The 288,358-nt window shown below is 41.7% G+C and overlaps 1 protein-coding gene and 1 non-coding gene across 4 annotated transcripts; both read left to right on the top strand.

Annotated features, from left to right (window-relative positions):
- Positions 1-140,566: 140,566 nt before the first annotated feature.
- Positions 140,567-140,639, top strand: Trnak-cuu. The gene has a single exon. It is a non-coding gene; the product is annotated as a tRNA-Lys (tRNA).
- Positions 140,640-156,269: 15,630 nt separating this feature from the next.
- Positions 156,270-286,532, top strand: Chd6 (chromodomain helicase DNA binding protein 6). Of its 3 annotated transcripts, none has more exons than XM_028868396.2 (36): positions 156,270-156,330; positions 166,051-166,568; positions 185,711-185,858; positions 187,387-187,536; positions 198,644-198,706; positions 199,496-199,554; positions 200,171-200,288; positions 204,885-204,971; positions 205,154-205,288; positions 209,325-209,446; positions 211,144-211,387; positions 212,661-212,837; positions 213,331-213,474; positions 216,345-216,600; positions 217,898-218,108; positions 221,547-221,742; positions 236,656-236,820; positions 238,597-238,776; positions 241,273-241,383; positions 242,967-243,169; positions 243,784-243,983; positions 244,469-244,628; positions 246,093-246,182; positions 247,260-247,363; positions 251,386-251,515; positions 253,370-253,430; positions 262,463-262,523; positions 263,120-263,336; positions 264,655-264,863; positions 265,988-267,565; positions 270,753-270,904; positions 271,275-271,481; positions 272,346-272,798; positions 274,961-275,152; positions 276,646-276,765; positions 283,332-286,532. In XM_028868396.2, exons 1-36 carry the CDS (start codon positions 156,298-156,300, stop codon positions 284,220-284,222), a joined length of 8,145 nt encoding a protein of 2,714 aa, XP_028724229.1. In that variant the 5' UTR covers positions 156,270-156,297; the 3' UTR covers positions 284,223-286,532. The 3 variants fall into 3 exon arrangements, with proteins under 3 accessions (XP_028724229.1, XP_028724231.1, XP_028724230.1); XM_028868397.2 differs by lacking the exon at positions 156,270-156,330 and adding an exon at positions 164,531-164,853; XM_028868398.2 differs by lacking the exon at positions 262,463-262,523 and having other exon boundaries at positions 263,125-263,336.
- The last annotated feature ends 1,826 nt before the right edge of the window (positions 286,533-288,358 follow it).

The raw sequence follows: 288,358 nt of genomic DNA, 5'->3' as shown, positions 1-288,358 counted from the left end.
CAGTTATTGCCTTAATTGAGTTGATCTACATCATCATTGTCAGAAACATGTCCTGTCTTAGCATCAGTGTGATGATAATGTAACCTAATGACAGAGTTGGGTCCTTGTTAGAAATTATGTGTGTGTGCCAACTTAAGGATACTTCAAGGTGAAAGAGGCTAGTGAGGAGTGTGTTGAAGAGTTGACTGGCAGCTAATCAGTAAGGGTGACTGTTTACAAATAGGAATTAGAGACATCCTAGGCCCCTGCAGACACAGAGAAGCAGCAGGGTATATCAGCTCTTTTGCTGATGTGGAAACTCAGGACAAACTTTAACAATCATCTAAGAATGTGCTTGGGCGTTTTCTAACCCAGTTCCTCTTGTAATTTCCATTTGGAATTGAGCAAGGAAAGCTGTTTATTGGATCTTTGTGTGAGCTCTCTTGACTACTGCAACTTGTGTTCAGAGAAAGAGCACACATCTCTTGTTCCCAGTGTCTTTAGGTGATCACATGAAATAGCCAGTATCTATTACTATTATTGTAATTCTTTTTTTAATTTTTAAATGTATTCTTATTTTTATTTCCTTATATGGTTGGGTATTTTGCCCGCTTGTATGTTTGTACACCACTTGTGTGCCTGGTGACCATGGAGATCAGAAAAGGATGTTGGCTCCCCTGGAGAAACAGTTACAGATCCTTTGTAAGTCACCATGTGGAGGCTAGAAATTGAACCTGGGTCCTGTGCAAGAGCAGCAAGTGCTCTTAAATCACTGAGCCATCTCTTCAGTTCCCTGTCATTGTTATTCTTGATCTTATTATTGACTCTGGAAGCATTTGAGGTTGTATAAATAATTGCCCAGTTTTAATTAAAAAACAAATCTCTCTAAGACCTCTTCAGATCATCAAAACTCAGAAAAATTTGAAGAAGAATGAGTGAGACTCACATCTTTGTATACAATAGATCTAGAAATATAATAAAAATGGCTAACACCTAAATGGAGTATGGGTCATATTGTAAGTGTCCTCAAATGCTCTCAGTCACACTGTGGAATGACTGCTGTTGCATCCTCACCTCACACGAGTATATAGTGTTCAAGAAAAAGAAGTGACTTACTAAAGTTGACAAGTCTGTCATCATTCAAACACAATGCAGAAAAACATTCTGCTAAACTTGACCCAGTGTCCTGGGCCTTCAGAGAAAACATGAACCTAGACACCTATCATTCCTTACCAAAATAAACTCCAAATGAAGGGCAGCAGAGATAGCTCAGTGGTTAAGAGCACTGACTGCTCTTGCAAAGAACCTGGGCTCAATTCCCATCATCCACATGGTGGCTCAGAACCGTCTGTAACTCTAGTTCCAAAGGATCTGACACCCTCCTCTGTGGACACTGCATGCACATGGTGCATAGTCATATAGGCAAACAAAACATCCATACACATAAAAATAAATATATATATATATATGTATGTATGTATGTATGTATATGCCAGGCATGGTGGTACATGTCTTTTATCCAAGCAATTAGGAGGCAGAGGCAAGAGAATCTTTTTTAATTTGAGAGCAACCTCATCTATATTAGTAAGTTCCAGGACAGCAAAGGCTATGTAAAAAGATCCTGTCTCAATAAATAAATAAATAAAAATCTAGATAAGCCAAAGATATAAACATAAAAAGGGTAACCAGAAGAAGCCCATAAGGAGTTTTAAGTAAATCATTTTATAATTACAAGATGATGAAGGCATTTTTTTAAATAGCATGTCAAAACCAGAGGCCAAACAGGAAAGTCTGACAGATGATACTACATAAAAATGTAAACCTTCTGTTTGGTCAATAAATAAGCTTGGAAAAATATTTTCAACATATGCTACAGACAAAAGGTCACCATTTCACATAAAGATAGAAAACTCACCATAAAGCCAATAAAAACTGAACACCACCAAAATGAAAAATATTGTAAATAACAGAACATTATACCTCAGAAAATGGTTAAAAAATTAAAAATAGCAAAAATAGCTAACAGCTGATTCCCTTAACATAATGAGGAAAGTTAATAAGTACTTAATGGAACAACATTTAAAAAAAAAAAACAATTGCATTGTTGGTTTCTTAGAGAAAGAATGACATTCTTAGGCCTAGGAAAGCCAAATAGAATCTTTCTGTCCTAAGGTCCAGGTCTTGAAAGTCTATCCCATTTAACCCCACTTGAGAAAGTAAAGAGAGAAAAAATGAGGCCAGATATGGAGCTGGAAAGAGAGTCATTCCAAGCTAGAGAAGATAAAATTCCCAATCAGAAAGAATCTGGGGGATGCCAGAGATTTATCACTAAGGGAAAATGTTCAGTAAAAGTTATATAAGCAAGAATAGGAAAAACTAAGCTTGCATCCAGGGAGTGTTAATGATTAGAGCATAGGTTAATAAAGCTGAGAATAGAAAAAAACAAACTCAACTAAGGTAAAAAAAAAATGCTGTTTCTTTTTAAAAATCAACAAAATTGATAGATCATTAGCTAAAAATAGGTTTTAAAAGCCAGGCATGATGGCATATGCTTCCAGTCTCTCCCTGGAGAGGTGGAGACAGGCTGATCCTGGGGCTTGCTGGACAGCCAGCATAACCTATCTACAAGTCCAGGGTAACAATGACAGACCCCAGCTTAAAACACAAGGGAGACAGCTCCTGAGAAATGGCATCCAATGTTGATGGCTGGCCTCCAAACACACATGCACACATGTGCAAGCTCAACCACTGTGGTATTTTAAGTGAAATTGGCCCCCATAAGATCCCAAGGGGTGGCAGTATTAGGAGGTGTGGCCTTGTTGGAGTAAGCATGGCCTTTTTGGAGGAAGTTAGTCACTCTCAGGGTGGGCTTTGAGGTCTACTATGCTCAAGCTATGCCCAGTGACACAGTCCACTTCCTGTTGCCTATAGATCAAGATGTAGAACTCTCAGCTCCATCTCCAGCATGATGTCTACCTACATGCCGCCATATCCCACCATGATGATAATGGACCCTAACTAAGACAGAAGTTGATACCAGGGACTGGGGTGTTGCTGTGATAGGCCTGGCCATGCTTTTGTTTGAAGGAATATGGACCTCGAGACTGTGGATTAGAAAAGCAATTGAACACTTTAAGTGCTACTTAATGGGCCACCCTAGCAGGAGGATGGAAGACAGTGATGCTGAGTGGGCTCTATGAACTGTGGGTGCCTGGATCAAGAGGTTTCAGAGGAGAAGAAGAATGTGTGGCCTAGAGATCATCCTTGTGATATTTTGGTGAAGAAAGTGGCTGCCTTTTGTCCCTGTCAAAAGAGTCTGCCTAAGGCTAAATGAAGAGTTTTGGATTAATTCTATTGGGAGAGGAAATCTCAAAACAGCCTAGTATAGACTCTGTTGTGTGGTTATTAGTGGAAACTTGAATGAAGATTTATAATGAAAAGGAGAAAGCTGAACAGGGTAAATTACAAATTTAAAATTTAAGGAGAAAAGGAGCACCATGAAGTGGAACGGAGCTAAGTCCTGTGTTCAAGGAGATAAACAGATTAAGAAATGGAATAAAGGGAGTGGTGACCTCAGGACAAGATCCCACACAGCTAAGTTTCCAACTTGTGAAAAGGAATTAAAGAAAAGCTTAGAGCAATAGGAACCCTAACTAAGATACCCATGCATCCTAAGTGCTAGGATAAGAGGTCTGCATCACCACAAGGTCCAGTTCTTATATAACCACAGAAAGAAATGTTTTGAGACAAGTTCTCACTGTGTATCCCTGGCTGGTCTGAAACTCAAAAAGATCCACCTGCTTCTGCCTCTTGGGTGCTGGGATTAAAGGTGTGCACCACCACACCTGACTATAAGAATAAAAGTTTTAGCCAGGTGGTGGTGGCACATGCTTTAATGCCAGCACTCAGAAGGCAGAGGCAATCAGATCTCTGTGAGCTGTGAGTCCGTGGCCAGCCTGTTTCATAGAGCAAGTTCTAGGACATCCAGGGCTACAAAGGAACCCTGTCTTGAAAAGAAAGAAAGAAAGAAAGAAAGAAAGAAAGAAAGAAAGAAAGAAAGAAAGAAAGAAAGAAAGAAAGAAAGAAAGAAAGAAAGAAAGAAAGAATTAAATGTTTAAAAACAATAAAATAGTTAAAAGCAAATAACAGAAAGTGCAAAATATATAGACTGTAAACTACAACACCATTAGCCATCAAGGAGAAGCAAATCAAAATCACAATGAGACACTATTTCATGTCACCTGAAGTCCAGAACCAAAGACAGGTAAGTGACAGTGAAGGTATATAAAAACTGAATGCTTGTACAATTCTGAGCCTACATTAATGTGAATTATAGCTCTGTGTGAAAAGAAACTTATGGGGCCTGTGAGAAGGGTCAGGGGTAAAGGCACTTGCCCACAAACCTGGTGACCTGAGCTAAACCCTAGTGACCCACATAGTAGAAGAAGAGAAATGACTCCTGCAAACCATCCTCCACATGTGCACTATGACACATATGCACCCCACATACAACACAACAAATAAATAAATGTTTAAAACTTTTTTAAAGAAGCTGATGATTGCTGTAGTAATATCAAGCTTTAATTAAAGTAAGAAAGCACTCTACTGGGAGAGTAGGGCCGATTATACTAAAAGTTTACAGCACAAACATCCAAAGACACTGACTCTTTGATCATTATACAGTGTGGGTCATCAAATTGTATAGTATAAAAATTCTTGCCAGGTGGTGGTGGCACATGCCTTTAATCCCAGCACTCGGGAGGCAGAGGCAGGCGGATCTCTGTGAGTTCGAGGCCAGCCTGGGCTACCAAGTGAGTTCCAGGAAAGGCGCAAAACTACACACGGAGAAACCCTGTCTCGAAAAAACCAAAAAAAAAAAAAAAAAAAAAAAAAAAAAAAAAAAAAAAAAACCTCTTGTAATACAAGAAGCTTTTTCAAAACTACACATAGTTCTTATCCCAGGCAAGAATATTGGAACTAACAACAAGCAAGAATGCACAAGACCCGATTAATAAAATGTATAAGGTCAGCCCAATAAGATTCAAACACCACATCCTCTTTTTAAAGCATATTCTTTTTATGTACCCATGAATTATTTGCAAACATTAACTCTAAAATCAAAACTTAAGAAGTAAAAACTGGGCTGGTGAGATGGCTCAGTAATCAAAGGTGATTGTTACCAAGTCGGTGATCTGAGTTCAATTCCTACAACCCACTCCTGCAAATTGTCCTCTGCCCACCACACCCATGTATGGTATGTATGTGTTCATACACATACATGCACATACCTACATACGTACATACGTACATACATACATACATACATACATAAATGTAAGTTTGAAACTTTTTAAGAAATAAAGACAACCTATAACAGGTTTTCCAAATAGTTTGGTAAATCTAATAAAATTGACATGCACACAAAGATAAACCCCCTAAATCAAATTATCTCTTGCACAACAAATCAAAACAAAACTTGAACTAAACTATATAGTCCCCAAATTCAAAGACTTAATTGGTCTTTCCACGTGTTCTGAGATCCAAACTGTCCCACAGAGGCTGACTACACACACACTAGACCTCCCATTGCACACTGCTGACTCCAGCTGCAGGAGCAACCAAGCTAATCCTATGCATTCAGTTTCAGCTTTCTTCTTTGATTACCTTTCATCTATTTCTAACCACTATGAGACATCCACTCTTGTGTTTTATGTATTTATTTTCATGCTTTCCATTAAAAATTCAAGCATTAAAAGAAATGAGTTTTCCTCTCCTAATAGGCTTTGTTGCACCCAAAAAAAAAAAAAAAAAAAAAAAAAAACACAAACATTTTAAATACTTTCTCTGATTTAACACACACACACACACACACACACACACACACACACACACACATGCATGCATAACTTTTTTGGAGATGAAGTTTCTCTTCATAGCCCTGGCTGTCTTGGAACTAACTACATAGACCAGGCTGGCCTTGCACTCACAGAGATCTGCCTGCCTCTGCCTCCCAAATACTGAGACTAAAGGCCTGTGCCACCACCCCTTGTTATAAAGCACTTTTTACTATGACTTAAATGAGGAAGTCCTCTGTTTTTTTTAAGTCCATTCTCTACTGTATCCTCCAAACCCTTAATTCATTTTATGGGCTAGTGAGTATCTCTGGGGTTTCCTCCCTGCCCAGGCTTCCACAAATGTATATGAATAATCTCTTCCACAGGAATAGCACTATGCATTCATATTTCACATGTAACTATGTACATGCTAACTTGCCATATCAAAATACGGACTTCTCAGCAGTGTTCAGTTGACTGGCTGTGATCTTATAGAGTCCACATAGTCAATATTGGCTGGTGTTTCTGCTATTTCACTGAGTATTGCACACACTGGTACAGTGAACACTCATGTTCATGTGCAAATATTGCTATGATGCTTGTGGATTTTATCACCACTATTTCCCAGATAACAAAGAGATTTGCCCAGAAATTCAAACCCCATTTTAAAACAACATGAAATTGATTGATATAGAAATATAGATACACAACTGTGGGCTGGGTAGACAGCTCAGGGAGTTTAGCTTAAGCACAAGTATGAGAACCTGATTTGGGATTCCCAAAACATATAAAGCCAGGTGTAATAACACACATATGTAATCCTTGTGATCCTGCTGAGAGATGAGAGCCAAGACAAGAGAGTCCCTGGAAGCTTGTAGTCCAGCTAGTATGATGTTTACACCAGCTAACAAAATAAAATAGAGACTCCCAAACAAAGAAGGTGGAAGGCAAAAGCAGATCACACACACACACACACACACACACACACACACACACTCCACATCCCCGTTTAATATTGTTTCAGGGTAGGTGGCAGGCAGGCATGGGAATAAAACTTTTTAATATGAAAGTAAGAAGGCTATCAAGTTTTATGAATTGTGGAGTCAAATCTGTAATTTTCAAAACTTGGGGGCACTAAAGACTGACTTCTACCCTCTCACCAGTTGATGCAAGCAAAAACACACGTACGTGACTCTTCAACTGTTCTACTAGTCAGTGTGGCTGAAGAAAAGCAACCGCACACCAGGGAGACAGACCTTAGCATCGGAGCAAGCCAGGACAGCTGGGATGTCCACCCACAGCTGCTGGCAGGGCTGAGCCTGCCTGAAGTGGGGGACAGAAGGGGCAGTTGACACAAGGCAGCAATTCAAGGGATGGCAAATGTTACTTAATTTGAATATAGAACTGAACTAGTTACTTTTTGAACTCTCTGAGAGTTCTCATTTGGAAATAAAGTAGATCACTATCCTAGGCTGAGCACAAGTCTACCCTGAAATGGTTGTGGGGTACATGGGAAAGTGTGTTGATGGAGAGTGGTGGTGAGAGAGAGAGCAGACAGCAGACAGACCACAGATGCCACACTGAAGACTGTCAATGCTGTCTGGGGAGAGCTGGAACTGCTTTGTGCCTTTTTAAGCAGAACAGTGGTACGTGCTCTCTAATTTAACCTACATCGAATCTTTGCTGCAACCAGGAGGGACTGCAAGCAAGCTCATTATACTCAGAGTAATATGTTGCCTTAGTCCATTTGGTGCTATTAATATTATAAGGGAATTCAGGAGACTGGGTCATTTATAAGAAGGAGAAAGTAATCTCTCATAGTATTGAAGGTTGAATTGAGATCAAGGTACCAACCAGCGCCTGTTGTCCAGTGAGAGCCTCCTTTCTGTATCCCCATACGACAAAAGGGACAGCTCTGCATTCTCTCTCATGTTGCAAAAGAGAAGTGAAGCAGCCCACTCCCACAAGACCTTCTGATAGCATCTGTCTTAGTTAGGGTTTCTATTGCTGTGAAGAGACACTATGACCACAGCAACTAATAAAGTGAAACATTTAACTGGGGTGTCTCACAGTTTCAGAGGCCCAGTCCATTAACATCATGACGAGGAGCATGACGGTGTGCAGGCAGATGTGGTGCTGAGTAGTAGCTGAGAGTCCTACATCTTTCAGGCAACTAGAAGTCAACTAAAGCACTGGGTGGTAGCCTGAGCATAAGAAACCTCAAAATCCGGCCCCACAATGACGCACTTCCTCCAACAAGGCCATACCTACTCCAACAAAGCCACACCTCCTAATAATGCCACTCCCTATGAGATTATGGGGGCCGATTACATTCAAACTACCACAGCATCATTAATCCATGCCTAAGGATGGAACACAATGACCCAAACATCTTCAACTTGACTCTGTTCTGTGGCATTGGGATTCAATTGCCAATGTGAATTTCCCACAGATGAGGTCTATACCCATTTATTACTAACACTGAAACATTCACCAACACCTGTGAATTTGGAAACAGAAAGTTTGCAGTGCTGTTCAGGGCAGAGCAGGGGCTTTGGAGAGCAAATAATTCCAAATGTGATGTTGGGGCCAACCTGGGAGTTGTGAACTTAGGGGGTCTAGAATCTGGAGAGTCGCTGTAAGTCAAACATTGAGCCAGACACATTGTGGTGTTGGTCTAGGTTAATCCTTAAAGCAAACATGCAGGAACATTGTTATCTAAAAAATTTTAAAGAATTTAAGGATCAGAAAATGGGAAACTCTCAGAGGTTAACTACCCTCACCATGGAATCAGAGAGGTGCACACTGACTTCTGCTTCCCCAGTGATGAATAAGTCCGGGTGTGCCAAAGGGCAAAGCTATGGATTAAGAGATATGAACACAGCAGCCTTGCATGGGTGCAGCCCATACAGAGTCCAAAGGCTCCTGGCAGGGGTGGGTACAGATAGCACATGGGGACACTGTGGAAAGAGCAAGCCTGTGTTCACTGTGTGGTCCATTCTCTTTCCTTCAACACAGGCTACCCCAGATCCTCTACTTCCCCTGGGAGGACCCTGAATAGCACTCCCTTGATCTCTTTGGGCCTCATCCCTGATCTCAAAGTGACACTGATCCCTGCTATCCATCCCAGGGGCCACACTTGGCTGCCACATCACCCTGCAGTCCCACAGTCATGGCAGAACCTCTCTCTGCTGAGCCCAAAACCCTCTCCTTAGGCTCAAAAAACAAAGGGGTCCCTTGCAGATGAATTAGGTAGAAGGATTTTGGCATCATCCATTATCACTCCAGCAACAACTCCAAGGGAAAGATGCTGGGAACCAACAAAACAATACACAAAACTCCCCAGTGTTGCCTAAACTAGTCACCTACTCTCCCTTTTGACAGCCAGCCACAACTTCTCTCAACCCCAAACAAGGGATTTCTAGGTACCCCAGAAATGGTCCTGCAGGGAAATCTAGGTAGGACCCCTGTGGCTCACATCTGGTAGGCTGACTCTCAGAGATTGGATTTCATATAGCATGACTATACTAAGACCCCTTCTATTGACCTGGTCCAAACTTGATTTTGCTCTACCAAGTACTGTAGTACCTACCAGGTTCCCCCCTCCCCAAACTTTCTCCCAACCAAAAGCACACATACACACACCCTTCCCAAGAGACTGGCAGTCCTGAGTGAAGCGAGGAAAAGGGATTTGCAAGGACAGGGCATGGGCAGCGAGTCCTACATAAGATGGAAATAAAGTCAAAATCTGTAGTTCTCAGCACTAGGAACAAGTATTAAGCCCTCAAATGCACCTATGTAAGGAACACAAAAATACAGAGAATGGAGATGCTCAGAGCTCACCTGACGTAGAGAAAGAGCCACTCAGGGATGCCAGGAGGCTAATTCTGGAGCCAGATTGCTCAGCCTTTCCTGGTTCTGTCACTGTGGTCTAGGTGGCTAGCAGCCTGTGACTCAGTGGACTACAGCCCAGCCAGGATCTTCCTGACTGGCCCAGGACTGGATCTATTGGAGACTCACGCCCTGAAAACCCTGATCTCCTGTCAGAGTCTTCAGCCCTGACTTGGATGATAATAAAGGTTTACTGGAAAGGTAGGTGAAGGAATTGAGGGAGCTGTAAGGGGGAAACGCAAGGAAAGAGAGAGTATCTATTTTAATAGTATTTGTATTTATTGTTTGGCAATTCCATACAGGTATACAATGTATCTTGATCACATGCACTCCCCCACACCTGTCCTACTGTGCTAGGAGTATAGGCATATGCTACCACACCTGGTTTATGGGGCACTGGATGGAACTCAGGGCTTTGTGCATGCTATATAAGCATTCTACCAACTGAACTACATCAAAAAGGGGGATATTTTTAAGTAGCTACTGTGAAGCATTACATCCACAAAGCAGCTAGGGATGAGGGGCGAGTCTTCTAAAACCCAAACTGATGAAGTCATTAAATCCCTCAGGGATTCCTGTCTACCATCAAAGTGAAATCTAGTACACCTTAGGGAGCTGAGAAGGCCACAGAGTCCTGCCCCCACCCACACCATTTTTTCCAGCCACACCCATACCATTCCACCCTTCCACGCCGGGACTCTGCCCTGGGTTCTACAGCTCTCAATTCCTCTTGCTGTTTTAGTCTGTGTACTTTTGTTGTTGTTTAATGATACCTGACTGCGCTCACAGGCTTAGGTTCCTACCGGACACTTTGCATGCGTGATCTCTTTGATCCTTTCAACAAATGTGAGGTGGGAATAATTACACCTATTTTACAATAAAAGTAGCTGAGGTTAAGGAGTACAGCTGCTCCTGTCCAAGGTGAACTCCGTGCTAAGCCATGCCTTCCCACACTGGGCCTCCCTACCAGTCAGCCCCAAATTCAGCCAGCATAGGACAAGCAAAGGCTGCTAAGAGCGCCTGTGGCAGCACAGACCTCAAAAACATTGAGAAGTAGGACAAGGAGGCCAGGCTTGTTGGTGATGCGAGGGAGAACTGGCCATGGTGACCAGCTCGTCACTGTTTGCCCAGGTCTGTCAGATTGTAGAAAGCCTCCATCTTGGGAAGCCATCAGTCCTGGTTTCTAGAGTGACAGTCCGTCCACCCAGGAATATCTTCACTCTCAGGCCCAAGTGGAATTGGTAAATCACCCTGACTCGGGTCAGCTTGTTTGTCTACCAGAGGAAGTAACCAGAGGCAGGCAGGGTTCCTGAGGGTTTTCCCAGACGCAGCGAGAAAGCTACAGTTCAAATAATCAAACTGTGAGACTCCATTCAAGCATAAAGACCAAAGGTGGAGTTGAAAGGAAAGGAATCCCTACCCTGGGCAAGATTCCAGGTGGAAAAGAGCAGGAGCCAGAAAGACGTGCAAATCCAGATGTCTGGCTATGGAATTTGCTATGTTCCCAGCTCCTAGCATACTACCTGGAACACTGCAAGCGTGCAATGCATTTGGAATGGACAGATGGATTTATGCATTCATGCCTGGGCCATAGTATCTAAATACTAGCCCCTATGGGGCCTTCATGCAGAGCTCACACCAAGAGGAATCTAGTTCAATGTTACAACTACTGAGAGGCCAGTTAGACACCTGGAAGAAGACACAGCAGGCAAGATGTGGAAGCCCTCTTCAGCCCGGCTTGTGCTAGAGAGAATAACCAAGAGTCTGATGCAAAAAGACTCTTCGTGCTGGCATTTCAAGGGCAGTTTGTTCTTTGACCAGCCAGCCATTTCTTCTTCTCTTAGGATGACCCAGCCTTCGGCAAACATGACCAAATGGGCAAGCCTTCCACTGGAGAGTGTTTCAAAAGGCCTCATTGTGAGGAACTCTCCAGCAGTCAAAATTCAAGATTATTTAAGAAGGGTGTTCACTGGGTAATCACTTCAAACTTATAGAGAAAGAACGTTTGACTAACTCTTCAAGCAGCTACAGGCAGTTTCTCTATAATCAGGACTGAGAAGCAGCAGCAGCGCCATCTTGTGGCATTTTTGAGAATCAGTCAATCCCTTTGGCTGTCTGGATGTGAACAGTGCTTTTCTGAAAATTCACAATTTTATCTTAATAAGGATATCTATTGGGCTACTTAACAATCTGGTCCACTCACTCCTCAACCTTTATAAAAATAAAAAAATAAAATAAAAATCAATGCCCCAATTCAGCATGGATTCAACACTGTGTAACCTTGTTATTATCAAGAAAACTCTGCTTCAGCCAGGCCTGGTGGCACACACCTGTAATCCCAGCACTTGCAAGACTGAGGCAGGAGGATTACTATTAATCTTATGTCAGCCTAGGCTACATAACAAGACTATGCCTCAAAATAATACTATTAAACTGAAGGGGGGGAAATGTACTTCCCAGAGAAAACACACACTGCTTTACCTGGCATGCAGTGCACAGGCCCAGATTAGAAAAAGGTCACAATTCACAAGTCCTCCATTGTCCGCCAATGGAGACACCATGTTAGATGTTTTCCTCTATTGATCTCCGCCTTATTTTTGAAACACGATCTCTCACTGTGCCTGGTCTTCGATAATTCAACAAGACTAGCCACCCAGCATAAGCCCCAGAGACCTCTTGTACCCTGCCCTCTACATGCATGTTTCACCACACTGGATCTTTACATGGGTCCTGGGGATCTGTTTGGGTCGCCATACTTGTACAGCAAACGCTTTACCAACTGAATTCTTTCTCCAAAACCTGGAGATGGGCACCCAAGACACTGTACTGCCAAGCCTGATAGGAGCTGATTGCTGGGAACGAAGGAGTTTGCCTTGCCCATCTCTTCATACTGAGTCTTTATCTGGCTCCTTTTCACCTACCCCACCACCACCCCCATGCAACACAGGGAACATGCACTGCGCTCGCATTTACATTTACATGTACACACGCACAATTGATTTCTCATCTCTTTGTGCTGAAGAGGAATTAAATCATGTGCAGGCAAGAACTGCAGTCGGAGGGAGCCCTGCTCAGGGTGGCAAGAGCGGAAAGGCTCTTTAAAGAAAACCTTATCTCTGAGGTTCAGACAGACTGGATTGGTAAGGAAGCAACCCAGGCTGCCCGTGGGCAGCGAGTTTCCATCCTGAGTCTGCCCGCAGAAGGGAGGATGGAGCCAGAGCTCAGCACAGCTGGGAGACTTCATAGGTGCAGAAATTCAGACATGAAAGGAGCCTTCAAGCTCACCTCCCCCTGATGTTTAAAGTAGGCTAGTGGAAGACACGTGACCTTGAAACCGGATGTCAATCCTAACCCTGGCCTCAGCACGAATCACCAAATTCTCTTCTCTGAGTCTTTTCACCAGGTGTGAAATGAAATTAAGAATCCCCATGCTGCAAGGAGCCTCGGGGTCTGGTCTGTCCCGCAAAACAGACTCCTACCTGAGAATCCTGCTCCCTCTCCCTGCATATCGGGCTATAGCTTCTGCCAGATATGATCAACTCATTCTTTTTTGAAAAACAATAACTTTTTAAAAATTAGGATTTTTTACTTGTATTAATGTTATAAAGAATAGACTTTTTAGCATGGTTGTTTTTCATACAGAAATAAATAATCATTTAATAAATTGGCAGAAATGTATATAGCTCATTTTTACAGAAAAAAGTCATCTAGTAAATATGCAAGAAATAATGGAAATAGAAAATAACTACTAAGCAAACAACACCATATATAATTGTTGCAAGCAAGATTTCCTAAATACTAGAAGAGAAATAGTAACTTGACTAGAGAAGACCAGTCGACCCTATATTTACCCGCTGACACCCCACACTATAAGACAGCTTATAATAAGCTGTCTGAAGAAGGGCATGACATCACCCTGTGGTGTTGATAGAAATGAATAATCTCCCTCTAATCGTGAGGAAACACCTGACAGGCCCAGATTGAGGGTCATTCTACAAAATGACTGGCCTATAATCTTCAAAAACACCAAGGTCGTGAAAGGGAAGAAAAAAAATGAGAAACTCAGACTAGACAAGAATAGGAAGATATGAAACTAAGTATAGAGGGGGGGGTGGAAACCACTGGATTCCTGGAATTTCAGAAAAGAAATGCATTAGTGGAGAAGTGGCCGCAAACAAATCATGTCTAGTAGCTGAGTTAATAACAATGTGTCTGGGTTGATTTTACTGTACTGTTAGTTATGAAAAGAACTTACAGAAATAATAAAGGGGCCAGTGTAGCTGCATCCTTTCCAAAGTCCTGCATCTTACACATAATCATTGCTAACACAGCTTGATGTGTGAGTGTGGGACACATGTGCATGGGAGGGGCCACTAAATGTGACACGGTACACGGATGAAGGCTAGAGGACAAACTTGGGTGTTGGTCCTCGCCTTTTACCTTTTTCGACAGGGTCTCTTACTGTTCACTGCTATGTACTCCAGGCTGGCTGGCCCCCAAACTTCCAGCACTTCTCATACTTCTGCCTATCTCAAAACAGAAGTGTTCAGATTACCCACACACAGGGGTGGAGGGGTGGCTCAACCATTAAAGGCTAGGCTTGTTAGTTTTATGCAGTGGTGCCATTATTTATTAAGCGGTGCTGTTTACTGTTTGAGAAAAAGCACAACAAAACCCACTATAAGAGTTTATCAAGAGAAGGAACAGAAGGAAATGTGCTTAGGCCTATGGAAGACGGTGCTGGGAGAGAGAGAGGAAGAAAGGGAAGGAGAGGGGGAAGGAGTCTGTGACCAGCTATTTATGGATTCCCCCTGCACATACGTGTATGGGCTCACATAGCTATACCACGCATGTGCACAGATTACATGATCACACTGCACACAAATTACATGATCACACAGCACACGGATTACGTAGGACATAAGGGATAACTAAGCCTCTTGCTTGGCTGCTGGATAGCACATGTGCAGTCATGTAGCAACAAGGGTCACAACTAAAAATATAAGCGATTACCCACACACTCTACAGTGTCTGGTTTTATGTGTGTTCTGAGGATCCAAACTCAAGTCCTCACAGTTGCACGGCAGGTACTTCACCCACTGAGTCATAGCCCCAGCCTCAGTTTGTTGTGTTTTACCTTTATATTAAAGTAAATACATGTATTTAAATGAATTAAATGTGTACACAACTATATTTATAGCTATATGTAACTGCATATTTCTAGATATGTAGAACTACACACAAGCTCTCATTCAACAACCAATGTCACACATGTTCAACAATGTTTCTTGGAAAGTTTTCCATATATGCTCACCTTATTATTTGGGGGCTATATAACATTCTATTATCATGACATACAATTTCACTAATCCAAGATTTGTCTCCAATCTTCCCTATTGTAAAAGCATTTCCATTTCTTTTTATAATTATGTATGTTGTACATATTTGTATGAATTTCCATAAAATAGAATCTTGGAAGGAAAATGGGTGAGTTAAAGGAGATTAAAAATCTAAATTTAATCATAATTCCACTTACAGTGAACAAAGTTGACCATTAGAGTAGAGCAGAAGGGGTGGTCTGTGGTTAATAAGAAGGCACAGGGTTTCTCCATGGTCTCCCATGGGTCATTGGCACTGGTAGAAGTCAAACTCACTAATGACATAGCCCCACTATGAGCTCTGCATAGCTAGGAACTGAAGCTTCAAGCCAACAGCTATGAGTAGGCGCCATCTTGAAATCAAATGGCCCAGCCTTAGGGTAAGCCTGCAGATGACAACAACCCAAACCAACATCTTGACTGCAACTCCAAGAGAGACCACAGAGCTTCCCAGAAGCACTCAGCTATTATACCCACAGATCCCTGGCACTCAGAAACAACAGAAATACTGCTTATCATTTTAATCCACCCAAGTCTTAGTTAGGGTAAGAAGTTACAGCCATAGATACTCAGTGTATTTTCTAAGCCTCAGTTTCTTCATCTGTAAATTAAGGGTGATAATAAAAACGTCCTGTTCACAGAGAAAAGTAGAGAAGACCCTTCCACCTGTATGGCCCACAAGCATCGGTACCTTTCTACCCTCTCCTGAGGGTTAGAGGATATGACAGCTGGCAGGCCTGACTAAACAGAGGGAATGTTCTGAGTTGTGATGCCTTTGACCTTTCCGTTTCAAATACATGTCAATCTGCTTCTAAGTCATTTACAGACACATTATTCTGGGAATGAAGCAGGGGTAAACCTTGTTGCAGTGTGTTCCCTGCCCTTTCATGTAACGAGATTACAAAGGCAACAAGTACTGTGTCCCACGGTCTTCAAGGAGCTGCTAACCCCTCTCTGGGTGGTCAGGAGTGGCTAGTGTGGACAGGCAAGGAAAGTGACGATGCATCAGCGTATATGAGAGGACCGACAGCAACATCCAGGCAATGTGGTCATATATACACAAAAATGAATAATTTATTCATCTTTCCCAGCTAACGTATGTCCCTTGTGGAAAGCTGGGGCCCAGTGACAGTCGGGGGAGGGAGACCAAAACCTTAGAATTCCCAAGCATCCTCCTGTGGTCCCCTAGCATCCAGTCTAGTGAATCCTGAGGCCAAAGGGACTACTGCTTCCCAATAGTGCTGCCCTGTGGACCAAGACTTCAATCCTTCAATTCTTCAAGGGCACAATGTGCCCTTCAAGAATATTCAACCAACAAAAACAGGTTCACTCCCCTTTACAATATATCATTTAGAATATGTTTCACCTACATGTACTAGGGAAAAAAAAACCCTAAAGTTGGCCTAACACTCATGAAAATGGAGGAGGTATATGTTCCAATTAGAAACAGAAATATTCTGATATGGGGATATAGCTCACTTCGTAAAGTGCTCTCTATACAAGCATGAGGGCCTGAGTTGAATCCCCAAACCCACATTAAAAACACTGACTCCTGTGGTGCATACTTATAATCTCACCTCTGGAAAAGTAGAGACAGGTGGACTCCAGGGTCTCACTGGACAACCAGCCTAATCCAATAGGCAAGCCTCTAGATCAATGAGAGGCCCTGTCTCAAAAAGCAAGGTGGGCCTCTGGCCTCCATGGGCATCAGCACACATACAAGCACATAAAAAATGTACATGAACATGTATCCACTCACACACTATTGCACATACACACCTCAAAATAAAAAAAGAAATAGGAATATTCTCATTTTGAAACTATACGTAGTGTGCTAGCTTTGGAGTCTGGTATTCTGGCTCTCACTCAGTGATGTTCAACAGTTGGTGACTGAGAAGTTTCTGCACCCCATAAGCCTCTCTGCCGATGCAGCTGTCCAAATCAGACCAAATCAAACTGAATTAAGAAAAAGCCCAGCTTTAATGGGTAAAACACTCCCAAGTATTTTTCTGGTCCCCAGAGAAGGGACAGGGAAGAGAGACCAAAAAAAACCCATGTCTGTTTTCTGGGGTGCAGTTTAAATACCCTGTGGGAGTGGTCTTGAGCATCTCTGGGAAAGGAGTGGTTTTGGTGGACTTGAGACAGGTCAGGGTTTGGGGAGACAGAGGTGGGGGAGGGGAGTTGAGGCAGAGCTCCCACCAGAACAGCGACCATAGTTGGTGGCCTTTACCTTCCAAGCCTTAGCTTCTTTCACTTAAACACAAGAGGACAAAGAGGCAGGGGGAGTGCATGTGAATAGTAACTGCTAGAATCAGGGTGTCAAGGGCAGCTGGCTCCCGTAGCTGGAGAAGACCTGACCCCCAGGATCCTGTGGCTTGGGGAGGAGAAGGGATGCAGGGAACCGTAGGTAGAAATTGCTTGTGTATCCAGCTCGGAGACTAAGAGCCCTGTGTTGGAGAAAGGCTGAGTGGGATGAGAGTGACAGTCTAGTAACGGGCTAAGGCTTAGGACAAGAAGAGGGCAGGAAGGAAGGAGGAGAATGTAGAGGGCAGAGGGAGGGAAAACAGGGTCTAGCAAAGAACTGCAGCCTGGAGAAACCCTGGCCTGAGACCTGGGCTGCTGGAGCATGAGCTAGTCTCACAGAATGACCCTTCCTACTCCAACAGAGCATGCCAGCTCTTAGCAAACCTTGAGCCAGTGTCCATGCTATGGAAAGCATAGGACCATGCTCATTCTGAGTACCAGGCTCTCCGTCTCCAAAACCTTCCTCCCTTCTTTCCTTGAGTCAGTGTTTTAATTTTTAACCATCCCTGCGGAGGTCTTCCACTGAATAAAGAGGACTGGGCCTGTTACAAGGATCTCAGATGCCGCACCCTAAAGGCAGCAAGAAGAAAGAAACTGTGGGACTCGCTGGGGGCATAGTGAGTGAGCCCCAGCTGAGAACTCAACAATGTCCCTGGAACAATCCAGCTGGGACAGATGTGTGCTGTAGAATGGAGCAGCAGGCGATATTCTCCCGCTGCTGTGGGTTTTGGAACTGCACAATATGCTTGATTGAAAGGTTCCTTCAGAAGTCTAATTTTCCCAACATTTAAGAATTAAATCAATAATGTCCCCATTTCAGGTTCTCTGTGATTATGTCCTTTGTGTCTTGTTTACTATTTAATAACAAATGTTCTAAAAATAACAACCTATATCATCTGTGCCCAAGCCCCACCCCAAAAAAAATCAAAGAAAAGAGAAAGAGGAAGGAAAAAAATTAAAGTTAGGTAAGTCCCTACTATGTGCAGCCATGTTCTAGAGATTTTATATCCATTATCTGAAGACATCCTCACAAATATAAAAGGAAGCTATTGCTGTTAACATTCCTCTTATAAATATGGAGCATTCAGCTCAGAGGGGTGAAAAAACTTCTATGGGGTCACACAAAAGCAGAACCTGGAGAGGCTGAGAATACACTCAGTGGTAGATTGCTTGCCTGGCCTGTGTAAGGAAGGCCTTGGGTTTAACACCCAGCACAATGACAACAAAGCAGAGTCCTGGATTGGAACTCTCTGGTATTTGGGTTCCAAACCCATCATCCCCTCTGGCTCTTGTTAATGTCTCCCACTCAGATTCCCACCCCATCCCCACCCCCACCCACCACTCCTCCGCTCCCGGTAACAGTAACCACTCAGTGCTAAGAACCCTTCCTCTAACAGGCAGGTCTCCTGTGTTAAAGCATGATTACAGAAAGTTCTTCCTGTCTACCTGGTGGGGACCCTCAGGAGGTTCTGGGCCTCTGTATAGCCTGGGGGAGAGGAGGAGGTACCCTAACTTCTGCCTGCAGAGGAGCAGCAAAATCTCCTAAGAGGCAGGATTTTGATGTACAGGGTCCCCGACTTGGGACCAAAAATAATGAAGCTGAGACAAGGTAAGTGGTGTCCTAGGACTGACTATCCAGCTGTACTGAGAGGCAGGAAGCTCCCAATGTGTCTTTACTACACTCCACCTGGTAGACCTTACTTCCAGCCAGAATTTCGATCAATCAAATGAGACCAATGCTGTTTCCCATGGGGGTGTGGCTGAACAGATGAGAGTTTAAAGTGTTTATGAATTCTTGCCTGCCATGTGTCCACAGACACTCTGATGCAATGGTCTATGATGGGACCCTAGGTTAGCACACAGAAAGAAGGATACAAGGTTCCATGTCTCAGGTAAGGTTTTCCTTACACGAAGGTGTATTTTCGCAAAGTTCAGGCTTATTATGGATGTCCACAGACACCCACACCTAAGATATAGCAGAGGAGATAATGTACCTCCACAGCAGGTTACTGTTTAACAGTACACCACACACACAACACAAGCACACATACACACCCTCCATATCCTGCTTGTACCTCCTTGGGGCCACAGAAAGCCTTCCATCAAAGTGGGTGAAGAGACAGAGACCTGAGACCTGAGCTTGGAGTCAGAATTAGAGGTATAAACTCAGGCTGGGTCATACTGTTCAGGGACTTGAAGTCACGAAGCATCCTCACCATGCTCTGGCCGGAATGCACTCAGTCAGAAACTGTCTATTGCTCCCTTGGTTTTGGTTGACGCCTCTAACCAGGGTCGACCCATTGGTCCAGCCTCAACACTTCCTTGACTGGCAGGTCCCAGCGCACCTCTGATCACACCAGAGGCAACTGCAGGCATTGTGGCTTCCATTCTGGAAGCAAGTGGCAAAGCTAGTGCTCCTTTTCTAAGCACTTAATACAAGATGTGTGCTCGGTAACCTGGCTTCTGAACCTACTGGTTAACCACAGGCAACACTCTCACTCCTCCTCCTGTATTTAGTCATTCACTGGAAGAATAACATCTACTGGGACCACTTGGAGTCCCATCCCAGGAGGCAATCAGGAAGTGGGTAGCCCCAGTTCCTTCCTACATGGCATAGTAGCTACACCTTGCTTTGATTCCCTTACCCACAACCTAAAAATCAGATTGACTGCTTTTGTAACACTATAGTGTGAATTCAGAGAAAACGTGTGAGATGTATCCCACAACTTGAAAAGTGTGGGGGCTAGAGAGGTGGCTCAGTAGTTAAGAGCACTTGCGGTTCATGCAGAGGACCTGGGTTCGATTCCCAGCACCCATGTGGCAGCTCACAACCAGTTTGTCCACTAGAATCAAAACTAGAAATGACACAGAAGTGTATTAGCAGGTAAATGGTAACTGTGTGTGGCATACCCATACAATGGAACACTGCTAGGGAGAAAGAAAAAAAAAGAATTTCCAAAGAGCCAAATGGGAAGGCACAGACCTGTAACCCTAGTGCTCAAGAGGCTGAGGCAGAGGGGTCATAAGTTCAAGGCCAGCCTAGGCAGTTGGTGAGGTTTTGTGAGGAAGGGAAGGGAAAATACTGATACCAACAGCACAGAAGAATCTAAAAATAATGATGCTAAGTAGAAAAAACAGCCAGACAAGAGAAGAATATAGGATGTGTAATTTCATTTGTAGACAATCCTATGAAAAGCATGAACTAGTCTACTATGATGGAAAATAAATCAGAAATGGGGTGGAGTGGAAAGGGAGACAGAATTAGTAAGGGCCACCAGGAAATCTTCAGATGTGGCAGCATTATGTTGTATTATCCTCCCGCAATGCACAAGTTGAAGTCCTAGCCTCCAGAGCTGCAGCCTGACTGTGTTTGGAGACATAGCATGTAAAGAGGGAACCAAGACGACTTAGTTAGGGTTTCTATTGTGGTAAATAGATGCCATGACCACAGCAACTCTTATAAGGAAATATTTAATTGGGGCTGGCTTACAGTTCAGAGGTTTAGTCTATTATCATCATGGCAGGAAGCATGGTAAAGCACAGGCAGACATGGTGCTGGAGAGGTAACTGAGAACTCTACATTGGGATGAGCAGGCAGCAGGAAGAGAGTGTGACACTGGGCCTGGCTTGAGCATCTGAAACCTCAAAGCCTGCCCCCAGTAACACACTTCCTCCAACAAGGTCACACCTACTCCACTCCCTGCATACCCCATTGATGAAACTTCAATACCTGAGAAGGTAAGACCAGCCTGAACAGAAATCCTGCATACCCCATTGATCAAACTTCAATACCTGAGAAGGTAAGACCAGCCTGAATAGTTTTTCAAGCTCCAGAATGATTTTAGTGTCTATCCAAGGTGAAAAAGCCACTACTTCACTTCCTCTTCCAGGAAGTCTACCTTAGAAAAACAGGCTTTCAAAGCACCTAGCTGAGCCTAGCCCGGCACAATGGCATACTCACCTGCACTGACTGGGAAATCTAATTGCCTTCAAGTTCTGTGCAGAGCCAGCTGAGACTTAATCATTCCACTCACATCAAAATATTTACTCCAAATAGTCATTACCACCTGGAAGGGGCTCACAGGTAGCTGGGGGAGACCGGTGGCGAAGCAGCAGGGTTCAATACACCCTGTAAGGGAAGCAGGCTATTTGCAGAAGCTCCTGTCCCTTAGCTGATGCTCAACTCTTCCCCAAGAGATTTCTTGAGTTAAGTGTTTGCACTTTAATACTCTAAGGCCCAAATCATCTGATTCTGTCTGATGCAGGTGCCGGGGCTTAGGAACTTACAGTAGATGATTTGCATAAAGCGATTGGAATTTGCATCGAGTGGAAAATTTGCATGCAGTAAATAGCTAAAGGGAGGATAAAATGATGGCCCAGAAATGGCCTAAAATAATGTGCTAATTTGTAGCCCCAGTATTATCAGAAAGCTTCTCTGAAAAGTGAACGGCTGCCTTCAAAGGGAGGAAGCTACACAGCTGCTGGTGTCGTGGCCCAGTCCTGCAAGTCTGCTGGCACTGAGGATATAGGATAGAAGCTGAGAGAGGTAACATATGTCACCTCAAGAGGCTGAGGTGGAGGATCACTTATGTCCAGGACTTCAAGACCAGCCTGGGCAAGACACAATCAAGTGGTCAGCACCAGCCTGAGCTATGTAGAAAAACTGTCTCAAAAAAGCAAGGGCTGGGATATAGCTCCATAGTGCTATATTCAACCCACCCCTGGTGTTAATAAATAAACAGGTAAGTAATTAAATAAATGATAGCACTGAAGAACAATTCCAGCACAATATACAGAAGACAGCGTTTCTGAAAAAGGGAAACTGAGAGACTTAGGTGAAAAGGGACCTTACATTTCATACCATATCTTCTCATACTATTTTAAAGTTACATAAATTAGTTAATAAAATAATAAAAGCACATAGCACTCAGTACAAATAAATTATTAAATTGTGATAAATATTACATTAAAATATTTATGACACTTAATTTCATATGTGTTGAATTAAATTTTAATTAACAATTACTGAATAGTATCGCTATGGATTATGTTATTGCAATGGATTACTATTAATTATTTCTCTGGGCTGACATAACATTCCCAGGGCTCCTGCCTCTAGACGTTTTTAGAAGGCCCATCTCCCATACCCTTGCTCCAAAGAGAATGAGAAACAGAAAATCATAGAGACCGAGTCCCTCATTTGGCCTTCTCTGGAAGCAACAGTTCTGCCCGGACACATGTGAGCCAACACAGCCTAGGTTATGAGACCCAGCTCGAGGTGCTAGGAATGCAGCAAGATTATTCTAGGAGACGGAATCCTGCTTCTGGCCATGGGAGACAGTTCCCAGACATTCATCCCTCAACAGCAGCCCTGACTCCAGAGTTTGTAGTTGAATGTACGTGCCATTACTGCTGTGTGTTCAGCCTCCTGAGGCTGATGCAGAGCACTTCCTCCCCAGAATGGCCACCTGCAGACTGGCACGACCAAGCAGGGAACATGTCAAATGCAGTAGACTAAACTGTCCCCAAATCCATCCACATTCTAATCTCTTGAACCCATAATTAATATCTCACAGGGCAAGAGAGACTTTGCAGATTAAGGGAAGGATCACAAAATCATATTTCTTTGGGTTCTTGGTAGGCTCTCTATGATCACAACAAACCTGAGAAGAGAGATACAGGAAGAATTAGAAGAGAAGCCATGTACCAAAGGAAGCAGTGATTGGTCTGAAGATGCTATCCGAATAATTTTGAAGAGAGAAGAGCCACTTTTTCCTGGTGGTGAAAAAGATGAGACAATGTATTCTCCTCCATAGCTTCTTGAGGAAATAGAAGCCATTACAATCTGAAGACTTACCCCACCCCATTAATATTTGAAACTCTAACCTCCAAGCTGGTTGGGGGTGGGGTAGGGTCTTGGAGGGTGATTAATTAGATCATGAGGCTCTACCCTCAAAAATGGCATTAAGTATTTTTACAAAAGAGACTAAAGGGAGCTGTTCACCCCTTTCTACTCAATGAGAATTCATCTAGAAAGCACCATCTTTGGAGTAAAAAGCAAGCCCTCATCAGATATCCAATCTACTGGCCTCTTGGCCTTGTATTTCCCAATCTCCAAAACCATAAGCATTAAACTTATGTTGCCTAAAAATGACCTGTTCAAGGTCAGGAATGGGCTTCCAGGGCTGGAGAGATGGCTCAACAGTTAAGATCACTGGCTGCTCCTCCAGAGGACCTAGGTTCAATTCCCAGCACCCACATGGCAGCCCACAACTCTCTGTAACTCCACTTCCAGGGGATTCAATGCCCTCTTCTGGCCTCTACAGGCATCAGAATTTGTCTGTGGTTGCACAGACAAAACACTCATACATACAGAAGAAGAACGTCAAATAACAAAAGGACTGAGCTCCTGATCATACCTGAAGCTTGTGCTTCTCCATCTACCTTCTCCCATTGCCCTTTCTCCACTCCATCAGAAGCGGTACCCCAAAGCTGAATGCCATTTTCTAGTGTGATTAAACAACCTGTTGCTCTATGGTGTGGTCTTCCTGATAGATCTTTGAACAAACTAATTGTCACTCACCAGTTCCAAGGATAGTCAGACTTGGATTAGAGAGCTAGCTTGGCCAGGATGTCAATAAAAAACAAAGCTGTTTTTCTGTTCCCTACAAAGCCTTTCTGGCATTATTCAGACAGGAGTCTGCCCAACTTCTTAAGCTACCATTTCCCATGATGCACTTTGTCACAAAGCATCCTTAAACACCCTCATGTAGTACCTAATCTTCATACAGAGATCTTACATAGTTTTTTCCTAACATACTTAAAAATTAATAGTAACTATTTTGTTACATCAAACACTGAGTTAAGTATTTGCATTATGGTATCATATTTGATTATCACAAGAATCCTATGAATAATTTGCAACACAGGTCTCTGTATAGTCTTGAACCAATTTATTTCTATCTCCTCTCACTTGTAATTCTCAAGAATTGTGGGTCGGGGAATGTTTCTCAATGGTAGCATGCCCTGGGTTCAAATCAACATCCAAAGGAAAAAGGAAGATTGACTGTGGAAAGTGCTAGAAATTAAGCACACTCAGATCACAGAAGAACTGGCCCAGACCACTGGGGCTGTGTCCAACTCCTCCCAACAAATGATACATTTCAATGCCAACAAAATATTGTTGCCCTGCAGTATAAAACACAAAATGGGCTAAACTAGGGTGTTCCCTCCATTTCAAGCTAAGTGAAGCATATGCAGGAAAGATTCTCTCTACCTTGAGCAGCTTTCCTGAATCTTAGGGAGCGTCCTGGCAATGACAGTCTCTCTACATTTAGAAAACAATCCACTTTTTATAACTTGTATACATAGGTATTCTGTCTCCCTGAACTCAAAATGGTAACCAGTGTATAGTTAACCTCCCCCTCCTCCTCAGGTTCTAGTATTACAAGTGGGGTCACTGAGGGTCAGAAAGGTCATTCATCAAAGACCAAAGAGTCAATGAGCAGTGGTACCTATGGTCTTAATTACTACATACCTCCTACAGTGGCTGTGTACATTACTTTTCTTGTTGCTGTAACAAAACTCCTAACCAAGGCAATTTCAGGATGGAAGGGCTTCTTTTAGCTCAGAGTTTGAAGGGATATAGTTCATCATGCCAGTGGGAGCCTGTGGTAGCTGGTCTCATTTTGTCCACATCAAGAAACAAGAGAGAGATGAATGTGGTTGTTCATCTGGCTTTCCTGCCCCTGTTCCCCATCTTACTTAGTGTGGGCACACAGCTTCCCTCTCTAGTTACACTTCTGTCAAACGTTCTTACAGACACTCCCAGAGGTGTATCTCCTAGCTGATTCCAAAATCCAGTCAAGTTGACAACAAAGATTAACCATAACATCCTGCAACAAAGAAAGGAGTCAGCAGAATTAGAGGACAGTCTAATCCAAAGGCTTCATTGCTGTAGGTCCAAAGCGGCATAGGGTATATGGGCAGGTGCAGGAGCCACGGGGCCATCATCTGTCAGCAACAGGAGGCGGGGATGGCGACCAGAACTGAGGTTCCAAACAGCTGAACTCTGGGCTTCAGCAGCCACATCCCATTTCCCCAAGATCATCACAGACTCCCTGCTCCCTTTCCTCTCAAGTCATCAATTCTGACCCTGGCATCCAGCCATTGGAGTGATTTGACAGCGTCTTGGAGATTTTTATGTGAAACTAAATTTAGGCAGCAAGACAGATGAAAAACACCCCACTTTCCTGGAAGGTGTTTGCTTTGCCTCTCTTATGTGAGATTAGAAATGTATTTCACAGCTCCTGTGAAATTTAGAAACCAAAGTGTGGACATGAGGAAGCACTGGCCAGGCGAGTTTCTGCATTAAAAGCAATCATGGCTGCACTGGTCAGTTTTACGGTTGCCATAACAGAATGCCTAAAATTTAAAGGGGAAATATTTATTTGAGGTCAGTGTTTCAGAGGGTTCAACCCACAATTTCTTTGCCCCATGTACTTAGGCAGGACTTCATGGCAGAGCGAGGATGTGATAAGGAATGGAAGCAGAGATCACTGACAGGAAGGGGCCAGGGATGATATATCCCCAAGGACCCACTCTCCTTCAGTGACTTATCTCTTCCGTCTGGGTCCCACCTCATAAAGTGTCCAACATCTCCCAATAGTGCCACCACCCAGAGGCCAACTGTCTTCCTTAGGTTTCTATCCTTGTGATAAAACACCATGACCCAAAGCAATTAGGGGAGGAAAGAGCTTATTTTATCTTATAGCTTACAGTCCATCATCTGAGAGAGTAAGGGCAGGAAGTCAAGACAGGAACTAACTCCAAGGCCATGACAAAAAGCTCTTTGTTGGCTTTCTCCTCCTGACTTGTTCAGCTTGCTTTCTTACACCATCCAGGACCACCAAGCCCAGGGCGGCACCTCCCACAATGAGCTGGAGCCTCCCACACATCAGTCATCAGTCAAAAAAATACCCCACAGGTTACATACAGGCTACTCTGGTGGGACAGTTTTCTCAGCTGAGGCCCCCTCTTCTCAAATGACTCTAGCTTGGATCAAGTTGACATAAAACTAGCCAGCTCATCAATCTGATAATACCCAAGCCTCTGGGAAGGGGAAAGGCAATACTCCATATCCAAATAAGAACAGCAAAATTTGGAGGATTTTTTTTTTAAGAATTTTGTTTTAATTTAAAAGATTATTTTATTTTATGAGTGTGAGTGTTTTGCCTATGTTTAAGTATGTGGACCATGTGCATACCTGGTGCCCTCAGAGATCAGAAGATGGGGCCAGAGCCCCTGGAACTGGAGTTATAGCTACCATGTGTGGGTGCTGGGAACCAAACAGCCCTCTACTGAGACCAAAGTGCTCCTCACTGCTGAGCAATCTCTCCAATCCTGGATTTGCAGGGTTCAGCAATGTTGGGCTGAGGAGAGGGCTCAGTAGTTAAAAGACTTGCCCTACAATACCTAGGGCCAGAATTCAGATCTCACAAGCTTATGTGAATACTAGGTGGGCATAGCAACCTATCTATAATTCCAGCCAAGGAGAGCAGAGACACAGAACCATCAGAGCAAGCTGGCCAGGAAGACTGGCCATATTGGCAAGCTCTGGCTTTGACTGATCAATCCTGCCTCAGTTAATAAGGCAGAAGAATAATCAAGGATGATTCCCAACATCAACTTCTGGCTCCCATATGCATGTGCACAAGTGTACATTCACATACACACACACACACACACACTCACAGAGTGTGCAAAAAAAATGGAAAAAGACCATGTTGAGAAAAGAGACAAATCCTTGAAACAGAAAAACTGTCTAAGTCTTAAATTTACCCAAGGATTTCTCTGGATCTCAGTTTCCATAACTATAAGTTGAACATAGTAGTAATCTCTCTGATGGCACTGACTTTGATGGATTGATGTTTCTATAGTCCAGGAAAACTATAGAGGTCAGCCCAAGGTCAAAATTGGTCATCCTTAATCCAAAAACCATTTCACAAACTGAACAGAGCCTAAGTGTTAGAGGACAGTCACTCTCTCCTCCTCAAAACAGCGGTATATCTATTGAAAACTCAATTTTTTAATAGTTTAATTTCTATGCATTTTAGCTTTGGAGAATAATTTCAAGTTGGGAGATTCAATTTTTTTATGTAAAATTGGCTTTGACTTGGAAAGAACTAAGACTGGGTTCTGGGGAGTGGCCTCCAATGGTAATGACCTCATTTGCATATCAATGGCCTCTCTCTTCATTTGCTGCCATGGCCACCCTCAGAGCTTAGATGGCTCCAGACTTAATGGGAAGATGGAAAAAATGTTGGTTGCTCTTCCTTTTTATAATGTTTAAATATAAGAAGTGCTTTGAAATAAAAAGTTTCTTGTGAACTTTTGAAGTCAGACTGAGGAGATAAAATAGATAATTTTTTTTCTTTATCAAACTTACTAAGTCTCTAAGAGAGTACAGAATACATTCTTTTTTATTTTAATTTTTTAGTGATTTCTTTAGCAGCTGTTTATGCATACATACCCTGTGGAATTTTCACTAAGCCTCTTGGAGATCATTTAAATGGCCCCAAATATTTACTCAAGGCTGACTTCAGTGCTAACTGTGCTGTGTGTGGGTGCTAGCAAGAGGAAGAACACAAAGTTCTTATCCTTTGGGGCTTGGACATCTTAAGAAAACCTTCAACAACAGCAGGTGATGGTTTTTAGCAGTGCTCTTACCCTGGGAGGAAAAGTCAGAAACACGACAGAATCCACTAACAAGAGTTTTATTAAGACAAGGAGAAAGGGGGGCTGGAGAGATGGCTCAGTGGTTAAGAACAGTGGCTGCTTTTCCAGATGTCCTGAGTTCAATTCCCAGCAACCAACCACATAGTAGCTCACAACCATCTGTAATGAGATCTGGTGCCCTCTTCTGGTCTGCAGGCATATATGCAGGCAGAACTCTGTATACATAATAAATAAATAAATCTTTAAAAAAAAAAAAAAAAAGACAAGGAGAAAAGGATAGATGTGTTCAGGCCTGCTGAAAAGACACATGTGGGAGAAGGGGGCAGTGGGGGACATGGGGCCCGCCTTTTTAAGGGCCAACCCACACATTCGAAAACAGGCCCATATGGCTACTCCACGCATGCACATAGATCATGTGGTCACGCCATGTGATTATGTGACCATGCAGCACATGGGTTACATAGGACGTATGACCTGGAAATGACTAGGCGGAAATGACTAAGTGTCCCGCCGGACATGTGGAACCATGGGGGCGTGGCTGGAATTCCTATCAGCAGGAATATAATGTGTAGTAAGTGAAAGAATAGGGTGCTCTGAGGATGAACAAGAGGCAGGGTTGCCAGGGGAAAGGGCTAATGAGCACAGCTGTGAAGGAAGAGCACACGCAGAGAGAACAAATGGGTGGGTGTGCCTACCTGCACACATACATCTCAGGACGTAAGATGAGATGCTGCTTGGTGTTTAAGAAACTGAAAGGGGGCTAGGAAGGCAGCAGTGGAGACAGTAGGGAGAATGGCAGTATTCAGAGTTACTGTAGACAGGCCTTGGAGATTTTGAACATTCTGAAAGAGCATAGATTCTAATGAACTATTCTGAGTATTGGTTAACCATCTAAGGAGATAGTTAAGTCAGCTGTACATTTATAAGATCCTTTGAAGAAGGGATCCTGTTTTGTTGTTGTTAGGTGAGAGGGGGTATGGGAGATGGAAAGAGAGAGAGAAAGAGACAGAGACAGAGAGACAAAAGGTCCTTCAGACAGCAGCTTTATTAACACATCCCACAGCAGTAAGGGGAGTTTCTACATCTGAGAGCTTCAGCCCTGCATTTCTAAGCAAGCTACCTACTTTAAAGATTTCGAGGAAAATCTTGCATCACCAGGAAGCAGGCTCAGTTAACGTGTAAGATATGGAGTTGTAAAAGCTGGAGTTTTCCTGCCTGGCCCACGGTCAGGACAAATCTCTCTCACCAGCCAGTCCCATAGCCGCTTAGACCCAACTGAGTAAACACACAGAGACTTATATTGTTTACAAACTGTATGGCTGCAGCAGGCTTCTTGTTATCTACTTCTTCTAGCTTAAATTAACCCATATCTATTAATCTATAAGTTTCCACATGGCTCATGGCTTACCGGTACCTTACCTCCCGCTTCTCATGGCGGCAGCTGGCAGCATCTCTCTGCCTCAGCCTTCCACTTCCCAGAATTCTCCTCTCTCCTTGTCCTGCCTATACTTCCTGCCTGGCTACTGGCCAATCAGTATTTTATTTATTAACCAATCAGAGCAACACATTTAACATACAGAATATCCCACAGCACTCCATGGTCAAGGTAGAGAAGCAGGGCATAAATGACTTAGGCTATGGGGCAAGTGTCACTACTTCTCTGAGTAGGTGGTGGGGCTTGGTAATGTGTGAATCATATTACATGTTAGTAGTCAGGCTGTCAACAGGCTGACTGGGCTCTTGTCCTGCTTAGGGCCTAGTTGCCCAGGGTGGAGGGGAGAAGTCTAGGTTCTCTAACAGCTGCCAGACAAGGACTTGAGTTAGGTAGCTACAGTACAGTAATGGCTTGGACTGAGCTAAAGGAAGAGAAGGAGAAAATGAATGGATTTTATTGCGATTCAGGTGGTCAAAGGAGCAAGACCGAGTGCTAGACTGGCTAGCAGGAGGAAAAAGAGAAGCAGATTTTTAAGAATAACACCCAGGTTTCTGGATCATAGAACTGAATGGATGACAGTGCTATTCATGGAGATAGGAACCCTGGAGGAAAACCAGACTGTGAGTGGGAGATGGGATGGAGACTTGGAAGCTCAGTGTTGACCATGTTGTGTAGAAGGACCTTTGAGACATCTTTGAGATTTTTTTTTAAAGCTGTTAAGTGTCAGGGCTCAGGGGAAGTGATGGTTCTGGACCCTAGATATGTCTGTGTATGTGTGTGTACTCGTGTGCACATATGCCCGTGCATGTGAAGGTCAGACGGCAACATTGGGTTTCCTCCTTGACTGCTCTCCGTCTTGGTTAAGAGTCTCTCAATGAACCTAGAGCTCACCAATTCGGCTAAAGCAGGAAGCCCTAAGGATCCCTTTGTTTCCCCTTCCCAGTGCTAGGATTACAAGTGTGCACCGTTATGCCTGGCTTTTTGAATGAGGGCTAAAGAGCCAAGCCCAGATCCCCTTTCCTAAACAGCAAGCAATTGACCGAATGAGACATCTCCTCAGCCCCGCAACTTCTCCATTGCATGGACAAAAGATTACAAAATGCTTCTTTAAACAACAATTGTTTAAATCTTCATCAGGAACCATAGGTGGGGGTGAGGCTGCAGCTCAGTAGTACAGTACTTGCCTAACAAGTACACGTTTCTGAGTTCCTTCCAATACTGCAGAAACAAAATCAGGAACCACAAGAGGTAGGCCTAGAACATCTGAATCCAAACAACCCAACTTGAGAGATGTTGTCGCAGCTCCATGCCATCTCCAACAGTAGCAGTCCGTGTGTATCAAGTTTAAAGAATCCTCAACGGTGTCTCAACAGTCCCTATTTGGAAGGCATTAGGAATTTGCACTTTTCTGCCCAGGGTCAGCTACACACAGTAAATATGCAATTGTGTAGGAGTGAGAAATAGAGGGAAGAAATTTACATTTGTTGCCCAATATGCAGTTCTTCCCAAATCAATTTAATAAGCCAAATTCTCACTGTAATCACACCCTATACTACTCCAATCAAATCAGAGCCTTCCAACTCAAACAGGAGGGAAGTCAGGATTCCATGATCAGTGTAAAAAATCACTGTATAATTGCAAATTAGAACCATAATCATCACGCTGGCCCCTGAGCCTTCTTCATCACCAGGCTGTGAACTGAAATGACTCTCTGTAAATGTATCTGCCAGAGAAGAGATCCAAAGTATTGACAGAGAGCTGCCTTGTGTACAGACTCAGCTGGGAGAGCAGAGTAAAGAATGTCTGGGAGGAAATGAAGAAGGAAAAAGAAGAGATGTGTTGTGCAAACAGAGGCCCTACAAGCACCAATATTCTTTCTGCAATGAGTTTATTTTTAAATAAGGAAGTGACACATGTACACAGTTGGCTTCCTGGGGAAAGGATTGTTTGTGTAATAAACATTCAATGGTAAAAAGGGTATAAAACTGTAGCAGGAGTAACATTCAAACTACTGAACAACGGCTGCAAGAATGACACGGACCAATACAAAGAGATTCCAGCCACACCACTGTACTTCCGATGGCCCCAAACACTATCAAGCAACAGCCAGGATGTGCAACAAAGAGGTCTCTTACCAGACTCCCAGATGGAGTCCCCAGAAGTATTCACTATCAGTTTCTTAGGACTCCGTCCAAATGGTGGTTTGGGGCACCAATCAGCAGGTCTGTGTGTTATATATCCCTTTTGGGGCTATATTCTTATCTTTGAAACACGATCCTATTCTGTAGAACTTGGCTTGCTTTTTTTTTCCTTTTAACAGTATGTCTGCTATGGTCTGAATGTATTGTCCTGAAAGTTCATGTGTTGGAAATTTAATCCATAAATTCCTATGTTGGTGGGATTTAGAAGGAAGGTCTTTGTGGAGGTAACTAGGATTAGAATTCCTCAGAACACCCTTAGCAGCTTTGTAAGAAGAGTTGGGGCAAGAGGAACGGTTCCATGGGATTCACTGCACAATCAGAGGACACGAGGTCAGATTCTGAGTACCCACGGCTGTCCGTGCCTGAAACCCCAGCACCTGGTCAGGGACAGCAGAGGCTGGGGCTTCCTAGCCAGCCAGTCTAGCCAAAAAAGGGAGAGACCCTGCCTTAAAGATATAAAGCATAACAAAATGGAGGATACCCAGTGTCTTCCTGTAGCCTCTACAGGTGCACACAGAGGGCCAAGAGCTTACATGTGTACAAATGCATCTCTCCTCTCTCTCTCTCTCTCTCTCTCTCTCTCTCTCTCTCTCTCTCTCTCTCTCTCTCTCTCTCAGGCAACAGGCCTGAGCTACATTGCTTGCTGCCTCCCCTGTTATGGCCTCTACCATGCATACTATGACGCAGCAAGAAGACCAGACACTGAGCAGATGCCAACACCCTGCTCTAGAATTTTCCAACTTCTAGAACTGTGAGCCAATTAACCTTCCAATCTTTACAAACTACTTGTTCTCAGGTATTCTGCTATAGGAACTGAAAACGAACTAAATATTCGAAGCATCTTTATTTATCTACACATGTAGAAATCTCTCTTTTTAAGCTTCAGCAATGCTGCTCAAATAGCCAATGAGCATATGTTGTTCCAGGAACCATCCCTCAGAGAATATAAGAAGCAAATTAGCATGAGAATACGTATCAACTCTGCCTCTGTCCATCTAGCTGACTTCAGCTGCTGGTTGTGTAAGTCGGCTGTTTTGGTTTGGGTCCTTGTTTTTGTCAGTAAGACTGTCTTGAAAAAGTCCTTGACTTACATGTTAGTTACTTTCGTGACAGACTCCCCGACAACAACAACTGCAAGGAAGGAAGCTTCGTTTGGGCTTGTGGCATCAGAGGGATTTCAGTCCATGACAGGGGAGAAGGCATGGCAGAGTGGCCACATGATGATGATGACAGCAGGTGGCAGAATGTCACGTGGCACAGACCAGCAACCACAGAGTACAAGCTGAGTCCAGAAGTGCATGTGAGTTCCAATGGCCCATCTTTAGGGACCTGTCCTGCCAGCCATGCCCTGCCTCCTACAGCCTTCAAAATAGCACTATACGCCAGGTTTCAGGAATGAGGGGCGTGAGAAAGTGGAGCTGTTGAGGGTGTTATGACTCAGGCAGACCAGCTGGGAAGGAAGAGAAGAAAAGTGAAGGAAAAGGTGGCACCTGACAGGCAGAGGAGCATGTACTTGAAGACCTTTATTTAACATTTTTGTGCACAGGTAGGTCCCTTGTTCTCCAGACTAGAAGCAGCTCAAATCACATGTACATACAGTTTTCACATGTTGTACATATAGAAACTGACAATATGACCACTCCATGCAGAGTTAAGGGTAACGTTTTATTGTAGATATAAGAGAGAGAACAGCCAGAGGCATTACAAAGAGTCCAGAGTGGAGAGATAAAGAAGTAGACTGGACACGGCCAACAGACTGGACCTGGCCTTGAGAGAAGCAGGAAAGGGGGAGCAGGGGAGGGGAGAGAGAGAGAGAGAGAGAGAGAGAGAGAGAGAGAGAGAGAGAGAGAGAGAGAGAGAATATTGAAAACCGCAGGACTATAAGGAGAATGAGTAGCTGGAGGAAGGGAACACAGTGAGCTGGAGGAGAGAAGGGGAAAAGGGCTGGGATGCTAGCATGGACTTTGAAATGTGTGGCAAGTACTTGTATTACTGGGAGAGCCTGGAAGCCAACGTGGGCTTTGGTATGCTAATAGGCACCATGGGTAGTCATTTGTCCCTTCTGCCAGTGATAAGGGAAAATGACTTCTTTTGGTAGAGGGGAACCAGCTTCACAAGTTCCTGAGGAATGCTGGCTTTTATCTAACCACAGAAGTCCTCCTATAGTCCAGGGCTGCCTTTTGGAGTTTGGGGAGTCAGAGTTTCCTTTGGACCTGACAGCACACACCTGTAATCCCAGCATGTGGGAGGTGGAGGTAGGAAGACTAGGAGTCGGAGATCATTTACAGTCAACACAGCAAATTTATGAATACATGAAGCCCTACCTCAAAAAAAAAAAAAAAAGGAGGAAAACCTGCAGGACAGCTCAGGAGGTAAAGGCAGCTGCCACCAAGGCTGACCACTCGAGTTTGATCCCTGGGCCCCTGTGGTTGAAGGTGGGAACCAGACTTCTGTAAGTTTTCCTCTGGCCTCCACACACATTTGTCATGCACCTTGGTGAACACGCACACATACAGGCACACAGGCACACAGGCACACACACACACACACACACACACACACACACACATACACCAAATAAATAATTTAAAATCTGAAGGAGAGAAGGACGAGGAAGAGGAGGAAGAGATGAAGAGGAACCTGAAAAAAGAAAGGGGTATCTAGTGTTCTCTATCAGCCTTTGCTGAATCGTGGTTCCCTGGATTTTGCATAAATTATCCATGGTAATAGGACTCTGTGCCCATACTGTTTGCAAGATGTGTGCTTTGGGTATGATAATAACAATAGCCACCACTTATTGAGAGCACATTTATGCAAAGCTAAGAGCTTTACATAAATTATCTCATTGAATCCTCAGAACAACCCTGCCAGGTAGACCTTATTATTTTCTTCAATTTGGAAATGATGAAACCTGAGACACAGACTGCTTAATTAGCCCATTCCAGGTCATCTAGCAAATAAGCCACAGTGTCAAGAGTCAAAACCCAGGTTCATCCTGTCCAACACCCATGTTCCTAACTATTAAAACTGGAGCCCCACAAGGTGGACTGTTAATCACAGCCATCAGGATGAGGAGGAAAGTTTTCAAAAATGCAAATCCCCTGTCCCACACAAGACTTACTGACTTTATTTTAATTTTTCCAAATGAAGACTGGAACCCTGCTGTGGGATGTTCTGTATGTTAAATGTATTGCTCTGATTGGTTGATAAATAAAACACTGATTGGCCAGTAGCCAGGCAGGAAGTATAGGTGGGACAAGGAGAGAGGAGAATTCTAGGAGGAGGAAGGTTGAGACAGAGATGCTGCCAGCTGCCACAATGAGAAGCAGATGTTAAGATACCGGTAAGCCACAAGCCACGTGGCAACTTATAGATTAATAGAAATGGGTTAATTTAAGATATAAGAACAGTTAGCAAGAAGCCTGCCATGGCCATACAGTTTATAAATAATATAAGTCTCTGTGTGTTTACTTGGTTGGGTCTGAGTAGCTTCAGGACTGGTGGGTGAGAGAGATTTGTTCTGACTATGGGCCAGGCAGGACCAGGAAAACTCCAGCTACAGAACCCAAAGTCTATAAGCTCCATGGGGGATTCCTAAGTTCATAAAAGTATTCCTAGGGAATACTGCTGGCTCTTTAAGGGCTCTCTCACTGTTTTTCACCCATATTGAAATTCATCCTCTTCCCTGATGATAAGAAAGCCTAGAATGCTTAAGAGAAAGGAGCTTCCAAAGGCCTTGAGGAGATCTAGTAGGTGAGAATGGGGGCCAGTCTGGATACCGAGCAAGTTCCCCAGGAAAGTATTATCCCTTTTGTGAGCTGCAGCTAAAAATGTCCCAGTTGCTGCCCTGGGCTCTGCTTTGACTCTAACATTTATTCTATTGGGCATAAGCGTGCCTACCTGCAAGGGCTCTTATGAAAGTTAGATCCTGCACCAATTAGGTGTAGATTTTCCTGCTTACAGCAAAACAAAGTAACAATGACTTAGCAAACAGTAGCTGACCATCAAATTTTCTCTCAGTTAAAGTTCAAAGGAAGGTGGTCTTGAACCAGCAGGAGACCCCTAATCATTATACAGGAGGACTCTTGCCTTTGTCTGTCTTCCTTTCCATCATTAATACAAAGCTTCTTGGGACAAAATGGCTCCAGAAGCTGCAGTCATTGAAGACAGTTCTGAATAAGAGAAATGAGGATGTACATCCCAGCTAAGTCAGATTCCATTAAGGTTTTTGGAAGGTCCTTAACACACTTCTTCTACTGCCTTGGCCAGAACTTCATCAAGGGTTATACCTAGAAACTTAGCTTAGCATCATTCCCTCATAGGGAAAAGAGTATTTTCTTCAGACCAAGGGACTGGATCAGCTTATGCCATTGGTTCTATTTTACCACCAGAACATTTCTGTTAGAATAAAATCTGCTTCAAAACAGCACTAAGGCATAGAGAGGTACCTAAGTTGGTAAAATGTATGCCTTGTGAGCAAGAGGCCCTAAGTTGGATCCCCAGAACCCATATAAGTAAGTTGGGCATGATGGTGCACACTTGTAATTCCTGTCCTGTGAAGATGAGATGGGCTGAGTCCCAGAACCTGCTGGCCAGCCATCCTGGCCTACTAGGTAAGTTCCAGGACACTGAGACCTTGTCTCTAAAATAAGGTAAGGCTGGAGAGATGGTTCATCAAGTAAAGCAGTGCCTTATAAGCATAAAGACTGGAGTTTGGATGCCCAGAATCTATGTAAAACCCAGGCAGGCATGGTGGCACTTAGGAGACAAAGACGGGGAATACCCAGAACAAGATGACTAGCCAGACTAGCCAGAACTATGAGCTTGGGTTCAGCAAGAGACTCTGCCTCCATGTAGAAGCTGGAGAGCAGTTGAGAACAACACCTGATATCAACCTCAGAGCTCAACACACAATCATGTGCATCACACATACATACACATATGCAACCACAACACACACATACATATGTAAAATACAAGGTGGACCTCTTAGATGAGAGTTGTCATCAAAGACCAACTGAACTGTTTTTAACACCAAAATTCAAGTGACTTTCATCAAAAAGAAGGGAGGGAAAAGGAGCAAGGAGACTCTGGGCCAAAACTGGACAAAATGAACCTAAAAGTCCAAGCAACTATTTTTCTCATATTGGAAAAATGATGACAAGGAATCACTTGCCTTGATGACCTAAGAACATTAAGCTAAAGCACAGCACCCTCCCCGCCCCCTCCACAGTAATAAAGATCACTGAAGAAAAAGATGAAATCACATCAAAAGGGAGAAGTGACTGCATTAAACACAAGTGATCCAAGAGACTCAATCAATCTTGTGTATTTGGCATGTGGTAAGCAAAACAGTTGAAGTCTTTGCCTCACCATGTTAGTCAGCACTCCATCACTGTGGGAAAAAAAAACCTGAAGGAAAAAAATTTAAAGGGGGAAAAGTCAGTTTTGGCTCCAAGTGTCAGAGTTTTTATTACACAGTCACTTGGCTCTCATTTCTCAACTGTAGTAAGGCAAAGTATCATGGCAGAGAGCACGCAGTGGAAACTGATTCCCATGGTATGGGAAGAGCATTCCCTCTTCTCATAATTTACCCTGGGAAAGGAGTGTATAAAGGTTACTGTTGGAAAATATAGATGCACACAGAAAACAGCGAGTTTGCTCTCTCCTGAAAAACTTTTGTTTTGAACCTGTAAAAGCTAATTTTCCTAGTTCTTGCTCATGTATAGCATTAAAATGTTGATCTCATAAAAGAATGGAGTAAAATGGTGGTCACTAGAGACTAGGAGAGGCAGGGAGGGAGGGAGGATTGTCAGAAGTTAGGTAGGAGACTCAAAATTACTCCAAGGAGGAGAGACAGACAACTGGTCAACCTTGTTGCTCAACTACTGCAGGTAGAGACAGTCTGAAGAAATAGCTCTAAGGAAGTCATTGTTGCCTTTGTGTCATTGGACCCCTATGACAAAATTCCTTTCTAGTCTCGGGTCAGGAAAAATTAGGATTCTCTTGATTTATTACTTTGTCTAGAATAAAAATCTGGAATTTTGTAGCTGCTAACATTTGCCTCTTCAGCCGCCCAAGATTGGAAACAAACATGAGCTGGCATAGATCTCCTTGAGCTAATGCCATGCTGTAGCTATTTCTCCTTGTTCTCTATTTTTGCCAGTTCTTTAGGCCTTTTATCGTATTCTTTTGTATATTTTGTGCTTTTTTATAATTCCTACCAAAGCCCCTGTGGATCGAGGTGGAGTTCTCACATATAAACTTCTTGTTCAAATGCTAATGGCCTGCAGTACATGCGCCATCTAGTGGTGAGAAAGAACAACTGCCAGGATAGAAACTGATTTTTTTTTCCTCCGTTTGCTGGGTAATTCAGTGTATGGATAAGGAATGTGGAAAGTGGCCAGCCAGCTGGTTGTGATGTTTTTACCCTACCTGGACAGAAATTGTGGATAGGTAAGAAGACTTCCTAGTTTGGGCAGTCCTGGACGCTTCAGTGCCTAAGGCATGTGGGCTATACTGACAGCACCAGAAGCTTGTAGCTTAAAACCTTGAATGTTGCAAGCCTATTGCCCCAGTCTTTAGAAGCCAGAAACTTACGGCTCTTAGGTAGACAAGTTGGAGGCTTCCTGCTATGCGCTTCAGCCATCTGGCAGCTACTGTAATCTTGGCTTCCGACAGCAGTAAACAGAATGGCTGTGCCTGCTAGTTATGGCACTTATGGGCCTTGAGTATTGGGAGTCTCAGCTCCAAAAGTGGTTAGTGTTACAGCTCTCCAGCCTTGGGTGTCAGGACCCTTCGCCCATAAGGGTTGGCAACTCCCTGAAACTCTTCTATGAACCAGAGCCCACAGTTTCCCTCTTACTTCCTCTGTACCTCCATCATCCCTAGTGGTCTTTGTTGCCTCTGCCCCCACCATTTCCTCTCCGCCTCCCACCCACACTCCAGACTCTCTAGTTGCTCTCTCCCTGCTACTGCTCTTGCCACTGCCACATAACCACGCTGGACAGTGCTACCTGCTTTTGCCACTGCTACAGCCTCTGCCAAAGCTACCACTTCTAAGGCCTTCCCATGACTCAGGCCACTCAAAGAATAAAGATCAAAGTCAGCAAGAGTCTAGGAGATAGCTAGGCAGTAGTGGCGCACGCCTTTAATCCCAGCACTCAAGAAGCAGAGGCAGGTAGATCTCTGTGAGTTCGAGGCCAACTTGGTCTACAGAGTGGGTTCCAGGGCAGGCTCCAAAGCTACACAGAAACTCTGTCTCAAACAAAATAAAACAAAACAAAGAGTCTGGGAAATGGTACAGGTGGTGATGTGTTTATAGAGCAAGCATGAGTGCAATCCTCAGTTATCCACATTAAAAAAAAAAAAAAAAAAAAAAAAGCCAGGTCTATTGGTATTCACTTGTAATTCCAGTGCTAGAAACAGAGGCAGAGAGATCCCTGGGGCTCACAGGCCAGGCAGCCTAACCAAATAGGTGAATTCCAGGTCAGTGGGAGGCTAAGTCTCAAAAAAGTGTCCTGATGAATGACAACAACATTGACTTCTGACCTCCACGTGCACACATACATACATGGGCATGTATACACACACACACACACAGACACACACACACACACACACACTGAAGAAGGCAAGAAAAGACCACTCCGGAGAAGTTATTTAACGGGCCTAATGTTCCAATGCTAAGAGCAACCCAAGAGACCGACTTTCTAGTCAATGACATAGTGACAGGAGCAACCTACAAAGAGAGTCAGAAAGCAGTGGGGTGGCAAGAGTGTTCCTGTCAATCAAGTCTTTCAAGGGCTGCAAACACAAGCCTTCGTTTGTATGAAGGACTGACATGAGTGATGTAAACACCCTTGCCACACCTCCTTCTGACTATATAAACGATTTATTTATTTTAAGAATATGAGTGCTCTATCTGCAAGTACAACTTTATGCCAGAAGAGGGCATCAGATCCCACTATAGATGGTTGTGAGCCACCATATGGTTGCTGGGAACTGAGCTCAGGACCTCTGGAAGAGCAGCCAGTGCTCTTTAACTGCCGAGCCATCTTTCCAGCCCCCATCAGCTCATTTTTTAAGTCAATAGAAAGATTCTCTTTCGTGGTGCCCTCTGGTGCTAAACATGAGGCCCATCAAAAGGCTTCTATCTGAGTCACCTTTATTATTAGAGGAGATGGCTGAGCTGGTGACCGGAAGGGGAGACAATGGGGCAATTTGGAGACAGCAGAAGTGGTAAAGGCAGCAGTGGCAGCATGATGGGGTAGCTGAGGAGTTCTGGAGAGCTGCTTGAGTTGGAAACAATGAAGATGAAGGTGAAAACTTCCACAGCCGCCAAAGGCAGAATCAATGCAGAGCAGAGTTGGCAGAGACAATGAAAAACAGCAGAAGCATAGAGATGGGACTAAGGGTGAGCCCAGATGGAAGACTGCTTGCCTCACACACACAAAGCCCTTGGTCTGAACCGTGTACCATGTGGCAGGCATGATGGTGCATGCCTATACTATCAGAACTCAGGAGGTAGAGGCAAGAGGGTCAGAAATTCAGTTTCATCTTCACCTATGTAGTGAGTTCAGAGCCAGCTTGGGATATATAAGACTTTGTCTCAAAAAAATAAACTAAAATAGAGTAGAGGATGCTAACTGGTTAGAGAGAAAAACTGCAGGCACTAATTCACTAGAAAAACTGGAAGCTAACAACACTTAAGAATGAAGGCTAGAGGCTGGAGAGATGGCTCAGTGGTTAAGAGCACTGACTGCTCTTCCAGAGGACCCAGGTTCAAATCCCAGCACCCACATGGCAACTCACAATTATCTGTATCTCTAAGATCTGACACCCTCACACAGACATACATGCAGGCAAAACACTAATGCACATAAAATAAAATAAAAAATAAATAATATATTATAATATATATTAAATTTAATTTAATTTTAATTATATATATAATTAAATTTAATATATATATTAAAGAACCAAGGCTGAAGAACTATGACATTAATAACTGTCAGCTGGGAGTCCAACACCTAAGGCCCACTTAGGAGTTGGAGCACCAACAAGTACTACCTACTGCTATCAAAATCAAGGATTATCAGAGTTGCCAGGTGTCAGAATTGCTGGTAGTTAAAGCCCAGAGCCATACATCTGGCTTCCAAAGCCTAAAGCAATAGTCCTCTAGCTCTCAGGATGTGGAGTTATGAAATTCTTGGCTCTGCCAGATTGAAGCCCAGGCCTCAGGCACTGGAAGAGTTTCTACTCACACATTCACAACTCCTAAGTGAAGGGAAGGAGCCTGGCCAGCTGACTGGGAACAAGAGCCCAGGAGTGCTTTTCTGTGCTTTGCCTATGAACTGAGGATTAAAGGGAATATAGGCACATCAAGGAGGAAGTGATTCAGTGGCCCAAACTCAAGACTGGTAGAGTATGAAAAAGCAGATAAAATACAGTGAAGAGCTGCAGGTGAGGAAGACGGTGTCAGTGCAAGGGTTAAGTGAAAGGTGTCAGAAAGAGCCACCAATGAAAACAGGCCAGATTCAGGCAAGTGAGCACTTGAAAGTTGTTTAGAAAATTCCTTTCCTTGCATGATGTAAACCACATCTATTCTTGGGGTCCTAACAACAAATCATAGAGTGACTCCATTGAAGTTCATCCTGAGAACCAATGAATGAACTGGGTTACTTTCTGAGATTAGGTGAGGGGTTACAGGACAGGACTGAGAGTGACCCTAGAGCACCCTTCACTGGAAGGTCTACACCTAGCATGAGTGATGACTCCCCAGCAGCTGCATGGATGAAGTCCCCTTCTACTAACTCTAGCAACTCCCCAGATTCAAGGTCAAGTGCAATTAGGGCAGAATTGCATACAACCAACTGGAAGAAGTAGCTAGTAATGCAGAGTCCAGTGACCCTCACCCCTCCTTCTATGAGGGAATGTCAACAGTGACAAGCCCAGCCTTATGGTGATTTGATGCAAGCAGGCACACTGACATGATGAATATGGTAGCTGTTTGTTCAGAGGACAGCATACTACAACAGTTGTTAAATATGACTTGTTTGTGGGTGTGACCAGGTAAATTTTAAATATCAATAATTTTTGTATTTTGTAGTCAGAAGTTTTCCTGTGTCCTGGCTAACTGGTGGTTGGGATAAATCTCTTTTATTTGCATCACCTAAGTAAGCACATAGAGGCTTATATTAATTAAAACTGCTCGGCCAATAGCTCAGGCTTACTACTGACTAGCTCTTACACTTAAACCCAGCCTATTTCTGTTAATCTATATGTTGCTATGTGTTCCATGGCTTTACCTGTGTGCCATTACATGCTGCTCCTTGGACGACAGGCTGGCATCTCCTGACTCAACCTTCCTCCTCCCAGAATTCTCCTTGTCTGCTTATCTCGCCTATACTTCCTGCCTGGCTACTGGCCAATCAGCATTTTATTAAACCAGTGTATAAAAGCATTATTCCACAGCAATATTTTATTGTATTTTAAATATTTTAGTTTAATTTAAAACAATTTTAAAAATAATAACTACATGAAGATGCTTAGAGACTAATGTCTTCATTTTACTCTCAAGCAAACAGAAGTTTCTAAGCAATGAGCCCCTTGTTCAAGGTCACAGAGCCTGTCAGTCACAGGTCTGGCGTGACTCTGAGCCAATCCTCTTCCCACAGCACCATGTTGCCCTAATCATAAGTAGCAGGTGTTCATTTGGGCTTTCATTTTACACACAAGATTTCAAAATAAATCATATCATCACATAAAGCTGCGAAGAATTACTCACTGGCTCGGCAGCTGTCCCTTCACACACAATCCGAAAATGTCAAAATTGAAGAGATGGCTAGGGAGCCCTGGCTTCATTGAACTTCACTTACTGGCTAAAATTCATAAGTTCAAAATGTGCAGGAAAGATTCTAGAAGCCAATTGTAGTAAACAAGAGGGCTTCAGCCTATGAAATAGAAAAGATAAATTCATTCATCTGCCATGTTAACCCAGCAATTGCTCTGGGCCAGGGTCCAGGTAGGATGGTAGAGCAGCAATCATCGTAATGCACTGGCCATCTCCTGAGCCACATACATTGTGTGTGTGTGTGTGTGTGTGTGTGTGTGTGTGTGTGTGTGTGTGTGTTCTTCCATACAGCTTGAACTATAGCTGACTATACCTTGGACCTGGGGGGGGGGGTCTTGAAGACCTAGCCACAGGTCTATATTCTCCAGTTCAATGTCTTAGAAACACCTGAGGTCAGAAACCACCCAGGGGTTAGAGATGCTGACTTAAGTTGGAACTTCAGACCTTCCCATGCCAGGCAGCACAGAGGCAGAACCTATCAGTCATCTCAGAAGGTTCTATTGAACAGCACTGACCTTTCCAGGATGTTCTGCTTCTTTAGGGTCTATCAGACTTTCCAGGTCTTTCAATATGCTGACAGAAAAAGAGACCAATGTGAGTCACTGATTTTTGGAACGGACAGAGCTGCTACATAATGACTGTTCTAGGACTGATGTCCTCAGGGATTCAAATGGCACCCAAAGACTGGCAGCATCTGGAATTAAGTTTTTAAGCTTTCGGGTTTCTGTTCTGGCTAATGATGTCAAAACAAAAGCAAGAGGAACAAAGGGAATGTTATCAGATTTAACTTTGGAGGTCAGGTGGACCTCCAAAGGATCCTGTCTCCTGTTCCCAGTTACTAGCTGGGTAGTCTTTGGGCAAACATGGGGACGCCAGTTTTCTGTACAGTAAAAAGAAGCTAAGCCCTACAATAGCTATGTGAATTACATGAGACAGTATCTGACTCATGGTGAGGATAAATCTCATGCTCATCTCTTTTCACTCTTTTGCTTTTGCTTTTTGTTCTTTTGTGCTCCCCCAAATTGAGCTCAGGCCTTAAACATGATGTACAAGCAATCTACCACTAAGCTCCACTGCCAATCCCACCTCCTTGCCCCTTGAAATGTTAATCTCCACTCTGCTGTGGATAGAAACCACAAGTCACCTTCTTACTGAGTGCCAGGTGAAAGTTGTGGTTAACTAGTCCACTCTCTCTCTCAATGGATATATGTTGCGAAAATTCCAACTGTCTGGCCTGTGTTCTGTGTCACACAGAGATAGAAAAACAAGTCCCAAAATGGAGGCTCTCATTGCCTCATGGGAGAGACCAGTGTACAAACCAGCAGTTAATATAGCAGAAGGATGATAAGTTAATTGAGAACCCACAAGGAGAAGGGCACAGGGGAAGTGAGAGTTGAGCCAAGACAGAAAGAGTGCATCGAAGTCAGCTTGCATAGTAAACACAGAGGGGAGAACTTGTCCATCGGAGATTTAAAAGGCCCAAGCCAAGGAGTCTGAAATAAAATAGGTAAGGGACACAGAGTCTCTGAAAAACAGTAAAATTATTGTTTAGGTAATGTTTTGTTAGACAAAGTTTTGCAAATAGTTGAAACAATTTAAAACAAAGGAAGATTTGTTCTGGCTCACTGTTTCAGAGATTTCTGGTCCATGGTCATCTGATTCTGGGCCAGAGGTGAAGCAGGGCATCATGGGGGAAGGCATGGTGGAACAGAGATGCTCACCTCATGGTGTCTGGGAAGCAAAGAGAGACAGGAGTCAGAGGTAAAATATGACCCCCATGAACTTTCCCCCTGAGGTCCTTTCTCAAATCAGACCTCACCTGCCTGTTTCTACCACATCTCAGTAATGTTGTATTGTTACTCAATCATGGGGTTAAAGCACTGGTTAGTCAGAGCTCTGGGGATGCAGTTACTTCCTCAGATCCTATTCACTGGGACACAAGTCTTTAATAAATGAGCCTCCTGGGGATCCTTCACATTGAAACTCTAACAGTCGTCATGTGTGAGTATTGAAACTGTTTCTGTACAGTTTAGAAGAAGCGGTATATCAGGTACCTTTTCATTGCTCTGACAGAGCAACTTCAGGAAGGGTTTGCTCAGCCTCATGGTTTGAGGGTGCGGTCCATAGTGGCAGGGAAGGGACGGGGCAAGAGCCTGAGGCATCCACAGCAGAGAAGCAGACAGACATGAAGCTGCTGTTCGCCTCCCTTTTCCTTTGGATGCGGTTCAGGACCCCAGCCACCTACACGGTTCAGCCCACACGAAGGGTGGCTCTTTCCACCTAGTTACCCCAATCTAGAAACGCCCTTCCAGATGTGTCTAGAGGTCTGTTCCATAGGCTCGACTGTTAGGTCGGCAATGAGCATTAACTATCTACAGGCAGGAGTCGGGAGGGGAAGCCAGCTTCTGCTAATTCTGTTTTCACCCTATTCACTGCTACAGCATCAAGGGATTTTTCTCAGTCAAAGCAAAAATGCCAAACTCTTTGCTGCATCGGGTTGCCCTTGTGTTCCTTCTACCTGAGCCATTCTTTTATTGGCTGTTGAAGAATTTCCATTCTCTCAGCCTTCAAGTCTCAGATCAAGTAATGCCCCGGCCCTATTTCTCAATCTAATGCATGTCTTCTATTATTCTCTTCTAAAGTACTCTGTTTCTTATCATACTTAAATTTTTATGATTTGTATATGTGGTATCTATCTCTTCCATTAGCTTGTAAATCCCATGCAGATGGGGTCATTCAACACTGTCCCAGGCACCTCCAAAGCCAGACACAATGCTTACATTTTTAATAAATACTCGATAAATGAACCAGTATAGCTAGGATGATCAAGGCTCAGAATAACAATATACCAGCCACCACGATGAGAGAAGACAACTTCTCATGGCAGGTATGAGATCAAATTAGTTCTAACTGTACTTCTGTCCAGTTTGAGCAGGTACACACGCCCTGAGTCTTCCCTCAGGAAACTGAGAACCACATGGCTGCAGCTTGGCTGAGCAGAGGTCTTCCAGGTCTAGAGGTGGGGATGATGCCTGTGTTTGCACAAGGGATGCCTGGAACACAAGCTACGTATCCTGTAGAGCTGGAGTTACGGCCTACTACAATTCCTTACTTTAAAAGGACCCCATCCCCCATGTGCACACCATAGTTCTTTGTAACTTCTCAAAGTTTCCCAAGAGCAACAGGTGTTGGGGAGTAATTTAGGGCCATTATTTGCTTGCTTTACACAGTTTTTCCATTCCTCAGCAAATCTCTCTAAAAGGTGATTGCTAGAAACTCAAGCCTAGGGACGCTCAAGAAAGCTGAATGGAAGGAAAACCCCTGCTGTGGGACAGCCTGCACTGGGGCCGGCAGATGTTCTCTCACAGCGCCATCTGGAGGAAGGGAGGAACCCGTGTGGACAGCCGCAGGTCTACAGCTCTTTTCCACTGACTCTTGCCTCCGCCCATTGCAGCAAAGAGACTTAGGGCGCCACAGAACTACAAGCTAAAGTTACTACATTTCCCAGAGGAAATCGAGGCCAGATGGTTCTAAACAAATGTTCTGGCTCGCCTCTCCAGTCTCAAAAATGAGATGTTTTAATAAGAACCTTTTACTCTTCTTCATAGCTTGTGAAACCCCCAAGTGCTCCCGGCAAACCGCACACTGACGCATCAAGAGGAGGTAGGAGCCATGAGGCTCTCTGGGAAATGTAGTTTTCAAGATGATTTCTGGAAGCAGGCGGGCGAGCTTTGTAGCCTGTTAGAGGTGGGTTCGGTTGAATCACATGATCTCCGCAGTCAGCTATTACCTGAATGTGAGTGAATTGCTGATCCTGGGTTCTGAGAAAATAGCATCCACCACTGCTTAGACTGGACTTCTAGACTGGCTTCCTCAGCTCCTCTGACATTTCATATTTGCATATTCTCGCTAGTCCCGACTTTCTATAATTTACAGCCACTATAGGACCTCCTCATGCTGTTGTAACAGCTGCAGCCTATGCAGCAGTTATGGAGACTTTCTAATTGCTTCATTACGTAAGTGAAGAAGCCTTTAATGATTTGTTCGATCGCCTCATCTTAGGGGACTTTTTCACTACCTGTTCTCACTCCATCACTTAGTCTTCATCCATGACTGTGACTCCGCAAAAGTGGAAGTCCTAAATTCATTACGTTTATCAGTTTCCTCTTGTATTTTGCCCCTTAGCCAGTCTAGGTCCCAGGAATCCATGCCTGTCTCAATACCTTCTGTAACTCCAAAAACCTGGTTAGTACAATTATCTGATCTGGGTCCTCTAGGTTTTCCTGGAAGGGGAAACTGCAGTACCCAATCTAACAAGTTGATATAGCACTGAAGTCAACGTTCCAGATTTCAGTGGGCAGGTAGATAACTTAGAAATCAGTAATTTTAAAACTCAGAAAAAAAATGGGCAAATGATATCACAGAAGAAATAAAAGTGAATAATCATCTATGAAAACATACCCATTCTCATTATGATCAGGAAAAATGTAAACCAAGACACAATAAGATACCTTTCTAAATCAACCAGGTTGATAAGATTTAAAAGCCTGGCAACTTGGTTTGTTGGTGGTGACTGCGATGGAAGGAAGATAAACAAATGTGGAGAATCTGCTGCTGAGAACCACAATAACACAGGCTGGGGAAAGATAATCTTGGCTGCCTTCCACCTCACCTTTACACTTCATGTTTGTCCTCTAAAGACATGAGAATGAAAGCTAGAACAAAGCAAACTAGTAGGGGGATATTCTAGACTGGAAACCTGGTGAGAAGATAAAAGATATTACTTAAATTCAACAGAAGCATGACAATATAGAGAAATAAGAAACAGCAAGGAAATCAGCAGACTCTAAAGGGGTATGTGGAAATAGATGTGTTTGGGAGATGTGAGAGATAACACCTTTTCCAAAGCATTACAATAGAGAGTAGCTGTTTCTGATGAAAAGCCAAGCAAAGGTAATGTTTTCTCAGATTTAAAAAAAAAAAATTCCCTTGAGAAAAGGCAGGTGTAAGATGACTTAACTGGAAATCAGTAATACAACTTCAAAAATTATTTTTTAAAAAGAAGTTTTGTTTGTTTGTTGGTTGGTTGGTTGGTTGGTTGGTTGGTTGGTTTTCCTAGAGGGAAAAAATAGATCCCCAACTGGTATGTTTGAGTACATCAGAATACCCTACTGCATACCTTGTAGAGGCAGACTCCCCAGCAGACTGGGCCCCTGCTGTCATCCAGGCTATTAAACAAGCATTGAGCCCCTCGTGGAAACTGCACAGCCTGAAACTTCTCAGAAAGCGTGCTGCCAAGCACTGGAGATGAGATTAGCTTGATTTTATTCTTACAATGATAATGTTTTATTAATGTCTCATTCCCCTATAGCATAAGGCCCACTTATCATGCAAAAAAATTAAAGACTCAAATGTCTTAAAGCATTTCTATATCATTTTCCTATATCATGTGATACTTTATATAATTAAGAAAACAGTTAATTACTAAAAGGTATCACCTTGAAAGCAATCCAATTTATTGCCCTTCTACATGTAGCTGTACCATCTGATTCTAAATTTAAAGACAAGTTGTCCATGAACAGGAAATTACACCTACATTCACATGTGTCTCTAGGGAAAACTCATACAGAGAATAGGCACATCTTTATATATACAAGGATATATCCAGAACAAACCAAATCAATTTTTGGAATCTCACACAAAATTAATATTTTAGTAGTTGAGCTCAACATTTCCAAAGAATAAGAAAATCTATACATCATAAAAAAAATCACAGACATCAATTTTGAGTAAAATAGAATAATGCACCACAAGCCAGTTGTACACAGTTGATTTTTTAAAGTTGTATCAATTCATTACATAACAATAATTTTATAAGCCAAAAATTATTCTAGAAAAAATATTATATACAGCCCCATGTTAAAAGCATTAGACTTGATCTAAATAAAAATCACTCTAAAATTGCAGTGCAAGTTCCAAAACACTTAGGCTCAGTTCTATATTTATTTCATGGCAGACCAATTCATCAACCCACATTTGTCTAAGGACCATATTTTGAGTAGTACAGAGATAAAGCATCTAAAATGGGATTTTCAAGGAAGTACATGTTACTCCCTGGCTCAAGCTTGCATTTGTTTTGTAGTATTGACTTTTACTGGAATACTAATGACATATAGTTTAAAAGGCCAACTGTGAGTGCAATTTTGTTTTTGTTTTTGTTTTTGAAGACAGGGTTTCTCAAGACAGGGTTTCTCTGTGTAGCCCTGGCTGTCCTGAAACTTACTCTGTAGACCAGGCTGAACTCAGAGATCACTTGCCTCTGCTTCCCAAGTGCTGGGATTAAAGTGTTTGTCACCACCACCTGGAGAGTGTAATATAATATATCCTATCCTTTACTTCCCAGTTCCAACTCCTTTTTCCTTTCTGTCCACATTCCTGAATAATAATACAAGATGTAACAAGGCTTAGTGGCACTGTCTTTTAATCCTAGCACTTAAGCAGAGGTAGGTGAATCTCTGAATTCAGGGCTAACCTGGTCTACAGAATGGGTTCCAGGACAGCCAAAGCTACACAAAGAAACTCTATCTCAAAAAAATAAATAAATAACCTAAGATGCAAGCAATAGCTATCACTTACCTTAAGAAACAAAGCATCGGGGATTGGGGATTTAGTTCAGTGGTAGAATGCTTGCCTAGCAAGCACAAGGCCCTGGGTTCGGTACTCAGCTCAAAAAAAAAAAAAAAAAAAAAAAAAAAGCATTGATGAGAGAGTGTCATGGGGTGAGTATGATCAAAGTATGTCATATACCTATATGAAAATGTTGTAATGAAACCCATTATTTTGTGTAAATAAATAATAAATAATCTAATAAAAAAAAACTTAATGAGAAGGCACAGCCCTACCCCTATACCTAAGCTCCATGCCTCCTCCCCAATTTCATTCCTTCCTGTCACACCCTGAAATGGGTGTGTCTGTTCTATACATACATAGCTTTTTATACTTTCACGAAAGTTGTCTACATTCTCAAGCATATATCTCATGTTTTAAGTCTTATTAAAAAAAAAAAGTGGTGCTAAAGTCTCCAAAACTTTTAAAATTAAACATTATATTTCTTGTTTTAGTTTGTGTGTTTTGTCATTTTATTTTGAGCCAGAAGGTTACTATATGGCCCAGGATAGCCTCAAACTCATTACATAACTTAGGCGTGCCATGGCAATCCTCCTGCCTCACAGTGCTGGGATTATATGCCTGAGCCACCACTCCTAGCTAAATATTATGTTTTGAGAATTGTCCTCAGTGACTTACACAGCAGTAATTCCAGTTTCCTCTGCCCCGCATATCTCAGGGTACATCTAACAATATGAATATGTCACAATTAATTTACCATTCTCTTGTTGGTGATCATTTGGGTTGTCTCTCTCTTTTTATTATTACAATGTTACAATGAATGCAAATGTCTTACAGATTTCTCCTTTAGTGTGTATTCAAGAACTATGCACATACCCATGAGTGGCATTTCTGAGTTAAGGGGCATATGAAACTTCACCTTTGGATAGTTCTTACTAAGGCATAAATGTACTTCAAAGTACTAATTTACACTTACTTCTGCAGAGTACAAGCATCCCCATTGGGCACTGTGACCACCAACATTTGAGGTCAGACTTTAAATTTTTTCCAGACTGATGTAATATACAATAAAGTGACATCTTATTGTGTCTTGGTTTGCATTTCTTTGATCATAGTGAGACTGGACATCTTTTCATAGATGCATTAGTCATTTTCATATCCTGTTATGTGAATTACCTGCTTATCTTTTGTTCATTTTTTAATGGATTTTGTTTTGATTTTTTGAATTTTGAGACAATGTTGTATTCAGACTTTTCTGTCCGGTCAACCAGTTCCCAAATAACCACACAGAGAATTATTATTAATTATAAATGCCCAGCCAATAGCTTAGGCTTGTCTCTAGCCAGCTCTTACAACTTAAATTAACCCATTTCTATTAATCTATGGGCTGCCCCAAGACTCATTTACCTCATCTATGAACTTCCTATGTTGCTTCTTTCATATCTAGCTCGTGACTCCTCTGACTCCACCCTTCTTTTTCCCAGCATTCTCTCTGCCCCGAAAATCCTGCCTAGCTACCAGCCAATCAGCTTTTTATTAACAAAAAGAGCAACACATTTTCACAGTGTACGGAAGGATTATTCCGTAGCACTATGTATCCTTGGCTGACCTGGAACTCTCTATGTAGACCAGGCTGGCCTTCAACTCATAGAAATCTACCTGCCTCTGCCTCCTGGGTGTTGGATTTAAAGGTATTATCAATATGCCTAGCTTTACTGATTTTTTTAAATCACTGATTTATAAGTTATTTGTATAATGTGGGTCTGAATCCTTTATCAGTTATATATTCTACAAATATTTGCCCATGTCTATAGTTCTTATTTACAACTTCTTAATGTCTGTGTATAACCAGACATTTTTAATTTTAATAATGTTTATTTCACCTTTTTAAGTTCTTTATGGATTATGGTTTATTTATTTATTTATTTTTATTTCATGTGCATTGGTGTTTTACTTGCATTTATGTCTGTGTGAGGGTGTTGGATCCCCTGGAAATAGAGTTACAGTTATGAGCAGCTATGTGGGAGCTGGGAATTGAACCTATGTCCTTTGGAAGAGCAGCTAGTGCTCTTAACTGCTGAGCCATTTCTCCATGAATTATGTTTTTTGTGTTTTATCAAATCCTTGCTCTAACCAAAGAGTGTGACATCTATTACCTCCAAAAGTTTCCTTAAATCTTTCTAATAAGAGTTTCCTTGGGCTGGAAAGATGGCTCAGCACTTAAGAGGTCCTGAGTTCAATTCCCAGCAACCACATGGTGGCTCACAACTATCTGTAATGAGATCTGGTGCCCTCTTCTGGCCTGCAGGGATAAGTGCAGACAGAACACTATTCATAATAAATAAACAATTTTTTTTTTTTTTTTTTTTTTTTTTAAAAAAGAGTTTCCTTATCAGGTTCTGGAATTCTACTTTAAAAAAAAAAATTAAAGTGAGAAAGTTTCAGTTTCATTTCATTGTTTTCCTGTATGAGTAATTAATCATGGTCATTTTCAAAGAGTTTGTTCTTTTCCCACTAACTTGCAGTACTACTCAGTCATAGGTATCAGTTATATGTCTCTGATGTGTTTGTTCCTGAGCTATGTGTGGTATACCAACCAGTCTAGGTCCATGTCCGTGTTTTGATGCCATGCTGTATTAATGAACTGACCTGGCCTGAGATATTTACATTGTAGAATTGTCTTGCTGAGTTCCCATAGAAACATAAGAACTTTCATTGAAATTGCAGTAAAATTCTATGTGTTCCTGTGGAGAAGTGACATCTTTATGATATTATATTTTCCTGCCCATGTTCAAATGCATTTCTCTTTATTTGGGTCATCTTTAAGATTTGTCTATCATTTTGTGAAAGTTTTAAACATCCTTTCTTAGATTTACCGTGAGGTACTTTATGATTTCTTTCTTAGTGCTGCAAATGGCATCTTTAAATTTATATTTTCTTTTTGTGCCTGAGCCACAGGAAAGCAATTGAATTATCTTCCTCAATTCATAGCAACTCTAAAAACATCTGCTTGTAAGTTATCTTGGCTTTTTCTGTATAAAAGATCATAACCCCATGAATGACTCAGTGGGCATGATACTGAATAATGGCCTCACCAACATTCTTCATATCCCAATGCAAATTGTGTTGTATGTGCATGTGAAGGCTAGAGTTCAATGTCAGATGTTTTCTTCAATGCTCTCCACCTTGTTTTCTGAGACAGGGTCTCTCACTGGACCCAGAGTTCACCAATTACCTGGACTGGCTGGCCAGCAGCCTACCCATCTCTGTTCCCCATTCTCACCACCAAAAGTGTTACCCACATGTAGATTTTTTCTTTCTTTCTTTCTTTCTTGTTTGGTTTTTCAAGACAGGGTTTCTCTGTGTAACAACTCTAGGTGTCCTGGAACTAGCTCTGTAGAGCAGGCTGGCCTTGAACTCACAGAGATCCACCTACTTCTGTCTCTCAGGTAGACTTGCACTTGATGCCCAGTTTTCAGTATGTCTCTATTCGAAATTGTACCTAGGACCTCAAAATACCTTTTCATTGAGCATCCTATCCTCCCCTACTATTAGGGAGGGTGGTCACATGGCTGTATAGGATACATGTGAAGAGCCAGAAATATTGCTGTTCCTCAAGCAGTGGTAATGGTAAAGCTTCCATCTCAGCCCTAACTGTCACCCTCCTCTTCAAGACTATCAGATGAGAGCCTGCATCAAGGAACCTACTAGCTTCCATTCACTGTGCATCACCCTCCTCTGAAGTTTAATCATCAACTTTCTCTGTTCTTCTAAGTCAGTTACCATCGACTCTGGCATCTCCAATCATCTAAACATCTGTTACCTGGTCCTACACTATCAGCAATTCTTTTTATTCAGTCGAGCGGTTTTTTGCTTTGTTTTTGTAATCTCTTTACCATTGTTCTCAGTCTTTGGGGAAGAGGGGAAATGAATGCAAACATCTTCAACATCACTCTCCTGCAGTGCAGAGACTAAAGAGGTGGGTAGACAAGTAGCCTGGAGACTGTATTAGTCAGAATTTTCCAGACTAGCAGAACTTACAGATTGAGTATCTATATGATTATTAATTAGACTCCCAGGCTACAGTCCAACTAACCTAACAATGGCAGGCTATGAACAGAAGGTTCAAGAATTCAAAAGTCAGGCTCGAGAGATGGCTCAGAGGTTAAGAGCACTGACTGCTCTTCCAGAGGTCCTGAGTTCAATTCCCAGCACCCACATGGTGGCTCACAACCATCTGTAATGAGATCTGGCACCCTTTTCTGTGTATATAATAAATAAATAAATCTAGGAAAAAAAAAGAAAGAAAGAAAAAGAATTCAAAAGTCGCTCCACCTACAAGGCTGAATGTCTCAGCTCATCTTCAGCAGATGCTGGAATTCTGAAGAAGTAGGCTCTAATGCCAGTGAAGGAATGGACTTGCTAGCAAGGTGAGAGCAAGCAGGCAAAGAGCAAGAGCTCCCTTCTTCCGTGTCCTTTTCTAGGCTTTCAGCAGAAGGTGTGGCCCAGGTTAAAGCTATGTCTTCCCGCCTCAAGATCCAGATCAAAGGTGTGTGTCTTCCTACCTCATAAGTCTGGATTAGAAGTGGATTCTCCCACTTCAAATCAAGCAAAAATAATCTCTCACAGGTGTGCCCTCCATTTCTGGATTGTAGTTCATCCCAAATGCAGTCAAGTTGACATCTAAGAATAGCCATCACAGAGGAGAAGCATCAGAAACCGCAGGATGCCCACAGGGCCTCATGGATATTTGGAGCACCCTCTGGCTTTAGGGCTTCTGTATTGCTGGATGATTGCCTGGCATGGTTGGAATTTGATTATGTGGTGAATCAGGAGGAATTCTCTCTCTCTCTCTCTCTCTCTCTCTCTCTCTCTCTCTCTCTCTCTCTCTCTCTCTCTCTCTCTCTGTGTGTGTGTGTGTGTGTGTGTGTGTGTGTGTGTGTGTGTGTGTATTCAGACCAGCAAAACATTTACAAAAGGCAGCTGGGAGAAGCTATTGAACTAGAGAAGGAGAATCATCCTCCTCAGCTGGAGCCATCAAAAGCTGATCAGCAAAGTATCGAAGGGCTAAATATGGACGGAACCCCCTCATCTCATTATCCTCCTTAGTGGAATTAATTCTCAGAAAGGAAGGGAAGGAGACTCAGGAGGCACAGCTCAGCATGGCAGAATTCACACTAGCAACTCCCTACTCAGAGTCAAGAAACTGATTCAGGCATCACTCCAGTATATAAAGTTAAGTTCTTGAAGAGAATAGTTCATTTCTCATCTCCAGAGACCACACACACACACACACACACACACACACACACACACACACGCGCGCACACACATACCCCCAAAAATGTCAAGCCTCAAGCAACAGCTACGGCCTCTGCTTGGCTTCCAGCTGTGTCTCAAATAAAATAGTAATCTTCCTTTTGCATCTTGTCTGAAAGCAGAGAGCACAGTCATCCCCTATGCAGCCAGAGCTCTGGAACCTGGGTGAGGCATTGTCTCAAATAGCTAAGGAAACCCCCTTCTAGAAAGGAAGCCAAGCTGTTATGGATCCTCAGCACTCAGCATGAATGCTCCCCCTTCTCTTCTGATGGTGAGCACCCTGCAAATTGCAGTCATCCCGAGAAGCCACGCCATGCCCAAAAGGTCAGTGAGAGAAGGGCCTGGAAGAATAGCTTTTGTTCTGGTTAGCCAGCAGCTGCCACCCGAAGGGATGGCTGCCGCATCTCTCCTGGAGTGCAGGAACGCACATCAATGCGGAAACTATTCTCCCAATGCTCTGTATCTGTGCTGCCACGCCCCACAGCCTGCACCTGCAGCTCTTGGTGTTATGCCTGGATATCTGTCCCCACAAGGGACAGCTCTTCACAAATGGAAGGCAAACACGGGAGCCCATCCTCCAGCTCTCTTGCAGCGCCCCCCAACTGTGGGGCAGTTTAAAGGTCTCTCCAAAGTTCCCAGGAAAGATCAAACCAAGCGACCTTTAGGGAGACCTAATGTCATGCCTTTGTTTAGCATTCTACGCTCCCTAACTTCTCACCTAGCCATTTTCCAACAAAATTTGTTTGGGGTGGGGGGACCACTTCTTGAATGATGTTTGCATAAAGCTTACTGACTGACTGTTTGTCTAGTGTGTGCAAGGTCCTTGGCTTAATCTCCAGTACTTCCAGGGAAAAAAATTAATGTAATTCTAAAAATAATGTTTACATGAATCCCTTTCTCAGAGCTGGAAAATCAGCTGAAGACAGGCTCCGGTTTCAGAATCCCTTCCTGGTTGGTTGTTACCAAAAGACTGAATCCTTAGTTTATTGGGCACAGAAACCTGAATTCCGTGGCTATGAACAGGGAGCCCTTGGAGTGAGTCAAGGGTAGAGACTCACATTGCCTTTGAAAACTAAATGCAGAGAAGTGGGCCTCAGAAGGGTACCCGAGTAGGGAACAGAGAGGAAAGGGAGTGTCTGAGGAGATGAGTGGCAGCGGAAAGCTAGCTAAAGCACTAAGCCTTCAATAACTGCTGCTCGCACAAACATCGTGTGGGTGTGAGGTCTGGGGCAAAGGGAATCTAATGAAAAGGCTGCTTGGGAGACTGTGGTGCTGCAGAGAAGAGCACCATGGGAAAGCAAATGATTCTGAACCTGAACTCAGTGGCAGTGGGAGGAGGAGTTCTGAGCCAGGGAAGGCTAAGGATGATTTTGACCACTGTGAGCCCATACCGCATATATAGACACACACACACCACACATACCACCACACACACACAATCACACCAGACACACACACCACCACCACACACACAATCACACCACACACAAGCACCAGACACACACACACACCAGACACACCACCACTTACACACAATCACACCACACACACACACACACACACACACACACACACACACACACACACTGAGAGACTAAAAAAGAATAAAACACGCCTGGAGTTCTGGATTTTCATAAAATGATAAATTTAGACTAATGATTGAAGGGGAAGGTCTAAAACTGTCCCAGGCAAGCATCCCACAGCGTCTACAGCACCAGAGCAGCTTCTTCCAGCCTGTGCCTATGAATGGACTTCTGCAGCAAACATGGGAGATCCTGGAACAAGCTAAGGCAAAGCATTCCAAAACCACAATGGGGGTGGGGATTACCCCACCCATGACTTAAGTACATGCTTCCTATTTCCTCAGCCCAGGACAGAAACAGGGCAGTACTGGGACTCCCTCCCCCTCAGCAGCCCATGCTGATAGCTTTGACTTACTCTACCCTCCTCAAGCCTGCATCCCCCTCCCAGCAGCCTCCTTCCCCTGGGTCCCCAGAGTCCCAACAATGGGTGTTCCAGAGCCACTGAGATGTGAGTCAGGCTGGGAGCCGGAGGCTTGCCTCTGAACCTGATTCTGTGTCTGTTTAACTCTTTGCTGCTTTTGAAATCCTTCTATCACAAAACTGGTTCTCCACAGGCTATTGAGGGCCTGATCCCTGTGCCTGTCAGTATCCCTGTTCCAATTGCCCTGTCTCTCCCCAAGCCCACCCTCATCTCTTTCCTCCTCCTTGTTGTGGATTTCCTGTCTCTCCCTGAGTCCACCCCTGCCTCTTCCTCCTCCTTCACTCTTTTCTACCCTCATCAATTCCCCCTTTCCCTTTCTCCCTTCTCCCAGACCTGGCCTCCTTGAATCAAACTGGCCTGTGTCTCCTAAGAAAGATGGCACCGTGCTCACTAACTGACACATCATGATGCCGTTTTTGCTGTTGAGTCCTTTCTATTTTTTTGCTATTAAAAATAACCATGTAGTGAGCATTATTTTAGATCTTTATCTACATCTCTGAGTAATTCCTCCAGGCTTCTGTACTCCCTAGAGATGGCATTTTAAAGACATTTTAAAGACTTGTCATATATTTGCAAAAATCATTTTTACAAGAATGTTGAACACATAACAGGACTTCAAATTCATACCAACCTCAGATGTAAAATGGGGTGACATATTTCTCTGGAGTCCCTGAAAGCATTCACACTCTGGAATGTTCTGCAGATGTTTTATGCATAGAGGATGTACCTAATTCCCTTTCTTACACTTAAATATTTTAATTCATATATTGAGCTAGTTCATATGTTGAACTAATCATCAACATCAATTTATATCAAATATGTGCCAAGTGCTAGCAGTGGCCTTGGGCTAGATCCTGTTGATTTAAGCTCAACCTGGCTATTTTAGAATGTCCAAATAAGTTGCAAGTTTTCAAATGCCACGAAGCAGAATATACTCAAAGATTATTCTAACATCCATGTGTTTTCTCCCTAGACAATGCTAAGCAACTTTTGACTCTTTTCCAAGCTGCCTTCAGTCTCTGTGGATAGAAGCTGCATATTTTTCCAAAGCCTCAGACATCCTATAATGCTTAGTCATGGCTTTAAAGAAGGAGGATGGGCTGTCTTCAGCTTCCTCCCTTAGGGCAGAGCTCATGGGCCATGGTGCACATTCATATTCTTTTACCCCATTTGTAAAAGGTCCAGTGAGCTGCTGCCTCTGTAATACCCAAGCACCAAAATGAAAATACCAAGTGTTTCCCGTTTGCTGCACGGTATGCTAACAGGTCTTGGTGGAACTTGGTCAACAGTAACAATTTTTTTTAGCTACAATTGAGGATCAGGGACTATTTTGAGATTCACAAAGAGAATTTGAATAAAGGCCTTATCCTTGTTCTATTTTGTTGCTGTGATAAACACTTGGATCAAAAAAAAAAAAAAAAAAAAAAAAAAAAAAAAAAAAAGGCCGGGCGGTGGTGGCGCACGTCTTTAATCCCAGCACTCGGGAGGCAGAGGCAGCCGGATCTCTGTGAGTTCGAGGCCAGCCTGGTCTCCAAAGCAAGTTCCAGGAAAGGCACAAAACTACACAGAGAGACCCTGCCTCGAAAAAACAAAAAAAAAAAAGTTGGAGAGGAAAGGGTTGATTTGGCTTAGACTTCCAGGTCACAACTAGTGTAGATGGAAGTCAGAGCAGGACTCAAGGCAGGAGCCTAGAGGCAGGAACCATGGAGGAATGATGATGCTTTTGTCTTACTGTGGCTTGCTCATAGACTCATTCTTAGCTATCTTTCATATCTTTTCCTGCTTAGGAATGGTGCTGCCCACAGTGGGTTGAGCCCTCATTCATCAATAAACAAGACAATCCCTCACAGACCTGCCCATAGACCAACCTGATAGAGACAGTTTCTCAATCAAGACTCTTTTTCAGGTGATTCTACAATGTGTCAAGTTGACAGTCTTCCAGATCCTTTAGATATACTTGAAATCTCACAATCTAGTATGGGATATAAGCATGCCAAATAATTATAATACAGTATAATAAAGGCATTTCTGCAGTTTTAGGATTGGCAAATGTGGTGGGTGCATGGTGGAGCCAGAGGACAAATCCATTATGCAATAAACAAGGACAAGAGACCTTATTAACTGTGTATCTGTTAGCTAAGCAGCATAATAAACACTGCAATAATCTCAGTTACAAATGACACACTTGCAGATTCAAGGGACTGGAAGTTTGCTGGGCATTGACCCTGGTCTTGTCTAGGCTTAGATGAGCTTGACTACAGACTACAGTTATTTTTGTTTTTTCAAGTCTGTTCCATGCCTTTGGAGCCTCCTTAGACCTGGATAAATAGTTATTACAGGAAGGAAGAGGATCAAACATGCAAGAGACCAAACCTAACGTTAGACCTCTGAACACATTGTGTGCCCTGACATACCATTGACCAAAGTGTATTACATGATGAAGGCCAAAGTCAAGGTACAAAAAGGGAATATGTCAGGGCTGGAGAGATAGCTCAGAAGTTAAGAGCACTGGCTGCCCTTCCAAAGGTTCCTGAGTTCAATTCCTAGCAACCACATGATGGCTCACAACTATCTATAGTAGGATCGGATGCCCTCTTGTGGCATAAAGTCAACAGAGCACTCATATAAATAAATAAAAAGGGCATATGTAAAAAGGGAGATGGAGTGAGAAGCAGTGGATATTGCTGAATAATAATCTAATCTATCACAAACTGGTCTCAGAGAACTGAGAAATGTTCTAGAGAGAGGTGGAAGGAACCAATGGTCCAAGGAGAGAAACCATATCAAGGGAAGGCAGAGCCACACAAGGACATAAAGCACTGGGAAGTGTGGGGGCCTCCAATGGAGTTCAGTGAGAGGCACAATGTGTTCAGGAAGCTGAGGCAGGAAAAGGAGACAAAAGCTGGTATCCCCAGGCAGGGGGAAACCTGCAAGATCTAGACCAATTGCTGCAGGATAAGAGTCCTGTTCTCCTTGCTGGGTCTTTGGGATAATCCTGCCTTGTCTCTTAGGGCCATTAGTATCTGGTAATGGAAAAATGAATACATGGATAAATGAAGGAAGGAAGGAAGGAAGGAAACCTCCCATCATCCTTCTGTGCTATATACACAACCAGTACTTACACTTTGCCAAAGAACTTTAAAAGCCACGCTAAAGGCCTGGCTCCATGGTAAAGTGCTTGCCTAGCATGTGAAAGCCTCTAAATTTATCCTCAGTACTGCCCCAAACAAAGACACTAAGGAGAAAAGAAGGGCCCGAGAAGGTGGCTCCGTCAGTAAAGTGCTTGCCATGCAAATGTGAGCTCCGAGTTTTGACTCCCCGACACCCACCCATAAAAGCTGAAAACAGGGCGTGCGGGGGGGGGGGGGGGGGGGGGGGCGGGGGGGGCTTGCTGGCCAGCCAGTCTAGCTAATCTATGAGCTCCAGGTTCAGTGTGGAGACCAACTGAGGAAGGTGCCTAACATTTACTTCTGAGCTCCATGTGCATACTTGTACACATGTACAGAGAGAGAGAGAGAGAGAGAGAGAGAGAGAGAGAGAGAGAGAAACAGAGGTAGAGAGAGAAGACAAAGGTAGAGAGAGGACATGCTAACTCATATTCCTCATCATCTCTACTACCCAGAATGGATCTAGTAAATCCTTCTTGTATCCCAGAAAACTAAAATTCCTTTTCTTCCCACCGCCCTCCCCCAAATAACCATAGTTTCTGAGAAGAGACATTTATTGAAAAATACAGTGAAAATACTGTGAATATTTATGCTTGGCCCCGGAAATAGCCACTCTTCCTTGTGATGTACTCTTTTCCAAGTAATACAATTACATAAATAGAGTAATATATCCTGTCATAGTTCACTGTTAAAGATGAGCTCAAAAACTAATCTCCTGCATCCTTTTTAACGACTGTACAGCATTTCATTGTGTGGTTATATGTTGTGGAATATTGTTTTAACTATGTAAAGCTATATTACATTGTTTGTGCTGCGGAATATTACTTTAACTGTGTAAAGGTGTGTTACATTTGTTTCACCTTGCCTGCCTAAGCCCCCTGATTGGTCTAATAAAAAGCTGAAATCTGGGCAGTGGTGGCGCATGCCTTTAATCCCAGCATTCAAAAGGCAGAGCCAGGCGGATCTCTGTGAGTTTGAGGCCAGCCTGGGCTACCAAGTGAGCTCCAGGACAAACCCTGTCTCAAAAAAAATTGCAAAAACAAAAACAAAACAAAACAAAAAACTGAACAACCAATAGCTAGGCAAGAGAGGGAAGAGAATGTGGGAGAAAGAGAGAGAGAGACTCCTGGGGCCAGCCAACCAGGCAGCCGCCAGCCAGCTAGACAGAGTAGACCATACAGAAAGAAAGAAAGGTTAAAAAAAAAAAAAAAACCCTGAGGCAAAACGTAGACTAAGGGAAACAGGTTAAGTTATAAGAACTATCAAGAAAGGAGCATAAGATAAGGCTGAACATTCATAATTAATAAGAAGAAGTCTCCGTATGATGATTTGGGAGCTGGTTTGTGGCCCAAAAGAAAGCCTGTTATAGCTATATCATTTTATCTATCTCTAATTCTCACCACTTGGAATAATTCTCTATATTTTTGCTTACTGATCTAGATATTTTTTCTAGGTATATATATCTACAGTTAGAATTATTTGTTCCTGTATTTCTATATAAAATTTCCATACATATTGTCAAATTTCCTGCCAGAATATGCTTATACCCATTCCCAACAGTGGTGTTTTCAAATGGCCTTTCCTTGTGCTTGACAATATTGAGTATATTTTAAAATCTATTTTAACTAATACATAAAAATACAAGAATTGTATCTGGGTTGGTGTTTACCTTTCTCCTCTGGTAGCACACAGAATGCTTTGTAGTACCAAGAACACTAGTCAGTAAGGATGAAGGCTCTACGTAGGCACCAGCTCTACTTCTCTGTATTCAACAAGTTGTGTATGCAGTCTTCAGCAATAGGACTTACTATCAGTTTGTGGAGAGCAACCCACAGCCTTGGCAATAGCTTGGGTTGTTTGGGATGTCTATGGGACCCCTTTGGCCAACAACTCGATTAGATATAACCAGTTTCTGGAACCAGAAATTTCATTGGATGATGAGAGGTGTCTAGTTTGGGCTTTCCTGCCCCCACTATTTGATGATTCCATTTAGATTTCTTTCATATATGTATATATTTTAAGACCCTCTTTTGTATTGAGTCTCCATAACCACCACCCAAATGGCCCTTAGTTCTAGCTGTCCCTCCCATATTTCCTCCCTTACCTCCCCTCTTTTTTCCCCTCCTCTTCCATTCTATGCACCCCCAAATTCATTAAGAACTATCATTTCTATTTCCCCTTCCTAAGGAGATCCATTCCTCCTACCTCCCTTACTATATACCTAGCCTCTATGATTATATGAATTGTAGTCCTGCTTATCAAAGACTTAACAGCTAACATCTGTATGTAAGTGAATTATACCATATTCATCTTTCAGGGTCTGGGTTACCTCACTCATGATGATTTTTTTCTAGCTCCATTTATTTACCTGTGAATTTCATTATTTCATTTTTTAAAACAACTGAGTAATATTCCATTGAGTAAATGTATCACAATTTTCTCTGTCCATTCTTCCACTGATGGACATTTAGACTGTTTCCAGTTTCTGGGTATTATGAATAGAGTAGCAGTGAACATGGTTGAACAAGTGTCTCCGTTGTAGGGTACAGAGTCCTTTGGGCATATTCCCAAGAGCTGTAATAGCTGAATCTTGAGGTAGATCAATTCCTCGCTTCTTGAGGAACCACCACACTGATTTCCAAAGTGGCTGTACAAGTGTACACTCCCGCCAGCAATGGATGAGTGTTCCCCGTAGCCTACAGCCTCCCCAGCAGGAGCTTTCGTTTATTTTATTGATCTTAGCTGTTCTGACTGGTATATGATGGAATCTCAAAGTAGTTTTGATTTGAATTTCCCTGATAATTAAGAATGTTGAACATTTCTTTAAGTGCTTCTCAGCCAAATATATGTCACCTTTTGAGAACTCTCTTTATATCTGTATCCCATTTTTAATTGGGTTGTTTTCTTAATGACCAGTTTATTTAGTTCTTTATAAATTTTATATATTAGTTCTCTATCAGATGTGTCATTGGTAAAAATTCTTTTCTATTCTGTCATCTGCCTTTGTCCAAATGATGGTGTCCTTTGCCATACAAAAGCATTTCAGTTTCATGAAGTCCCATTTATTGTTGTTCTAAGTGCCTGTGCTATTGGTGTTCTGTTCAGAAATGTTTGTCTCGTGCGAATGAGTTCAAGACTATTCTCCACTTTCTCGTCTATCAGATTCGGTGTATTTGACCTTTTATTGAGGTCCTTGATCCACTTGGAGTTGAGTTTTGTGCAGGGTGATAAGTATGGATGTTAAGCAAATCCAGGAGAGCCTGTTAAAAGGTATCAAGGATTTGTTAAGATATAAAATGAAGAGAAATACATTCACGTGTACAGAACAAAGTAAACAGTCATCATTGTCCTCCATTCTGCCCTTGGGGTCAATGAAAACAGTCAATGACCACCCCAAGAGAGGGATAGTGTGTGCCTCCTCCTCAATTGTAAGCAGTCACATACACAGGAAAAAACATGACTTTATTGGGCCAAATACCCCAAGGTCATTGGAGCAAATTCCCACAACATTTCCCCTTTTTGTCTAAATAAGAAAGTTCTAAACCTAATACAAAGTTATATACAATAAGAACAATTATCAAGTATTGTCTAGAAGAAAGAAAAGGTAATAATATAAAAATGGAATTACAATCAGCAAGAACAACATTGAGCAAGCAACATATACTAAATGTCCAGACCAAAGGTAATTTGCAAGTTACAGAGATTATTCCAATAGCTGTCCTATTCTGAAGAATCTAAATCTTGTACCTGAATTGCTCTTAGCTAAAATATGAAAAGATTATAACTATAACTATCTAGTCTTCAACCCCATCAAACACCTGAGAAGGGAAATAATATTACCTGAGTAAGTAGGAAGTGCAAACAAGAAACTTCCGAAACATACAAGGTATAACGAAAACAGCTGGCTGCCTGGACAGTCACCCAATGTTTCTCTGCAATGTTGGGGCACCTATTATTGGCTACAGGCCTAGAATATCTGACAGACCATTTTCAGAAGCAGGAAATTTGAAAGACTCTCTTACCCTGGCTTGGCAAGGTTTAGCAGTCACTTTTCCTTGTGTCCTGCTTGTCCAGATTGGATGGTGTGCTTATTGTCAGCAGTCAAGGCAAGGGTAGTTCTTTGCCCAACAGGCCCTATTTGCCAAGAAGACAAACTCCATATGGAGTGTCTTTGATGCCCAACATCCTCTCAGGAGAAGATCAGTGCTACCAGGAGCAATAGTGTCTCATGTCAACAGAATTCTAAATTATTAAAACAGGAAAGGAGCTCCAGGAAAGGAGCAAAGCTATACAGAGAAACCCTGTCCCGGGGTGGGGGGGGTGGGGGGGTGGGGGGGGTGGGGACGACCACTTATTTCTTTAGGACAAAAGCTTTTTTTTTTTTTTTTAAGACAGGGTTTCTCTGTGTAGTTTTGGTGCCTGTCCTGTCCTGGATCTCGCTCTGTAGACCAGGCTGGCCTCGAACTCACAGAGATCTACCTGGCTCTGCCTCCTGAGTGCTGGGATTAAAGAAGTGCACCACCACCCGGCTAGGACAAAGAGCTTTTAAAATCCTTTCTTCTAGACTTTTGACGTGTCTAGTATTGCTGTTATCCTGTAGTAATCGTGTGGTATAGCAATATACCAGATTCTCTCTGTATCTAACTGTGACTTAGTGCACAATGGTTCACACTTCTGTCTTGCCCTCCCCACCCCCCACCCCACCCCCACCCACCCTAACCACCTCAGGTAGCCATCATTCCACTCTCCACTCCTTATCTCCCTCTCGCCCTCGATTTCCCTCTCCCAGACTTGTATCGCATGTGGAGGACCCCAACCCTCTTCTCTTAACTTCTTTGAGACTAGCTTCTACAGATTCCACACATTCGAGGTCAGGCTCTATTTGACTTTCGGTGACTGACTTATTATTCACTTATTGTAATCTCCAGCTCCATTCATATTATCACAAGTGACAGAAATATTTCTTTGTATGAACTGAGTATCATTCTGTTGTAAATATTTACTGTGTTATCTTTTTTCTTCTGTCCACTAATGGGCTAGAAAAAGAAATGAAGGGTTATATACTAATAGAGATAGAAAATTATCTTTATTTCTAGGTTATAGTCCTTTCTTCTTGGGAAAAATCCATGAAAAACATTAAAAATATTATTGAATTTAATGAAAATAATTCATATACAAGTCGGGGACCTTATTCTATTACAAAAACAACTACTCAGGAACTATGCTGTGGGATATTTATATACTGTGTGAAGATGTATTGATGTGGTTGTGCAATAAAAAGCTGAACATCCAATAGCTAGGCAGGGGAGTATAGACAGGACTTCCAGGCAGAGAGACAACTCTGGAAAGAAGAAGAGGTGGAGTTGCCAGCCAGATGCAGAGGAAGCAGGATGAGCAGTGTGGAGATGAGGTAACGAGTCATGTGGAAGAACATACATTTAAAAATATGGGTGAATTTAAGTTAAAAGAACTAGCTCAGAACAAGCCTAAGCTAAGGTCAAGCTTTTGTAACTAATAAGTCTCTGTGTCATTATTTGGAGCTGGTGGCAGAAAAGAAAGTCAGACTACATATGGCATCCAACATGGAGGCTCAAGAAAGGCTAAGAAACATTAAGTTTAGAAAAGTTCTGGACAAGGAACCGGATGTGGCTTCCTAGTCCCACAGTCTGACTCATCATCTGTGGGACTAGGCATCCAGTCATCTCATCACAGCCAACTGCAAGTCAGTCTGAAAATGTACTCCAGCTGATGCCGAGAGTGAGTACAAATGTGCTAAGTGACTGACTCCCTCTGCTACCTGTTCCAACAATATGAGCACTAAGCATTAACTAGTGGAATTAAATATATAGAAGCAATTGGTGATGGTGGTAGTTTAATCTTGATAGAGCGTTAACTGTGCAAATCTGATGAGAATGTGTTCAAGAGAGAACTGAAGACTGCAATTGTTTAAAACAAAAATTGGTTTGGGAGCTGGGGGAATGGATCAGTAAGTAAATGCTTCCTATGCAATCAGGAGGATCTGAGTTCAAATCCCCAGAACTCATGTAAAAAGTCAAGCATGGGGGTGCTGGAGAGATGTCTCAGCAATTAGGATACTATCTGACCTTCTAGAGGACCCAGAATCAACTTCCCAACCCCTACATGGTGATTCAAAACCATCTGTAACTCTAGGCCCTGGGGATCTGATGTTCTCTTTTGGCTTCTGTAGGCCCTGCATTGATCTCCAGATATATATGCAGGCAAAACACAAGTATGTATAAAATAAAATAATTTTTTAAAGATTTATTTATTTATTATGTATACAGTGTTCTGCCAGAAGAGGACATCAAATCTCATTAGAAATGGTCGTAAGCCATGTGGTTGCTGGGAATTGAACTCAGGACCTCTGGAAGTGCAGTCAGTGCTCTTAACCTTGAGCCATCTCTCCAGCCCCAACAAAATAAATTTTTAAAAATGTAAAGCCAAGATTATGGCACATGCCTGTAACCCCAGTTTGAGGATGGGTAACAAGGACAGGATTATCCCTAGGCTACTGGCTACTCGTTGTAGACAGTCAGTGAATTCTAGATTCAGTGAGAGACCCTGTCTCAAAAGATGAAGTGGAGCAATAGAAGAAGATAGTCAATATCAAACTGGGGTCTCCTTGCACACCTGAACACACACACACACACACACACACACACACACACACACACCATAGACATATATGTAGTTGAAAAAAAGTGCTTTCAATAGATTTTGCTATAAAGGGAAGCAAAGCAATGAGTTGGTTAGTAGCTAGAAGGATTATGAGATAATGAGTTCCACTTTTTTTTTTTTAACAATGAAGAAATAGCCGCATATTTTTGTGCTGATGGGAATGTTCCAGCAGAGAGGAAAATTGATGATACAGGAAAGAGAGAGAAAATTGCTCGAGTGATGTCCTTGAGTAAGCAAGAAAGAGAGGATCCAGTGATAAGGAAATGGTTGGTCTTGGGAGAACACAGACTACTCCCACACTATCACCGCAAGGGAAGTAGAATGTATGGACAGCCCCGGCAGGGAGCAAACGTGATGAGCTGAGGTACTGAAGTTCCTCCCTAATTGTTTGTGGTTTGCCGTGAAAGAAGAAGCCACATTATCAGCTGAGAGTGAAATTGAGGGAAGGATTGTCAGGCGTTTGGGCAGAAAACAATATGATACAGTAACCTAGGGAGATGAAATACTTCTCAAATGGTTAGTCTTCCCAGGGAACAATCCACCATTTCTGAAATAGTCTAGTCTGAGTCCACACCCGGTGACAGACATCTGCCTTTCTCCACTCCATCTATAGACTTCCCCTTGCCCTGATCCAGCATCTGAACTGGATAATTACAATAATAAATAACATGCTTAGCACATAGAAGACCCAATCCTTGTTGTAAATATTTCATGCGTAGCTAGTTACAGTAACTCTGAGCAGGCATTGCTCTTACAGACACATTTTATAATGAGGAAACTGAAGCACACGAACAGATACCTAAGCTGATTGTGAATTCAAGCCATTGGCTTCAGGGTCCTTACTCCTGGCACCTACACACACAGTCCACTCTCTTACCCAAGAGTTCCACATCCGTGAATTTAACCAACCACAAATCAAAAATACACACACACCCCAAATTGTATGTGTGCTGAGCTCATACAGACTTTTCCTTCATCATTATTTCCTAAACAATATAGTATATAACTCCTATTTACTTAGTACTTGCTTTGCATTTGGTAGTATAAGGAATGTAGAGGTGATTTAAAGTATTCAGAATGATTCACGTAGATCATATGTAACTACTATGCCACTTTAGATGAAAGGTTTGGGCACCCAAGGGTTTTGATATCTGAAAGCTACAAAGGATCCTAGAATAAAACTCCCTATGGATACGAAGGATGGTGTGTGTGTGTGTGTGTGTGTGTGTGTGTGTGTGTGTGTGTGTGTGTGTGTTTGTCTTCTGTACTAGGAGTAATCAGGAAGTAATAAGAACTAGAGAGCATTAGTCTTAAGAGGAATAGATAAAATACTCAAAGGTCTATGACTAAGGAGCTGGAAATGAGATTCTGAGTTCAGGCAGTCTTGCACAGTTTGTTGATGACCACCTGAAGTCCCAGAAATCCTAGAAGCAGAGATTAAGCCATTGTCATGAGCATAAGGACAAATTAAAAAGAAAGGAGAAAACCCTCATGAGTCTTCTCTGCTCTCCTACACTTTTTATCTCTCAGCACTTAATGTTTGACTTAGCTTTCTTTTGATTTCCCTGTATATTTTAGTTGTTTTCATGACAGGTGGCATGTGCTGGGATAGTTAAGATAATGATGCTAAAAATGGCTTCCAGTCAATAAACAGTGAACTTTATGAAGGACCTTATCAGTGAAAAAAAAATCTATTCAATGAGCTGGGAACTAAACAATTTACAACATTTCTGAGGGTTGCAAAACTTTATTCTCATTTTCAGATAAGAATATTGAAGCTAAGAGATAGGGTAGCATGTGGGCAGGACCACGTAGATAATACATGGTGGAGGTGCAGCTTAGGAGCAAGACTGTTGGAGTCCAAAGACTGTGCTGGCTGTGTTGTACCAGCTGCTGCTCTATTTGGAGATGAAGCACCGAGAGTACCGAGGAACCCTATAGGGCCGCAAGGGCCTCTGGGCCAGAGCCTCTGGGTGAGAGGAACTCCCTTTAATGAAGGCAATTGAGAAACAATCCTCCTCTTTATTTTCCGGTAACAGGGGCTCAGAAAAGCTAATTATCTTCCTGTGAACCAGTTAACTATTCAATTTTCTCCATTTGGGTAATTAATTATCAGAGTCAAATGCAGAATCCAGCTAATTTTAGAAACATGCAGCTGTAGGGTCAGCTCAGTAGCAAGCTCAGCTGAGAAAGGAGGAAGAAGCACCCGCTTCTGCTGAGCTATACAGGGAGAGGAATGTCAAGAAACCTTGGACAGAAGAAACCAGCTTAAGGCAGGGTGGCTGGGATTCCCTTTGCATCAGAGAGCTAGCAGTCAGTGTCCAGGACAGAAAAATACAGCTGCCATTGCAGCTGTGGGGGCAGGAACACTGCATCTTCAGCCTCTATTCCTGCCCCCTCTCTCTCTGAGGAACCAGTGGGAATCTGGCATGCCACTGATCCTCAGATTCTCATTTGAAGTCAGTTCATAAAAGGATGGGTGAGACAGAAAGAGAGAGATAGAGACAGAGAAAGATGGAGAGAGAGAGATATGCCTTATCCCACCCAGTGTCTGATTACCAATGCATGCTAACATCACTAACATTTAAGAGCAAGGTATATATAGCTCATACCTCACCTCGAGGAGGTTAGGCACTTCCACTCTCTTTACCATGGGTAAGAAACTGAGGTTCAGAGAGCAGATGGCAGCTTGCTTGCAGTCTCATGGTGGTCGGGATATGGCAGAAACTGGGATTTGAACTCAACTTCTAACCCCGTGTTCTCACTGCCTCCTAAAGTGCCACACTACGCACACAATTTTCAGAGGTAGTTAGGAATATTTGGCATCACAAGGGTTGGAGAGGCACTTGGTTCACTGAAACAAAGATAGCTGGTCAAGAATATTCATCCCCAGCAAGCTCCTCTGGGGCAGGAGAATGTTCCTTCCACCTGCACATAAAGATCTAAAATTTTTGCTATTCCCTACTGCAATGTGCTCCAGGGAGTAAACCTGACAATAAACTTCATTTCTCGGGTCAGTTGCTGTGGGAAAATGATTAGGGTGATGATGATTTCATTGCACATGTAGACATATGCTAATCACTTTAACGTGTACTCTTTCACTTAACCAGGTAATGATCCAAAAGTTTCCCATTCCTACTGTACAGACAGGTGAACTCAAGCACAAAATGTAGTTCCTTTCCTCTTGATTGAGGAAGCTGAATCCAAACCTAGGCAGTTTGACTCCAAAACCTCCTTCTAAGTCAACTAGGCCCTGGCAAGAGGAGGGAAGCTGAGGATAGGGAAGGAGAGTGCTAAGGAGACCACCGAAAACCATGGTCATCTCCTCCATGGCTGTTTGCGTAGGTTCCTTCTGTTGCTACCCATGTCCACTCACTGTGAAGAGCCCTGTCTCCCTGGGGTGAGTCCCCTTAGACCGACTCTTAAAAACCCAATACTCAGGCCTGATACAAGTCCCTGAGATTGTCTGAATCGGGCACATGCTCCTTGGTGTTGTGGACACCCATTCTCTGAGATGTTGGGGTTTTCTCTAGGGCAGGCCAGGCAGAGAACTGCCACCCACAGTCCTCCTTTCCTGCATTAGCCATGCTCTTCTCACCATCCATCCCTTTGTCATTTCTACTGGAAAGCCAGTCTCCTCTCTAGCTGCCGTCCTCGCAAATGCCCAAACTGGGCTTCCCAAAATTAGGCCTGCCTCTTTTTGCCAGGTGTGATGGGAGTTTCCAAGTTCAAAGCCAGGCTCCCTGCCCCAAGCTGCTGGCCCAGCACCTCAGCAGGTGCAGAATGGTTGCTAAGCAACATCTCTAGCTCTCTGTATGGTCCTGTCATGTGGTTGTGGTTGCTACGGAAACAAGTCCTCTGGCATCCTATGTTGCAGCAAGGCCTAGGCAGTGGTGTATTATCTGAGGCCTAACAAAAATCCTGTTGTCCCAGGTTCTGATGACCTTTGATTCCCTAAGTCTCATACAGGTACAGTTACCTATCAGATGGATCTTGTATTTTGCCCCCAGGTACTTTCTTTTAGAAGAGAAAGCCTAAAGTGGAGAAGTGTTGGTTATTTGTTGGGCACTCGTGAAGTCAGTTCCTTTGGGGTGGTTAGTAACTGGCTTTACAGGAATAAATTAATAGGTCAGATTCTAAAGCAATTTCATATATGCATTCTCCCCTCCCTTTACCCAGAATTGTAGGGTAAGAGCATTTGTCCTTTGTATGAGAATTGTAGAGAATTGTACCAGGGTCTAAGGACAAAAAAAAAAAAAAAAAAAAAAAAAAAAAAAAGCCAGACAGCCCCCCAATTCCACCTCCACACTCCTGCAGCTCAAATACTAACAAAGAATAGATGTCATATCAAGGATGCTACAAGCCCCTGAGGGCTCAGTTCCCTGGGTCTTCAAATCCAGATTTCCTGTAGATCTCTATACAGAATTAGACTCAGGAAAAAAAAGTAGAAAATGAGGGGGGAATGATAGATGGATAGGCAATTGGGGAGAAAATATAAAAGAATTTGCACACTAATGAGGAATTACAAAAATGAAATGATTGATACAAATTTGAAAAATATGGAACAGAGAAATAAATGGGCCAAAATGATCATAGAATTAACAAAGCATATAGAAAATAATTGGAATATCCCAGAAAGAAATGACTAGTTTCATGATTCCAAAGAGCAGCCAATATAAACATTAGACATATTTCTATCCCTAGTCACACCTCAGAAGGTATCAGAGCTCTGATAATCATGAGAAAATCCCAAAAAGCTTCCAGAGATTAGTAACAATTTTAGTAGAAAATGCCAAAAGTCATAACAACATAAAATGCCTCAACCTGTGTGGACATAGTCTCTAAATACTCCCAGGAAAATGGTTTCATCTGCTCATCTTTTAAATTACAGCTTTTCTTCATTTCTAAAGATGTTTTTATTCTCTTGATCCAGTTGGTCCCCCTTATAATACCTTACCTTTTTTGTCACAGGATCACTGTCTAATCTTACCTTCTTCCTATGTGGTCTTGAATTTCTCCCAATTATACTTGTGGGTCTGGGTTCTGTCTTTCCTATAAGAGGGTTTTTCAAAAGACTCAGTGTTCTAGTTTTATTTCTTTTGTTGTGACTAAAAAGAAAAAAAAAATACCCTGACAAAAATGCAGCCTAGGGGAGAAAGGACTTATCTGGATTACAAATCCAAGTTAAAGGTCATCGTTGTAGGGAAGTGAAAGGCAGGTACTTGAAGCAACTTGTCATGTCCACATTCAAAAGCAGAAACAGAATGCAGGTCTACTGTTCAACGTGCTTTCTCTACTTTCATACAACTTGAAACCAAACGCAGGGAATGATGCTGCCCACAGAGGACTGGCTCTTCATACATCAATCTAGACAATTCCCACAGACATGCCCCAAGGCCAACCTGATCTAGAGGATCCCTCATTGAGATTCTCCTCTCAGGGCAGTCTATATTGTATAGACAATTAAAACCATCACACTCAGGGATACTTCACAGCTGTTGGATCTTTTGATGTTTGAGTTAGGGTCAGCTGTTGATCTTAGTTGCCTCATCAGACTCAAAAGTGGAGCATGGAAAAACTGATCAGAAGCTCTTTGATCTTGCTTTGGGCATATGGGGCTGATCTTTATTCTAAGGTGAGTCTCCTGATCCATTGTGAAGTTCTTAGATTTGCCAGATTCTTCAGCGAGAAGAGCCTTCTGCTCCCCTCCCGGGGCAATACTATCCTGGTTACCAGCATTGAGTACTTGTGAAAGAAGGAAAAGGTATGAGTTGCATATTCAATATCTTATATTGGCAATAAGCGTTTCTGCCTCAATTGTAACCTACTCCACCAAATCCAGAAGTCTTCTTTTACCTCCTCCAGAAAAATAAATCTGGAATCTTCTGCAGGAGTTAAAGAAGGAGCCCTTTGAGTCTGTATGTTGGGCTTTGAATTAATCTCTCTATTTTAACTTCATCCAGTCATACCAATACCTGAGCCTTTGAGGTTTTTTGTTGTTCTGCCAATAACATCAGTTTGCTGTTTCTGGGCTCTCCCATTGCCACATTAGGATTCTAGTCTCTGTTAAGTTAGCTGTCATTCATTTATCTGCTTTCTAGGTTTATTGTGTGTGTGTGTGTGTGTGTGTGTGTGTGTGTGTGTGTGTGTGTGTGTGTTAGTTTTCTGAACCAGTGCATTTATGGGGGCTACTCGCAGAAGCATAGGTAGCTCAAAATTAGCCATGTCACCAGAAAGTCTACCCCAGGATGGGTCACAACTCATGAAAGCTGCATCCCTGGGGCTCCCTGAGCAGCTTATAGGCAGTTCCACTAAAGAGTCTCTGCTCTCGAGAGTTTTTAAATTTGTGTTGATGCTTTCAAGTATTGTCTTCTCCACCCTCTTGGCCTTTGTAGATTTAAACCTTCAAAAAGGTCTGTACTTGGTAGGATCTTGGCAGATAGTATTTGTCTTTATGTTGAAAGCAAACTGTACTAAAACATCCAGACTCACTAAACACAAATGCTAGCTCTAGCATCCTGGCTGTAATGTGTAGCTGTTTAGCCATTGTTTATTGCTTAACACAATGCCACAAACTGGTGGCCTTATAAAGAAAAAATGTTTATTTTGCCTTTTGGGTTTGGTTCAGGGTTGAGTGGCTACATTTGGTGATAGCCTTTTTTCCATCAGAGTCCCAATGCAATCCAGGGCATTAACATGAGATACAGGGAACATATAAGAGATCTAGCCAAACCCATAGTCAACCCATTCTTGAAATAGTCCATTAACCCATTAATTTGTTCATGAAACAAGAACTCTGATGACTTCTTAAAAGTTCCACATTTTAATATCTCATAAGAGGGATTATATTAAACATAAGGTTCAGATGGGGCAAACTATATATCCATATTATAGCAAACAGACAAACTTCAGAAACTCTCTGTGTCTCAGTTTCCCCATGTATAAAATGGAGATAACAATGGTAAATATTTCTTATGACTATCTGAACTCCTAGGATAATGCCCAGTAGACATAAAACCATTCTCCCCAAGTTCATGACCATGCTTATTTAATATTTACCATGTGCCAACATCTGTGGCAAGGGCCAGGTTTGGGAAAACCAAGAGGAACACAGCAGTTTAATTTCTACTCTTTCTGGCCTTACACTGGAATAACCAGTTTCCCCACTCAGGTCTATCTATACCATGTAAATATGTTATGCACCTAAGTAAATTATCAAACAGGTGGAAGTTCTGGTTGTACAAACACAGCTGGTAACAGTGTAAATAGACTATTCAAATGATGTGAGGGCCAGTGAGGCTGGGCAGTTGCTTTCAAATACAGTTGACTCTCATAAGCATAATGGGTGCTAGCATCATTGCCCAAATGACTTATCCACATAGTTACTTCTGAGCACCAAAGTCATGTGCTTGTCCCTTGCTTTGTAGGGCAAATGGCCTGTGCTTTGGGAATTGACCCCACTCTAACTCCAAGCACCCTAAGCAAAGTCTCCCCTACCCTTTTAAATAAGCTTCCTGGTGGTTCTCTTTTTTCTGGTTAGCTTGGTTTCATGTCTTCCCTCTGCTCTCTGATCATGGTGAGCAGGGAGCAAACCTTCAGGTTTTGCAGTCCAGCACCTGCTGCTCAGTTTTAAAAACAAAAAACAAAAGCAATTTGTGAACTTTCTCTCCTGACAGAGGGAGGAAGGGAAGCCCATCAATGCAAAGAAAGGCCAGCCAGCTCCAGCCCCAACTTCAAACAAACTAGACTTCTTCAGTGTTAGTGCAAATGCTGGCTGAATAGAATGTATTTCTGTGATGGATGACCTACAGGGCTGAAAATGACTAGACTTGGGTTTTGGTTTTTGTTTTGGAGACAGGGTCTCATTAGATACCCCAAGCTCTCAATCCTCCTGCCTCACCCTCTGCCTTCCTAGTGCTGGGATCATAGATGTGTGCCACTACCCCAGGACAGCAACCTGGACAACCTTAGAAGATAGAGTTATTCAGACTATGTCTTTGTTTGGGGTTTTTATTACTGTGATGAGACACCATGACCACAGCAATTCTTATAAAGAAAAACATTTAATTGGGACTGGATTATAGGTTCAGAGGTTTAGTCCATTATTGTCATGGCAGAAGCATGGTAAAGTACAGGTAGACATGGTGCTGGAGAAGGAGCTAAGAGGTCTACATCTGGATTGGCATGCAGCAGGAAGAGAGAGAGAGAGATACTGAGCCTGGATTGAGTATTTGAAACCTCAAGGCCCAGCCCCAATGACATGCTTCCTCCAACAAGGCCATACTCCTTAATAGCACCACTCCCTATGAGCCTATGAAGTCTATTTTCATTCAAACCACCACAAGCTATTAATGGCTCCATAATCTACCACTGTGTTGGTTAGTTCTTTTCAACTTGGCATATGCTAGAGTCTTCTGAGAAGAGGAAAACTGAATTGAGAAAATGCTCCCATCAGATTGGCAAACTCCTCCATGGATTCTGCTTCAGTTCCTGCCTCCAGGTTCCTGTTCCTGCTTTGACCTCCTGCAGTGATGGATGGTTACCTGGAAGGGTAAGATGAGATAAATCCAAAATGTTTTCATGATGCTTATCTCAGCAATAGAAACCTGACTAAGACAATCAGCCTCTTCTTGGACAGTTCTCCTTTTAATAGCCTATATTTTGATTGATCTCACTTCCACCCTCAATTCCCAACTCCCTGATTCCAGGTAAGAGCTTCTTACCAAGCAAGGGCTTGGATGTGTCTCACTGTGCTTCACCCTGGGCTTACCCTGAGAGATTTACAGATATATTCTCCTTTGGCTCTGGCAGTGGGTACAGCTAGGTACCTAATTTTTGCTAGATACTACTTTCTTCCTGCTGTGGCTGCAGAGACATACAGAGGTGGTAAGGTGTCATAACTTAGACACCAACAGAACAGCCACAGCTACACTGCTTGAGCACCAAGGATTTCTAAGATGCCTTGTGTGAGGACTTTTCCAGTTGTCCCATTTACAGCATGTTTTCATTTCCCAGAAGTCAGAGTTCAGGATCACTCCCCTTTGTTTATCTCCATTTCTGTGTCTCTATTAGATAGATATCAAGGAGTGGAAACCACCTCTTTCAACTCTGGCTTTGTTCACTCAGTTGTGGTTTCCTCTTTGCATGGGGTGAGTTTTCTCCATGGAAGCCCCTTATAATTCCCTATTACAAAACGATACCAATGACTCTATAGAAACCACCCCAGACCTGTCTTCACTCCATATGTGGGTATAGAGTAAATCAAGCTGGTAGATGATAGTTTGTTTGTTTGTTTGTTTGTTTGTTTGTTTGTTTGTTTTTTCAAGACAGGATTTCTCTTTGTAACAGCCCTAGATGTCCTGGAACTTGCTTTGTACACCAGACTTTAACACACACTTTAGGCATGTGCTACCACCGCTCAGCATAGATGATATCTCTTGATTTCAGGAGAGATTTTGTTATTGGTTTTCAATAGTCTGTTTATACTTCCATATTTCATAGAAAGTGAAAATAAGATTCTTCTTTGTAGAATAGAATATACTGAGGGACCAGGATCCACTGGGTACCTCTTCAGAGTGAAACTTTTAGGAGCAACAATGCTAAATAACAATTGACTAAAGATCTTGGAGTACAAGCAAATGCTAGTCAGTAACTCACCCTGGGAACAAAGTCAATGGGTTCTATCCATGTCCTGTGCTTAGGCCGCCTGTCTGGGGGTTTGCCACATCTTATCCAGCTCCAGAGCTGGCAGGTTAAGGATTAACCTGTCTGCTCCTGAATGACATGGAAGCAGTCAGCTGTCTTTAGCACCAAGTTGGAAACAAGTCCACATGGATTATCTGAGTCCCTGCATATTACTTCAGTGACAGCAACTTCATCTTTGGGTTGATTTCCATGCTGGTTGTTGGTAAAGAGGAGGACACTTCTGCTTCTTTGAGGACCACTTCTTCATTCCCTATTCCTGATTCTTACTATGGGTCCAAGATTCAAATACAAAGCTTTCCACTTGTTCTCTCTTTGGAGGGCAGTGTGAAGGTTTAACTTATCCATATCAGAATTTTGAAACCTCGGGAAGAATGGTCTAAGAATAAAATCTATGACTTGATAATAGAGGTCTTCTAACCAAACTTCCTAAAAGAACTGCTAAATCCAATCTCTACACATCCCACCCCCATCCTGCTGCCCCAGACTGGCCCCTGTTGCTGTTTTTTCCAGTGGTCTACTATTTGTCATTCTTTGAAATTCTGTGGACTTTCCTATAGTCTTTCAATAGCTCCCTCTTGTTATGTTTAGGTTACCAAGAGTCTGGACCTATTATTCACTACCAAAGACTCCTACCTAATTCAGTAGGGATGACTCTCACCCTTATCATACCTGTCTCCTAGGTCTGGTGGCAAAGCCTTTTCAAAATGACTACAGGCCTTTCCCCCATAATTGCCAGACAAACTTCAATTTCTGAGTCGTTGTCTTTGTTCAGAAAGTGAACATCATCCATTGAGAAGTATGAAAGATTGAATCAGAGAGACAGGAGAATGATTTGAACATGGAGAGAAGCACAGAGAAATACATCAAGCAGAAGTGGCGAGGCACCAGAAGGCAGCTGGCAAGAAGCTAAGACCTGCTGGGAGTTAAAGTGTGGAGTGAGAGAAGTCAACACAACGAGCAGAGGGAGAAGCACAGACCCAGAAGTGCAGGCAGAGAAGACCTAACTCATGAGCCTGGTGGAGGGATAAAGGAGCAAGGAGGTCCAGTTAGCAGGGGACCATACCACACAGTGCCCTGGGAACACAACAAACATTTCCTGCTCACTCACAACAGCTGGGCTGTCGGAAGAGGTCCAGCTCCTGTCTCCCTGGCTGTACCTCCAAGCTGTTGACATGCCAATGTGGATGGGCAGAGGGCCAGGATGCTAACCAGAGGGATGGGTGAATCTCCTTCTTAGAGCACACTAGTTTTGAAAGTCTCATTTCCCCATGTGGCTGAGAAGGGAAATGGTCTTGGTGGTTGAGCTGTCAGTCCATCAAGGGAAGCCAAAGGTGGGTGGTAAAGTCAAAATCTGGAAAGGAACCCAGAATCTCTATTCTGCTCAGTACATTTTCTCTTGCTTTTGTCTCTTTGCACTACTGGAGTGAGTTGTGGGAATGGGTCCCATGGCAGAGGTTGGAGAAGAAGAAAGGATATTGTACTAGTCAGGCTTCTGGCTTCCAACTGTGATTCTAAAGTGAGAGGAATTCTTTGGAAGAGCATTAAGTAGCTCAAAGAAGTGGTTAGAAGGCTGGCAAACTGGCCTCAGAGAAGCCAAATAAGATTTTAGCACAGGCAGGTCATTTCTATCAGTACCATGATACTGGATGTTACCCTCTTTCATGCTTGGCACTTGATTCCTCCAAATGGAACTGGTGCTCAAACGTACAGGACTCCTGACTACCAAATGCCCTCTTTTAAGGTAAGCTGTATTTCCCTTCAGCCCAGGCCAAAGAAGCCCCCTCCCCACATTGCTCCATCTAGTACAACAAAAGGCCAGAAGTGCCGAGAGAGTAAGACCACCCATTCTCATCTTCACATTTTCCCATCCAATACTAGGCAGTTGGAAAGGACAAGATGACTGTGACGGGCAGGTTGCAGGTCTGGGGAATCCTGGGTATCCTCCAAGTTTCTGTCAGGTTAGCTTAACTCCTCTTAGTTGGCAGCTCTTTCCAGAATAACACCATGTGAGACCTGATGGGTGAGTAACTGTTAGTCAAAGAAGTGGGAGTGCTTAGAAAGTTCTGATTTGTGGGATATATGTTCAGCCTGTTCGAGTCACTGAAACTGATTCCCTGTGGCTATGGAGGTAAGCAGAGGAAAGAGTGGAGTGGAATGAGCATGCTAGGGAGTTTGGGCAATGGAATGCCACTGACATATCTTAAACTGGGAATAGCCATGACAGTATCTGTGCTTTGGGAATGAGATGGGCAAGGTCTTTTGTTTTGTTATTGCCTCATCACTAGTACCAGGGAAGCTGACCTAAACCCAAATGGAAAGCAGGTAGAGATCTAGCCTACCTTCTGAGAGGGAAGCCAGGGTCTGTGTCAGTGGGGAGGCTTGAGCCCAGCATGCTGGCTGCCGACAGTGTCCTTGGCTGTCTGTCTAGACACTGCCTGTAGTGGGTCTTTGCCTTAGGACACTTACGTAATAGACTATATCAAGGACCTACTCTGTGCCTCTGTGCCCTTCTTTCCAGGGTTTCCACTTCATTGTGCTTAACACAGGATGCTTAGCAGTGCTGGGGGACTGAGCCTGGTTGCTGCACCAGAACTGATTCCTCAGAATTACATAAGCCAGAGCAGAACGCTGGAATCCAGGTTTAAGGCAGCACCACTTATACAAAGGGGTGCTCCCGTGATCTTTGCATCACATGTGCAGTGGAAAAAGCAAAACTAAATCAAAGGCAGCTGTGTGGCAAACTCTATGTATGCACACCTTGTGTAAGGGAAAGAAGCTTGGTTAATTTATCCTTGGGCTGCTGTTATCATGTCTCTGTGACACTCCCACTGCATAGCATCTGATGTGAGATCAGGCTAACCGTCATCAGCAGTGGAGACATGATGCAGAGAAGGCAGGAGTCTCAGCAGGAACTCAGTAAGAGGAGGAACACAGAACCTCCCTGGTTTTTGTTTGTTTTTCCTCTTTTCTGAGGCCAGGATGTGTGGGGATACTAGATGCTGTTTCTGTTATTGACATTGCTGTGGAGGGGCTGGGCCACCGCATCCTTTTCCTCTACAGATTTGATTCCAAGAAAGTGGTACTGACACACACAGCAAAGAAATGATTTGTTGTTTTTGTGCAGAACATGGCCAATAATTACAATTGTTTTGCTGGCAGAGAAGACTTTCTTGTGTGATAGTATCTGTGTTTAATAAGGAACTGAATGATTGCATATGTTGAACTTTATGCACATGTAGTGTTAGTTATTGAAATAGTAAATTCATTTCATTCTGAAAACTAATGCTCCAGGAAACAATTTCAGTGACAGAGCATGTGATCTTCAAAGTGTGAATGCACACATTCCTTCCTTCCTTCCCCTCTTACTCAGTGAGACAATTGGGCTGACCTTGTAGACTCCTTTTGCAGGCTCTCCCATCAGCTAGACTGTGGTGAAGTGAAGCATGGTAAGGCTGGCAGGAGATGGGGAGAAATGAACTGAGTGGTTCTTTCTCTCTGCCATTGCTGGTCTCCTGCATCCTAGGCTGGCCTCAAACTCGCTAGGGAGCTGAGGATTACCTAAATCCTCCTGCTTCTACCTCACAAATGCTGAGTTGACAGGTGCATGCCAATACACCCAGTTTATGTGGCACAGGGGACTGAGCCTAGGAATTGTTGTGTGCTAAGTAATCACTCTTCCAGTTGATCTGGATATATCTAGACCACTGGTGGCATCTTCAGTAGAGGTTACATAACCCCAACTTGCATTAGACATGATTATCACAATCCTAGATTCCCCCAGTGACTCTGAAACCTGAGTTCCAGTAATACCATCTCCTGTCTCTCCAGCTTTTGGTGACAGTGGCTTCTGGATGCTGCTAATCTCTTGAGTTGTTTCACTCTCCTCTGTTGGGCTGGCCAGCCTTATGACCTGTATAATTAGTGCTCTTCATTAAATCCTTCTTTCTTAAATGATTCAAATAGTGCTGTTTTCCTGGTAGGATACTGCCTGGTATATTCAAGGTTGATGGAAAGGGTCACGGATGGGGTACTTTTGTTTTAATTTTACTTTATTATTTCATTGTTTAGAGGCAGATTTAATATAGCACAGATTGGCCTTGAACTTGCTATGTAACCAGGGCTGGCCTTAAATGACTTATCTTCTTGCATCTACCTCTCCAGTGCCACATATGTGCATCACTACTCCTAGTTCCATTTTGATTTTTTAAGTATATACTATATCCTTCTACTTCCTTGACTCTAGGGAACTCATTCCCACAACTCACTCCAGTAGTTCAAAGAGGCAAAAGCAAGAGAAAATGTACTGAGCAGAATAGAGATTCTGGGTTCCTTTCCAGATTTTGACTTTACCACCCACCTTTGGCTTCCCTTGATGGACTGACAGCTCAACCACCAAGACCATTTCCCTTCTCAGCCACATGGGGAAATGAGACTTTCAAAACTAGTGTGCTCTAAGAAGGAGATTCACCCATCCCTCTGGTTAGCATCCTGGCCCTCTGCCCATCCACATTGGCATGTCAACAGCTTGGAGGTACAGCCAGGGAGACAGGAGCTGGACCTCTTCCGACAGCCCAGCTGTTGTGAATGAACAGAAAATGTTTGTTGTGTTCCCAGGGCACTGTGTGGTATGGTCCCCTGCTAACTGGACCTCCTTGCTCCTTTATCCCTCCACCAGGCTCATGAGTTAGGTCTTCTCTGCCTGCACTTCTGGGTCTGTGCTTCTCCCTCTGCTCGTTGTGTTGACTTCTCTCACTCCACACTTTAACTCCCAGCAGGTCTTAGCATCTTGCCAGCTGCCTTCTGGTGCCTCACCACTTCTGCTTGATGTATTTCTCTGTGCTCTCTACATCCAAGCCATTCTGCTTTTGCAATGTGTCTCTTAGATCTAAGCTTCTCAAAGGTTGATGTGGTAAGATCTGCTGACCACTACACATCCAGAGTCCTCCACAGGTCTGTCTATGGCTTTTTGCTCAGAAAAGCTAATAATATAAAAAACACAGAACTAATATGCTCTGCTTTAACCCAGTGATTCATATGCAACTTGTACAAGGTTAAGCACACCATCATGGGTCTGTTCTTCTTTCTGCCTTCCTTAACTCAGTGGCTGTTCTCCTACACTGCTCTAGAGGCTGAGTCTTCAACATGAAGCCCCTCTTGGGACCTACTCCTCTAGTTCATCTCCTGCTGTTCACCCTATCATCTAAACTTCTCCACATACAGCTTTAAAAATGAAACCAGTCGCCCTAACTCTCTGTTCAATGTGCTTTCTCCTCCATCTTCTGCACACATGAGTTTCTTTGTGTTTTGCTGTCTCTAACTATAGTTTATTTCTTCTACAGTAGCCCAGCCTGGAATATTTTTACTTTTCTCTATCTTGTTGAACTTGAACCTTCTTGAGACAAAGATAGATATGGGAATGTGAGGGTGTGGCGGTGTCAAAGGAACACTACACACTGGGATCTATTTTATGTTTCTTGCTGGTTGAGAGTCAAGAGTTTCAACACAACTGACAATATTCACTTTTCTGAGGGATATCTCAACCAAGAGTTTCAAACAATCAGTAATGAACTATACTTAAAACCAAAATGCATTAGACCTTTGAGTTTATCCTTATTGATGCTCCTCTCTCACCCCCAAACCTGAACAATGCATCTCATAAACAACTTTGCAATTTCATTTTACATAAAAAATTCTTTAGGCTAAGAGAAATAGTAGGGGCTGGAGAGATGGCTCAATAGTTAAGAGCACTTTCTGCTCTTGCTGAGGACCTGGGTTTGGTTTCCAGTACCCACATGGCAGCTTCAGTTCTGACGAATCTGTCATCTTCTTCTGATCTCCATGGGCACAGCACACACTGCATACACACATGTTCAGGCAAACACTCATGCACATAAAATTAAACATAGTAAACCAACTCATTTTTCTAACAATTATTAAATTTTGCTTCATCTTTGAAACTGTTTGTAGGTTACATCCATTGATCAACATAGCTTCAAAAGTCACAAAATCATGTGCACAGCTATTATTAAGACACTGAACACATTTTTCTTTTTCTTTTAGTGGGCGTGTTTCAATTTAAAGCATGTGCCATCTCTTTCTGAATAAATATCAAGTTGTTCTATATTGACTGTGGTGATTTAAATGAAAATGGCCCCCATAGGCTCATATGAAGTAGCACTATTAGGAGGTGTGGCCTTGTTGGAATAGGAATGCCCTTGTTAGAGGAAGTATGTCACTAGGGGTAGACTTTGAGGTTTCAAATGCTCAACCCAGGCCTACTCTCTCTCTCTCTCTCTCTCTCTCTCTCTCTCTCTCTCTCTCTCTCTCTCTCTCTCTCTCTCCCCCTGTTGCCTACTGATTCAGATGTAGAACCATAGCTCCTTCTCCAATACCATGTCTGCCTGCACTCCACCATGCTTCTATTTGCGACAGTAATGGACAAAACCTCTGAAGCTGTAAGCCAGTCCCAGTTAAATGTTTTCCTTTTTGAGAATTGCCATGGTCATGGTGTCCCTTCACAGCAATAGAAACCCCAAGACAAACTCATCTTCAACAAATTCTTTCCAGTGGGGTAAAAATCTGACCACACCAGAGTGGAAGTCCTTTGGGGGAAATTCCTCACACCAGCAGCCTCGGTATACATCTCCCACTTGAGGGGACAAGCTGGGGCAAGAATGACATTTCAGAAACTTTTGTGGCTGGCTAGGGAGTCAGAAAGTACCGAAAGGGCTGACCCTCAAACATCCTGCCCTAGAGCCTAGAACACAGGGTCTCTTGTTAGTTTCCTAGCCCTGAGTCTCACAGCTCAATTTTGGGAGCTGTGCCAAAAGTCACATGACTTTTCTTGGGGAACAGAGATCGGGCCCTAACAAACCAAAGAAAGGAGTCCATCTAAGTCCAACTTGGTGAACCAATGAATTTCTTGGGGATACTTATAAGAGCATGGGTGACTGACTCCAAGACACCTACACCACCGGTAAATCCCATGAGCAAATAACAGATAGCTACATTATGGAAGAGTCATACCCTAGTCAACTGTTTATCTCTAATATATATCTGGGAAGGAAGAGATTTCATGAGGATCTGGTGACAGCTTGTAAGCCTCATGAGCCTCCAACTCCTGCCCTTCCTTCCAGTTAGAGAATATTAATATCCCAGATCTGGCGGGAGTGTCTTCTGTGGATGATTACAACTGCTCTGACTGATGATGGCAATGGTCATGCCCACGCCAGAGGAAAGCTATATGATACAGGACAGCTAAATGGAGTGTTCTAGAGACATTCTAGTGGGGACCCACTGTTTCTTCCCTATGATGAAGGCTGCTCAGGGGCAAATGCCTTCACAAGATTAGGTTCTAAGAGCACTTCTCTCCAAAGGGTTACAACAGCTAGAGGTCATAGTTGTGACCTAGGTACTTCTTTGCCTGGTGTCCCCCAGGGCCCTGGACTGCCTAGCTATTTGTACTGCTAGTCTATGGAATGAGCTCTTTGTCTCTTGCTCTGCTAGTGTCTGTGATGCTGAAGGACTCAGCCAGCAGTGACTCAGCTGATTTGCCTTCTAACATGCCTGAAGCAGTGCAGCAGAGGCAGAATGGTAGGGAATCACTTTGGAAGCAAGGTTTGAGTCCTCTGATCGTAAGGAGGCCTGGCTTCTTGCCTATCAAACCCTGTAGAGAGCCAGAAGACTTAGGGTCTGGGCCTGGATTTACCCCAGGAGTGTAGCAGAGATAATGGGCATCCTGCCTGCTCAGAAAGGATTTAAGAGGCTTGCAGAGTTTTTACTGCAGCCGAGCCTTCAAGACTCTTCTCCCACCAGGCAGCCAGAATTAGTGATGAGGAGTCCAGCTGGCAGGTGATACAAATCAAGAGATATACGAGGTCCTCATAGCAAGACTGGGACAAGAAGCAGCCTTCATAGAAAGTTGAGGAAACAGCAAATCCCTCAGTCAAACAAACCAGATCCAAAGCAAGAAGCAGCCCTATGAGTCAGAGCCTAAGGTGGGAAGGAGAGACTCAGAAACACCCTCATTCATTCATCACTTGATGCACTGGAGATACACAGATCAGTCTTGGCCCTGGAGGAAATCCATATTTGACTTTGATGGGCAGTATATATATATATATATATATATATATATGGACTACAATCAAACATGTTTAAAGCTATGGCATGATAAATATGGGGCCTGTGGAGTGTGAAAGTTAGGCTCTAACTCTGCCTTTTGTGAAGGAAAGTCTATCCTTTGTAGTAGAGGTAAGGTGGAAAGCTATGGCCATGGAGGCAGGGTATAGAGAAGCCTGTTTGGGGCACTGTGAATCATTGCATGGGCCTGGCTGCTGATGAGCTTGTGCAGTCAATGCTGCAGACACTGATGAGAGGTAGAGAGAGGATGTACCCGGACTGTGATGCTCTTGATTTTACCCAGAAGAAAATACAGGTTGTTGCTCCTCAGCCTTAGCATCTGCTCCAGTCAAATGACACTTCCTCTTAAGGAGAGGAGATGGTGACAGCTAGCTTCTGTTGTTGTTTTCTTCTTATAAATGTAGGATGCTGACTTAGCCTGACAAAGGAGGAAAGACATCTGACACAAGAGATAAGGGGAGACTGAACTTGGTAGGTCCTTGTGAGTCCAACACTCGTCCTAAACCATACAGGATTCCAGAGTAAGGGCAGTGTGACCAACTTTGGCATATTGATTATTCCTGCCCAGCTGATTCAGGAAACAGAAGGAGCTAGACCTGCAGCTGGGTCCCTAAGTAGAAAAGAATAAGAATTAGGAGATGGTATGGGTGTGCTGGATATGCATTTCCCTAAATGTGTGATCCCTGAAGGGATCACAGCTGTAACTAGGCACAAAGGACACGTGTAGCCCCAGCTACCTGGATGCTGAGGCCAGCCTGGGTACACAGCAACACCCGTCTCAAAACCAAAACAAAAACATGGCACAGCTTTAGCTGCAGAGTTCAAAACAACGTGTTAACTGTGTGTCCTTGAGCAAATTACCTAGTCTCTGAGCCACTGCATCTTCTGCTATAAGATAAAGACCGCTGTAACGCCTTTCTAAGATTATCTGAAAGTGTAATACTCTGGTACTCAATGGATGTTCAGTTAAAGGGAATTCTCTTCTGCTTCATGCCTCAAGACACTGTCTCAAGAAACCCAGGAAAGGAATAACTGGGGTACTTTATTCAACATGTGTATAGGGCACATACATACTTACATACATTTTACATACATATATATCACACACATATGTAAAGAGCACTTTCAAATCAATAAGAGAAAGAATATATTAATTGCCTGTAATCTCAGTACTTGTGAGACAAAGACAGGAGGATTTTAATTAAGTTCTTGGCCAGCCTGGTTGACAGAGTGAGACACTGTCTCAAAAACAAGAGAAAAAAAAAAGAGAGAAAGGAAAAAAAGAAAAATTTATAAAAGATAGATGTAACTACCAGAATGCATGTTGATAACTATTAAGCACATACAAACACTGTATATATGCAAATATATAGCTATATATCCGTATTTCATTAACAAAGTGGTGAATTATAACCATAAAATATAATTCTCATAAGGAATAAAGCAGTGTGCTTTCTTTCAATTTACAAAACTTTTGTATTCTCTCTCTCTCTCTCTGTATACTATCTACTCATTCTTCTAGACCATCTTTCTGATAAAATTTGCCTTTTTCTAATTGGTGAATATGAGTTGTCTATATATATTATTTTAACTTTTTAATTGCCATACTTGTTGCAATTTTTTTTTCTAGTTTGTCATTTGTATTTAGACTTTATTTCTGGTATTTTGATTATACAGAAGCTTAAATATTATGTGAATATATGTTAGTCCGTGTTATGTTGCTATAATAAAACATCTAAGAGTGGTACTGTATGACTTTTGGGCTTACTGTTTTACAGGCTAGGAACTCGAGAGCACAGTGTTGATGTCCATTCAGCATCTGGAGAGGACTTCCTGCTACATAATAACATGGCAGAGAGCATCCCACAAAGAAACAGTTGGCATTCTATCTTAGGTCTCTCTCTTTGTATAAAGTCACTAATACCAAGCTGGGCATGGGGGCTGAGGCCTGCCATTCCAACACTGGGTAGGCTGAGGCAAAAGGGTGTGAATTTGAGAACAGCTTGGGCTACATAGAAATATCCTATTTTTAAAGTACTGTATAATAAAATTACTAACGCCATTATGGAGCCCCATTTCATGACTTCATCTTATCCTAGTTACTACTCAAGGCATTGCTTCCAAACATGATTAAAATATAAATTCGAAGAGTAAATTCCCAACACATAGCCTTTGGAGGACATGTTTACCAGATAACCTTTCACAATACACAGTATGAAAAGGCAGCCATCATATAAGGCTGTTGGATTGTCTCAGATTTGTAGCAGGAATCTTAAAGAGTCTTATTAATAAGATCAAACCTGAGGCCAGGTATCGGGGTGAACACTGGAAGATCAGAGAGACAGAACAAGCCACAGCTAACCTCACCTGACCAACTCCTCAGCTGGTCTTGTTTCCTCAGACTGGAAGCCTCTGTGTCCTCATATCCGAATGGCTCTCAGCTGAACTGTGCTGCTCAAAACCTGAACGCTTAACCAGCCAAATGCTTCTAGTTTCTGGTTCTCATGCCTTATATACCTTTCTGCTTTCTACCATCACTCCCTGGGATTAAAGGCGTGAGTCACCATACTTGGCTGTATCCTTGAACAGATGGATTTCTGCCTCTGTAATGCTAGGATTAAAGGTGTGTGCTACCACTGCCTAACCTTTATGTTTAATATTGTGGCTGTTCTGTCTCTGACCCCAGATAAGTTTATTAGGGTGCACAATATTTTGGGGAACACAATACCACCACACAGATTGAATACATCTTGCATTATAGCTTCTAAGTCTTACCACTCTAATTTGCATTGACTCTAAATTGTGCATTGTATTTTGTTTTGAAACTCTGTCTTTCTGTGCAGGTGTGAGACAAGGAAGAATAGGGACTAATCATACAGACTTGAGTGTCCCGATACTATCAAAAGTTATATTTTTCATTGAAATTAACTGATATAAGAGCTGATTTTTATGTTGGCCTGTGAATTCAGTTAGTATGAAATCTTCCCTAGAAACAAATTTCTTCTTGGTGCAAACAAAAAAATCTGATTTCTTAGCTAAGTCTGGGAGTTGGAATCTGGGGGTGTTGATTCCTATAGACTTCTCCGAGAAATGTTAGCCTTCCCCCTCTTCTTCTGGGCATGACTCCCAACATTCCCTGGGTGGGTAGGGAAGAATTCCTGTCCTGGTTAGTTTTATGTTAACCTGACACAGGCTAGAGTCTTCAGAGAGGAGCAAACCTTAATTGAGAAAATGCCTCCCTAAGATCCAGCTGTAGGCAAGCCTGCAGGGCATTTCCTTAATTAGTGATACGTGTGGGAGGGCCCAGTCCATTGTGGGTGGGTAGGGGGGGCATCCCTAGGCTGGTGGTCTTGGGTTCTATAAGAAAGCAGGCCGAGCAAGCCATGAGGAGCAAGCCAGTAAGCAGTACTCCTGCATGGTCCCTGCATCCGCTCCTGCCTCCAGGTTCCTGCCCAGTGTGAGTTCCTATCCCCACTGCTTTTGATGGACTGTTAGATGGAACTGTGAGGGAGTAAACTCTTTCCTCCCCAAGTTGCTTTTGGTCATGGCGTTTCATCACAGTAGTAGTAACCTTACCTAGGACACGTACCAAGGAAATGATGGCTGGAGCGATGGGTCAGCAGTAAGAGCACTTGCTGCTTTGGCAGAGGACCAGGGTTCAGTACCCAGCGCCCACATAAGTGCTCGCAAACATTTATAACACCAATTCTAGGGGATCTAATGTCCTTTCTGACCTCTATGGGGATCAGGCATGCGTGTACACAGTACACATACATACACGAGGCAAAGCTCTCATACACACAAAATAAACATTCTAAAACAAAAATGAACAAAAGTACCAAGGAGAAAGTACAAGAAATCACATAATCATAATAACTCATAATCACACCTACACTGTAATTAAATACTTTCTAGGTGCCCAGGACTAGTCCAGCACACTATGTAAACAGTATTAGTTTTTTATTTACAGATAAGGTTGAGGCCCAGAGAAATGGAGTTATTTGACTAAAGTTAAAGAATCAAGAAAGTAGTACTGGGTCTTGGGGAGCTGGCTTATTTGGCAATGCATGTGCCGGGCAAACATGAGGACCTGAGTTTGATCCCCCATAACTCATTTTTAAAAGCCAGATGCAGCGGCATGCTTGTCATTTCAGTGCTGGAAGGCAGAGACATGCAGATCCCCGGGGTTTGCTGGCCAGCCATTCTAGCCTATCAGCAAATTCTAAACCTGGGTTCAAAAAGGTAGACAGTACCTGAGGAAAAATATCCAAGGTTGTCCTAGGTCCTTAACACCAATGTGCACACCTGTGCCAGTGTGGCCATACACATAAATGCATCTACATACACACAGGGATCTATCCCCACAACAATAAAAAGTGGCACTGCCAGTATTTGAACCTGGACCATTCTTATTCCTTTGTTTTATTTATAAGAATATTGATGACCCTGACTTGATTCAGGGGGATCCACTGTTTTCCCACTAACAGTGGCAACAGTGAGTGGGTCAGTACTTCCCATTTGTTCTTCCATTTCTTCCGGATTTCTCTGGATCCCCTGCACAAAAATGCGTCACATGAGCACTCTTTGGGTGCATTCAGGGATCTCCTGCCAAATCTCCCTTGCCAGGAAACATGGCCTTCAATTCTTCCGCTAGGTTCTCAGGGGCTGCGTCAGATTTAAAGTATAAAGGGTTCCTTGTGCACTGTCTTCCAGCCAGCAGAGCTAGCAATTGCTGACACATTCCATATAAGGTTTGGGGCCTCAAGGAAAACGTCCTTCCCTCACCATTTTTTTTTTCCCAAAGTATTGATTCAGATTTTTAGTTTCTGAGCAGAAATTTGGAACTTTATTTACCAGCCTCAGATGCTTTGGTAATGCTGGAATACCTAAAATTGACCAGTCTATAATTGAATTGAGTTATTTGGGGGATGTAAAAATATACCGTGCAATTTCATTTTATGTGTTGCTATTTTTATGTAGGCCAGAAAATGGGAAAGAGAAAGGGAGGCTGCACTGTGCTGCACAGAAGGAACACAAGAGAGAACACATGGGGAGGAAGGAGGTGGGCTGTAATTACCACTTGCTTTGGCCAGCTACTGTACCAGACCTGTCATTTAGATTATCTTCTTTAATCTCCACATCCACCCCAGGCATAGATTGATTGCACTTCATGGATTAGGAAACTGAGGCTCAGAGAGTTTAAACCTCGTGCTTAAGGGCACAAAACCAGTTCATGCAGTGCTGGGAGTTGAATGCCGTCCTCTCAGACTCGTGTGTGTGTGTGTGTGTGTGTGTGTGTGTGTGTGTGTGTGTGTGTGTGTGTGTGTGTGTGTGTTGTGTGTGTGTGTGTGTGTGTTGTGTGTGTGTGTGTGTGTGTGTGTGTGTGTGTGTGTTGCGGGCAGGGGGGTGGGGGGTACAGAAAAGATGAATTGATTCCAAAACTCCAACTGAAGCCTAGCAGAGAATGGGAAAGATAAAGTGAAAACAGTCAGCAGTGAGGGAAGAGGAGAATGACGAGAGAGACAGAGGAACTGCGCACACTGTTGTAAGAGGTGTGGCTCCTGAGCTTGTATCTCAATAGGGCCAGAGCAGGCAACAACAAAGCCATGAAAACAGGAAGGGGCGGGGTCTTGCTGAGAAGAAATTGGTATTCAGCAGAAGTTGGAAGGGACTGAGAGAAAATAATGGGGTTGGTAAAAATGGCTGAAATATGTTATATACATGTGTATAACGGTCAAAGAGTAATCAGTTAACTAATTAATTAAAACAAAGATCACGTTTCATGATTTCAGTGAGGTACTTACTGTTTTTATGTACTAAATGTGACATAGTGATAAAGGTAAAATGGCCTGCAAAAATCTTCTGTCACTGTTCCTTCAAAGTTCATAGCCTAATGGGAGACAGTGATCTGAGTCATGTGATCATGCAAATGAGTCTGAACTAGAGCTTAAATAAGTGCTGCAGAAGGAATGTATAAATGAGAGCATGTCAAGTAAGGCTTCCGTGGGGAAGCAGCACTTGTGCTATACTGAAGGATGAACAGAAGTCCGTGACTTTTCCTGTACGTCTGGTCTCAAGGCCAGCTTTCTCCAACTTCAAAACCAGTTACAGAGCATCTTCAAATCTCTACTTGGACTTATCTCTTTAATTTTTACACCCCCTGCCCCATGTATGGGGTATGGTTATGAGTGTGTGTGCATGTCAGAATGCACATGAGAGTGCTTATGTGAAGGTCAGAGGACAACTTCTGAGAGTCAGTTCTCTCCTTATACCATGTAGGCTTAGGAATCAAACTCAGGTTGTTAGGCTTGGCAGCAAGCACCTTTACTATGAAGCCATCTGGCTGGCCACCTTCTGTCTTTCTCTTACATTTACAAAGTAGCTTGTAATTGTTTTGGGACTGCTCATATAAACCAGAATAATCATTCCATTTCCAACACAGCTTATTAACTTTAATTCCTTTTTACTCAGCCATATAATATTTAAAAAAAAAAAATTCCAGGGCCTGGAAAGATGGCTCAGCAGTTAAGAGCACATACTACTCTTACAGAGGCCCCGTGTTAGGCAGCTCACAATCATCTGTAACTCCAGCACCAAAAGCATTAAGTGCCTCTGGCTTCCAAGGGTACCTGTAACTCACATACACATACCCACACACAGACATACACACATGCACATTTTTTTAAATCTAAAAAAAAAAAAAATATTCCAGGAATTTAGATGTGAACATCTTTGGGTTATTGTTCTGCCTCCCTCATCATTGGTCCATTCATTCATTAATCTATCTTGCTGTTCATCCACCAATCTCGCTCTTTGGCCTTCCACTTGATTATATATATAGGAACATCTGTGTACATTTATCCAAGTGTCTACTTGGATATGTATTCATTAAACTCCTCATTCACTTCCCCAGTTTTCATTTATCACCCATAACAACCATTGATCCTAATTTGATTTATCTGCTCAATAACCCATTCATCCACCAGTCATTCATGTGTCAATATATACATCTACTCAACCTCTCATCTGATTAGACAGGCTACCTTTGTATGCTTTGCCCCTGACCATCTAATTAATCAAACTGTAATCTTTCAAGATCCATACACACACACACACATATATATATATATGCACACACACATGAACATACACATACACAGGCACAGACTCTCACAGGCACATACACACAGACATATATACAACACACACACACACACACACACACACACACATATATATACACACATGAACATACACATACACAGGCATAGACTCTCACAGGCACATACACACAGACACACAGACACACAGACACACAGACACACAGACACACACACACACACACACACACACACACGTTTGGACATACTTACGAAAACAAGTCAGTCTATCTGTATCTTTGCTGTTTGTCCTCAACCATCTTCTTTTCTGACCCTATCTCCAAATGAATTGAAATTCCTGGTGCCTAACCCTGGTTCCTACCCCCAACTCCATTTTGCCTGCAAGTACTTTATACTGACCAGAGTCTTGATGGTGTTAACTTTGAGTTGATCCTACTCATATCCTGAAAAAAATTCAAGGAATAAACAACCCCACAGTATGTGAACATTTGTGTAGGGATGTCTTGGATTAGAGCTGTGTGTCTGAACAGTTTATCTATGACTCCCTGCCACTGATTCCATGAAAAGGTTTTTCCATAAAACTTATACACCTCACAGTTTATGTTATTGTTGTTTTCCCCCCAAGAAGACAAATGGTACTGTAAAAATATTTGTGATTTGATGGTTATAAAAGCATTTTGTAAATAGTTGAATAATGAAATGTGGCATTTAAAGATCTCAAAAGTTGCCGCTATATAAGGAAAAACAAAATAAATATGGCTAATTTTATTTTTAACAACAAGTTTTGTTCTCCCTCAGACATTCCCCCCAAGGTGCTATAATAAGGAAAAAGAGCGTGCACTACTGATGTAAAAGCATAAACAGTGGCAGTAACTATAAAACCACAACTCCCAAGCACAATACAATTGTAATTCACAGTTGTCAGGACTGCTAATGGTCTCACTACAGGCTGGGACGTAGATAAGGTGGGCTGTGGTTACACAAAGTCCCAGCACTCAACTAAGATGCCACTGCTGCTCTGCTGCTCAGGAGAGCACATCAGAATTCAAATTAATGGAAATAACACTATTATAAAGATAACTGCTCCTCTTTATTTTTTTAAGGTAAAACAGGGACTGGGGTTATGGCTCAATCTATAAAGCAAGTACTTTACAGATTGAGTAAAGTATAAGTAATTGAAATTGGATTCCAAGCACCCATGGAAAAAGCTGAGCACAGTTCATCTGTAATCCCAGAGTTGGGAAGACCGAGTCAAGAGGATCTATGATGCTCACTGACCAGATAGTCTAGACAAATAGGTTCAAGTGAAAGACCTGGTCTCACATGATGATAATGATGATGATGATGTTGATGTTGATGATGTAGAGAAAGACTAAATAAGACATCCAACATCAACCTCTGACTGTCACATACAACACATACATGGACCCTCAAGCACATGTGCACACACATATGCTACATAATGCATGGAAACCTGCATGCACACATATGTATACACACATACAGAGCACACACAGAGACATACACACAAACATGTAAATAATTCAGACTTGGTATTTATTAATTGGTTAATAACAAATTACTGGGCATATGCCATATGACTGACCATGTCAAGACATGATCACTGAGAAATGTGGCTAAATGGTTGCTAGATTCCTGTGTGTTTAAGGCCATTAAGCTACCATGGGCACAAATTCACCCTAGCATGAAATTATTTGGATGTGTACACAGGAGATTCTCAGTTTGATTCCTCATAAAATTGAGTCCTCATTCATATTTCTTTAGGGGCTATAAGGATATCTTTCATGGCTGCTATCAGACTTCAAAACTGGCACTGTAATGACTACCCAAAGTTGTAAAGGATTCTAGAGTCACACTGCCTGTCCAGGGTTAGCCTCAGCTGAGTCTCCTAATTTAGTAACTCCAAAGCATGTGTGTGTGTGTGTGTGTGTGTGTGTGTGTGTGTGTGTGTGTGTAAGTGTATGCGTGTAATATGTGTGTGCATGGGTGAAGGCCAGAGTAGGTAGTCATGTGTCTTGCTCTGTGACTTTCTACCTTATTCCCTTGAGATAGGATCTCTCACTGAACCTGGAGCTGGGCTGGTAGCCAGGAAGCCCCAGCAATCATCCTATTTCCACAACCCCTCCCCACAGTGTTCGGGTTCTATTCTCGCCCATGCCTGGCTTTTCATATGGGTCCTGGGGATTTAAACTCAGGCCCTCATGCCTGTTCAATAAACGCTCATATCCACTGAGTCTAAGTCAAGTATACTCAGTTGGAGCCCACACTTTGAGGACTATTTCCTTCAACTTAGTTAAGTTGTGGCTGTTGCTATTCCTGTTTCTAAATTAGTACTATATATCTGCATTAATCAGTTCTTCAGATAAACAAATAGGATGCACATGAGTACATACATACATACACACACACACACACACACACACACACAGAGAGAGAGAGAGAGAGAGAGAGAGAGAGAGAGAGAGAGAGAGAGAGAGAGAGAGAGAGAGAATAGGGATTGGTTTACTTGATTTTGGTGGCCTACAAGTTCCATTACCTACTATCTGTAAGATAGAAAAGATAGAAAACCAGAAAATCCGATGTTGAAATTCAGTGAGTTCAAAGGCCTGAGAACCAGGGAGCTGTGGAGGTGACTCCTAAATCATGCCTGAAAGCTGAAAATCAAGGTGGAGGTAGAAGAGGGTGTGGCTTTGTGTCCTTGTCCTAGTTTGCCTCCTGTTGCTGAGATGAAACACTGACCAAAGGAACCTTGAGGGAGAAAGGTTTACTAGGCTCACAGTTACAGCCTACCATTGAAGGAAGCCAAAACAGGAACCTGGAGGCAGAAACTGAAACACCACTTACTGGTTTGGTGTCCATGACCCAATTGCTAATGAAGAAAATGCCCTCACAAACTTGCCTCTAGACCAATCTGATGGATATATTTTCTCAGTTAAGGTTCTCTCTTGCTGGATGACTCTAGCTGGTGTCAAGTTGACAGAAAACCAGCCAGCACAGTCTGAGAGCAGGAGACCATGGATGTCCTACCTCATCCACAGAGAGAACTTGTACCTCCCCCATCCTCTTGCTTTACTTGGTTGGGCCCGCCAATGGATGGAACCAACAGAATGCTTACCAAACATTGGCAAAAGACATTTCTCTTCTACAGTCTTCTTATTCAAACACTAATGTCTTCTCAACACACTTGCAACAGACACACTTAGCAATAATTTTTGTGGGGTATGTATTTGTGGGGGGTATGCATGTTAGTGAATGTGTATGTGCAGATGTTTTGTGGTATGTTCAGAAGAGTTTTGTGCATACATCTGTGCATTCTCATATGGAGGTCAGAGGTTAACAACAGATATTTTCTGCTATCACTTTCTACCTTACCTTTCAAGATAGTATCTCCCAGTGAATCTGGAGATCATGGATTGGCTAGACTGGCTGGCCAGTGAGCCCCCAGCATGGAGATCATCAATTGGCTAGACTGGCTGGCCAGTGATCCCTCAGCGCTTCCCTGTTTCTGTCTTCCAGCACTGGGCACCAGACAGTCACACCCAACTTCCTTTGTGAGTGCTAGGGATCCAAACTCACATCTTCATGCTTGTGTAGGAAGCATTTTATCCACTGATCCACAGAAATAATCTTTTACATTGACTGTTAAGCCATCCCTGGGTCCAGTCAAGAAAACAAACAAAAATTAGTCATCACTCCTGAGTCCTACAGACAGTCTTCATTTTATTCTTTTTCTTTCCTAGTGTATGTGTTCCTTTTTCTTATCCTTCTATGAAATCTTGGCCTTAATTTTGCTATGATACCTTCAACAGGAATTCAGGGGGGCCTAAAACCCTAGATTGAACTGCTGTGGATGTGGCAGCTACAGCCTCACTTCAACACCTGGGGCAATGGCTGATAGTCTGGGATAGGGAAAACTCTAGATTCCTCCTTCCAGTGATGTGCCTCAGTTTTACCTACTATAAAAATGAAGATAATGATTTTTTTCTTTTGTAAGAATTAAATATGTTAATACATGTAAATCAGCTAGCATGGTGTCTGGTGCATATTAAATGTTCAATAAACACTACAGTTGTCAACATGACAGCCCATGCTTTATTATCACAGAAGCATCCTTCCAGCTTTCCTTTCTTCGTTTTCTTTCGTTATGGTGATGATATTGCTTAGGGGTGTATTATCTCATCTGAAGGTTTGACTCAGTGCAGAGAGTATGCTTCCAAGACAGCTTGCTCACATGCCCATTGTCAAGAGGTCTCAGGTCTTTGTCTCATGGACCTCATGGCATGGCTACTTCCATTGCAAAGGATCCCAAGAGGTAAGGTGCTACAATATCATTTCTGAGTTAGCCTTAGAAGTCACACTGTCATTTCAGCAATATCCTACTGTTGGCCAGTCCAACTATACTCATGAAAAGACCATATGGGCTTTCTATTGGGCCACCAACCAGTTCCCAAATCATGACATGGAGACTTATTAGTTATGAATGCTCAGTCTTATCTTATGCTTGTCCCACTAGCTCTTATAACTTAAATTAACCTGTTTCTCTTCATCTACATTTTGCCTCAGGACTTTTTACCTTCTTTCATTCTGTATGTCCTACTTTCCTGCTTCCTCTGTGCCTGGCTGGCTGGCCCTGGGCATCTTCCTCTCTTTCTCCCTCATTCTCTCCTCTCTTCTTTTATGAACCTAGATTCCTCCTCCTACTTATTCTCTCTGCCCACCAGCCTTGCCTATCCGTCCTCTGCCTTTATATTGACCAATCAGCTTTTTATTAGACCAACCAGTTGCCTTAGGCAGGCCAGGTGAAACAGTAATGTATCTTTATATAATTAAACAAATGCATCATAAACAAATGTAACACATCTTTACATTTTAAACAAATGTAGCATAAATAAATGTAACACCTTTACACAGTTAAAGTAATATTCTGCAACATAAACAAATGTAACACATCTTTGCCACTTTAAAGTAACATTCCTCAACTAGGCAATACAGAGAGTCAAATGGCAGTAGTTAGATACTTGGGAGGCATCTTGGAGAATGGCTACCTCGCTTCAGCAAAAGCATGAAAGCAGACTCATTATTTTTCAAAGAACCTGCAGTGTGTTTTTCCTAAGAGGTAAAATGGTGTTGCTTCTTTTATTGTCCATTTGCAGATGGTGGCCTCTCTAAACTGGTCAGCAGTGCCGGAGGTAGAACTTCACACGGAAGGGAAAGGACTCCACCGCAGCTCGAGGCTTAGCTACAAAGTTTAAGCTTAAGCAAGCTTTTATGGCAAAAACTGTCAAGCTAGTGTTGCAGGAATGTATGACACTGAATGAGGATCAAGGATTTATGAGGCTGTTTCAGGGTGGGATGACTAGCGATTTTTAAAAATTCCTGCCCAAGAACATTTGAGGTGTGACTTTCCATAAATCTCAGTTACTGAAAGTGCCCAGTCATTATATGTAAAATATATAATGAATAAAAATGCTAGCAGGGTTATTCAGAGATGTGTATGAACTCCGAGGCTCTTTAAGAGTTAAACCAATCAGATTGCTACATGAGGAATGGCGGCTGTGAGTCTACAGAAGGTACCAGAAGAGACGGGAAGTCTCCCAGGCCCAGAGCAAGATCAGTGACATCACTCTAACCAATGTAACTCATATGTTTCAAAAAGACCAAGTCAGTAAAGAGGGTGTTTAGGGAAATGGAACAGAGGACAGAATGTAACTGTAATGTAGCAATAAATAGTGAGCAGATACCATGTGCTAAATACTGTGTGTGAATTATTTAATGTACACAATTCTAATAGTTGCAACAAAATATGTAAAGTAAGTAAATTTCTTAAGGTACCAGAGCTTGGATTTCCATGAAATATGGAGCATTACAGAGACTGTAGGGTTAACTATCCTTTTCTAGTTCTGTCCTAGGGAGTGGTAGTTCTGACCCCCGAGGTGGCTGATTCCTCCCCATGCTGATCCACAATACACACTGGCTATTAGCATCATTTCCTTGGCTTTAGGGTCCAGATTCCAGAAGTTACCTTTCAATTCCAAATCCTCTCTCCATAGAGAGAAAACAAGGTTAACATAGGATCGGATAGGATAGCTCACACAACAGGAACAATTTCCAAGGGAATTTATAAATATATGTGTTAAATGCAGAATCATAAAATATTTCAAACATACAGAGAATAATATACAAGATTAGCCCAGGCTGAGTGTGGTGGCATGTGTGTATAATCCTAACATTTGGGAGGTAGAGGAAAGGAGATCAGGTATTCAAGGCCAGCTCAGCAACATAGCCAGTTCAAATCCAGCCAGGGCTACATGGGATCCTGTTTGACAAATACAAACAAACAAACAATCAAACACAAAAGGGGTTGGGATGGTGGATCAATGGGTAAAGTAGGTGACTTGTAAATGTGAGGACTTGAGTTCGATCTGCAGAACCCACTTTTAAAACCTGGCTGTGGTGGCATGTGTTTGTAATCCCAGCACTGGGAAGGCAGAGACAATAAGAGCCTTAGGGCTCACTGGCCATCCTGTCTAGCGTAATTAGTGATCTCCAAGCCAAATAAGAGTTTATGTCTCAAAGAAGGTGGACTGAATTCTTGAAGATGATACCCAAGGTTGTTTTCACACACACACACACACACACACACACACACACACACACACACACACACGTACCCACACATGCATGAACACATACATACATACACTTTTTTTCTTTTTTTCTTTTCTTTTCTTTCTTTTTTTTTTTTTTCGAGACAGGGTTTCTCTGTGTATCTTTGCGCCTTTCCTGGGACTCACTTGGTAGCCCAGGCTGGCCTCGAGCTCACAGAGATCCGCCTGGCTCTGCCTCCCGAGTGCTGGGATTAAAGGCGTGCGCCACCACCGCCCGGCACATACATACACTTTTTAAAAGGGGAGGGTGACAACACCCTTTAAAAAGGTATTAGAGCACTTGCCTCGTATACATAATGCCCCTATTTCAATGCAGAATATTGGAAATGAGGGGTAGTAAGAGTTTAGCCAAGACTAAATTTTATTAATATTTGGTTGTGTTTGCTTTAGAGTTTTTCCCCAAACTCTGAGGGGTTAAAACATAGGAACTTTGTCTGAAGACAGACAGACTTGAAACCAGCACACCTGTAAGTTTCTGGCAAGGGGGCAGCATGAGTGGAAATACCCTTGTGGTCACAAATGCTATTTCTTTGGAGGACAATTAGGGCGGCAGCTCTAACCTGCTTCAGATCTCACTCAGCTCAAGGACAGTTCTTTTCTGGTTTCCTTGACCAAAGAAGATTCTTCTAGTACAATCTCACCACCATGTAGCACCCCTTCATGATATTTGACTTTCAAGATGTTGAAATTGTTTCTGTGTTTGTTGAACTAATTTCCATCCTTGCATAGACTGCAGGCTCCATAAGGGCAGAGCATATCCCAAATTTTATTCACTGTTGCACCTCCAGCAGCTAGAACAGTATTTGTCAGTAGTGGGCATTTAAAAAACAATCAAGAACTTTCAAGGTATGTATTCAATTTTGAACACCAACCTCTTTAGACTCTCTCTAAGAAATAAAAACATACAAAGATTGAGTTTAAAAGTCCATAGAAGTACTATTCATAATAACCACAAAGTAGAAACAATTTAAATGCCCATCATATTATGTGACTTTTCCTGTGAAGATGTAAAACAAAACAAAAAACCCACAACTTCAGATAGGTTAACAATGACAAAACAAGGATTCTGTCTAAGTCTAGCTTAGTGAGCCAGTAAATTATTGGGGTTTCTTACAGGAGCATGAACAACTTGAAGGTAGCTGTATCAATGAAAAGCACACTCCAGCATGCTTTAAAAAAACATGAAATATGCATCCCTTGCTGGATAGGCTGGAGAATCTCTTCTCCCCAGCAATTGTTTACTGCTTGTATAATCTTGGGTAGGGGTCTTGTGGATCTTATAAGTTTCAGGAGTCTGAGACTTGTGAGTTTCCTTTAATTTGTGAGTCTTATGAGCTTCCTTCCTTCCTCTAAAATGAAATCATTACACAAAAGCATCATAATCAGGCTTAGTAGTACAGGCCTGTAATCCTAGCTACTTGGAAAGTGTAAGCAGGAAGATCCAAAGATCAATTCCAGTCTGCACTACTGAGTTCACTGAAGACCAGCCTGGGCAACTTAGTGAATTAATTTTTCAAACCAAAAACAGATAAAGAGGACTGGGGGTGTATGATAGAACACCATTATTCTACCTTGTTCTCCATAGTAGAACACTTGCCTAATGTGTACAAAACCCTGGGATTGATCCTCCATGCTGCTAAATAAATAAGTAAATAAACACCCACCATTTAGTGAATGAATAAATAAAAACTAACATATCCATTATGATGGTTCATCTCCATGGTCAGCTGACACTATCTAAAATCACTTGGGAAGAGAATGTAAATGAGGGTTTTCTAGGCTGGGTTTTAGGGGATCATCTTGAGTATGTAAATCAATATTAGAATACCTGCCTGCTGTGGGGGACACCATTCCCTAGGCAGGGGGACCTTAAGAGTGTGGGAAATGAGCTGAGTACACTCATACATTCATTGTTCTGTTTCTGATTACAGATATAACATGGACCAACTCCTTCAGGTTCCTGCCACTGTGACTCCCCTGTTATAATGACTATAACCTGGAACTGTGGCCTAAAACAAACTCTCCACTAAGTTGTTTCTGATAGAGTATTTTAACACAGCAACCCCAAAAGAAACTATGACGCCCATACAATGGAACATTGCCTACCAGTAAAGAAACAATGAATTAACAAAACACCCTACAGTAGAGATGAGCCATAATATTTCATGTTATATGAAATATGTCAGGCATGAAATACTACATATGGGGGGAAGTAAATCAATGGCTCTATGTGGCAATGAGAGCAACTGTGAATGGGAATTTGGTGGGTGATGGAAATACTCTAAAGTTGAATTATGGGATGGTTGCTTGACTGTATAGATTTACTAAACATCATCAAACTGTTCACTTTTTCAGTAGACAAATTATACAGTATTGAATTTTGTACCACAATAAAGTGGCTAAAACGGTTTTAGAAAATCAATCTCCTTACTTAGACATTTTATCCAAGTGTATGCTCTGTGGAACGTTACCTTTGTGGGACATCGACCTAGTTCCGCTAGTTGAGTCTATCAGCTCTTTAGTGATAGATCTGATTTTTAACTTGACACATAGAAAATACCATATTTCCCAGCCTCCTTTGTGCCTTGGAAAATCTATGCAAGCAAATTCTAGCCCACAAGATGTAAACAAAAGTGATGGGCAGTATTTTCAGAGAGACTATTGAAGACAGCCCCATGCTTTTCATTTTTTAACCATCTCTTTTTTCCCTTCCACAGACATCAACTGTCATCTTGGAACATGAAGTGAAGAGTTAATGCTAAAAAAGGTGAGGCAAAAATATTGAAGCCTGGTTTTCAATGAATGTACGATGCCACTATCAGACTGCTCCACTCTTGTAGTTCTTATACAAGAAGAAAATAAATTTCAACACCAGTATTCCTCTGCAATCCTTTCTTTTATTTTTAGAGTTATTTTTAAACACTTTTAATTATGTGTTTGAGTCCAGGTACCTCAGTGGCCAGAAACATTAGATTTTCCTGGAGCCAGAGCTACAGGTGGTTGTGAGCTTCTTAAAGTGAGTGCTAGGAATTGAACTCAGGTCTCCCGAAAGAACATTAAGAGCTCTTAACCACTAAGCCATCTCTTCAGCATCTTTTTGCAGCCATTTTTATTATATGTAGCCAAATTTAATCCTAAGTAATAATAGTTGTAGTAGTTGTGAGATGAGAAAAGAGTTCTGTGGTCAAATAATTTTTAAGGACCATTAAAGTTTTACAGACTTTAATAACACAAGGTCAGCTGAAAGTTTGGGGGTATGCTAATAAGTAGTTCCCAAGAACACCCGAAAAAGGCCACAGTATGCACAGCTCCTAAAAATTACTCATCCCAAAGCACTTGGTTGAGCATCTCATGCGATGAATGATTTGGAAAAATGGAAAGTGTTGCTTTAAAAAAAAATTATATTTTTGGCTCTTCTTTTCTAATCCTTCCTTTTTCTAGACAGCTAGCAAGATCACCCTTAAACATAAGTGTGATGAAAGGACATCTTAACTTGAAATGCTTGAAGGATTCCTATAGGACAAATCAAACTTCCCCTTTTCATGCTTCAAAAGTTTATTTCCATTTACTACGACATAAGGACACAGATTCCACTAAAATTAAATGCATACAGATCTAAAGTTCTGCAGAATGTGAAACTCTGAGAACACTTGCTAAGAATATGGTCTCCCCCACCCCCATGCTTACAAGTCAGGCCAGTACTTCAAGCATTCGCATGTTCTACCACTGTGCCATCCATCTCAGGGCACACTGATCAAGGTTCACTCCACAGGATGGGTTCCTGGAAAAGCCGGTAGATGTAACCATCTTGCCAGTTCCTCAGCTGATCCTGTTTTCTCAGATTGGAAGCCTCTGAGTCCTCATCCAGAATGGGTCTCAGCTGAACTGCTACTTAGAAGCCTGAAAGCTTAACCAGCTAAATGCTTCTAGTTTCTGGTCCTCATGCCTTATATACCTTTCTGCTTTCTACCATCACTCCCTGGGATTAAAGGCTTGCTTTCTGGGATTAAAGGCATGATGAGTCACCATGCCTGTTTGTATCCTTGAACACATGGATTTCTGCCTCTGGAATGCTAGGATTAAAGGCGTGAGCTACCACTGCCTACCCTAAGTATCTAGTGGCTTTTCTGTTCTCTGACCCCAGAACAATAAGTTTTTTAGGGTACACATTATTTTGGGGAACACAATACTACCACAAGCCCAGTTCCAGGTGAGGCTACGATTGCTCAAATACTTCCTTTGTAATTGGTACAGTTGACCTTGAGTGCATTTGATTGTTTGTTTGGTTTTTATCCCTCAACTTGTCACAAGCCAGGATCATTGAGGAAGAGGGACCCTCAAGTGAAGAAATGACCCCGTTAGATTGACCTATAGACAAGCCTGTGGGTCATTTTCTTATATTTTTGGTTGTGAACCTAGCCTTTAACAGCTGAGCCATCCCTCCAGCCTAGGGCCTTTTCTTGATTGATGATTGATGTGGAAGTGCCCAGTCCACTCTGGGCAATGCCATCCCTGAGCAAGCCAAGAGGAGCAAGCCAGTAAACAGTGGTCTTTTGTGGTCACTGCTTCAGTTCCTGCCTCTAGATTCCTGCCTTGAGTTTCTACCCTGACTTCCCCCCCACAATGGACTATAAACTATAAGCTAAAAGAAACCCCTTACTCCCCAAGTTGCTTTTGGTCATGGTGTCTTATCACGTGTCTTATGCTACTGACTTTCCTCAAAGTTTGAGAATGGCAATTACTATCAAGTCTACCTTTCCTTTCTGTCCAGTTCCTGCCCTTCCCGGGTTCTCTCTTGTCTTTGTGCCTTGGCACATAAGTGCTGCTCCCTCTGTCCAATTTTTGTTCCTCTCAGTCTTGTCTCAGGAATAATCAGTTCATAGATGTCAGCCCCTTGAGGACTGTTGAGAGCTCCAGACCCCTTGATCCTGGTATTTGAGCTGAAGGGGTCTGACCACCAGCTTCCTGGTCCTTTAGTTGTTACAGCAGCTGGCTTAGAAGGTAAGTAAGCTATCCTTTAAAAGGCCAGAGCAAGGAGGACGATTAGCTACCAGTATACTCACTCACCACTTTGGCAGGGTTGGAGATGATGTCTCTCTGCCTTGTCCCAAATTAGACTACAAGTTCCTATGAGACAGGGATGTTGTCTGCCTTAATACCTTGTCTTTGTATACAAAACAATACCTATGACAGAGCTGGTACTAAATATCTAAGGGAAAAGAGGAGGAAGTAGGGGCTGTGAGACATCTTGACCATCCTTGAAACAAATGAAAGGTGCCAGGTGAGACGGCAATGTGATGTGGGGCTGTTCCTTGTGCATTTTCAAACTGGGCAAATCTCTGGGATCAAACAAGAAATGAAGAAGTGTCTTAGTTAGGATTACTATTGCTGTGATGAAACACCAAAAGCAACTTGAGGAGAAAAGGGTTTATTTCCTCACAGTTCCATATAACAGTCCATCACCAAAAGCAGTGAGGGCAGGAACTCACACGGGGCAGGAACCTGGAGGCAGGAGCTGAAGCAGTTGCCATGGAGGGGTGCTGCTTCCTGGCTTGTTTTCCATGGCTTGCTCAGCCTGCTTTCTTATAGAACCCAAGACCTTCAGCCCAGGGTTGGCACTACCCACAATGGGCTGGGCCCTCACGCATCAATCACTAGTTAAGAAACTGCCCTGCAGGCTTGCCTACAACCCAATCTTATGGAGACATTTTCTCAGCTGAGGCTCCCTCCTCTGATGACTCTAGCTTGGTGTCAAGTTGACATAAAACTAGCCAATACAAGAAGTAAAACACAGAAGAGGATTAGGGCCACAGATGAAAGACACAGGGAAACTGGGATCTCTAAGAAGCTAAAAATATTCTCTCTTGGGGTACAGGAAGGCTCTGTTAAAGGTGTGATTACCCTTGACACACTCAAACCATACTCATCTTAAACACTTCTGACAAACTGCCCTTGGAGTCATCAGACTTAGCTCATTCCTGCTTTAATTAAGGTAAAATGAACTTCTAAAGTCAGAGTCCAACCACTCCCCCCCCCCCCTTTCTTCTTTAAGTATGCACTGGGGAAACACTCCAGATGAGGCAGGCAGGAGTGAAGAGGAAAAGTGATCACTGGGTCCCAGGGTGGGAAGGATGCTTTGAGGACTATTCAGCTAGGCAGGGTAGGCTCCAGATCCCTGCTGCCCTAATTGCTCCTCCCCCATCTCTGGTCTGATTTCCTTTCTCTCTCCATCTGTTTTCTTACAGCATTCATCACTACCTTCCCCTGTATTCATTTATTTATTTTATTTATTGCCTTTTTTTTTTTTTTTTTTTTTTTTTTTTTTTTTTTTTTTTGCCTGTTCGGTGAGAGCATGGGCTTTGTCCTATTGACCGCTATATCCTACTCTCAGATCAATGTCGGGTATTTAGTGGGCACTTAAAAATTAGCTGCTAAAAAACGAATTACCGAAGATAACAATTGGTTGAATCTCTGCCATATGCTAGGCCCTGTCCTTGAGGATGCTACAAGGGTGGTAATGGAGATAGGCCCGAAAATAAACTCGGGCTCAACTCCTGATTTTACTGAAGCATATCCAATGCGCGCTGCAGGATCCTCAGGGCTGGAAAACTCCCGGGGTGTGCAGGGCCCTGGGAAGAAGCTCCTTGTGTGCTAGGGAGCCAGGCAGAGCTGCAGGAGAAGCAGCTGGAGACAGACGATCCGGCTCGTCGCTTCTCTCCGCCTCTCAGCATCTTCTTTTCCTGTCCGCTGGGATCCTTTGCTCTCCTAGCGTGAGTGTACAGGATCTGGGCACTAGCGGGATCCTCCCGTCGTGGGACCCCAGTACATCCTCTCCCATCCCAGGGGAGCCAGCCCCGGGTTTTCTAGCAAGCTTGTCCACTACCTGCGAGACCTCCACCTGCAGGTTGAGCCTTGGCGGCTTGCCCGCTAGCCAGCGCCCGGGTCCCCGCCCCCTGCTTGCAAGCTGAGGAGTGCAGCAACCCGCCCCGCCCCCTCCGCCCGCGGGACCCCAACCCCGCCCCGCCCCCGCGGCCCGACTGCTTCGTTCCGGGGGGCGGGGCCGCGAGCGGCGCTGTCTGCAAGGCGGGGAGAGCCAGGCTGGGAGGCGGGGCGGCCCCAGCCCCGGCCAATCAGCGCCGCGATCACATCCATGCAAATACGAGCACAATGGAGCGAGCCCATCACTCGCTCCTGCAAGCAAGCTTGAAACGGGCTTCAGTCTGAGCGGCAGCCCAGATGACCAATGACTCTGTGTTTTGGGCCAGCAAAGCCCAATGGCGCGGCGGGGAAGGCGGGCCTGAGATGGGTTAGGGTGTCCTTGCAGGGTGTCTGAGCTAAACTTCACCAAATAATAGCTGTTTGTATTTTGGCTGCTGCAGGAGCCATTTTAGGTAAGTTCTTCTCTTAACTTTTTATTTTCCTGCCTGGCCCCGCCGGGCTGGTCTTGCCCGCGGGGACCCTGATTCCGCCCCGCTGGTAGGGATGGGGCTGCCCTATGAATGGACCGGGGCTGAGGGGCCGCGGCGGCGCGAGGCCCGGCCGGGCAGGGGTCCGAGCGCGGCCGGCGGGCGCGCGGCCAGGCCGAGGGCCCTGAGGCCTGAGGCGAGGGGCTTGGCGTCCGCCCTGCCCGGCTGCAGCGCGCTCCGCTGCCCTCCGTCCTTGGGAGAGCGCCGCTGCGGGCCGCGCGCCCAGGTTCGGGGTCCCGCTTCTGACCCCGAGCGCGGGCCTTTGCGGTGGGGCGGGGCCTGCCAAGGCTTCCCGGGGGACCCCAGCGGCCCACGGCGCGTGAGGGCCGCCCCCGCCCCCGCCAGCCGCTGCCGCCCCCGCGGAGAAGTTGCTCCGTTCCGCGTCCTGCGTCTGTTTGCAGGGGTGAAGGAGGGTGGGCCGGTGCCAGGCTGCTGCTCCGGGAGGGGGGCGGGGGCCCCAGCGCGTCCCCGGGTCGCGCGCCCCTCCCGCCGGCTCCTCACGCACTAGCGCGCACTCGCCCCGAAAATTGGAGCCCTGAAGACTCCAAGCCACCCCGCTGCCAAGTTTGGTGCGTTATTAGATTGCATGTTAGAGCTTGCAAAGAAAAGCGGGGTGGGGGTGGGGGGGACGGACGACAATCTGTCCCCTTCAGGTATTTATTTTTCTTCTCTGTTGAGAAGTAACGGAGAGTGTCCTTCCTAAAATTTCTGAGGACTATGCCTGTCAGATGTGCAGAGGGGTTGGCAGCACCTTGGGTTTTAAAACGAGGTTATTAGGAAATCCCCTCACTAGTGAGAGATAATTGAAATGTGAGTTTGTTTGCAGCTTCAGTTTTATTTGATCCAATTAAAAATGCATAAGCAAGCACTTTATATTTGTGTACATAGAGTATTCCTAGTTTCAGTTATGACTAATATGACTGTGGTTTCACGAGTGTGGGATCTAATAAGGCAGTATAATTCAATTTTGAGCTCGTAGGCCCGTGTTCTCCAAATTAGGCTTTATAGACCATTAGTAATCTGGCCAAGGTTTCTAGTGAATCCCTGGCATCTCTGAGCATCTTTCTCTAGGGCTGTGTGTTCCTTATTCTCCACCCCTTAAAAAACTGTTCATTTCTGCTGTAACAGATTCAGGAACAGAGAAAATAGATATTTTAAATATTGACAGTTTTCAGAGTGTTTGAAATATTTTGCCTAGGATTTGATTATTTCCCAAATGGTATATAAGAAAATCATGCCAGTAGGCCCCCATATTGGCATACTTCATGGGGATCTGCTTATGGTGCTTTTGGAAAAGTCTGGACAGATACCACTCTGTTCTCCCAGAGCTTTGAATGCTCAGCTTACTGTGATGGGGTGAGTGGGTCTGTCCGATTGGCTGTGCGTGGCACAGTAGTTTAGCTGGAAGCCAAGTTGGAAGATCAGGTTGGCAATCTCCGAGAGAGTTTTTGTGAACTTTGTGGTTCTCTGGCAACAGAAAGATTTCAGATCTGTGTATGATAAAATGATTAGGCATGAGTTGTCATGTAGCAGTGATTTATGCCAACCAGAGCAGGTGGTTTCACAAAGGCCTGGGAAAATGTGGAGTGTATGACTTAATTTGGAGTTCCTTCATAGATGGGTTATTAGTCTTTCTATATTGAAACTTTTCTTGATGAGTGGATGCTAGCATTAGGACCTAAGTTTGAATCTCCAGCATCCACATTAAAAAGTTAGGCATGGTGGCTAGCGGCCGTAATCTCTGGGCCTTGCTGGCCAGCCTAGCTGAACTGGTAAGATCCAGAGAGATTTTGTCTCGAAAAATAAGGTAGTGAGATTGAGGAAGAAACATTGGCTTTTGGCCTCCATTTACACAGGCACACATACACAAACACACACAGAAAGCTACTAACTTGCATACATCCCTCCCCTCACCCTGTTGTTTTGGAATCTCCACTTAATGGTTAAGTAGTTTGAGGTGCTGTTTCTGGTGCGTGTAGTCTGTCTTGGTGTAGTGAAGTTACTTTTGTGCGTCTGTGATGTTGCAGTTTCCCTGGAGTCATAGTTTTTATTTTTCCATTTAGCTTCTTCGTTATAGCACTGTAAACTGGATATGATTTTATCCCAACTTTCAAATATCTTTATAATTATTTTTATAGTAGCATAGTAGGAGTCCCTCCTCAATATATAACTTCAGGCTAGAGGTTGAAAAACCAGTTAGAAGTGGAGTGAGAGAACCACAGTTAGGCCTTCCATTTCAGGAAGATCCACTAGAGGTTTTTGGTGTTTATTGGTATACTTTCCTTATAATTGTCTCAAATAGCAAAGAGAATATGTAGCAGGATTATATCTCTTTAGGAACTACATCCAATTTATTATTTTGCCAACTAGATATTGCAGAAGATTTATCAGAAACAATATGCCCTGAGGCCACTGTATCTTGGAGATTTCTTTGGTTTATTTAAATTTCAAAAACATTTTTGGTTTTCTTGGAAGCATGGCTTAATCCCAAGCCTAGCTTGAGGTTATGCTCTCTTGTGTTAAACCACGAGGCTTTGTAAACTCAGACTTCCTTCTGCCATTGCCTGTGCTTTCCAACTTTCATGGGAAGTCTGTTGGTAAGGACCAGTGGGTCTCACATGTGCCCTTTGAACAGGTTAGAGGATTCAGAGTCTCTCTGCAAAAATACCTTTAGTACAGGACAGTGACGATATTCACATCCCCTGAAGAAATTGCTTTCTTTATTCCACTTTCCCCAAGGGTTGCATTGCTTTTTGCAAAGCCTGCTTATAGTTTTATTCTTAATAAATATTTAGTGAGTTTCTTCTACCTCCATCCCTCCTAAGAGCTGTGATTTTAGTTCAAATAAAAAGCTACAGTGGATTTCTTGGGGTTGCCTGCATTCTTCTTTGCCAGATTATAATACCGCAAACTCCGAAATACATAGGGTAATAGCTATGGCTAAGGTATCTGCTCCTTAAAGATCATTTATTGCAGTGGAATATGGAATAGTTGTGAGACAAGCAACAGAGAACCAGCACTGACTGATTGAATACTAGTGGATGCTGGGGCGGTAGGATGTTAGGGTCCCTTGCTCTATAGCCACTTCATGAAGCTGAGCTGCAGCTCAGCAGAATGAAGTAACGTGTTCAAGGCCATTAAACTAGGAAAGGATAGAGGCAGAATTTGAACCCAGATCCTTTAGATCCAAAGCAACTCCAAAGATTGCTTTAGAAGCTTGAATGTATCCTCTTGTTTTAGTCGTGTGGTGCTACGTCAATGAATATACTTTTCCTAAGTGTACATCCAGTTTTACTTTTCTGTTTCAAAAATTTATCACTGAAGGGGGACGAGAGGGACACAGTGAAGACCGAGTCGCCCTCCTTCCCTGTAATACACTTAGGAGTTTAAGAATAGTCTGGTGCACAGTAATCATGACGTGCAGAGGGTGAATGCAGTCACTTTTCCGTGCCAGAACGTTCTTTCCTTTCGTTTGTGTTGTGGAGGCGTTGATACCCTCATGAGAAATTCTGCTACTTCCATAAAAGTCCTGAAGGTAGTAAAATAGAGTTATTTTAAAATACCCATTGCTGTTCCCGTCCTGAACTAAATTGTTTGGATAAAATCCAGAGAAAAATATTTTGTCTGTAGTACCTATGTTGGTCAGTTTCTATAGCTTGTGGTAAAGTCTGTGTGTCCTCAGTATTCTTTATGTCCTTTACCGTTCCTACTCTGTCCTGGGAACTTTAGAATATGTAAGGCATGTGTGACATGATTTAATCTACTTTTGGAAGTTTTTAAAACTCTGAACTTTTTTTCCCTCTGTAATCATAAATGTCTTAAATTTTTTTAAATCTTTATGTGTATGAGTGTGTACCATGTGAGTACCTGGGAGTTACAGATCGTTTTGGGCTACCTGTAGGTCCTTTGGGAATTGAATCCAGGTCCTGTCCCAAGAGTTACAAGTACTCTTAACAGCTGAGTGATCTCTCCAGCTCCTGACTTAAAGTGTTTTAACGAGGAAAAAGCCCTGGTCTTTCAGCAGAATTACATGGTGCTGTTATCTGTTACTTTAGAACTTAAGACGATATTTGAAAATTGTAGGAGCGTTAGGAAGTAGAATATTAGAATCTTTTCAGGGTGCGTTTCCAAACATAAATGGAAAGTGATGAATATGTACTTGAGTTTTATAAATAATCAGGAAGGATATTTCCTTTTCTTGTGTGTTCTTTAAGGTTTTTTATAAGGAGTATTCATCCATCTAGTTTTTTTTTTTTTTTTTTTTTGGTTTTTCGAGACAGGGTTTCTCTGTGTAGCTTTGCGCCTTTCCTGGAACTCACTTGGTAGCCCAGGCTGGCCTCGAACTCACAGAGATCCGCCTGGCTCTGCCTCCCGAGTGCTGGGATTAAAGGCGTGCGCCACCACCGCCCGGCATCCATCTAGTTTTATAGGTAAAATTTTTTTATCAAACAGTTAAATTTAGATATATTTTGGATTTTTTTTATGCTATGTGACCATGTTTTTGTTTTTTTGTTTTGTTTTTGGAAATGTGTGTGTGTGTACATATTTGTTTGGTTTTCCTTTTATTTTTATGTATTTGTTTTTGAGATAGGGTCTCACTATGTAACCCTGGCTGGCCTGGAACTCACTATGTAGACCAGGCTAGACTCAGACTTATAGAGATCTATCTGCCTCTGCCTCCCAATCGCTGGGATTAAAGATACACACTACCATGCCTAGCTGGAAACATAAATTTTTTGAATCCCAAGATTGTTTATGTTTCTCCACCTGGCTTCAGGTGGAGAAAAGGCCTTTCTAGTTTGGTAGTAACTTTTTCATTAGTCATTGGTTTGTTCTTGAAGGCCAAAGAATAGTATAGAGATCTATTGTCATTTGTGGTTCTCATATTATCTCCCCACTTTTTCTACCCACATACCAAAAGTTAAATTAAGACTCATTGATTTAAGTCATTGCAAAATAATTGTCTGGCATGTGTAGCTGTGGCCTCCACCATTTGGACTGGGGAGGTACTTCTACAGCATTCCCAGAGGTCATCCTTACACTTCTTCCCTCTCTGTGCTCTTCTGGAAGATTTCCATGCCCGTTCCCCTTCCTAGGGTCTAAGGTTGTGAGAGTAAGGGGGCAGTTGTAAGACAGCCTTAGAGGGTTCTGGACTTCTCGGTGTCAGCCATCTCCTCTACAGACAGTAGGGTTAGCAGGATGGTTGTGGAAAAAGCCCACGACACTTTCTTACTCTGTCTTTTTCTTTATTCCTTAAGTCATTTTGTTTTTTTGTTTTTGTTTTTCTAGACAGGGTTTCTCTGTATAGCTTTGTGCCTTTCCTGGAATTCTCTCTGTAGTCCAGGCTGGCCTTGAACTCACAGAGATCCGCCTGCCTCTGCCTCCGAGTGCTGGGATTAAAGGCGTGCGCCACCACTGCCCAGCTCTTGTCATTTTGTTAACGCTTCAGTCTATATATGCGGATTTTCTTTTTCCTGAACCCAAAGTAAACAGCTAAGGCACTTGTGCACTTAAGGAAGAAACAAGCCAAATAGGTTCTTGTTATAATTAAACAAAATACTCTTTTCCAAGGCTTCTATGTAGTGTTGTACAACTTCTATGAACATTAAGTGGAGTTCTCTGAAAATGTGTCTAGTTGATCATGCATGTATATCAGAGTCCGTAAAACCAGCTATTAACTGTAGAAAAGTGTCTTATTTTTAAGGTTCTTGGGTCTTACTGTGTGGTTTACTTAAAAACAAATTGATAAAACAAGTCTAGAGCAGTAAGAGACTCAGAAGAGTACCTCTGGCAAGTCATTGAACTTGGGATTTTCATGGATTTTCTTTTTATAGAATAAATTTATTGGACTGGAACACAAGAGAAGAATCAGTTTATTTTTCTTGATATGTAGATTAGATGGTTTGGTAAAGGTCACTGATTACTGTAAGGCAGTGGTTCTCAGTCTGTGGGTTACAACCCCTCTTGGGTTCGAAGGGTCCTTTCACAGGGGTCACATAAGACCATTGAAAATCACTGATATTTACATTACTATTCATAACAGTATCAAAATTAGTTATGAGGTAGCAACAAAAATAATTTTATGCTTGGGGGTCACCACAACATGAGGAACTGTGTTAAAGAGTTGCAGCATTAGGGAGGCTGAGAACCACTGCTCTAAGGGCTCGTTCCTTTCTGGGTGAACATAGTGAAGAAGTGTGCCTGAACTGTTTGCTTTGAGTTCAAGAAAATAGAGTCAGTGTTCTCAGAAGTCCTTTGAAAGATAATGCCTAATAAGCTAAGTCCAGATTATAGGTTTTGTTTACTGAAAGAAATTTTACATAATTTAATAGACACTTTATTATTGCTTGTTGTGTAGTTTGGCTTAACAGTTCTTGCAGTGTTAGTAGTTCAAATTCAACTGTTAAATTCCATGAAAGCATTAGGCTGTCATCTTTGCTGGTCACATGACAGAATTAGCTCACATTGTAAATGATGACATCTGTTGGTTCCATTGATGTTGCTGTGACAGAAAACCAGACAGAAATAAGGGAGGGCGGTTGATTCTGGCTCAGCACCTAGGGGAAGGCATGTTGACCAAGTTTGGTGGCCAGGTTGTGGTTGTGTCAGCAGGCATGTGAGAGGTGATTTATGTTGGTGTTAGTTAGAAAGCGGAAAGACATCTTTCTGGAGAACCCAGTAGGCCCACAAGACAGCAGCCTGCCAACTCCAACTAGTTTCCACTCCCTAAAGGTGCCTCCTCCTCCCAAAGCAATGCCACCATCTGGGGCTCAACTTTTCTACACAAGTGGTCTATGGGAACAGTCCACATCCTGACCCTGCCATCTCTAGATTACCTTTAAAAGCAAGTTTGGTAAGACACCATGTTAAGGATTTAAGGGTGTTCTACTGAATGAAATTAACTGTTTTGCCTTGAATTGTAAAAATACATTGAAGAACTTACAGAGGTTATGAAAAATTAATGGCAAACTTCAGAAAGATGATTGTAAAAATATAAAATAGGTCCTAGATTTGTGCAGGCCTGAACTGTTACGTCTTTTTGTTGAGTTGTGTACAGTACTTGTAATAATCATATAGACACTTTTATGTAGTTCCTTAGAAAATACATTTTACCTCTTAAATCTAATAATAAAAGTATTAACTTATATTGTTCTGCTTGATGTGATTCCTCCCCCCCAGTCCATTTTTTTGATATTTTATAGAAGTTTAGCCTATGGTTAATTGGGAAAGAATAAAAATGAAAACTAGCCCTTTACTGGTAGAGAGCATTGTGCCAATGTTGAGCTACTTCACTGCTATGAAGCTTGTTAGAAATGTCAGACTAGTGAAGTAGATATTGGAGAACCAGGAGTTTATTGCAGATTTTTATGAAGATTGACATTTGAGAAATTATTCTAAAACAGCATTGCCCAGTAGATCTTTGTGCTATGATGGAAATACCAAATGAGTTATTAGCCATGTGTACTTTTAAATTCCTCAAATGTGGCTGAAGAGAATTATTCATTCATTCATTCATTTGGTTTTTTTGAGACAAGGTTTCTCTGTGTAACAGTCCTGGCTGTCCTGGAACTTGCTCTGTAGACCAGGCTGGCCTTGAACTCACTGAGATTCTCTTAATATTAATTGAAATTTTAAGTGGCTAATACCACTGATACAGAATAGCACAGCTTTACACACTTTGTCTCTGGACACACACACACACACACACACACACACACCATTGTAGCAAAAATACATGCACTTTTCTTTGTGCTGGAAAGGCAAATAAGAGATAAGACTATCCTTAATGAGGGTAAGCAAGTTATATAATTAAAATTGACATAATTTACCCATTTATATTTTCTGTTTTTATGTGAAAGTTGATTTGAAAGTATAGAAAATAGGATGTGTTTCATGAGGCTTGAGAAACAAGGTGGCTAGTAGATTTGCCAGCAAAACTTCTTAACCTTTCTGCCTGTCACTACTATGCATGCGCCCCTTCAGCATGGCTTCTGATGTGTTTTCTTAATAAGATTTAAGGCAAGCAGTGTTTTAAATGTAGTACTGTAGTTCTCCAGTTCTCAGTAGAAATAGTGCTGGTGATGATGGTTTCTATCTCGTTAGGTCATAGAGTTTCTATTTCTGGTCTATTTATAAGCTAAGTACAAGGATGGTTTTGCAGTTTGTAAAGGAAACCATTTTTGATCATATTCCCCAAGTCTCCTTTGGATGACTGTTTTTCTCTGTCCCCTTTGCAGCATGTTTTAAAAAGTAATTTGGTAAAAGAAATTTCTTTTTATCATTCAAAAATATATATTCCTCTCCCTGCCCTGTTGCTTGTACTTCAAATTTTAAACTTTGGAAACCTAAGGATAACATTGATTTTAGTATATTGATCAGTATCCCCAGCAGAGTTGCAAATTATTTTGTGATTGGCAAGTGGATAGAAGTTTGATTGTATAGAAGTCAAATTTGACTGAAGATCCACATATCAAATCATCTTTTAAAAATGCTGTCTAGTCATAATGAATGGGTCTAATCAAACAACAGCTTTATTAAATATATTTTCTAAATTTTAGTTCACAAGTGGGAAATTGTTGGTCATTTGGGTAATGATTCTCATAGAAAGAGACAGCAAGGGCTTGTCCTGTGTGGTTTTTAGGCTTAGAATGCTGGTCAGAAGGCTCCTTCAAGAGCATGGGTAGAGCTGTGCATAAAGAGCTCTGTAACACAGTACTGTCTGTTGTGGTTATGGCACCAGTTAATGGTATATCCAGTCACTTTTCCCATGTGTTAATTCTTTTGAGTGACAGGTCTTATACTCTCGAGGCCCAATGGGTTATGATGTGTTTTCTGTTTAACTGACAATGACATGAATACCTGAGTAGTACTGATTTGGGGACTTGTCATTTTGAAATAAGCTGCTACAGTTTTCTTTTTGTTTATTTGCATTTTTAAAAGACGGTCTCCTTATATATCCCTGCCATTCTCTCTCTGATCTATATCAAGTGTGCACCACTATGTCTGGCTGGCTTTTGTGTAACTTTTCTTCCAAAAGGATTGAAATTCTAAGTATCTGTGCATGTATTGGAGTTCTCTCCCTCTCCTTTCCACTTTCTGGCAAAGTCTCTGAGATCCCATATTAGCCTCAAACTTACGCAGTTGTGCAGAGTATGACCTTGAATTTTGAACCCCTCTTCTATTTTCTGAGTGCTGAAATTACAGGCATATGCAAACATGCTTGCTTTCATGCAGTGCTGGGGATTGAACCCAAGGCTTTCTTGCAGGTTAGGCAAGCACTCTACCAACTGAGCTATGTCCCTAGCTCACTATGAGGTCTTGAATTGGGAAACCTGTTGATAGAATTGAAATCTAATAGTCTGAAAGATCCCATGCTTAAAACATTTGTAATTTTTCTTGCTTTAAGTATGTTCTCAAGTTAAGATAGTGCTACTGACTGATTACATAAGCTGTACATAGATATCAGTCTTCTAATTTACCCATAATACTTAACTCTGCTCTCTATCTATTTGCAGAGTTTCATGCCAGCAGGGTTCTTCCCTGGATATTCATGGCTGTGTGTTCCCCTTTGAACTGAGCTTTGTTGCTGCCATCATTAGTGTGGTTATGGCAGTTATTTCTAACTTGTGATTTAAGAGGATCAGATATTGCAAATATTGGCATTAGAACTAGATTTCTCAGAAAGTAAAGAAAGTGCTTTCTCAGTTTTCAGCATGTGGAAGAGTTGGAATGTACTTCTGAGGACATGTGGTCTAACCTTACCATCTTATGAATAATGAAATGGGGTCCTAGTTGTGTTAGGATTTTGTGAGTCTGTAGAACTGGTCTGGGGCAGTTCTTAATTCTCTTTTTACGATATAGGACTGCCTCCTTAATCTCCACAGGTTAGGGTCCTGAAAACTCACATAGGAAATGAAAAAAAAAAAAAATTGGGGGAATTGGGGCTGGAGAGATGGTTTAGCAGTTAAGAATACTTGATGCTCTTCCTGAGGACCTGGGTTCTAGTCTCAGCTCCTATGTGGCTTACAATCATCTGTAACTCTAGACCCAGCAGATCTAACACTATTTTCTGGCCTGTGTTGGCACCAGATGTGCATTTGATGCACAGACATAAATGCAGGCTGAACACCCATACTCATAAAATAAATTGCTTAAAAAAGAAAGATTGTGGGAGAAAGGAGTGCTTTGAAATAAATCTATAATCTATCTAATATTTACATTTAAAAAATTTAATTAGAATATGTATTAGATACCATTCTGATTTTTAAACAAATGTGATTCTCCTTTCTTCATCTCCCCACTTGCCCTGAGAGATACCACCCCAATTATTTTCCTCTTTCATGTACCATGTGTCCTTTTGCTCCCGCCTTTCCTTACCACCTAATAGTACTCTCCCTTGGTCTCCTTAGATTTTCCTAGACTTTATCTACCTGTTTACGTGAGTGTGTGTGTGTGTGTGTGTGTGTGTGTGTGTGTGTGTGTGCGCGCGCGTGTGCGCGCACGTGTGCACACATTATAGACTAGGATCTACATATGAGAGACAACATGCTGTAGCCAGAAGTTTCTCCAGTCCCATCTGGCCCCCACAGTACCACAGCTGCTTATAAAGTAATCATTCAGAGGCTTATATTAATTATGAATGGAATGGCCTATAGCTCAAACTTCTTGCTAGCTAGCTCTTATAACTTAATCCATTTTTATTAATCTTTAAGTTGCCACGTGGCCGTGGCGTTACAGATCTGCTGGCATCTTGCTGCTCCTTGGGCAGTGGCCGGTGTCTCCTTCATCTCACCTTTCTTCTGTCTGTATCTCTACTTGGATTTCCCACCTGGCTGTAAGATTTCTTGCCATAGGCCAAAACAGCTTTATTTACTAACCAATGGGAACAGCATATATTCACAGTGTACAGAAAGATATCCCACAGCACTTCCTCTTTTTTGTCTAATCAAAAAGGAAGGTTTTAACTTTAACATAGTAAAATTATATATAGCAAAGCAGTTATCAAGCAATAACTAGTTATAATATTTAGTCTATACTTGGCAAAATTAGAAAATATCTATCCTATTTTGTGAGTCTATAAAGTTTTATATCTAATTTATTTTGTATCATGACTAAGGGAAGCTATAATTATAACTATCTAATTTTCAACTCCATCAAAGACCCCAGAGGGATATATTATTACCTAAGGAAACAGGAAGTTCATTGTAAGCAACTTCCAAAAATCTATAATGACAGAGACAGCTGCCTGGACAGTCATCCAAAGTTCCTCTGTGATATTGGGGCATCCATCTTCAGCCTATAGGCCTAGAGTTTCTCAGTTGCTTTTCCCTGTATCCTGCAGAATGTCTGGCAGTCTCCTCTGCAAAGCAGGAACTTGAAGGACAATCTTGCCTTGTTTTAGCAGAGTTCAGTGGTCATTCTCCTATGGGTTCAGCATGTCCACTTTATATAACATCTTGTCAAGCAGTCCAGGCAAGGGCATTTTTTTGCCCTATGGCTAACTTTTTGCCACAAAGAAAGCAAACTCCATGAGTTTCTTTGATGCCCATCAACTTCTTTGAAGTAATTGGTGCTGCCAGGAGCAGATGTGTCTCATTGTCTGGAAAAGTCTTAAGTTCTTAGAACATTTTAGATGCCATATTCTGTAGGTCTTTGAAGTGTTTGGAGATTACCTACCTAATTGAAATACATCTTTGTATAGCTAAAAAACATAACTAACATGACTGTAAATTTGACTATCATAGAAGATTTAATTATTAAGCTGTATTTCTTAATTATACATTGCAATTTAAATGAGTTGCATAAACATAATACCTTAAACAAGAGTAGAAATACATATATATATATATATTATAACAAAATTAACTTTGAATTTGTATTAATAAACCAAAATCCATAGCAATGTAAAACATTTTTAAACAAGTTGTTGCTCTTTAAAAGTGGATTTAAGCTGGGCAGTGGTGGCTCCTGCCTTTAATCCCAGCACTCAGGAGGCAGAGGCAGGCCAAACTCTGTGAGTTTGAGACCAGCCTGGTCTACAGAGTGAGATCTAGGATAGGCTCCAAAGCTACACAGAGAAACTCTGTCTCAAAAAACCAAAAAAAAAAAAAAAAAAAGTAGATTCAGTAATTTACCCTTTTATCCTATCATATCTACATTTCCTTTTTTTCTTTAGAGAGAGATTGCATTTATAATCAACTCTCCTTAAATAAAAATAAACATTTATAAACAATATTTTTGGGAATTTGGGTGTAGCTTTTCATACTACTTCCTGCTGATAGGGGGCACTGGTAGTCTTATGGGGACCCTAAGAAAATTTGAGATAATGGTTAAGTCCTGGGAAGACTGGCTATAACCTTTGTTGATAGGTACCATCTGTTAAGGTTTAGGAGGTCTCTCTTGATCAAATCTGATCCATCTTAACCTGGAACAAATCCATAGCCTCTTGCTTTCTGTGGAAACAAAAGCAGAGTCTCCTTTCCAAAGCAACATAACCTTAGATCCAAGTTTTGAAGTCAAGATGCCTTTAAAATATATATATTGGTTTAACTTTGCAGCCTTTACAATCAAATGTCTTTTTACAGTAAAAAATCCTAAAGACAACATAATCCAGACACTCTGGGTAATATCCATCTTTATATGGCTTTTTTTAATATGTATTTTTTTAAGATTATATTTTATTTTTATGACTGTCTATATCTTTTTTCTTTTCTCTCTCAAGCCTACATACCTTTTACATATATTTTAAATAATTTAGAGGTTTATTCCATCTGAATCTGTCTTTTGTGTATCTATAATCCTTTTTTTTTTGATCATTGTTTTAAACTTCAGTGTGGTTAGGACTGAAGCAGGGGCTTTGGCTGCTGACTCCACCCATCTCAGCTTCCCAACATGGTGGAGGTATCTTTATCAACAGCTCTGGGCAGTGGGTCTATGCTTCCATCAAGCAGCGTGTCGCCCAGAAACCATTTTTTTTTTTTTAATTAGCAAAAGCTAAATCCACCATGCAGTGGGCTGTTCGGCTTGGAGATGCCTCTGTGTTCCACAGCAGGAATCTACCATGCTGTCTAGCCGGCATGCCACGGCATCTCTGTATTATGGCTTGCCTGAGAGACATAACTAGGAAGTTGTTTTTAGCTCTTAGAATCTTTTTTTTTTTTTTTTTTTTTTTTTTGGTTTTTCGAGACAGGGTTTCTCTGTGTAGCTTTGCACCTTTCCTGGAACTCACTTGGTAGCCCAGGCTGGCCTTGAACTCACAGAGATCCGTCTGGCTCTGCCTCCCGCGTGCTGGGATTAAATGCATGCGCCACCACCGCCTGGCTTTTTTTTTTTTTTTTTTTTTTTTTTTTTTAAACTTTCTCAAGTTTTGGGTAGAAATTCTTGCTCCACGTTGGGCACCAAATGTAGCTAGAAGTTTCTCTGGTCCCATCTGGCCCCACGATCCCATGTTTCTCCTGTCCTGCCTGCAGCTGCTTATAAAAATAAAATAATTATTCAGAGGCTTATATTAATTACAAACTGGATGGCCTATGGCTTAAGCTTCTTGCTAGCTAGCTCTTATAACTTAACCCATTTCTGTTCATCTATAAGTTGCCATGTGGCCGTGGTGTTACAGGTCTGCTGGCCTCTTGTTGCTCCTTAAGTAGCAGTTGGTGTCTCCCTCACCTGGCCCTTCTTCTCTCTGTATCTCTACTTGGATTTCCCACCTGGCTGTAAGCTTTCTTGCCATAGGCCAAAACAGCTTTATTTACTAACCAATGGGAACAGCATATATTCACAGCATACAAAAAGATATCCCACAGCAGCATGCATTTTTGTGTTTCTCAATTCAGATCGCCTCACTAAATATTATACTTTCCAGATCTATCAATTTTCCAGCAAGTTTCATGATTTCATTTTTTTTTACAGATGAGTAGTTTATTGTGTATATACTGTATATTGTGTATACCATATTTTCATTATTTATTCATCTGTTGGTAGACATCTAGGCTGGTTCCATTTCCTTGCTGTAGTGAACACAGCAGCAATAAACATGGATGTACAAATGTCTCTGTGGTAGGTTATGGACTCCTTTGGGTAAATGTTTAGGAGTGGTATAGCTGGATCATATTATAGTTCTATTTTTAATTGTTTGAGAAACTGCTGATTTCCATACTGGCTGTATTAATTTGCACTCCCACCAGCAGTGTATAAAGATTCCTCTTTCTCTATACCCTCCAGCATTTGTCAGATTTCTTGATGATAGCCATCTTGACTGGGGTAAGTAGTTAAAAATACTCTTTAAAATAAAATGTTGAAGATGTTATTACTGAGACTAGGAGCTATTTTTATAGGTTTTCACTCTGTCTTCTCTTCAAGAAACCAGGGCACCCAATGATTTAACTTCGAACCCTCCCATTTTTAGGTACTGCAGTGTGCTACCCTTTTCTGTGCTGTAGGGTCTTGGTGTCCACTGTGACATATGGAATGTGAGCCCTGCCTTGACTAAAGCTAAGTCAGGGTTACCTCTTACTAGATTCAGTGTTGTGCTGCAGAACCTTCCACTCCTTTCTTTTTGCAGTGTTACCTTCTGAAACTTTGCCTTTCCTTCTGAAACTTTGCCTTTCCTAACATGATAAAGATAGCCCCTTGCTGTAATTCTACGTCCTTCAATCTCTAGTATTTTAGGAGTTTCTTTTCTTTTCTTTTCTTTTTCTTTTTCATTTCTTTTCTTTTTTTTTGGAGACAGGGTTTTTCTGTGTAGCTTTGCGCCTTTCCTGGAACTCACTCTGTAGCCCAGACTGGCCTCGAACTCACAGAGATCTGCCTGCCTTTGCCTCCTGAGTGCTGGGATTAAAGGCTAGCACCACCACCATTCAACTTTTTTTTTTTTTTCTTGTGTCTTGGGAGTTTTAGAACACTGTGATGGACTTCATGGATAGGATAGCTGCTCCGTAGTCAGAAAGACTACTGAATGGTGGTTAAGGGTATGGAGTCTATAGCCATAACCTTGGCTTTTAAGCTCTGCTTCTTACTTCCTGTGTGTGAACCTTTGCGTCAGTTTCCCCATCTAAAGTGGAAGTAATATGAACCTTTGCGTCAGTTTTCCCATCTAAAGTGGAAGTAATATCTATGTCCTATGGTGGACTTGAAGATTATGTTAGTTAATTTATATGAAGAGCCTGGGAGCAATGCCTGGCATTGCAGTCATGGTGTGTGTTGGATAAAGATTCAGGGGGAAATCATTGGTAAGCTTTCTAGTTAAAGGTTTAATGTTACTTTTTATTTAATTTCACTCCTTTTTTCCCCCCAGCAGGAATTTCTGGTGATATTCTGCAAGGCGTTTATGCTGGGTGGGAGGATCCTAGAACTTGTTTTCCAGAATTCATAGGGTAAAGAAGATACAAGATATAAACACCTGTATATAGATCATTGTTCGTTACAGTATAGCTTGTGGAAAGTATCATAAGACAGGGGCCGTGGGAGCTCAAAAAAAAAAAGAAAAAAAAAAAAGGAGAGGTTATATGAGGACATTGAATGGGACTGGTTGGGCAGGCAGGATTGGGTGTATGCAGACTGGTAGGGAGGTAGAAGTGTTAGAGGTATAGATCTGAGTCCTAGGGTACCTGCTGAAGTTTTCTCAAGACCTGCTCTGTGTCCCAAGACAGTGAACTGGACTGGGGACATATGGTTAGGAATATAAAAATAGACATTGTATTAAGAATGGGGAAACACTGGGCAGTGGTGGCTCATGCCTTTAATTCCAGCCTTGGGGAGGCAGAGATAAGAGAATTTCTGTGAGTTTGAGGCCAGCCTGGTTTACCGGAGCAGAGTTCCAGGGCATCCAGGGCTACACAGAGAAACCTTGTCTTGAAAAACCAAACCCAAAACAAAACAAAACAAAAAACAAAAACAAAAAACCAGAATGGAAACACTCCTGAGAACAGGAGTGGGCTAGTAAGCTGAGAAAAAAGCATGTTTACAAACAAAAAACTTGGCCCCAAGCCTCATCATTCTTTATTATGGGTTTTTCATGATCATGCTCTTTTTGTTGTGTATGGCCTAGATGGAGAAGGAATTCTAGTCTTCTTCTGCCCCCTGGGTTGTTTCTTACATTAATCTTGATGTTTCTAGTCCTTGCTTGTCTGCCACAGAAGGAAGATTAGGATTAGAGGACCTTAAACTATAGTAAATGTATCAATCACCCATTTAGTAAATGTATGCTGAATATCTGAATGCGTGGTGTGCAGACCTGGAGTGCAGCAGTAGACAAAGCAGCGATTCTGCTCTTCAAGAGCCTATGTCCTAGTGATATCTAAACACATAGAAATGTAAAATGAAACAAGTTAATAAAGCAGAATAGATTTATTCGACTGAAAAAGCATAATGAATTTTTCAAAATTCTTTTTTAAACCTTGAAGGGACCCACAGCATCCTTGAGTAGCCTTTTCCTGGGTCAAGGCATAGTCAGAGTTTCCCATATTTATAGGTGTCTGTCCCTTGCTTTTTCAGCTTCTCTAGGTATTTTCCTTCTTTTGAGACTTGAAAAGAAAAATCAGTGTTTCCTTTCTGTATTTCCCTTTCTGTATCTGCCTGGAAAGCAGCCTCTTTCATCAAGCACAGAGAAGTATTTTGCCTAGTTAACCAATTTGGATTTTCCATTGACTTGCCTGTCTTTTCTCATATTGCTACTCATTTATTTAGTAAACAATTATTGAATATTTTGGTTTTCATCCATTTCTGAGCCCTGAGGATTTGAAGATAAATGCACATGGTCTTCCTGTCCTTGTGGGGTGCATGGTATGTTAGAAGAAGCAGAAAGGTAAGCTGTTGCAAGCGCTAAATTGAAAGTTGTGCTATGTTCAAGGTTTGGTTAGAACAAGAGAGAGTAACCATCAATGTGGGGCTTAACCTAGAGTTAGTTAAGGCTTTTGCAAGGCAGACACTTTTAAATAGGTTCTTGGAAGTTGATTTGGAGTTTGGTAATTCCAAATAGTACCCAGGATTAGTGTCTGTGAATTTGAAGAACTTTTCACTTGGGGAAAAGCCTGTATCAAAAGTCCATGGTGAGTTGTGGCTAGAACATTGGTAGGGGAGCTATGGAGTATGTTAGTGGGAGGTGTAGGAAGTTGAGATGTTGAAAGATCATGGTGAGGACTTTTCATCTTGTGCTCGCAGGGAGACATCACAGAGGCTTTAACCAGTGGCATTTTTTTCCACGCTTGGGTAGTAGAGGTTGGTTTAGAACAGTGGTGCTCAAACCTTGTACACTTTAGGATGACTTGAAGAGCTTTTAAAAATGCAAGTGCACAAACTGCGCAGACTCAAATCACATTGGTGGTAGAGGGACCCAGCTCTTACATTTTTTTTGTAATTACCTAGGCAATGCCAGTGTGCACCCAAGTTTGAAAATACTGATTTCCAATGTCCTGCCAATAAATAATGAATCAGGATTGGCCTAGCCAGGAGCCACACAGGAGGAGACAGAGCCAACCATTATTCTTTATTTTCCTTTGTGCTTGACTTCTCTAACAAAATTGGGGCCCTTGTGGGCACAAAGTTTATTCTTCATAGAGATGAGTACATAGTAGGTTTGTAGCAAATTTTTCTTTGCTCAAGTGCTCCTGTTTGAATAGAACATTTTTAACTTATTTCTCTTCTTTTTATTGTTAAGTAGGATTGTAGGGTGAGAGTAGGTGGAAATGAAACTTCTTGGTCAGTTTCATTGTCTTGTAGTTCTGGATAAAGTTAAAATGGATCAGTTAACTGTATATGGTGGCATAAACTTTTAATTTTAGCACTTGGAAGGTTAAAGTGGAAGGGTCAGAAGTTCAAGGTTATCCACAACTATGGTCTCAAATGGTTAGGTTTTATCTGTCTTAGCTTTGTATTAGCACAGATAGAAAAGTCTTCCTTTAAGTCCTGGCACTTGTGTAAAACTCACGCGCTTGATACTCTAAAATACAGGATCCAGATAAGTAACCAACACGTAGCAAGTATAGTTTCCAAACAGCCTCAGTTGTAATTTATCTTGTACCTGGGGGTTTGTTTACAAATGTAGAATAGAGGTTGACTTGGTTTTTACATGTGAAATAACCTCTTTGCCAAATAAATTGTGATGTGGATAGTATTTAAATGAAGCAATTTGGGTCCAGTCAGTCTTGTCCATTCAAATGGAGAATTGGAGCATGGAGAATTAAAAACATGTTTATACTCGAAGGCGTTTATGTACCCCATTTGTGTCGTGAAAGATACAAAATTTACAAAATAGTACCTGTGATGAGTGTTCTTGGTTGTCAACTTGACTACATCTGGAATTAACTAAATCCCAAGCCTCTGGGTACACCTGTGAGGGATTTTTCCTTAATCAAATAATTTGAAGACTCACTTTTAATCATTTTTTTTGTTTGTTTGTTTGTTTTTGAGATGAGAGATCCATCTTTAATTTGGGCCACACTTTCTGCTGGCAGCCTCTGTAAAGGACATGGAAGAAGGAAGTTTGCTCTTTTTTTTTTTTTTTTTTTTTTTTTTTTTTTTGCGTGCTTACTCTTGCTCTGGCCAGTGAGTTCATTCCTTCACTGGCATTAGAGCCTACTTCTTGGGGATTTCAGTATATACTGATAACTACCTGAGACAGCCCCCCTTGCAAACTACTGGATTCTTGGATTTTCTGTTGATAAACAGGCATTGTTGGACTATCTAGACCACATAACTTGTAAGCTGTTCTAATCGTGTGTGTGTGTGTGTGTGTGTGTGTGTGTGTGTGTGGTGATATTGTGTTCCCCAAAATATCGTGTACCTTAATAAACTTATCTGGGGTCAGAGAACAGAAAAGCCACTAGTTAGGCAGTGATAGCACACACCTTTAATCCTAGCATTCCAGAGATAGAAATCCCTCTGGATCTCTGTGAGTTCAAGGCCACATTGGAAAAAGCCAAGCATGGTGACACACGCCTTTAATCCCAGAAAGCCAGCCTTTACTCCCAGAGAGTGGTGGTAGAAAGCAGAAAGATATATAAGGCGTGAGGACCAGAAACTAGAAGCATTTGGCTGGTTAAGCATGTGGCTGGTTAAGCTTCAGGCTTTCCAGCAGCAGTTCAGCTGAGAGCCATTGGGATGAGGACACAGAAGCTTCCAGTCTGAGGAAACAAGACCAGCTGAGAAGTTGACCAGGTGAGGTTAGCTGTGGCTTGTTCTGTCTCTCTGATCTACCAGCATGGACCCCAATAACTCGCCTCGGGTTTGATTTTATTAATAAGAACTTTTAAGATTCCTGCTGTGTGTGTGTGTGTGTGTGTGTGTGTGTGTGTATGTATGTGTATGTTTCTATCAGTTCTGTTCTTTTAGAGAACCCTGACCCAAGACACCCTTCTTCTGTGTACCTAGATCACTAGTTACTTTAACATTTTGCCAAATTGCCTTTTAACTTTCTGCCTTTCTTTTGTTCTACCATGTGAGAGTTACTTGGATACACTGTGACAGTTCACACTGAAAGGTTTTACATCTGTCCTAGAAATCTTTCTCCTGTAGAGTTGTAATATAAGTACTCATGAAACATGACAGGAAACAGGTAGCCCCTATTGAAACTTTTCACATAGTGGTATTTTTTTTATGGTGTCCCCTTCTAGTCCCCATTAGGATCTAGTCAGGTATCCTGCATTGGTTGAGGTAACATGTGTCCTTAACATTCAGTAGGGATTTAGTTTGAAATGGTATCCTAGAGTTTCAGAAATGGAAATAAAACCTTGTCATGGAAAATGGTATGGTTGAGACTTCTCCTCTTTCCTTGCTTTTATCCTTCCACACTACTTGCTGCAGGCCAAGAATTGGCTTTGGAAGATGGAGGCAAAATTCTCAATGGAAACTTAGATCTCATAACACTTGTTTGTGCATGTCTTCCTGAGACAGGGAGAGCCTTTGTTTTAACAGTAACTTTCCAGTTTAGGATTAAAACTTGAATTATCAGTGTGCTTAGCTTTAAAAATGCAGTATTGTCAAGATTTTGGGAAAAGATTTTCACAGCTGACTCGGTCATCATTAGGAATGAGAAGTTTTCCACCTTTTTTTCTTTTAGATTTATTTTTATGCTCTCTCTCTCTCTCTCTCTCTCTCTCTCTCTCTCTCTCTCTCTCTCTCTGTGTGTGTGTGTGTGTGTGTGTGTGTGTGTGTACACCTTGTGTGCCTGGTGCCTGTAGAGGTCAGAACAGGACATTGGATCCCCTGAAACTGGAGTTACAGATGATTGTGAGCAACCATGTGGGTGTTTGGAACTGAACCTGAGTCCTTTGCAAGAATAGCAAATGCTCTTAACTGCTGAGCCATCTCTCCAGCCCAGTTTTCTACTATTTTCTTGTGGATTACTGATGATCATAGCTAGTTTTTATATGTAATTCGTGAACTTTTAGTGTTTTTGTTATTTTTAAATTATTAGGTCTCTTTTATCCCCCTTTAAATATTCCTTTGTATTATATATTTTTGTACTTGTGAGACTATTTTTTCTGGTTGTTTCAAAACTAATCTTAATGCTGTTTGCATTTCACTCCAGTTTCCTCTGTGATACAAACTTAATTCCAACCACACACTGAGCAGCTTCACCCTCCTGTCCCATAAGCACAGGAGGTGCACCTAACTGAGCTCAGCATCTTTCCATGAGAACCAGAAGCTGGCTGGGCTGTGAGTCTTGAGGTCAAGTGAGATGATGGTGTTTGACCAGAAGAGGAACATTAGGATCCTGTCCTGTACCTGAAGACCTTGCTCTCCCCATCCCTCACCCCTTAGCCTACCTACATACACACAACACATAGACACACACTTTAAGAGGTACAGCCTTAACAGCAGTGCCATTCCCACCTTGTGGACCTTAGGCTTTATGGAATAAAATTCTTTTAATGTTTCTAGAAAAGCTTTTCCTCTTCATTTGCTTCCCCAAGGTACTTTTTTAGACCATGTTTTTGGCATTAGTGACCTCCTGAAAATTTAATGCCATAGATATACTGTGTCTGTGTGTGCTTTTTCCTGATCCATATGGATGTGCTTTCCTCCAAGAACTGGTATTTCCCTCCATGAGGTGCTGTTGCCCCAGTGAGAATGTCTGCTTAAACTTCAGCTGGAGGCCCATGACTAGCTGGAGATTGAACAGGCTTGGAGTTTGCTGTCTTCACCACTAAGAAGCTCTTCACATCTGGCCACTGAGGCTAGGGCTTGTAACCTTTTGATTACACTTATAGTAATAAATACACTGTTAGAGCCACCATGTTTCTTTTAAAACTTACTAGTATTGTGGAGGGAAGAACATGTGCTGTGGCTCTCATGTAGAGATTGGAGGACAGCTTTGTGGCTACTTCTCTCCTCCACCTTACATGGATTCTAGAAGTCATGCTCAGGTTGTCAGACTTGTGTGGCAAGTGTTTAAATTTTGAGTATCTCACTGCCCAATGCAAAAATTTATACTGTTTATTCCTCCTACTTGGGCTATACATTCTAGTCTATATGCTCTCTAGCTCTGGAAAGTAGTCTTACTGAAATACGTTTTCTACACTGATGACAGCTTATGTTGGAGAGGATGTGGAACACTCTTCCACTGTTGGTAGGAGTGCAACCTTGTACAGCCACTTTGGAAATCAGTATGGTGGTTTCTCAGAAAATTGGGAATCAATCTATCTCAAGACCCAGTCATACCACTCTTGGCCATATACCCAAAGGATACTCAGTCATACCACAAAGACACTTGCTCAGCTATGTTTATAGCAGCATTATTCGTAATAGTCAGAACCTGGAAGCAACCTAGATGCCCCTCAACCAAAGAATGGATCAAGAATATGTGGTACATATACACAACGGAGTATTACTCAGCTGTAAAAAACAATAACATGAAATTTGCAGGCAAATGGATGGAACTAGAAAATATCCTGAGTTAGGTAACCCAGACTCAGAAAGACAAGCATGGTATGTACTTACTCATAAGTGGATACTAGATGTAAAGCAAAGGATAATCAAACTAGAACTTATAACTTCAAAGAAGCTAGGAAACAAGGAGGACCCTAAGAGGGACATATGGATCACCTTGGGAAGGGAAAACAGAGGAGATCTCCATGAGTAAACTGGGGATGAGGGGGGCTAATAGAGGGGAGGGGATGGGGGATGAGAACATGAGGGAACAGGATGGTCGAGCCGGGGGAGAGAGGGAGTGGGAAAACAGTGAAAGAGATACCTTGATAGAGGGAGACATTATAGGGTAAGGGAGAAACCTGGTGCTAGGGAAATTCTCAGGAACCCACAGGATGACCCCAGATTAGACTACTAGCAATAGTGGAGAGGGTGTCTGAACTGGCCTACCCTGGTAATCAGATTGGTGACTACCCTAACTGTCATCATAGGGCCTTCATCCAACTTATGGAAACAAATGCAGAGATCTACAATGAAGCACCAGGCCAAGCTCTGGGAACACAGTTGAAGAGAGGGAAGAGGGATTCTATGAGCAAGGGTGGGGTGGTGGGGGTCAAGGTCATGACGGGGAATGGGGAAGTCTACAGAGACGACTGAACCAAGCTCATAGGAACTCACGAACTTTAGACTGACAGCTGTGGAACCTGCGTGGGACTGGACTAGACCCTCTGCATATGGGAGACAGTTGTGTAGCTGGGTCTGTTTGAGGGGTCCCTGGCAGTGGGATCAGGGTCTATCCTTGGTGCATGAGCTGGCTTTCTGGACCCCCTTGTTCACCCTTGATGCAGGTGGGAGGGGCTTGGTCCTGCCTCAACTGAATGTACCAGTCTTAACTGTCCCCCCATGAGAGAACTTACCCTTTTGGAGGTGAGGATGAGCAGGTGGGGAGCAGGAGGAGGGATGAGAGGGAGAGCTGGGGTTGGTATGTAAAATGAATAAAAGTTTTCTACAGTGTAAAATACTTTCAAAACTGCATACAGCTCAGTTGTGCTTATGGGACAGGAGGGTGAAGCTGCTCAGTGTGTGGTTGGAATTAAGTTTGTATCACAGAGCAAACTGGGAGTGAATTGCAGACAGCATTAAGATTAGTTTTGAAACAACCAGAAAAAATAGTCTCACAAGTACAAAAATATATAATACAAAGGAATATTTAAAGGGGGATAAAAGAGACCTAATAATTTAAAAATAACAAAAGCACTAAAAGCTCATGAACTATGTATAAAAAAAACAGACCATGATAATCAGTGATCCCCAAGAAAATAGTAGGAATGCTAATTATGGCTCATGCAGAAACTGACAACCACCAGCAAGAATAGTTTCAGGACATAGTTGTTCCAGGGACCACCTTTTTCTGCCAGAAGGGAGGGAGGATCCCAACCTTGAACCACTGTGCTTCCTGTTGTCAGTGGACTGAGGTTCAGCTCACACCTTCAGTTTGAGTAAACTGGCAGCTTCACTCTTTATGTGGTGTGTAGAATAGAAACTCATGTGTTTGTGTGTGCACCTGCATGTGGAGGCCAGGGATCAATGTTGAGTGTATGTGTTTATGTGTGTATGCGTGCATATGTTTCTACATGCATGTGGAGACCAGAGATCAGTGCTGCATGTTTGTCTCAATAACTCTGCCTCATTTTTGAGACAGGTCTCTTACTGAACTTGACACTCTGACTCAGTTAGACTGACTGGCCAGGATGCTCCATGGATTTTCCTGTTTCTGCTTCCCAGTGCTGGGATTATAGGTACACGCTGCCATGTCCAGCTTTTTACATGGGTATTGGAGATCCAAACTCAGGTCCTTTACTGAGCCATTTCCATAGGCCTATAGAGAGTTTTTTTAAAGACCCCTTGTAAAGCTCCTCCAGTTAGCAGGCACTAGAGCTGGCCTTACAGAAGGGTAAAGGGGGCTTTTGTTCTGTGACTTGGGTGCCAGCAGCACACCCTTTCCTCCCTAAAAGAAAACGAAGTGGGTTGGGGAATGTCAGCAAAGGGAGAAGATGATTGAGAGAGGAAAGTTTAATCTCACATTTGATATTGAAGCTTAAAATATTTAACTTGTCATTATTTAACTAGTGCTATCTATAAAAATATTTGAGAGGGATCTCCTGGCCCTCTTAGATATGTTTGAGTTAGTGTTTTGTTGCTATGACAAATACTTGAGAGAAACAAAAGCGGAGGGATTTATTTTAGCTCACAGTTTGAGAGGTTGGGATGTGCAGGGACGCACCCCTAGTGACTTGCTTCCTTTCCACTGCCTCCCACTGTCCACCTTCCACCACCTGTTAGTAATACCATCATTTTTCAGATCCACCAAGGAATTAATCCAGTTGGTATAGCAGAGCCCTTGTGGAGTCTCCTCTTCTCAGGAGACTCCTCACAGACACCCATAGTGTGCTGCACCAATCACCTGTCAAGCTGACAATCAAGATTTGCCATCACAAACTTGTGTAGTAGATTGATTTTGTTGTCATTGGTCTGTTGACGAGAGAGAGACCGGTAAGGAACTGATACAGGGAAAATAATGTTTTCACATAAGAGAATGGAAGAAAAGTGGGTCCAGAGAAGAGGTATTTTTATTGAAAACACACACCCTCCCTAGAGCATGCCAGGAGGACTCAGATGTATAGCAAGGAGGCCAGAAGTAGAAGGGCCAGGGGCTAGGTCTGATCCCCGTACCAGAAAGGCAGGTGTAGAACAAGATAAAACCAAGGCATTCGTGTCCCATCCCAGAGCTGTGAAATAAAGAGCAAACACTTTCAAGTGTTTGGGGATACCAGCATTAATTACGTACTATCTTATTTAGTCCTTGATTAATCTCACTGAGATTATAGGCTCAGTTATTACCTCCATTTTCTCAGTGAAGGAGCTTAGGCACCAGGAGGTTTCATAGTGTACTTTTGATTGCAGTTACCATAAAGGTAGCCGTCTTGAGCCTTGACTGACACAGATGCCCCTGAGTAACGCCCACTGGTTTTTCTCGCATTTTTTCAGAGTACCATACATAGATAAAATTTAGAATTGTGGTTTTGTAGCTGGCTGCTGACTCCATGGATGCCCTTTTCAGTATTCCCTTAAGATGATTGAGGTATATTCTAGCCAAAATGGAATCACTTGTTCCAAATCCTCTTTTTGGCACAAACTGGGTATCCACCTGGTCTTGATGCCACCTAGGACAACAATTCTGTCAGTGAGTCTCCAGTAAAAGTTGTGCTCTGTACAACTGTAAGTCTGCTTATTTCTCTGCCTTCAGTCTCACTGCATGTTGAGACCTGTGCCTGCACACTCTATAGGACCATGTTGTTCCGAGCACCTTGTTGAGGTGAGAGAGCTGCTGCTTCAGAGGCCATGTCTGCTGTGCCATACCTTTGGGACTGATCCTATAATCACCATTTAAGTCATTTAGTGTTCAGGATGCCACCCTGAAGTTCACTGTGACTACAACACTCAAAACAACGTCCTAGAAAATAAAGTTTTCCACTAGCTCTTCTTTCGTGCAGACTGTGCTTCATATGGGAAATAGCACTTACTTTGAGAATCTCCACCTGGACATTTGAATGGTATGGCATGTCCATTGGTGTCATGTTTCAAGTCAGTTCTGCAGACACTTTCATGATCTGTGAGACTCCTGCCACGTGCTTGGTGCTAGGGTGACAAACGCCACAGGGACATGACTAATATTTAGATTGCGATGTGAAACAATACATAGGAGAGTAAAAGGAACGTAGAGGAATACAGAGAGAGGTTACAAAGAACATCCCCAAAGAACTCACATCTCACGAGTTTTAAAGGATGGATAGGAACTTAACAGGTATTCACAGAAAAATGAAATGAGAATTCCCAGAATTACAGGCAAAGGCTTTCTTTTGGTATTATTGCTAATATGTGTAGACCATTTTGTTGTTGCTGGGTGTTTTGAGACAGCCTTTTTCCAAGGTCACCAGGCAGGCCATCAATTCACTGTCTTACTTTCCACTTGCTGGGATTATAGGTGTGTGCCTCCATACTTGGCATGGTTAGTGCTTACATTTGTTAAAGTTCCATACTGCCCCCATGTCTCAGTAGTAGAGCTAAAATACCTAGGTACTATGTTTCTAAATAGTTTGGAGAAGGAAATGCTGCCCATGTAGAACCCTATGACACAGTATATCTTTGTGAAGCAAGTTTCTTGCTTGAGTGGTGGGTTGTGATAGTCCCTGGAGTTTAGATCTAGCCTGTCTTTGATTATATCGCTGGACTAGAGTTTTCTTACATGAGACTATGTAACCCATGCTGGCTTTGAACTCACTGTGTTGTCTTCAGAGTACACCTCCATAACTAGCTTTGAAAAATTAAGTGTGCGTGTGTATGTGTGTGTGTGTGTGTGCGCGCGCGCGCGCACGCACACGTGCTCATATGCTACAGCATATATGAGGAGCTTAGAAAACAACTTGTGGAAGTAAGTTTTGACCTTCTACCGTGTGGGTTCTGAAGATGGAACTCAGGTCCTCAGGCCACAGGGCAAGTGCCATTACGTTACTGGAACCACATCTGGCATTTAAGTAGTCAATCACAGATGTTTGTTGAGTACCGGTTCCTTGGGTGGAGAACAAGCTAGGTGAAGACAATGCAGCAGAACTTGTATTTCATAGCATAATATGCATTCCTGTAAAGAATACTTACACATACACTTTGAGATTGGTGTATGTAACACGAATTGCTAAATGGTCTTTTAGTAAAACTCGAGCCAGAATATTGGGGTAAATGCTGAGAGATCAGAGAGACAAATAAGCAACTGCCACATCTCATCTCACCAATTCCATCTCACCAATCCTCTGACTGAAATCCTCTGAGTCCTCACCCGAACGGCTCCAGCTGAAAAAGCCTTTCATTCTTGTTTCCTCTTGTCTTATATACTTTTCTTGCTGGGATTAAAGGCGTATGATTCCCAAGTACTGGGATTAAAGGTGTGTGCCACCACTGCCTGGCTCTGTTTCTCTCCTAGACTGAGTCAATCTCATGTAGTCCAGGGTGGCTTTGAACTCACAGAGATCCAGATGGATCTCTGTCTCCCAAGTGCTAGGATTAAAGGTGTGTGCCACCACTGCCTAGCTCTATGTTTAATCTAGTGGCGTGTTCTGTTCTCTGATCATGAGGCAAATTTTATTAGGGTACACAATATATCACCACAGGTGTAGCTGAAGCAAAGGAAAAGATTGCAGCTATAGTATGTGTGTGCGTGTGCATGCATGAGAGTGTATATGCATGTGTGTGTGAGTGTGCATGTGTGCATATGTGTGAGAGTGTGTGTGCATGCATGAGAGAGGGAGAGGGAGAGAGAGAGAGAATACCTACACTGTTTAACTACCACCCTGGGATCAGCAGAGAACATACCAGTGCCTTATAAGGATCTCTTGTGCCCCTCCCCTAAAAAAGATTCTCGCCTTTAATCCCAGCACTAGGGAGGCAGAGGCAGGTGGATCTCTGTGAGTTCGAGACCAGCCTGGGCTACCAAGTGAGTTCCAGGAAAGGCTCAAAGCTACAGAGAGAAACCCTATCTCGAAAAACCAAAAAAAAAAAAAAAAAAAAAAGATTCTCACCCTACTCCCCCTAGAACATTTCTAACGTCTTTCACCAAAGATCAGTTCTCTCTGTTATATACCCTGCTTCTATTACTCAGAGGTTTGTCTGTGAGGTATTGGGGCACACTGATTACTCACCAGTCACACTGCTAGGAAGAGAACTAAAGTAGTAACATTCATTCATACTGGTGAGGGTTGGCATGGAGTTACTGGTAGTTTCATATATTCAGTACCCATTTAATACTATATGCAGGTGTTAACTAAGGAGACATGCCCTTCCACAAACAATTACAGTAATGAAATGTTGATCAACTTTTAGGCATAAAAGTGGTTTTCTGAAAACTTTCTGGAGTAGAAATTTCTCTTGTCACAGAGTCATGGGGAGTTTTCCAGGCCACCCAAGGATGATCACTCATGCTCAAGTAGGATGTGTGGAGCAGCAAGGTGTCTTCAGAGACCTGTAGTAAGTGACTAGAATTATAAGAATGCCAGAAATGTCACGTTAGGAAGATATTTTGAAAAAAGCATCATTATTTAACTTTGTCTTTCACCCATATTGGAGCCATAGGCAGCTTCAAATATGCCCTGAAATATCATAGTGGAAAAGGAAAGACTAGAAGTGAATATAGGTGGTCACTGGGGCAGAGGACAAAGTTCTAGCCGTTCTGCTGTGGAGGACATTGTTCCCTCCACTAACTGACATGTCTTGATGTTCCATAAGGCAATAAGTATCCCCTAAGATTGGATTTATGTGTAGCATTTCTTCTCTCATTCATGGATTTTGTAGCAAAATATGTTCTCCATTGCATCACTTTGCCAGGGTTGCCATAACAAAATACCACAGGCTGGTTGGTTCACAGCTCTGATGTTTCTGAAGTCTGAGATCAAGGTGTCTGTTGGCAGGGTTGTTTTCTTAGAAAGTCTCCTTGGCTTGAGTGAGCTGTTTCTTGCTTGTCTTCTCATGGTCTGTCCCTCCTCTTTTGTATAAGAACACCAGTTATTGGATTAGGACGGGCCTACTGACCCATTTTAACATAATCCACTCTTTAACAATGACCCTGTCATTGTTATGCAGTCACACTGAAGTCCTGAGGCCTAGTATTTTTACCTAGGCATTTGGGGGAAGATAGTGTATCAGCCCTTTCAGAACCTGCCATGAGGAGAGTTGGACTGTTGGAGGCTAATGGAGAGGCAGGAAGGTAGCTGTGTTGTGAAGGTAGCAGTCTGTGTACCCCTGTGGTGCTGGTCCCACTCCCCCCCCCCCAAGACAGGGTTTTTCTGTGTAACAGAGTTCTGTCTGTCCTGGAACTTGCTTTGTAGAGATCCTCCTGCCTCTGCCTCCCGAGTGCGGGGATTAAAGGCATGAGCCACCATGGCCGGTTGTTGGTCCCACTCTTAAGCATCATCTCTTGAGTTTGTGGTTAAGTTCCTGGTGGCTCAGGACTATACTCACAAACCCTCAATACCCTGAGAAGAAAAAAACCATGAAGGCTGAATCAGGCTGGGTGGGTACTATAAGTGAGGTAATTTCCTAAGTTAACTATCAGTCTGTTTGAGCCAGCACACCGAATCCCTTTCTTTCACCACTGAAGCCCCTTTCTTTGGGCAGTGTTACACAATTAATAGCATTCTCTTTATCAAAACAGTTGAGTATACAGCTTTTAAAGCAGGTCATCTCAGCCTGCATACTCCTTGGGGCAAGAACACATTTTCTGTAGGATTGTAAGGTATTTTGATTTTAGTTGCCACAAAGAAAGGTTTAGGAGTGAGGGGGTTTTTGGGTTTCTGCCACCTCTGAGGCAGTTCTTTTTAGTAAAAGAAAAGAAAGAAAAGATTTTTGCAAAGTGTTTTTTTATGTAGTTACTTCTTAAGTTGTTGGAGATAAAGGGAATCTCATAGATGAGGTAAATTTGGAGAAGTTGTAGTTGTTTGTAACTCATGGAGTTCCCCAGTAGCAGGTAAGACGCTTTAGGTGCCCAAGCACAAGTAATCTTCGTTTTCCTGTACAGTTGTTCTTATGTGTTTATACTAGTGGTGCTGGTAGAAAACTTCCTGGAATTAGAATTTTACAGATTCTAGATGAAGAGAACCTATGAGAGTTTTTGTGATATGTTGGTTCTCATTGGGTACTCTTGGGAAATGGTGGCACATGGATGTTCTTGTACTGCATCCTTCCTATGCTAAAGCTGTTCTATTATTGCCTTTGTGTTCTCTTAATTGTGGCCTAATTTTAAATCTGAGTTTGATTTTTGCCTGGACAAGTCTGGGTTTAGATGTATTTTAAAGTCTTTAAACAAACAGACCAAGGTAGATCTAATTTCTGTGTGTGTTAATGTGCACATTTGTGTTGTTGTTAATTAACTTGCTTTGCAGTTTATTGAGGAATAAGATTCCTTTAGCAGACACTAGTGAGTCTTTGCTAATTATTTTAGAAGGGAGTAAACTCGTTGTTTGGAATAGATCATACTTCAAAATGTATTCAGAATAGTTTTTCTTTGAAGAAACAAAATGTCTTTCTCAAAAGTCTCTCTGTTTAAGACCGTAAACATTCCTTGTCTTCCTGGAAAATTATCTTAGCTTTCTGAATTGTACTATTTTGTTTCCAACCATTTTGTTCTACCCTTCACCTCACTGACTTTATCTTCTTTTTTTTTTGGGGGGGGTGTGTATGTGGGTGGGGAGGTGTTCATGACTTTCTTCTTGTTTGTTTTTACCATAAAGGTGCTGAGAGTTCTCAAAAAGCCTTGGGTTTAGGGGTCCTGTCACTCATTACACCACAGGAGATGGAGTGACTTCTTTGGCAGAATGTTCAGAACAGCTTTCTGGTTGAAATCCTTGCTTGGTTGATCACTACCCCCACACCATTTCAATTAGACGTTTTTTGTGTTTTTGTTATTTGTTTGTTTTGTTGTTGTTTAAATTGATAATGTATATATAGTTTGTATCCTGCATTTTCAGGGGAGAAAGATAGATGAGGGTCCATTGATAGTGTCCTATCAGGAAGTAGGAGTTAGTTCAGGGTGTTTACTCATTGCAATGTAGTTTGATTCTTTTGGTTTCAAGGAACATGCTTGAACCTGGCTAGCTTTGAAAAGTGGTATGGGGTGAAATAGTAGATCACATTCTTCTTCATTCTTTTGGGGTTGTTTCCACATTGAATTCTATCATTAATTTTGGGCTTGGGCATTTGATTTACTGTGACCCAGTGCTATGTTGGTGGATAGGATAAGGCAGAGGTGTGTGGTGTGTTTGTCCAATAGGTTTGTTCTTCAGTGACTTAGAAGTTACCATGAAAAGACAGTAGCTACAGCCCCTTCAGCCTGGGTCTCTTTCTGAGACCCAGGCTGCACTAACCTAACTCAGTTGGGTTAGCTGCACTAACCTAACTCAATTGAGTGAACCTAAGTGAATATCAAGCTTTTATTGTATGCAACTGAAATATTGTGGTCTGTTTTCCAGCATTATTATGGCTGATTATAGATGATTAATACCATCATCCTGTGGGGTTCAGGACAGATCCAAGAGCTTTTAGTAAGCAGATTTTCTTAGATGGCTTTTGACATTTGCAAAGATTCCTAAGATTTGGCTCCTCACTGGCTACCTCATCCTATCTATTGGTTTTGTCTGTATATTTAACTTACTTATCCATGCTGCACACAAGGCCCTGTATAGCTTCTCCAGGCTTAAATCAGCTTTATAACATCTCTTCTTCCTACTCATACTTCTTAATTTTTTTGTTCTCTCTGTACATTCTGTTTCAAATGTAAGAAAATATTTTGTCCAACAAGTACCTTTCTCTAATGATGTTATGTTCTCGTTGTTAGCATGTTTAGGCATTGGCTGCTGTGATTGTCCAACTAGATACAGCAAGAGGTGTGCTGGAAGAAGAGAGATGTCTTGAGTGCCTCTTAGTGGTTCCCTCAATAATATAGAGGGTATGAATATGGAGAAGGCTTGGTAATACAGTCTTTTCTACATTAAGTGCATTATGTGCCCTACACACTGGACATTAAAACTTGTCAGGTTCCAGGCTGAGTACTTTTATTTAGCATTACTTTTACATGCTTTTAATTTTCAGGGCTGCATTCCATTGTTGTTTCCTTCTTCAAAAACCCCAGCCTTTTAGCAAGAAGTCCCTGCCTCTTTCATAGGAAAGTCTGAGAGAAGAGACCTCTAGAAAAAAAGAAAACCTGACTCATTCCTAGCATTCTGTATTTGTCCCCAAAACAAAGAATTGGGGAAAAAACAGGTCAGCTTATTGTGAGAGTTTATAGACGAACCTGGACAGCTTAAAATTTGCTTATAACAATTTTAAGGCTATGATTAGAATTATTTAAGTATTTAGGTATGTTTTGGGTACAGTAGTAAGTGGTACTTTAAAAACATTTATGGAGTCTTCCTTGCTAGTATATACAGTAAGTTACTAAAGGTTTTACTTTTTCCAATTTTCTTCTTAAAACTTCTAGTGGTGATGATAATAACATTATTCTGTTATGGAAGGCACATACTCATGTTATAGTGTGGACTTTGAGCCATACTACCTGTATTTATAGCCTAGCTTAGGTACCGAATTAGTCAGGGTTCTTTAAAGGAACAGAAATGAATCAGTTTATTAGAATGGCTTATAGGATGTGGTCCAGGTAGTCCAGTGGCTGTCTCCTGACAGAAAGGTCAAGGATCTTGTAGTTGTACCAACTGTGGATGTCTCAGCAGTCCCAATCTGGTGCTAAAGTCCTGAAGGAATGCTTCAGCAGCAGGATAGATGAACTTGCCAGCAAGAGTGGGATCAAGCAGACACAAAGTAAAAGCTTCCTTCTTCCATGATTTTTTATGTGTGCTCCCATTTAAAGGTGTACCCCAGATTTTGGGTGAGTCTTTCTGCCACATATGATCTAATCAAGAAAATCCCTCACCAGGTATGCCTAGCTACTTGGATCTCAGTTGATTCCAGATATAGTCAACTTCACAACCAAAATTAATCATCACAGCTATTTGTTTGGGGTGTGTGTGTGTTGCTGGAGGGCTTCTCTCCAGGTTCCCCAAGTCCCACAGTCCCACAATCCACTTATAAAATAATCACTCAGACGCTTATATCACTTATAAACTGTATGGCCGTGGCAGGCTTCTTGCTAACTGTTCTTTTATCTTAAATTAACCCATTTTTATAAATCTATACCTTGCCACGTGGCTGGTGGCTTACCGGCGTCTTTACAGGTTGCCTCTCCAGGCGGTGGCTCCAGTGTCTCTCCTCCTTCTTCCTGTTTCCCCAATTCTCCTCTCTCTTTGTCCCACCTATACTTCCTGCCTGGTCACTCACTGGCCATCAGTGTTTTATTTATATAGAGTGATATCCACAGCACTTCCCCTTTCTTCTTTTTTTAAAAAGGAAGGTTTTAACTTTAACATGGTAAAATTACATATAACAATTACCGAGCAAGAATTATAGTTACAATATTAAAGATGTCCTATCTATCTTATATTTGTGAGTTTAAGGTTTTATAGCTAACTTATCTTTTATCATAACTGAGGAAATTACGACTATCTAGTCTTCAACCACATCAAAGACCTGAGAAGGAACATGATGGTACCTGAGAAATGGTAGACGGATGCAAGCAACTTTCGGGAATCTTGCAAGAGTAGACCAAGACAGCTGGCAGCCTGGACAGTCACCTAATAATGTTTCTCAGCATTGTTGGTGCATTCAAATTGGCTACAGGCCTAGAGTATATGACAGACCATTTTTAGAAGCAGGAATTCTGAAAGACCATCTTACCCTGTCTTGGCAGAGTACAGTGGTCACTTTTCTTGTGTCCCGCTTGTCCAGAAAGAACAGCATTGCATTCATACTGTTAGCCGTCAAGGCAAGGGCAGTTCTTTGCCCAGTAGGCCATTTTGTGCCAAAAAGACAAACTTCCAAATGGAAATGTCTTAGAAGCCCAACATTCTCTCGGGATCAATTGGTGCAGCCAGGAGCAATTGTGTCTCACATCAACAGAATTCTAAGCTATTTAAATGCCATATTCTCTAGGTCTATGAAGTGTTTGAAGATTACCTATCTATCTGAAATATATCTATGTATACCTAGAAGACTTAACTAACATGGCTACAAATATGATTATCATAGATGACTAATTATTAATCTATTTTTAATTATCCATTACAATTTTAAATGAGTTACATAAACATAATACCTCAAACAAGAATAGAAATATATATATATACAGTATAACAAAATTAACTTCAAGTTTGTATCAATAACCTAAAATTTATACCAATGTAAAACATTTTAAACATAAACTAAAATCTATACCAATGTAAAACATTTTAAACAAGTTTTTCTTTAAAAGTAGGTTCATTAATCTACCCTTTTATCTTATCATCTCCATATCCTCCTATATATCTAATCATATCCCCTTTTTCTTTTTTAGAAAGAGATCATGTTTATAATCAACCTGTTTTAAATAAAAATATTGGTTTTTCTCTGTCCCACACCAGAGGGCTCTTCTGATTTGGGACACAAGAATCTCTTAACCATTTTTTTTTTTAAGCAATATGTCTGGGTTTAGAGGGGGAGTGAGCCAATTCCACCTCTAAAGCCAGCTTGGTTTATTTGGGAATTTGGGCGTAGCATCTCTTACTACTTCCTGCTGGAGGGGGGGGGCTGTATCTTATGGGGACGCAAAAGAAAATTTTAGGCCTATGGGGTAGTCCTTGAGGCTGTATTGTGGGAGCCAGTTGCCTTGAAACCGTTCTGGATGTTGGATCATCTGGGCCATGGTGTCATCGGATATCTTTCAGGGGGTCTTGGCTGGTCAAACCTGATGTATCTTAATATGGAATAAATCCATAGCCTCTGGCTTTCTGTGGAAATAAAAGCAGAACCTCTTTTCCAAAGCAACATATCCTTAAATCCAAATTTTGAAGTCAAGTTACCTTTAAAATATACATATTGGTTTAATTCAACATCAAATGTTTTTTTGCAGTTAAAAATCCCAAAGACAACACAATCCAGATTGTCTGTGTAATATTCATCTTTATGTGGCTTTTTACATTAATTTTTTTGTCTCTTTCAAGCCTACGTATATTTTACACACATTGTAAACGATGTTATCTGAATCAGTCTTTTTGTGAGCCTATTGCTATAAACTGCATCCTTCTAAGCCTGAAACAGCACTGTGGCTGCTGGCTCCGCCCACTTCAGCTTCCCAACATGGCGGTGGTACGTTTTCCGCCAGCTCTGGGAGTCATCAAGTCTCAGAAATAGTGGGTCTAAGCTTTTATCAAAGCAGCATGTAGCCCAGAAACCTTTTTTAAAAAAATACTAGTAAAGACTAAATCTACTACACAGCATAATGTGCCTGTGGCAGACCCCTCATTCCCGCCATACTGCCGGTCAAACGCACACGCCAGGAACCCGCCAGTGTTCAAACCTGCGTTTTGCGGCGTCTAGCTGCTCATATGAGACAAGAAGCAGGAACCTGGTTTTGGCTCTGTTTAGAATTGGTTATTAAATATTCTCAGGTTTAAGGTGGCTGCCCGGCTAGCTCAGTCGGTAGAGCATGAGACTCTTAATCTCAGGGTCGTGGGTTCGTGCCCCACGTTGGGCGCCAGATATTGGAGAAATTATTTTGGCCACTCCACGTAGTTAAAAGGATATTTATTTAATGGCGAAACTCACAAATTAAGTAATGGGTAGGTCGCAGGGTCTGGGGAAGGTGTAATGCAGTCCAGCGGTGTTCTCCGGAGCTCTACACAGTCAATCTGCACTGGTCAGCGTCCCGGCACCGAGAGAGCGCCCAGAGCGAGCGCTGGCCCATCCAGCTCTCGGGTCCCCTGGCGCCTCCCCTCGCCCCGCCTCGTAGGCGTGACAGATGCCAGAGTCTCAATGGGGGTTGGAACTTCCAGATCCAAGCTGGAATGGCTACCCACTACATGTGTGTGTGTGTGTGTGTGTGTGTGTGTGTGTGTGTGTGTGTGTTGAACCAGAGTCTCCATGTAGCTGATAGCCTTGAACTCCTGATCCTTCTGCTTCTGACACCTTAGTGCTGAAATTAGAAATATGTGCCACCTTGCCTAGCTATCTTTGATGGTGGGTGGGGAGTGCTTGATCTTCCAGTCCTTCCATACTTTGGTTCTCATTGAGCTTCTAATAGTTCCTATTTTGTGAGATTATTATGTACAGTAAAGTTTGCTGCCTTCTGGCATCTTAACTGTTAACAGTGAATGTTAGAAAGGCAAATCCAACCTCAGATTCTTAGAAGCCAAGTTCTTTAAGTAGAGGGCTTTTAATAACCAAATGCCATCTAAATTGTAGTGTGGGTAAATATAGCTACTTCAGTATTAATTAAGGAAGTAACACCTTTGCTTGGAATATTAAAGGCAGAGAGGGAACTGAGCTAATTAATTCTACCTTGCTAGTGGTAATGTTCCTTTCCGTTTTCTGGGGTAGAATAATCAATCTGTCCTGTTCCCAAAAGACTAAGATCTCAAACAACAACAAAACAGATATCCAAGAGAAATTGATCCCCAGATGACTTTCCCTACAATCAAATGTGTTAGTGTATATATAGTTTATTTTCCATTACATGTTAACGCTATAGTCATTCTTTTCTTTAAGCATCATGTGTTGTTTGATTTTATAGGTTCTCTTTTTACCTCCATCACTAACCAAATTGTGTTCAGGTACAAACAGCAGAGAAGAGCAATAAATAGGGGAGGATAAATTGATAAAAGATATTCGAAGTACTTGGCAGACAGAAGTCTTGCAAGGTGAAGTATTTTGGATTCATTATTTTCCTTGCCTGATGAGAGATTCTTTGGTACCTGAATTATTGAACTAATCTGTATTTTATTAGTGGTTAAAGCATTTGAGTAGTGCCCTCTAATATTATGTAAGTGCAGCAGACTACTATTATGTGAAGTTTGAATGAAAAATAGGTGATATATTTAATTTGCAAGTTTGTAATACAGTCAATTAATGCTCCAGCTATACCAACACCCAGGATGAGGTCATACTGAATAGCCTCTGCTAAGTGGAGAGCAATGGACATGGAACAGTAATTAGTTTAAGTTTGCTTTTTTTTTTTTTAACCATAGTGATATTTTTACTGTACAAGAGTTGATTCCTTCAATTTGTACAATTATATTTATTTATATGAATACTGGAGAATCTTGAACAGCACAGAGATAACCCCTAAAGACCTGGAAATAAACTTACATATGGTGTGCTTGAAACTGTCTTATTTCAGTTTCCTTGAATGACTTCTCTGAGTAGATAGAGATTGGGAGAGTTTGGAAGTTGTTAATACTTCTGGCTGCCACTTCAACCTCAGTGGCTGCATTCTTCTCCTGGCACATGCTGGAATGAATTCTCTCTTGACAAAGAAGCCCAGATCCTTTCCTGTAGTTGATGGAGACCATTAGCCCCAGCCTCCTGTTGATTTATATACTGAGGGTCTCCACAGTTTTGCATGCCTGTTGGATGGTGGCCAAATTTAGGGGTTTAGGTTCCTGTTCTTTCTTTAGTCCTTAAGAATATTTTTAAGAAAAAGAAAAAGTTAAATGACACAGAAGTAGAATAGTACAATGAATCTTGCCATTTATTTTTATCTGTCCCTTCTCAAATGATAGGTTCCATCAACCTGTCATTTCATCTATTAATTGTTTAGTGTGCACATCTGTCAGGTATGGATGGACTTTTTAGAAAACCATACTGTCATACCCTACAAAATTAACCCTAATCTCTTATCTAAAAATGAATCTTTTTCTTTATTATTATTTTTAAATATGACTTTTTACAGCTAATTCTTTGAGTCAAAATAAAGTTCACAGAAAGCATTTGATTGATTGGCACATCTCTTCAGTTTTTTGTTTTTAAATTGATGATAGCCTCCCCCATTTCGATGTTAATGCACTTTATTTGTTGTGGAGACTGGCTGCTTCTCCCTACATTGTGGGTTTTGCTTGTGTATACTGGTATTATACCGTGTTACTTTTTCCTGCATTACTGATATACAGGATGATTTGGAGGTAGGATTATTTTTATAGTTATTCATTACTTTTAAAATTCAAATGTGGAAAGGCCATGAGAACTCTGACAGATGGCTTGAGTCTGTACCCTATTGTAGCACGAATCTTAAATGGTCTTATTAATAAAAACAAACCCGATGCCAGTTATTGGGGTGAATGCTGGAAGATCAGAGAAGCAGAAAAAGCCACAGCCACCTCACCTTGCCAATTCCTCAGCTGATCCTGTTTCCTCAGACTGGAAGCCTTTGAGTCCTCAACCAGAATGAATCTCAGTTGAACTGCTGCTAAAAACCTAAAAGCTTAACCATGCTCTAGTTCCTGGTCCTCACGCCTTATATACCTTCTGCTTCCTGCCATCACTTCCTGGGATTAAAGATGTGTGTCACCATGCCTGACTGTTTCCAGTGTGGCTTTAAACTCACAGAGATCCATATGGATCTCTGCCTCTAGAATGCTAGGATTAAAGGTGTGTGTGCCACCATTTTCTGGCCTCTATGTCTATTTAGTGGCTATTCTGTTCTCTGACCCCAGATAAGTTTTTTAAGGTACACAATATATTGGGAGACACAATATCACCACACTCCACGGCCAGTGAGCCCTATTTATCTTCATAAAGTAATTGTTCTGCACACACCTGCAGAAGTAGATCTTAGGACATATCTTTGTAGCAGAAGGCCCACAGATAGTATCTTTATTATTTTTTATTATTTTTAATTATATATGTTTATGTGGGAGTATGTGCACAGGAGTGCAGATGCCCACAGAAGCCAGAGGTCTTGGATGCCCCAGATCTGGAGTTACAAGTGGCTGTGAGCCCTCTGGAAGAATAGTAGATACTCTTAAATACCAGTGAGCCTCTCTTCAGCTCAGCAGCTAGTGTCTTGTTATTTTTGTTTTAATTTTTCAAGACAGAATCCCTGTAAGTAGTCACAGCAGCCTGGAACTCAGCTATGTAGCCAGTGTTGCCTCCGTTTCCCAAGGGCTGGGATTATACAATATGCTACCATCCTGAACTGTCTATACCTCGTATCTTAATAGCTACAGACATAGCACATGCATATGTGGGCGTGTGTAGTAAGCTTTCTTGTCAGACTATCTTTGGATTGCCAGCTCCCAAATAACAACTGGTCTGGCCATCAGTGTTTTATTTATATAGAGTGATATCCACAACATACTATTAATTATGAAAGCATGGCATTAGCTTAGGCTTTTTCCCAATTAGCTCTTAAAACTTAAACTAACCTGTCTTATGTTTTGAATGTTTGGTTCTCAAAACTTTTAGGAAGTGATAGAACAGCCAGCAAAAGTGAGTAAATGGGGTAAGCTTTTGAATGTTTCCGTGGTTTCTCCCTCTCCTTCCACTTCCTGTTCTATGTTGTAAAAGGTTCTGTCACAACTTCCACCCTCTTGGTGCTACTCTACCTGCCTTCCCTGGCATGGGACCCTCAGGAGACTTCCAGAGATGGCAGCCAGGAGCCCAAATAAGTCATTCCTTAAGTTGTTCTGTCAGGTTGTGGTTACATGGATGCAAAGTGATTGACATAAGAAGAGTGATACCAGAAAAGTGGAGTGATCAGTGTGACTAGACCTGGCCATATGGTTCTTTAGCCTGCAGAACTGTTTTTTGTTTTTTGTTTTTTTTTGTTTTTTTTTTTTTTGAGAGGAATTTTAAAAAGTTTGGAAATACAAACTAGAAAAGCTCTAGAATGCTATCAGTAGAGCATAATGGGAGATTCTGGTGGTAGTTCAGAAAATCAGAATTCTGATAGAACTGTGGACAGTGAAGGCCTAGCTCATAAAGATTCTGGTGGGAATTGGACTAGAGTTCATTCTTGCTAACTTCTAGTCTTTTTTTTTTTTTTTTTTTTTTTTTTTTTTTTGTCCCTGCCCTGAAATATGTTGAGTGAGGATGATTCAAGGATTAATGTGGTAGTAGAAATTTCAGAATAGCACGGTATTGTTGTGGTTGTTACTGGCTGCTTTTAGCCAGGCTTACAGTGAGAACTGGAAGAAAATTGATGCAGAAAGATGTAAAAATGCCTAGTTGGCCAGAAAAGCAGCACCTTAAAGTTGCTGACTACAGTAGTTGCTAAAGAGATTAGTGGCTTTAAAGAGAAGCCACACACCCTGTCCTGGGACTGCAGGAAGGGTGCTTTGAAACCCTCAGGAATAGGGAATAGCCTTACTCACCTAGACTCCCAGGATGGAAAACCCCAAATTTATTTGAAAGACTTTACTTTAAAAAGTGAGTGTTCTCAGGGGGGTAGCTTCGGGAAATGTTTTCCCAGGTTCAGCTGTCTAGGCAATCAGACTATTACAGCCATGGTCCAAAGCAGCTGAACTTCACTCAAGCTGGTGTCAGGACATGGTAACATCTATGTGGTGGTCAGTTTGTAGGCATGTACAATATAAGACTTACTGAGTCTTAGAGGCTTACACCAAGATTGTTAAGGAAAGTCTAGGAAGCCAGACAGTGTGTAGCTGGGTCAGATTCCCATGGGGAGTCCCTGACAAGACATGTGTGAAGCTGTGGAAGTGAGGCCTGAATTGCAATGGGGAATCCCAGGGTGTTGGAGATGCCAGAAATGTGGGGCTTCTGCTGAGGGTACTGTAGTTAAGTTTATATTTTAAACTGCCCTTTGATTTGAGAGTTTGCCAAGAATGTAACTGGTATTTTCTTTATGGCTCTTTTGGCATGAATTCTATTATTTCTCAGACCAGTTGTCTCAAAAGATAGTGTTTTGTGTCAGTCTGAAAACTTGTTGATTGTTATGTCTAAGTAAGTAATTATTTAGGTGTTGGAAGTCAGTAGTTCTAATAATATTTTATTTGCAAGTATACTATGAAATTAAAATGAGTGACCAATCTATACCAATACGGATGCAAATTAAGTGAGTTATGTATAATGTAGGGGTAGAATTAGGAGATTTTAGTGGCTTGCCTTAGTAACACCTAAAGAGGCAATGTCATCTGAAGTATTATCCTATTGCCTATAGTGTCTGCTTTTAGATTTGGAGAAACAAATGTTTTGTTTTTCAAACTTTCTACTGAGCAGGGGTTTTCTGTTTAGCTGCTCCCTCACCTTGCTCCCAAAGCTGACTTTATTTGCTTCTGCCAGAACTTTTTTTGGGGGGATGAGCGCGTCTCACTGTATAGTTCAGACTGCCCTGGAATCTGTGGCACCCCTTCTGCTTTTTCTGAGATCATAGTCATGCACCACCCTGCTTGATTTTGTAAGAGCGTCACATCATGCAGCATCTTGTGTCATGTTTGCCCCTTGACCTCAGAACACTCTTCTTTATAGGTTCCAGGAAAGGAGGAATTGGGAATGAGAGAGGTTTGAGAACTGTTTCTCATCTTTAAAAATTTAGAGTTTATTGTTCTTGTTATCTGTTAAACAGCAGTTCTCAAGGCCCAAGGTTGAACAGCTTTTGGGAGACTGCAATGTCCAAATCCATCAGGGTGAAGCATCTTCCTTGGTTTGCATAGGTGGTTTGATAAAGATAGGAAAATATTTAGGTCTCAGGATTTCACCTGTAAAACTGAGAAAGTTTGTGTCAGATTCACAGTTTATTTCCTTTAAACAAAGACAGCATGGGGAAACCTTGAGCTTTTAGAAGTTGTACTTTAATGTAGCAGAGTTGTAGAACTAGGGGAAAAACCAGTCTACTGCTGAGAAGTCTACAGGTTAGTTAGGATTGCTGCTAACTCATTTGCTTTGTTTCTGGGTGTCTTGGATCAGTACTAGTTAGATTTTCTTACCATAAATTGTTCTACAACAGTGGTTTAAAATTCAAAATTATGATATAATGGAAGACTTTATGAATTTAAATGAACAGAATTATAGTTGCATCCCTTAAATCTTTATCCATGCTTAGGTATTATATGAATTTATATAAAAGTTTCTTTTTTGTGTAATGTTACTGGAAAGATCCATCCATATTGTCTGAGGTATGTTCTAGTGTCCTCCTGAACGATAGTTATTTCAAGCTGTCTTAATTGCTTCCTGTTTCTTGTAGTCAGGAGTGAAATTATCCTCTGCCACAGTTCTGCCTTTTGCACATGTCCCAACTGCAATTTTCTATTTACTAAATACTCCTTGGAGTATTTTTAATTTCTAGTCAGGTAGTCATGGCTTTCAGTTTGTGTCTCGGGATGTCATATAAATGAAATCACTGAATATACACTCTTTAGTTGCTTCTTTCAGTCAGCATAGTACACTTGAGGTTCATCTGTGTAGTTCTGTTTTATAACTATATTCTAAAAATATGTCTAATAGTTAAAATAATTTTTGTAATGTGTGTGCATATATGGCATGTAAGTAAAGGTCAGGGTACAATTTGTGTGAATTGGTTCTCTCTTTCTAGCCATCATGAGGATCCAGGGGTCAAGTACAGGTCATTGGGCTTGGCAACAGATGTCTTTGTCCTCCGAGTCATCTTGGGTCACTTTCTAGATGTCCAGTAGCTTTCTAGAATTTATATTTGGAGTTGAGAAACTTTTGTATTTGTATATGCTGTCTTGGTAAACAGAGGAAATATCTTAAATCATTTTTGATGCCCTGGCATGTTTAAGTTACTTTGTGTAGTTGACTTACTTTGATGTAATAGAATAACTTTTTTAAAATCCATGTAGTTTTTATACATGTTCTGTAATTGAAACAGACCCAGGAAGATTTGATAATTGACCAAAGTATGCTTGTATTCAGAACTTAGATAACTTTACTTCCAAATCTATACATGTTATTGTTGTGCTGAAGGCATTAAAATGTTAGGAGACAGAGGTAGCATGTTAATTGGTGGGTCCTTCAGAGGCTGACTGTAGAATGTCATTGGTAAAAACCCTTTGTCTCCTCACATGGGATTGTCACTTGAATTTTCAGGACTCTGAATCTTGAGTGGGCTTGGCTATCAGCGGACTGTTTTCTTCAGTTCTGTGTACAAATGTGTTCATTCCTGATTGTCACCTGTTGGCATTATGATATCAGTCTAAAGATAGGAAGGAAGCAAAGGCAGGTTTTAAATGCCCTGATGTGATTTTGATAGCTCTGTAAGGACCTAGTCATTTCTGATGCTGTCTATAGTAGTGATCTACCAAGCATGTGGATTTTTATCACCAGATTAGTAGTAAGAAATTATTTTCTCAAGTGGAAGAGATGAGCTGGTATTTGAGATTGAGATTTATCCACATATTATGCAAATGGTCTCGTTAAAACATTGGCTGTGGAGCTGGAGATTTGGCTTAGTGATTAAAAGTGCATACTGTGCTCGAGTTTAGTTTTCAATACCTACATCTGGTGTGTCAGAATCTGTAACTCCAGCTCTGAGTTGAATCTGAAACCCTCTTCTGACTTCTGTGGGTACCTGCACTCAACATGCACATACACATAATAAAAAAGAAAGAAGAAAAATTTGACTGTGTGTGCACAGTTATGCCACAGTCAGTTCTGATTCCATGTATATGACATTACTGAAGTTTCTATACAATGTGTCATGTCTGATATTACTGAAATGCTTCCATACACTTATGTCAAGATTATAGAAAAGAATTCTAGCAACAGAAGACACTGGATAAAGTCAGTAGTGATTAAATAGCCTGAGGACAGTGATCCAGTTAGAAAAACCTTGCAATTCACAGTCTACAGCAAACCTCTTATATAGTACTTTAGTCCAGTAACAAGAGTTTCTAGGTATCCTCGGAAGGTTCCTGTTATTGCCTTTACTGCTGGTTATTTCTTCTTACAGACAAGGTTTAAAATCATGACTCTTTGTGTTTACGCTATCTACCTTCAGGAGATCAAAGCTTTTTTTTTTAAACATGGAATGTTTTTGAACACTTTTCTTTTGAAGAGTAGTTTTTTAAAGATTATTATTTGTGTGTATATGTGTCTGTGTTTGGGTGTGTGCACATGAGTGTAGGTGCCTCAGAGGATCTCCCTGGAGCTAGAGTTACAGGCAACTTCATCACCCAATGAGGTGCTTGGAAACTGAACTGGATCTTCTTCAAGAGCACTGAGTACTCTTAACTGCTTCGCCATCTCTCCAGCCCTCAAGAGTGTAGTTTTAAGTTAATATTGGTGATAATATATTCTTTCCTGCAAGGATTGTCAAAGTTTGGAAATGGAGATAGCATTAGTGGTTCCTCACTCGAGACCTTTAGCAAGTGTTCCTAATTAGGCATTAATCCAGTAGAAGAGGTAGATTTTTAATCTAAGCTTCAAAAGTTTCTCATTTAGTGATAGCTTCCCTTTAATCCACTTGTGACAAATCCATGTATGATCTTAATGTTCTATTGATTTACTAAATACATGCAGAAGCAATGAGAACAGATGTGTTTGCCCTGTTGGTCCTCCTTTAGTCCTACAGTTGCAAACAATTGTTGACTGTAGTCATGAGTTTATCTTATCTCTGTCAGATAGTGAAGATCAAATATCTGCCTGAGTTATACTCAAGGAGGTCTAATATATGAACTGTACATCCTAATAGGTGGGGCTACTTGATGTAGCTTATAGATTACCCATTGTCCATTCCCATCATCAACAGGAGGGGAAAGCCCAATGTGGTGGGACAGGGTCTAGAATCTTAGCATTCAAGATGCAGACACAGGAGGATGGAGAGTTATGGTCCAGCCTAGACTGCATAGAGAGATTCTATATCAAAACCCAAGGGTTTGGGATGTCATTCAGTGGTGGAATACTTGCATAACATGTACAAGACAGTTAATCCCCCAGCACTGCATATTCACGGATTGTTTAAGCCCTTAAGTATATTTGGAACTGGGCTACCTTTAATACAAAATACAACTTCTCACCCACAGATCAAGTACAAGGAAACCTTTAAAGCAAAAAGCCTTTCCTCACTCCAGTTATATATTATAGTTGCACAAAAACATGCCCACTAGATCATATGTTTGTCTTTGAAAGGCAAGAATGGCTACTTGTCATTTGAACAAACACCCTTCTGTTGTTAGTTAGCTGGCAATAAGCTTAGAAGATAATAAAAACACCAGAGCACAAAAATATATTACTGAATGTTTAAAAATTAGCCATTTAAAACAAAGAGTTATAAAATAAAGTTGAAGAGGTTTCCCAGAAAGTAGAGCAAAAGATGGAGCAGGACAAAGGGAGGAAAATGTAAGAATGAATATAAATGAGAACAAATTAAAAGTGTGCCTTTGAATTGGAAGGCCCACCATTCATATACAGAGCAGGCATTCCATTCAAAGAATGCAGTAGGGAGGAAATTAGGGAGAAATAATACAAGATCTTTCTATTTGAAAGGACCTACATGTCTAGATTGTAAAAGAATGTACCAACATTGTGGGAAAAATAGTTCCAAGGCATATTATTGTGAAAAAAAATGTTTCTGAAGGCTTTCAAGAGGAAAGAGAATGCTCCCTATAAATGAGCAGGAATGAGAAAGGCTTAGATTTCACCAGAAGTGGTAGAAGGACATTGCAGCAGTGCTCTTGAAGCCCAAGGAAAATGCCTTCCTGCCTGTTGTTCACTAATAAGCGAAACAGCAAGAGGACATGATGTCTTAGAAACTTACCACTAGTCAGGTGTTTCCCAGGGGGTTACTGGAAAAATGATGGGATGTGGAGGAGTCAGAGAACATAGCCTAGAGTCAAGTTTGAAGGCTAAGATACCATATAAGGAAGGGTGTTGGAAGAATTTTCCAAGTAGAGATGGCCTGAGCAGGACCTGAGTGACCAGGGCAGGTGTTAGGACCTGTAGGTAGGTGTTCAGTATTGCTGGATTATGCTGGAAAATAAATAATGCCAGATCAATAGACATGGACTAGGGAACATATTGCTTATGCAGACTCTGTTCTACATTTAAGGGTATTGTTTTGTTTAAAAAAAAAAAAAATCACAGTACCTACCAAAGAGCATCTACTTTTGTTAGCACAGTGGTTCTCAAACTGTGGGTTGCGACCCCTTTGAGTCAGATGACCCTTTCACAGGGGTTGCATATCAGATATTTACATTACAATTCATAACAGTAGCAAAATTACAGTTATGAAGTAGCAGTGAAAATGATTTTATGGTTGGTCATCACAACATGAGGAACTGCATTAAAGGGTTGAAGTCTTAAGAAGATTGAGAATTATGTGTCAGCATTTCAGGGAAGAAATACTCTTACTAGTAATAAAATGGTGTTAGTGAGGGCATAGACAACATGGAGTATAGAGAGACTCTTTCTCCTCCATTACTCTTCAGGAAAGGGCAGGCCTCCCGTGGATATCAACCACCCATGGTCTATCAAGATGCAGTGAGACTAGGCATCTCCTCTTCTATTAAGGCTGGACAAAGCAACGCAGGAGGAGGAAAGGGACTTAAAAGCAGTTAAGAGAGTCAGAGACAGCCCCTGCTCCCACTATTAGGAGTCCCACAAGAAGACCAAGCTACACAACTGTGACGTGTGTGGAGGGCCTAGGCCAGTCCTGTGCAGGCTCCCTGGTTGTTGCTTTAGTTTCAGAATCCCTATGAGCTCAGGTTAGTTGATTCTGTGGGGGTTTCTTTTGTGGTATCTTTGACGCCTTTGGTTCCTACAATTCTTCCTCTCCCTCTTCAGGATTTCCAGAGCACCACATAATATTTGGCTGTGGGCCTGCATCTGTTTCCATCAGTTGCTGGGTGAAGCCTCTCTGATGACCAGTGGGCTAGGCGCCAATCTATGAATATAGTAGAGTATCATTAAGAATCATTTCACTGGTTTGTTTTTTTGGCCAGTTGTGTTTGATTCTATCCTAGGTTTCTAGGCTATCCCACCCTGTGTCCTGGCCCTCCAGGCAGTGTCAGGGGTGGTAAGACCCTATCTTTAAAAACAAAATAAATTTATTTTAAAAATTTATCTTTAAAAATAAAAACTTAATTTATTTTTAAATTGAAAATATTTAAATGATACCTATATATTAATTGTTGAATAGTGTGAACCTGGTGTTTTTCTATTTTTAAGTGTGCATTGTACAACATTGAAGAATTGGAAAATGGGAGAGACACTACTGAAAAGAATTCATGAGCTATGCAAAAAGTTCTTACTGGAACCTGACACTCATTTTTTTCTTAATAGAAGCATATTTCATGGTGAGCATAGGAAGGAATGGGAAACTTTTATATTGTTTGCCTTTTATGTTATTAGCAATATATAGTTCAGAGAAGGTAATTACATGTTGCACTTAGAATTATTGGGATACAGTGAGGAGGGCCCGAGAGTCCTTCAGTTTTCATGTGATTTAGAAGTTAGTTTTTCCCCTGAGACAGATTTCCTGGTTTACACACCCAGGTCCTTCAGAAATGTATTATATTAAGTGTTGAGATTCTGAATTTGCTATTTGATTTGTTCTTTATTGAGTCATGATCTAATCACAACTTCTGAATGATGGTGACACAGCAACATAGGCCATAAAAGCCATTTCTAATGTGTGCAGAAGCACAAACCATTCCTAGTGATGGCATTCAGCGTTACAGGAGATTAGTTGTGGGGTTTGTTTGTTTGGGTTGGGTTGTGTTGTAATGTGTGTCATCAGAAAGCCTTTAAAATGTGAGGTAGTTTAAGTGAGGATGTCTGTTAATTGTGAGATGCTTAAGAACACGTTTTGAAGTGTCTAGTAAACAGTTATGTTAGTAAAAATTGTTCTTTTATGGACTTTATTGGGCTGGTAGAATTTTTCTATATTTTTAATGATTCCATTTTATTGGGCAGAAGCTTTAGTATATATGTCTAGTTATGATAATACCCTTTTTATTAGCTGTAATTACTTTCTAAACTTAATTTCAGAATTTGTGGTAGTTTGTAAGATAGGTTGAGAATATTGGTTTTTCTGTAATAATCAAGAAATACATGGTAGTGGTGGCTAAGAATGATGATTTTCCTGAGTTTAATAATTTGAAGTTGAAATTAAAAGGAAAAAACTGTTAACATGATTTACCTAGAATTATGATGAAATGTAGGAAAGAGTATTCTTTTAAGTTTTACCTGCTGTGATTCAAAACTGTTACTCTTTCTCTGTGATTGATGGTTGTCTTGCGGTGACTAATTGTTGCCTCAATGCTGACTCTGACTTACTTAGAAGCATCATGTATTCATGGGACTTCCACTTTTCCCGACTAAACCAACAGTCTTCCTCCCTGCCTTGCTTGCTTTCCAGCTTGTTACCTCCTTGGCCCTGGTGCTCTTGGCAAATAGCAGCACCCTGATAGGTCAGCCACTAGAGCAGATTATCTTTGACTTTGTCCACTCATGACTCCAGAATGTAGGTGTATAAAAAAGGTACACAAAATTTGATAATAAATACTTGATAATATATTACAAGGAATTTACTTTAAAACTACTTTTGTCATGCATGTGATTTTTACCTCTTTTTTTTTTTTTAATTTACTTATTATGTATACAGTGTTCTGCCTGCTTGTGTCCTTGCAGGCCAGAAGAGGGCACCAGATCTCATTGCAGGTGGTTATGAGCCACCATGTGGTTGCTGGGATTTGAACTCAGGACCTCTGGAGAGCAGTCAGTGCTCTTAACCACTGAGCCATCTCTCCAGCCCCGTGATTTTACCTCTGACAAAGATGAAAGCAAATTACGTACTAATGAGATGGTTGTACTTGTTTATTTTTACGTAAAGAATTCAATCCTAGCTGGAATATATGGCACTGAAAGACATAGAGCATCTTCAGTGTTTTTTCAGAGGTGATTCTTCTTTGTCTGTCTGTATGTTTCTGTGTATGCATGTGTGTATGTGTGCGGACACATGCATGCCATGGCATGTGTCAAGGTCAGGACAAATTTAGATGTCAGTCCTCACCTTCCTTGTCTGAGACAAGGTTTCTTTTTGTTTGTTCTGTGTGTCTATGCAGGGTCTCTTTTTGTTGTTAGTTGTTGTTAGCTGCTGTGCTGCATTCTACACGATAGCTGTGTATGAGCTTCTGAGGATTCCCCTTTCTCTCCCTCGAATCTTTTCGTAAGAGCACTGGAGTTAGAGCACACGCTACTGCACCCAGCTTTCACAGGTTCGGGGTTAAGACTCAGATCCTAGAGTTTGCACACATGCATCACATGCACTAAGCCATCACCCTACCCCTTGAGCAATAGTTTGATTTTATAATGGTCATTGCAGAGAATGCTGCTTCACATAAGCGCATAGTACATAGAACATGACAGAAATGTTTAGGGCCATTGCAGAAATATTGGAAATTTTGCTCTAATCACAAGCCAAAATTTGCTAAATCATTTTTTTATGAAACTCAAGTCAGCAACTCAAGCAGCATTTTAAAAACTCAAATTCTAATATAATACAATTCAGAGATATATTAATTTGATGTTTTTATGCTGGAAAATGGTTAATAGGAAAATACTGAAGTTTTAGTTTTCTATAATAAAGCCATTGTGTTTTGTTATAAGAATAAAACTGTACAATTGGAAAGCACTGCACTGCGTAACATCATAGTTGTGTTCATTAGTGCCATGTAATGTGATGATATGTGCAGTGCAATGTTGTTTGTTTTTTACTCTTTTGAGGGCCCTGCCACCCAGCTCCCAAATAAATCACACACAAAGGCTTATTCTTAATTATAAATGCCTGGCCTTAGCTTGGCTTGTTTCTTGCCAGCTTTTTTTAACTTATGTTAACCCCTCTGTCTTTTGCCTCTGGGCTTTTACCTTTTTCTATTTCTGTATACCTTTCTTTCTTACTCCATTGCTGGTTGTGTAGCTAGGTAGCTGGCCCCTAATGTCGTCCTCCTTCTCTCCCTCCTCCTTCCTTCCTCTCCCAAATTTCTTCTATGTATTCTCTCTGTCTGCCAGCCCCACCTATCCTTTTTCCTGCCTCACTTTTGGCCGGCCATTCAGTCCTTTATTAGACCATCAGGTGTTTTCTAGAGGCACAGTAACACAGCTTCACAGAGTTAAACAAATGCAACATAAACAAAAGTAACACACCTTAAATAATATTCCCCAACAGTGCAAAGAACAAATGTGTGTTCCAAACCAAGGCTGCAGTGAAGTAGGGAAATACTGCTGGGAAATCTAGCTTCATTATACATTTGATTTTGACTAATTTCTGGTCATTGCAATTCAGAAACCTTTTACTGTTGCCAAATTTTTGTGACCACTACATTCAGTTATGTAACTCTGTATGTCATCATAGCCCACAGCTTAAGAAGTTGTACTTTTAACTTTAAAAAATTATTTTTATGGTAAATTGACCAACTGTGGTTATGTATACTTATGAACTATGAAGTGGTGTTAGGATTTATGACTATAATATGGAATAATTAAATTGAACTAGGAAACACATATCTACCACCTCAAATACTTACTTCACATTAATTTCAAAGGTCTACTATTGCCTGCACATCACATTCATATGGATGTGATTAATTCTGATGTGATTGTATGCCTCTGGTAAAGTGTTAGGCAGTCTCTAAATCTAGCCTAGAGTCAGTAGCCAGGATTCGATGATCCCTCTACAGTTTGTGTGTGAGGCCCATAGGTGGTACTTGTAGTTAGTGATGCAAGCAGGACCCCAGGGATCTTTCCTGTCCTAGAAAACCAGTTGCTGGACTCTTGAGGAGCTCACAAGTCATATTGAAGAATTGTAACAGAAAGGCCATTGTGCTTGGAGTGAGAATGATGGCTTAAGACTTGAGTAGAATGAAAACAGCCCTTTAAACAATGAATGATTGTAATACAGTTTACCAAGTAATATATTTACATGGTTTTAAAACATCCAGTATCATAGGAACACTTACAATGAGATGAAAAAGTGCTATCCTCTACCCCGTGTCAACCGGTGTCCCACTCTTAGACAAAGTTACTTTAAACCATTGAGATCTCTTTTTCTGTTGTCTATATTTCTGTTATTAGAATAATTTTTCTGTGGTAAACCTTATATATTGAACTTTTATTTCCCCCAAAGAATGAAGCTTACCTGTTAGTATCCTTTCCTCTTCATTCCCATCAATAAAATTGTACCATTTATTTTTGTTTCTGCTTTTAGTTACCTGGTAGCTTTGATATGCCAGCATCCTTTATAAAATCCTGATCTACAAAAACATTATTTCTTTTACTTCATCCCATCTAGAACAATAAATTGGGTCTGGTGAGAGTTAGATGTAGACTTAGAGGTCTGGGCATTGTTGGACAGTTATTTGGAGACAATTTTAAATGTTTTGTGTGGGATTTATCATAATCTTTACCTTTTTGTGTTTTATAGAAATAAAATCTTCCCTTAATTGATGAAAATGAAAATACAGAAGAAAGAGAAGCAGGTAAGTGGTCCCATTTCTTTTAGGTGTTTTATTTGTTCATTGTACCTTACACCTACTGAAGAGGATAGGTTAGCTGTGTGGGCTCACATTTTAACCTCTGGTAGTTTGCTGTTGCCTCTGCTTTCTATTCTCTGCAGAGTAATAGAGCTCTGGTGTGGTGAGCCACGAGAATATGTTATAAGGAGTCCAGCTGTACATCAAAGCTGTACCGTGACCAGGCCAAGGGTCAGTCAAGTGGCAAGCCATCTAGCATGAACTATTTGGTATTACACAGCTTAATACTCAGCTGTGCCTTGTTACGAATTTCTTGTGCTCACAATTCCCATAGAAAGTGTGTGTGAACTTCACTGTTCCCAGCCAGTACTTGGATAAGGTCACGCTGGTGGAAACCATAGCTTTGTTTCTTGTGCTATTGAAGCTTATACCATCCCCTTGCCTTGAGGCCTAGTGGCTCTCCAAAGCCATTGACTGAGAAAAAAAGAGGTTTTTACATATCAAGGTGGAAGGTAGGGTGGAGCAAGATTTCTGAGGAGGCAGAGGACCTAGTGGCCAGGGGAGGAAGGGACAGGTGTTTTCTGTAGGACAGAATGGCATGGCCAGGGAGAAGGGAAGAACACAGAGGTTTTGTAGATGGTAAGGCAGAACTCTTGTAGAGTTCATCAGAGCCAGGAGTAGAGAGCAAGTACAGATGGAGGGTGAATAAACAGAGAACCAAGATGAGGCTGGAAGCATAAGAGCTTAGTCGTTAGCAGGACTATGAGAGGACAGTAAAAGAGGGGACAAAGAGGAACTGAGTGTCAGGACAGAGCTGAAGCTATGTAGATAGGATTTCATCCCAGAGAAATAAAGTAGAAATAAAGAATTTGGTGTATCTACATTTATTCTTGTCCTGAATGCCTGACAGAGCTGTAGCTGAGTAGATGGAATTCTGTCTTAGTGGAATAAAGTTAACAGGCATAAGAGCATAGTGTACGTAGATTTTTTTTCCCTTCAGATATCCCACGCCGGACGTAGCATCTGACCCGGACCCTTGGTAACCCATACTCTGGTGACTAATGTGTGAATTTTCCTTTTTGCTTCAGTCATGTCCATATAGGAGCAATGTAATGAAACTGAATGAGAGTGTTAAAAATTAGCCTTGTAGAAATGCGTCCTCTCTTGGAACAGCTTTTCAGATTTTTCTGAGTGATATGACCAGTTCTCTGTAGTTTTTACATATTAATCATTTTTGGATATTTAGTTTGCTAAAAGCATTTTCCCCACATTTGTGTGTGTGTGTGTGTGTGTGTGTGTGTGTGTGTGCACATGAAGTTTATATGTAGGCATGTATGTAATAGCTTATGTGTGGAGGTCAGAGGACAAGTTTGCAGAGTCATTTCTCTTCTTCCACCTTTCTGGAGAGGTCTAGGACTTCCAACTCGAGCTCAGGTTGACAGGTTTACTCTACAGGTGCCTTTACCCACAGAGACACCTCATTGCCCTGGAAGCACTCTTCTATTTGTACAATACTTAGAACAGTGGCCAGTGTGACTCATTAATATAGTGTATAAATAACTCTTCTCCTCTGTTTCTCTGATGGCTTTATTGGAAGGAACCTAGAGAATACCAGTCCGTGTGACTTAGAGAAGTGAGATATGGAACTATGCCTCTCTTAGACAGTCTGTCGGATGGGTGGCCTTTCTTTTTATGGAACTGGATGATAATCTAGCAACGGGGGTGGTGGTAGGGTGGTTGATGGTGGTGGTGTCGTCTGAATCCCTGTCTTGAACTGAGACCCCATGCAAGGTGGTTGGGTGGGACTAGCCACCTTTTCCTTTCCAGTCTCCTCCTTTGAACTCTAGTTAGAGACAGGGGCATGTGGGGGTATCACAAGATTATCCTCTGGATGGCCCTGTTGGGGAGCTTGATTTGGAGAAGTTATTCTTCTCAGTGTGAGTTATTCACAGGAAAAGCAGTACTTGTATCTACACATTGGGTTTCTCTTTCCTGGTGCTACAGTGAACTGGCAGTTGTAGATCAGCACCACAGAAAAGGAATTTATCCTAGGGTGACTCTGACAGTCTGAAGCTGTGTACAAGTTCTTCAATTACTGCTGCGTTTATGATCAAGAAGATGGGAAAGAACCACATATCCATCAAAAAAAGGACCATTTAAATGTATTGTAGAATATACCCCAAGCCCTCAAAATTATTGTTAATTATGATATGCAAGCAGGCTTATAGTTCTTAAGGCAATTTTCATGTTTAATTTTTAGACACTTTTTAAGGTGAATTATTATGTATCCTTAGAGGAATTTTTATTTTAAACTTAATAGTAATGGTTAGTGAGCAGAATGTTTGAGGTGGTGTTTTCTGTTTTGAGTTGGTTTGTTGGTTTCTGTGTTTGTATTTGAGATTGTCTTGATAAAGAAGTAGAGGTTTATGTGTAGTTGAGGCTAGTGTTGAGTTTGAGATCAGTGTGCATCAGCCTCGTGAGTGCTGGAACTATAGAGTTATCCTACTGTGCCCTGCTTCAGAGTGAGAATTTCACTTGACAATCACTGTTAGCTGTGTTGAGGTCAGGGTGAATAAACAGGAGGAACTGATCCTGTGCCTTCTGTCAGTATTTGACATTGGGTCACATGGACTATTGAACTGCAAAAATTCAGTGCATGAAAATGGAATGCTAGAACTGTAGGCTCTAGGACTGAGTGTTTATCACACAGTTTTGGGCTGGATAGAAAGAGCTTCAGTCTTCATAGAGTGGGATTGAAATTCCCGCTGTATCACTTACGCTCTTGGAACAAGTTCAGTCTAATTTTTTACCATGTGGAAAGTGGTTAAATGAGATAGTCAGGTACTTAGTATTTGTTATGCCAGTAGCAAGCAAATCTTTGGTGTGTAACAACATGAATAGCAATCAAGCTCACTTTACCCTAATTCTGAGATGTTAGAGGCAACACTAAAAGGCTTAGGCTCTAGCCCAGTGGTGGAGTACTTGCCCAGCATGAACAAGGTCCTGGGGAGAAGGCTGACACTGGAGAAAGAAGCAGGGGGAATGGGGAAGTCTGCTTTAAAAACATCCATTCTTTAAAAAAAAAAAATCCTCATTTCTTCTAGTTTGTTTTTCTACTTCTTTGAAGAAAAATGGCATGTAAATATATTCTGATCTTTAAAAATTCTCATTTTCTTGTTCAAAATTTTATCGGGAAAAATTAAAATGAGATGACAGGTTTTTACAAGTTAATCAAAATTCAGCAATAAATAATCATGCTTCCTATTAACTAGAAGGGGCATAACAGGTGGCATGCCAAGAACAAAGGCTTTAGAAATTGACTTTGACTTTGTATTGCCAAAGGAAATGTTGCAAAAAAAAAAAAAAAAAACAGAACTGTGAAAAACGAATCTCTTGCAGTCTTTTTATCTGTGTTGACAAAAATAACTAAACTTCCTCTAAGAAGTGTGTGGAGTTTAATTACTGAGATTACCAAACAATATTAGGCAGGCAAAAGTTAGCTAGAGAAATGAGGTGTGACTTGTAATGATGAAAGCCTGACTTTTACAACTGAGTATACTTATTAAGTGGACACAACCTTACCTTAGTGAAAACAGACCCATCCTGATTCTTTTTTTTTAAACCTCAACTCATTGTTTGCTACTATTTTATAAATATGACAGGTATGAGATGTGATATACAATAGTAAGGGTAAAGGTTTACTGTAGTAATCTAAATCAAGGAATCCAGTTTTAAAAAGATAATATTAAAACTTGGAGCTATAGCCAGGATATGTAATGTAGACCTGGTGACTTTGGAAGCCCTTGCTTCCATGAACAAGAGCTTAGCAGACATAGCTTTCATTTTTAGGTCCTTGAGAAAACACAAAGTTGGTGGATTGGGAAGAGTAATTCAGATGAGCAGTGGGAATCTCAGACCTTGATGAGATAGTTAGACCATACTTTTTACCTTGGAGTGAATATGTGTAACTAGAGTTTTCCTGCCTTGCCCACAGTCAGGACAAATCTCTGTCACCCGCCAGTCCCACAGCCGCTCAGACCCAACCAAGTAAACACACAGAGACTTATATTGCTTACAAACTGTATGACCGTGGCAGGCTTCTTGCTAACTGTTTTTACATCTTAAATTAATCCATTTCTATAAATCTATACCTTGCCACATGGCTTGTGGCTTACTGGCGTCTTCACATGCTGCTTGTCATGGCGGCAGCTGGCAGTGTCTCTCCCACCTTCCTGTTCTCTCAGTTCTCCTCTGTTAGTCCCGCCTATACTTCCTGCCTAGCCACTGGCCAATCAGTGTTTTATTTATTGACCAATCAGAGCATTTGACATACAGACCATTGCACAGCAAATATGAACCTGAATTATTCACTAAGCAAATATTGCTGAGTTTTCCACATTTATTTATGCAAGAAATACTTAAGTTCTACCTCAGGCCAGGTTTAGCAGTGACTTAAATGTTTTCTGAAGAAATGCATATAGTCTAATTATAGAAAGGCAGTTAAAGTAGGGCATGGTACATGCCCCAGAAGAACCAGGGTTTTACATTGTGGATGGAAGAGTGTGGTCTGGTATTGGAATATAGGTAAGGACACAGGTAATATCAGCTCCACCAAAGAATTGGAATATTTTAGGAAGAGTGAGGTCAGTCAGTGTGCTTCAAAGAACTGAACGAGGAAGGAAGAGAGTAATTATAGGTAGATTCAGGAAGTACATGGTAGTAAGGGAGAAAGGGAAGGCCTAGGGTGGAGTGCTCCATTTTGGTGGTGGCAAAAGGCGAACTAGAGTAAGCTTGGTGGATTTAGCCAGCTGCCATGTTCCTAGCACAGTTTATCTATGTCTTCTAGAGGGAAATAGAGAGCTCTGATCTCTAGGAAGGTGTTTACCACAAAAACAATTGCAGAGTCACAGCCTTGGTTGAAAATAGTAAGTGAGGAAGAATAAGAACATTGATAATAATGTGGATGAGTAAACAATTGATTTTGAGACTTTTCAGCATCACTGGACAGAGAGCAGGTTAGCACTAATCAGACCTTCAGTTTGTTTGCCATTGGAAGTGCCTTTCAGCATATTTAAGAGTGATGCTAAATTGCCCTTTAAAAACAGTTTAAAACATTGTCTTCATTAGTCAGAAGGATTTAAAACGGACTTTTTCCAACTCCTGAGAGACAGAAAGAGAGAGAGAGAGACAGATAGACATGAGCATTGAATTCTTCCTGTCTCTTCATATATTTCATAGGATACCCCCCCCCAATCATTCTGATTGGTTTCGTATTCTGAAACATACACCTGAGGCCAGAGTGAGGCCTGCATGGTAAGTCAAGGATGACTCATTGCCTGTGAAGTACATGAAGGAAGAAGGCACTCTATTCTCAAGAGAGCCAGTGAAGTGTATCGGTTGATGGACCCATGGACAAGAATGGGGCCAAGGTCCTTGCTTTCTGTTTTTCCCTCTTACTCCCCTGGCTTCTTTTTCTTCTAGTTCTTCTTCACTCCAGTACCTCTACATCCACTGTCCTCCTTCCCATTGTGGATATCAGTTTCCTAGGAACAAGGTTATCAGCTTCCTCTTCAGTAGTACACATATATACATATACAGTGGTGTGTGTGTGTGTGTGTGTGTGTGTGTGTGTGTGTGTAAATTTTTCTTTTAACTTAGGATTTTACCTGTGATAATGGACAAAAATGGGCTGTCTTTTTGAAAAGACCATCAATTATAATCTTTTCATTTGTTCTTAAACTTTTTTAATTAAGATGAATCTGGTTCCTCTAGATTTAACTGTTTTCCAGGACTATTGTGGGTTAATGAGCTTGGATCAAAGGAACACCACTGTTTTTTGTTTTTTAACACTTAGCCCCTTTCTTTTTCATTTTTTGCTCTGTTCCTAGACTCTCGTCCCTATTTAAGTTGTTGTTGTAAAGCAAATTATTGTTAGTCCCTTGTGGTATACCATCTTCCGTTTGTTCCTTTTAGAGCCATTTCAAAGTGGAGACACTGACATTGGATTTAGCACTCAGGCTTTTTGTCTCCCCCTGACTTGGAAGTACATCAAAGAACTGTTTTTGTCTTGGGTTTTTTTACTCCTCAGGAATTTTTCCAAGTTCTCAACATAAAAATATTTGTGGATTACTGAACCCAAAATTTGTATTTTATATTTTTATTACTAATATTTGCCTTTTCCCCTTTATAACATCAAGCAATTGTGCTCGTCCCCTTTTAGAAAGTGTCAGCTCTGTCACTCTAGGAATTTTGCCATGGCAAGTTGTTTCATCTCCTGTCTGTAAAATTGGTAGATGTTAAGGGGGCTGTCCCTGGATAATTATCTATGACTCCTGTTACTGGAACTTCACAGGCAGCAGATAGGTTTAGCTTAGTAAAGAATTATCTGACTTTTCCCAAAGCATTGTATACACTCACACATGTTTAACCAAGTGACCTAATAATCTGTTAGGGTTCTGTCCCTGGGAGGTCATACATTTTGCCAGAATTTGAATCCACAGTCCTCCCCTCACTAGCTGCTTGTCTAGAGTGCATGCATCCCTTACCATTACTAACTCTCTACTTCTCCCTGTACAGACTGGCATCTTTATACTGACCTTATTAGATGGTTGTGCAGGTTAGAGGCTTTATGTCATCTAGTATCTTCGTAGGACATATGCAGTGAATATTAGCTGCTGCTGTAGTAATTTTCTCTGGATTTAATTCCCTCTACTACTGCCCACTTCCATCTTCTTTGGGAAGCCCTCTCCATGAGTAGAGACCTTGTCATGAGGCAAAGGAAGAGACAGTGTCACTCTGACCTAGAGCAGACTATCTTGGTGGAATTCAGTCTTTAGGCTTTGAAAGCCTCTTTAGTAAGCAAATAACTGTTTCAATTTGTCCCCTCACTTTTAAAAAATTTATTTTCAATTTCATACATTACATGATGCTCCTTGATCAAAATCGCCTTCATTATTCTCTCTTATCCTTTCCCCCTTCCATCACATCTTTTCTTCCTACGAAGTCCTCCTGTGTTCGTCTTTTTTTTTTTAAAGTTAGAATTGCCTGCATGAGTATGGGTAGGAGTTGACTTAACTTTGATCAGACAGTGAGCTGGTGACTGTACCACTCAGCAGTATGACTTGCTTCCCTTCAGCAAGCACTAACTGTTCTTCGCTACAGCTCCTGAATAGGGCAGGGCTTATGCAGGCTGGTAGCCACCACTGCTGTTAGTCGTGGCTGCAGCAACCATGTCCCGTCCAGAAGATAGTGTTTTGTAGTATTCTTTCCCATCCTCCAACTCTTAAATGGTTTCTAGCCCTTCTTCTGAGCTCTTCCCTGAGCCTTGCAGGAGGTGATATAGATGTCCTGTTTAGAGCTGAGTACTGAACACTCTCAGTTTGCCAACTCCTGCACTCTAAGAAAACTTGATCTGTAAGGGTCAGGTGTCCCTGGCACAGAATTCACTGTTGTTCCCAGGATGAGCACATAGCAACTCCCTTTTTTTCTTAAAGTATTGAGTCTTGAAAGAATAGCTGTTATCCATATGATTTAGGCTACATTATTAGCAGGACTTCACTTACTGTAAAGATCCAAAAGAAGACCTTTCTTTTCTTCAGTGTTTTTCTCCCAGTAATGTCAGTGCTGTGTTGTGAGCCTCAGACTCCGAAAGAGCACTAGAAAAGGAGACAGGGTAACATGCAGCTGAATTTGCAATGCTTTTATTCCTACTGTGGGCCAGGAAGTATAGGTACATGTCAGACGAATCTTTAAAGGTCTTATTAATTAAAAAACCCAGAGCCAGATATTGGGGTGAAAACTGAGAGATTAGAGAAGCAGAAAAAAGCCAGCTACATTCTTACTGCTAGGAAATCCTCAGCCAAAGAGAGAGCTACTTCCTGTATACTCATGCCTAAATCCTTTCTGTCCCTGCCATCTTAATTACTCTCCACCCAGCCACATCACTTCCTCTTTCGGCCCAGCTCTATCACTTCCTGTCTGTCTTTACAGACCCTCCAGACCTCTATGGTTAACTAGTGCTGGGAATTAAAGGCATGTGCCACCACGCCTGGTTCTGTTCCCAGTGTGACCTTGAACTCAGAGATCCAGATGAATTCCTGCCTCCCAAATGCTAGGTATACTGCCTACCTTTATGTTTAATATAGTGGCTGGCTTTTTTTTTTCTGATCTCCACACAAGCTTTATTTATTACAACACAAATAAAATATCGCCACAGATATACCTTGGGGAACCAACATACTGAAGGAAAGCCATACTACCTGGGCAAGTGTTTGTGGTATATAACATGCCAGGCCTCTTTATAGGAGAGCAGGCACTCACAAGTGGTACTGTTTCTAAACTATTACTAGAATGCAATTTTACCATCTTCTGGAAAAGCTGGCCTTCCTGGGCTCTCCCTAAGTCATTTCTTTGTTCTAGGTCAAGGAAAGAATGCCATTCCTGGAGCGAGCACTCACATTGTTACTGGACCATTGCCAACCTTACCTTGGTTATGAATAGCAAGTACTTTTTAGAATACCAGACCTGAAAGTATGAGATGAAATTTCCACTTCCAAAGTATTGTTTCCTTATAATTATTCACAGTGTGAGACTATGCTTTTACTTAATGGTACTCAAAAGTGGCTTTGAAATTTCCTTTTTAGTGCTATCTTAGCACCTGTGACATACTTCTGGCATTTGTCACAATAAAACTTCCTTCTATTTGGGTAGTTTGATTTTTGCAAGTGGGCAAAGTTATTTGGGATTGAGTCTAGTGGCTAAGTTCGGTGAAATGCAGAACAAGCCTAGTTTTAGTTACTACCAAAAGTAAAACTGGTGGGCCAACAAGATGCCTCAGCAGATAAAGGCATTTGCCACCAACCATGACAGTCTGAGTTCAGTTACCAAGACCCATATAATGAAAGAAGAGAACCAATTCCCACAGGTTGCATTCTGACCTGTGTGTACATGTATGTGTACACACAAATAAGTAAACATTGAAAAAGGAAAACTTGGAATGATACCATTTTTCTTGTTCAGAGTCAGCTCAGTTTAGTGTTGATACTTCTTGGTGACTAATAAGAATGGGTTTTGAGAGGTAGAGGAGTACATGAATCTTGCCTCTTCACGCCAGGAACTCACCTTAGTTCATGGCCAGGACATATTCAACATACTTGAATAGTAGCATTGTTTGTGAGTAGCATAAATCCCATTGCAGGTCTCTGCAGTTTGCCTAGAATTTGGTGGCACTGAAGGTTTTTTTATGGAAAAGTATTATTGACTTGCTTGTTTTAGATAAAATGCTAAAAATAATCTTAGATTTCCTCATAGAGCAAAGTCCTTCCAATTTTTATATGCTAATTATATACTAAATTAGAATTTATGTGATATGTTTGTGTGGGTGCACATGCCATGGTGCACATATGGAGGTAAAAGGGCAATTGGTTCTTTCTTTTCTCCTTTACAAAGGTTCTGGGACTTGAACGTGGGTCCCAAGTTGAACACAAGCACCTTTACCTACTGAGCCATCTCAGTGGCTCACATACTATCAACACCATGCCACTGCTGCATAAGGCACAGGCGGCTGTGTCCTGCTTGCTACTGCATCTCAAGGCCGAGTATACTGGGACTAACACAGTGGGAACTCAGATGCTTACTACATATTGACTAAATCCATGTATTCAAACCTAATAGTAGTCTTTGTATGGAGCTGTGAAGGAGTAATGTGCTTGTTTTCTTTTCTCACAGTTGTCCAAGTTAAAAGCTTTAAATCACTCCCCAATGTCGGATGCCTCTGTTAATTTTGACTACAAATCACCGTCACCATTTGACTGCAGCACTGATCAGGAAGAGAAAATTGAAGATGTTGCCAATCACTGTCTACCCCAGAAGGACCTTTATACTACTGAAGAGGAAGCTGATAGCCTTTTCTCTAGGAAGTTGATATCCCATAATGGGATGGAAGATAGTGGAGGCAGAGGTACTGCAGTGAAGAAGAAACGGAAGAAAAAGGATCCAGGAGAACAAGAGGGAACAAAGGGAAGCAAGGACAGGGAGCCCAAGCCAAAGAGGAAACGAGAACCTAAGGAGCCAAAAGAATCCAGGAGGGCCAAGGAGCCCAAGAGGGCCAAGGAGCCCAAGGAAGCAAAGCAGAAAGATGGTGTGAAGAAGCCCCGGAAGCCCCGCGAGGCCTTGGGTAGCAAGGAGGCTAAAGAGAAGAGGAGCTGCGCTGACTATGTGTCCAGGACGAAGTCCAAGAAGGCCAGGTGTGTACCTTCCTCCTTGCCCTTGCCTTCATGGGGCTCTTTCTCTTTGCCGTTAGTCCAAGCTCCTGGGACTGACTTGACTACCTCTGCTGGTCCAAGCTTTGTACCTCACTAACGTGAGACAGTGAGGGGGATAACTCCTGGTGTTAATAGAAGATGTTGTTTTCTAATTTAATATCTGAAATTATACTTAAAACATTTTGCTTTTAGGAAACTTCAAGAATTGCTAACCCTCTTCAGAGTCCAACCATCCTTTTAATCTGTACCTAGTTTTTAGCATTCTTTACATAGTGGCTGGTATCCTACCTCAGGTGTAGATGTGCTCTTTAATGCCTTGTGGATGTGTTCTTTATGTCCTATTAGCTTTCAACCAAAAATGAACCTCCTCTTACTTCCTAATCATGTAATTTCTTGGTATTCATTTTGTATTAAAAAAGAATTTAAGCTGGGGGGTGGTGATGTACACCATTAGTCCCAGTACTTGGGAGGCAGAGATAGGTGGATCTCTGAGTTTGAGGCCAGCCTGGTCTACAGAGCAAGTTCCAGCATAGCCAGGGCTACACAGAAAAACCCTGTCTCAAAAAAATCAAAAACCAACAAACCAAACAAAAAAAATAATTTAAATGTTAACTTATCTAAAGCATGCTGCATAGGACACCCTGGGTCTGATAGCGGGGATATTTAGACAGCAGTGGTGTAGAGGCAGAGGGTGCACAGCTGCAGGAGTCCGTGGCAGTCTGGCAGGGCCTTGGGCAGACAGAACTCTGTGTACAAGAGAACTAACTTTCTTCCCCAGGCTCCATGCTCTATTGCAGGATCATTTCTGATCTAGTTCCTTAGTCTGGCACAGTTCCTGACCCTTCCATAGCTGCTCAGACATTCTGAATAAATAAAACCAGAGATGAACCTGTATAGATCACAGGCCTAGGTACAGATTCATTATAATAGTGTATAACGGGAGAGAACATGCAGCACTTTTCATACAGAGAAATCAGTATTTGCTGTCTGCATACAAATAATGTAATGTCTTTTTCAAATTATTTCTGCATAGCATTGTATTTAGACTTTTTGAGAAAATAAAAACAAAAAAATTATAGTCCTTAACTCAAAGAACTTAAGTTTCTGTAGTCTAAATACAGAGGCAAGGTGTTTGTCTGTCTTTCTGTCCTATCAGACCATGACATCTTAGAGGTTGCTGTGAATGTTGAGAACATAACATAGTGAGGCCACCAAACACCTGTGTTGGGGCAGAGCACAAGGAAAGATGTGGTTAGAAAGTGTTTCAAGTGCTGAGTGCTGCAACTTCAAGTTTGCTTTATGGTATGTCAGGACCAGATAGATAATTCCTAATCCAAGTTTAAATGTTGCTTCATAATATTCACTCCCATGGGGATTCCATCTTTATCTATCAAAGAGGCTTGAAGGTCGATAGGTCCTAGGGATGTAGCTGGCAGAGAAAATAATGTCTACCTTGGAAGGCCAAGAAGGGCAGGTAAAGTTGGTATTCAGACTAATGGAAACTATAGAGGCTTTATTTCTCATTTAACATAGGAAGGATATGCTGATCTCCATGTTTTTTAGGGTAAAAGAATGTTTGAAAAAGGAAAGTCAGACTAGTGGAGTTAGTGAAACTGTAATGAATTATAAGTGTCTGAGAATTGGGGTAACCAGAGGAGCTGTCCTCTATGCTTTAGAGGACAGTGGAAAGATTGTTTGTGGACTCACCCATGTTCTAAACTCTCATGTTCACAGTTTTTTGACTTCTCTCCTCAAAGAAATTCATACTGACATTATATAAGATTTAAAACAAGTTAATAATATGTAGACATTGTTATAGATTCCATTTCAGAAAATAGGAAATTATTTGATGAAATAAAGTTGAATATCAAATGTGGAGGCAAAATCAAGATTCTGACTGATAAAGACCTAATTTTATTAGATTGTGATTTTGACCTAATTAAACAAAATAAATGAATGAGTTGGGGAAGTACTTGTCCTTTTGCAGGCTGTTAAAGGACAGTGAGCTCTTGAACTTTAGAAATCCAGGAGGCGTCGTTTGGAGATTGATAGGTAGGTAAGGATGGCCATCTCTTTAGAAATGTGGGCACATTATACAGGCTTTGTCTGTGTTTTAGGGCTGTATACTCCAACTTGGAGTAATACTGTTCTCTGTAGCCCAGAGATAGGGTTTTAAACTGTTTAGCCTTTGATTTCTTTTCCTTTGCATCTTTGTAAAAATTGTTTCAGTTCCTTTAATTAATGATTCCACCAGTCAGCATAACCAGTTTTTAGTTATGGAAGGGTATTAATAGATCTTTTAAAAAATATGTTAATAATTCTCGTGTGTGTGTGTGTGTGTGTGTGTGTGTGTGTGTGTGTGTGTAATTTACTCTTGTAAATTGACTCAAGTACTTGTTTTTATTTGAGCAGTTATTGATTTCAAACCCGGGTAATACTTGATGGTTATAAATGATTCACAGGTTGCCTGGATTACTGTAGGAGCATGGCCCCTGGTTTATAGACTTTCGGCCCTCTCCTCCTTCAGTTCTTACTACAACCACCCAGTCTTTCTGAAGCATTACCCTTGTCTTATTTATGTTGTCAGTCATGTCAGTGTTAAATCAAACCCTTTTTCCTCTGTCTTGATTCAAAAATCAGCTGAGAAGTAGCCAACAAAGCAGGAGATGCAGTGGTCAGCTTTATTATCAACTCATATCACTGTGTGGCTGGAATTGGGCTTCTTGTTGGGTACTTCAGTTAGATGCACTCCTATAACTGTAGGCAGAGAAGGATGGCAGTACTGAGCCAGGAATACTCCCAGTCCTGAGGCTTGCCAGGCAGGTAGGTCCCCAGTTAGATAAATGTTTCCAGTACTGTACTCCTTTGATGAGTAAAGCATCTTTTTCCTCACGAAAATACAGGAACAAGAAAAGGGAATTTCTTCTTCAGTTTATATTTGCATAGAAACTTCTGGTTGTTACAGTTGCCTTCAGAGCAAACCCTACTCCCTTCTCGATTACTCAAGAATTTGGAGGTCTGACTCCTACCTTTAATTCTAGCAACAACCTCCCTAGCTAGATTGCTCTCATAAACCCTTGAAGGTACTCAATTTTCTTGTAGATTGCTCTTACTGTTTCTCCCAGCCATAATGTCCTTTTTCCTCCAAGTATCCCGAGTCTTTTCCATTCTTCAAGTCTGAATGCAAAACCCAGCTCTTCCCTGAAGCTTCCCCCAAATTAATGTGCTTATGTGTTCCTTCTGAACTTCTATAGCCCTTGGAGCCTCCATTTCATTGTAAATTATGGGCTTTAGATCTCAGCAGACTGAAAAGGATCTAGTTCAACTCTGCCATACTGCATTCTGGGAAGAAGAGACCTACAGAGAAACTCATTCCCAATAGACATTGTAAACTCAGGCCTCCTGATTCTTTGTCTTACATACTGTCTCTGCAACGGGCCCTCACAATGGTTAACTTTGGTTTTGGTGTATGTATGGCTTGTTTCCTTAGTAAAAGTTAAGTACCTGAGATCAGGATCACCACCCTCTCTGTCCCTTGTTTCCCCAGGGGCTGTTCACCAAAGAAATTTGACAGATACAAGCACAATATTCTATATATTTAATTTTATTGCATTTAGGAACACTTTTCCCTGAAAATAAGATTTTTGTTAGATACCTTATGAACTTGTTAATATTTGGTGGTGTTTCTGTTTTCTAATTAAAGATAGGAGTTCTAAAATAAAGAGATGGCTCAGGTTAAAAGCCCACACTCCTCTCGCAGAGGACCTTACTTCAGTTCTTAGCATCCCTGTGAGGCAGCTCCTGTGTGTAACTCCAGCCAGGGGGTCTGACTCCCTCTTCTTTCATCTTTGGGCACCTGTGCTCACGTGCACAGGCACACATACACATAATTTTAAAAGTAAACATATTTAAGAGATAATAATAAAAGATAAGTGACTTGTCCAGGACAGACTGGTGAGCTTCATTGTCAGCTCTTCCGGTTTGCATGACTAAGGTCAAGAATGAAAGTGGAAGAGCCCTTGTCAGAGAGATTTGTAGGGATTGGCTCCTTCAGATTCTCACTTTGCATACTCAGTGGTATTCTTGGAAGGACTGAACTGGCTCCAACTTTTTTCTTTTTCTTTCTTTTTTCTTTTTAATAATTCCATTTGCTTTGAGAAGCATCAAGCAGAAAGTTGAGCACGTCCTGGACCTAAACAATAATTGTAGTATCTAGCACATTTTCCTTTTTAAGTTTGATATTAATAGTGATTAGTGTTTAGGACTCTCAGGATACAAATCTAAAACTTCAAAGTAGGAAAAGCTTTCTTTATTTAAACAATTATTTTCTTCTTTTCTCCAGATTAGTTTTGAGTGTCTTGTTGATGCCTTAAGTATAGAAAGCTTAAGCAAGAAAACACTTCCAGGAAGTTGAGTTAGGCCTTATTATTTCCTTGGCTCTGAAATTTTAGTTTCACTTAATATAACTTGGTTGTATTATTATTATTATGGTATTTTTATTCCAAAGGGGATTAGGATCACTTTTGTAAGAAAACATATACAGGTGTGTGTGTATACAAGTTTTCAGACAGTGCTGTACATATGTGTACACATAATGGCAATAGCTGTTGTATCCTGTGGAGTCATGAAATTGATAAGAGGTCACTAGTTCCCTGGGGAAGCCAGGTTTTAGCAGTTAAGAAAAGTTTCTCTGGAGAACAGTACATGGTATAATAGTTGCTGTTCTCAGTGGCAGCTTTTGCATCTTATATTTCCATGTACGAAGAACTTTCTTTTTCCTAAAAGCCTTTCTTTTGCAGAAGTCTGCTTCTTTCTGTAAAACATAGGCTGGCCAGCATTCTGGTTGTATATGTGGTTTTCTGGCATTCTTACTCAGTATGGAGGAAGTGAGTACCCGAGGAATTTATGTGCAGTTCTTGAGTGTCTGATCCTGAACAGGAGGCCAGGCATTAGGACTGAGCTAGAGGTTTCTATTAGAAACTTGGGTGTGGAACTCTGTTGTTGGTTAAGGGGAGAGCCTAGCTTAGAAATTTCTACCTGTCAGAGTGGCGTGGCTTATTTCTCTCTCTCTCTCTCCTTCTCTCTCTCTCTCTCTCTCTCTCTCTCTCTCTCTCTCTCTCTCTCTCTCTCTCTCCCCCCCTCCCCCTCTCTCCTCTCTCCTCTCTCTCTCTCTCTCTCTCTCTCTCTCTCTCTCTCTCTCTCTCTCTCTCCCCCCCTCCCTCTCCCTCTCTCTCTGTGTGTGTGTGTACATGTTGTGTATGCCTTTGAGTGTACAGGTACACATATCTATGCACACACATATAGAAGACCACAGTGGAATGACAGATGTCTTCCTCTATCACCCTCTGCTTTATTGCTTTGAAGTCGGATCTCTCACTGAACCCTCACTGGCCTTTTAGGTTAGGGTAGCCATCTTTGTCTGCCCCCGAATGCTGGAGTTAAAGGTGTACACAGCCATGTCTGGCTTTTTACATGGATTCCTCAGGCTTTCAAAACAAGTGCTCTTACCTCTGAGCTATCTCTCCAGCCTCTATATTCTTTGAAAAGGAAGAAATTAATCAGTATCCTGGCCTAAGTGGAAGACTGTCTACCTGGTTCTCCTGTTCTCAGACTTTGCTGTGTCTAGGGAAAACTGGGGCAGCTTGTAAGAAATGTAGATTCTCTGACCACATCCCAGAGACAGTTTCTTAGGTGGAGTCCTGAGAAAATTACAGTCCTGAAGTCTCCTGGTAGTGAAAGTGCAGCAGGTTCTTAACTATCCTTTGAGAAATGTTGTCCCAGATGAAATTTGTCAGGGTGGGTGGGAGTGGGGTGGAGCATATTTAAAGTTATATATTTAACATCTGCTAAATATAAAAAGCCAAAAAAGAGGAAATGTAGTTGGTTTGATCAGCCCTGTTCCCTGCTTCAGCCTTTCTCCCCAATTTGTTTTGCTTTGTCAACATGGAACAGATTTTTCTCCCAAATCCAGTAAGCTTAGTAGCCTCGTAGAAGAAAAGTTTTGCCATCTTCTTCTCGTCTGTGTCAGTTGCTTCTAGAAAGTTCTAAACCCCAGACCTTGTGACTACAGAGACATTGGAGATACCTTGAATACTACTGTATCAATTGCCAGTTTGGAGCAGGAAGAATGGACAGCTGACACTGTATGAAGGCCAGCCTTTTTTCTTTGTTTAGAATAAATACTTGCTTATTGAAGCCAGTTTTAGGCTCAATAGATTCTATTAAAGTTGTTTCTGTTGAGAAGTGTGTGCTGGATACACAAATGACATAGCACATATGGTGTGTGTTAGGGACACACCAAGGACAACTGTGGTGTTGGTCCTTACCTTCCATCTTGTTTGAGGCAGAGTCTTGTTGTAGTCAGTTGTTGTAATTGCGAAACTTAACTGCTTCATGAGCTTCAAAGGATTTTCCTGTCTCCTTCCACTCACTGTAGGAGCACTGGGATTATAGGTGCTACTCTGCTCCTGTCTTTACATTCTAGAGATTCAAGCTCAGATCCTCACACTGGCAAAGCAAATGTTCTACCACCTGAACCATCCCCCTGTTTCTGTTTTTAAAAGTTTCAGTTGTGTATTAGGATATAGAAGATAAATACAAAGATGGGTAAAGATGATATGAATTCTGAGTAGGGACTTTGTAACCTACTGGGCTTTATGGTTAGTAGAGAAGGAATCTAATGGCTTCTGGAGCTTTGGACAGTTTCCATCGATGGTTTTTATTTTTTGAGACAGGGTTTCTCTGCATAGCTCTGGTTGTCCTAGAACTAGCTTTGTAAACCAGGCTGCCTAGAACTCAGAGATCTGCCTGCCTCTGCCTCCCGAGTGCTGGGATCCAAGTTGTGGGTCCCCACACCAGGCCCATTGCTGATTTTTTATTTGTTTGTTCTTTTCAAGAGCACCTGTAGTGCTTACTCACCATCAGCCATCTAAGGTAGGGTCTGGTATTTAAAGACGTTCATCAAATCTATAACAAAGCAAATACTAAATGTATTGCTTCATAAATGCCCACTTACAAACTATTCTACTGTATTTTTAGTGCCTGCTGCATCTTGCTGTGTTTAAAGGCATTTTTATTGAGAATATTATTATAATGAGTAAAGGAAAGGAAGGTGTCATAGAAGTATTGTGTGAGTTTGTCGCTGAAAAGCTCTGTGATCCAGAGACAGCCTTACTATTCAGACAGAAGTATCAATAAATGAAAGCACCTGGTATGGTTGTATACAAAATAGCTGGAAAGATTTAGAAGATTAGGAGTGTTTAAGTTCTAGCCTAGGAAGTCCCTTGGAAGAGGTGAGTATTGAACCATGTATTAAAGGAATTAGTAGATGAGAGAAAACTTAAGTAAAAAGAGCAAGACATTTAAACAGTTGTTTGTTGGGGGCTTTGTTAAGATGGTAGACCAAACACACTTTAGTTTCCCTTCTCATGGCCCATTCAAATAGTTGGGAGAACAGTGGGGAATACATTCTTCAAAAGTGAGAGCTGTTCCTACCTTTCTCAACAAGAAATACCAGCACTGTCTTTTCTAGTTCACAAATGGCTGTGGGGGAAGTCCCAGCTTAGATCACATGCTGGGACTGCATTTGCAGCTGAAGTGGAAGTGCCTCTCCCTCATGGTGGAGCTGGCTGCTCTTGGGAGGACTGGAGGCATCCAGAAATGGAGGAAAGAGTTGACATTACTGACATGGAAAACGGAGCAGAGGAGCCATAGCGTCTCTACCTTTTCCTGCTTGTACCCTAAAAGTGGGGAAAGGGATGGTCACTTCAAAGGTCCTGCTTGTAGGTTTGGAGGTCTGAGGTTGTATTGATGTGTCATCAAGAAGTTGTATATTAGTTGTAAATTAGTACTCTCAGATCAAGAAGAGGTGTGTTGTCTAAAAGACAAGAATGGTTGGGGCTGGGAGACAGCTTTGTCAGTGAGGTGCCTGCTGTATAAGCCTGAGGACCCATCAGAGCTTCAGTACCTACATAAAGAGCTAAGTGTGGTGGCACACGCCTGTAACCCCAGCATTGAGGGGTGAGCATAGAAGGATCCCTGGAACTTATTGAGCAGCCCTCCTAACCTAATCAGTGAGCCTCAGGTTCAGTGAGAGACCACCCAGTCTCAGAATACAAGTTGGAAAGCAGTAGTGGAATACACCCAATGTTGACCTCTCACCAACATATATACACACACCCCAGACAACGAAAGCCAACTCTAAATAGTTTATAAGAAATGGTCAGAAAACAATTAATGAAAAATTTATAACAACATCACCTAAATCTAGGCATTGTGGCTTTTATGCATATAATCCCACCACTTGGGAGGCCATGGTAGGAGGATTACCAGTTCCAGGCTAGCCTGCTTTGCATAGTAAGACATAGCATTAAAAAACAAAAAACAAAACAAACAAACTCAAATTAAAATTTAAAAGACAGGAATAATAGAGTTATATAAAATTCTGAATTCAGTGACTTTCTTACCAATGGTTTCAGTAGCCATTGCTTAAATGTTCAAGAATGTTTGGAGAGAAGTGTGGACTTCTAGTTAGGTTAACTAGGTTAACAACTAGTTAGGTTGTTGTCAAAACCTGTTTGGGGAGTAGAATGTGGTGCATGGAACTGCTTGCACTGAGCATTTGAAACCTTCCTAAACTGTCTGAATTTGTATCTTCAGTTGCTTTTAATTGGTAAAACACTACATCTTCATCTTAGAAGTTGTGGTTCTTTTTCAGTTTTTATTGTCACCAACGTATGTAGGTCTTTGTTTTGGTGCTGCAGATTTAGCAGTGAAAGCCTCCAAGGCAGCATAGATCTGGCTCCATTTTGTCTACAGCAGATTGCATCTGTACCAAAACAAGTGCCTTTTAACCAGTGTCCTTATTTTTTGTGCCAAATCTGTTCTCTATTTATAGATGGAATTAAATTGGGTACTATGAAAGTTGAATGAAATGTGCAAATGAGCCTTTTCATGGTAGTATCTGTGTTTTAGGAGCGTATTGCTGGGAATATCAAAGCCTGTGGATGCTGGGCTGAAACTCTTCTCTTAGAAACTTTCTCCAGTGTTAGAGTGGTCCTACACTGGAGTCCTCAGCCTCTGCTTGTCAATGGATGCTGTGACTAGAGTCCAGAACTGTTCTCAGTGTCATGATTGTAACTCATTCTTGCCTGCTAAGACTATAATTCTCACTCTATAAGGTTTTAGTTCTTAAAATGGGATGAGGAACTATTTTGAAATAATAATAGGTATACTCTTTCAGTGCCTGAGATCCACGGGCACAGTGTTGGAAGACTTGTAATTGTATGGTGCCGAGACATACCGTGTATCTTCTCATCTCCAGGTGTAGCACTAGATTTCAAACACATACTTCTCAAAAAGACCTGGGAACTGAGATGGGCTTGGCGGAGAAGTATAAGAAATCTTGGCCGTCCATTGCTTGACACTGTGGTTTGTTTCTGTTTAGAAAGCCATGTAATATAAACTACAGTAAGTAAAGATTCCCCAACAGCTTAGTTCATGAAGCCATGTAGAATACAAGAGAGACAGCTTTAGAATTTGGTATAGTTTGTATGTTGGTAGTTCCTTGTGTATTATAAGTGCATAGTGTATGTGTTCTTGCCGTAGATACATGTTTTATTATAAAATCGTTGGATTTTGTTGCCCAAAATAGGTATTTTGACATTAAAAACAAAAATCTTATGTCTTCCTTTTCCCCTCCCTGTCATACAAGTTAGTTTTTTTTCTTAACTGGAAGCTAAAAAAGAGAAGACTATGGAAGTAAGGTTGTTTTGCTCAGCCTCCAAAGCTGTTAAACAGAGAATGTTAGGACTTTATATTATTCATAACTATTGGTCACAAGCAATGCAGATCCAATTTAAATTAGCTTAAGTTAAAAACTAATAATTGGGGATGTGCCAGTTAACAGAATCAGAAGTCTAATTGAGAGTTCCAAGGCTTTTTTGTTTCTAGTTGCTCTCTACATGTCCCTGGTTAGAGTTATGACTACCACAACTTTATGTTGTAGAGGAAAAGACATTAACTTTCCTACCTACTCCTTTACAAAAGATTTATTTTACCATGTGTGTGTGTGTGTGGGGGGGGGTGTTGAGGTACCCACAGTCCCAAATTATTTCTTTTTCAAGGAAGAACTCCCAAGTTGTCATAGCAGTCATCTATGTATGGACCAGTCAGTTATAAAAGGAATAGAATATCATAGCATAGCCTTAGCTATATTTTTTCTTCCTATCTGGGGACCAGTATTGAGTATATAATCCCCTAATCTCCTTTACACAAAAAAGAAGAAATACAGTATCCATTTCATCACTGTAATAGGTATCTATTTTAAGTTGTTTGGAGGCCTGACAAGATGGCTTAGCAGGTAAAGGCACTTGCTACACACTTGATAACATGATTTAGATTCCTGGCTCATATGGTGGAAGGAGAGAACCAACTATCACAAGTTTTTCTCTGACCTGTATACTCAAACCAAGCAACACACACACACACACACACACACACACACACACACACACACACACACACGAATTACTAAATTTTTAAAAGTTACTTTGGGCCTGGGAAGAGGTCCTAGTGGATACTTGCTGTGCAGGAATGAAGACTTGAATTCAGATGCCTAACATGCATGTGCAACACTGGGGGTGGCTTCTTGTGCTTGTTATCCCACTGTTAGGGGAGGGGACAGAGACAGGTGGATTCTGGGAGCTTACTGAACAGCCAGCCTAGCAGAAAACAAAACAAAAACATGGTGGGCATCATAATCAGTAACAGTGTCTTAAGGGAATAAGGCAGAGAATAATAGAGGAAGACACAGCTGAGTCTTGTTCTGGCCTCTGGGTACATGCACATACACAAAGTGTACCATACACAGGAGCCATTTAAAAATTTATAAACATATTTATATAAAATAGCTTACTTCAGTAAATGCCTATTACATGTCCTTTTTTTCTTTTTTCTTTCTTTCTTTCTTTCTTTTTTTTTTTTTTTTTTTTTTTTACCCCTGAACTGTTTGAGGATAAATTGCATGCACTATGCCTTTTTGTTACTAAAAACTCCAGGGTGTGGTTGCTAAGAGTAAGGTTGTATTCTTACATTTTTCCTCTAGTTACTCTTTCATTCCTTTGTAACAAATAAGCAGTCTTATTAAGATTGTGCAGAAGTCTCATTCCTTCTTATTTTGTACCCCCTGGCCTTAATCACCCCTTGGTGATTTCAGACTGGACCTTTCTTTCCTGCGGTGGTTACAACATGATCTTCCTAATCTACTTCCTCTTCCTTCACCATAGACCTGTAGTGAACTGAGGCTCTCCCTTATTTAGTCATTATATTTGGCTGCTGCCAGTACAGAGTCCCACTATTTTCAATTACGAATTTCTTCACTGTCCCTGGTTACTTTGGTGGTCATGTGGTCTTGGTTTAGGGCAGCAAGATTTCCTTAGGATGTCTCCAGTGACTTCTTGACATTCCACCTTCAGCCTTAACATCTTCATCTTTTATTTTCTGATGGTGAGATACTTCAGGCTCTCCTTCTGTCTGCTTTGTTTTATCCTGGGGGTCTGCCATTTTTTGAGGGGAGAAAGGAAGATCAAAGTGCTAGGTGAAAAAACTGCCATGGAAGAATCCCTTGATGATGTCAGAATTCTCATGATTGGGTCACTTCCTGAAAGCCTGACTTCTGACTACCTCTTATCAGGGACCAAGCATTTAGCATACTAGCCTTGGGATATGATCAGATACTATACCCATTAATTCATGGAGTTGAGGTGGGTTTTTGTTGTTGTTGTTATTGTTGTTGTTTGTTTGTTTTTTCATATGATGGTGTTACATTACTTGTTGCATTACTTGAATTCATTCATTTGAGCTTGTTTTTAAATCTTTGGGTTTTTATTTCTTAGCAGTGCAATTTTAATATATCTCAGAATGTCAAGTCTATATAAAAAAGAAAAGTGCCACTTTTTCCAGTATCCCTCTCTCCTTCCATTGTCCCTCTCCCATCCAGTATAGATAATTACTGATTATGGTTTGTACTTCTTATGATACTAGATATATACATGTGTTTTCATTTTACCCTTAACACCAAAGGATGCTATTTTATACTTTGTATTTTCTATTTAATGTATAGAAATCGTTCCATTATCAGTTTATAGAATACTTGTTTTTATAGCTACATAGCATTCCAGTTTGTGTATCCTAATTTAGTCAATCTCTTTTATGTAGACATTTAGATAATTATCAGTTTTAAGTAATACTCATTTTTTTTTGCAGTTATCAAATCTTGCAGTAAATAACTTCATGCATGTTTCTATATTGTTGCAGGTATCATTAAGTAAATTTCTGTAAGTAGACTACTGAATCAAAGAGTACATGCATATGTATATAGTTTTATTTCTATGTATTCTTTGATTATTATAATGCATATATACAGTGTAATTTTAGATCATATTCATCTTCCATTTTTCTCCTCCAACTCTTTCCAATCCCCATCCTACACTCCCCTCTCAAGTTCATATCCTTCTATTTTTAGCCAGAGCCTAATTAGTGTTAGCCATATGTACATGGGTGTGGGGCCATCCACTGGAGCATGAGAGCACCTTACTATGGGCTACACCTTGAAGAAAACAGACTCTTCCTCTCCCAGCAGCCATCAGCTACTAATAGCTCTTGAGTAGAGATGAGCCCCTCCCCATCCATGCTGGAACGTTTTCTGGCTTGGTCTTGGGTAGGTCTTATAAAGGTGTTCTATTTTCATTGCTGTTACTTTGACAAATACTTAGAGAAGGAAAGTGTCATCATTTGGAAGTCAAGGTATGAACTCCTCACAGCATTGCCTCTGACCAAGGAGCTTACCTACAGCCAAAGGGGTGCAGCAGGAGCCATGGGTAACACAGCTTGCAAGGTAGTTTACAAGATGGCTTATACTCTACACAGTTTTAGGACTGCCTAGGAATAAAACTACCTACATTGGCCTGAGCCTTCCTATATCAATTCATAATTAAGACAGTCTGGCACAGACAAGCCTACAAGCTGGTCTGATCTAGGCACTTAGGACCTCAGTTGAGGTCCTCCTCTCAGGTGACTCTAGGCTTTATCAAGTTGACAGTTAAGCTAACCAGAAGAGCAGACAACCACAGCTTTTGTGAGTTGATGAGTGCCACAGCCCTGTGGTCTCCAGAAGACACTCTTTTACAGTATTATTCCTCTTGACCTGCCTCTTATACAATGTTCCTTGAGCCTTAGTAAGGGAGAGGCTATGATGTAGATGTTTCATTTAGAGCCAAGCACACCACAGTCACTTGCTCTCTACCCTTTGACCAGGGTGAATCTCTACATTAATTGCCATCTGCTGCAAAAAGAAGCTTCTCTTTTAGAGGGGTAAGAGCTGCACTCATGTATAAATAGAAGGATCGGTATTTAGAAAACAGTTTGATACTATATCCACTTAGCAAAATAATAATAGCAGGTTCTCCCTTGAGGCTTATGACCTCACCAACCATGGTTCTTGGCCATTTTCAGAAACAGGTGTGAATTCCCTCCTGGGAAGCAGACCTTAAATCCAGTTAGAAAGTCATTGGTTATCCCCATACCATCCATGCCACTGTTGCCCCAGTGGGCCTGTCTTGCCAGACTGGTCATTATTATATAGCTCACAGAGTTTGTAGCTGGGTAAGACTGCTAATAACTTTTCTCTCCCAGCATCCTACATAGTACTTTCCAAACTGTGAAAGCTAGCTAGCAGGGAAAAAGCTTTCAGGGTGGTACCAGCTTGATTTTTCCATATCTTGTGACCAAAGTAGGTGATGTCTTCAGCAATAGAGTCTTACCATCAAGTTCTGATGGGCAACCAAGAGCAGTGGTAGTAGTCTGTATTGTTTGGAGAGTGGGGGTCTTTGAGATTCCTCTTGACCAACTACAAGAAGGACCCTATCCCAAAGCTAGCACTGAACTTTTTGTTTGATAATCTGTTGCTTTTGGGAAGAATATTATCCTCCTATTAGGGTACCCTATCAATTAAACTTACTTAAAATGTGTGTGTGTGTGTGTGTGTGTGTGTGTGTGTGCGCGTGTGTGTGTGTGCGCACGCTCACATGCATGCACATGTTCATGTGCATATGTGTGTGTGTACAAAGAGAAAGACTTGTGTAAGTTTTCATATGCCTTTTAAAAATATCTTTAATATTAACTGTTCGTCTCCCACCTCCTTTGTCTTCTTCATCCTTCTCCCCAACTTAGCCTCCCTATTATTTCCATTCATACCATTTGTGTTCTACTATCCCCCTCCCCACAGTTGCCCACCTCATGACTCTTTTTTAGCTTCCTGACTTCTACATGAACCTCATTTTAAACAAACAAAACAAAATTTAAAGCTAGGCTCCACATATGAAATGGAATATGTGGTGCTTCTTTTTCTGGGCTTAGATGACTTCGCTCAGTGTGAACCCTCTTCTCATTTCATTGTCCATTCTTGAGTAGATGGACATCTAGGCTGCTTCCATTCCTTAGCTATTGTGAATAGAGCAGCAGTGAACATGGAAGAATTGAGTATCTCGGTGTTAGAATATAGAATTCTTTGGAGACAGGCCCAGAAATGGTATAGCTGAATATTACCAATCTTTTTCTAGCTTTGTAAAGTATGGAATGTTTCACTAATCTGTATCATCCTTCCACGGGAACTGTGCTAATCTTTATCATTCTAATTTTCTATACATGCTACAGAAGTAAACACTGTGTGATTCTATTAGCTATAACCAGTCACTGTTTTTAAGGAACCTGACCATTGAGTAAACAAGTATTCATGGACCAAATCTATCTAGAAATAATAGAAATATAAGAATTATTAATAAAATGTTTCTGCTGATAAACTCCCAAGCCTTGGATTTTTAAAACTTACTACAAAGTGGAGAAATGCATTTTATCTAGAATCATCCTGGAAGATGAATTCGGGGGATAGTTTCTTGATATCCTATTTAAAAAGTCACATTTTCAGGCTTACAAGGTCTCTCTTCCTCATATTTGTCTTTATCAGAAGAGCTCCAAGAAGTGTTTTGCCCTCATTCTCCTATTTTCATCATTCAATGGACTTCCAAAAATGCATTCATTTTCATAGTAAGATACTCTATTTTGAAGAGGTTCTATTATTTAATTATGATTTGAGCCTGTTAGCTTTTAGTATAATTTTGCACAGTAAAAAGATTCCAGTACATATGTATATACACAGTTGCTTTATAAGTACAAGTTTAAAATGAAGAGTAAACATCTGGACAAAATTTAAGTTAATGAAGTTGCATTTAATAAATGAAATTAATTTCAGGTGTTGGGAGCAAAGATTTTACATAATATTGAACAGGTCTCTGAGTATGTGCTTGTAATGGTGACTTTCGGAATATCAGCTTTCTTTAAATTTTTGTCAAACAATTTAGCATAAAATCTTTAAGATAGCAGTAAAATCACTAATAACTATAGGTTTGATTTATTTTTATGTATTTATTAAATGTTTTTGTTGATTCTTTTAGTCATTAAGATTCAAGTAACACTGAAGTAGAGTTGAAATTTTTATATTTTTCTGAAGGAATAAAATTGAGTCAGTAAATATTATATCATTGGAAAAAGCAGTAACCTTGGCTCATGTGACCTGAGTGTCAGTCCTTGTCCTACAGCTGACTTTAGGACCTTTTCTGTTTATAGGTCAGTCTGGAATATGAGGATTGTGTGCTGTGATTTTCTTCATTGAGTTGAACAGTGTATGAGTATTTTCACCAGTGAAAATAACTATTGTGCGACTTTTTAATGAGAAGCCCTGTAACTGAAATAAGATTTCTATGAAAATTTAGAATCTTAAAAATTTAGAAGTAGAACCTTTTGTTTGTGTTTTATTTTGTTTTACTGTTTGAAGATACAAATCCCTTATTAAAGTCTATTATCCTCTAAAAGGATTGAGTTTCATTCACATCCTTGGTTTGGATTGGAATAGTTTTTGTTGTAAACTTTCCCAGTAGATAAACCAGTCTTCAGCATTGAGACTTCAAAAATGGACTGACTTCGCACTGGCCTGGTTACAGGGTCTGTGAGGAGTAAAGGGTATTCAAGACTGTATTGGCCAGCATTCTGGGCCTACCCTTTGTCAACAGGCATCTTAGTCCTGTCTCCAAACTCCACCCACTTATCTCTCTCCCAGTGTCAACTAGTTCTCCTAATGGAAAACATCAGTAATGTTTACTCTTTCCTTGACCTCCACATCCTATTATTTGCTGAGACTTACTGCTGCTACTACTTCTGGGTCTTTGAAATCATTCTTAGCCTGGCTGTATCTAGCATATGTTTCTGTCCTCTTGCCTGCACTTGCCATTATGGCCCTTTTCCTACAGGGTCAAGTCTAAACTCTCTGACCTAGTGCTCTTTAAATTTTTCCTTCCAACTCTCTTAATGTAGTGTTTCTGTACATTTGCACTGTCATCCAGCCACACAGCTGTTTGTTACCCAAGAATGCCATGGTGACTCTCCAAGAATGTACAGATTCTTCCTGGCTTCAAATTCTGTCTTCACTGCTTTCTAGACTTAAAACTCTGGAAATTTCACTTAGCCTCAGTATACTAAATATTCTGCACAATAAAATGAGAATAAACTGTTATCTGCCTGATAGTTTATGGGGTATAATCCATATAGAGGAATTAGAGTTGTGCCTTTAGTACTGTTATATGTGTATAGCTACAGTCATTGTCAGTTACTCTTACTGTTTTTCTTTTAAATATCTTTCTGAATTCTATATATGTCTTTTTTCAAGGAAACTTACCTAAATTTCCCTAATTACAAATAATCTTTTTAAAAACATTTATGTATAAGAGTGTTTCACCTGCACTCTCTGTGTACCATATTCATGCAGGGCCTTTAGAGGCCAGCAGAGGGTGTCAGATCCCCTGCAACTGGAGTTACAGAAGGTTGTGAAACCTTCATGTGGGAACCAAGCCTGGGTCCTCTGGAAGATCCCCTAAGTGCTCTTAACTGCTGAGCCATCTCTTCAGCCCCCACAAATAATCCATTTATTAATGAAGACTTGCTTAAATATTGAATGCTATCTGTTTTGTATAAGGCATAAGATTACTCAGGAATACAGAACCTAATCACATCCTCTAGGGAAGGATAAGAGAGATCAGAGATGTATAAAATGTCTATTTAGCGAATGTTTATTGAGCCATCTGCAAAGGATCTGGGCATCATATGAGGTACATGAGTTCTAAGCATGGTGTCATAATTAATGACTGACTTTGGTGAGATAATAGAGTTTCAGTACTTAAAGTATTGCCAACATGTTTGTCAAATGTAAGAAAGAATTTACCATACATGTAGGTCAGGGTCTTGGTGGGTCCTTGCAGGATATCCTGCCTGTCTCTTAGGAATCCTCTGTAGCTGGAGAGCTTTTCCCTCCGGTTCCCTCCGGGTCCCACCAAGTCCTGCCAGTCCCAGAGCCCACTTATAAAATAAACACACAGATGCTTACATTATTTAAACTGCTTGGCCATTAGCTCAGGCCTATCATTGTCTAGCTCTTACTCTTATATTTAGCCCATTTCTATTAATCTATATTTTGCCACATGGCTTGTGGCTTACTGGTACCTTACATCTTGCTTGTTCTGGCTGCGGCTCCAGGCAGTCTCCCTCTCTGCCTTCCTGTTTCCTCAATTCTCCTCTCTGTTAGTCCCGCCTATACTTCCTGTCTGGCTACCGGCCAATCAGTGTTTATTTATACAGAGCGATATCCACAGCAGTCCTCCATATAACACCCTGGGCTATGTGTCTTAGGGTTCCTGTTGCTGTGAAGAGACACCATGACCATGGCAGCTCTTACAAAGGAAAGCATTTAATTGGGGGGGCCTTACAGTTCAGAGATTTAGTCCACTGTCATCATGGTGGAACATGCAGCATGCAGGCAGAAATGGTGCTGGAGAAGGAGCTGAGAGTTCTATATTTTGATCAGCAGGCAACAGGAAGTAAACTCTGACACTGGATGTAGCTTGAGCATAGGAAACCTCAAAGCCCACCCACACAGTGACACACTTCCTCCAACAAGGCTATACCTACTCCAACAAAGCCACACCTCCTAGTAGTGCCACTCCTTACTGGGAGCATTTTCTTTCAAACAACCACACTGTGGGTATAGGGGAACTCTACAGCACCCAAGAAGGCAAGGGCAGTGTTCATTCTGGGCCTTTTACAGAAAACATGCTCTAAAGAAGAGGATGACAGGAGCCAGGTGGTGGTGGCACATGCCTTTAATCCCAGCACTCATGAGGCAGGGGCAGGTGGATCTCTGTGAGTTTGAGGCCAGCCTTGTCTGCAGAGTGAGGATAGCCAAGGCTACGAAGAGAAACTCTATCTTGGGGGAAAAAAAAAGGAAGAAAATGACAGCTTAAGGAGGTTGCTCTTCCTATGTACCTTAAAGGGATATTGTAATTTGATGACTCTTAACGTCTAAGAAGCAATCAAACTTACTAGTTAATGATATTGGCTTAAATTCAAAGTGAAGTTTTAGACAAATTCTTATTCTGTCCTATAACATTAATCATAGCTATGGCAGTCATGGGAGTGAGTGTAATCGGAAGTTTCTCTCCTGCCTGGCAGTTCCCAAATAACCATTCAGAGGCTTAATATTAATTATAAATGATTGGCCAATGGCTCAGGCTGTTACTAGTTAGCTCTTAAATTTAAATTAACCTATGTCTAATAATCTTAAGTATTGCCACTTGGCTGTGGCGTTACTGGTCTGCTGGCATGTTGTTCCTTGAGTAGCCGGATGGCATCTCCCAGACTCTGCCCTTCTTCTCCTGTATCTCTGCTTGCATTTGCCTCTTGGCTCTGTCCTGCCTTGCCCATGGGCCAAAGCAGCTTTATTTAGTAACCAGTGGGAACAACACATAGTCACAGTGTATGAAAAGACAACTCACATCAGGTGAATAAAGTGAATGCTGCTTCAACCCAGGCAGGTGTTTCTTCCCATATTTCTGTATATTTCTGGCACAATAAGTTTCTCCACTAACGTCCACATTGGTCATAGAATTCCACGGTATGGTGTCATTGCTTTAATCATGAGTTTTCAAAATTGCTCAACAGTTTTAATTCTGAATGTCTTGTAGCAAGGAGCAAGGACCAACCCCAGTGGAGAGAAAGAAGAAAGGAAAAAGGAAAAATGAAACCACTGTGGAGAGTTTGGAGCTGGATCAGAGTCTGCTGAACCCATCCCTGCGGAGTCCTGAGGAGCCTGCCGAGTCTGCAGATAGCCAGGTACAGCTGTGACTGGGGATCTGCTGGACCAGTCTTGACATTGACTCCATGCTCTTCTGTGTCTGTCCTCAGTGCACTGCCCTTATCCACAAACCCAAGCAGTACTTGCACTGTCTTTGTGGGTGAGCACATAGACCACACACAGGCTATTTCCTAAGTCTGATAGTTACATTGATAAGTTTTCTGAAGTTTAATGTGCTTGCTGTCTCATAAAGTAGTGTATCAATCTTCGGAGGCAATTAATGTGGAAAATTAAGTTATGAGACAGGCTAGGTAAGGCTCAAAGACTCATTTTGGCATGTAGTTCCCAGAACTACATCTAACTCAGTTCTTAATGCAGAGTGCCCTTGACACTGGTAGGGATGTTCTTTGCTAAGTTTAGGTACCTTCTCTAAAGTTCCGTTTTCTTTGATATTCACAACAGTGTATCTGAACTGAGACATCATTCAGAATGAGACCATGCTGGTGGGCCCCCTTGAGTTTCTCAGTGATGTTCACTCTAGGCAGGCATTGGCTAGTGTAACATCCTGGTCTTCATAAGTAAGAGTGTCTACTGTTAGAACTAAAGTCACCTCATGGCCTGTAAGCTAGAACTGGTGGCTGTTAGGCAACCGTGCTGACAGGAAAGCAACCATATTGAGTTGATAACATTTGGTGACTTAAAGGATTATGATTTCTAAATAGAAAAGGGTAAGGTTTTTTTGGTTTGTTTGTTTGTTTGTTTTTTAAAGAATCCCTCAATTGACATTAGATGTGATATAGTGAAGAAGTGATAGCAACATGGAGAGATGCTTACAAAATGTCTTGTAGAAGAAAAAGGAACTGAGGTTTTACTTGTTTTGCTTGGCTTGTGGTATTTAAGGTTTAAGTATATGGGGACATGCTGCCTGTGACTAGTTCCCTAAAGTGTTCCTGCTGCTTGGAACCAGTGATAGGTGGAGATGGGCATCATAGCACTGCTTTGCCATGCACTGCCCAGCAATTCTAAGTGCTTCGTTAGAGATGCCTCCTTACATAAGACTTACTATTTTGTCACACTTAAGATATCTCCCTGTTTTAAGTGTATGAGATTCTCAGTCTTAGTCCCAATAAAATTTGTATTAATTTTTCATATTATATTTTTAGGAGTTGGTGGCTAAGTGAATTTGAAAAAAAGTAAATAAAAACTAGAAAATCTGAGTGGACCTCAAAGACAGAATTCAGAGGTCACCTCCCATTCCTGTTGCTTGGGACTAGAAGCCCCAGAAATGCGGAAAAACATCACTACTGTTGATGACTAAAATGCATCTCTCTGGACGCTGAGGCTGCACTCTTAGTGGATCAGGCAGTTAAGAGATTATACCATCACCTTCTCCCTCACTTAGCTAGATCCCGGGCTGTATGAATTTAGTTCTTAAAACAGTACAAGATTGCTTTTGGAAGTTGAAAATATCATGCTTGGCCTGTCACTAAATGTAGATGATGATATTTGTGTGAAAGATTTTACTTTTGACTCACAGCTGCTCTGATAAGTGTGTTTATTTTGCAGAAACGGCGCTCAGGGCGGCAAGTGAAGCGCAGAAAATACAATGAAGACCTTGATTTCAAAGTGGTAGATGACGATGGGGAAACGATTGCTGTTCTGGGAGCTGGCCGGACATCTGCACTCTCAGCTTCTACGCTGGCCTGGCAGGCAGAGGTACAGCCTGTGCGTGATCTTAGCGCACTTGGAATCACATTCAGACTCCTCCTTCTCACTGGTGCCCACATGTTCACACTCTCCCTGTTTCACCAGATAGCCATTTGAGAGAAATGATTTTTCCCTCTTGTTGCTCTCCAGCCGAAAAGCTAGCCACCTCATCTACCCATCTACGGCCTTGGCCTGTGCTGTCCTGCTTTCATGCTCTCTCCCAACACTTTGTACAAGTGGACCACCCTCAGTTAAATTTCACATAAAATGCGATCTCTGTAGAAAGGTCTTTCCTGCCTCTTTGATCAAAAATAGATCCCTGTTTCTCATCCCAGCCATTGTTTCTTGCTTATTTCCTTCATGACATAACCACACTTTAAAATTTTATTGGAATGTGTGTCCTCTAAGATTTTTTTTTTTAATCATTAGAATGTAAGATTCTTACTGGATATGGTAAATCACATCTGTACTCTGGCATTCTGTAGACTGAAGAATGAGTATCATCATCAGTTTGAGGCCAGCCTGGACTATAGACTGAGACCTTGTCTCCAAAACAATCCCAAAAAGACTCAGTAGGTAAGAGTCTGGCAACCTAAGTTCAATCCCCAGAACACACATGGTGGAAGAAGAACAAACTTCCCCAAGCTGCCTTCTCACCTCCACACAGGTATCATCTAACATACATAATTCCTTAAAAAGTAAGAGTCTTGGGCTGGAGAGATAGCTCAATAGTTAAGAGCACTGGTTACTCTCCTAGAGGACCTGGGTTTGAGTCCCAGCACCCAGATGGTAGCTCACAACCATCTGTAACTCTTCTTCCACAGGATCTGACCCCCTCTTCTAGCCTCCTAGGGTAACAGGCATGCAGGTAGTGCACAGACATGCATGCAGACAGATGTTTACACACATAAAATAATAATAGAAAATTTTGGAGCAAAGTCTTATACATAGTAAATTCTTGTCTAGATAATAGAATCAAATGAACTCGTAATTATAGTTGGAACTGTGGTTTGACAGATGCATATTGTGAGCCTGCTACAAGGCCAGAGTCTGGGATGTAGGTTTAAGTGTCCAGATGATTCTTCATGCCACAGAGCTATGTCTAGTAGAAGGACATATGGCTTTACTAACACTGCAATCAGTGCAGCCTATAAGTATGTACTAGGCATAGTGACCACACAGAAGTTGGACTAGATTAGAGTTCATTCACAAGTTGAAGGCCTGAGAGACATTTCCTAACAGTAAGCCATAGGTTATGATATGACCATGGAGATAAGCATGGCTGACTGCTGGGTGTGATTTGTGGATTCAGACATAGGGCTGAAAGGTAGAAGAAGCCACACTGTGCAGAGCCTTGCAGGTCATCTAGCATGTGTGGCCTTTGTACTGTGAATTGAATTAGAGTTGGAAGGCATCAGTGGGTTAAAGCAGAGAGCAAATGACTTTTTTGCATTTCAGTTGCATTCTCTTCCTTTTGGGAGCATTTGTTGAGGAGAGTGATGGCACTGGGACTTGATGCAGACATATAAGTAAAAGGGGGTTAATTGAGGAGGTCTGTGCCAAGTATCTGGTTTACAGATGAAAAGAAAGGGAAGTACAGAATCATGCTGTGGGTGTAGGAGGGAAGTCATTGCCAGTAACACATTCTGGGACACAGGGTGTCTGTCATTCTGGAGACCCTGGTGCTTGCTGGCAGAATATACTGAGCACGCAGAGTAGCAGCAAGGCAGGTACCCATCCTTGCCAGATGCTCATATGATTATAGAGGCTAGTGATGCCTGGCCTTCAGCCACCTTTTCTTCAGTCTTTATGAGTAAAGTATTGTCCAAATTTAACCATTAAGAAATGAGGCACAGAATGGTCCAGGCTGACAACTCAGTTGATTTCATTCCTTTGCTAAGGTTATCCAACCAGTGAACATGATGATCATTAGGAGTAATACATTGATGTATTTGTCATTGCAGTACTTTTCAAATAAACAGTTAAAAACAGTTCTTGCAAGATTGCTTGGAGGCATAGGAATGTGTTGCTTTATTTGGGCTTTCCTTGGACATTTTATGGTTTAATTGGTAGTTAAACCACAAGGGATTTATTTCTTACTAGAAGTAATTTATCCTAAACCATTTATCATACTTCAGGTATAGTTATGACTTCTCAACTACCTGAAGGTAGCAGTTACAAATCTGACAGATGATTTCAAATTTTACCAAGTCTTTTCCCTCGAAGTATATTAGTAAAAAGAGTTTTATATAGAGAAACAGAGATAGAATTGAGCCTTGCATTAATTATGTCCCAAAACTTCACCAGATTTAAACAAGAAAGAGCCTGATGTGTATTTTCTTATGCATTTTGCTGTTCAGAGTGGCAGTGGTGTGAATATGTAATCTAAAGTCTTAAGGCCAAGGCTAGCATGCCCCAGGTCTTGAGAGGGCAGCTTATTGAGAGGTTATCAAAATCAGAGCCGTAGCTGCGGTGGAACCAAACCAGCTTCTTCTGCATTGTTTTTACATGTGGATTCTTGGTGAGAGTTGAACTAATTTCTCAAGCTAACAAAAGCATCAATGCGTGGATTTTCTCTAGGATTCTGGGTATTTCTCAAGGCACAACAAATCATTGTGGCATTTTAAGAAAGCTGGGACTTTTCTTCTGTCCTTCCAGTATGACCCTTTGAGTGCTGGGCTTGGTGGTACTCCCCTTTACTCCCAGCCCTTGAAAAGCCATCCTGGTCTTTAGAATACCTGGAGCTACATTTTTAAAAAGGAAAAAAAAAAATCTCATTCTGTGACATCTGTCTAGATGCTTGCTTGATCTTACTCTGCACAGATTTTTACAAGACTGTCTCAGTTTTGGCCTCCCAACTATTTGTGTAGTTTATGTGATTTTTTTTATATTCTGGAGCAAACAGGCTTTAATTTGAATAAGGCATCAGCTCATGTCACTCTGTGTGCTCTCCTCTGAACTTTGCTATTCGTGGTGGGCTGGAGACTCCTTCTCTGGCCTTTCCGCATGCATGACAGGCTGGGGTCTCCTTCACTGGCCTTTCTCGTGAATAGCAGACTAGATTTGCTTTCCCTTTTGAGGATGTCCCTGTTCCCCATCAACTAGAGACTTGCCCTGCTCTTTGCTGCAAAAACACTTTAGTATAATTAGCCCTGTCACTGTCCTTTGAATATCTGCCAACTGTCGTCATCCTCTCCCCCCCTACCCTCCCACCCCCCTCACCCCCCCCCCACCCCCGCCAAACCATGAGCTACTTCAGAGACAGGTTTATATCTTTAAATGAAGCCCCAAGAGCTTTCTTTAGATGAAACCTCTCACAGCACTTTCTGTCTTCTATTTTGTAATGTTACTATTGTGTTTATTTATAGTGTTGAGTCATCTGGAACCCTTGAACCACTCACAGCTTGTGATGGGTTTTCATTGCCTTTGCTATACTGTTTTTGGTATTACCCTTGTTTGGCCTGTTAATCGGATTAAAAATTTTTGCAAAACAGAATCAGCTTTTAATTTTTCATAATTTTCACTTAGGTACAGCTTTGTGTTAGTAGTTAATATATCCTTGAACTTCATTTTATGTATATATGTATGTAATGAATGAATATATTTAAACTCATTAGGTAAATAGCTATATTTTCTTTTTGTTTTTGTTTGACTCCGACATTAAAAGACAAAGATTATATTGGTTTGCCAGGCTCGTGTTTTCTTCTTTTCCTGATACTGACATTATTTTTCCTAGTGGTGCTTATGCTTTTTACTATAACACAGTCACTTGGGCCTTCAGACAGCCTCCTTCTGTCAGGTCCCTTGCTGCTGTTTGGTTGTGTTGTGCTTGTCTGTGTACCTGATTCCATACCATGGCCTCGGTTTGATCTCTTTACTGTTGGGCTGCTTTCCACTCATAGCCAGTGTGCTGGCTAGTTTTATGCCAACTTGACACAAGCTAGAGTCATCAGAGAAGAGGGAACCTCAATTTAGAATGCCTCGGTAGATCAGGCTGTAGGCAAGCCTGCAGGACATTTTCTTAACTAGTGATAGATAGGGGAGAGCCCAACCCACTGTGGATGGGACTACCTCTGGGCTGGTGGTCCTGGGGTCTATAAGAAAGCAGGCTAAGCAAGCCAGTAAGCAGCACCCTTCCATGGTCTCTACATCAGCTCCTGCCTCCAGGATCCTACCCAGTTTGAGTTCCTGCCCTGACTTTTTCACCTATTCTAGAATCCAAACTGTTCTCACTTTGTAAACTCTTACTGGTCTTATAGTTACTGCCATAGTAAGCATTTTGCTCTGAGACATTCTAAGACAAGTGTGTTCATCATATCTTCCTTTGATGAGATTGCTGGGGATCTGGGACTAAGCTCAGAACCACTTTTCCTTCTCTGTGACATTCGGTGAAGACTTGATGATTTGAAACAAGTTTTACTTCTTGCTAGACTGATCTTTATTGCTAACTAAAGAGAATTACGTGGTATGATTAGTTGTGGTGAGAGTAAATGACATTTTAAATATGGGAGATTTTCTTTGAGAATAAAATTTTTAAATGATATGAGTCTCTAATACACAAGGGTATGAGTTAAAAGGATGATTTGAGAAAACAAAGTATTTAAGAGCAGATGGTTTTTTATGGGCATTTTTGGCAGGCAGATTTAGTTTATATCTGTGTATCTGTGTAAACTGAATGTTTATACACACGTGATCTTGCTTATATACAAACTAAGTTTAGGGAAAAAAAGGCCCTAGTATTCTGTTTCCTTCTTCCTTTGATTAAGTATTTTAGAAATGCACATTTTTAAATCCCTTTTCCTTTTATTAAAATGTGCAAGAAAAGAAAAAAGAAAAACCCTCTTCTTTATTATCTGATAGTGTCTCTGTTGTTTTTCTGCCGGCACAGTGGCTGCACCTGAATCTACTGCTGTTTCAGCCAGTTAATTGTGGCTCCACAGTTACTGACTGTCCCGCTTCTCAGGCAGCAGACCTGCGAGACACAGAAGTCCCACCAGATCTGCCTCCTGCCGCTGCTGCCAATTGTAGTCTTTAACTAAATCTCTATCGTTCTATTTACCAAGAAAGCTCGGGAGCCAGAAGCTGGGGTGAAACCTGCCAGCTCAGATAGGTTGAGGAGGAACTAGCTGACCTTCCCTCTTTGCCGGTGTCTCAGAAAGAGTGAGTCCTTCCTTTCTGCAAAAACGAAAAAAGACAGCCTCACTCAAAATCCCTCCCTACTAATAACTGTTCATCTCTCTGTCCGTCTTCCAGATTCCCTCTGACTCTCTCTGATTACTTTCTGTCAGCTGGCTCCACATTCTGACTCAAGGTTGATTTTATTTAATTAACACAAACACATACTCGGGGTTCACTGTAGATGTAACCAATCGTCTTATTAAAATAAGAAACACAGAGCCAATGTAAAAGAGAAAACCGATAGGTCAGAGCTCAGAGATAAAATCTTACCTCCTGCAGTGCTCCTAACTTCCCCGAGAGAGAGCTACTTCCTGTTTGTCTGTGTTTAAATAGTCTTTCTGTTCTGCCTTCTCATTGGTTGTAAACCCAACCACATGACTGCCTCATCACTGCCTGTAAGTACCACCCTCCAGGTTTTAAAGGTGTATGTCTCCAATACTGGCTGTATCCCTGAACACACAGAAATCTACCTAGCTCTTGCTATGGCTCTAATAGCTCTGACCCCAGGGCAACTTTATTTATTAACATAAAATTAAAATCACATTTCAGTACAAATAAAATATCACCATAGTTCACAGTGTGATAGACTATCCTGCAACACTTCTCTGCATAAGACAGGCCTCCCCGAGGGGGCTGGAATTATAGGTGTGTACTTCTATACTTGGCTTGGTTCTTAGTGTTTTCATAATCACTAAATGATTCTTTTTTAAAATTTTTTTTTCCTCAGCATGTATGTACATCAATGAATGCTTCCTACTAATCTGAGCTAAACAGAACTTGAACAGTTTACAGTTTTAGAGGGTTAGACCATTAATTCTATGATGGCACATGTGGCACTGGAGCAGTAGCTGAGAGCTTTGCATCTCGATCTGCATGCAGGCAGATAGGCAGAGAGAGGGAGGATACAGCCTGGCATGGGTTTTTGAAACCTCAGACAGTAAGACACTTCCTCCAACAAGGCCATACCTATTCCAAGACCCCACTTCCTAATCCTTCCAAATAATTCAAACTAGGGACTAAGCATGTGTATATATGAGCCTATGGGGGCCATTCTCGGTCAAACCATTACACATGGGTATGTGGAGAGAAAACAGTTAAAAATTACATCAGGATTTTTGGGTTGAGCACCTGAGAAGGTAGAGTTTCCTTTAACTCAGATGGGAAAGAACTAAAGATTGAGGGATTAGGACTTGGGGGCTGGAGACTTGTTAATGTATCAGACCAAGAGTTAGTTTTTAGAAACTTTAATGTAAAATAAGATAGCTAAGTAGAGATGCAGGAAATAATCAGAATGCGAGTCTGCAGTCTGGAAAGAAGTTTTGATCTGAATGTGTGAATTTGGCAGGCATCATAATACAGTTAGTATTTAAAATCATGAGACTAGATGAGATTACTTTCAAATTAGTGTAGGACACCCCCCCTAAAAAAAAAAAAAAAAGGAGGAGGAAAGGAAAGAAACCTTATAATGAAACTTCCTGGACCTTATTAATGTAAGTTAATATCAGAAGATTTCCCTTGCCAGGTAAGGTGCACTAGGTCGTGGCAGACCAGCATTCACCTGTAAGGTAGAAAAGGATATGTTGTAAAAGCATATTTTTAAAGACATCTAATGTCTGTGGACATAGGAATTCGATGAGCTAATTCTTAGGCAAGCTGACAGTTGTTGACTGTCTTCTCTGAAGGCACTTAGTTCTGAGTCCTGAGGGTCAGGATTAACCCAGAGAGAGACTGTATTCTAGGTTGAAGACAAGTGCTCAGAGCCAACAGTGATTTGAGTATACAGAGCCAGTAAAATCGTGGCCTAAAGGAAGTCCCAAAGTAAGGACCACCCTACCTTAGTGAAATTTTGGGAAACTTAAGTACTGTGAAACTGTAAAATTTGAGTTTGTCTTCTGGCAAAGGACCCAGCTTCCTTTGCTGCCTCCAAATTCACCAAGATACTTGGTTGAAATCCTCTTGATATAGACATTTTCAGTTTCATTTTACCAGCCCAGCATTTGTATATTTAACCTTAGCACTCAGGAGGCTGAAGCAGGAGGATTGTAACTCTGAGGGCAGCCTAGTCTATGTAGCAAGACTCTTATTTTAAAGATGAATAGCCTACCTGTGTCTGACTTTCCCTTGAGCTGTTTGTTAGATTTTAATCTCTTTAGGGTTATAGAATAAAAGGCTCAACTGAAACTCTATGTGGGGCGTGTGTGTTAGGGCTTGAGACCTGCCAGCCTTTCTCAGTATGACCGTGGATGTTTGTGCCCCAGGAACAGTTAAAGTTGTTTGAATAGTTTGGGGAGGTTTGAGGATTTTGTTTTGTTTTGTTTTACTTTCTTGCCTTCTTCCTTTGAAATAAATCTTAACAGTCCCCAGTCCTGACCCAACTCAGCTGGTTAGATGGGATCGTTGTCTTCTTTCCTCCTTTGTCTAAGAGGAAACATTGTTGTAGATGCCATTATTTGGAACTACTATATTCTTTATCCTCAGTGTCCAACATAGAATAAAAATAACTAGATGTTCCTAGAAAACAAACTTGGCACAGATGCTGAGGTAACCAAAACAGAACTTGAAAATTACTATGGATGATACAGGGAGTTTGCATTTTCCTTTTAACAACATGCCTGGGTTTAAAGAAGGAGAGAGCCATTCTCCAACTCCAAAGCCTGCTTTAAATTTTAATTGAACTGCGACTACAAGAAGACCAATAGTGTTAAATGTCTTTAGAGAAGAGCAGAAACGAACATTTAGGAAGACATTTGAAATTTTATAGATGATATACTAGTAGGTCATTTTACTCTTTTTCTTGGGACTTTTTTTTTAGACAATTTGTCCTTTTTCTTCAGTTGTCTCATTTGTCCAGTGTTCTTCAATTCCTTAGCCTTCATTCTCCTAAAAGACAAAATCCTTTCCACAAGGCTAACTTTGGGGAGGTTCCCTTTTGGCAAGCTGTATCTGAATAAATGAAAAGGTATGTGTTAATGGTATAAGTTCGTTTAAATTGGATGGTCATGCTGATTGATGAACTATCACCTCCTCTAATTAAGTTTGCCAAAAAAAATTCTCTATGGTTTCTCCTGAATTTTCTATTCTCTCTGTCTCAGCTGTTCCTTCACCCTGAGCAGCCTGGTTTATTCCAATAGGCATTTGGTTATTTAATTACTCTGAGTAGGGGTTTCTTCTACAACTGCAGGAAAGGTCTGAACTGGATTTGCTGTGAGGGCCTGCCTGAGGCTCCTCTGGGAGTTTCCTGCTGAGGCAAAATATTACCTGTCTGTCCCTTGTTGATTTGCATTCGTTGGTCCAATGTTTACCCTTACCACACCTTCTGCATACTCCAGAAGGAAGGGGCATTCTGTTGCCTTTGTTTCTTGAAGTCTGGAAATGCCCTGTTTACAGTGCCTTTTCAAATGTCCTTGTTTTCCACATCCAAAACATCTGACATTCCTCAAACCTCTTGAAATTGCTTCTCCTACCCACATACCATCATGGCCATGAGACTCAACATTAAACGTGTCTCTAATCCAATCTTCCAGTGGTGCAGATCTTGCCTTTAATGGCCTGATTATTCTATTGCATGCTGCATTCGCATTCTCAAAGGCCAAAGATTTGATTATTATCTGGCTAGCTTCTGAATTTGGGACCATTCTATTTACTGCTGAAGTCAGTCTTTGTAAGAAATCCCTGAAGGATTCTTTTGAGCTCTGTATAACTTTTATAAATGACTCAGTTTTATTTCCTGCTTCTCCAATTCTGTCCCATGCATTCATTTGACATAGAATTAGGGTTTGGTTATCATATAAACATTGTCTTTGTATTTCAGCATATTGGCCTTCTCCAAGAAACTGATCCTGGGAGATTTGCATACCTCTAGCCCTCCACTGACTTTCTATGTTTTTAGCTTCATCTCTGAACCACAAATGCCACTGCAACTGGGACCTGGGTTCCAGGACAGCCTTTACCTGCTCTTTTCAGTCTTGTGGTATAATCTTATTACAAGTTGACCAGGTGTTCAACATTTGCTTTACAAATGGGGAATGCATGCCATAAGATACTATTGCTTCCTTAAACCTTCTTAAATCTAACATTTCAGTTGGAGTCCAATTGTTTTGTGCATTCATTTGACCAGGTAGCTGCTGTATGGTTACCGGATAAATTAAGGGTGATTGTGTGAAAACAGGCTTTCTTTCTGTAACCCTATAATCCAATCCTGAAATAATTTCACCATTAAATTCTTCTGTCTGAGTCTGAATTTCTGTATAATTCATTTTAACAGGTTTTTCTAAAGCTTTTATCCTGGCACTTACATTGACTATCTTTTAAAATAGTAAATAAGGATAAGGAAAGTAATAATGTGCATAATTGATGTACTATACATCCTGTCCACATTAATATTCTCATACAATTGTTCCATTTTCAAACTACCTAAACTTTTATGAAACAAAGACCAATTTTCTTCTAATGTACACATAATGCCCATTTTTTTAATGTTGAAAAATTTTCCCCTTTAAGTATTTTTTCCCTTTAACATATCTGATAGCTTAGTTGACTTATCAAGTCTGAGTAGAACGGTAGAAATCCGAGGGAATTTCAAAACAGCTACCTAGTGTCTGAGATGGGAATCCATAGATAGATAGATAGATAGATAGATAGATAGATAGATAGATAGATAGATAGATAGATAGATGAGAGAGAGAGAGAGAGAGAGAGAGAGAGAGAGAGAGAGAGAGAGAGAGAGAGAGAGAGAGAGAGAGAATAATCAATAGCCACGTGTTCTGGCTAAAAGCTGCAATCCAGTCACATGCTCCCACTTGAGCCGATTCAAGCCTGAGCTGCAACTTCCTTAAGCTCAGACCACGTGAGTTGATGATTCCCCGTAAGCAGCTCCAGCTGCAGCTACTACAACTACAGTCGAGTACTGCCAGACCGGTAGCTCTGGCCAGGCCTAGGGCCTGTAAACTCTGGCCAAGTAGGACCTGAGCCGGGCCAAGCCAGGAAGCCGGGCCGCTGGTAAGCCAGGGAGCCAGGCGGTTGTTAATGAATTCTTGCCACGTTGGGCGCCAAATGTAGATGTAATTCTGAGTGGTCTTATTAAATAAGAAACACAGAGCCAAATGCAGAGTTATAAGCCCAAGAGGTTAGAGCACTAGAGAATAGCCTTTAGCCTACCAGCCACTGCTGTCCTTCCCCTGAGAAAAGAGACCTACTTCCTGTGTGTCTGTATTTTTTATTGACTTTCTATTCTGCCTTCTCATTGGTTGTAAACCCAAGCATGTGTCTTCGTCAATGCCTGTCTATACAGACCTCCAGGTCTCTATGATTGGTATTTGGATTAAAGGTGTTTGTTACCAAGCTATCTATGTCCTTGAACACACAGACTCTGCCTGTCGTGTGAATAGGATTAAGGGCGTGTGCTACCATTGCCAGACTTCTGCTAAATGGCTTGCTATTTGCTCTGATCCCCAGGCAACTTTATTTATTAATATACAAATAAAATCACATTTTAGCACAAATAAAATATCACCATAAGGGGGCGGGGTGTGTGTGCTCGCTCAAGGTCAGAGCACATTTTCAGAAGTCAGTCTTCTCCTTCTATTGTGAGACATGGGGATCCCAGTCAGGTGGTTAGGCTTAGGTTGTAAGAGGAGGCGTCCTGCCAGCACTGTGCTGTGAGCTTTGAAAGAAGTAGTAGCTATGGTATAAGTTCAGCATCACTGATCCAAAGTGTTATCAAATCTAAAATTCTTGAGTGTGTACATGAAGTTAGATGAGTTGTCGATTTCAGGATTTTGAATTATTGCTATTCTGGTGATAGTTTATACAGATACTCCAAAAGCCAAAAATCCCTGAACTCAGAGACACTTCTGACCTCATCCTCCACTTAGAGTTATTCTCTCAGATGCTGTTTCTGATAACTTTTTTTTTTTTTTTTAAATTTTGATTTCTTTAGGAGCCTCCAGAAGACGATGCAAACATCATTGAGAAGATCCTGGCATCTAAGACTGTCCAGGAGGTTGGTGGCTCCTGTTTCATGTTTTTCTGTCACTGGTAGACACTACCTCTGAGGAAAAGGATTTGCCTGGAGAACCAACTGTTCATCCTTGACTAGTGTGAGAGCTTGTCAAGAACATTGTCCCTGTGGAGGTTTTTAGGACACTAAGTTCTTAAATGTCTTAAGTGCTTAGTTGATAGTTTTCTCCATTAAGATCCTAACAATGGTATTTTCATCCCTTTGCTGTAGCCCATTAAAAGTCATCAGGGGCCAAGAAGAGGTGGATAAGGAATCCTAATGGGAAACAGTGGGGGCTTTCTTTACACATCTTGGGCTGTTTTAGGACTCCCTGGGAAACAGTTCTATGAGTGAGGCAGTATGTTGGTGCCAGTGCAGATGTAGCTTATCTTTACTTCAGTATAGACTTCCTTATTGTTATTTCCATGCTGAGAGAATCAGGGAAAGCCATTGAGAGATGAACTTAAGATACTTCTCTGCGAGGCTGTGGTCCTCATATTTCTGCATCCTGGGCTAGCCTGAACTGAAAGCTTTTTCCATGTGGACCTTGGAAAGATGCCAGCAAAGGTCCCTTTTGGTACCCTCTACTCTATCTTAAAGTAGCTGTGCTCTAGTTCTTGGAAAATTTATAGAGTTAGGATTAGCTTAGAAGAAAAGACCTGGGATAAAAGGAATATTTTTCATAAATCCCTACTAAAATGAGGCAGAGATACTGGTTCACCTGTTTTGTTTTGACTTATATAGGTGAGCTTCTTAGGATATGGGCTGATAACTGTTTTCTGTTGGCTACAGGTTCACCCAGGAGAACCTCCATTTGACCTAGAGCTGTTCTACGTTAAGTATAGAAATTTGTACGTCTATTTGATATTCTACATGTATTTGAATTTTATTTGAATAAAACTTCCTTTCCCATGACACTTCATTATCTTCAGAAACTGGCCCCTAAGGCATGATCTTGACTGATTCAAGTTCACCTTAGGCAATATGACTCATTTTGGGCTTCACATAGAATCACCCAAGAAGGCTTTTAAAAACTTCTAAAGCCCTTACTCCACCCAAGACCACTTGATTTATAGTCAGAGTGGACCCTAAGGACTGATGTGTTTAAAAAAACTCTCTGAACATTTCTTCTTATTCACCCAAGTGGAAAGGCTATTCTGTAGTGTTTATTCTTTTTTCTCTTGCATTTCTTTTTTCTGCTACCTGCCCACTTTCACTAATATGTACTTGATAAAATTTGCCTGTAAGTCTGCTCCGATGTCTGCTCTGAGCCAATTTAGGTAGAACTTGCAGAGAAATTAATGGTTTGAAATCAACCCTATTATTGTCCTTTAGGGAAAGGTCTTTCTAAGAGTGGTGCCCAGCAGTGTCACAACTTGCTACTTCTGTGTATGATAGCCATTCTTTTTATTGAAACCTTAATAGTATTTTGCTGTGTTGTTCTCACTATTGTATGTCTTTGGATAGTTCCTATTTACATTGTAAATGGGCCACAATGGAAGAGCTGGAAAAGGATCCCCGCATCGCACAGAAGATCAAGCGATTTAGGAACAAACAGGCCCAGATGAAGCACATTTTTACTGAGGTGAAGCAATGTGTATTGACTCATTTCCCTGCTACTTTTTCTTTCTGCATTAAATATTTAGGTTGAAGTTTTTAAATCCACAGTCCTATATAGTCCTATTATAGCACTGTTGATCAAGTCTGATATGGATGCTGATAAAGAGAACAGCATATTCACTCATTTACTAAACTCTGTAAACTGACACTCATAGCAATAGACAATAAATACAGTGAGAACAATATAAACACAATTGTAGGCCCTCCTCCAAAGAATGGATATCTCAAAAAACCCTTCAAGTCTGAATGTAAACAAAAAAGGTAAATGTTAGAAAATAATTAAGCTTGAGAACTTCAAAACAAAAGAAAAGACTAGTGAGTTTCAGTGTTAAAATCTGAGGTGGCTTTGGCTCTGCAGACACAACTGACATCTCACGTAAATAGAAAATATGAGTGTAGTTTATATATACATCTTCCCTAATTATGCATATGTGCATACTTACATGGCATACATTCTTGTTCAGCAGAGAACTGTGTATTTACACATACATGTAAGTTATGTGTCTACACAGACATATGCCAAACAGCTTTAATAAGAAAAGTACCAGACCTGAAATGGAAGTAGACAAATATGCAGAGAATTTCTGAAGAAGGAAATGTTGGTCATTAGGCATACCAAAATGTGTAGCTTCACTAGAAACTAAAAGAAGTACAAATAAAATTGGAATCTTAACAGCTTTTGTTTTGTTTTGTTTTGCTTTGCTTTGCTTTTTATTTTTCAAGACAGGGTTTCTCTGTGTAACAGCCCTGGCTGTCCTGGACCTCTCTTTGTAGACCAAGCTGAATTCAAACTGACAGAGATACACCTGCCTCTACCTCCCAGGTTCTGGGATCAAAGGCATGCACCACCACTGCCTAGCAGAATCTTACAGTTTTTACTTATCAGATATTTGAAGGTTTTAAAGGCATTTAAGGCTGTTAGCCTTATTGGTGAGAACATAGTGAAGGAACACTGGCTTTCTTGTCCTTACTATGAACATGACTAGATGTGACTCATCAGATATCCCAAATTTGTGTGTCGCTTTCCCAGAAAGTCTAGTTCTGTCACGTGTTTTAAAGAAATCATCAAGTCTTTGTACAAAGAATTAGCTATTTTAAAAGTTGCTTATACTGCTAATTAAAAGCAAACACAGTGTTAGATAGTAATTTACTAAATTACATATTCTATAGAATTAGATACTATACATTTAATGAGAATCATACTAAAGAAAACTATTGGTGCTTTGGAAATATACTTCATGTTATGAACTGGTGTTATTTTAAAACAAATGCCAGGCTCCAACAGGACATCGGACAATTCCATACTGTAGTGCAAGAGAAAAGAAACATCATAATAATATATAGAAAATGCCTTGAATAAATACATGGATATCTTACCATTTTCCTCTGGGTGATGGAATTCTAACACTTAATTTTTAAAGATTTATCTGTGTATATGGTGCTCTATCTGCATGCCCAAACAAGACATCAGATCCCATTATTGATGGCTGTAAGCCACCATGTGGTTGCTGGTGATTGAATTTAGAACCTCTGGAAGAGCTGCCAATGCTCTTAACTGCTGAGCCATCTCTCCAGCCCCATACTTTCCTTTCTTTCTTTCTTTTTTTTTTTAATGTGTAATGTATAGTTTTATTCAGATAACTTTTGAAGGAAAGAGACACTAAAATTACTCTTAAAATGTAGTCTTACAGCCAGGTGATGTTGGCACATGCCTTTAACCCCAGCACTTGGGAGACAGAGGCAGGTGAATGTCTGAGTTCGAGTCCAGCCTGGTGTACAAAGCAAGTTACAGGACAGCCAAGACTATATAGAGAAACCTTGTCTCAAAAAAAAAAAAAAAAAAAAAAAAAATGCAGCCTTACTAGATTCTAAGAGTGCACTCAAGTGCCATCAATTATAGTAAATTGCTCATCCATTTACCCATCTGTGATTCACATTGTGGTCCTTTGTGCTATTGCTAAGTTGCTTCCGGATGACCTCAGTTTGGGGTTCTTCTGATATAATCTCATAGTTAGTGCTGGAGATGTAGCTCAGTGCTATGACACTTTCATACAGTGCCCTGGGTTCAGACACACACACACACACACACACACACACACACACACACACACACACACCCTCACCCTCACCCTCACCCTCTAATAAACACACACACACACACACCCTCTATTAAAATTACAGTTTGGCCCAGCTTCTCTGTGGTGGATATAAAGCCCCTGAGAACTATTTTAACATGTTCCTCTGAATAGAGAGTTGGGGAAAAAAAGGTGTTGTCTAAATGAGAAGGACCATGTGAACCCGTTGGATAGTCTCTGTATTTCTTGGAACATTTCTTTCACACCTCTATTTTAGCAAGGGTTTGCAATGTAGTAACTTGTTTACATGTCTGGCTCTTCCATATTAAGCCCTGTGAGACAGACAGACAGTCCATTTGTCACTGGAGCTAGGTATGGGGTCAGTCCTCTTTATACCACTTTTTTGCTTCAGACCCTTCAGCACCTAATGTTAGTCAATCAATCAATCAATAAAATCTTAACTTAGTGATGAAGCCTACACAGTCCTCTGTCTTTCTGACATAGTCCCATGGGAGTAACTATTCCTTGGTTGCAGACAGAGTAAAGTGTGTTGAGTATTTCTCAGAATAATTAACAGGAGTTTGTACTGGTAGAAAAGAAAAGGCTTTTGCTGTTGTCTTGTAGATTGGTGTTTGCCTGATTATGTTTGCACCACTTGTGTACCTAGTTCCCTCAGAGGCCAGGAAAGGGCATCAGATCTCCCAGAACTAGAGTTGCAATTTAAACTGTGTTGTGGATACTGGGAATTGAACCTAGGTCCTCCAGAAGAGCAGCCACTGCTCTTAACTGTGGAGCCATCTCTAGTTCCAGGAATAGGCTTTTGAGAAGATTTGAGTACATCAAAGAATTAAGAATGAATAATAGTGCAGAGGACTTCAACTATTTTGCATTTGTATTAGTAATTTGGATAAATGATAATATGTGATATGAATAGAGATTGAATTTTGGGTTGATCATTTTCATGCTCATTATTTCCAACTGCTTTATGAGATATCCAAGGCATAGCTGAGAGAGATCCCACTCTAGAGTTGAGGTACACAGAAGTAGGTAGGTGCATTCTGACTTGAAATCCACTTTGGAAACCAACCTTCCTTATCACATTAGTGTTAGATGAGCAATGAGAAAGTCAGAGTTTAGGCTTGTCTGGACATTTTGGGGTGAGTAAAATAGAGAAGTGAGTCTAATGGCCTATATTAGTGTGTCAGCATTTTCATAGTTTTCAAGTAGAGAAAATGACTGGACTGCCAGTTTTATTACCCATAAATTGACTGCATTGCCATGTCATTCTGCCTGAGCTGCATTGTGAGGAGTGCTATTGTGCCTGGTGTTTCCATTCTTCAGCGTGATGTGATGATGTTCATTTGGATGTGAGTGCTTAGTAGAGGGGCTTTGCTGCAGGAGGCCTGGAGGTTTTGGTACAGGGACAGAAGCATGGCTGAGTCAGTGAAAAGGTTGAAAGTGGAGTGCCTGGTAGTCAGAGCTTGGACTCCGAAGCCAAACTGCTAGGGCTTCTCCCAGACTGTGTACCATACAGGGTAGGGTAGCCTAGGACAACTTGCATAAGTCACTGCTGATTCAGTGTGCTCATATGTACATAGAGGGGCTCTTAATAATACCTGCCCTGAAGAACACTTAAAGTTGACAGAGCAGTTGTTGGTTTTCAACTCTATGGAGATATAATTAACAATATTTGTGAAATTTTAGGTGTACAACTTAATGTTTTGATGAGCATTCACATCATGAGTGTGTGTGTGTGTGTATATAGTTAAGCTATTTAAAATGGTGTCCAAAACAGTATTTTTAGCTGCTGCTCTGTCGTACTTTCATCTCTAGAAGATTCATTATAAGTAGCTGATGAGTATATACATAAATATATACACACATACATATATACATACATAGCCTTTGCCCAACATCTTTTCCCGTCATGGAGACATAAAATTCTTATAGCACCTGTACTACAAGGATTAACTGAAAGCACTCTGCAGAACTTGGGACATACTAAGTAGTCTTAAATGTGGTCTAATTCAGTCTTCTTGGAAGCATAATATGCATAAATGTAAGTAAATAAATTCAAAGTATACATCTCAGTGGATTTTTACAAAATAAAATGTATAACTACCACCTAAATCAGGAAATAGAACTTCATTGGTGTTAAGAAAAATTGTCATTTCAAGTCACCAAGGGAGCAGTGAGCTATAAGACAAAGGGATCCCTTCAGCTGACTTTTGCATATTGCTATAGAAGGACTTACTTGGCTGTGGTTCAATCTCTCCAGTGGTTAGATCCTTTAAACTTAGTCATGAAAAGCAGGATTTGAGGACAGTCTTCCAGAAATGTCTGTGAAATGACTTACTTTCAAGCACTCCTCTTCTGTCTGTTTTCTGATAAGAGTCCAGAGTAGGGACCACTTAAAAATAAAACCTGGTTGTTAAGAATTGAGGGGGAGAAAACTATACATCTTAACTGTATTCTGTTTGCCTCAGCCTGATGAAGACTTATTCAACCCTGACTATATAGAAATTGATCGTATCTTAGAGGTGGCCCACACCAAGGATGCAGAAACAGGGGAGGTAGGTGTGTTCCCATTTGCCTTTCATAAAACTCTGTCTCTTCTTCCCATACATATTATTTGTATTGTCAACAAACGCTCTTTGTTTTAATGGCATTCATTTGTTTTCATGCAGGGTTAGTTTTCAGGGGCTGGCACAGAATGGTTGACTACTTTACCAAGTTTCTTGTATTTTCCCACCAGGAGGTAACACATTACCTGGTGAAATGGTGCTCCCTGCCATATGAAGAAAGCACATGGGAGCTAGAAGAAGATGTGGATCCTGCAAAAGTTAAAGAATTTGAGTCTCTACAAATTCTCCCTGAAGTTAAGCACGTGGTAATATATCTGTGTGTCTGTCTGACATCTCTTGTAATATGTAAATTTTGAAGTTAGAAACTATGATGCATGTTTGACTGGGTTCTCAATTGACTTCTGAAGTATCTTACCTTTTGATGCTCCCTCTCCTTGACAAACTTCATCTGCATCCTGATCAGCACTTGCTCTGAACCCTGTTTTAATGTGTGTAACATGTAAGAAGCTTGGGTGTGAGCTTATAATTCTTGGTGTGCACCTGTCCTTTGGTACCAGTAACATGGAATGCAGAAGAGATGGATGTCGAACCTCTGCACAGTGTTTTTCCTATACCCTATTTTGAATCTCTTGCTCCCTCAGTGGTCCTTTTTTCTTTGTAGCACCCCCCCAGGCCCCCCCCACTAGAATATTCTTAAGGTGAGTAGAGTAGTCCTTGATGGTCCTTAATAGATCCTAGAACCTGAAGAAGAAGCTATTAAAGAAGGTGACTGTAGGTTTTAGTGATCTGTTTCTGTTTGTTTTTTTTTAAATCACCATTTTTATATAAAAATATCCAGTTACTTAAATTTGTATCTAATTTTTGTGTCATAGGTGGGACTAGGGAGACTAGATTAAGGGTAGCTCTCTGTCGGAGTCCATTTAAGAGCAGTGTTTGTTTTTGGTGTTATGGCAAATGAAAATATATAGAAATATCTGAAGATGCAGACTTGTGATTAGAAACTCACACAGCTCACTGTGTTTTGTTTATATGGTCAATTAGCTCTCTTTCAGCTCTCTCCTATATATACTCTTTACTGCTTTTAATTTGCCAGTCATTTACTAAGCATGTTCAAGGTTGATGTGTATGTGTGTGTGTGATATCATAAAGAAAGCAATGTACAGGAGCCTAGTCTAATGGAAAGAGTACATGTACATAGAGAAATACAGCAACCTCTAATTGTGCTGAGACTCATGATACAAAAACAAAGCATTGTGGGAGCAGAGGTTCATTCTGAAGCTAAATTACCATCTATAAGTCATCAGAATCCCAACTCATTCTCTCAACACAGCTCCTGCTTAGTTTCTCCAACCTGACTATGTCTTTGGCAGGAAAAGGAAGTCTCAGGTGTTGTCAGGTGATTTCGCTCTACTTCACTACTTTGCATGTGTGAGGCTATATCACAGTTCTCTAGAGCTACAGTATCCTTTTATACTTGTCCCTTTTTCCTAATTCATTTGTTTGCACCAAAAATGTACAGTTTGAAATTTTATCTCAAAAATTCTAAACTGAAATGGATGCTAAAAATACAAATAAATCTGTCTTTTTATACATAAAAAGAGGGTTAAATTACCTTAAAAAATAGTGCTTTTTGCTAAAGGACTCTTGCTCTGAGTTTTGAAGTTTAGACCTTACCTGTCTTGGTGAATAGGACATTCAGTGTCTGAAAGGGAAAATCCAGCGAGGTGAGTAGTTCAGAGAGGGATGCTGCTAAACTGGAGTGCTCTCAAGGCAGCCAAGTGGTTTTCAGTAGCATCCTCTCAAATGTCATCTGCAGTGCTGAGAGCCAGGTGATCGAATCAGTTGAGGGGAAGAAGCATCCAGAAAATCTCCTTACCTTACCTTGTAAAGGACACCCATTGAGCTGGGTGGCTTGGGCTTCAGGGATTTGGGCTAAATGGTTCTGAAAGCTAAGGAAGTGATTTCTGTAAAAGGAACAGAGCAACTAATGGGTACAGGGATGGCTTTGTTCTGAGCCTTTTCTATAAAAAGAAAGATATATTGGCATGATAAGCTTTCCTCTTTTATTTCTAAAAACACATGTTGCAGCATTCAACAGTCCCATTTCAGAATGCTTAGCCTAACACAGCTGAAGTAATGTCTAAGTGAGTTGTCACGTCTGTTTTTCTGGAAGGTCTTGGATGGCTTATACTTAACTCCAAGTTGAAGTTAGTTTTCAAATATCACATGCAAATGGCTTAGCATTAGTTAACAACATATTTAGTTGTAAACTTTATTGTAGTAACTCAAAGTAAAATTACAAAAGACAAATTGTTGAATAGAAAAGCAGACATCCAGTATTCTAACTGATAGCTAGGAATTTTTTAAGATCTTAAATATCACTTTAGAGACTCAATTTGTCTATAAGCTAAAAAGTTGTGCCGTTGCGTAAATAAGAAAATAAAGCCAATATAAATAAAATTTGAGCATACAAAAGTTCAATAGGTAAAGATTTAAATAGTCTCCCAAATAAATAATCATTTTAATTGAAATTCTAATAGTAATTTAAAAGAACTTGTTATTAAAGTTGTACAGAATAGTAAGATACAGTCCCATAGCCATTTTATGTGTGTTTGTGCAACACATAATATCTTCCTCTATTGCTTTTCACATTATTTACTTGTAGCTAGAGTTTTCCTGCCTTGCCCACAGTCAGGACAAATCTTTGTCACCCGCCAGTCCCACAGCTGCTCAGACCCAACCAAGTAAACACAGAGATTTATATTGCATACAAACTCTATGGCCGTGGCAGGCTTCTTGCTAACTGTTCTTATAGCTTAAATTAATCCATTTCCATAAATCTATACCTTGCCATGTGGCTGGTGGCTTACCGGTGTCTTCACATGCTGCTGGTCATGGCGGCAGCTGGCAGTGTCTCTTTCCCTCAGCCTTCCACTTCCCAGAATTCTCCTCTCCTTGTCCCACCTACTTCCTGCCTGGCCACTGGCCAATCGGTGTTTTATTTATTGACCAATCAGAGCAATTTGACATATAGACCATCCCACAGCATTTACTTGCTTACTTTTCCATGTAATGGGAGTGGGGCAATCTTACTACTTAGCTAAAGTGGCTGACCAACAGTCTCTCTCCAAAGATCCCTCCATGTCTGTCCCACCCTTCCTCACTAGGCACTGATGTTACAGTTTTGCATGGCTATGCCTGGCTTTTGTGGGTGTACTAAAGATCCAAATTTGGATGTTCATGCTTACATGGCAAGCACTCCGACCATTTAGCCATTCTACAACCTCGGCAAAGACCATTGTGAAAAATAATGCCCTATCAGATACACAGCTCCAGTGATTATAAAGAATGTGGTTTTATTGCAGTACTAGACGAACAGCCTATGGAAGAAGAAGATATAGCTGCAAGGTTATCTTGAAACAATATATAAGGGGCTGGATAAAGGGTTGAAAACATGTTCTGCTTTTTAAGAGAACCAAGTTCATTTGTCCGGCAGCTCACAGCCACCTGTAACTCCAGCTCCAGGAGATCTGACACCTTCTTCTGGACACCCATGGGCACATACCCACACCCGATAGATATACACATACATTTTTTAAAATAACCAATCTTTTTTTAAAACTTCATGTATAATAATATGGCATCTCATTAGTATTCACAAGTTTGCTGAGTTTTAGAAACTGGTATTTCATATGGAAAAATAAAAGAGTGAGCACACTTGACCAGGAAATGGTAGTTCATGTCTTTAATCCTAGCACTCAGGAGGCAGAGGCAGATGGATCTCTGTGAGTTCAAAACCAGCCTGATCTTCAGAGCAAGTTCCAGGACAGCCAGGACTACACAGAGAAACCCTGTCCCGGGGCGAGGGTGGGGAGAGTGCCTGTATTTTGTTTAAAGGGAATTAAAGAGTTTGTAATTTGATTTAAAGAGTTTTTTTTCTTATTGTGCTAACTTCAGAGACTACTCAACACAGTGTTTTACTCATTGTTCTTCCCTGCGCTGACATAGGAGACACAAACAAGCAAAAATGAAATTCTGTTAGAGAAACCACGAAACCCAGCTAACTAGCTTGTCAGGAAATTGAAGTGTAGATGAGAATGGCATCCAGGAGCCTAGTAAAGATGTCTGACACTAGATATTAGGTTGGTCTGTTACTGTTTGTAAACTTTACAGAAGTATTCATAATCTGGTAAAATTTAGGAAATGTAGCACCATTAAGAAAAATATCAGCAGTTCGAATCCATCCTTAGAGCAGCATTGGGGTTTGCTAGCTTACCTGAGGTTTTCCGTGTTATGTTTCTAATCCCTTTCTATACAGTCTGCTCTCTGTTTCCTTCCTAGGAGCGACCTGCTTCTGATGCCTGGCAGAAGCTGGAGACGTCTCGGGAGTATAAGAACAGTAACCGACTGCGAGAATATCAGCTGGAAGGGATGAACTGGCTTCTTTTCAATTGGTACAACAGGTGAGAGACCCTGAACCAGCCTGTGCTCACACTGAAGGTGTATTGTTGCTGTAACCTGAGGTATGTTGAGTAGACTTAGAAGAACGGCAAGTGCAGCACTGCTTCCAGCTTGAAATCATTCTAAAACATATAAAAATATCAGTTGTTTCCCCAACAAAAGGACAAGTAAGTTGATCCGTTGAATGTATGATGATAGACGGCCATGGTGTGATCCAAAGGAGATGGGGAATAAACTAAGATCCTAGGAGGGTGGGTGTTGTCTGTCTGGGTTTTAGTGTTTTGATATAGGGTCTTATGTGGCTCAAATGGCCCCAGATTTCGTTTGTAGACTAAGAAAACCTTGGACTGTTGACTTCCTGCTTCTTCCTCCTAAGCACTAGAATTATAGTTATATGTCACCATGCCTCTTAAGTCTTTACACCTGCCGCTCCTCAATTTAAAGTCCTTGAAGGAGAACAGATGTAGATTCTCGATTCACTCCACTATTTGTTTGGTGTACTAGATGTTTTGGATTTGTGCAGTAACACTCAGCTATGAATTATTTGTATTTTAGTTCTTATTAGAATGTAGAGGAACCAGATGAAATTTGCAAAAGCTGAATTGAGATTTTCATAAGACTGGACATTGTATAACATTCAATATTTTTAAGTCAATGTGTTGTAATGCAAAACACATTTAGAAGGGATTCTGATGTCCTACTAAATTGAGATTTTTTTCATAAGACTGGACATTGTATAACATTCAATATTTTTAAGTCAATGCATTGTAATGCAAAACACCTTTAGAAGGGATTCTGATGTCCTAATGTTGTAGTGTAGCTCTACTACTTACTGTGTGACCCAGAGCATAACCTTTACCCAGCTGAACGGGGTGTTGGGTCACGCATCTGAACAGTGAGGGAGTGAGACCAGATGTACTCACACCTCTTCCAGGACCACCACTTTTGCTTCTGATCACCAGATAGCAATATCTTTACTCTTTCATGACAAGGAATTTATTTTGTAAGTTAAAATCTTGTCCTTTGATAACATACAAAGGCTACACAGTGGGACTCTCATCTTTACCTCAGTTTCTAGGAAGTTTGACATTCTAAAAACTGGCTTGGACAAACGTAGATCTTCCCTCATGCAGATTCAAGATTACACTCGCATATGTGTGTGAGTGTGCGTGCGTGCATGTGTGTGTGTGTGTGTGTGTAAGCTGAATGTAGAAAAGGAACTGTGAGAGGTAAGATGGGGTCTTAGGGGAGAAAGGAGGAAGGAATAAGAGTACAATTGAATGTGCATGACATGGAAACAGAACAGAAGGACTCTGTAGGGAGAACAGCATGGGGCCAGAGGCAAGAAGGAACCAAGTATAATGTTGCTATATGAGAGAAAACACAAATGTGTGTATGCTAACCTAAAATATTAATTTAAAAATTAAAATTTAAAAAGTCCAGCTGGGGTTATCGACATTTTCCCCTTGTCTTAATATTGTTTTATACTATTTGTAGTTTCTATTCTAATACCTTTGTTTTATACATTTTCTCACAATTTGGCATAGGCAAAGTATGAATAATTATAAAACTAGCCTTAGTTTCATCACTGCATATTATAAAGCCTTCACTAACCTCAAAGGTCAGAGTTTTAGTTATATCTAACCTCTGTAATTTCCTATATTGGTAATGAATTACTCACACTTCTTACCCTCTGCAGAAAAAACTGTATTTTGGCGGATGAAATGGGCCTGGGGAAAACCATCCAGTCCATAACGTTCCTTTCAGAAATATTCGTCCGGGGAATCCACGGCCCTTTTCTCATCATTGCCCCCCTTTCCACCATCACTAACTGGGAGAGAGAATTCCGGACGTGGACGGAGATGAATGCTATTGTGTACCATGGCAGCCAGATCAGCAGGCAGATGATTCAGCAGTATGAAATGGTGTACAGAGATGCACAGGTGAGCCTCACCTGAATCAAAAGACCCAGAGACTCCTGACTTCACAACAGCCTTTCTGCTACTTGTCTTCAAGAGTTTCAATCCTGCATCTCAAGCTGCTGTTTGCTTGTTTGTGGGGTTCCTGTTGCTGAGACTGACTTCTTGCTCACTGTGTATATTTTGTGAGGACTATGATAAAACACAGATTGAAGAGATGCTTTCTTATCCCTATGAGATACACATAAGGTCTATTTTAGGACACTGAAAGCTTGGTTTATTGGGTAGCCTATGAAGTTGCTTGTTTGTGCAGAAGATTTTTGTCTTAACTATTATCTACTCAGTAAAGAAAATAAGAAGTGCATGGGCCAGCCATGATAGAACACTCCTTTAATCCCATCATTTGGGAGGCAGAGAGTTTGAGGTCTACATAGCAAGTTCTAGGCCAGCCAAGGCTACATACATAGTGAGACTCTGTCTCAAAAAAACTTTATTTAAAAAAAAAAATTATGGTGTTCAGAATTTGAACCCAGGAAATTTGTAGAGGAAATAAACAGAACAGATTGGATAGGGAAAGATAAAAATTAGTTTCATCTTGAAAACACGGCAACTTTATTTTCTATATTTTTGTTTATGTAATCAGTTTACTGAGTATGATTCTGTTCTTTCACCAGGTAACTGGTTTTCATAATTAAATTAAAAATCAAACGATAGAGGAAAACCAGGGATTCAAATCATGTAGAAATGTTTTGGCAGAAATTTTACATTGCTGTAACATTAGGCAGCTCTGTTCTTGAGATGTGATGGTGGCATCTAGACAGACAACAGATGGAGGTGTAGGCTGTCTAGCAGCACTTGTACCAAGTGCATGCATACTGCTCTTGGAGTCTTGCTAGAACCAGAGTTATAGGGTAAAATTATGAATCTGAAAAGTAGCGAGGGTTTCCTTGAGTGTTCAAGGTATGCATGGCTTAGGTAGACTCCAGGCTGGAGATAATGCATGAATCATCCTGGCTGCTTTCCTTAGCATCATGATTCAGAAACTAAAAGTTTCCTTGTTTCCCTTCATCTTTCTCCCCTTCATGAGGACACTGACTTGAAATTTGTTTCCTTGATGTTCTGAGGTCTTCTCTTGTCTAAATAGTGGGTTCATTCTTATGTTTTCACTTTTCTCATATGAGGAAAAACAGGGCATGTTGGTTTCCCATCTGTCACTGAACTGTGCTGTTTCTCAAGTCTACTGGTACAATTCAGTAGCCATGGTGTAAAGCTCTACTTTGGTTTGTGTCATCCTTAGGGAAACCCCCTTTCAGGAGTCTTCAAGTTCCATGTCGTCATCACAACATTTGAGATGATCCTGGCAGATTGCCCAGAGCTGAAGAAGATTCACTGGAGCTGTGTGATAATTGATGAGGCCCACAGATTGAAGAACAGGAACTGCAAACTTCTGGAGGGGTTAAAGCTCATGGCCCTGGTGAGAACTAGTTAGCTTTTTACATAAATAAACATGAATTCCTTCTATTCCAAGTGGAAGGAGCGTTCCATGGCCTTCTGCACATCATTTTTGCCACAGATTGATTCCCAGAAGGACCTAGAAAGTGCTAAAATTTCATGAAATTTGTAACTTGGAAATAGGAAGTGTTTGCAGTTTGTTTCTGGGTTCCTGAATGAACTGATACTAGAGATGATAGTCTTAACACAACTGCCTCGGAACGGGTAGGCAGGCACCTGATGATTCTGAGTGAACGAATGGCTGCTCTAGTTACCATGAAATTGCTGCTGGAATCATTGATGTGAAAGGAGAGTTGATCTGTTAATGACTACTCCTTTGCAGCATTAGCACTCTATCTTTTCATTAAAGATTTGACTCCAAATTGAGCACAAAATGCCCTGGCTATTTTTCACCACAGACATGTACTATTTCTGTGGCTCCAACATGGTTTACAATCTGTTTTTAATTTTTATAGGAACACAAAGTGCTGCTCACAGGAACACCCTTGCAAAACTCTGTGGAAGAGCTCTTTAGTTTGCTCAACTTTCTGGAGCCCTCTCAGTTTCCTTCAGAGACTGCTTTCTTAGAGGAGTTTGGCGATCTCAAAACAGAAGAACAGGTAACTGGGGGCCTGAAGGATTGAGACAACAGGGTGCTTCCCTTCCCATTAAGGAAAAAGCAAGTCATTATGGGGACAGGATCTTTTAAAGTTCCTACTCTCTTATAAAATGAGCATTGCCTCCTTTGTTTTGTATATTTGTTTGTTTATGTTGAGGAAGGCAGCTAAAAATTAGCAATTCTTATTGCCAATAAGAATTATTTGGCCTCCTGCTTCACTGAATGTCGTTGTACATTCAGTGGCGTTGTTTGTAGCTCTGGCCTCAGGAGCATGGTGTTGTCTTCTGCTTCCCTCATTCCTTCATCTTTCTGCTCCGTAATCTGCCCCGTGGTTCCAGGGCCACTCTTCTTGGTTACACTTTACACATGTGAGGGGGAAAAGACAGTCAGTCACATATGTGGAGTAACTGATAATTCTAATTTTGTCCTGATTACCTGGAGTTTTTTAACTTTTGAAAATCTAGTACAGTCTAGTTTATTGGACACAATTTAAAACAATATTAATATTCATCTTTTGTTGATAGAAATCTCTACTGGGAATTTAAAAAATAGACAAGTTTAAATGCTGTAAGAGGAACAAATAACAGAGTTGGGAATGTAAAAGGAAAGATGATACCTGTTAAGAATCTGGAGTGACAAGGGAGAGGGTACAGTTGAAGAGGTTTTGAGGGTGAGTTTCCAGCGGTGAAGAAAAGAGTGACTACATGGGAAGAGGCTCAGACTACTCAGAACCATGAGAGTCACACAGTAGTGACAGGTCATCTGCTTGGGCGAAACAGGATGGCTGGAGTTCACAGTTAAAGCAGAAGAGTTTCAGTTACATTGTTGGAAGATCTTGAAATGGAGGTTGAAGAGCAAGAACATAACAGAGGAGTCTTACAAGGCTTTTATTTTAAGAAAGACATAGTTCTGCTAATTGATCTAGCAACAGTGCAAAAGTGTGTTGGTGTGGAGAATTTGGGAACCAAAAAAGTTTAAGACTACCACTCACTGATGTGAATACACTCTGGTTCCAATCTGTTGCTTTTACTTGTCATGCAATTCAGACTTTGAAAACAGTGAAAAACATCACATGTAATTCTCCTCCTCTGCATTTCAATATCTGTTGATCCTTCAAAAGCCACCTCCAACCCATTCTCCATTTTTGGACCATTGGAAATGCATCCTCTTCTCCCATTGCACTTAATTTGTGGTATGCATTTTTTCTTCTTCCTAGACAATGATCTCCTTGAGGACAAGGCCCACATCTTCTTCAAAGTTGTGTTTGTTGTATTGACCAGCAAAGTGTCTGGCATATAGTATACTCTAAATGATTCAGGTATGAACCAAGTGAAGGGCAAAAGCTGAACTCAGCATGTGGCAGATTGACATTTGTCCCTACCTTTAACAATTAGCTAGCACTGTTCTTCTCTGTAGGCTCTTACATAGTAATTCTTTACCCATTTGGGGGAACAACATTCCTAAATGTCTTTGGATAGTAAAATAAGGTCTAAAAAATGTTAGGTTTAAAATTGGTATTAGAAAAAAAAATACATTAGCCATCTGGTTTATTTTGTATTTTTTAATTATATTTTTTGAATTGACACAAAAATTGGATATGTATTTTGTATACAATAGGTTTTGAAGTCTGTATACATAGTAGAATAGTTGAATCAAGCTACTTAATCTATGCAGTACATGATCATCTTTTTTTTTTTTTTTGTGGTGAAAACACTCAAAATCCACTCTCACAGCAGTCCTCAAGAATACATTGTTATTAAAGTTGCCATGTTGTACAATAGTTCTCTGACTTTGTTCTATCTAACTAAAATTGTATGACCTTTGACCAACATCTCCCAAAACTACTCTCTGGTAATCATCATTCTGCTTATTTTATAAAGAAGAAATGTTTTATTTTAAAATACAATACATATAGGTTCTCAAAAGTGTCTATTTCCAACATAAAGCATGTTCATCATCGTCTATAACCTGTTTCAGTAAGTATCTGTCCTTAACCTTCCCACAAGTGGTGCTATGTTTCTTCAGGAAGCAGTGTTGCTGCAGATGCTGCCCCTTTCAGAAACATTGAACAGCCAGCCCTTTCTGACTTTAAAACTTAATTTCCTTTGAGCTCTCATGTCCTTATTTTATTTTCTCATCAGGTTGATTTTACTGGTATCACACACTCAGGTTCCTTGACCTTGAATCACCTACACTGTCATTGTCTTCCTGGAAGAGGGAATGGGTTTTGTTGGTGCAGTCTAGTGAGTGGGATCTTTGTGTAGGTGTGGTCTCTTAGACACATTGCCAGATTATAGCAAAGAACACTGCCAGGCTTGAAATGGACCAAATAGGACAGCTCCCGTGATGTTACTATACAGCATTAATTCTTCACACACTCCTACTTCTAAATACAAATACTGCTACTGTTACTTAAAAGGCATAGGATAACTCCATTTCAAACTGCCTCTAGTTCTTACTTCTGTCCTTTTCAGCATCTCAGTCTTCTTTCTTAGTGTATCACTTGTACCTTCTAATTATACAAAGTATTTTTCATATAACTTCTGTGAGTGTGTGTGTGTGTGTGTGTGTGTGTGTGTGTGTGTGTTAGAAAAAAAGCAAGAATGCTTTGTTTCCTCCATCTAGAGAATAGGTACTGTCTTCCTTCTCTCCCTTTTTATCTTAAGAGGTTGCTGCAAAGGTTCTTGATAATTGTTGAATTGAAACCAAATCCCTTTTTCCTTCAGATATTATTATAAGCTCCCCATTTTATATCATTTTTATGATTCAATACCATGATGACATTGAAGAGGTTATAGTGAATGTTGAGATACCATAGTGATCATTTAGTCTAGACTGAGGCAAATAAATGGCTATCCTTTTCCTGAACAGGTAAAGAAATTGCAGTCTATCCTAAAACCAATGATGCTTCGGCGCCTGAAAGATGATGTGGAAAAGAACCTTGCTCCCAAGCAAGAGACCATCATTGAAGTAGAACTGACCAATATCCAGAAAAAGTACTACCGTGCCATCCTGGAGAAAAACTTTTCTTTCCTGACCAAAGGTGCAAATCAGCACAACATGCCCAATCTTATCAATACTATGATGGAGCTGAGAAAATGCTGTAACCACCCCTACCTGATCAATGGTGAGTCAGGGCAACAGGGAACCGTAACTCAGGACAGGCATGGGTCTCTGCTGAAAGCCAGTGATCAGCAAAGGTTTTATGTGCTAAGTGCTCTTTATACACTGGCCCAGTGGTTCTCAACCTTCCTAATGCTGTGACCCTTTGTAGTTCCTCATGTTGTGGTGCCCTCCAACCATAAAATTATTTTGTTGCTACTTCATAACTAATTATGCTATTGTGAATTGTAATGTAAATATCTAATGTGCAGAATATCTGATATGCAACCCCAAAAGAGTTATGACTCACAGGTTGAGAACCACTTCACTAGAGCTTAATATTTTTGTCTTTTTACACAGTATAGAACAGGATCAGAGAGAATGATGGATCTGCCTGAATAATATAGTAACTTCTGCCAGCTCTGCTTCTTCAGGGCTTCTGTAGACCTGCTTGGCAGAGAGTGGGCATTAGCCATCAGTTCGCTGCCTTGTAACCCATAATTTAACCCAGACTTCCCATCTGAGAAGAGAGAAATGTGTTACTTAGTTGAATCAATGATGATGCAGCAGTGAGATGAAAAGTTTACATATAAGTTCAGTCATATTAGTCACTCCGGCTAATTGGAGAAGGGGTGTGTTTGTGTGTGTGTCGGTCTGTCTCTGTGTATGTGTGTGCCAGAGGTCAACATAGGTATCTTCCTCAGTCACTCTGCACCTTATTTTTGAGACAGGGTCTTTTATTGACCCAAGAATTCACCAATTCAGCTAGACTGGCTGTCTAGGAAGCCCCAAGTATCCTCCTTTCTCTACTTCCTCCCCTATGCTGGGATCACAGGCATCTGCTACCATACCTATCTTTTTATGTGGTACTTAGGATTGAACTTAGGTCTTACCAACTGAGCCATCTCTATAGACCAGGGTTTGGGTATTTTTGCTTTGGTTTTGGAGTTTTTTTTTTTTTTTTTTTAAAGGTAGTGAAACTTTTTAAGGAATTCTGGTAGTAGTGAGACTTGGATTCTTTTCTCGATAATTTTGCAATAATAAGAAGTATGGAAGTCTTTTGCCAACTCAGGATAATTTTCTTTACCTGAGTAAATTGGGTTAGAATAGAATGACATCTGAGACTTTGAATTTCCTAGAGGAAGTTCTTAGGAAAGCAAGGCAGCCACCATCCTGTGTCAGCAAACTAACTGCTAAGGGTACAGACCCAGAATATGACTGTTGGTCCAGTAGTTAGGATTTCTTTTATTTCCCCAGAATCTACCAAAGAACAGCTTTTAATTACATCTTATTCAAGCATAGTTTTGCTCATTCTTTTTCAGGAGCAGAGGAAAAAATTCTGGAAGATTTCCGGAAAGCCCATAGCTCTGACACCTCAGACTTCCAGCTGCAGGCTATGATCCAGGCGGCTGGAAAGCTGGTGCTGATCGACAAGCTGCTCCCCAAGCTAATTGCAGGTGGCCACAAAGTGCTCATCTTCTCTCAGATGGTGCGCTGTCTCGACATCCTGGAAGATTATCTCATTCAGAGAAGGTGAGACCTTCATCAGCACTCTCACCCAGCACTATAGGCAATGCATTTCTTCAATATCGACAACAACAAAACATTCACCACTAGAGAAAAGGAATGTCTTTTTAAAGATTGACTAAAGTCCATTGTTTAACAGGTAGTCTCAAGTTTAACTGTCTGGAATAAATAAATTCATAACTTTTATGATGTGGAGTTACTGTTTCAATTAAGAAAAATCCCACACTTGTTTATATTTGCTTTAGTTGGAAGAAATAGAATTGCAGTAGCATTGGGAAAGGCTAAGAAAATGATGTAGTGACGTTCTTGTTGTCTAATACGATAGACGTGCATCCTTGAAGGCATCATGTCCTTAAGTATCTGAAGTACTTAAGCCAACAGCTCTGAAATTCTTTATTGTTTGTCCACTCAGGGGCTCTCTAAGCCTTTGTGACACTAACTGTGGCACCCAGCTCTTTATTCCTAGCCCTGTGATTTCTTGGCAAGACTCCCATGCTTATGCAAGTGAGAAGTCTGGTGTTGTGAGGATTATTTAGATTCTGTGCAGGAGCTGCCCTCACACTATCTTAGATTCTCTGTCGCTATGATATACCAGTGGTCAGAAGATGATGACAGATTTTTAAGAATGCAATTTTAAGGATAAACTTCGAAAGATCATAGGAGTTAGTAGCATTAACACTACACATCTCAAGTAGTTAAGTCGGAGAAGGTCTCAGCTGTCTTAGCAAATGTTCCCATTTTTGAAGATTCTGTTTGTCCTTATAAATTATATCACTTCACAGAAAAATACTGAAGGAAATGACAGATTTAACTGTAGACATGCTAACTTTTAATATTGCATAGATGATTCTAAGGAAAGTCTTCTGAGAACCATGGTACGAATTTACAGGAAAGACTTATGGAGACTGCTATTCTCTTGGAGGAAGCTGATGGGCCTAAACCTCTTGTTGAGATCTGTGTTACAGATATATAGTGGACAGAACAGCAGTCTAGTGACCCATGACCAATCCTGATGATTTCTTACTGAATTTTATACTAAAAGTGTTACGGGCTTATAGAGGTTATAAATGTGAGCACTCTAGCTCTTTGTTTTCTCGTGTGTGTGTGTGTGTGTGTGTGTGTGTGTGTGTGTGTTTCCAGCTGCTTATTGCTGGCAGACAAGAAAATTGTTCATTTCATTTCCCTTCAGGCTTTTTGAGATCAACAACTCTTGTGCCAAAAACATACCATCCCCACCCCTAGCCTTAGAGGTTTTTCCAGAGTGCCACTTGCTTCTTGTTGACATATGAATTTCTTAGAATTACAGCTTGATGATGAGCCACATTAATTCCTAGGGATCTCATTCAAAATACAGTTGTTACAGAGGGTTAATTGCTGAAGTTTAGTGTGGAAAATTTTATGGTATCTGCTTTCTTCATCCAAACTTATTAGCCTTCAAGGTTTTCTTTGTTCTTGAGTGTCCTTACTGCTCCAGCTGTCAGTTTGGTTTTGTCCTTATTTAATTTCATGCCAGACTCATACAGAAGTGCGGGCATAGCCAGAAGATCTGGCTCAGAAAGAAAGGGAGAATGGGGAGTGATTTAAGAGTTCAGATAAACTGGGCAGCAGTTGCGCAAACTTTTAATCCCTGCACTCAGGAGGCAGAGCCAGGTGGATCTCTGTGAGTTCGAGGCCAGCCTGGTCTACAGAGTGAGTTCCAGGACAGGCTCCAAAGCTACACAGAGAAACCCTGTCTCGAAAAACCAAAAGCAAAAAACAAACAAAGGAACAAAAAAGCAGAGCAGATAATCCATTCTTAGTTGTTTGTTCTTTGAGAGCACTCCTTCAGAACTGGACAAGTGACAGAGTGAGAACATTATCTCTGCTGTTCTGCACACATACCATTCTTAAAACTATTGTTGCATTATAGCTGCCAAAATGCCTTCTACTTTATGGAGACCACCGACCCTTGCCATGCCTCCCCAGGTGATGGCCAAGCTTTGTCATCCCTATTTGTTGATTTCTTCCTTCCCAAATGCTGTGCCAATTCCAACCTCACTATGCTCTGCAGGCCTCTGGCTCCTCTTTGATGCTCAAGGGTGTCTTGTCATAAGACCCCATTCTCTGTTCCTGTAGCATTGCTCGTTGACATAGAAGGCAAGGAAGCTATTGTTTAGTAGAATCCCAACCCTGTCTTCTCACTCTAAGTCTTGTGCTGCTTCTGCCCCATCGCACATAGCCTAGTAAAGATTGCGACATTGCTTCATCACACCATTTTGATACTTAGGTATGTTTTCTGGGTCTTCAGAGTCTACGGATGTTTTGCCTGCAAGCATGTCTGTGTGCTATGTGCATGACTGGTGCCCAAGGAGGTCTGAAGATGATGTCAGACACCCCAGAACTGAAGTTACAGATGGTTGTGAACCACCATGTAGGTGCTAAGAATCAAACCCGGGTCCTGTGCATGAGCAGCTAGTGCTCGAACCACTGAGCCCCCAGGCACAGTCTTTCTCAGAACGTTCTTAGTACTTTTTTCTACTTGACTATCAATTTTTTGTCAGCTTTGGTGTCAGAGTAACTTGTCCCTGTATATTCACTTGTTGTCACTGGAAACCATTGTCAGTGGAGTAAATAGGAAGGATATAAAAGGATACAGTAGAAATAAGATTGCTATTAAGCCTTACTGCTCTGTTATTTCATGGCATCCAACATAAATATACCTGTGTTTTGTTTTGTTTTCTGAATGGTCAGTAGCAATATGTCCCTTGAATGTCTTCATTTCCTGTTCTTTATCCTCTTTACCCCACCATGCTGTCCAGATCTTTCCTGTCTGTCAGCAGGTGCCATTGCACCTCACTCCATTGTCCTCTTGTTCTTTGTCTTCCTGTCCCTAGCACATCTTAGAAACCCTTTCTAAGATTGGCTGTACACATGGAGGTTTGCTCTGTGCCTCTAACATTTTGAGAAACTGACAGAGTGGAAATGGCCATTTCATAGTCCAGGTCTGACAGTGCAGGCTCCTTACCACTTCCTGTTACCCTGAGCACCAGGAAACTGAAGTGAACTCTGAGCTTCAGTTATGAGCACTGCTGACATCCCTAGTTGAGACTTAACATCTGCTTTTCTGCCAGGAAAATTGTAGGATGATATTCTCTGCAAGTAAAAGCTGGGAAATTCGTGAGAATAAGTTATTTGGACAACTTATTGGGGATCAATACTTTGTGATTTTTAAGTCTTGTAGTCATCCTTAATTTATGACTGGCTTTTTGTTTTGCTTTTTAATCGTTTCACAAGGAAGACATTTTCCAATGAATTTTAATCTGCTTTGCTTCTTCTGTAGGGGATGGGATTCCTTAAAGACTGTTGTCATATGAAGGATTTGAGACCATTGGGCAGTAGCTTCCTGATTGTTTGTTCTTTGAACCATGATTAACACCTGGGCTTTCATTCATTTGGGTCCCTCAGATACACCTATGAGCGAATTGATGGGCGAGTACGGGGAAACCTGCGCCAGGCAGCCATCGACCGGTTCTGTAAGCCAGATTCAGACCGCTTTGTCTTTCTTCTGTGCACCAGAGCAGGAGGCCTGGGGATCAATCTTACAGCTGCTGATACCTGCATCATATTTGATTCAGACTGGAACCCACAAAATGACTTGCAGGTAACCATTAGGATGTTTGCTCTTTATGTTAGCTGCCCTGACTCCCAGAATGTCATAACAAAGTTTGGCTTAGTTATAGGTTGTCTGCTATGCTTTGTGTTGTGGCATCGGCGTTTAGAGATTTGGCCAGGAAAAGAAGCTAAATGAAAAGTAGATGTTGACCCTTCCCATTATTCAGAGTAGTTTTCTCCGATTGGTTGAAATTCAGTGATGTTTCCCAGTGGTACCCTCCAAACACAGAATAGAACTACTATTATCAAACATGAGTACCTGGCATTTTTCCTTCAGTTTGTTTGATGTCACATGTCATTTGCAGTAAATGAACTAACAAAAATCAACAACAAAAAGTTGGGAAGGCTCCATAGTATGGCAGAGGGACAGGCGCTCTCACTGGGCTGTGTGCTCTCCATTGATGTTGGAGATTATATATATATCCAGTTTAGTGGCTTTGTAGAGTCTGTTTTCCTATTGCAACCAAACTAAGTCACATGTGACTTTACAAAGATTACTGCAAAAACATGTTAAGCATAGGAAACAGTGAATAGCTCAACAAGTAAAGGTGCTTGCCACCAGGCTGGACTACCTGAGTTTGATCCCTAGGACCCACATGGTTAAAAGAGGAAAACCAACTGCCTCAGTTTGTCCTTTGTCCTTTGACACATGTGGAGACATGTGTCTTTTATGCATACATGCATGCATGTGTGTACACATATACTGGCATGCACAGGCATACACACACTATACTTAATAAAAGCAAGCATAATGAGCAGTAAGAAAAGAGTAGTGCCTCTGTTTAGAGTTCATCAGTTCTGTTTCAAAATAAACTCAGTGGCAGCTACCAGATTATGCAGTGAGTCAGCCAAAAATACTCTAACTTCTCTGGAAAAAGTATAAGGGAATTGACTCACATCCATTATTATTCAGGATTAACCTCATCCTAATGTGTACTAAATCTTGGAGCATTTCCTAATACTAAGATTATTAGTATGCAGGGGTGGGAAGAGTGAATAAATGGCTCAAAATCTAATAGGTTGTTGATGGAAGAAGTTGGAGGCTACTATTTCCCTAGAGGGTGCAGCAAGGGAGGGGATGCAGGAGAGGGCGTTAAACTGGGGGCAGGGCTTCTTTTCTACCCACCCACTTCCACAAAGTCATGCTACTTTGTTCTTTTCATTTAATGAGTCTCTTTGTAATCTTTTATGTGACAGAAACAATCTACCAGGTGAAAGCCAATGCTTTAAATATTAAATTGATAAAGTTGGCTAAGATGTAGGAGAAATACCATGATAAATTACCACAAAGTAAATTGTGTGGCACTATGTGGCTTCAAAGAAAACTGGTGATTATAAGTAATTTGTTGTCAGCTCTTTGTCCTGGCAAAGGGATGTTAGAATCAAAGATGGGTTGCTAAATATGGTAAATAGTTTTTGAAGAAGTAATATATTCAACATTGAAGTTAAGAGGCAAAAGCTAGTATTTGATCTATCAAGAACTAATTTGGAGTTAGGGATGTGGGTCAATGGGAGAGCACTTGCCTAGCATGTGCAGAGCCCTGAGTTCAGTTCCCTGCAGCTAAAAATAAAGATTTAAAACAAGGAAATTAGGAAAATATTACCTTTATGCCTGCCATCTATTTATTTAATAGTTTTATTTGAATACAGCACATTCCCATGTTTATTATCTTTGGTCAACTTCATGTTACAGTGGCGGCTATAAATAATTTGGCAACAGAAACCCCAAAGCCACAAAATATTTAGGATCAGGCACTTTGCCAATGTTCACAAACCCTAGACAGATCGCTTCATAAGCCCTTGGCAGCCATGAAGTTCTGGGCTCCTTTACAAAGCTTATTCAACATTAAATTGATTGTAGGGCAAAATGTCAAGGAGAACAATAGTATGAGAAACCAAAAATGAGTAGTCAGTTTTGACATTCCTACAGGAATTTCCACAAGGCAAATTGGAAGCATAAAGCCAGAGGCACAAATTTTGGAATCATCTCACTTCTCCTAATGGAGTACAATCGTTGACAATTGAATAGGTAAAACACCAAGAAAAGCAAAAAGTGGGAATGCCAAACCTAGTGGAGAGGTGAAATAATGTAAGATTATTGATTTATGTGTGTTGCAACCAAAGGAAGTGGGTTGAACTGTCCAGAATTAGATCTGTGAAGAGAGAAGACACTTCGGAATGGCTGTGTTTAATATGTGCTGCTGGGGAGTTAGAAGAAGATAAAGAATATTAGTGAAGTCCATGCTGAAGTGAGAGAGTTTGAAGTTTTTTAGTGTGCTTCAGTTTGTGAGCTTCCTCGAACACTCAGCTTAAATGAAGAAACGAAGACCAACACTACAGATGATCCAAGGTGGCAGTTTGCAGGCCAGAACATCACAAAACAAGGAGTGAGGGAATCTGATAATGACAGCCCAGGTCAGGGTCAGAGTTTTAAGTTTCTGGCTCTTGGTCCTCCAGACTAGCTTCTCTGTTTCTGATCCACCTATTTCTGTTTTATTGGTTATTATAAATGTTTCATAATTTGGTGGGATTTTTTCTCTTTTTGATATGTCATGAAACTAGCTTTAAAAAACAAAACACAGAAGAGCTGGGTGGTGGTGATACACACCTTTAATCCCAGCACTCAGGAGGCAGAGCCAGGCAGATCTCTGTGAGCTCGAGGCCAGCCTGGTCTACAGATCGAGAACCAGGACAGGTACCAAAAACTACACAAAAAAACCCTGTCTCAAAAAACCAAACCAAAACAAACAAAAAGAAGGCGGAGGAGGAGGAGGAGGAGGAGGAGGAGAAAGGTATAGGGTAGATCAAAGGCAAGGAATTGGATATATAATTATTGGGAAGTGATTGATGGATTTGTAAAGACAATAATGATATATGTACAGGGACAGTTCAAGTTCTAAGTCTCTGAGTCTAGAGATGAAACAAGGTTCTCCTGCATGCTTGATGGACTGGAGTCTACCTACAGAATGGTGCACTCCAAATATGCACAAATACACTTCCATTCCTTATAATGTTTCCTCTTGCACACGGGTGCTTAGTGCAAAGCAGAGGAGAATCTGGAGACTCAGACCTTCAAACCACCTTATAATTGTCAAGACTGTAGCTGAATCACCTGTGAAGATGGGTAAAATGAGAGATCTTAACACTAATGAAAAACTACTAGATCATTCCCAAGTACTACTCTTGTTCCATACATTTTGTTTATATATATATATATATATATATATATATATATATATATATATATATACACACATGCACTAATATTTTTAATAAATGAATCATCAATTCCTCGAGGTTATTGCCTTTGGAAAATAGGTTTAGTCATAAGCATTTATCTAGGAATGGGTTGAGGTATACCGTCTATACTGTCTGATACAAATATCAAACCATGGAAATGAGAACCCACTTTGAACCGTGTTTTAACCTCTATCATAGTGAAATTTTAGCAGAGCTCCAGAGATCTCAGTTCATTTGAAAGAAATGTGAGTTCACTGTGGTCTCAATCAATATGGCACTATCTGGACCAATCCATAGTTGTTTCTAGTCAGGACACACCAGGAAGCTGTCATTGAAGAGATAATCGATTTCTTAACTGATCCCTGTAGGGCCTTGAAAGCAAGCATGATTATAGGAAGACTGAACTCTGCCAAAGTACACCTGAGTCTGAACTAGGGAGTTTTGCTAATGAAACAAATACAAGATGGTCATCATAAAGAATTTATTTAGACTCAGTTCCAAAGGTTACAGCCCATGGTCAGTTAGCCCTGTTGTCTTCAGGCCTGCAGGAGGACAACACATCATGGTGTCAGGCTCCTGGTGGAGCAGCCTGTTCAACTCATAGTAGCTAAGAAGCAGAGAATCAATAGCTGGTCCCAATATCCCCTTCAAGGACATCTCCTCCCCAATGTAATCCTCTCCTGCTAGGACTCATTTCTCATAATTTTCTCTAGTACTAAGCACATTTTCAAGGCAAGTCTCTGGACACATTAGCTTCTGTGGTTAGAGAACAGAGCTCCACTCTCTAGAAAATGAGTTGAGCATCAGAAAATAGTCCTGTTTCCTTTTAGGCTTTTCATTGTTACTGTGAGTCCATTCTGCCGCCCTCTGATTGTTTTCCAGAAAGGGAGAGGTGATTTGGTTGGTGTGGTTTTTGGTTTTGGTTTTGGTTTGTGAGGCAAGTCTCACTACATAGCCTAGACTGGCATGGAACTCAGATCTTCCTGCTCTGCCTTTTAAGTCCTGTGCCACTGTGCCTGGCTAGGGATAGTTTTTCATTTAGATTTTCATAAGACATTGTTATTGAATATCATCTGTTATTTCCTTTATCAGGTTGGTCTGATTTGCCCAGTAAATCATATCCTGCTCCCATTCCCTGATTGGAATCAGTTCAAAAATAGATAAAAGTGAACAATAGAGGATCAAAACATTAGTTCAAAAAGTTTGAAGGCACTTAGATACTAGCTAGATGCATGGTCAAAATTAGGCTCAGTAACTCCTGCATGTGCACATCCTCATGTCTTGGCTAAACTTGCCCACTCAAGTCAATTGGCAGCCATCAGTAGAGTGGAAGGTGCCCTGGTAAGCCTGCTAGTGGCAGAGACTAATTCTGTGTTCAGAGACAGGCACGGGCCTCCAGTACTTCAGCAGCAACAGCAGCAGCAAGCGTTGTCTAGGTTCCCTGTAACACAAAAGCTTAAGAAATGCCAATGGGAACAACAGCATAAGAAGGAAGCAGAGAAATGAAAACTTGGTTTCTTCTTTGGAAGCAAGTCTTGGCAGAGGTGGAGAAGAACCTCTTAGGAGTGACAGTACAGTATCATACTCTTCACAGATACTACAATCACCTTCCTTGTTGCTGCTCCTCAACAACCTTCCCCAGTTTGAAGAGAGTTCAGGTTAGCAGTGGTGGACAGCACAGTTCAAGGACCTTCCCATGTCTTAATTTCCCTGAAGGCATAGTTGAGAAACCATAGAAGCAGATGTTCTGGCTAGGGGCACAGCATTGACTAATGCAGCTGGTATGTGTCTGTGGGAGTTTGGAGGAAGGAAAGGAAATCCATACTTCAAAGATAGCCCCCTTTGTCACCATCAGTAGAACTTCAGGAGCCCTCCACGCTACTCCAGGGAAGGAGGGAGACTGGTTCCTCCCAATGCTGTTATGTAAATAGTCAGTGAATAGATGTTGAACTGTAGGATATACCAGACATTAGCTGAAGAACTAGAGATACCAACGAACTAAACTAGTTGCCCTTCTCATACAGGGTTCATTCTGAGAGATGGGAAATGTTAAATAAGGAAATATAAGATAATCACGTATGGTAACATGTATTATAAAGAAAATTAGGATGAGGGGATAAATATGATGATGTAAGTTGGGCGCCCTGGTTTAGGTAGAATGGTCTAAAAAGAATTCTTTTAAGATGGTGTTATTTGAGCCTAGATGTTAAGGAAGCATGTTACAGAAAGCAAACAGAATGACTGTGTAGAGTAGGAATGAGCATACATGGTACCAGTGGGACAGGAAGTTCCCATACTGTAGTTCCAAATAAAGTTTGTCAGGTTTTCTTTCCTCTTTTTCATTCTCTTTATGCTGCCCCAAAAGTACTCTTCCTATTGTAAAAATGTATTACTCCTTCCTATTCTCGGGCGGGCACTCCACTGACTTAGCCTGCATGTTTATTGAGCTGGAGACACTGCTAGGACCGAGGAAAACAAAAGTGATAAAGTAAGTCATGCAAGAAATGCAATGGGAAGATCCACTGACTTTTTACCCCCAGGAATAAATCTTGAGCTAGGAAATGCAGATTCAACAGAGACCTGCAAATATAAAGGAAAAGCAGCTTCCTAGTCTTCCCGGTCCCTAATGTGTAGATAGCCCTCATTGCTTCTTCTCACAAGTAAGCAAGCTGTGGATACAGACTCCCAAAGACTTAGGAGAAAATGACAGTGCCTCAATGTAATACCCAGGTTGGAAAATGGGTCTGGAAATTCAACAGTGTGCTGTGGTTGAATTAGTTATAAGTTTGTGAGTTGTGAACTAAGACTGTGAGTTGTTTTTTAACCTGTGGTTGTGTAAGTTTTCATTAAGGAACAAGTATAATTTAAAGTATTAAGGAAAATGTGCTTTTAAAATGTAATAGAACTGCTGACCTGGGTGGGGGGCAAAAGGAAAAAACATCCTTGTGTCTGGGTTTTTATTGGGGATTTTTAAGTCCCCAATTTTTAAGTAAGACAGGATCTTACTCAAACTCAATCCTCCTGCCTCAGCTAACTGAGTACTGGGATTATAGGTGTGAGCTACCATACCTGACTGGTTTTTGTTTGTTTTGTTTCTGTACCATCCAATTCATTTTTACACAGTTGTAAAAGGCATAGTGTAAGTTTTCGCTGACCTCTGTACTTGAGATTGGCAATAGTAAACTGAGAGCAGAATGAGTTTATAACCGGTCACTGCTAGGTGGCAGCTCTACCCTGTTGTTTGCATTGAAAACACTGTGACCTGTGGCTGTTTTATTTTTTGAAAACATTTCATCTGGCCTTTGTCCACTTCAGATGGATCAAAAAGAACAAATTGTGAGTCTACAAATCATGCAGAGCATCAAAGCTCTGTGATTTCCTGTAGCTAGAGTTTTCCTGCCTTGCCCACAGTCAGGACAAATCTTTGTCACCCGCCAGTCCCACAGCCGCTCAGACCCAACCAAGTAAACACAGAGACTTATATTGCATACAAACTATATGGCCGTGGCAGGCTTCTTGCTAACTTTTCTTATATCTTAAAGTAACCCATTTCTAGAAATCTATACCTTGCCACGTGGCTCGTGGCTTACCAGCATCTTCACATGCTTCTTGTGCTGGCTGCATCTGGCAGGCAGTCCTTCTGCCTTCCTGTCCTTTTATTTCTCCTCTCTGTTAGTCCCGCCTATCCTTCCTGCCTAGCCACAGCCGATCAGGTTTTATTTATTAACCAATCAGAACAACTTGACATACAGACCATCCCCCAGCACAGCCAAGTGCAGACCATCTCAAACACCTGCACTCAGGCCCATGGTCCTAATCATCCTCTATACGGACCTGCTGGGTAACGCCACAAAGAACCCAAGAAGGGCTCCCACAGGACATACAAAACATCCCACAGCAATTTCCCTCCCCCCAGGTGTGAAAGATTTTAGCATCCCTACCCAACTGTGTCTCCTAAGGCTCCCACTCTGTACCCTTGCTGATACATCTCATTGGGCCTTACTTCTGTTGCTGTCCTGCTCTGAGTGTTTCTCTACCTTTCTTTTGTACATGTGAGTTCTGATTAGAAAAATACTTTAAGATTTGATCATATCATGACCTGTCTGTCTGTCTGTCTCTCAGATTTGTTTTTACTTTATTATGGTGTTTACCTGTGTGTATGCCTATGAATGACAAGTCCCTTAAATGTGACAAGAGCTACTTACCCTGCTGTCATTTCAGGTAAATTGTCTTGGGAGAGAGAGCATTGTTTGTCTGCTGATATCATTTAGCTGCTTGTTTTTCTTGGTTAACAAGAAGCCCAGAATGAGGAGTCTGGAACAATCTTCATTGTGGTCAGAGACCCATGTTCCTTCTTTCTTTTTGTCCTATAAACCCCTATGTTTATGATTAATATTATCTTGGTCTCAACCTAAGGCAGGAAAAAGAAGACAGTCAAGTGTGGTGTGTTTGCATAGGCTCGCAAAACTCCTATAGATGACTCTAGACTGTTCCATATCCTGGTTGGGTTGGACAGCCTCACCACTGCTGAGAATGAGCATGTGCCTTTAGTTGAGTACATTTCTGCCCTGTATAAAAGTTGGATTCTAGGCATGAATAAGAAAGGGAATGTGTGTGCTACAAAAGTACGTAGTATGTCTGTTACATTCCTCTTGCAGACCTTTGTCTAGAATACTTACTCAATTTTCTTTTGTAGTTACCTTCAAACCCATATAGCCAGAAAAAAAATAGCGTCAGTGTTTAATTACCACTAGAAGGCGGTGTTACTTACCTTCTAGATCAGGAGTTCTCAAGCTGTGGGTCACAGATCATCTAAGACTATCAGAAAACACAGATATTTACATTGCAATTCATAACAGTAACAAAATTACAGTTAGGAAATAGCATTGAAAATAATTTCATGGTTGGGCTCTACAACATGAGAACTGTATTAAAGGGTCACAGCATTAGGAGGGTTGAGAACCATTGTGTCCTAAAAGCCATATTATTCACCTTAATCACTTTATTTTTTAAGTTAACTTCCATTCTATTTATTTATTGGGGTGAGGGAAGTGCACCACAGCAGGGATGTGCACCACAGTGGAGGTCAGAGGACACTTGTGGGAGTTGGTTCTCTCCTGTGGGACCCTGAAAGTCATCAGGCATGGTGCCAGGTGCCTTTGCCCACTGAGCCATCTTGCCAGCCCATTGATCATTGTTTTTTTTTTTTTTTTTTTTTTTGGTTTTTCGAGACAGGGTTTCTCTGTGTAGCTTTGCGCCTTTCCTGGAGCTCACTTGGTAGCCCAGGCTGGCCTCGAACTCACAGAGATCCGCCTGGCTCTGCCTCCCGAGTGCTGGGATTAAAGGCGTGCGCCACCAACGCCCGGCGATCATTGTTTTTATCTGCCAGAGTTATCCATCGAATCTCCCAGTCTAGCAAAACAAAGATTTGCTATCACTAAATATACTGAACGATGGAACAGCAAAAATCAAACCAATTCAGTTATCTGTCATTAGAAAACTGAATAAATTGTAGTATACTTAACTTTGAACAAAGAATAGGGAATATCTGTATAGACTGCTATGGAATCTATCTCAATATATTGTTGAATAAAAAAATAAAAGAGAAAATATATGTGTATATGTTAGCATTTATTTATTTATTGGGGGAGTACAACAGGATCTCACTGTGTTCACTTTGCCTGACCTGGAACTCAGTATGTAGATTAGGCTGGTCTTAAATGCTAGCATTTATTTTTAATGGGTTAGTTCTGTCTGTCTCTCCCTCTCCCTGACCAAAGAAAGGTAAAGCTAAAACACAAGTTGGTGTAGTTTTTTAAATGGATTCCTTTAGAGGGAGCTAGGAAACAATGTATATGTCAGAAGCCAGTTTTCCCAAACATGACTTAAATTTATAACTTTAGAACCACTTTAAATATTTTATATCATTATTGTACAGATTGATTTTTTAGCTTTTTAAAAGTCTCAAAATGCTGAGTTTCAATTTACTCTTCACCTAACCTGTGATGTTAACATCTTACATAACCATAGTGTAATGAATTATTAGAACCAAGAGATTAACACAGATACAGTATTACTAATGAATCCACAGGCTGTTTGTGTCCCTTCAGTTTCCCATGAAAGAGAATCACATTCCGTCAGAAGCCATGCCCCCTCAGCATCCTCCAGTGTATGACAGCGCCTTTGTCTTTCCTTACTTCCATGAACATGACATTTTAAAAGGTACTGACAAGCTTTTAGAGTTTTTCTCTTGGTTTGTGGGTTTGTATTTGCCCATTTTTTTTCTTAGATGTAAGATTATGCATTTCAGGCAAGAATATTGTAGACATGATAGTGTCCTTATCACTGCATCCTATTGGAGCACATAATGTCATATGTTCCTTTGCTTGTGTTGTGATTTTGACTTGGTTCAGATGCTGTCTCCCAAGCCTCTCAATTATAAAATAATTTTTACTTATTTAGATTAGTTGGTTATCTCATCAGTAGATATTTTGGAGTCTTACAAATACACTGATTCTCATACTTTCCCCATTGATGTTAACATCCATCAACAGACTTGTCCTCAGTCAGTATTACCATAATTTTTGACTAATGATAATTTTTGTACCCATCATTTCTTCTGTATTTTTTGAGTGGGAATAATAGTTACTTTTGTCCCATTTATTTAGTTAGGGATTCATGGATATTTATGTTTTTTATTTTGTTGGTGATGGTTTGTTTTGTTTTATGTTGGGGTCTTGCTGCGTTGGCCAAGCTGACTTACAGCTCCTAGGCTCAGAATCTTGTTTCAGCCTCCTGAGTAGCTAGGGCTACAGGCATGTGTTAATACACTTGTCTATTTTATTTTATACTACACTGTTTGTCTCATGCTGTTTTATCCCACTCATATCATCTGAGCATTTTTTTCCTTTTTTGGACAAGATACTCAGATTCATGTTAACATTTTTCCTGACAGGGTCTTGGAATTGGCTATTTCTCCACAGATCCCTTTTCTTTTCTTTTTTTTTTTTTTTTTTTTTGTTTGTTTGTTTGTTTTGTTTTTCGAGACAGGGTTTCTCTGCATAGCTTTGCGCCTTTCCTGGAGCTCACTTGGTAGCCCAGGCTGGCCTCGAACTCACAGAGATCCTCCTGGCTCTGCCTCCTGAATGCTGGGATTAAAGGCGTGCGCCACCACCGCCCGCCTCCCTTTTCTTTTTATTTGAGGAAAGTGCTTAGTGATCAAGATCTGAAGTCAAACATAATGTCGTGTACCTATAATCTTGGCACTTGGGAGTTGGAGACAGAAAATGGGGAGTTCAGGGCTTGAACTGCATAGGAGGTTTGACACAGGCCTGAATTACATGAGACCAGTCTCAAATACGTAAATAAATCACAACAGAAAGCTAGATCTGGCTATTCGATACAGCCAGTGTTAGACCCTCTGGGCAGACAGAACTAGGAAGTAGGTACCTACATAAACACAAGCACTTATGCCACACACACACTATTTATTTATACTATATATATCCATCCATAATGAGGTTTCTGATTCCAGCCCATTGTGAGGCTCTTTGTGGCCCTGTCTTCTTTCTCTGGCAAACAGATATCTTGGTCACATCACAGCAGCATATTTATTCACTCATGTCTAGCATAAAATTCAAATAGTATCAGGATTACTGACCAACATTTTATTTAAAAAAAAAGTTTGCTCAAAAAATTTATTAATATAGAGTAGGTTATTTCATTTGTAATGTTATAGTATATAAACAAAAATTTCGTTTTCCAGAGTTTCTTAGTTTAGTTCTATCCTCCCCATCAGGTTGGTTAGTTGTTTGGACAAAGTCTCCTATACCACAGTCTGACTTCAGATTCTCTATGGAGCAAGGATTGGCTTTGAATTCATAATCCTCCAGTCTTTGCCTCCTAAGAGCTGGGCTCACATATATGTAGTGCCACAGCCCCTGGAAAGTCAACTCATACAATTCAAAAACAAAGTGAGCAATTGGGTCTCTCTGTATTAGGTGAATAGCATAGTCTCTAGCAAGAAATTCTTTGTATATATGTTTATTCATTTTTTATTTTATATACTTTTTATTTTCAGTTCTGATTGTCCCATTTACTTTATCATTTTTGCCTGTTTTTCAGTTTTCTCTGAGACACACATTTCAATTGATAATAAGTTAGGGGCGTGGACCCTTTTACTTTCTTAACACTTTGAGTCTCTATTCCATATCTACAAGGGCCTTCTCTTTTATAACCATAGTGTAATTATCAGAATTAGAAAATAAGAGCATTACTCTTTAATCATCTAGTCCATATTGAAATGATATTTCATTCCTTTCCTGCTCTTCTGTAACTATCAGTCTCCTAATCCAGGATCCAATCCAGGATCCAATCAACAATTAGCCTTCTTTAATCTGGGTTATCTCCTCAAGTTTCTCTTTTTCTTTGAATTTTTTTCTGCATGATAGCTGTCTGTAGACTGCTTCTAATTTGGATTGTCTGCCTGCCCAGGAATGAGTTCAGATTTGGTACCCCTACTGAATTGATGCATCCCTCTCAGATATCAGAAACACAAAAGCGTGGTCTTCATTTTTCTGGTCATGTTCACTTTGATCACTTTGGTTTCCCTACTCAGAAGCAGCTATTTTTCTCTTTGGAGTTTGTAAGTAATTTTAGAGAAATACACTGGGACAGTGCCTGTTATTGCCAAAGTTTGACTTGTGGTATTGGCTTCTGCTAGTTATCTTTACCTGAACCAGTGACTTTATGCATGTTTGTTAGTTGACATAATGCTCTAGAGGCTTTTCCTTTTTTTCTTGATTTATTGTCAGTATCCACTCATGGCCTCTTTAATTCAGTGGGTTGTAATTCATTAGTATCTTCATTTTGATGTTCAGATGATGTTACAATTGCAGTAGAAGTCTCTTACAAGGGGTGTGTGGGGGTGTGTGTGTGCGCGCGCGCGCGCGCGCGCGCGCACTATGAAATTATCCTTATGCATGCTATGCATGCATTTTATTGCTAAATCCATCACTAGCTCTTTTTAATTCTTATTTCAAGTCACGATCTTACTAAGTTGTCTTGGTTGGCCTTGAACTTGCAATAGTTGAAATTACAGCCTTGTGTGACTACCCAGCTCAAGTGTTATTTTCCTTACATGGAGCACAGTGTGTTTTGGATTTCTCTCTCTCTCTCTCTCTCTCTCTCTCTCTCTCTCTCTCTCTCTCTCTCTCTCACACACACACACACACACACACACACACACACACACCACACACACACACACACACACACACACACCACTGGAAAAAAAATTCCCATTAAAAATACTTACACACTTTTTCAATAGTTAGTGCTGTCTGTGTGTAATAGTAGTATTTTTCTGGACTGTAATAGATAAAAGCGTGTTAGTCAGTGTTCTCTAAAGGAACTGAATTAATAAAGTCAGTATTAAGTAACATGGGAAGTTAACTTGCCAACAGGGGTGAGCAAAAGCTCTCTTCTTCCATGTCCTTTTATATAGGATGCCCAGTTTTAGGGTGTCTTCCACCTCAAATAATCCAATTAAGAGAACATTTTATAAGCATGTCTAGCAGCTTGAGTTTTAGTTAATTCTAGATGTAATCAAATTGACAACCAATATTAGCCATCACAGTGTGAAACTGGTCTTTGTGTTTGGTGGGCTTCTGCTATCATGCCACTTGAACACTGCTAAAGGATTCTGGTGTCGTTTTAGCCATAGAATTAGGGGAAAGTTCTGATTCTAACCAGGGTGATTCCCTGATAGGCAGACTTAAGAATCTCTACTTAGCCAGATGGTTGTGTCACGCACCTTTAATCCCAGCACTTGGGAGGCAGAGGCAGGCAGATATCTGTGAGTTGGAGGCCAGCCTGGTCTACAGAGTGAGATCCAGGACAGCCAGGGCTATGTAGTGAGACCCTGTCTCAAAAAACAAAAACAAAACAAAACAACAAGAATCTCTACTTAGGCTCGACCCTTTTTCCTCTCCCCCAGACAGCCTCCTTTAACAGCCTGGCATTTGAGCCATCGGTCCTACTGTGGCTATTCTGTTCCAGATGCTGGGGTCACAGTAAGACCATGAGACAGAAGCAGGACTCTGAGGCTGCTGTTTTCTTCTGCCACTGTCTTCACTCATTTGAGAGCCAGGGTACATCCTCACTGCTTGAGTTCACCTCTGTCAAAGCAAAAAAAGCACTCGGGTCTGCAGGGGTGCCTGCTAGCTTCCTACATGTGACATGACCATCCCTCCTGGTCACTGTCAATGACACCCTTCTCTGTTTGATTGCAGGAGTGGGCAAACCTTGTTGAGGGAAAAAAAAAAACAGGATTCCTTTTTAAAGAATAGGTGAATCTAATTTTATACAGGAAATACTAAAAAGACTGGAACATGTTAAAAGCAAGGGGACTATTAAAGACACTGGTCTTTGGTACAATGTGTAGGCATAAATAAGCAGCTCTTTGTGTTCTTTTAACATAGGTGTACAAATATGCACCTCCATTCTAAGACCACAGAGTCAGTCTGTAGAGTCTTATCTCCATAGTCTACTGGACCGTGTTGAAAAGCCCAGCCATCAATCTGCAGAGGTCCCTGTGGGCTGTATGGCTACAGTGCAATGAAGCCTAACAACCATATTGAAGCGTATGGCTTCATTGTGTTCCTTAAAGAGCTGATAATAAAAACCTCATTAGTCACTTTAGAGGATGTTGTTTTGGAAATTGATTAAATGAAGAGAAAAAAATCAAATGATTAACTTTTCTTTAATAATAGTGTATTAGGGTAACCAAAATATTAATGAAGGTGACTGTAACCCCAATAAAGAAATGGATGTACACAGTAGTCTCCAAGTCCATATGAGGCAGGCAGATAAACCTGTGCCTCTTGGCGGAATTTGAAATTCCATCTGTGAGATACCTGGCCAAAAATCAGATCTTAACCTAATCAGATCACAGCCTAATCAGATCACAAGGTAGAACTCCAGTTTAGAGGAAATATAGGGGCAAAAACACCCACTGAGACACAGCACAAATGGAGTAAGCAAGATGGGAAAACAGAGGACTAACACATTGCATTAACAGCTGAGTGGGAAGGCCAGGAGGCTGGTTGATAGTAGGAATTATTTTGGAGACATAGAGCTTAGAGATAGAACACTGCCTGCCATGTATTTGCCCTTTGTTGAATCTCCAGTGCTGCGGGGGAGGAGGGGCAGAATTGTTTTTTTTTTTTTTTAGTATAGCAGTGGTGAAGTGATATGTTTTACCTTTTGAATTCATTAAAATATGTAAAAATGAGGAGCACTCTGCTTAAGATTTGCTGCCCATTATGTAGAGTAGGTGTGTGGTAGAAAAGAAGCAAGATTGTCCACAAAGGTCCGCTGTGGTTTTGTCTGTGTTTGAAATTTTTTGTAGTGAAATTTAAAATAGAGGAAGCGCTGCCTCTGAAGCATTTCCCAGAGGTAGCATCTCCTGAGAGTGAGTTTCACCTGCATCCCGTCTACAAGCTGGGGGGAGGACAGCTGTGTCCTACCCATTGCTTTGGATCATCACATGGTAGTCAGCTGGTAAAGAAATGAGTAACTCCACACATGGGCTAATGTCATTGTGTTTGTGTGCAAATGTGAGTATACATGGTGACAAAATGTATATGACTCTTCTTCCCAGGCTCAGGCCCGGTGTCATCGAATAGGCCAGAGCAAAGCTGTGAAGGTATATCGCCTAATCACTCGAAACTCCTATGAGCGAGAAATGTTTGACAAGGCCAGCCTGAAACTAGGCCTGGACAAGGCTATTCTCCAGGACATCAACAGAAAGGGTAGCACCAATGGAGTGAGTACATTGTACCTGTCCTGGAGCATTGAGGAGCGTGTGCCTTTAGTCCCAGAACAGGCAGGTGGCTCTCTGAGTTCCACACCAGTCAGGGCTGAACAATGACTGTTTCAAAAACAAACAAAAAAGGAGCACTTGTCAGGATTCTTTTTTTCTTCTGAGAGCTTCTTTTGAGAGCTGTTTCTGGGTCCTTTTTACCATTTTTAATTCAGTCCTCCACAGCATAGTTAGGTAACTCTTATAGCAGGAAATACAGGCAGTTCCTGTATTTTCTGAATGGATAAAGGCAGTCTGGGAGCAGTTGTGTGGTAGGTCTGTCCAACATGGAATAACATTGCAATAAATTTTAACCACATCCATCAGAACTGGTAGGTTTAAGATTCTTTACTGTATTTATATGAGCCAAAGGCCCAACATTTTAATTACATATTTGTTATCCTACCTTATCACACCCCAAACTTTGCGCTGCCCTTTTTTTTTTAATTTACTTATTTTTTATTTTCTGTGTATGAGTACTTGCCTGCATGTATAACATGTATGTACCTTGGTGGCTGCAGAGTCCAGGAAAGGGTGTCCCATCTCCTAAAACTGGAGTTACAGATAGTTGTGAGCTGTCATGTGGGTGCAGGGAGCCAAGCCTCTGTAAGAGCAGCAAGTGCTCTTAACCACAGAGCCATCTCTCCAGACTGACTGAGCTTCTTGATGATGAAATGGAGTCAGTGTTATCTGTGTTCCCATGACCCCAAACAGTGCACAGTATCTTTTTCAAAAGTGTTCAGTGTGTGATACTCAGTAAATAATAAATGAACAAATTAGCTTGAAGAATGACAGTCTTTTTTTCTAGTTGGGCATAGTAGCACGTGCTTATAATCACAGCCCTTGGGAAGTGGTGGCAAGGGGATCAGGAGATCAGGGCCAGCCTCTGCTACTCACGGAATTTTCAAGGCCAGCCTGGGTACATTAAGACCCAGTCTCAAAAAAAAAAAACAAAAACAGTGGCAACATGATTTTGAGTTTGGATTGGAGAGAGTTAAGAATTACTGCTAAGATTCTTAAATTCGTAAGTACAAAGCAGCATATCTCCTTCATCTCTGGCTTAGAGCATCAGAAATGGAGTGACAACCTTAGTCCAGATGTTCTATATCCTTAGCTATGCGTGTGTTACTAACCATCGTACTCCAAATTGCCCTTCCTGAGAGCTGTGGAATTCCCTCTTGTGATTGAAATAAAGAGAACCAGATTGTTAATTAGAACCAGGAAAGGGTGTTTTGAACTCCATTTCCTGTTTTCAACAAGTGGTTGAAAGATCACACTTGGCGCAGGATCCTTTTTTTTTTTTTTTTTTACTTAAGGGATGACATCATTTCCAATACAAATGTATTTATTTAATAATGAATAAATCATTTTTTCTCAGCTTATGTGGTACATCTGGAGGCTTCAAAGATATAACTTCAAACTAAAATATTAAAATAAGATGTCAAGTATATCCTCTTCAATGGTGCATAGCTTTAATGGCTTATGACATTTGATGATAACCAGTGTCCCGAAGAATGTTAGGCCTTCGGGTTGTGTGTTAGGCTTTACTGCAGAGTTCCCTGTAGACAGTTGCCTGCCTGACTCCCCTGCAAAGTAGCCAGGGCACCTTCATCTGAGCTGTCATTTCTGGTTTGTCTTTTTGATATGTGCAGTTAGTAGAGGAGCTCTATCCTGAATCATGCGAGCCACATTTGAGGCTGTTTTTCTCCTGTGTATTTTCCACTTTGGTGACCTGTTCAGGTACAGCAGCTCTCAAAAATGGAAGTGGAGGACTTGCTCCGGAAAGGTGCTTATGGGGCTTTAATGGATGAGGAAGATGAAGGCTCTAAGTTCTGTGAAGAAGACATAGACCAGATTCTGCAAAGAAGAACCCACACCATCACCATCCAGTCGGAAGGGAAAGGGTCCACTTTCGCCAAGGTACATGACCTCTTCCCCATAGTCATTTCGGTGGAAGGGAAGGGATTGCTGTGTATTCTTTTAGCTCATCAATGAGGCTGCTGTTCCTCCAAGTGCAATCTCTTGACGATGTGGACACTTAGAGTCACAGACCGTCAGAAAGAGGAGCAGGTGGTCACAGGCATGGAGACACTAGTCTGTACTTTGTTGTGTCTGCTCTTTACAAGATCTGATCCAAAACCCAAAAAATATTGATGCTTTTGTAAAGTTTTTTTTTAAGCATTTCCATTCCTCAAATTCAAGCAGGTATTTTCACTTCACAGGAACAGTTGTTGTTGTTTTAAGATTCCCAGCTTCTCACCTCAGGACCACCTTCCTCTGTTGTTAGGTCACTGGGTTTAGAACTCTGCAGATTACTTTTAGGTTGCTCTGGCTTCAGGTTCTGCTAATTCCTATGGGAGCCTTATGGCCTATTGTGATCAGTCTCCAATGTCACCTCAAGACTTGTTTAGGAGAATATTTTGTGCACAGTAGGGGAAGTATAGGTAATCTGCATTTCATTCAGCCCCTCATATCAACCCAGTACCATTCTTTTAATGTGTATGGTGCATGCATGTTCAAAGTGTGTGTGTGCAGCCAAACTGGGCAGAGCTCCAGGAGTCTTGCTGAAGAAAGGGAGGAGAGATTGTCTGAGACAGGAGGGTCATGTCAGGGGGAACCCACAGAAACAGCTGACCTGAGCTCGTTGGAGCTCATGGACTCTGGACCAACAGTTAGGGAGCCTCCATGGGACTGACCTAGGCCCTCTGCATGTGTGTTACAGTTGTGTGGCTTGGTCTCTTTGTAAGGCTCCTAGCAGTGAGATCAGCACCTGTCCCTGATACTTAGCTGACTTTGGGAACCTGGCCCCCATGCTGGATTACCTAGCCCAGCCTTGACACAAGGGGAGGAGCTTGGGTCCTGCATCAACGTGATATGCCATGCTTTGCTCAAGCCCATGGGAGGCCTGCCCCTTTCTGAATGGAGATGGAGGAGGAATGGAAAGGGAGGGTTGTAGATGGGGCAGGGCATAAAGTAAGTGTGTGTGTGTGTGTGTGTGTGTGTGTGTGTGTGTGTGTGTACACACGTACGTGTACCAAAAGTTGGTAATGGATGTCTACCTTCATCATTCTCTACTTTATTTATATTGAGGTTGTATCTCTCCCTAAACTTGGAACTTGATGATTCCAGATAATTAATCCTGTTGTCTTGCCCTGTCTTTGCCTCCCAAGTGCTGGGATAATAGGCGGCTGCCACACCTGCCCAGCTTTTACATGCAGGTGCAGATTCCAGGCTCCACACTTAGAGAGCAACCACTTTACCCACTGAGCCTGTGCCCAGCCTCGGTGCCTCTTTTGGGTTTTTGTTGCTGTTTTCTGTTCAGGTTTTTGAGACATAGTCTCTATATAGCCCTTGCTGGTCTGGAACTTGCTATGTATACTAAGCTGACCTTGAACTCTGCCTCCTAAGTGCTGGGATTAAAGGTGTGCACTACTACGCCTTATCCCCCCACCACCACCAAACCAACACACACACCAGTGCCATTTTTAAAGTAGATACTTACTATAAAACTGAAGGTTAAGAAAAACAATCTGAAAATAAACCCTTTCAGACCTAGTGGATGGAAATGTAACTCAGTTGGTAGAGTACTTGCTTGGCATGCATGAAGCCCTGGGTTCAATTTCTGGCATCACATAAAACTGAGCATGGTAGATCTGCAGTCCAGCACTGGGGGTGGGGGAGATAGAAGCAGGAGAAGTTCAAGGTCATCCTTAGGTATATAATGAGTTCGAAGCCAGCCCGAGGTGAATGAGGTCCTGTCTCAAAGGGAGGGAGGGAGTGGAGGGAGAAAGAAAGAAGATAACCTGTTAGTCAAGCATTATGGTGCATGACTGTCATCCCAGTACTTGGAAGGCTAAAGATCACAGGTTCTAGGCTAGCCTGGACTACATAGTAAGATCCTGTATTGAATATATTTTTATGTATAATATAATATAATATATAATATATGTGTATATATATGTATATATATATATATATATTAGTGCGTGCATATGTGTGTTTTAAGTACATACCTGTAGTTCCAACTTTCAATATGCTGATAAAGCAGGAGGATTGCAAGTTTGAGGCCAGTCTAGGGTGTACTTGGTTATACTTTGTATCAAAAAACTAAATGAGCAAATAAATACTGCTCCTGTAGACAACTAGACACCAGGTAATACATTGCTACATTCCTGTTGTCCTGTCTTCTTACTTTGAAGTTCTTAAGTTTCAGGAAAATGAGCCTGTAGATTGAAATTTTGATTTCCTTACTCAATCTTTAAAAGGAGGAAAAAAATGAATTGTTTTGAGATTTTGGAAGTGCTGTTAGGGTTTTTAATTTTGATATGGGTAGCTTTTGTGTTTCTGGTATATTTGAAATTAGTTTTGTTTGTATTCTGTTCAAATCCAGTTTGTTAACTTTTGTCTCCTTCACAGGCTAGTTTTGTGGCTTCAGGAAACAGAACAGATATTTCCTTGGATGATCCTAATTTTTGGCAGAAATGGGCTAAAATAGCTGAATTAGACACTGAAGCAAATAATGAAAAGGTACTGCTTATTCTGTTCTACTGAACAGTTAACTGGGATTGCATGGGGCCATGCCTACATGGCTCAGGTCACTATTTACTCCTGAGTCTTGATTCTTAAAGGAAATGCTGTTGTAACACACTTAAAAAGTGGCACATAGACAGCCCTTGATGAATGTTAACTGGTAGAACTTTACAGTGACTAATGGAATACAATCTGCTGGGCACCCAAGAAGTTAGATAAATGCAATTAGAGATGCAACTTGTAAATAGGTCGATCCCAGGGTCGATCCTCTCTAAAAGCAACCTTACCTCTTAGTGATCAAAAGGAAGAAGGAAAGGGGTTACCTCCTGGCTTTACCTCCTTTTTTTTTTTCCCAGTGTCTCAGATTTTTCCATTGTGTACGTGAGAGAGACCATGGGCGCCAGAATAAAACTAGACTGTGCCTTTCTGCAACACATTTGACCTTCCCCAGACAAGTGGGAAAGAAAATGTTGATGCCCCCAGTGACAGAGTTGTAGTCATTTTGTGACTGGCTCTGGTGGCTGGCCAGCTGAGAGATACCCATAAAATGCTAGCTTCTCTTCCTCTGTCCCTGACCCCATTGGCTCACTTCACAATGAGTACATAGCCTTTCTTCTTGTCTTCTTCAAGTGAAGGTTGACATCTGTGGCCCACAAATCTAAGACAGTTTCTTATAATTTAGCTAAGTCAATGAGAATCCACATAACTATTCTTTTGTAGTTATTATAACTGTTGGTGATTGCTTATCCTGGCTTCTTTTCTTCAACTAGAAATGTGGTTTCTCCTCCTTTAAGAAGATGGTAAACTCCTATAGTTACCTGACTGAAGTGCAATGGTGTGGGCAGGACAGTGGTAGGGAGGAGAAACTCCTACCCTGTGGGCAGCAAAAGCAATGTGAGCATTCCACAGTAGGAAGCAAGATCACTGAGGCAGGGTGCTGCTCGAAATTCACTGTCTGGGCTGCATGGAGAAATGTTGGGATTTCATCTGCCTTGGGAAGAAGTGTAGGAAGAAGGGATAAGAAATAGAAAATAGTGGGACTAGAGAAGAAGCAATTAGTATGGCCAGGGGAGCCACTGAATGAACGAGGAATTTTGTCTTTTAGCAAAAGGTTAGTAGATACCACTAAAGGAGGTGGATAATGAAAGCAACAGGATGTGTTTTCTTCAGGAAGTTGCTGAGCAGATGGAATCCTTTCACCTCTCCTGTCTCCAGAGCTTAGACTGCTCTCTCCATGCCAGGCAGAACAGCTGGGGCTCCCCACTCCAGTCTTTCTTGGAAATAGCAGACTACTGCTTTGGGCACTTGGGGGCTTTGCTTGCTAGAATGATGGCAGACACGACAGATGGTGGTGCACAGCACTGGGGACCAACAGCTTGAAGTCCCTGAGAAGCCCCTATGCGTGTCCTGTCTGTGGTCTTAGAGACAGCAGGTGTGCTGCAAAGAGCTTTCCCTGCCAGGGCTGACAGGCTGGTTCTGCCTCAGATGTGCCCTGAGGAATGGCATCAGGGTGCCGCTGTGCACTCTGGTGAGGAGTAAAGAGAAAGGGGCCTCCTCCCCACAGTCGTCTCCATTTCCAGGAAAGCCTAGTGCTTGACCGGCCACGCGTGAGGAAGCAGACCAAACACTATAATTCGTTTGAGGAGGACGAGCTTATGGAGTTCTCAGAGTTAGACAGTGACTCGGATGAAAGGCCCACGAGATCCAGGCGTCTCAATGACAAAGCCAGGCGCTACCTCCGTGCTGAGTGCTTCCGGGTAGAGAAGAACCTGCTCATCTTTGGGTAGGTGCTGGCTCTGCTTAGTGGGAAGGGGTTGCTGTTATTTCCCCACTTTCTTTTTTTTTTTTTAAAGTCTCTAAGATTTGTGCAGTGAACTTCTAGCTCCCTCTGGGTACCAGCTAATGAGATCTGCAGGAGCGAAAGAAAGCTGTGCTTTGTACCAGAATTCCCCTCATCACTGTGCTGTGTTGCTATAGTGTAGACATACTGTGATGCTCTCAAATACATGTCACAGCAAATCTCTCATACTAGTTTGCTGCCTGATACTGATTTCCTCTCCCATCCAGGAATGTATTATAAGAAATCAGTACAACAAATGTTGCAGTTAAGGCATGGTTATGCAGTGGTTACTACAGCTGCACTTTTTCAGTTCCAAACTTATTCTCCAGTGATTTGGACCATCACAGCTTAACAATAGCAGCCATGTGATCCATTGTGTAGGACACCTTAGATACAAGTGGGGCATGCAGTCAAAGTCACGGGCCTTTCAGGACAAAGCTTTTGGAATAACTGACAACACCTGTTAGAGGATGAGGAACATCTTGTCTCTTTAATTCATGCTGTGTGGAGGGTGTGTCTGGCTCTTGCTCCAATACCTTCTGTATTCTTACCATCAGCTGGGGCCGGTGGAAGGACATCCTGACTCATGGGCGATTCAAGTGGCACCTGAATGAGAAGGACATGGAAATGATTTGCCGGGCCCTATTGGTATATTGTGTCAAGCATTACAAAGGAGATGAAAAGATCAAGAGTTTTATTTGGGAACTAATCACACCTTCCAAAGACGGACAAGCTCAGACTCTCCAGAACCACTCAGGTAAGAGGTGAAATAGCTCTGCTGTGAGTTCTCCTCTTGGGTTATTGTTGCCTGTGTTGTTCTGTTAGAAGGGCAATTGGGCTCTTGCCATTTCCTACACCTACCTGAGTCCATCAGGTATCACCCTGAACTGGGAACTCACATCTCATGTTCTGTGGCTCACCTTTTTCATTTCACCATTCTGTACTTGTCACGTCTGGCATGACTTGTCTTGTGTTGTACTTCTCTGTCCTTAACGAAAGCTCCCCTTCAAGTCTCCTCCTTCTTCCTACTAGACCACAAGAGCCCAAAAGGGGCAGGCTGGGTTATTCCTCCCTGAGTCTCACAGGGCATTCATTAAATCTTCCTGACCACCTTACTTTCTGTGGCCTTGAGGAAGAGTTTGTCACCAGGGGCCCATCATGCTTTTTCTGCTCCCAGCCCAGATTTAATGCCCATGGTAAAGCCCTTTTGGCTCATCCTATGTCATTATCTCTCCATTTCAGGGTTGTCTGCCCCAGTCCCCAGAGGGAGGAAAGGAAAAAAGACAAAAAACCAGCTCTTGCTCCCAGAACTGAAGAATGCAGACTGGCTAGCCACCTGCAACCCTGAGGTGGTCTTACATGATGATGGATACAAGAAACACCTCAAACAGCATTGCAACAAGTGAGTTAGCCTCTCCTGTTTCCCAAAGTTAGCCCTGCTCAAAGAACCCAGATTTCTGGAATACCACAGAGAGATCTTTTCACACTCCATGCAAGGTCTGGAAAGGGGAGAGAAGATTTGGAATATAAACTGTCTGCACTCTCTTTGTGCCCCTCCCTCCCTTCCTTCAGCAGTCTTCACTCCTACAGTATATTCTATACCCAGAGGCTTCTAACCCAACTTTCAAGAACCACTCAAGGCATCTTCTGTCTGCTTCTGAGCTGGGCCACAGTGCCATTTTCTACTCAGAGCTAATAGAAATTATACTTTATTTTGAAGCCTTTAAGTAGCATTCTTTTGAATAGCTCACACATACACACATAAAAATTTTTTGTCAAAAACTGTTTTTCCTTCCATCTCTAGCTCCCCCATTTTCTTTCCCAGACAGCCTGTTAGCCTGCTTTTTCAGAGACACTCTGTAATACTAGCATATGTAAATATATAACCTGCTTTTTGTTCCTTAAAATGATGCACATTGTCCACAATATTTGTGATCCCTCTTGTCACACAAGTTGTCTGGAAGTCAGTTCCTCTATATTATAAGTACTGCCTTTGTGTATAGGCTTTTCCCTCAGTGGCTAACCTTCACTCTTGACTGGTATTACGAGTGAACTGCAAGTGTTCCCTGCAGTCCTCTTTGCTGCTTAGCTTGAATCTGAAGCATTTCTTTAGCAGTGGTGTTCTCCATTGCACCTCCCCATACTTCCATCCTGTGTTTGTGCATATTAGCCTGGGCCTCAGCTGTCAGTTTCTCTTTCTGACTCTTTGTGATTGTTCTCATTTCACAGTGGACTTTTAGGTGCCTGTAGAGCATGATTGACTTGTTTACCTTGTTATATACCTTACAACTTATAGCATGATACAGGGTAGTGGTAGTTGACTAACATGTACTTAATTGCTTTGTTTGAAACACAACTGGTACATTGCCATGGAGCCTGAGTGCAGCCTCTGCAGAATCAAAGTGAATGAAGACCTCAGGAAAAGACTTAACTGCCATGAAAAATAAACACTTGCCCTTTAAGTATTTATCTCACTGTGTATGTGTAAAACTGCCTGAAACTACCACCATTCAAACAGATTTCACTCTTTTGTAACTAGTAAACTTGGTAAATCAGCTCTACTTCTGTGGTCCTTGTGGCCAAATGAAAAGATTGGAGGTAAGGAAGGTTGTTGACTGTCTCTGCCTTGACTTATGGCTCATAGGATGGTCTAGCAAGAAATTGGAAAAGTGGTTGTTTTCTTGGATAGCAAAGGGGTAATCCTAGTAATGTCTGGCATTGATATCCTGGTGTCTTGTTCTTCTGTGTATTCTGGTGTACCCCTTCATACTACTCAGAAATGCTTATTAATTTTTTCTATCTTAGTTTGGTAATGTGTTCTCAGTCTTAGGTTTCAGAATTGTATTCATGTGTTTATGTTTCATAGGGTACTTCTGAGAGTGCGGATGCTGTACTACCTAAAAGCTGAAATACTGGGAGAAGCAGCTGATAAAGCATTTGAGGGAACTCCTGCCAGGTAATACATTATCCATAGTTCTCAGAGTTAAATAATATATGTAAATTGCCTGCTTATAGACTGGCCAGATCCAGCCGGTTGTTTCAGGAGACCCATGTTTCCACCCTACCCAAGATGGCTACCCGGATAGTAAATAGGTAGATAGAGAAGAAAGGACTCCACTTTCTTTTCAATCAGTCATTGGTCCTGTTTAGGCTTAATGTGTAAACAACACCCATCCCAGAATGGTCGTTCCTCCTTTGGTACTGTGTAGGTAGACCTATGGGCTTCTGGGAAGCTGAGGCCAGAGAACACTAGCCTCATAAGCCTGTCAAGGAATAGTCAGGCTTATGTCAGTCACAATAAAAATCCTAATGGACTATTGTCAAATTCTACAGAGAAATCATCCCAGGGAGTGGGAAGAGGAGGGAGGAGCTATCCAGGTAGATAGATGTTCCTCCATCCAAGCCCTGGAAACTTTTCAGATGAATGAAGGCAGTGAACTCAGGGTTCATGTGTTCCTCAGAACATAGACCGAAACCCAGAGGGACTGATGGTAACAGGCTGGCCAGTCCTGGCTTGTTTGCCAGTCCTGGCATGTGCACCTGAATATTATGCTCATCCTTTTGGCTAGAACAGTGCAATGCATGATCAGTTTTGACCTAACAAACCACTTAGTTTCTGAAAGGCCCTCTTTATACTTTGGATTGTACCAAGGTCAACTCTGAGGCAAGATGGTTTAGATAATATTAAGGATTCAATTATTTGGGGGAAAATGTTGCCTTTCCATGACCAGAATATCCAAAACTTTTTGCTCTTGTTCCTAACTAAAGATACACATCAGAACTGCTTTACACACACAGTCCAGAGTCAGCTGATGGTAGATTCTCCTGAGTCTCAAGTGGAGTTTGGGACCAAGAACCTCTGCCTAAATAGCTTTGTGAGCAATAAGAGATACTGAGCTGCAGCCTTCTGGATTGTTTTTATTGTTACTTAAGCATTCAGTCAGGAATGTGGCTTCATACCAGGGCTGGTTCAGTAGCTTTTGTGTTGTGTCTAGGTGGAAAGAACACTGACACCACACTCTTCTTTCCACAGGGAGCTGGATGTGCCTCTGCCCGACATTGACTATGTGGAGATCCCAGTGGATTGGTGGGATGCTGAAGCTGATAAGTCCCTTCTCATTGGTGTGTTCAAGCATGGTATGTTTTAGAAAATTGACTCCTTCTAGATCAGTTACCCAGAAAGCTGATTCAAGCAATCTTGACTAGGCTATACATATTCCTACAAACTCCTAACAATTCTGTCCTATAATTCTTAGAAAGCTGAACCTCACAGCTGCCCACCTGGAGTCTTGATCCAATGAATGTGTGACTCATAACAGTATTGTGAATATATTACTGAGAAACTTCTAAAGGTTAGCTGTAGTCACGAAGAATATACTTGATTTTATCCTCTTCACTTGGCTGTTTGTACTTAAGGTGGGACTACATCCATCCCTTTCATTTGAGTGTGGAGGGTGCAGTTATGCACACTTGGGTACATGTCAAAGCCAGAGGAAGTTGTTGGGTGTCTTCTCTGTCACTCTACACCTATTCTCTTGAGACAGTTTCTCTCACTAGACTTTTACATCTCATCTAGATGATAGCCAGCAAGCCGGGGAACCTTCCTTTCTCCCCACCACCCCAACACTAAGGTTATAGGCGCATACATATATAGCCATGTTTGTTTTTTCACATGGATGTCAGAGATCCAAATGCATATCCTTGTGCCCTTACAACAAGCACTCTTTCCAACTGTATTAGTTACTTTATTGTTGCTCTAATAGAATACCCTGACAAAAAGTAGCTTGGGAGAAAGGCTTACAGTTTTTTGGGGAATACAGTCCATCTTGGTAGGTAGGTCATAACAGCAGGAGTGTGAGGCTGGACTGGCAGTCAGGAAGCAGAACGATCACATTTCATCCATACATTGGAAGCAAAAACAGAGAGCAGGAAGTAGAGACCTAGGCTATAAAACATCAAAGCCCACTCCTAATGACATACTTCCTTCAGCAAGGCTCTGCCTCCTAAAGGTTCTGTAACCTCAAACGGTACCACCAGCTAGAGACTCAAGTGTTCAAACAGGAGCCCATGGAGAGTGTTTCATATTCAAATCACAGAAGCAGCTGAGTCTTCTTCCTAGACTCCTCTCGTTTGTTCTTAATGATCCTGTGTCTGCCCTAGTGTGTAGCACATAGTAGGTGTCCCTGTTACATGAGTAGAGAAATTAGGGAATGAGGACAAGTGCTGTGTTTTAGATCATCATTGTGCAGAATGCTAAGAGGATTTAAAGAACTCTTTATTTATAGTGTGTGACTACTATCTTGGTGTAAAGATGTACTCAGCAATCTTTAATTCTTTCCATTAACCAAGAAGTTAAAGAGAACTAACATGTTTTTAATAGCTTGGAAAAAAATGGTAACAAGAACCCATCCTCACTTGTAAAACACCACCTAAGAGTCTGCTCTTACTTTCCATTGATTGGTAATTATTACAGATAGTTTGCTTTCCCCAAATCATGTACCTAAAAATGTGCACACCCTTCCTTCATGCCTTAGGTGAGTGTGCATTGTAGTGCTGTAATTTTTCATCTCCTAAGGTTTTGTGGGTATGTCTCCAGACAACCTGCTGTGTAGCCATAGTTAGGTGAGAAGGTTCTGTCTTAGAGTGTCTCTAGTAGAATAGGCTGAGTCTTCAGTTGGACTCCAGTCTGCAGTCAGAACTCCCTGTGGTAAGCCTTGTCTGCATAATGTTTCCAATAGTTTTCATAGGCCCTAAATGATAACTGCCCCTTTGAGACCTCCTGGATACCTGAAGTCTTTCTCAAGATGAGGATTTGGTGTTTCCAAACATATTCTTAGAAACTTACTGGCAATGCAGTAGGCAGCCTCCACCTTCTCACGAACTGTCAGGTGGCTGTGCAGGTCTTTTTGGCCATTGCCACTCCAGTTTCTCTTCCAGGATCACTGTTAGGGTTTCTAGGAAACTGCATCAGTCTTCTCAGCCTTGTAGCTAATGAGGAAAGAAATACAGAGCCCAGCTTTAGGTGTCAGACTCACACATGACAAGACCAGATACACAGTGTAGAAACTTACCCAGGTGGGCACACAGAAGACCCTAGCCTGTCTCATTGCCATCATGTTATGCAGAGATCAGGGAGGCAGAATGCTTGTGGACAGTTAACCTCCCTCAACGGTAATGCTACAATAAAGGAAGGTTCTCACCATATCACTGTCTGATAAATCACCTCTTCGTGGAATCAGACCATGGCAGGAATCTCTTTAAGACAGGCGTATTGGGGAAAGTTTAGTTTTGATGTAAGCTTCAACAGAGATAGAGCAAAATATTTATTCTTCCTTCTCTAGTAATTGGAAGAAAAAGGATCTCAAAAAAAAGTTCATCTAGTCTTGTTGCTTATTGAGTGAGTATTGTGTCAGGCCCTGTACTAGATACAAAACTCAGAATGATGAGGAAGACCAAGATTCTTTTTCTAGAGAACCCTAAGACTCCTCAGAGAGACTTGCAGTGGTCAGATCACCATTGTAAAGAATAAAGGATAAAATAAACAACCAAAAGCAGAAAGCAGTGCAGTTTCTCACGGCGTGTGCTTCAGTGACAGTATGAGAGCAGCTCCTGTCCTCCATGTCAAACAATCAAGTACTTTGGGGCTGGAGAGGTGGCTCATCAGTTAAAATGTGGGCTGCCCTTCCAGAAGACCTAAGTTCAGCTCCCAGCACCTACATTGTATGGACATCTCACAATTGCCTTTGACTCCAGCTCCAGATATACAGACACAAAATTAAAAGTAAAAAGATAAATTTTTACAAAATGAAGAAAAAAAAGAAAGAAAAGATCAAATTCCTATAGTTCCTTAGAGGGAAGTACTACGTGCTGCACGCTAGTGAAGGATACAGTGCATCCCAAAACCGGGGCAGAGTGCCCCGTCTGACAAAGCTGAGTCTCTTCTTACAACTAAGCTGGTTCTCATTAGCATTCCCAGTACCTACCACAGGATCTCAGTACATGCTACAGAACCACTGACTGACGTTGTCTGTGAGGAGAAACATTCCAAGTTTTCCCTTTCCTGAAAGTGTGCCTCCCAAAATAGTTTGCTATGACAGTAGATTTAGGTCTTTACTTGGACAAGCCTTGTCTTATTATAAAGATTACATTTTATTATGTACCACCTTCAGAAGAACCCCACAGCCCTCTCCCTTGCCCCCCAAAAAAGATTGTTAGATTCAATAAAATGCCACACATCCTCCTGCTTGGGTCTTCTTAAAAAGTACAATTTTGGGGGGCTGAAGAGGTGGCTTATTGGCATGCAAGCACAGGGACATAATTTTGGATTCCCAGCACCCCTAGAAAAGCTCAGCATGGTGGCACGCACCTGAAGCCTTGGCACTGGGGGTTGAGGAAAGTGACCTGAGCTCTCTGGTCACCCTAGCTAGTCGGTGAGCTCCGGGTTCACTGAGACCCTGTCTCTAACGACAGGGAGAACAATAGAGGAAGACACTGGACATCAACTTCTAGCCTCCACATGTAAATACATAAAGCATTTTCTTTCATTGTTTTGCCATTAAAGTTCATCTTCTGGGTTAAAATACTCCTTTTGTTTACTTTAAGTGTGTGATGAGGAGCAATTCCAAAGCCATGGCAAGTGTGTAGGATTTTGTTGTACTAACACTGGACCAGGTCTGTTCACCCAGTTAAACAGTCATCATGGTCCAGTTCATAAGTCAGCACTTACATCCATCATTTTGTTCAGCTTCCTTTTCTACCTTGTGGGATAGAGTTGGACTATGTGAAAATAAGACCATTTAGAACATAATAGGGTGGCAGGGTTGAGGAATAGGAGGGAGAGGTTGTAAAGTAACTCAACTGCTTCCCTTTGCTGTACAGAGCAGCAAACCAGTGAGAACAGTCCTTCCCTACGTCTGTGTACAGACACGTTGTTTACACAAGCTTCAGCTGTAGTAAGAAACTGCTCAGAAGTCTGAAGTAGCTCCAGAATCTTCCCCAGTTAGGAGGTCTCATAACCTAGCATTAATCCTAAATAAACATTGTTAAGTTTGTTTTGTCTTGGTTTTTACTGAATAAAGGAGACAGAAATGAATGTCTTAGGCTGGGGCACAGCTGGTGGGTTCTGACCTGACTGCTCACACTTCTCATTGCCTGCTTAGGTTATGAGAGGTACAATGCCATGCGGGCTGATCCAGCACTCTGCTTCCTAGAGAAAGTCGGGATGCCTGATGAGAAGTCCCTGTCTGCAGAGCAGGGTGTTACAGATGGAACCTCAGACATTCCTGAAAGGTGAGACACCACATAGACTACTCCATTGTCACATGCCCTGTCACCAGCTTATGACCTATGCCACGTATATCCAGGACTCTGTATCTTTATGTATTCATTACATTTCTGTTGCTGTGATGAGATACATGACCAAGAGCATTACAGAATAGCTCATTTTATCTGAATATTCCAGAGAGACAGAGTCCATAATGAGGGGGAAGACACAGCAGCAGGAGCAGGAAGCTGGTTGATCCCATTTCATGGGTACAGGAAATGGAGCTTATCCCCGGTTATGTACTTCCTCCGCAGCAGGGCTCTACCTCTTAAGTTTCCTAAGCTTCCCAAAGTGGGGAGCAAGTGTCCAGAGACATGAGCTTGTACGGCACATTTCTCATTCAAACCTCCACAAGTTTCCCTCCCTGTCTGACATCTCTCTTAAGCCTTGTTGTACTGTGACCATGTCCTTCAAATTGCTTCTTTTGGTTCATCCTACTATGCCTTATGCTTGTGCTTTGAACCAAATTCTAATTCCCGTCCTTCATGGATTCCCCAGGATGATTATCCTGCCTGGTTTGTTAACCAGTCTTCTCATGTCTGGCCAGAGGGCTTCCAGGGAAGAACTCTTTTTTTTTTCTAGCTGGCAAAAAACTATGCAGGCACAGCAAGTACAGACTTCCTGATCATAAAGTTCCTCAGCTGACTGCCGGTATTATTCAAGGATCATATAATCCCTGGTTAGGCAGACTCAGAAGCCACTGTTAGAAGTTGTGGCCATTCAACATAGTGAAGGGTTGTATACAAAATATAGAAGCATTCTCTTTGGCTGACTGATTTATTGTTGGCATAATCTCCAAATGTGTAAGTTCTCAGGAAAATGAAAGTAACAGCTTAAACTTATAGATACACAGAGTTTTAGAAAGCAGCATTTCTCTCTTAGATGTGTGCTGTCAGCTTTGGCCAGATCTCTCCTCTGCTAAGGATGAGGTGTAGATACTTTGAATCCCCCAGAGTTGTGGTTAGACCTAGCCATGAAAGTATAGTACTGCCAGGAACTCCGGTGAACACTTTAGCTGTCTGATTTTCTCTGCCCCAAAGGCATTTTCTGTGGACAGGATAATAAAAGCATGTTTTGGGAGACCTAAACCTAGTGTGACTGGTCCTGGTGTTAGTTCAGTAACTGGTTCCAGAAAAGCATGCCGTGGGTGAGGTACCTGTGTGTAGCTCAGAGCTGTTCTATTTGGTAACTCTAGGGAAGCACCTAAGGAGGATCAGAGCAGCTGACTGCTCTCCAGTTCAAGCCTTGATCATGAAAGCAGACGTCAGCAGTAGTGAGGCTCACAGGAGACATGAAGCCACTGACCGAGTCACAAGTGTGACATCAGAAAAGACCAACTGCCCTTCCCTATCAGCAGTATAGAGAGTTGTCTTCCCAGAAAGTGCCTTGTGGGAGTGGTCACCTTACAGTGCTTAGGGGTGGGCACTCTATTGGCATACTGTTGGTCTGGACTAGAGTCTTCTCTTTCTCAGAGATGTATGTGCAGACAGTTCTTGATGGGCTGTAATTACTTTTTCAGTGATAGTATCATTGTTGAACAGTCAGCCTCAGAGTGTGCCTGGTAGGTCACAAGGCTTCACCCTCATTTGAATGGAAGTCCTTGCTCACCTACATGATAACATTCTTTGGTGGTAGTTGTTTCTTACTTGTTCTTAGTGTCTCTAAGGTTCTCTGAAAAGAAAGGGAAAAATCTTAAGATTTTGAGTGCCAATGAGAATGATATCTACTAACCTTCCCTTTAGCAGTGATTTGGAGGGCTTTCTTACAAGCATTCTGATAGTAACGTAACTCCTAAGTGGTATATAATTACTTTTATTTAGAGGCAACATAGATAAAGAAGACAGTGCTGAGGACAAGTTAGATGGTCTCCAGAAGCAAACGGTGAGTCAGATTTGCTGTCCTGGTACTGCATGCTCTTTCATACTGAAAGAGAGTACCTCATGGTTTGGGGAGTTGGATTGCACTGCTGCACTTACCTTGTATCACCCCAGGGCTTGATTACAGAAATCCCAGCCACACAGACTTGACTGCATTTGTAGTGTATTCTAAAATGTTTTTCAGATAGCTGCAAATATAAGATATAGTTGTAAAATCCAATGCAGAGAAACCCTGTATGCCCTGTATCCAGTATCCCCATAGTAATATCTTGTAAGACCATGTTTATTTTAATATTCAGGGTGGTGACATTGATAGATCTAAGGTACAGAGCATTTCTGTCATTTCAAAAGTCTTGTCACCATCTCATAATTATTTGTCTTCCCCTTCCACCACATTTCAGTCCCTGGCAACCATTATTGATCATTTTCATAACTTCGTCATTTTAAGGAGGGTCTATAAATGGAATCATGTAGTATGAACCTTTGACAGTTAGCTCTTATATCATTTGTTATAATCTGAAAACTTATCTAGTTTATTGTCTTTTCCAACCATAGTTAAGTCTTTTTTTTGTTTTTGGTTGGGGTTAGGGGTGGTTGCTGAATGTTATTCTATAACATGGATATGGCATTGTTTATAGAATGTACATTTGTTTGTTTAAGAAGCTGCCACGTTTTTTTTGTTTTTTTGTTTTTTTTTTTTTTTTCAGAATAGCTGTACCATTTTTTTGCCCCTACTGGCAGTAAATAAGTGATCTGCTTTTTACATCCTACATCTGATGTTGTTTTATGGATCCATTCTGATACTTGTGTAGTAATAATGCCCTTGTGCATTTCCCTAAAGGCTAGTGATGCTAACTACGTCTTGGTTCTTTGTTCAGTAAAATGTTCTTTCATGTCCTTTGCTTGTGTTCCACTTTCATTGCTCTGTTTTAGAGTTGGTGATCAATTCCAGATACTAGTCTTTTATCAGATAGGTGGTTTGTAGATATTTTCTCTCATCTGGTAGTTTTGTCATTTTATTTTTTCTATGTTATTTTTAACATGGCAAGAAATTTTAATTTGAGGAAATCCGTTTCTCACTTTCGTTTTTTGTGAGTTGTGTTTATGGTACCAGGTCTAAGAGCTCTTGCTACCAGACAGCCTAGAAAGTCTTCTTCGCCTTCCCTCCCCCACATTTTATAGTTTTACATAAAAGTCTGTAATCCATTTTCAGTTAATTCTAATTTCAATGATGAAAATTAGGTCAAGATTCTTCTTTAACCTGTTCACATCCCATTGCTCCAGAAGTGTTTGAAATACTCTTTCCTTCTATCAGATTACTGTGTGTGTGTGTGTGTGTGTGTGTGTGTGTGTGTGTGTGTTGAAACAGGGTTTCACTGTGTAGCCCTGGCTGTCCCAAAAGTCTCTTTGTAGGCCCGACTGATCTCGAACTCAGAGATCCTCCTGCCTCTGCTCCCAAGTGCTGAGATTAAAGGCGTGCACCACCACCACCATCTGGCATAAGTAAATATTTTTAATTCTAATTTTAAAAAAATAACTACGCTGATTGTAGATTATTTTATAGATCTCTTTATCAAAAATGAAGGGCATTTCCATAATCCTGATTCCCGAGTTTTTAATCATAAATGAATGTTTAATTTTATCATATGCTATTTTTACTGATAGATAAAAATGTTTGGTGGGGTTTTTGTTGTTGTTTTTCTTATTTGGCCTATCAATAAGGGGAATTACCATGATTAGTTGACAAATAATGAACCAACCTTACAGCACTAGCATGAACTCTGATCACAGTATATAATTCTTTTATGTATTACTGAATTCTATTTGATAATTTTTTTCTTTTTTGCATTGTGTGTGTGCATGCGTGTATGTTTTTCATGTGTGGAGGGGTTTGTATGTATGTGGAGCCTGAGGTTGATGTCCAGAATCATTCTCTTGGTTTTTTGAGACAAGCTTTCTCTGTGTAATCCTGGCTGTCCTGGAACTCACTCTGTAGTCCAGGCTGGCTTCAAACTTAAGAGATCCGCCTGCCTGTACCTCCTGAATGCTAGGATTAAAGGAGTAAGCTACTACCATCCAGCCAGAATTATTATTAATTGCTCTTCTCCCATACTCAGGGTCTCTTCAGTCAAAGTCAGACCTCACCAATCTGGCTAGTCTCACTAACCATTTTGCTCTGGGGATCCCCTCTTTTGAGGCTGGAATTATAGGCAGCCACTTACACAGTTTCTTCACACTTGTGCACATGCTTTAACCATTGACCCATCTCTCCAGTCCCTTAACAATGTTTTAGTAAGAACTTTTCACACAGCGCCCATGAAACATTTATGGATGATCTTTGTCTAGTCTGTTGGAAGACTAGATACACATAAGCTTTATGAAATGGGTTTTCCTCCCTTCTTTCTTCTGTTTCCCAATAGAAATTGTCTTGAATCATTACCAGTTCTTTTTTATTTTTTTAAGATTTACTTATTCATGTTTATGTTGTGTGTATATATGAGTGCCTCCATGTATTTATGTGTAATACATGCATGCCTGGAGCCCACACAGGCCAAAAGAGGGCATCAGATCCCTTGAAACTAAAGTTGCAGATAGTTGTGAGCCACTTTGGGTGCTGGAACATGAACCCTGAGTCTTCTGGAAGAGTGTTACCTTTTTGCTAATTCGTTTCTAATTTGATTCCACTCTGATCCAAGAGGAAATAGTGTTTTTTTAATTATTTTAAATTTATAAAGGTAAGATTTATCTTAGTATGTGTTCCATGGGCACTTGAAAAGAACCTATGTTATTCTGATGAAATACATGTTAATTAAGAAGATTAATAGTGTTCAAAAGGTCTTCTATGTATTTGTTAATTTGCTATTTAGTTATTTCATCAGTTCTTCTAGGGCTGTTACACAGAGAAACCCTGCCTCAAACACCCCCACCCAAAATTTAAAAAACAAAAAACGGTGTGGATTTATGTATTTCTCCTTCCGGTTTGTCAGTTTTGTTGCACATTTTGCTCTTCTTTTGTTTCTTTTGGTTTGGTTTTGTTAGTTTTGTTTTCTATAGTGCTTAGAATTAAACCCATGGCCTTTCACAGTTTCCCTACCACTTTGCTGACCGCACACTGCAGTTCTGTTGTTTGGTACATGGATACTTAGCAATATATGTTCTTGGTGACTTGGCTTTGTTTATTGTGTACTGTTGCTCTTTGACTTGCATAATTTTATTTGTCCCTAGGTGTATATCATCTGGTATTAACATAACTACCTAAATAAATTAACATAAATAAATACACAAATTAATATAAATAAATATTTTGGCCAATGTTTGATTAAAGTTGATATAAAGTTACCACTATTTTACTTCCAACTTGCCCTTATACTTGAAATGAGTGTCCTATGGATAACCTTTTGTTAATGTTAAATGTTTTTAATGTACTGTTTCTCAGTGTTTTATTTTAGTTGATGTATTTGTACCATTTCTATCTAGTGTGATTATACATATATCTTGAGCCTATTATTACTTGTTTTGTCTTTTTTTATTGTTTTGTTGTTGTTATTGCCTTCCTCTTAAACATTTTTTTCGCCTCTTTTTGTTTGATTTGTTTTGTTTTTCGAGACAAGGTTTCTCTGTGTAGCTTTGGTACCTGTCCTGGAACTCACTCTGTATCCCAGGCTGGCTTCAAACTCAGAGATCCACCTGGCTCTGCCTCCCGAGTGCTGGGATTAAAGGCATGCGCCACCACTGCCCAGCTTGAACATTTTTTAATTATCCCATTTTTTTAAACTTATCTTTAAAGAAGCATCATTTAATAACAGGGATGTGTTGTGAGAAATGTGTCATTGAATGAGTACACATAGCACAAAGCATTACACATGTTTAGTACATGTGTACATGTTTAGTACATGGATACTTAGCAATATATGTTCTTGGTGACTTGGCGGTACAATATAATCAAAAGCAGGTAGAACCAGCAGTGGCTTCTCAGAGATTGTGAGGTGGACAGATTCTAAACAGATGTGACTTTACTTCCGGTGCACATGCCGACATTACACAGGGAAGAGAAGGGAAGGGCCAGCATCTGAGGCATCTCCTCCTTCCTTCTCACCCTGTACCTTCTGCCTGAATATACTGGCTGGGCATTCATTTCTTTCTGGTAGGCAGTTAAGAAGCCCAGGGTGTCATGTAAAAGACAGTTGACAAGGACAGTTTAGCACACCTGGGAATAAAGGGAGCCATCTGAAAGAATGACAGAATCTCCACACTGATGAGAGCCCTGGTACACAGCCGAGCAGTCTTTCAGTGAGCCAGATCGCTGCCTGTGCCACCTGCTGTGGAAGGAGATCCACTTCCTTGTTGGGTGATATTGCCTCACACTGAACCAGTGTGTCCTCCCACTTGATTCTGTGGATTCCATTTAGTTTCTTTCTGTCCCACATAGACCAGAAAACTTTGTTTCCTCTCTGATGAGATTTTGAATTCTTGACATTGGCTACTCTGTTAATCTTAAGTCTCTTTTCAGGGGAAATTATTTTTAATATAGTATTTTTTTAATTCTTTGGGAATTATATACAATGTATTTTGATCAAATTCAGTTTCCCCATTCTTCCCCCTAATACCTCCCACATCTACTTTCTGCCTTTCCACCTTTTCCCAACTTCAGGTCCTTTTTTTTTTTTTTTTTTTTTTTTAAATAACCCATGAGTCCAGTTTGTGCTGAGCATATACTCCTGGGTGAGGCCACTCATTAGAGCATGATCAACCTTCCGGAGACCACACCTTTAAAAGAAACTGCCCCCCACCCACCCATCATCTGTCATTGCTCCTCAGGGTAGGGCATGAGCACCTCCCCCTCTGTTAGCGCTGACTGGCTTGATCCTTTTCAGGCAACCACAGCTGCTTTGAGTTCATGGGCACAGCAGAACTGTTGTTTCCAGACCCTAGTTCCTTTGTATTTCTTATCAAAGATCTTCTCCAGCTCCTTGCTACTGTGACAACTCAAGAGCATATCCTAGTTGTTCTCTCAAAATGTGACATTCAGAGATTTGCAAGGGTAGGAGGTACTATGGGAGTCATATGGTGTGCTCTTCCTGTCCTCTCTGTTTTAATGTCTGTGGTGCTTGTGATCAGTAAACACCTAACCAGCAGCAAGGTTACAGCAGCCAGGTTCCATGAACCTACACACACAGTTTTAATAAGTGTATTTGGGTTTGGAATGTTCTCAGGCCCAGAATTTTCAATAGGCTTTATCAAACCTGTATGCTATGTTAGTAAAGTAACATTTGTTACACAGCTTTTGTTAGCACAGTACCTTGTGACAGGTCTGCAGTGCTTTTGCCCTGTTGCAGTTCCAACTGCAAGTATCTGGGCTGGGTCTCCTATACTTCCCAAAGTAGGAAGTCTATAATAGGACAAAGGGGCAGCCAATGGGAGGTCAGGGAGAAGCCCCCCCCAAAAAAAAAAAATACTTGTAAGAAAATTTTATGCCTTAAATGGTCAAATCCTGTTGTGAGAAAACTTTAGGAACTAAATAAGAACCTATTTCTTGTGGTTAAGGAGTTGAAGGTACTCTGAACTCAGTATTATTTGTGTATAAATTTTGTTCATACTTACTAATATGTCTCCCTTTCAGTTAGGCATCATTTTTATCACCATTGTAGGGGGTTAGAGCTCACATAGTCTCAGTCAGCTGCACAAGTCCACAGCCAAAGGACACAAGAGCAATGTCCCCACCTGCTCACTCACCTCTTTCTAAATCCTGCCGTCTCCATAACAGAACACTTGAACTTTATGACATTAATTTCAATATCTACTTTTTGCACAAAGTTTATGCAAAAGTAGGATGCTTGATTTTCTTGCAAAATGAAAACCCCAGTGGGGCCTTACTGACTCTGTCTTCAGACCTTTTACTGCCTGTATATAAAGAAGCCTTGTCTTCTGCAGACTCCTTTATACCCTTCAGTGTCTAGCTCAAGTCTCACCTCTTGGACCTCCACCAGCAGCTCCTGGTTAATGTTCTGCGTTGCCTATGGTTCTGCATAACCACTGCTTATTTGTCCCTCACACCCACCAGGCAGAGCTCCAGGGCATACAGTTTCTGTCTTCTCACTATTACCTGGAGCCTAGCATAGTTACTGACAGTTAAAAGATACTCGTTGTTTGGCTAACTGTTCTGTTGACACTGGAGTTTGGTAAGAAAGAAATAGAAGAAATCCCCTATGTTTACAGATCCCACCAAGTCTGCGTTGCAGTCACCTCAGCCTTGCCAAGACAAAATCTGGGAGGCAGTCAGGCCTAGAGGGACAGCCATAAGCAGAGGAGACTAGGCCTTCTCGTTTTGAGTAAGGAAACATCTCCGATTCCTGAGGAAGTATCATGGATGTAGTTGTGTGCTTTCAGTTATTGGTAGTGCTTTGGAGGATCACAGTGTATATTCGTCCACACCATGGCTGCACAGCAATTAAAGCTCCTCAGTAGTCATCTCTGAGCACCATTGATGACTATTTGCAATTGGATAATGTTCACAGCTCCCCCACGCCATACTCTCTCCTGTTTAAATTAGTTGTTACAATAAAGAAAATGCTTATACAGTGCTGACTACAGTCTGTGGCAGTTTCCCTAGATTCAGTAGACCTCAGTGGTGCTGTTACTGCTGTTGGTTATACTCTGGAGTCTCCATAAGAGCACTTAAGGTAAAAGATAGAAATGCTAAGTGGTGGCCCAGTGGTTGGACTGTTTGTTAGTACTCTCTCTCCCAGCTACCAACTGCTAGGCATTGGCTTCATGCCAGCAGGTAGTTAAACACGTCACATCCTTGTACTCATGTATACTCCCTACCACCCTGTAAAAGCTAAGCATTACTCTCTCCATTATACAAAAGAAGAAAAGCACTTAGAAGACAAGAAAGCAACTTGCCCAAAGCCAAAGGACAGAGAGGGCTTTTGTTCTCAGGATGGAGAAATTGTGTTCTGTCTGTCCCCTGTTGTTAGCACTCTGGGGCCCCTTCCCTGAAATCAACTCATAGTTCTAAGATGCACATGTTTTCCCCAGGTAAGCAAAAACCGGTGTTCTGTGTTGGGCTGTGAGTTCAGCTGTACTGTCTTCCATGTACTGAGGCCTGTTGGCTTCCAGTGCATCAAACTCAAATTCAGTGGCTGCTTGGGCCTGTCCTGTCATTCATTAAGGAGAAATGCTGTACAGAGAAGACAGGCTACAGAAAAAGGCACTTGTTAATATCAAAAGCTTTGCTGCTTGAGCGTTTGCTCGAGGATTATTTGTGTTTACTGACTTTACCAGCAAGAACTGCTGGGCAGACTGGAGGAGAAAGCTGTGTGCTTACCTCACACCACACTGGGATCCTGTTGGGCATGCCCTCATTGGCTGCCATGATACCTTGTTAAGGAACTCTGTCCCTCTGGTGCCTACCACCCACGTTTTATAAGCTGTAGAATATTTTTCTCCTGCCAGTGTCTGTACCTATAAATATCAGCATTCAAAGTAACTCACAGAATTTCTGGGCATTATCTAGAAAGGTTTGTTTCTGGTCTGGAGAGATACAAGATGAGGTAGGGAGGTTTTTGTTTTGCTCACCAGTCTAAAGAGTAATATGGGGTGGCACAGTTAGACGCCATTTCAGAATGGCACCTTAGATCACCCTTAGGTTTTTACTCCGTGTTAAATGGCAGGAAACAATTCTGGACCCTAGACGGGAGCTTAGCTAGTGCTCCCCAGTTCTAAGTGTCTTTTCACTCTCCAAAACAGATTTTATCTGCAACTCTTTTGGTGCCCATTCTTAGATAGCTTGATCCTCAAATCAGGCTATCTGTGTTTGAAACCAGTGTGTTAGCCTGAGACCCTGAGCGACTCACTTGAGCCTCCTGGGGCTGTTTCCCACAGATAGTAATATCTCTATCTCTGAAGATAGTTGGGATAACCAGACAAGCCATATAAAGGTTTTTGTTACCACTGTTCTATACAGGAGAAATATGTATTCAGGAAATGGACTTATTCCTCTTTGTTTTCTCAAGAGTTTTCTCTTTCGGATCCATACATTGTTTCAGGGGCCTAAAAGAATGTTTTGAGTTTTAATTATTGGAAGCTGTATGTGTATCCACTTTCACTGTGTCAAAGCACCTGTCCTCTGTCCAGGAGGCAGCAAGTGCTTTCAATAAACACCGGATAGTGAACATCCCAGACCAGAAGCCACTTCCCTCACTGTTTCACTCTTCCTCCTGTTTCATACCCTCTTTAAAAACATTCTTAACTTGGGCTGCACAAAAATGAGTGCAGGCTGTGGTCTGCTGACTCTTGTCCTCTTTTCCCCTGTTGTCACATGATAGCCTTGACTCCTGAGCTCATTCTGCGTCATTGTTTGGGTCAAAAGATGGTGGTTAGAGAGTAATGTTTCTGCATTTTCAAAAGTGGCATCTCCTTTCCCAGTCCCAACTCATCATCTGTGAAGAAGCTCTGTGACGTTTCACCCCTGAGACAGGACAGAGCTAGTGAAACTGTCTGTGCAGCTTCATGAACGCACCGACCTGACACATTGGTGCCTCTGTTCTTACTCTGGATTGGCCTGGAGCTTCAGATCTTCATCTTAAGTTCCTGGGCTATTGCACTGCTAGGGCCCATGTCTGGAGTGTAACATGTTTTCTAAAAATAGTGTCCATTTCCATAATGGATGTTAGTTCGCCTGACACTTTTTCACAGTGATAACAGAAATGCAGGCATGTTCTTTGTGAGATGGCAGCATTAAATTGTAAGTGATGGTGGTAAAGCTGATATTTATATATACAGTTAAAACAGAAATGGTGCTTATAAAGCATAATTGAGTTTGCTATCCCTTAACCTGATTCTCTGTGGGAAGAAGCACTGGGGGAGGGCACTTCAGACAAACTGCTGCAGTAAGCTGTGTTTGTGAGGCCCTGTCTGGGTCTTACGATGTCCGCAGGCTCCCCTGTGCATGCATAGTTCTCGCAGCAGAGCCTTTCTCAGGTAGTTTCTTCTGGGCTGCAGTTTTGCTGATGCAATGGCTTCATTTATCCCTAGGCGAGCCCCAGTGATGGAAGTGATGGCATTTTTGGTGAAAAGAAGGATGACAGCCAGGCAGGTGAGACTGTGTCCTGCAGGCAAAGAAAAGTAAGGTCTCAGTTTATAGTTACTGTGGAGTTTCTATGAAGTCAATGTTATCTTTTAGGAGACTTCCAAGTAAGTTGACCTGTATCAAGCTTCCCTAGAGCGACACATGTCTCGAGACTTCCTCTACTTGACATCAAAATGCAACAAGTGATGATGTTTTTAGGATGGAATCTGGGTAGTGAAGAAGGAACAATTTCATTGATTGATTTCATTGTGGGTGTTCTGTATCTGAGTTCCAACTTGAATGGGGCTTTAGTAGTTGGAAGGGTCAGCTACAAAGAAGCCATGACTCTATGTGAAGAAGACAACAGATTTTTTGCTCTTTCCTTTCTGTAGAGCAACTCTGCCATTCAGAAAGGGGTATGTATTTGAGCGAGAACAGCACTGACCACACTGTAAAGCTGTCTCTAAAGCAAAACTGCTGCGTTTCCCACGAGCCTCACTCCTGGCTAATGTTAAAGCAGCTGCTTTAAAGTCACTAGAGCCCGTTGTCTTTGTATTTAAACGAACAGTCCCTCTTGTTGTATTTGCATTTGTAAATACTAATATCCTCACTGATGTTTGAAGCCCAGGATGGCTCCAACCCAGACAAATCACCCTGGCCAGTTTCATCTGCTCTCACTGCTCGACTCCGCCGTCTGGTCACTATCTACCAGCGCTGCAATCGCAAGGAGCTCTGCCGACCTGAAATCCTAGGCCCAGGTAATCAAGGATACTGGGTTCAGGAGGACGTGTTCAGGAGAACTTCAGAAATGGACCTCATCCACAAGGAAGCCCAAAAAAGGTAATAGCCAAGGCAAGAAAGCATGTTAAACTGATTGGTGACAGGGGAAAGGCCCATAGCTGAAGGTACGTGGGTTAGTTCCCATGTGACAGTTAGATTGTCTTCAGAATTTCTGAACCACAACCTCCAATGGTGAGTGGGGAGGCTAATAGACCTAAGACCCTCTGTGCACAATGCCTAATTATAAAACTTTCTAACGATATTCTTCCCGAAATCAGACCCCAATTCTTGAGAACATGGCTTTAAAACATCATACTGATATAGTCAAACCATTTTAAATTCCTTGATTTTCATAACAACAAAAGATTTGTTGAAGCTGTCTTCCTATAATCTTGTCTTTATCAAGATTGTGAGATCAATAAATATATATAAAATACAAAGCCAGAAAGAAAGTGTTTATTACTTGGAGTTACTTTACACATGAGAATTAAGCTAAAAAGGCTGTCATAGGCCAGTACAGGCTAGGAATGAACACAACAGAGCTGCATTTCTCAGTTTTATATTGTTTTTCTTCTGGTACAGCACCCATCAGATTAAAAGATAGCAAATTCAATTACTTCTCTGTACTCCCTCTGAGGTCATGAAATTTGGAAATCTGTCTGGCACAGCTGCAGAGACCCTTCCTTTTTCTCATTCTTCACTGATCTCTCATCCTGACCTCTGTTCCCAGCTAGGCTAGAGCACCATACCCAAGAACCTATCATAAAGACTGGTGACAGGAATTTAACTGCCCTCTGAGTCACTGTCAGAATCCTGTTGAGGACCTTTGTGTCCCAGAGACGATGATTGACATAGGCCACCTGCCCATATAATAGTAGGATAAAGCTAAGGGAAACAGGGAGTCCGAGTACTCTCCTTCTCAGCTCCAGTCTCCTTAGTGGTAGGGCAGAAAGAGCCAAGAGTCTGTGTTCTGTGTTGTCATGGGCAAAAGGGTAAAAGACAAAATACAGTACATGTTTAGTCTTTATCTCCTACAAGTGAAAATTTAACTAGAAAATTCCTAAAGTTGATGGCCAAGAGATAGCAAGACATACTTGATTTTGATATAGAGAGATCAATACCAAAAGAGTGAGCTAAAGATTTGAAAGCAGTTCCCTCTTTGGGAGTAGGATGTAAGGCTCTCTACCCAACTTGACTTAAAGGTAGATAGTGTGTTCTTAAGTAATTGTTGGCTTTCTTAATAAAAGGATAAGCCAAGCATTGTCATACCGACCTGTAATCCTAGCACTCAGAAAGAGGAAGCAAGCAGATCTTGAATGTAAGACCCTGTTTGTAAAGGTAGAAAAAACAGTTCACTTTTCCTCTGATTGATTCTCAGGTGGACTAGAAGAGAGCAAGCTGACTTCTATAGAACAGTGTCATCCTTTGGCGTTGTGTATGACCAAGAAAAGAAAGCCTTTGACTGGACACAGTTCCGCATCATTTCCCGATTGGACAAGAAGTCAGATGAGAGCCTGGAGCACTATTTTTATAGTTTTGTAGCCATGTGCCGGAATGTGTGTCGTCTTCCCACGTGGAAAGATGATGGTGAGAAAACTCTTGTCACTGTGAAGAGAGAACATGGTAGGGTTCAAATTGCAGAATTACAAAACTGGAGTCTATCTGAAGAATTCACATAAAGATGAGTAGGTTGTCAGAGGTCTCTGGGCTTCTAATTCATATCTCCGAATCCCAAAAGGTGTAACTTTTGTGACAGTTGAAATTCAATTAAAACCTCACTGAAATACTAAGAGATTTACATTAACTATGCTTTCCAAAATAATAGTTTGGTTTTTTAGATCAAGATCTAGGGGCTGGAATGATGGCTCAATGATTAAGAGCACTTACTTTTGCAGAGGACCTGAGTTCAGTTCCCAGCACCCGTGTAGTAGCTCTCAACTGTCTGTAGCTCCAGTTGCAGAAGGTCTGACATCTTCTTCAGACCTGACGGCACCAAGTGTGCATGTGTGCACATACTTACATACATTCATAAAATAAATAAATCTTTTTAAAAAGAAATCAAGCTCTGTTTTGCACTTCGTACTATCTTTAAATGAGACATTAAGAACTCTAAGTATTTTTTGTATATTGGCTCAAGTAAAATAAATGGCTGTCATTTAAACATCTGATTCAGTAGGCAACCCTTCTGATGTTTCCACCTGGTTGAAGTTTAACACAGCTTCCCTCTAGCCTCCCCTCAGTCTTGGATGTCTGGACCATGTTGCCACTGTTAGGAAAGCAGAAGCGAGCACTGAGCCTCTGCCCCAAGCATGGCTTGGTTTAAAGTTGCTCATTCAAGTCAAGGAGCTAATTTAGATCTTGGAGTCATATTGATGACACCTGGATTTGAATTCTGCTTTGCTACCTTAAGCAGAATGGCTTTTCTGAGCCTGTTTCATTGTCCTTAAAACAGAAATGATCAGGGTTTTGTTTTGTTTTTTTGATAACTGGAGAACACATTGCAAGCTTCGTGAGAGCACATAGCATTGGCTTCTTAAGTGGGAACTATTGTTTGTCTGCAGGACTGATGTTTTCTTCTCCTTTTATTCTGTGCCCATTTGTCTTTCAGCTTCCTGTTTAGTAGGCACTTACATCTAAAGCCACTGTATTGAGGGTGCAGGGAGTATTTTTAGCAGCCTTATGTATTAAGTTCTGTGTATCTTTCTCTCCAGGTCTCCCTGATGCCAGCGTCTATGTTGAACCCATCACTGAGGAGCGGGCAGCAAAAACTCTGTACCGCATTGAACTATTAAGGAAAGTCCGTGAGCAGGTGCTCAGATGTCCGCAGCTGCATGAGCGCCTCCAGCTTTGCAGGCCTAGCCTCTACCTCCCAGTCTGGTGGGAGTGTGGGAAACATGATCGAGACCTGCTCATCGGCACTGCCAAACATGGGCTCAACCGCACTGACTATTATATCATGAACGACCCCCAGCTATCCTTCCTAGATGCCTATAGAAACTATGCCCAACACAAAAGAACTGACACGCAGGCACCTGGAAGTCTCTGTTGCCTTTACCAGACCAATTCTAAACTATATGAATCTCTTACTTATACCCAAATGAGTAGGACTTCAGAGTCTCTGGAAAGTGAGCCAGAGAATCTGGTGAAATTAGAAAGCAGAGATGATCATCTCTGTCTGCCTGAGGGCAGTTTATCTGACATAACATGTGAAAATTTTATTTCCAAAGTTCAAGAGGTCATTTCTATCGACCATGATGAGAGCTTGCTGCCTGAGTCCTTGGAGAACATAATGTATGGTAAGACAGGACTCAGCCGAGAGCCACGCTCTTTTCAGGAAACCCCAAGTCCCAACACACAGTCCAGGAAAGATACTGCCAACATCTCAGCCAGCAGAGATGAGAGCTGCCAACCTGCTGACATTGAGGCAGAAAGCACTTCGAGCTCCTCTCTCATGAGCAGCTTAGAAGCAGGAGTAGCTAAAATGAACATTAAAAATGGAAAACATTTGCTGATATCTATCTCAAAAGAAGGGGAGCCCTGCTGCAGTGAGACAGGACGGAGACCTGAAGGCAGGGGCCATCTAGAGGCCAAATGCTTAGCTTCCCCTACCTTTGACACCGGACATGAAAGTGGGTTTGTAGACCTATGCAGCCTTAGCGTCTGTGACTCCAGAAGAAAACTCTCATCAGATCAGCAGTTAATTGATTTATTAGAAAACAGGAGTTTAGAAAGTAAGTTGATTTTGAGTCAGAACCAGAGTGATGACGAAGAGGAGGAGAATGAAGATGAAACCTTAGCCGGAGTAGCAAGCACCGCAGAAAAGCCAGAGGGCTTGCACTCCACCAAGCCCAGCGCAAACATCCCAAGGGGAAAGAACCTCTGCTTCCACCAGGATGAAGTCAAGAAAGGCAGCCTGGAGGTGGTAAGCCAGACTCCTGGACCACAGAGGGCCTTTCCACCCTCACCCAGCCAGTGTCACTGCAAACACATGGAAAGGTGGGCACATGGCCTGGGAAGTGAGGAGTCTGAAGTAGAGAAACCCAAGGCTTATCAGCCAGAGCTGTACAGAAGCAAAGCCAATAATACTGCAGTGGAAGGTGAGCCTGCTATTATTTCAACAGAGCCATTTAAACTGAAGCATGAGCTTTTAAAAGAACCATGGAAAGAAAGTGCAGAGGGGGGCAAGAGTTTCTCCATGTATATTCCTGAGGGAAGTGAGCCCAAACCAGAAGACATGGATTTTGAGAATAAAGATGATTATGAGAAAGATGGAACCTGCCACAGTCAAGGTATAGTATGCAGAACCATATACTCATGGGATGGGCAGGGAGTTCTGGGGGAGCCATGGTCCCTAGTTTTAACTCCTAAAATGGACCTATCCACCCTCACCATGTGGGTAAACCCAAGAGGTACAAGGTCTTGATCTGGAAATTCAGCAGAGCAGTTCAGCTTGGTCACCCCAGAGAACTGGAGGTGATTCTGTACAGTCACAGTGCCTCTACTGCATCAACCACGTGACCCAGCAGGGACTGTGTGTTTGTATGCAGAAGATGCAAACTGGCACCCAGGGAAATGCTTTGTTCCTGCACTAGATGTATTGAGCTAGCTAAAGTAGAGCAGCTTTGGGACCTCAGAGACCTGCAACTAATACAGGTGCCATTAATTTGCAGGAACTCCAAAAATACAAGTCAAGTTGGCCTTTGTTGAGGTGAGCATAGAAAGCAGTTGTTCGTGTCATCGTCAAAACCCTGTGCTTTATGTCAGGGCATTTGTGTTAGGTTTCTTTTAGAACTGAACACGAATAAAGATAACAGTTATAAACAACTGAAAACAGGTTTGATCTTTTTTAAATAGGGAAATCTTAAATGGGGACTCAAGTTAGAAGGAATTTCAAGCCTGATATGGTGACATACACCTTAAATCCCAGCTCTCAGGAAACAGAGGCAGGTGGATCTCTTGAGTTCAGAACCAGCCAGGCTATACAGTGAGACCCTGTCTCAAAAAGGAATTTGAAAATGTTAAAAATTCTGGGTGACTCTGAAATTCTTTATGCTTTGTGGGAACATACATACAGTGATAAGGGACTCTGATGAACAGCAGCAGTGGTTTTTACTTACTTCTTTAGGTTCAAGAGGGCATCAGAGGGTGAGTGAAGTAGGTCATTTATTATTGCCATTGTCTGAGTGTGGTACTCCAGGAGTGAGACATGCATGACCTCTATTAAAGGGGAAGAAGAAAGCCTGACCATCTTGGGTTGTGTAGCTTCTTTTTGTTTTTTAATTTTTATTTGTGTATGTGTGTTTGGTGTATGTGTATTACATATATGTGCCCCCTACCTGCTTCTGCAGGTGTGTTTGTGGGTGCACTCTTCCGTGCATTCATGTTTGGAGGCCAGAGTTGATTGCTCTCCACTTTATTTTTTTGGAATAGGGTCTCTCCCTGAATCTGTAGCTCACCTTTCAGTTAGATCCCGGTAAGCCACTGGGGTTAGGCCACCATGCCCAGCTTTTATGTGGGTCTGGGGATCCATACTCAGGTCCTCATGCTTGCATAGTAACTTTGCACCGTAGTTTGCCCACTGAGCCATCTCCCCAATCCATGTAACTAGTTTTTTATTTGTTTGTTTGTTTGTTTGTTTTCTTAAACTCCCATCTTGTTTTTATCATTGATTGTGATTAGTAACTAATGGTACTGAACCCAAGTTAAAATGTACATAGTAGCTACAAAAGGACTTTAAAACTGAACTGAAAATGACTTGATGGACTTGTGGCCAAATTAGGCCAGAAGGACCTGTCTGTGGCCATGCCCCAGGCTTCCTTTTCACCCAGGCCAACAAAGATCATGCTGTGTTTCAAATTAGAAGACTTGCATCACTTTTTGGACCCTGTTATGGTAAATAACCAAAAAGATGAGGTACTGAAAATTCAGACAGATGAGCACCAGGTAAATGTGAGTTAGAGAACAGGGACAGCCTTCCTTTCTGCAGGGGCAGTGAGGCTGTTAGCTTTGTGATAATTGGATAAGTACTGGTACCAGTGCAAACCCTGGAGGGCACTGCCCAAAGAGATATGGGAGAGGTCGTGCAGGGGAGTTAGCCACTCTGGAAACTAGAAATCCCACAGTCCTGAAAGAACAATAGCGTACTGGTGCACCTCTAGGGTCTTCCCCTTGCTTCAAACCTCTCAGTACAACTTCCATGGACTCCAGAGCAAAATCCAGTTTTGTGTCAACAATTTGTAGGACTCAGAATAACCTAGGTGGTTCCTGCCTCCAGCTTCATGTTTATCCCTACTCCTGGCTGTCTTGGTTACCTAGCATGCTCTTCCCTCCCTCCCCCCCTTCCTCACCTGCACAGCTATTCCCTGTGTATTAACCTACTTAGGATAAGCCTTCCCCACTGTTACCCATCATCATTTCATGTTTTCTTCTCTTTGGATGTTTTAGTCTTGTATAGCCCAGGCTGACCTCAAAGTCCCAGTCTTCCTGCTCAGCCTCTGAAATATTGGGATTACTCATGTGAGCCACCACATTCTGTATGGTTGCTCCCTGTACAGCACTGCCAGTCTGTGGCTGTTCCTTTATAGTTAGTGGTTTCCTACCTCCCCTGTGAGGCAGGGAGAACACTGAGGATTCGGGCCCTGGCTGTCTTTTTTATTTTTAAGTCCTGCCAGTCCTAGCATACTGCTCATAGGAAAGAGCTGCTGCAGCTCCCTGGGGGGTTCTTTTCACTGTCAGAAGTAAAACTTACACATTCCTTGTCAGTTTACAAGAAAAGAAGTCCAAGTTTCCATCTTGGACATTTCACTGCCCTCTGCTCATTCTCTGTCATTACTAACTAGTAGGTCTTTGAGATTCCAGGCCACACTTACAATTAACTTTGACCTTGCCTGGGCATGATGACATACACTTTTAATCCAAACACTGGGGAGACAGAGGCAGGCAGATCTCTTTGAGTTCAGAGCCAACCTGGTCTACACAGTGAGTTCCAGGCCAGCCAGGGCTACATAGTGAGACCCTGTCTCAAAACCATAACAAAAATCTTTGCCCTTTACTTAAACTAATAGTAAAGCTCCTGGCTCATTTGCTTTTTTTAATGAATCATGACCCTTAACCTTTTTTGGGGAAGTTCATGATGTCATCCTCTTGGTCTATCTCATTTCATACTGTCCTTTCAATTGTCAAAATATTACAGTGTTTAGTGTCATCTTGTCCTCTAAACCAGCAGGGGTTGTTTAGATCATCTTCAATGACAACATGACTCAGTGGCCCTAAGCAAGATTTGCCTTTATGATTTAACTAATTTAGGTCTCCTGGAAATAGAAGACATGACAATATATAGTTAATTTAAACTAAATTAGCACTGAATGAACTAATTAAAAATAGGACGAGTTCAAAAGACCAGACCCTCACATCACTAGCATTTCCCAAATATCTAGTTGTTTGTTCGTTTGTTTGTTTTTTAACCTGTCTTTCCAGACTACCCAGGGAAGTACTCTGAGGAAGAGAGTAAGAGTTCACCGTCAGGCATTGCAGGAGACCTTGGGGAAGAGGCACAGGAAGTCCGGGCTCCCACCATTGCTCAGCTGCTGCAGGAGAAAACCCTCTATTCCTTCTCAGAGTGGCCAAAGGTATCTCTCAGACCTCTCATCCTCCACTCAAGGATTCCCAGCTTTGATTCCTTTGCATTAAACCTTATAAAATACTTCCAGCAGACAGGCTGAGCTATGTACTTTTGAACATTGAAGATGATGCACTAAGAAAAAGATATGCTCTACACTAATTAAACCATAAGAGGAAAATGACAAGTTGTCCTCAGTCACAGCACCTCAGATTTATTCTTTATTGTCCAGACCATGACATTTATAGTTTATGTAGTGAGTGTGTCTGAACACTCGTTTCTCGTCAGTTCCTTGTGAAAAACTTGGCCCTGCTCTCAGGGACTTTGCAGACTTGGGTAACTTGAAACTTATTCCTCAGAGCTGCTATTTTTTTCCCCAGGATCGTGTGATAATTAACCGCCTAGATAATATTTGCCATGTGGTGTTAAAGGGGAAGTGGCCCTCCAGCCAACAGTATGAGCCCTCAGGTACACTGCCCACGCCAATTTTAACCAGCAGTGCAGGCTCCCGAAACAGTCTCTCAGAGCCAGAAGCAGCCGAACATGGCTTCAGCAATGGTGCAGCATTGGCAGCCCAGATCCAGAAGGTGAGATCACAGCTGGTGTGGACTACCAAAGAATGGTAGCCACATCCCACTTTCCATTGAGTCATTTACTCAACAAGTATTTAGGGGTTTTGGTTTGGCTTTTCAGTCAGGTAGTTTGTGTTAATTAGAACTCAGGACCTCATTCTGAAGACCATGGAGAGCTGTTCAGAGTTTTGGTGCAAGAAAGAAAGAAAGAAGTAAAAGCAGGGCTTTATACCTAAACTAAAGCCTGCAGGTTGTTAGGGGAAGCAGAGAAAGAAGAACAGCATGCCAAGTAAGGATGCTGCAAAGAAAGAGTTCTAGGCTACAGGTTAGAGAAAGAAAACAGAACAGGTTTGGCAACGATGACTTGAAGGGAGAACAGGTGCCTTCCCGTCTAGGACAGAGCGCAGCAGCAACAGATACCATGGTGAAGTCAGGACAGAAAGAATTGTGTCTGGAAGGAAGGCCAGTGATTTAGGGGTTGTTAGCACACGGGGTCTGACTTGACTGCACATTAGACTCGGCCATGGATCTTGAAAAACTGCTGGCTCTAATTTACTTGGTCTGGTGCAGCTTGGATATTGAGTTGCTTTCCTTTTAACTTCCCAAATGATTCTGACGTGCATCTGAGGCTGGTAATCTCTGGGTTAAATCTTTCAACTACAAGTATAGTCTGAAGCCTGTTAAAAGTGTAGCTCCACCAAAGTAGACTCCAGATTTAATAAGCCGTCTGGTGGTTAAGCACTAATATTTGAGGAGCCTTGAGGTCACAGAGAAGATAACTGGAAATAATATAGGGTCTGAGGAAATGAGGCCTGGAGGAAGGAGCTGGTGTTTGGCCACAGAAGTTACATTCAAACTTTTTGCCATGTGTGTTCACAGGAGAACTTCTTAGCCCCAGTATTCACAAAAGATGAACAAAAGCACAGACGTCCCTATGAGTTTGAGGTGGAAAGGGATGCCAAAGCTCGGAGCCTAGAACAATACTCTGCCACCCATGGGCGCCCCCCCATTGTCCTCAATGGCTGGCATGGGGAGTCAGCTATAGACCTCTCCTGCTCATCAGAGGGGTCCCCAGGAGCCACATCCCCTTTCCCAGTGAGCACCAGCACCCCTAAGATTGGGGCTATCGGTTCACTTCAAGGAGCCCTGGGTATGGACTTGTCTGGAATTCTGCAAGCTGGCCTAATCCACCCAGTAACTGGACAGATCGTCAATGGAAGCCTCAGGAGAGATGATGCTGCCTTGAGAAGGCGGAGAGGGAGGCGGAAACACATTGACGGGGGGATGGACCTCATCTTTTTGAAAGAGCAAACACTTCAGGCTGGAATTCTGGTGGGTATATGAGTCCATTAGGTAAAAACCATTCTACATAGAGAAAGAAATTGAATCCTCAGATGCCAGCTATTTTATTTACGGATCTTTTACACCTACTTAAGTTGTCCTTGTTTTCTATCATTATGAAATGCCCTCCATCTTTTCTAGAATAGATAATTCTAACCCATTGGTGGCCCTTAATATGCATACAGCTTGGAAAAGTGATCCAAAAGGTCTTATTTCAAATAGGAGAAACCCAAATCCTCCAATGTTTCAAAAGGCAGGCAGTTGAATAAGCAAGGCCAGGTGACAGGCATAGTGAGGCACTCTGGGAATTGAAATGTGGAGATGGAAGGTTGATCCTGGCTTTGGAATTTGCACTGATATGGAGCACACCACCAAGCTGTATTCTGGTCTCTCTAAAGCATCTGTAGACAGCCACTGTGGGGATTCCTACAGATCACAGAGAGACAGTACATTCTGAACTCAAAGAAAAGCACTGTAGGCCATGAGGAGGTTGATTTTTTTTTTTTTAATCTTGAGTCCTAAAAATAAGTATCATATTTCGTAGTTTTTTAAATAATAATAATATTTACTGAGTACCTACTGTGTTCAGGGTTTTTCATAATTAGAGCCTCACAACAACTCTGTTTAAGAAAAAAATAAAAATAAAAAATACTGCCTGAAGCATAAAAGCTTTTAAAAATGGCCCCCAATTGTCCAGCTGCTAAATGATAGGAGGAAATTAGACAGAGGGCCTTGTTCCCCAGATCCTGAGAACATCAATGGTGAGCTGTGTCATTCGGGTTGTGTCTTCCTCTCAGCTTTTGTGTGTAGTTTGAGAGGTGGAAGGGGCATGTCTTTTTCCCTGTCTAGTTCTACATACTAATTTTATTCTTTGTTTTGTGTGCATGTGAGTGAGTGAATATGTGTGTGTTTGTGCATGTGTGCGTGCGTGCACGAGTGTGCGTGCTCATGCAGGCACAATAGCATGAACACATGGAGGCCAGAGGACAGCCTTGAATGTCCTTCTTCGGGCAACATCCACCTTTTGGTTTTTTGAGACTGGTCTCTCTCTGACCTGGAAACTTGTCAATTTGGTCAAACTGGCTGGGCAGTGAGGCCCAGGGATCCACCCATTTCCACCTTCCCAGCTCTGGCATTAAATCATGTGCTGCCACCTAGGATTTGTTGTTGTTGTTTAAGTCCTGCGTTTTGGTGAGGGACTTTAGGTTTATTTATTCTTATTTTATGTGTTTTGCCTAAATGTTTTTATATGTCCCACACATATTCCTGGTCCACAGAGTTCAGAAGAGGGCATTGAATCTCCTGGAACTGGAGCTACAGATAATTTGTCGGCTGCCATGTAGCTGCTAGAAGAATAGCCAGTGCTCTTCACTACTGAGTCATCTTTCTGCCCAGTCTGGCTTTTTTTTTTTTTTTTTTTTTTTTTTTTTAAACACGGATTCTTGGGACTGAACTCAGGTCCTTGTGTATAAGCCAAGCTCTGTACTTACAAAGCCACCTTCCCAGCTACCTACATGCTGAGAGTATGTTCTCTTCCTGCTGTTAAAGGCATGTGCTTCTCTTCTAGAAATACAGTGATTTTCCTGTAGTGCTCATAGTGTTCCAAAGGAGTGACTGGTAGAAAAAATAAGATATTTTTTTCTTCTCTGAATAGTTTTTAAATTTGTTGGTACAAGCACTATTAGCACTGTTATAGGGTTTTATCAGACCCATTATAGGTGTTGGTGATTCAAAGCTGAATAAGACTCACATTCAAACCATAGAGGAGGAAAAGGTGGGCAAACCCTAGCATCAAATTTTCTGGGATGTAAGAAGTCTGAACAGAATACTGGGCAAAGGAGGCAGTGTCTAGGACAGTGAGTGGCGATGACGGGACATTAGGATGAGGTCAAGCCTGCTTCCAGTAGACAGGGTGGAAGGCATTCCAGTGGTGAGCACCTAGCATGTGTAAGATGAGGAGTCAGGGGTTCGGTTGGTTAAAATTCAAGCACCCACTGGTGATGATGGGGTGGGAGCAGAAGGAAAAGCCAAAGAACACCTGCATGTTCTACAGTAGAGCCATGATTGGCATGGGTAATGTAGAGATTGGTGTTTCAGGACTCATTTCATCCTGCCGTGATTATCCACACACACTCATTTGTTTCTTAATCTAGGAAGTCCATGAAGATGCAGGGCAGACTACCCTGAGCACTACACACCCTGAAGAGCCAGGAGCTGCTTCCTCAACTCCTGAGCCAACAGCAGCATCCAGCAGTCAGACTGAGAAAGCTGTTCCCAGCAAGAGCCTGCTTGACTGGCTGCGGCAGCAGGCTGACTACTCCTTGGACGTTCCTGGCTTTGGGGCAGTAAGTGTTGGCTGATAACTACCCCACACTACTGTTCGCTCACTGGAAACTTGGGGAGTTTTTTGCTGGAGGAAACTAGAAGGTGGGAACTATTTGAAAGAAATCTGTGTTGACTGAGACCTTTTTTTATAGCCTTGGCTGTCCTGGAACTTGTTGTGTAAACTAGGCTGGCCTCAAACTCAGAGATCTGCCTGCCTCTGCCTCCTGAGTGCTGGGATTAAAGGCATACGCCATCACCACCTGTTGAGAACATCATTTTAAAGATTATCTTTTTGTTTTTAACATTTAGATTCTCCAATAACAGAAATTGCAAGAGTATTCCAACAGGTTTACATGCAAAAGTTACAAGGACAGAATTTGACTTAAGTTCACCCTCTCCCCCATATCTCCCCAGAAGTGACCACATCATCAGTTCACAGACAAATCCTTAGGTTTTATAAACTCTTACCTATAGCATGAATCTTAAAGAGTCTTATTAATAAAATCAAATCTGAAGCCAGGTATTGGGGTAAATGGTGGGAGATCAAAGAAGCAGAACAAGCCACAGCTACCTCACCTTGCCAATTCCTCAGCTGATTCTGTTTCCTCAGACTGCAAGCTTCTGAGACCTCATCCAAATGCCCCTCAGCTGAACTGTTGCTCAAAAGCCTAAAAGCTTAACCAGCCAAATGCTTCTAGTTTCTGGTCCTCACTCCTTATGGATCTTTCTGCTTTCTGCCATCACTCCCTGGGATTCAAGGCTCACTTTCTGGGATTAAGGGCGAGAGTCACCATGCTTGGCTGTATCTTTGTGGCCTTGAACTCACAGAAATCCATGCCTCCAGAAGGCTAGTATTAAAGGTGTGAGTGCCACCATTTTCTAGCCTTTGTATCTAGTGGCTGTTCTGTCTCTGACCCCAGATAAGTTTATTAGGGTACACAATATTTTGGGGAACACAATACCACCACACTTACCACTTGATGAAAATTTTCCAAGTTAATTTATTGGTGCTTCTGCAAAAGACTCTGTTCTTTACAATTGCTCTGGTCACCTTGATGCCTTTGCTTTGTGTCTTCCCAGTTAGGAACCTATAGGAGGGCTCCTGAACACTACTGTTCAGTCTTGGTTCATGCCAACCCCATCTGATTCATAAGACAGACAGGGGCACCTAACATAGATGCACTTGCTCGCACACACAAGACTCCCAGAACTGGCTAGTCAGGTAACAGTGAAGAAAGACTCAGAAGGCTAAGTAAGGACACTATGCTTCAGCGGTGCTCCAGGAAGCTGCTGAGTCAGTTCCAGCCCCAGTCAGGGGCATGGCCACAGCTTGTTTTCCAGCCTGCTGTCTGAGTCCTGATACCTCAAGGAGAGAGGTTAGGTGAGGCTTGGTGGTAGAGTTCTGTGTAAAGCACCATTAGGGGGAAAATAACAAAACCAACTGAGAAGCACCACCCATCCATATCAGACTGTAGCAGAATGTTTGTAACATTTTTCTCCATTTACCTCCTAGAGTTTTTCAGACAAACCCAAGCAGAGGAGACCACGCTGCAAAGAACCTGGAAAATTAGACATCACCTCTCTGAGTGGAGAAGAGAGAGTTCCTACTGTCCCCAAGGAGCCAGGACTGAGGGTAGGAAGAGGGCACTGGGTGTGGGAGCAAGGGGACCATCTTGACTGTGCCATGCCTTGCACACTTGAGATACAGCCCTGCCGAGCAGTGGGTAGCTGGATGGCGGTTTCCTAGAGGACAAGAGGCCAGTGCAGAAAGCTTAAACTGCAGAAAGTGCCACAGACCTTGTCCAGCAGTTGTGTCTCCTGAGCTTATGTTTTCCACCTTCGCCTCCTAAACAGTGTGTTAAACCATTCCAAAATCTTTCATTTTTTTCTACTTTTTGTACAATTCAAGGGATAAAAACCTTAGCGCTGGATATGTCTTTTGTTCCCAATTTAATAGATGTCATGATGGAAACGTGCATGTCTTACCTAAGTTTTTAATGACCATTTAAGTAAGACATTCTTCCTAGTGCTTCTGCGCTGGCAATGAAAAACAGCTGACTCTAAGCACTACCCTTTTCCTATTATAGAATCATAAGACTGGAACCAGCTTCAAAGACATCCGCAGAATACTTGGAGTCTAACGAATCTGAGTTAATTATAGTTTACAGATGGATACAAGATTGGGATAGAAAAGTCCTAACCTCTAGGGGGCGGTAGTGACATTTCCCTTAAACATTTGCCAGTGGGCCTACTGCACACTGGGAGCATCCTGTCTCTCAGTGCATCCCAGAGAGGTGCTTCTGGAAATCTCTGTAGAGGCATTTGCTCTTCCCCCACTTTTCCATAAATTCAAGCTCTCCTGGACGCTCCAGCTCTTTAGCCGGCTACAGCATTCCCTACATCAGCTTCCTTGGTGGGATTGCCAGAGTATGATTTCATATTTTAGCTGCAAACACTGCCCACCTTAGTCATGTCCTCTTTGCAGAAAGCAGTTGTCACTGGTTTTCTCACTCACACAGCAGCTCCACAGACAACTGCCTTCATTCATCTGTATCTGCTGCCACAGCTACTTCAGGGCATACCCGGTCAGTCCCTCAGGCCTGTCACATTAGAAAGGTGTCCTCCCTCCTGCCCCTTTCCTTTCCTTGCTTTGTTCTCAGGAAGGCTGTTCTTGGGCCTTGTGTTACCCACTGACCCAGCCTCTGTTTCTGTCCTATCTACCCTTGCCCCATCTTCCCCTTGGACCTCAGCACATAGTGTCTGAGAAAGGTCAGGGGAAGACCTCCAGTTCCTATCTTGTTATAAGCCCTGAGCTGTTGGTTTATAGACATGCCATTGGCCTTGTTTCTTTCTACATGCCTGACAGTTTCCCTCATATTCCCTGGAAATTAATGCTCATTGCTCCTTTACAAGCGCTGACCTCTTGCCAGCAAACCCATTTTTAATCTTGAAAACCAACCTCCTCTTTATGGTGCATCTCTTTCCTTTATGAAATAAACACATACCCTGCTCTGAGGTCCCTTTTCTACACTGAGCAAGAACAGGAACCCAACCCTCAGGGCTGTTCAGTCTTCCTAACACATAGGTGGGCAGTGGCTCTCTGCAGCTCTTCCAGAGCATACTGCCTCTTCTCTCCCAAAGGATCTCTTACACCATTCAGTGGGTGTAGCAAAAACTTATAAACAACAGAAACTTGTTTCCCATCATTCTCAAGGCTGAGAAATTGCAGGTCAAGTATCTAGTGAGGACCCAATATTAACAACCGTTTTGCTGCACCCTCACATGGAGGAGGGACAAATAAGCTCTTCTGGGATCTCTTAGAGGGCACTAATCCCATTCATTCATAAGGAGTTGGCCCCCATGATCTCATCACTGTAAAGCCCTCACTGCCCCCCCCCAGCTTTGGGGGTTGGAATTTGAACATACAAAGCCCAAGGCAGAAACCCTTCCCCTTCTAAAAATAGATTCAAACCCATAAAGAACTTGGTTTGAGCTCAGCGTCCTGCTGTATGTGCTGAAGTTTATCTGGGTAAAGTCCATATAACACCAAGGGCAATGAGACTCAGCTTTATAATGCCCAGGTAGTGGTTGCTTATCAGCTACATCTATATACATGTTTAGTGTATAGAGAGCTCTTCATTTGTTTGTTACAGATACGATATAACTACCTACCTATCACCTGTCGCACCTGTGAGCATTGGTAGAATGTGCTGTTAGAGACACACTTAGATCTTACCAGTGATTCCAGAATGCCTTAGACCTGGCATTCTTTGGCTTTGTTTTACTTTGCTTTGGGGATTTCTAAACATTTAGTAACTGGGTCTCTTCTTATTTAATGATTGTTGGATAAGCCTTTGTAAGAGTGATGAGAATGATTTGGTCTCCATCCTTCTATTGCTTCTACCCAAGAGTGAGTGTCTGTTGGAAGAAATGCCATGACATGCTGATGAGGCTGTTCTCTGGTCAGAATCCCGTACCCTCATCTGGAAAGCAGCTTTGCCCCCGCTCTTGCTTGAACACAAGCACTCTTCTTGCTCTGCATGCGTTCTCTCCAGGCCGCTTCTAGAAGAGGAAGCAGGTTGGCTCCCCAGGGTACAATTACCAGGATGGAGAACTGCCAAAGCCCGATTTGGCTGCTGTGTGTGGTCGCAGTGCTGCTGGGAGAGGCACCTGTCTGTGGTGGGCAGCATCTGGGTGGCTGAAGTAGCTGCTCCCTCCCACAGGAAGTGGTGCGGGTTGACTTCCTCTATCAGTGCGTCCCACACTGTACATGAAACATTCTCTTCACCCTGGGCTCTTTTGCTCTCCAAACCTGAGAAGAAACGAAGAGCAGCCTCCACCTTCCCATCATGCTCTGATTTCTCAGAGGCCCCTGTGCTTTTACTGAATCGGTGACTCTCAACAAGGGCTGGGAGAGAATGTTTTTAGATGCCCTAGAGCCTGAGGAGCCCTCTGAACCTAGAGGGCAGGACCAGAGAGGCCAGAGTCATACACAAGTGACGCCAGCAAAGAACTAAGTTTAGATCCGTGGTTCTCAACCTGTGGGTCACGACTCTTTCTCGGTGATCAAATATCAGAGATTTACATTATGATTCATAACAGTAGCAAAGCTAGTTAAACAAAAAATAATTGTATGATTAGGGGTCACCACCACATGAGGAACTGTGTTAAAGGGTCACAGCATTAGGAAGGCTGAGAACCACTGGTTTAAACTATGGTAAAGGTCTTTCTTAGAGCAGATTGTTAGAAAATGGGACAAGGGCCGGGTGGTAGTGATGTACACCTTTAATCCCAGCACTTGGGAGGCAGCAGCAGGTGAGTTCTGTGAGTTTGAGGCCAGCCTGGTCTACAGAGCAAGTTCTAGGACAGGCTTCAAAGCTACACAGAGAAACCCTGTCTCGAAAAACCAGAAAGAAAGAAAGAAGGAAAGAAGGAAGGAAAGAAAGAAAGAAAGAAAGAAAGAAAGAAGGGAGGGAGGGAGGGAGGGAGGGAAAGAGAGAGGAAGGAAGGAAGGAAGGAAGGAAGGAAGGAAGGAAGGAAGGAAGGAAGGAAGGAAGGAAGGAAGGAAGAAAATGGGACAAGGTTTTATTTGAACCTGTCTTCTCAACAGAAAGACCTTGGAAATGAAATGTGCCCTTCACATTAGAGAGTTATGGAAAGAATTAGAGTATGCATAATGTAAAGGAAAAAGACTCCCTGGCACCTCTCCCTGGCTCTCAGCTGTCGGCAGACTGCAGAGAAAGGGCCTCAGAGACGCCTGCCTTCAGGTATAGTTGTGCTTAGCAAGAGAGGTTATGGATCAGCAAGGGACCAAGATGGCATGGTATAGACCGAGGCCCGGAGCAAAGTGGTTTGCATTGGTGAGCTCAAGACAAACTGGTAGAGAATCATCCTTCTAGCCGGCCCCATCCTTCAGGCCTTATTGTCTCTTTTTAGAAATAAACAGCCAGGAGTTTATTTCTAGTGAATACCCCAAAATCAGAGTGAGCACTTGCCTAGCACACTCCATGACAAACCATCCTGGCATATTGCAGTGGCTGGTGCTGTTGGGAATAAAGACACATGGTGTGGTGTAGTTTGAAAAGAGCCTGAGTGCTTCTCCTGCTCAGTCCCTAACAGCTCTGCCCACAGTAGTCCTTGGCATTCAGTTTTGAAAGGGAAAGACTCCTGGTGTAGCTGTTGAAGAGGTTCCTTCCAGCTCTATGATACTAAACTAAAGCTTTTTGAAAAGTATTCTTGGAGTTGCCTTTATAAAGTTTTTTGTCCATGATAGCTGGTTTGTTTGTTTGTTTGTTTGTTTGTTTTCCCCTGAAATATTCTTTGGTAAATTGAAGGACAGGTATAGCACTTCAAAAATATCTATCTCTGGGGATTCAGAAATATTTGAGTCACATGTCTGTGAATTGTGGATCTCTGGGATGTGACACTGTCATACTGATTGAGTGTGTGACAGTAAGTTGAGATGAGATGATGGAGCCCTTGGGTTGAGGACTATCATGTGGCATTTCTGCTGCTCTTTCTGAGCACCATCTGCAGGGCTGACCACTCCCTTCAGGGAAATTGGTGCATTCTAGGAGCTTCTCTTGGAGCCCTCTGTGCCTGTCCTCAGAGCTCACTGAGAGCCTGAAACCAGTGTCACCAACAGCCATCACTGCCTTTTAAGCAGAGCTCTGTTGAATATTGTGAGGGTTGTAGGTTTTGTAGTTTGGGGAGAAGAGAGGCAGTGAAAACAGTAGGACTTGGCAGAGCTTTGAGTGGAGTTCCTGTACCAGTCTTGGGAAGTGGTAAGTAGATTCCTTACCTGCTCAAAGCCCGTGTTCTAAGGCCCCAGGCTCTAAGAATAGGATTCCCCTGGCCCTTTCATGTCTGTTAGTAAGACTTGTGCCTTCTTTTTTACCCTTTTCTGCTCTGTTGAGGAGTACAGCCAGATGCTGCCTCTCTTCTCAGATAGGGAGCTATGGAGTCCTGCTTCCCCTGCCGACCCTTGCTGTGCACTCACTCCCCATTCTCAGGATTCTCAGGATGAGGCACCAGATCAGCACAAGTGCAAGTGGTTGTTCTGCCACGCTGCCTTGATGCTGCGTCCACAGTGCACATCCCGTAGCACAAGCACTCTGACCATCCTTGCTAGACGTGAAGGAAGGTTGTAATGTGAGTGCCAGCTTTGTGACACTACTCTAGGAGGACACAGGGCACTGGGGCCTCTCCCGGGGAGGGGGGGCTGCGGGGAGGTGGGGAGCAACTACCAACACAAGGAGCTTTCTTTGTATCACCGTTTTGTATGAGAAAACTGCTCAACAGCACGAGGGTGTTTTAATCCTGTGGCTCTGCATTGCTTGATAAACCAGCAGAGCAGGGAATAGTGGAGAACAACAGAGAAAGGTGTGTGCAGTTGCCCATGGCCCAGGGATTGCAAGCAGATGGAGAGAGGGATCACTTTTCCTGTGGAGGAAACACGCACATTTCTCTTTTCACAGGGATTCACATCACCTGCAAAACAAATTCAGAGGTGGAGCTGTTACAGTTCCCAGGCTTCTGTTACTCCTCTCCACAAGCAGACCATGGGCCCCAGGAGCAGGGCAGCTGCAGCCTCTGCCTCCCTTGCCACTTGTACCTCCTGCTGGCTCCACCATCAAGGCCGTGTGGTCCTGCCTGCTAACGCGTGGTGGGGAGTGGTCCATGTATATAGTGCCCAATGACACTGTGAGTCTGAGGAGCAGAAGCGCTAACTGTGGAGCTCTTTTCTGATTAAAAACCTGGAGAGCCTTTAACCCCAGCACTCAGGAAGTAGAGGCAAGTGGATCTCAGTGAGTTTAAGGCCAGCCTGGCCTACCTAGCAAGTTCCAGAACAGACAGGGTTCTAGAGAGAGACCCTATCTCAAAAAAAAAAAAAAAGAAAAGAAAAGTTTTTTGGCATGAACCCCAGAAAGAAGAAAAATACATGCTCTTCCTTAAGAGAAACCAGAGCCTTAGTGGTGCATGCCCTGCAGTGCTTAAAGTCCTTCATTTCTACAGCCTGTGTATATGCACCCCTTTTCATCCCAAGTCACAACTTCCAGGGACTCAGGAAAGATTGGGACACGTGCAACATTAGCGTACCATGTCCCCAGCAAGTGCTCCTTCCGGGTCGGGTAGGAGGGAGGCAATGTGTCACACGCTTCACTTTTGGTGACTTTAAGTGTCACTGTTTTGTTTTTTTAAACCGAAGCTGACTCATTCTCAGTCACAGCATCAGCTGTAGTGTTGCCCAGTCAGCCTTTAAAATTGACTGCGTCTGATTCCAACCACTCCTTGCCCACCCCCCAGCACACTCTGCTTTGCTGCTTCAGTCAATCTTGTGTGATGAGGAAGATGACTGCTGTGTTCCCGTGAAAGGATCATGGCCCTAAGAGTCAAGACCTGGGGCATCATCAGTGCTGGTCTCTAGTTCCCAGCTCTGCCGGTTTTTCATACAATAGGAACTGCTCTTGCCAGTCGGTGTTGAAAGCGCTGGCTGATGGCACAGGCATCTGGTTGCTTCCTTGCTACTGAATGCGCTCAGCCTCTAAGAGTCAAACCCCTCTGGGCCCGTGGACAGGAGATACTCTTTCCACTAGAGCCCTATGTGGAGCTGGGAATAAGCTATGCCAGTACGCAGCTGCAGCCACCACCTGCCATCTGGTAACATTCAGCATCCAATGTTTCTTTGTCCTTTTTCAGGGGTTTCTCCCAGAAAGCAAATTCAACCACACTCTACCGGAGCCTGTGCTTCGAGATGCAGGCCCCCGCAGGAGGGGGAGGCGGCCTCGGAATGAACTTCTAAAAGCTCCAGCCATTGTGGCAGACTCTCCCTCTGGAATGGGACCACTGTTCATGAATGGGCTGATTGCAGGGATGGACCTGGTAGGATTGCAGAATGTGAGAAATATTCCAGGCATTCCTCTCACTGGGCTGGTGGGCTTCCCAGCTGGTTTTGCTACCATGCCTACTGGTGAAGAGGTTAAAAGCACCCTGAGCATGCTACCCATGATGCTGCCAGGCATGGCTGCAGTGCCCCAAATGTTTGGTGTTGGTGGACTCCTCAACACACCCATGGCAACCACCTGCACAACCACTGCATCAGCGTCTCTCTCAAGCACAACAAAAAGTGGTACCTCAGCCACTGAAAAAACTACAGAGGACAAGCTGAGTGGCCGTGATGTAAAAGCAGACACTCTGGTTGAAGATAAGCCTGGCCCTGGTCCGTTTTCTGATCAGTCTGAACCCACAATAACTACTAGTAGTCCTGTGGCTTTCAACCCATTTCTCATCCCAGGAGTGTCTCCTGGACTCATCTACCCATCCATGTTTCTTTCCCCTGGCATGGGCATGGCTCTGCCAGCCATGCAGCAGGGCAGACACTCAGAGATGGTTGGCCTTGAGAGCCAGAAGAGGAAAAAGAAGAAAACAAAGGGGGATAACCCCAACCCAGAGCCTGCTTCCGGGTGTGAGAGGGAGCCAGACAGTGATCAGAACTGCACTGAGTCCAGTACCACTTTGCCTCCAGAAAGAGAACACATGGCACAGGCCAGGGAAGGGGGGCTCAAAGACTCCAGTGATGATACCAATTAGAACTTTTTCATTTAAGAAATTATTGTGACTTGTAAGTTTCTTATCCCATAAAGGTTTGTTACTTCCTCACTTCACCTTCATAAGAACCTGTGTTTCCATCAGTAATATTCCCTACCTAATCTCCTGTCTGAGAACTATGGGAACATGTTAATTAATAGTTGCAGGGTCTTGCCACTTCATTAGATAAGTGTCATCTACCTAGTCTAGGAGGCACAGAATTCTTTCTTTTATCCAGTTCATTCCAGCAATCATAGTTGATACTGTACTTGATGACATACCTTCTTCCCTCTCTCTTTCAAGTCCCACTTATCTGAGGAAGAAAATGGCAGAAGAAAGCTGCCTAAGGATTCACTGTGGGGCCAAAGCGCAGAGACAAGCAAGCGCTAGCTCGCTCTTGTGAGCAGTTGAACAGGAAGAGCGAGCGGATCAAGGATAGGAAGTGCTGGTGCGTGCTTTCTTAGTTCAGGTGTCCCTGTTTGATCATGGTCACTGAGTAGTCTACAGCATATGAACTAATGGTTGAAAATGCACATACTGATGGTGTCTTTAGAACAGGGACCTTCCTGATAGTAATGCAGTTTCTCCCTCATAGTTGTTCAGACACCTGCAGCAAGAGCAAACACTGGCTGACAGGCAGTATGCACATCATCCCCACTGAATGAGAGAAGCTTCAAAACCTTGAGTCATGGCAGCGAGTGGGAGGGCACTGCTCACCTGTCCACTAGCACTGCTGGCACCTTATCCCCCGGGACCTCTAGGCACTCTTCCCCTCTGTTAGAAACCTGCTGGATTTTATTTTGTCTTCTTTCACCCGGGAGCCTGTGGAAGGTAACCGCTCCACACTTGCTGGGTTCCGTCATCAGTGTAGTGTGACAAAGCTGGCATACCACCTTTTACATTACAGCTGTGAAGTTGTTTCCCTCTCCATTGTCTCTCTACTCTGTATCTTAGATTTGGGCCCAAATTCCAAATTGCCAGTCAGGCAAGGTTCTGTTCAGTCAGCAGCATTCTCTCCTGCGTCTCCATGTTGAAGAACTGAGCAGTACCCAGCAGCACTCCGCTTCCCATTGTCTTTCCCCCTTCACCCCCTGACATCATGTCCCTCCTGATGGTCTCCTTCATGGACAGCTCATGCTTGAGACTTGAACCAGCCAAGCCCAGTTCTGGGGCCCAGGGCCCAGGGGCTGGACGGTGGCAGGTGTTCCCACCACCAGACTCACTTCCTTGTCACAACTGATGGGGGATTTTGTTTTTTTAACTGTTTCTGTTACAGTTTTGCTAATTTATCAGAAGGTCTGAAAGTTTGGCATGCTATTTCAGTTTGCATTATTTATTTATGATGATTTTGTCATTGTCTTTTATACATTTGGAGTTATAAATTATGTAAATGTTAAAATGAGCATCTCAAAGAAGTCTGTTAAATTGTGACCGGGGGAAAAAAAAAAAAACAATCAGGTGTATTTTCAAAAAGGAGAGTCCCAGTTTTATGAATCATAGATATAAACTAGAAATTCTATAACTGATCTATAAGAAGGAAGAATCCAAGAACTGAATAAATGCTATTTAATGATGTGTTTGTAGTGTAGAAGGTCTGTGATGCTGGCAACAGATTTCTTAGAAATGCTGCTCGCTGTTGAACTAACATTCTGTTCAGTTTTGCCTCCAGTGGAAGCAGAAAGGGTTTTTCAGCTGTTAAATCTTAAAAATCAATATAATTTATTTATGTAAAAGAAACACTCAATCAATATATTTTTGAACCTTTTAAGTACTAATTTTCTTTTTATCAAGTAGAAAAAAAAAATGTATTTGCCCTAAATCCTTAAAATACAAATGCTATAAAAACTCCTGTATCTTGAAAGCCTTACTGCAAATGAGCATTACAGCCACCCAGCAGAGTCTGCTCTTCCTGTTGTCTCGTGTTGTTTTATGTGGAAAGCTGCTCTCCCCAGCTTCCACTTCAACCTCCAAGTAGGTCACGGGTTCAGTGTGGACCCAACTTAACCACCAGCATGCACAATCCCTTGTTCTATCTTACCAAACCTGTATGTTAACTCTCGGGTGTTCTTAGGCTTCTGTTGACTGCTGTTGTGACACTGTTTGCAAAATGAAATTGACACTGTGGATTATTTGCTCTGTAAGGCACAAGTGCTTCTTATGATTATTTTGACGTTTCCGAGAGCAAAAGCCAAATTTAAACTCTCTTCAGCAAACTTGAGCCTCTTCATCTAATTCCATGTCACTCACAGCCATAATAATGTCCCTTGGTCATTCTTCACCGTGTCTCACATAATAAATTGTCTATGGTCTTGATCCTGGATTTAAAACGGAAAGTTCAAAATTCAGATTTGTATTGAGGATTTCACTAGCACGTGGATGTCTGATTATCTGGGCATTTTATGGGTGTATCATGTGTATCAGGAATCTACAGTCCTTCCAGGTACCCAATTCCTGCTGGACATCACTCGTGGGGGCTCACCTGACCCACCTCCCTACCACCAGTACACAGATTAAATTGTGCCATGGAAAGGAGTCAGTGGCATAGCCTCCCTCCTTCAGACCCAGCCCAAAGGCTCTCCCTAAAGGGACTTCTTTAAACCCATACTGAAAGTCTCACCTCAAACATGGAATCTCTAAGAGATAGACTGCTGTGGGTTGTGTGATCCATGAGATACAGGAACACCTGGTCTCTTTTTAAGAACCTGGTTTCCTGGACTATAGGGAAATACTTGCCTCCAGAAGGTTATCAGTGAGGCTGGAGGAAAAGAAGTTGGCCTAAGTGAGGACAAAGCAGGATACTTAAACTAGCTTCACCTGTGGGTGGAATCCCTAACCAGGGCCTACACATCAGCACATGAAAGGATGAGGTGTTGATTGAGGCCACAGGGGCCTCTGCTACTGTTTTTCAAGTGAGAAAGTATGATCACCGGTTTAAGGTTTCTCATGGAGGACCAGCAATTAGCTCAGAGGGTAAAGGTGCCTGCTGCCAAGCATGATGACCTAAATTTGATCTTCAGAAGCCACCTGGTGGAAGGAGAGAACCGACTCCTGCAAGTTGTCCCTCACCTGCACACACATGTGCATATACACACAGTAAATAGTCTTTTAAATCTCTAATGGAGACTAAGGGGCTCTCGTGGATAGAGAAGAGCTAACTCACTAGTAGAGTCCTGGTTTTGATCCTTGCCTCAGCCCCTGTCCCAGATAACCCCTCCCCCCAATACAAGGGTTAGTTGAGTACACTTCCATAGTATTTTATATTTCTCATAAGCAACCTCATTTGTCCTTGGAAAGCTGTGAGTGTCCGTTAGGAAGAGACTACATCTAACCTACCCAATGGAAACCAGCTGCCAAGCTGACTTAGTCCTAAGAGGCACAGTTAACACTAGAGCTCATGGCCCCGCTGGCAGGAGACAGCACCCCAGTCCTGACTTGTGTGGTACCAGTCTGGGACCTCTCAACTTGGAGAACAGAACTCTGAAGAACTCAACTGAAAACTTGACACCAGGAAAAAGGGCAGACACAAAGCCACACTCACTGACGAGCTTTATGCCTGAGTCCTTTACATCTAATCTCATGGCTTCGTTCATTTGCTTGGTCTGGAAACCTCAAAAGAATTTCTTTGAGTCAGAAATGGGGAATCACCAAATCCAAGGACTTGGTTTGAGGTTGATTGTGTTTCCAGTGTCTCCAAACCCATCATCTAAAGTTCAGGAGTTGAAGAGCAAGAGCCCAGGACATGGTACTCGTAGCTGCTTTAGTGGTCCCCACACAAGGCATCTGCAGGATAAAATGGGGGAGTATTTCGTGAGGTCAGTATGGGACTGGAAACTGAAGTGGCAGGGACTGATCCGTTTTACCCAAACAGCCTTCATGCCTGAGCTCTGGAAGACAGAAGCAGACGCTTGGGTGAGAAGGGAGGAGTGGAGTCCCTGGCAGACAAAGGAGCTACACTCCTGCCCTCCGAGGTGGACCCTCATCTGATCATTTGTATCCTGAAGGGTCCGTAGAGGGATTGATGGAAAGGAGCAAAGTCCTGGGTCGTTTACTCCTTTCTGTGACCAGTAGTGAGCATTGCCAGCTCCACTGGGAAGAGAAGCCAAGGATAAGGAAAGCAAAGAAGTACTTGCTGCAGGTCC

Source organism: Peromyscus leucopus, chromosome 4 (genome assembly GCF_004664715.2).
Source record: "Peromyscus leucopus breed LL Stock chromosome 4, UCI_PerLeu_2.1, whole genome shotgun sequence".
Taxonomy (NCBI): Eukaryota; Metazoa; Chordata; class Mammalia; order Rodentia; family Cricetidae; genus Peromyscus; species Peromyscus leucopus.
This window is presented reverse-complemented; position numbering and strand designations above follow the sequence as displayed.

What these genes read in the sequence shown, in the direction of transcription:
- Chd6 (XM_028868396.2), top strand. Translation starts at nt 156,298, where the DNA reads ATGAAAATGAAAATACAGAAGAAAGAGAAGCAG. An exon ending in AAGGGTCCACTTTCGCCAAG is followed by an intron (nt 238,777 to 241,272) that starts GTACATGACCTC and finishes TCTCCTTCACAG; the next exon opens with GCTAGTTTTGTGGCTTCAGG. An exon ending in GACTCTCCAGAACCACTCAG is followed by an intron (nt 243,984 to 244,468) that starts GTAAGAGGTGAA and finishes TCTCCATTTCAG; the next exon opens with GGTTGTCTGCCCCAGTCCCC.